This window comes from Indicator indicator, chromosome 2 (genome assembly GCF_027791375.1).
Source record: "Indicator indicator isolate 239-I01 chromosome 2, UM_Iind_1.1, whole genome shotgun sequence".
Lineage (NCBI taxonomy): Eukaryota > Metazoa > Chordata > Aves > Piciformes > Indicatoridae > Indicator > Indicator indicator.
Window position 1 is genome coordinate 16,060,347 of NC_072011.1, and position 243,793 is coordinate 16,304,139.

General features: G+C 41.0%; 1 protein-coding gene and 1 long non-coding RNA gene across 4 annotated transcripts; one reads left to right on the top strand and one right to left on the bottom strand.

The window, feature by feature from the left end:
- Positions 1-45,394: 45,394 nt before the first annotated feature.
- LOC128980196 (uncharacterized) lies at positions 45,395-87,588 on the bottom strand. The gene is made up of 3 exons (XR_008489470.1): positions 87,314-87,588; positions 50,971-51,076; positions 45,395-45,547 (listed from the first exon to the last, which is right to left on the bottom strand). It is a non-coding gene; the product is annotated as an uncharacterized LOC128980196 (long non-coding RNA).
- A 32,886-nt stretch (positions 87,589-120,474) lies between these two features.
- AIG1 (androgen induced 1) lies at positions 120,475-243,230 on the top strand. 3 transcript variants are annotated; one of them, XM_054394023.1, is made up of 6 exons: positions 120,475-120,615; positions 158,552-158,707; positions 166,163-166,264; positions 226,955-227,070; positions 239,301-239,464; positions 242,584-243,230. In XM_054394023.1, the coding sequence occupies exons 1-6, from the start codon at positions 120,475-120,477 to the stop codon at positions 242,619-242,621; spliced, it is 717 nt and encodes a 238-aa protein (XP_054249998.1). In that variant the 3' UTR covers positions 242,622-243,230. The 3 variants fall into 3 exon arrangements, with proteins under 3 accessions (XP_054249998.1, XP_054250007.1, XP_054250016.1); XM_054394032.1 differs by lacking the exon at positions 166,163-166,264; XM_054394041.1 differs by lacking the exon at positions 158,552-158,707.
- The last annotated feature ends 563 nt before the right edge of the window (positions 243,231-243,793 follow it).

Here is a 243,793-nt window from a genome sequence, read left to right on the forward strand (position 1 = left end):
CTGACTCTTACACATCTGCTTTTGAAAGACTGCTAGCTTCTCCATTGGCAACTCCCATAATCATTTTGCAACTGTAAAACTACACCTTCAGTGGTGAAACAAAGATGTAGCAGTAGGCATTGGCATCGTCTGACCAATAAAGATTAAATCACTTCATTGGTCAACAAGAAGAAGGACTTTGTTTTTTTATTACTTTTTATCTATCTGTTACACCAACACTGTAAGGTCCATTTGGGATAGGAGGGTGATATGGAGATTCCTGTGCACATTACAATGTAAAAAAAAAAAAAAAATCAGAAATCTCCTATGTATTTTAATCAGAAACTAAAGTTTAAGGAAAGCAACTGAATAGTCTCTATTTTACTACTAATTATTCAAATGTTCTGAAATAGCAGAGTAAATGGGTGAAATTGCCTCGAGGGTACAAAGGGCAAATAAAGCTATACCCATGTTACTCCTTAAGTGGCTTTCAACAGATAGTGTTCCAGCACATACTGTATGTTATATGTTTGGGAATTCACCTTAAGCCTCAGTTTGACCAGGACTATGAGAATGCCCAGAGCTGTTTAAATAGCTGTGAGGTTCCAGGATTGCATAGGACAATTCATAGCAAAGAACCAGGCAACATAGGTAGTAAAAGGTGCATGCTTCTGCAGCATACCACTCAAGAGCTTGAATCCATGGCTGGTAACTCAGTGTGGCTATGTGCAAATCTCCCACTTCTCCATAAGTTCAAATCCCCCCTTACAGATGTTGTCTTACTAAATACAATCAATCAATCATTCAAGTTTCTGTGCTGTAGTATGTAGAGATTGTGAACCCAGTCTGCATGGATTTTCTAATGCTCTCTGATCCCCCTTTCTCCTTTTCAAACACAGAAATTTTGGAGAACTCTGCGAATTACAGTCTGTAATGGGAGATGTAAGAAGTCTAAAATTTGTTTGATTGCAGCAATGATGCATTAAGCTCCAGGCATCAATCTCAATCTCAGTACTTGTTCTCTGAATGGGCAATATTTTACAGTTATCACTCTCTAAACAAAGCACAATTTATTATATACACAACTTGACAGTTACATCAGCTAAGGCTAGAAGGAAAAATGTCTTCCAACTTGAGGAAGGTAAAAGCAATGTCATACTTTAAATTGACTTTGTATGATCAATGGCAGAACACAGTCATCTAAGAAATAATGTTCATGTCGTGATCAAATGCAATCATGCTGTATGCAATTGAATTTAGGAAAAAAATGGAAGAAAATTATTCCCATTACTTTACTGGTGTTCTTAATGTGTTCACACAAATCATCTGTGAATAGATGAATTAAAATACTTACGGTGCCTCTGCCTTTGCCCTCTTAATTCCAGGTCATTCTGGCAGCTCTCAATACTGAAGAAATGTGTTTTCTTACAAGCAGCTTGATTAAATTAATGTATCAAATCCTGAACTACCTTGAGTGTTAAAGGGATATTATTTATTGTTTAGATCAAATGTCTCTATGCTGTAAACATCTGTGTCTTCATCACTAAAATAGACATTTGAAGACTAATTTATTTTTGTGGGTTTTTTTTTTTTAGTTTTCATAATTTTCTAAAAAGGAGCATGATAGCCCATTTAAATTTCATTTATTGGCAGCTTTTCTTCATTTTTGGTATCCTGGTTGCTAACACCACATTGCAGATCTGGATGTAAAGAGCACCAAGAAATCTTTGTAAAATTTTAATTTGTTGAAATTGATACATGCCTGAGTGTACATGCATACATACATGTGTGTATAAGCATAAATATATGCACATGTGCACATGTATACATATTGTATAAATAAAAATAGCCATATTTATTAACACATACATGTGTTAGGCAAAATAGTTTTATTGTCTCTCAGACTCTGCAGAAAGTTAACAATCAGAACAAAATTTACCTAAAAGATGTATCATGCCAAATGACTTTTGGACCATCACCTATGAACTTTGTTTGTTTACTTTACACATAGGTGATTCACTTTATTAAAATCAGGCACATAATTTCTTCCTTGGGTCCTCCCCACATTATATCCTCTATCCCCAGAGCCCAGTCAGCACAGGATCTTATTTTGCTGCCACCACTGGAACTATGATTTTGGGTTACTTTTTTCCATTTCAGCCAGAAGCTAAATTAGCAAGAGCACATTCCCCTAAGTATAGGTCCATAACCTCACTGCAAATAACAGTTTAGACACTGCCAGCTGAGATCAGTGCCCTCACTAACCAGGCCTGATGATTTTAGACAATGGTCATGCTGACAATTGACACAGTGTCCATATACACACACATTGCTCAACCCATTTGCCTAACCTGCTGTTGCCAAGAGGAGAGGGCTGTTTGTGCAGGCAGCTGGCAGCAAGATGGGAGTACATCTGGTGATCCTCTGAGAGTGGGCAGAGAAGGTGAAAACACCAAGTCTCAGCTGAGCCCAAGATAGGATTCCAGCTCATGCTCTATGCAATCTACACAGGCTTCAGCAAAATCAGCACAAAGAACCTCCTACACCAAGTGCCTTGGCTTTCCTTCCTTCTCTGAATGACTACCCTGCTATGACATCCTTGCATAAGGAAAAACAATACAGCCAGGCACACAGTGAAGCAACTGAGGCAGAGCCACTCACAGCCACCAAGGAGACAGAATGCAATGTGGTGAGTGTCCTATATGCCCAGGACAATCACTTAAGATGTCAAAATTATCCCTGTCTCCATGGAAAGAACATCACAAGTTCGAGTCTACGGTAGAGTGATGGCAGCCAGTGCTAGACAACTTCAGTGGGAGATGAAAGATAACTTTCTGACTACTAGTCAGATGTGCAGGACACCAGGAGGGGAGTGTTATGCTTGCAAACAACAGAAATTTGTCAGCCCGGAAAATAATCCAATGACTTGGAGTCTGCTTACAAGAGTTTTGGTTCTTGTTACCTGCAAAGTTTAAGCCAATGTCCTCTATAAAATAAAACTAAGACCTCAGTAAGTTCAGTCAAAGCACAGACTTCATTCAAGGCACTCTGTATTTATACCAGATAAGCTGAGATCACTCTCTGCCACTGTGCTCCTGGTTGCAAAGACAGCTTGTACAGCACAGGATATTCTGCTGTCATTTCAGGTAGGCAGCCACAATGAAGCACCATCACTGGCAGCGGATAATCTGTTATCAAAAATCTGAATGGGCCACTAAAATACCTCTGACCACTCTTTATTAACAATTCTGCTGGATGCTGAATTCTTGTAAGGAAGTTGCCTCTAGAAGGGGGTTATTTAAAATGTCCTTCTTCCCAGTACCTCCACAGTAGTCCTCCAGGTCTACAGATAGACAGAAGAAAGGCAGCAGTGGAGTCTTTGGTCTTCCTCCGTGAGGCAAGATCCCTCAGCACTGATGTCACTGCTTTTGGTGTGTGCTAAGTAAGTCAGTAATTTCTTGCAAGCGTGGGCCCTATCCATACATGGCAGGCTGGAGGAGGAATGACCTCAAACTCTGCTTCTAATCCAGGGGGCGTTGCCAAAGCACAGTGTTTGAGTTTGATGCATGAACTGCAGAGATATTTTCAGCTCCTGAATCACACTTTTGGCTCAACAGCCAGATTGAGCTTCTCCTTAATTTTGTTAGCAGTTTTTCACCTGCTGCAACACCATTGACTCTCAGAAAAACAATCTGGTATTTTAAAGAAACCAACAAACAAAAAAATTGTCATAAATATGAAGATTTTTAAAAATCACTTTTAATAACTTCTATTTTATTCTCTTTCATTTGTGGAGGAGTGGAGTTAAACAAATTACTAATAGATCAGTGGTACATCACAAATGTCTACCTTCTTTATTTCATGTTCTAAATATATGCTATTAAATGCTGCCAGTGAATGTTTTCTAATGATTTTGATGTCCAACACAAGAATAAAACAGTCTGAAAAATATGGCAGAGCAACAGCAAGCAGTTAGCCCAGACACAAACATAGGAGAGCTTTTAACTATGGATTCTTCCTACAGATAAAGCAAAAATATTTTGCTATACTTTTCCCATTAAACCATATTGACTTGACCACAATGCACAACCACAATTTGAAACTGGTAGTAGTAAGAAAGCAAAATCTCATTTTACAATACAAAGGCAGTAAGTTTTAACTGCCATATCCTGCCATTTAGAACTGTATCACCTCTCTGTCATTTCAGTTTGAGTCTGCTCTCTCTGAATTCAGTGGGAAAGCTCCAGCAGACAAATTATGCAGCCTCAGTTGCAGATAAACAACTAATTTAAGTACACGCTTCATTCCATCTCTAATTAGTAAAGCCAATTCAGCAAATCAAAGTATTGGCTCAAGTCAGAAGTGAATAGGTAGCATACATCTTTCTGAATAAGGAGTTTTCACAAACTGAGGATTGTGCACAAAACTTCCCTTGGTTTCCTTTAGAGCGCATCATGAAGAAGGCAGAATTCAGCTGTTGATCAAACTGTCACTTAAGCATGGAAAGTACTTGTATTTTTAACTCATCCATAGATTGGTTAAGCCAAAACAAATTCAAAAAAAAGCCATGGGACATATCCTTGGAGTGGGCACAGACATACATACATTCTACCCACAGATTGCAGGGAACCAGAGAAGGGGAAAGAGGTAACATGGAAAAGATGAGGTAAGAAGCTACCATAGGAAACACAGTACTGCCAGAATTTTTGAGCCTTTTCATGGAGTCAGCTGGGAGCTTTCTCATCCACTGGAAGAAGAGTGGAAAATCATAGGCATTTCAACACCTCCATTTCGTTCCTTCCCATGGAAATGAGGAAAGAATAGGGAGAATGAACGTTCTGTTTTGATAAGGAATGTGGCACTTTCCTTGAATGCACTGAAGTAACTGGGCAGCCTCTGAAGTAATCTGAAACTTTTTCTTTTCCTTTAGAATTCCTTTAGTCCTTGCAAACAATATTAATTTAACAGAGACAACTTGCAGGCAAGCATGGATCCCCAGGAGCACTCTTTGACTGCAGACAAGTGAAAAAAGAAAAGCCTGTTGCAAACAGCAAGGCAGTAACAGGTCCCAGGGAATTTATACTCAGCTGCAGGTCACACAGCTCACCTACCTGAAGAAGCCTTATCTACTTTTGCATTCCATCTCAGAGATCAAGAATCAATTATAAATGCTGTGGGGCTACCCTAAATTATGCTCAGCTGCTCGAGGCTGCTTCCTCCCAAGGCTGAGTGGGATGTGAGAAGGCGAGTGCTGAGGGCCAGACTCTACCTGTTCTCCAGCTCCTCCAGGCTGCTGGAGACAGACGGTGTGGGGTCAACTCTCCAATTTGTTCTCTGTTTGAGATTACAATCTGTCCCTGCCCCAAAGGCACTGGAGAGCTGTAGAATATAAATGTTTGCAGAAATTAAACAACTCCAGCAAAATACACATTATGCAAACATCTCCTCTCTTCCCAGATGACACAACACGGAACACCAAGCACAAACAAAAAAACGACCAAACAAAGCACGAAGGCATTGTGGAAAAAAAAAATAATTTAGTGAAGAGCTTCTCTGCTCTCCTTACAGCCATTAGGACAGTGATAATGCTGAAATGGCTGGCCAGCCCTGAAAATTGGATAAACTGAGACATAGAAGAGACAATTGAAAGCAAGGAGACAGACAGCAAAAATAAGTGAGACAACAGATGGAAAGCAGAAATGTAATGTCTAAACTGCAGCTGTAATTCTGCTAGTAAAAAACACATTCAAGCATAGTTCAGCTTGTTTTCCTATTTCAAAGAGAGCAAGAGTTTTCTTTTGCAAAATCTCAACGTGTTAGTAAAATTGCTGTGGGTTCTCCCCAAATAGTTTGTGGGATAGGAAAATTATTTCTCTCCTTATCTAGGAGTGCAACAACACTTCTAAGAAAGGTCAAAATTCTGACACTCTCTAGTGTCCTAGTTGTCCTTGTACCGTTGAGGATGGAGATGGGGGTCATATAATTAAAATCTATATCCACAAGTGCAAGAGTTGGGTTTTACTTGCTGGTGGCCAGGGGTCAGTCACAGGAATTGTGAAGAGCTCTCCCCTGGCAGCACAGCTTCCTTAGCCTTTCTCCTTTACTAGCGTGGCTGCTATAATTAGGCAGGGAAAGGGTAGCTATTGTTCTAGCAACACTTTTATACACTAATTTGGCAGTTTTTCTAGCAGGGTTTTAGTATAGTTTTGATACCACACTAGTACAGGAAAGAAGGATTTCTACACTGGCCAAAAAAACAGTTGTGGCAAGACTACCTATTTTTAACACAGTTTATTCCTAGCACCATTTCAGAGACAGCATTTTCTCTCCCATCTGTTGACACAGTTGTTTTGTTGCTTTAAAGACACAGTTGTCTGTCTCTTGGGGAAGGAAAAAAAAAAAACCACAAGAAACCTACTTCCAATAGTCACAGAGAAAAACAGGAGACTGAAACCCAGTCAAACAGTGATCTGGTTAAAAGGTAATGCTGGCAAAGCTTCATGACTGAAACGCAGAGCAATTCTTCAGATGCCTCTTAAAATTTACATCAGGTTTTGGCCTCTCTGATATTTTGAATGCCAGTGTAGATTTTAAAATTCAAATCTGGTATGCTCAACAACTAAGATGGTTTGTTGATCTATGAAGTCGGACTGCAACCCTGTCATGGGAGCAACACACCAGTCTGCTCAGGAGAAATGCTGCCACAGAAGCACAGAGCATGATGAAAACACTTTCTTTAATACAGGAAGGAAAATGTAATGAGAGCATCAAAGGGAAAAAAAAAAAACATACTCCAAAGTCTGATAAAAATTAAACTGGTGTAACAGGACCAAATATTAAGCAATCCTGGCATCTGGGATGCCAGACTGTTTTCTCTGATTTTTGGTGATAATTTTTTTCCTCATTGACCACTGGAGTTCATGAAAACCTTATCTCCTCTCAAAGGCATTTCAGACAGCTTGAGAGTTTGTAGGTGGAAGCAAATCAAACCAAAGCATGGCTAAGGTAGGGCCTCTGCAGATCACTAACACAACCTCAGTTCTTGCAGGACAGCTATATGCTGAGAAAGTTGCAGTATGAAAACCTGATATATTATAGGTCAAGACTCCAATACAAAGCAGACTCATCTGTATTGGGTTTTAATTTCTTTTTACACTGAGAGGTGCCTAGGGACCTGAAGAGGTGACAGAAAGATATATCATGCATGGCAAACTCAAACTGGAACAGAAGAGAAGGCTGTATCCAGAATAGGATAGCCCTGCTGGTGCAGCTGCTGTAGCAAACTGTACTGACAGTGTGTTCCCAGTACAGCCTTTGTTCTTACCAGCAAAATCACATTACTTGCTGGCACAGCATTTTTTCCTGGAGTCCCTCTTCCCTCATCCAGTAAGCAAAAAGTGTTTCAGTGAACGTAAAGATTTGTCCATCCTCAGTGAGAGCTTTTCTGTCAGTCAGGAATCAAGTCAACCATCAAATCAAAGATCTTTATGCCTTTGGCCAAGACAGCTATGAAAGCAAAAATAGGTTTCTTGCTTTGACTAGAGAGAGACTAAGTGGGCAGCTTTAAGAAAAAAAATTCACTAAGCAGGTAAAAATCACAGCTCTGGAGAAGGGTGCTCAGCCTGGGCTGAGCCTCACTGCCATGGGCAGGGCTGGGTGGATGAGTTTTCTCCTCAAAAATGGTGGTGTAGCACCAGATGGGGTCAGGTAAAAATCACAGCCAATTTAAGAAGTATTATAAAAGGAATTTGTGGATTTGCTTTCAGCTATGTGAAAAGATATTTTCCAGGTGTGCTATATGGTATTATCTATTGGTCACAATCACCCAAGCAATTCAATATTTTAACACTGTTGTCTATGATTTTCATAAGAGAATGGGCAGTGACCTTAACATGCCCGTGAGGAAACCAAGATCAGCTGGCAGCATGTTCAGACATGGGTTTTAGTATGTCAAAAGGGCTCACCTGCCCTTGGGTTGGCAACATCTAGAACTGTGGTCCTTGACCACCTAGTATTATCTAATTTCTTTACAAGGCGTATAGTCCGTGTTTCTGGAAGGTTGGACCTAATCCAGGCTACTATGGTTTCCATGGACAGGAAGCTTGGGATTAAAACGGCAGGAGGCTGAAAAGAAAATCGAGGACCTGGAAATAACAACTGATGGTCCTGACGCAATCAACACTCAGAACACTGCAGTAATCAACAGCCTGGAGAATAATCTCAGATAAAAGGCTAGGGTTTGGAGGACAGTGGAACGGTCTTGCAAGTACAGGTACAAGACAGGTTTCTGGTACAATTTTGAGTATGATTTTCAACCAGATCTCCACATCATCATGTAGAGAAATACACAATACCAAAGCTCAAGCTATCCAATGCTCTCCATCATGTATCATGTAAAGGATAACTGCTGCTGGCTAAGACCTATGACAGAAATCCTCTTCTTCCTGTAGCTCTGGAAGCTGATGGTGTTCCTGTCCCCACTTGCTCCTTGCTGGCTAAAGGCTCCTGTTTCCTACCTCAATCACTGTGAGCCCTCCACTGACTTTCAGCAAAAGCCACCCCAGACAGCTCTGCCAGGAGTAAAAACCAGAGCGCTTCCACAGCTCTTTCAACAAGAAGACTACTGAAGAAGTAATTTCCAGCTAGTCATGATTATCCATGGGTGGAGTGCCATCATCAGCCTTTGCAGGCCCTTGCTGTACACTATCTGAGATCTGCAGCACAGATGAAGAGGCAGGATGGAAAGTTTCAAATTTTCTATCACTATAGTTCCAGCTGAAGAAATAGTCTTACCAGCTACTCTACAGAACTTACAAGCCTGAACTAACAATTACCCATGATGCAGTACTTGACAGAAGACTCTTTAGGGCAGACACACAGGTTTTATCCTGAATTTTCAGGACTCATCAATGTTGCTGTGGGCAATGTACCATTCTGATTATCATTTTGTGATGGCCAAGAATACAAAGTCAGAATAAAAACTCTGAAACTGTGTACTAAACCAATCCCTGTCTAAACTACCTTTACTTACTATGCCCAGAAAGGTCACTAAAAAGCAATATATTTTAAGAACATTATTGACCTTTGAAACACAAATGGCAATGCAGTTTAACAGAGCCTCCACTGAATTTATTCATATCTGTGTCCAAAAGTCAGGTGCCAGCACACACACATACCCTGCCACTAAATGACAGAAAGATGTTGCTGACTAAAAAAACTAAACCTTGTTTCTTAAGATGCTTCCTACTAACATGGAGGACATTCAAGGCCTAGTTGCCCCAGGAACCAGACAAATGGAAAAACTGGTCTTAAGTCTCCTTTGTCCTCTCTGCAGTGTTCAGCAGAGGTTTAGTGCAGCTGCAAGCAAAAGACTAAAGATGGCAAGGTGTCAATTTCACTGAGACTTGTCCCCTTAAAAACCCCAAGGTTTGATTCTGTATTAAGGCTTCTGCTCAAAAATTAGTAAACCCAGGAAACTGGTGAGAGCCACACTGACTGTAGAAAGCCAAACTGGAAAAGCAGCTCTAGCAAAGGGGCTGAGAAAGTGTGTAAGACTTAAAAACCTTTTCAGATAACACAGTCAACATGCTAGGCAGCAAAAAATGTTTCTGCCAGGGAAATATATCTGTTAAGAAACTGTTAAGAAATCAAGGTAAAGGCGTCTCATGAGTAACAAAAGGTAAACCAAACAGTAGTGCTAGTGATCATTCAGAAACTCATTCATCTTCAGGAAATTACAACAGATATATACATATTCAATGAATTATACCCCAAACTGTTATCCTGCTGTTCCAGAATCTTTGTGACCACCAGAAACTGCTTAAATGATAAAAGAGCAAGCACTGAAAGAAAACAAGCTGGTTTTCTGTCAGGACTGCTTCACAGGAGACAATCAGGAGACACCAGGAGACGGCTCACTATACCTGAGTTACCTAGCGTGCCCTTAGGATACTGCAAAGCACCTCTCACCACTTCTCTAAGGATTGCTTACTAATATACCACTCTTACAGTAATTTGAAGAGGATAAGTAAGTGGAGTCAGAATTACTTTTGCTGGGGCTACTCCTTTTCTTTCATTCTGACAAGTCAACAAAGTCCTTAACTTGAACTGCAGATCCAAGTGTCAGCACCTACATTCTCATGTTTTCGTATCATTTTATTACAAGGAGTCCTGGCAATGAACAATAAAGTCCCCAGTGGATTTGCAGATCATCACAGCAACATGATTAGAAAGCTTGATCCACGTATCACAAAAGTCAATGGAACTTGGATTGAGGCCAAAGAGAAATTATTTTCCTTGCTATGGGTGGTTAGCAACACAATATGCTGCTTCTATTGATAAAATTGAATCTTTTCCCATGCACTGATTTTAATTACTCAACAACAGAGCCTGCTTTTGAACAATATAGTGTCATGAAAGAAATAATAACCTGGAAAAGAGAAAACATGTTCTATGGCCTGGAATCAACTAAAAATTCCATTGTCTACAGTAACTCTTGAGTAAGAATATCACGCTATTTCCTAAAGGTATGCACATATGTACATACACACAGGCACACACATGCATCAACTTGCTGGTCTGTAAGCCCTCTAAATGCTTCCCTGGGAACTGACACTATGGCAAACACTTGTAGGAGGAGAGATGTCATTCATGTGGTCACAGGGACACAGAGTGTATCTCACCTCCTGTGTAATACTCTTCTCTGAAAATGTATTCATTTCCCATCTTTAAAATATGCAGACATTTCTGTGGAGAAAAAGTTTTATCCTAATAAAGAAAACAAAATGCTTTAAAAATAGCCTAAATATTTATAAGATATTTTAACACAGATTTCAAGAGATTATTCACAAACACACTATTGAGTTTATATAATAATTATATGGTATTTTACTTCTACTATAAAATGCAAAGTAATATTAGTAATATTTCTAGCCCCTAGCAGAGGGAATTTTTGTCAATAGGGCTGTAATACTTCACATACAAATGGGAAGAACAACTCAATCTGACAGAATGTACCCGAAGAGAACAAAAATTACAAAAGCACGTGGGCTGGAAACCACGTCTAAATCAGACACCCTAGATCATCTATAATAGACACTTATCTAGTCTAGCCATGACTAACTCCACACCCTCCCATGGCAGATTGCTCCACTGACCTAAATGTTGTGTAGTAGTAACCCTTTTCCAATATCGAACTGCCTAGCAAAGTATTCCCTGCTGCAGCTTAACCATACTTTTTTCTTCCCCCCTTTTTCTTCTATAAAGTGTGAAAGTACTTTGTCCTGTTCTTTACAGATCTTTACCATATATACATTCAGTTAAAGCTCTGACTTGCATTTTATCCAGGCTCAATGTACCTAGATTTCTTATCTCAAATATTCTTTCAACTTGACTTTGGCCTTTTCCATCTTCCTGAAGAGTCCTGTGAATTGAGGTTACCTTTTGGCTCTTGATTTTAGGGACGAAAGAGGATTTGAAATGTTTGCACCGAGCCTAGTTAGGAATTTATTTTATGCGGCTTGAAGTTACAAATATGTCATTGCACATCTCCCTGCTTTATAGTGGCATTTGTTCTTTCAAATGTAATACTGTTCTCCCAATAAACACCTTGAGAAAATCACACTTACAAGATCAACACATACACTAATGAGATAGCTGGAATTTAATACTGCTGTTCTTCAGGATGTGCTCTATAATTCCAGGGAACTTCTACCCAAACCTAAACAAGGCATGTTACCTCCTTGTATAAATGTATGTTACCTTCATTAGGCATTTCTTGGACTGAAAACACATCAGCATCAAGACTACCTGAGCATTTACACAGCACATCTGAAGGCCGTCAAGGGCACACTGAATTCTAATAGCAGGAACTTAAAAACTGTTTCTGATAAGCTTGGTTAGGCTGCAGCCATGGCTAGGGCTCCATATATGTTGATTTTTAAATAACACCCTTCACCTTATAGATATTAATGACTGTGATACCCTTGTGCTCCCAACACAGAGGATGTCCAGGAGCACAGGAGAAGCTGGCGGCCTGCTCATACTTACAGAGAGTCTTTGGCTGAGCTGCCTGGACTCACACACTGTATGCACAGGCATGTTCTACCAAACACCTACTTGTCCTGACTCTGCCAGTGCCTAACACAGACCCATCTGAGTTATTTCTAAGCAATGGATAAAGACTCACATGGTCAAGTTCTCCATCCATGTCAGAGCATCTCTGCCAGGTTGAATATTTGAGAATTGAATCATGAATATTTCCACGGTTGTGGATTTAAAGTACAGTATTGATTTAGTATATCATTGTACCATAATTATAACGTACATGCACCGAAACAGAATCTAGGACTTTAAGTATGTGATTTGCCTGCCTGTTGCATAAAACAAGTTAATTTTCCCAATTAATATATGTGCCTCAAAAAAGTTGTAAAGACAGGGTTCTCATACATGAAGAAGAGACTTTCTTTTTCTCTGATTTGGCAACAAAAAATGTTAGATGGTGTCCAAATGGGTTGCTCCACAGTTGCTTCAAGTAAGTGCATATAACACTCATTCAACTTTTCAAAATCAGTATGAGGAAGGCTTGGGTTTTCTGGTTTTTCATTCTTTCCACAAAGAGCAGACACTGCTGTTGGGACTGCCTCTGCTTACTGTCCACAATGAGAAGGTGAAAATACACTTAACAACAGCACAGCATGAGCAATTTCTGTAAAAAGAGATAGTTGTAAAGTCTGATGCGAAAAGACAAGCGTTACGTTTTCCAATCCATGGCTCAGAGGACAGGCATATTGACCATAAAACCAATTATATAATCTGAGTTGAATGATGTCATCTGAGCCCTTGGTTAGGCCACTACCATTTTTATACATACTTCCTTCCCCCTCCCCCATAGAACTGTCAAGTTGCATTCCTTACATAACACTGCTGCAGTGCTAACCTGAAGGATAATGATGTGCTCATTATGACTTCTTGGAGGAGGAGCTGTCAATAATTTCATTTGCTCCATATAAGGTATAAAATTATCTTTGATGTAAAGGGAATCCCATTTATACCTTTTGAAATAGTAGCAAAACTCTTAGTGATTTTACTGGATTAAGAGTGGGAACCACAGGTCTCCCTCCAACAAGACATGCAAGCCTGTGTCTCAGCAGGTGCATAGGACAAGAAGACAAAGTGTTGCCAGGTAAACTGCTGGATCAGGCCTTAGACTAAAATCTGCATCCTTGAATGAAAAAAGATGGTACAGAATACTGCAGAGAACATAGCCAAACAGATTCAGTGTTTCCTGTATAAATGAAAAACCTATACACAGTAAATTTTCTGGATTGTTCAGTCTAGCTTTTCTATTTGTGGTTTTTGCTGTCAATTCAGTGCAGCAAAACAAAATGGCCTTCAGAAGGGCCAATCACACAGTTTCTTGCACAAAAAGAGCTATTCAACTGATTTTCCAGTTTTTCTGACTTCCAGGTAAGCCAGATCCAACTTTCAGGTGTTGCCCTTATTTTGCCAATGAATGCCTATTTAATAGACTGCAAGGTAAACTGATATTTGTGCTGTTAAGTTCCAAACATGTTACATCAATTTGATAATGACAGGATAAATAGGTAAGTCTCTAACACCTGACTGTCCATTTATATGTAAGGGATTTGGGTCATCTTTTGTTTTAAAGCCTGCTAATCTAAAGGTCTTTTAAAGGCCTCACCTCTGGAGAAATAGGAGAGAGGCTTTTGTTGCTACAAGTTCCTGTAGGAAAAAAAAACAAAGGTGTTCCCTTCCCAGGGTTCCCATTCAGCCCTTACTATTAACATCCAATCAAGTTGCAAAGTATTGCACTGAATTCTGTTCAAAACCCTTACTGGTCTTTATTCTGGCTTATTACACTGGTTTGCATTTCTATCCTTAAGCACTCGTAAGGCTCTGCTCACTGCAGGCTGTGGGACCAGTACAAGACCACAGAAGTCTCAAGTGCTCCCAGCAGCTGCCTGTTTGCCTGCTCACTCACCCACTCCTCCTCTAAAGCCTATGGGATACTTCAGCACAGACAGGACTCAAGATCCAGGCTGCAGGATCAGACCCTTCTGCTAACTGAAAGAGAAGTTTTGATGTCTAATATTCAAGTGTAAATGTCGCCGAGGCTGGAATGAAAACCCCAGAAACAACATGAAACACAGGTAAGCCTATTTCAGTGTGTTATCAGTGGTTTTAATTTTTTAACGAACTAGGAAAAAGAAGAAATTCTAAATTTAAGATTTTAATTCCATCCTCATCATTTTCTTGTGCTGAGGCAGCAAAATACAAAGCAGGCACAGTAAGACAAGAACACTAATAGAATAAATTTCCACTTCTTAGGCTCCAACCCACAGTCCACAAGTCAGTGCCTTGCAGAGCATCCTTCTATCCCAGATCCCTGCAGGGTGAGCCAGAAGCTTTTACCCTTTGCTTTCAGCCAAACTACATGGATTTACAGCTGAAGGTGGGAGAAAGGTTGCAAAGAAAGGGAAAATCTTCTCTTGACCACAACATCCCTACACCATCCCCACTGCTCTTCCAGTGCTACACAGCCTCCTCTTTTTGGGCTCAGCCCCTACCTCTACTGCCTGCCAAGCCTTTTTTTTTCTGGGACTGGCACAGATGCTGAGGAGTGATGATCGAGACTCTATTCCCACACAATCTACTCCAAAGCATAACTCTAAATGTATCTTCCAATGCTACTTGTATTTATAGGCCTCTGCACAGGGACATACTATTCTTTCAAAAATGTTACAGGAAAATGCTACAAGTGATTGTCATTAAAAAAACTCCATCATGATTTCATTAAAAATTAACAAAAAGAAAGCATTACTGTTGTTCTGCCAACTAAGGGTGGGGGAGTGTCTCAAAATTTTTAAATTGAGAAGGGCAGCAGTGGAAAGCTTTTTTAGATTGGTGTTTCTATTCTTTCTTCTCTTGCTTGGTTCAAGAGTTCTGAATAATTAATACTGTAATACTTAATAAATGCTTATGAACCTACTACCTCTCTGCTCTTTCCATTTAATTAGGTGATTGACTTCAGGCATATTATAAATTAGAATGACTATTTAATTACTTTTTTTTATGTGCACACTTAGAAGATTTATAAACAGGAATAAAGTAGTACAGTGCACTAAAAACCAGACATACTATGAACTGGAGAACAGCACGAAGTAATCCTGTCTAAATTATCTTCCACTTGTAATCACTGTGAGATAGAGTACTTACAGTGTCTGGTACAACCACAGAGAATTTTGTATTTTTATCCAAATACCCATGTACATCCCTCCTTCTGTATCTCACTCAGCTTCATGGCAAGTACCTAGAGTGGTTCCAAGGAGTAGTTAGGCTACAGCCCTGAGTATCTCTTCATTAAAGTGCTTGGGGAAAAAAATTGAAGACCCTTACTCTTCTTTTTAACAAACTGTAAAGCTTCTGCCTCATTTCACCATAATACAGTCATTGTTAACATTTGCAGGGGGGCAAAATCTTCCACAGTATTCCAGCTGGCACGGGCAAATTGTCAAAAGTCATGGATTTCATCATCTCATGAACCACCCCTTCCTAATCAAGAGACAGAAATGCCTGTCTGAGACTATTTCGTGCCATCAGCACCACATACTGCAACAATCAGAAGTTAGCTCTTCTGATACTGCTGCTGTCATCTAGAACTCATTCTCCTGTCACTTACAGGGATGTAAAGTATAACTGAATTCACAAAGCTGAGAATTGCATATGTTACAAATCAAATAAAAATCAGACCTTGTTTTTCACTTCAAAACAGCAAACAGAAAAGTACAATTGATAAATAATATTTGTAAATTTTAATAGTTCAAGAAACAAAGAGAAGAGGTAACCTACCTAAACATGCAAACATTTCCAACCCCTGGTTGGTCACTGAAAACAAAGAAATCACCACTTTTTTCTACAAATTACCTGTCATCAACACAGACAGATGAAAGCATTTGTTTCAGATCACACTGTATGCTGTATTGGTGAAACCTTCTTATGTAAAAAAGTCACTAAAATTTGGGATAGAGGAGATGCTTTCCCATCTGGGAGCTGAATCTGGTTTGGTGTGACTATCCCTGTCTGTTAATTTAGAAGTATAAAGTACAACTGTACATTCTTGGCATACTTACTGGGGATGCTGGCATCCCTGTAACCAGAACTGCTTTCAGAGATGGGGGAGGGGAAAGGGGGAAATACTGGGCAAATCACAGTGCATTAAAAAAATGATGGGCAATTCAGTGTTTTAAGCATCATCTGTCAATGGTGCTGAATAGGTAAAAGGGAAATAAATGTAAATATATCGCCGAGGCACAGTGCTGTGGTAATTGTCTCTGGTTTTTCTTCTAAATACAGGGGGAAAAAATCCCAGACACTCATCTCATTCACGCCCAATTAAGCTGAGCGGAAAGCAGATCAATCCCACAGCTTCCTCATATATCTGTTCACCTCAGCTGGCACAGAGCAGGGTCAGAAAAAGTACAGGTAAAAGAGAAAAAGCCAGGAGGCTGAGCAGTGTGGTGAATCACAGGGAGCCACTTTGTCTGCAGCTTCCGTTCCGGGGGGAGCTGCATGGGGCTGAAACAATGGCTCTCCTATGGAGCTGTGTCTCATCTACCTCATCTATCGTCAGTGGTGGATGATGGGTCAAGAGGGCAGCAGACTTTGGGTGCACAACCCTTAAATACTTTATCAAAGATGGCAAAATGCCACGTACTACAATAACACAGCAAATACTTCCTTTTGCTGTAGAGCAGACAAAAATTCCTTCCTCTCTGTCGGCTAAATCTGAAGCTTTTGGTTCACAGCTCAGAGCATGTGCAAGTTCTATATTCACCAAACATATATGTAAAAACTGAGACTATTTAACTGTAAACGTTCTCACAGAAAGGAACAGTCAGCCATATCTGTGCCAAAATCCTAAGCAGCCATAAATATGTAATTCTAGGGATTTATGGGGTTTATAGACAATGACATGGTTTAGTAGTCATGAGGTCTTGGGAGAGGTTGGACTTTGATGATCCTTGAGGTCTTTTCCAACATTGCTGATTCTGTGATTCTATGTTTCACTTATTTTAAAAACTAAAACTGCATAGTAAAAATTGAAAAAAAAGTTGTAGAACTATATATACTCATCCAAACTTTTCACACTGAAAGGGTTTTCTGAAAGAAACATATACGGATATGATAGAGAAGTTCCATAAAAAATAGAAATGTTGTCCCTGGTTTAAATGAAGGTTAATAAAAGTAATGGGATTTGTGATGTAACAAGATACTTCAGTGCTAGCAGTTTAACAGTATTGTTGTGCTATGCAATGAATTACAATTTCACAAGACATATGAGATGATTTGGAATATCTTCATGCCATCAAAATATGCAAAATAAAACCGAAGTAGCATTCAGAATGTTCTGAAATAAGATACAGGTTTGTCCTAGTTTAGAGCAGAGGCAAAGCATTTCAGAACTTTCTGCCATTTAAATGTTCTTCCAACCAGTTTTGTCTTCTGTTCCCCCTTAGTTGCTTCTTGATCTAAAATACCGTGATCTAACTGCTATGAATTTGACAATATCGTTTAATACTCTAACAGGACAGAAAGCTGTGGCCTCAAGTTCGTTTTCTAAAGGCAGCAGCACAAAAGAGTCTCTGAAGAAATCTCTAAATCATTTATGACCATTTCAGCTCCCTTATCAGCCGACTAGAGCACCAGCAACAGAAGACCACTTCGCTGCCCACCCACACCGCCCCAGGACCTGAGGAAATGCTGGCACAACGGAATCGCTGATTAATGCAACACCACCTAATACTGATTCTTAACTTTCCTATTTTGGAGAATGTGAGGGGTCTGTTCACAGCAGAGCATCGCAGCGGCCGGGGCGGGTTTTCGGGCAGCGGGGCACGGCGCAGGCAGCGAGGCAGCAGGGCAGCAGGGCAGCAGGGCAGCAAGCTGTGCCATCCCGCCGCGCATTGCAGCAACCCGCGAAACCTCCACCTCCCGCCTCCGGGCGCCCTCATGCAGAAGAGACGGGCACAGAGCTTGCCCTATCAAAAACCTGAACAGCATTTTACACTACAATTATGCAATGGATTTGCATAATTCTAATCAAATTATGTTTTACAAATCTCACCACAGAATTTGAACTTAAACGCCTCAGAACTGAGCAGACTAAATGATACGTATCTTCAGAAAATGGAAGGTCTCTGAGTGGAGGCATCTCAACTTTCTTACAGCCTATTCAACAGATTACAAGCAGGTCTGTCATCTAATTCAGTCAAGTGCAAATTTCAGCTTCAGAAATGAGTTATTTTCATTATTAGCCATAATGTGTACTGAAAAGCTTCTAAAGCAATACAAGCTTTTGCACGGGCTCTATCACCCAGGAAGCAAATCTGCACATAAGTAACTTGCCCTCTGAATATTTTCATTCCTTTTTCAGAGTGCGAAGCTAAGATTGGCATCAAACTTCATCATATTTTGAATGTGTTTTCCATCTGAACTGAGAGGCACTTGAGGAGTCGCCGTGATGTGGAGAAAAACATTTCTAATATAACTTTTCTCCTACACCCACCTTCAGCTCATGGCCCAGCACTCTTCTCTCTTTTATTCATCAAGGCAAGGAGAAACTAGCAGTCAGAGGTGGGAAGAGATTGGGAGCCATATGGAGCTAGAGTCACTTTGCATTATGTGTTTGTGAATAGACACAAAAGAGAGAAATGCTGGCATGCATAAATTCATATTTTATCAATAAGTATTCTGGTAGTTACTGTGAGAGTAAATTATTTTAAAAGAAAAAAATGTTTTAAAAGGCAAACACCAGTCTATTAAAGAAAAACACAAATCCTCAGAGAGACACATTCCAATCCTGACTTACTCTTTCCAACAAGTACAAGATCCTGATGGCATGAAGCAGGAGGTAGAAGCCTACTCACTGGTTTTACCTCCTAAAGCTGGTGCAAATAATCAAGAACCCAGGAGACTGTTTCTGCCCAAAACAAGTCTCCTGGGAGCAGAGCCAGGTGACCAGCCTAGTGCCCTGGGCTGTACATGCCCAAGCTGCTCATGCAGAGGGCAAGCAGAAATATCTGTTTTGCATGCAGTATCCTGTAATGACAAAGGCTATCAAAATTAAAGTTTTGCTGTCTATACTTGCTGCACCTACAAATGTTCAGTTTCACTTCTCAGACTTATTCAAATTATCCAGCCCTCATGGGTTTTTGACCCTAAGTTGCAAGTCTCAGTGCAAAAGGGGATTTATTAAAAGTCTGCCAATGCATCTGACTGTGACAAAATGATTAAAAAAAAAAAAAACTGAACCCCAGATTATGTTTGGCCTGGATCTGGTGGAGACACTTGATTCCCACTGACATCACGGTTTTCTACCTCCCTAAATTGTGACCTAAGACCATCATAAAACAAAGGCAGGAGGACCGCAGAGCAAACATATCTGTGATAGTCACTTATTCCATTAGTCAAAATCGAAAATTAAATGAGCCACTTCAAATGCTAACAGAATGCAAAACTCATCACTTCCATCCAGAGGAGGCCAAAAGGCCTTATTTGTAAGTATTGATCGGAACACATGCCATGGCAGAAAGCTTCTGGATTGTGCTTGCAGCTCTTAAATATCTCTGTGTCTGAAATTGGGCAGATGGTTTGAATTTTCTAAGCTTTTTCAAAACAGTAATAAAAAAACATACCCACCTCACAGAATAGAGGCTTCATCAATGTTTCTAACTCACTCTTAGCTTCTTAAGTAGACAGTCCTGTAAAAGGGCAGAGTACCATTATTTAGGTTTGACTTCCTTTAGAAAAAAACATTAATCTTGGCTGCTTCTTGGCCATTTTTGCCAGGTTAAAAACGACTGTGGATGCAAAATCAGCATCTCTGTCTGAAGGGTGGTATCAAGCTTCTGCCTCATACATACATTTACATCATATTTCTACAATCTTCCACAATACATACCATGAGCCTATGAACAGGGTCAGAAGGGCACAAGCCAAGTAATGTACATCTAAATCTGAATGCAGAACAAACAAAAAAATGTGGGTATTTTTAAGATAAAACCCCCTTTCTTAAGAACCTCATTTCTTCTTGGTCACACAGTCTGGTGCAAAATGCAAGAAATGGCTTTCTGAGGCACTGCGGTGTCTTCTGAATCTCTGCCATTACCCAAGAAAACCCCAGGAAGTGGTTTGTATGAGAAGCTGGACCCGACTTGCATAGGTATCAGCTGATGTCAGAGTATACACGGCACAAAGCCCTAACAATATGGACATTGTGAAACCAGCCATAACTTTCTCTTATCTTCTACAGTTTGGAAAATAATTTCTAACCTGGTGACTACAGAGGTTAAGAACAAGACAAATGGTTAATTATTCACTGTGAGCTTCATAATTAATCTCTGTTTCAGGCCCAGTCTTTGTATGCCCATAATAACATGAAGATCTTCAGTGAGGGAAACAAAAGCATGAGCTTTTGGACCTCCTTCTGCAAAGCAATTCATTTTTCCATAAACAGTTACTATTAAGCAAGGACAAAGCAACAAACCAGACAGCCATCTGTGTAAACCAATTTAAAAGGATGGTGACCTCATAACATTTTTCAAACACTCTCCATTTAACTTCTGCCACCCCGTCCTGCCCCAGCAGATGCCGAGTTTGAGCAAGTTCTCGGGCAAGCACAGTGCTTCCTCCTTAAGGAAAACTGGTATTTCAAACCTGCAGAGATTTCAAACTTGTGAATGAGCACATCAATGAAAATACCTCAGCATATATGGAAACAAGACAACCTAACCGGCAGCCCATGCACCCCAGATGGTGTTGCCACAAAGATCTGCACTGCATTTGCTAGCTGAGCTTCCTAGATGTATGAGGTCAAGCAAGCACAAAGGTTCAGGCCACCAAGAATAACACAATCCCTGCTGAAGTGTGTTCTTTCTTATGACCTGGAGAGAAACCTGCATAAGCATAGATGGCATTAGATAGGAAGACAAACCTGATAGCCCTAGAGCAAAACTCAGGTATCCATGTATTGTACAACTATCCCGGTACACACCTGAGATGGCCACAGCTTCCACAGAGACTTCTGCCTCTTAAGACTTGAATCTAATGAAATTTCAGGTAAACATGCAAAGTAAAATATAAAGCAGGTGCAAGTAATAAACACATAAGGCCATATCTTGGACCAAGTCACTTGCAGAACTGCCCTTTATTTCATTTACTGAAGCCAGTCAGAGCCACACAAGACCTGAGAGCAAGCTGATCAAGAAGATGTTGATGATACCAGACCATTGGTAGCACAACACATGGAAGTACACAAACTCCTTTACAAAGGCACATGGACCACAAACATTACAGTATCAAATAAAGTAACTGAAAGAGTTGTGTATTCTCTTCCCATTTCCAAGCATCAGAAGAACATAACAATGTATTAACTTTATTTAAGTGGTAGAAGAAAGCATTCACTTCTCCATTATATAAAGTTTCTAATCCAGTTAGTGCAGACATGGTAAAAATTATCTCCCACAGTGCCAAGGTTTATTACATTGACCCTTTTTCTCTTTAACCTGCATTTACAAACAGTCATTACTTTACTGTTCACCTTCCACAATGCCTTCTATTTGTGTGCCTGACAGTTGTGTTTGCTTAAAAGAGAAGCTGTGAGGCGAAGGTAACTTGCCCATCTGACCCAGCGTTTGTACAGTAATAACCCAGTGTACATATAAACTGACATTTCTCTAATTGGCATTTGCTGAACACAAGGGTGTCTTCTGAAAACACAGGGACTTTTTTATTGGCAACCTCTTCAATTACCTCACTCTTCCTAGTACAGCATCTCCTCTCCATCATTAGAGAAGGACAAAGCACTCCTCATCACAGCTACAGTAATATTATATATCACATATCAATGAATACTATTAAAGATTAGTTTTTAAATGCAGAGTAGTATTAACAGCTGTCCTGGGAATTTGTTACAGAAAAGGGAACAATCCTGACCTTTGAGTCCATGTTTAAGTGCCTTTTTGATATGCTTCAGAACAAGAGCTCAAGCTGTGCCTCATTTCAATTTGTCACATCCCATTGCATGCAAAAGTGAGGAGAGAAATTCAAGACAAGCCTGAGCAGCACTGTTTTCCCTTGCCTTCAGTCTTGCTGTGTCAACTGATGCTGGCACATGCAGAGTATTTCTCTGCTTCCTTCATTTTTGTCTTTCCTTGGTTACTGCTTCGAGTTCCTACCCAGCCATCTCCAGTTGGCTGCCACGTTGTGGCTCAGGAAACATTTAAATCTACGCTGCCCTGGCAATTGGTTAATCCTTGAAGCAAATGCTGATTACACAACGGAGTGTCCATGTTTCTTAGGCCACTGTGGTGATGCCATGCCTCTTCTCATGAGGCTGGAAGGAATGCACAACACTTAGTAACATACCTCTGACTTTCCATTTCTACCATATAAGCATCTTGTTATCAGTTTTTATAGGGAGGAAAAATGAGAAAGGAAATTCCTGGAAGAGATTACAATTGTCAAACAAGGGTTTGATATCTTTTAAACAGCTGAAGCATTAATTTTTTGGCGGCGCTGTCAAAAGTCTATGAGGGCTTCCTGGCTGCAGTGGAAGAAATAGTACATTTAGTTCAACTACAAGCTGTACTTTTTTAAAAATCCATGTGAAAACAGACTCATTATTCATTTTTCTGTTAAGTTGTGGGTTTGCCCTGCAGTTTAAATACTATTTTTTATAAGACCTTGCAGGCTCAAGAAAGAACTGCAACTCAGAGCTTATGCTTTAGTAAATTCTTGTTTATATTATAGTCAAACCAGAACAAACAAAATAAAGCTACAAATGACATTTTTATAGGAAGTCAAGGAAAAGATTCATGTGTCTGAGTATTTTAGTTACAGTATGAAGGCATGACTATTATTTCCTGCAAAGCCAAGCTGTAGTTTTAAAGAAGTGGAAGAAGTCTACTCTGGGACTATACTATGGATATATGACTCAGGCCTCTAGAGTTGCTGGATATAAATAACATACAATTTTAATGCAAAATTCAAGTGTTCTGGGAATTTTATGATGGAGCAATGGCAAGACATGGCTATGAAAAATATGTTTGGAGTCTTCAAAATACCACCATGGGTTTCTGCAAATGCTTCTCTTTGTGGTAAAAAGTGCCAAAAATGTGCGGGAAGGTTTGTAGTGAAAAAAGCAAGAATATGACATTTTTTTTAAAAGTGATCATAGAATTCCATTAATAAGTAGGAAATGCCCAAAATTTATTAGATCATCTTGTGCTCAAATAAGCAAAATCTATACAGAGTATTTTACAGTGTGTTTTCCAGGTCATTTTTGATTTACTCAAACTCATCAGCTCTTCTGTTTTTCATCAGATCTTCACCATAATAATTCTGTCAAATCTGTTTTTAGTTAATGTAATACTCATTTTACTTTTTTATGCATCATTTTAATCTTCATACCTCTTTGAAACTGCTATTCCCTTCATGGTGGCCTTTGCCACTGTGATATCTAATTTAGTATCAATCAAGTTAGAAAATGCTAAACTGAAAAGAGCAACTGATCTGATTTGCAGCCTTGTTCCCTCTGTAACCAGTGACAAGTTTCTGGTGGAACAAGATCTCAGCTCCAGGTCAAGCAGGTGAAAAGTCACCACCATTCTCATTTAAAGACAGCACATGGCCCTGAGCTTTAGAGAGCATAGCAAAACAACCTCAAAGCTTTCTGTTCTCTTTACTCAATGTGATGCTTCATGAGTTGGTTACACTAAGAAAATCTGGTTACTACGACTTCTCCTTGCACACTAATGCAAGAAGGTTTAAAGAGTTTTGTGTCTCTGAGTCATCGTAACCCCATCCCTTTCTCATTCCCAAATTACTTCCAGGTTAGGGGTTCTGACTGGAATTGTATATGGAAATGGAATTCTGTGGAGGAGGGAGAAGTTTCACACTGCAGATTGATATCCCACCTCCCAAGCAAGTGACAGCAGATACCAGGACCATACAGACTAACTTTGGATCTCCTCTGTCCCTGAATAGACATGCCACAAGCAGCATGCAAAGCATTCTTCAAGTATACTTCACTGTCTGAAAGTGTAAGTGTACAAGAAGGAAACCTGAAAAGAGTCTCTTTGTGAGCACATTGGAATAAGTCGGCAAAAACAGAATGACTACCTGATAAGGAATTTAATTTTTCTAACTTAGTTGCTATTATTTCTAACTAGATGGGTAAGAAATCACAATTGCACTTGAGAAAAAGAAAAGCTAGATGAGTTTCTGGAAAACTCTTCAGTGCTGGAAGTCTGTCTGCAAAGGGACAAAGTCATGACATGAAAGCACAGGCACAGGGCAAACTCCACAGCAATCTTGAATTAGTGCTTTGTACTATACTCATGTTGTTAGCTATTACAGTGTCGTGTAAATCCTTCACAACGGTGATATTTTTGAAGTACTGCTGTACTGTTAGGTGTCTTGACATTATCAAGGCTCCTGGGGATGTCAGTGTGTGGCATTTCTTTCTCACCTCCTTTACACCAAGTTTCCAAGCCAATCTGAACACCCTGAGAAGGGCCAAGATCTGCATTAGTAAGACCTTAACCTGCGTTGGAAGAGAGCTTGTTCCCTTGCTGTCTCCTCTTTACCCAAGATAACCCTGTTACGGGACCTCTTTACCCAAGATAACCCTTCCCCACCACCTCAGGATTCACATATGGCTCTGCATCTGAAAATGTGAGGCTGGCAGGGAGTGCTTGTGGCTGTAAGCAGATGGACAGGGACCTGCATTAAGTCACTGGCAGCACACCACTTGTTGAGCTGTTTGAGGTCCTGCAGGGAAAATGCTTGCTTTATGGCAGTGTCAAGAGCAAAACTCCCTACAGGAATTACTGTGCTGAATCTATACAGGAAACTAAACAGGAGATGAAGAAAAGACCTTCCCACCATTTACAGGAGTTGATGCTGGACTACTGACATCTAAGAGGCACCTTCTCATCTGCCACAGTGCACAGGCTTCACCAGCAATATCCTCCTTCCCTCTCCTTCCCTGTGTGAAAACAAATTAGTGGATTCTTCTCAAACTAACTCGATGCCAGGGTAACATTTAGAAATCTATTACCTTGCCGACAGCCTGGTCCTGGATCTCCTTCATGCAATCATTGGCTGCTTGCAGGAAGGACTGAGATGATGAGCAAAGGTTGTCAGGCACAAAGCATATAGGAAGAGCTGAGGTGCTGACTCCATTCACATTATTGTACACAGTATCATCAAAAAGATGGAAAGCTCTTCATTTATCTTAGCAATTAAATGAAAATCAAATACCACAAAAAAAGAGATACCAGTACATTTTCTTCCTTTGCCAACTGTTCTTTATATTCTATTTTCCTTACACTATTTCACTACATTGTTTTTCTTTCTCTTCATTTTTTATTACTCCACTCACTACAAACATCAACAACATTGTTGAGTAACTCATTTTTCCTGCAAAATGTCTAAATGAAGCAATTGCTGACCCATATTTCCTTCATGACACCTGAATAAACAAAACCAAAACAACCAATGAAATTATTCAAGCCTGTCCTTTCATCAGTGTGTCAAGAGGATGGGGCTAGACTCCTTCCAGTGGTGCCCGGTGACAAGACTAGGGGAAGTGGGCACATGCTGCAAAACAGGAACTTCCATCTGAACATAAGGAAAAATTTATTTACTTTGAGGGTGGAACAGCACTGGAACAAGCTGCCCAGGGAGGCTGTGGATTCTCCTTTGCTAGAGATACTCAAAACACATGTGGGTGCAGTCCTGAGCAACCTGCTCTAGATGAACCTAGCAGGGGGGTTGGACTAGATGATCTCCAGAGGTCCCTTCCAAACCCTACCATTCTGTGATTCACACAAGCTGACCAAAATTGGAGTTTCCTGATATCTAGGAATTGGTTCAATTATTTCAGTGTGACTTTATATAAACACAAAGATCACCCTGAGAGATCAAGTATTTTGTACTATAAGATGATTTTGAACTAACACAATCAAAACGTATTGTGTGCCCTAAAGCAGTGAAATCATTACTTTGCCTGATACTTCAGAATATTTTTGCAACGTATAGCTGGCTCACAGTAGCAACATTCCTCTACTTGCATTACTGATTTCACTAACATCTGAGCAGCACTGCCTGCTCCATATACCCACTCTTTAAAGAAAATAGTGCTGTCAGAAGGGAGGGCCATGGTGAATGTGAGCTTTGTATCACCTTTGCTGTTCTTTCCATCTCAGGGCACCTCTTTATTCTCAAGAGTATGTAAGCATTGAGAAAACTTCATCAAAACCATACAAAACTATTATATATTGATTCATTGTTTATGACTCTCAACAATTATCTGACACTACAGTAGATGTACAGAGCATGCAGGTATAGATTTAATAGGTAGGAGAGAGAGATTAACTGAATTTAATCTTTAAAAAAATTCAAAATGAAGCCCCTGATATTCCTATGTCAGATTCAGTCTCCATTTTCACCTCCCAAGCATGGTAATTACAGTCTTGTGCCCACTGGGAACTAGTTGCACACTGAAACACCACCATGCTTTGCTGGAGTAGGGAAAGATTTGCTGATGGACTTATTAAAAGATGCAGCAGCAGATGCTTTGAATTCCAGTGAATGTGAAGTATCCCTTGCTCACAATACCTAATTATTTTAAATACCAAGATGAAATATCTGGTTAGCCATTGTCCAGGGTAACTGACAAGGTTTTTAAAGGTGACCACTGAATAGGCAAAGTCTCTTCAGGAAAAACAAGGCTTTAGCCACCACAGCATCATTCCTCAGTTCAAGCTGTTCAAGCAGAACTGGGTTCCTGCCCTTAAGACACTGAAGTCAACAGAGTGTAGGCATATGGCCTCAAGCACCCACCTGGCATGACTTCACCGCAGGATCAACACCTAAATTACTTTGCTCTCAATGCTGCATCTCTATCACAGCACACAGGGAGGTACCTACACCTATTGCCACACAATACTTTGGACTTCATCCCACTGCCTTGCAGACAGCTCCAGTGTCAAGCAATAGAGGGCAACTTGCTAATGCTTTTCCTAGCAAATGACAACTCTTTCTGAAATGTTTTGAAGGCCTGTGGAGTCCGAGTCCTTCTGGAAAGCTGGTGGTGCTGAGCTTTTCTATAAACACTGTAAATGAAAGCTAAATTTAAATACTATCACTGCCTTAAAATACAATCCCCTTAAAAAGGGGGAGAAAGGAGGTCACTATTAGCCAAAAGATACTAATGCATAGCTGGGCATAATGATTCCTAGAAAGTTGTGACAAATAATGCATACAGCAATGGTTTTACATTCTCTAAGCACAATATCCCATGAAAATTCACTTAATTTTAATGCAAATGACTCGAGATTCATCAGGCTTTTTGTGCTTAACCTTTTATAGATTTTGAATTATATAACCAGTTTGTCATGAATCACAAAGTCTTACTGAAGTGACTGCACACACACACACACACACAAAAGTAGAATGCAGTTCCTAACTAGCACTGTGCAAACCAGAGAGCAGATGAGGAAACCTGCTTCAGACCCAGTGCATGTGCTGTATCTGCAAGGAATGGAAAGGTATGCACAACCTGTATCCCTCAGAGCGAGGGCATCCACACTACGACAGCACACGCATTGCCTTCTGCAGGCAGCTTTATGTAAGCACTGTGTCAACAAATGCACAGACGTGGGTTAACTGGCTCCTGCAGGAAGCCTGGTTTCATTCATTAACTACAACCTCTGGGCTAGTACACATGGAGGAGGAGACGCACAGGCGAATTGAAACAAAGCTCCTGTTTTCCCTCTGAAAGTTTTGAAGTCTCGAAATACTGCACAAAACTCAATCTGCTATCACCTGAGTGAAAAGCAACAGTAGGCACTCAAAGGAGTAAGAGCCATGTGAGAGTTTGCGAGCCCAGCCTATGCAGAGGGCCACCTGCCAACAGGAAGAAGTGGTGAGGAGGAATCTGGATCCAGCTGCTATCCTCCTTCAGCCAAACAATGCTGCAAGATAAACAGCATTAAGGACTTTTTTTAATCATCAGTCACATCAAGAGCATCCATGTCTGTCATTCTTATTCCCTGGTTGTCAGGAGAAGGCTTGAGAGACTTCAGAGCTCAAGTTCACAGACAGCTGTCTCCTGTTTCCTATCACAGTTGTATGCAGGGGACTGAGCTCAGGAGAGACAGGAAGAACAGGGGGGAAAGAGGAAGAAATGACAGAGTGCCTTGCTGTAAGGCTGACTCAGGCTGCTAAATTCATCACAGGTAGCACTCACAAAAATCTTGTAGCTGTCTTGCAGCCTTATTTCACATGTCACCTTCTTACAGAAAGGCAGAATGAAAGGAGAAAGAGGGAATAACTCCTCGGTATCTGCAGTCTTCATTTTATGAAGTACTGAACACCAGGAAATGAACTACGACCACACACTCAGTGGGTCACTGTCACAGGCACAACTTAACCTTAAAACCACACAGCCTACTGCACCTTCAGATTAAACCCAGACAGCACCTGGGTTAAGCACTCCAATAAATCCATTCATTGCTCATGGGCAGTAACAAAAAGGGTTAAGAAAACAACCAGGCTGCAGCTGAAATTCCACAGCATTTCCCTCCACAGAGCTGCAAACTGCTCGTCTCCCTGGGATGAAACAGAACAAGCAACTGCCCTAAAGATCCGCCAGTTAAACACATTCATCCGCCGCTGCCACCAGCAGACACGGATTGCTGGAGAGCTCGGGAGCGTGAGGCAGAACATGACGCTCGCTTGGTGCTCCCCCGGCACCGTCACTCCCCGGCGCCTGGAGAAGCTGTACCTTTCGGCTACGCGCCGGAGCTGCATTCACTGCCTTGCAGCTGAGGAAACCCCCTCTCCTTCCTCCCCTCCCCGGCCCTCACCCCGTGAACACCCAGTATCTGGGTACTACCTGCGATTATCAGCAGAGTCATCCTGTGTCTTCAGACATTCATGGAATTTAACAGCATGGAAATTCCTGTTGTCCATTATTTGAAGTCACAGATAAAAGCCAAACAGCAGCCGTGACTCCCATCAATCATAAGTCACTCGCTGATAGAATGTATGGTAGGAGACCTACTGATGTAAGCTAGTCACCAGAGAAAATACCCACTGATGACGCATATCCAGGCACAAAAATAGTTACAGGGCCCCCAAAGGGATTATTCAACAGCCTACATTTAGATATTCTTACAAGAGACCCAACATCAGTTTGCTGCTATTAGATGGCTGGGGAACGTTGAAGTTTAAGTTTCCTCAGCAGACATAACCACAAATAGCTGGTTTAAATAAGCTACTGCAATTACAAGCTGTTTTGTAAATTTTAACAGTGCATTATAGGGATTAAGTCTAAACAGAATCACTGGCTATAAAATGCTGTATAGCCTTTGCTCTTGCTGTTTACCAATTCCTTCTGTATATTAGCCAGAAATGAAAAGAACATTATAAAATTAATTCATGAATAATCAAACTAAGATCCTTGTGCTACCCAAAAGCAATGTTTGTTTTAAAAATAATACTAATATATGTGAAATGGTGTGGGATATTTTGGTGACACTTCGTTATCTGTTCAGCTTTTTTATAAAATATTTTTGGCTTATTTTTCACCCCTGTTTGGCATTTACTCATCTACTACTCAAAAAAAAAAGAAAGAAAAAAAAAAAGGGACCTGAATAGTTAATCTTTCTTTCTTGCCATGTAAAGGTAAATGATCAATGATATGCAAAACCATGAACCACACACCAGCTTTGAGCAGGGGCTAGAAAGATCCCCCCAGATACCCCTTATAGCCTAAATAACTCTATGATTTTCGCAACTTTTTGGTTTTTAGTTGTTTTGTTTGGGTTTTGGTTGGTTGGTTGGTTGTTTTGTGGGTTTTTTTTCTGCATTAAAAACAGAATCCTTCAAATTAACCGGTCTGATGGCAATCCCTCAATACTTCTGCCTCCTTCAACACTTTCAGGATTGTTTTATGTCCTTACAGCAAACTTACTAGGATATAACACTGCTGATGGCAAAACAATGATTGCATTTCTGGCAATATTAGATTATTTTTTTTTTAATTAACTGATTTTAACATCCAAGCCCCCTTTTCAGAAAAAAATTTGGTGCTTAGGAGTCTAAAGTTAATGACTTTCTGTTGCATATTCTAAATCTAAATAAAGGAAAGTATGTTATGACTTCGATGCCTACTTCATTGACATACTTTTGGAAAGCATTACCTAGCCAAACAAACACTCAAGAATTTATAGTGTTTACCCTGTGAAGGAGGAGAAATAAATGTCCCAGGCTGCAAACTTCTACCTCTCTTTCTTTATCTGTGACATTATTAAAAATAACACCGCAAAGTATTTTTAGCATGACTGTTTCGCAAAGCCCTCATGTTTCTCTCATGCATCTATATGCTGGCAGTCCACATGGCCTCATTTAACAGCCCTAAGAAGAAATATTCGTTGGTGCCCTCTAGCTGGTTATCCTAAATAATTTGCTGCAAACATCTAACACAAGTCTTTGTTTTCTCCTCCTGTCATTCCCAGATCTTTTGGTGATGCCCACTCAGTGCAAGGCCCTGGAATGAAACAATGTGCTGCATACAGAAGATGTGGAAGTCAAAAATCATTCAAATTCTTTAGTGCTCTCAATTGTAGGGGCTCTTACAATAACACAAGTGTCATGATAAACAGGAGAGGTGTAAATGTGTACCATACCACATCACAAAGATCCTAAATATACTTTGTAGCAAGTTTGCAAATTCCATGGGAAAATAAAATGTGCAATGTTTCCCATGAAATACAGGAAACCCCTCACCCATTCAGAAGTATTATAATCCCACCCCTGTATCAGGAGTTTATAAACCATGCATTATATTTTGTCACCCATTCTGAAACTCATATAATCTTAGTCAGCAATGGATCAGAGTGTTTCAAAACTCACAGCCTGGGACCTCCCTTTTACCATCACACAAGTGTGAGCAAGCAGAGAGAGCTTGCCTCTTCTTTCCCCCTGACACCTACTGAAGGGACATGTTCCCCATTCTATCTGCCATGCTTGCCTTCCCCCTCCCTCCAGCCCCTCTCCACAGAGGCTGTGTTGGGTATAGCTGAGATACACAGCCTCATCACCACACCGTTGCATGGCTGTGGCAGGAATGCACCTGGAGCACTGCTGCATCTTCAAAGCAGCTACAGCTGTGAGGCAGGGATGCTAATGCATACCCTGGGCTTCATCTCTAGGTGTGACAGGTGAGGCAAATGAGATGGTGTGCAAATCCCAAACAGTAGATCCCCCACCTGAAGGGATATCCCTGCTGAGGAAGTGCTGCCCCAGGAGACACTGTCTGTGGTATCTCTGGCCTCAGCACCACTGGAGGAGCAACATGAGGTGCCTGCCAGACACAGGCTGCCAGAACAGCTCTTTGGCAGCTCCACCAGCAGGTGCATCTGCTCTGAGTCACACCAGTGGCCACTGGCCTCTCAGAGGATGTGAGAGGTGGGGAAGCTGTGTGGAAACCAGGATCAAACTCTGTCCTCTTCTTCCTCACCCAGCTGCAGAAGGCAGAAGCTGGCTGGAGCTAGCTGTCCCTGCATTTAAAGTCACAGAGATGTCCATAGCACCATATCAACCATTAATCAAAGTAAATGTAGAATGGAGAGCCTAAAACTCAACATAAATACTGTACGACTGACTAACTTTTACAGTTGTATTCATAAATCTCAGAAGGTCTGTTTACAGCTTGATTGGGAAAAAGAAAGCTGCAGCAAAAACTCTCTTCATTCTGTGTCTGAGAAGCAGCTGTAACGCAGTAACTGCTCAAATGTCTGAGAAGCACCAGGCTTCTCCTGCAATATCCAGCTGTGCTTGGAAAGTTAACTTCCCATGTGTCACTTCTCCACTGAAACACAGAATGGGTTAATCACAGCAGCCAGGCATTTTGGAAGGGTTCTGGGGCTACATTTTCCCAGCACCTCACTACAGTATTATAGTTAATGTTACTTTCAGACACACTCCCAGGAAAAGGACACCAGAGACTCAGTCAATACTCATTAAGGGGATGAAATACAAATCTCTACATCATTAGAAAAACAAGGAATAGTGAAAACCCCTTGGTCACTTAAAGCAGGCTTTTTACTCCATTTGGAAAATAAAATTTTTGGCATAGTTCTCTTTCTTTTTTGTATTTTTTTTTTTTTTTACAACCAGCTGTTCTCTAAGAAGAGACCCAGAACAACTCTGGTGTTTTTTCAACTACTTCTCGAAGCCAACAGACTTTTCAAAAGCTTGTCTTCTTGAAGCATAAAGGAATCAAGTAAACTCTTGTACAGAATAGGTACATATGTGGGAATGTGACAAGATGGGTGGTGAAGGTGGTATCTACAGGGTAAAAGGAGATGTGGGAAAATTAGGATCTGGTAGGAGCAGCTTTTATTGTTCCCAGAAGTAAAAATGTATTGCTTTTCAATACAGAGAAAAAAAATGAAAACAGGTAAAGGACAGAACAGGAATCATGACAGTAACTAAATGTAGTCTTCTAAGCACATGTAAGTGTGCAGAGATTCCTGTTGTAACAAAGCTTTGATGATAGTTTTAAAAATGCTGTATTTGAAGTAGGAAGCTGAGGACTTACTGACCCAGAAGTATCCAATTAGTAATATATATTAACATAGTGTGGAAATATTGTTTATGAAAAGAGACTATGAGCATTCCAAACAGACAGTAAGAGAACACCCCAACTTAGTAAATTCTTTTTAAAAAGTTTCTACAACTTTTGAAACAAGGAGCTATATTGTAAAAAATCTTTGGCACACCAAGGATAGAATAGTATATAGTTTTATATATATATATATATATATATATATATACACACTACTCTCTCTCTCTCTCTCTCTCTCTCTATATATATATATATATATACTACTATAGTATAGAACATATAGTTTCTGTGTCATACATAAGATAAACCAGGACAGTGGTGTCAGAAACACAAAAATAGTCATGCTACTCTCATTCTGCCTGCCAATCAATCTTTTAGGGCTTTTCTCCCAGTCCTAACACTGGCAGCACAGGTAATAGTGATCATCATTGAAAATAAAAAAGAAAAAATGTTATACGAGTAAAGGCTTCCGAGACTACAAGGGGACTTTTCTCTTTCTGGAAGTGGGAATCTGATACTTCCCTTGGCATGCAAACACCCTTGAAGAAATCTAAGACAAGTAACAATGGATGGTGGTTGTGGGAGTTATAACCATTTTAGATATTTAACATGAAAATCAACATTTTTCTTTTTGGAAATAAGTATACTTGAAGTTCAAATTATCACTGTCTATTACATAGTCTAGATTTGGTAGCCCAGTTAGCAGTAAATTACAGGGTTTATGTAAAGTTTTAAAGCAAGTCAAACCATGAAACTAAGGCAAACAGTTGCTGGAGCACCTGGAATCAGGTTTTGTTGAAATGAGAAACTAGCGTTTGATAGCAATAACCTCTTTTGAAGCTGCAGCAAAAGGATCCAAAGGTTCTTTATTTCACTGTAGTCAGTTTGGGGTTGTTACATAACTATCTCATTTACTGTTGAGTATCTGTAAATCAAGGAAAGTTTGCTTTCCTGTTCCAAGATGCTCATTAAAACTACTTTTGAGATCTATTCTTCACCTAAATTCTTTTAAAGTATTTTTAGAATATGGTGATGGAAAACAGAATTAGTCTCAGCAGTCTGTTCACATCATATGTATGCCACTTGACTTGAGGGGACCAAATAAAGTTAACCCTCAAAAACCCAATGGTTTTATTCTATCATCCTCCAGTGATGGTGGATGGAAAGGAGAAACTGATGTCATCTGTCACATAGCATCCCTGTCTCTCTACATTGGAGCGATAGGTGTTGATGGATGCACTACTACACACTACTCAACAGATAAGGAATTGGCTGGATGGCCACATCCAGAGAGTTGCAATCAATGTCAAAATGGAGATCAGTATCAAGTGGTGTCCCTCAGGGGTCCATACTGGGATGGATACTGTTCAGTATCTTTTTTAATGACATTGATTGGGATTGAGTGCACCCTTAGCAAGTTCCTGGATGATACCAAGCTGAGTGGTGCAGTTGATACCCTTGAAAAAAGGGAAGCCACCCAGAGGGACCTTGACAGGCTTGAGAAGTGGACCCATATGAACTTTAAATGAGGCCAAGTGCAAGGCCTCTCACCTAGGTCAGGGCAATCTCCAGTTATCAGTAGAGACTGAGGGATGAATGTATTGAGAGCAGCCCTGTGGAGAAGGACTTGGAGAGATTGCCAGATAAAAGAGTGGGTATGAGGCTGCAATGTGCACTTGCAGTCCAGAAAGTCAACCATGTCCTGGGCTATAACAAAAGAAGCATGGCCAATAAGTCAAGGGAGGTGATTCTCCTCTGCTCTGCTGAGATCTCACCTGGAGTACTGTGTTCTGCTCTGTTGTCTCCAGCACAGGAGAAACATGGGTCCAGAGGAGGGCCACAAATATGATTAGAGGGATGGAACACCTCTCCTGTCGAGAAAAGCTGAGAGAGTTGGGGTTGTTCAGCCTGGAGAAGAGAAGGCTCCAGGGAGAACTTATTGCAGCCCTCCAATATATAAAAGGGTCTTATATGAAAGCTGGAGAGAGACATTTTACCAACATTTGTAGTGACAGGATAAGGGGCAGATTTAGGTTAGTTCTTAGGGGAAATTCTTTACTGTGAGGGTGGTGAAACAATGGAACAGGTTGCTGAGAGAATCTGTGGATGCCCCATCACTGGAAGTGCTCAAGGTCAAGTTGGATGGGGCTCTGAGCAACCTCATCTAGTAGAAGGCGTCACGGCTGAAAACCAGGGCCTCGGAATAGATGATCTTTGAAAGTCTCTGCCAAACTGAACCATCCTGTGATTCTGTAATTCCAATACACAGTAACTAGGATATTGTAGAAGATAATGTAAAGCCTTTTATTTCTTTGCAAAAAATAAAAATGATGGCAAACTAACTTATTCTGAAATCACATTCATTTCAGTTTGAACTTTGATTGCAAACCTGCACAATCTTTGATTATTCACAGGTGTGGTCAATAAATACCAGTTCCAAATGTATACCCATGTCTAACTCCATCAGGAAAAGGGAAACACAGAAAGTGACTTGGGGTCACTAAAAGTGGGGAGTGGGAAAAGACAGCATAGGAAGCCTCACTGACCTTCACCATCACCTTCTCAGTAAACGTTCCTGATTATGGCGATAATGTAACCTCGTACTCCAGTGTGAACAAGCACATGTACAAGATCTGATCTGTGTGTTGAAGATGGTGAGCTGCCATCCAAGAGGGGGAGAAGCTGCTTTGCTTTCCCCACCCAAGCCAGCGGTGTGCTCCTACCAGCTTTAGAGTTTGCCTGTGCCTTTGGGGTGCCAATCCAATGTGCTAACCCATAAGAAACTTCTGGTCAACCAACTGCCTGTCCAGCTGCCCAAACCAGCCCAGTGTGGGTTCAGGCAGGGGGCTAGAGAAGACAGGTAGTGGGAGCTACCTCTGGGACATGAAACCACAGCCAGGACAATGGCTTTCTCAAATCCCAACCACTCACTTGTGCCAAGCTTCAACAGTGCTAGAGAGCTGCAGAGAAAAGCTGATCTCTCAAAAGTCAGTGGGTGTTTCAGACATTGCTGCCAACAGCTTAAGCAAGAACCATCAGTCAGTGAGCAGGACCAGGGAGGAAGTTGTGGTAGTTTGAGGAGAGGGGAAAGTCCAAGCTAGCCCATACAAAGGAGAGAGCCCCAGCTCAGCTGCTGGTAGCCTGCTTGCTGGCCCCTGCTGCCAGCCCCCATCAAAAGGGGAACTTACTCCCTGAAGGTGAATTTATGTGTGTTGATTTGCTTATTAGACCCATCCAACACCAAAATGTTTCAAAATTATTAATTTTTGTTATTTTTCAGTATGTTTGTCCATTTTTTCCTTCATGCAAAACTACACAGCTTAAATTCATGAGCGCTTTCCTCTAAAAGAGGTCGCTTCTTTTCCTCCTGCAAGACTTTTTCTTATTACTCAACAATCAGGGAATGAAAGCAAAGATGAAACTCAGAATATATCATTCAGAAATCAAATTTACTGATAAAAGCACAATTATCAAATCACATTGCTTCACCTTTTCTTAAAAAAAATAAAAATCACAACACTCAACAATATGAAATCACACAGAGACTCTCCAGAGATTTCTCCTCAAATGACAGTTTCTCTCACTAGTTTTATTCAAATTTCCCTCTCCCTGGGACACCCTCAAACCACAAGCTGTAATTGTAACCTTTGGAATATGTTAAACTAAGAAGAAAGCATTACCTTGCCTATTTGGTGTAAGTAGAGGGGGATTTATGTCTTTGTTCTTACGGGAATGCCTACTGAAATAAATGTTTCTGAGTTGCTCACGCTTACACACTCATAAATTTGACTCTTCTCTTGCTGATGTCTAATTTTCTTATTAAAAGTTCAGAAGTTCAATTAACAACAATCTGATGCCTTAGCTTGTTGCAAGCTCAAGACTCTGGGCCAGTTAATCAAGAAATTAGAGGACTACAATGCATGGCTGTACATAGATTGCATTCAATATTATGAACTGTTGTTAATAAGCTTAAAGGAAAATGCCAATGTTCACTTACTTACGATTTTAATTATTTATAGTATATGTAAGCAGCCTATCTGTAAGAAGTTAGACTTAATCTCTAACAGACTTCCTGCTGCTATGCTGCCAGTCTCTCAGTGCAACCGTGGCCATTTTTAATTAAATAAATAATGTACCCTGGAAGATTTCATTGAATGCCAGCCACAAGCACCAGGACTGGGTGAAAATAAATCACAGCCAGCGGCATGCCAGCACTCCTTCCTAGAATCTATGGCGAACGGTGATTTCCCTACAGTGAACATTTTGCATACCCATTTTGCACAGTTCAATTGATCTCTGCCATAGCCCCGCAACAAAAAATCCCTCAGTTTCTATGCATTTTAAAAGAGTACTTCATGTTGTGTTAATTTCATAGAATAGAATCATAGAATCATAGAATCAACAAGGCTGGAAAAGACCTCAGAGATCATCATGTCCAACCTATCACCCAGCACCTCATGACTAACTAAACCATGGCTTCAAGTGCCTCGTCCAATCCTTTTTTGAACACCTCCAGGGAAGGTGACTCCACCACCTCCCTGGGCAGCACATTCCAATGGCAGATCACTCTTTCTGTGAAGAACTTCCTCCTCACCTCGAGCCTAAACTTCCCTTGGCGCAGCTTGAGACTGTGTCCTCTTGTTCTGGTGCTGCTTGCCTGGGAGAAGAGACCAACCCCCACCTGTCTACTACCTCCTTTCAGGTAGAATCATAGAATCAACCAGGTTGGAAGAGACCTCCAAGATCATCCAGTCCAACCGATCACCCAGCCCTATCCAATCAACTAGACCATGGCACTAAGTGCCTCATCCAGGATTCTCTTGAACATTTCCAGGGTCAGCGACTCCACCACCTCCCTGGGCAGCCCATTCCAATGGGCAATCACTCTCTCTGTGAAGAACTTCCTCCTAATATCCAGCCTGTAGCTCCCCTGGCACAACTTGACACTGTGTCTCCTCCTTCTGCTGCTGGTTGCCTGGGAGAAGAGACCAACCCCCACCTGGCAACAACCTCCCTTCAGGTAGTTGTAGACAGCAATGATGACACCCCTGAGCCTCCTCTCCTCCAGGCTAAACAACCCCAGCTCCCTCAGCCTCTCCTCATAGGGTTTGTGTTCCAGGCCCCTCCCCAGCTTTGTTGCCCTTCTCTGGACATGTTCCAGTACCTCAACATCTCTCTTGAATTGAGGAGCCCAGAACTGGACACAATACTCAAGGTGTGGCCTGACCAGGGCTGAGTATAAGGGCAGAATAACCTCCCTTGTCCTGCTGGCCACACTATTCCTGATACAGGCCAGGATGCCATTGGCTCTCCTGGCCACCTGGGCACACTGCTGGCTCATGTTCAGCTACTATCAACCAGCACTTCCAGGTCCCTCTCTGCCTGGCTGCTCTCCAGCCACTCTGTCCCCAGCCTGTAGTGCTGCTTGGGGTTGCTGTGGCCAAAGTGTAGAACCCTGCACTTAGCCTTGTTAAATCTCTTCCCATTGGCCTCTGCCCACCCATTCAGCCTGTCCAGGTCCCTCTGCAGGGCCCTCCTACCCTCCAACAGATCAACACCTGCTCCTAACTTGGTGTCATCTGCAAACTTACTGATGCTGGACTCAATCCCCTTGTCCAGATCATCAATAAAGATATTGAATAGGATTAGGCCCAGCACTGATCCCTGGCGGACACCACTAGTGACAGGCTGCCAACTGGATGTGGCACCATTCACCACCACTCTCTGGGCCTGGCCCTCCTGCCAGTCCTTGACCCATTTCAGAGTGGGTTCAAACCATGAGCTGCCAGCTTTGCCAGGAGCTTTTTGTGGCAGACAGTGTCAAAGGCCTTACTGAAGTCCAGGCAGACTACATTCACAGCCCTCCCTGCATTCACCAGGCAGGTAACCTGATCATAAAAGCAGATCAGGTTGGTCAGGCAGGACCTGCCCCTCCTGAATCCATGCTGGCTGGGCCTGATCCCTTGACCATCCTGTAGGTTCTGTGTGGCTTCATTCAAGATGACCTGCTCCATAACCTTGCCTGGCACCGAGGTCAGGCTGGCAGGTCTGTAATTTCTCAGTTCCTCCTTCAGGCCCTTCTTGTGATGGGCATCACATTGGTCAGCTTCCAGTCACCAGGGACCTCTCCAGTGAGCCAGGACTGCTGGAAAATGATGGAGAGTGGCCTGGCCAGCTCATCTGCCAGCTCTCTCAGCACCCTAGGGTGGATCCCATCTGGTCCCATGGACTTGTGAGGATCCAAGTGGCTCAGCAGGTCCCTTACCGCTTCCTTCTGGATTACAGGGGGACTATACTGGTCCCTGGCTCCATCTGCCAGTTCAGGAGGCCACTTGTCCTGAAGTCAAACTGTCCCACTATTGAAGATTGAGGCAAAGAAGGTGTTAAGTACCTCTGCCTTTTCCTCATCTTTTGTTACTATATTCCCCTCCGCATCCAATAAAGAGTGGAGATTGTCCTTGCCTCTTCTTTTGTCATTAATATATTTACAGAAATATTTTTTATTCTCCTTTATGGCAGTGGCCAGTCTAAGTTCTAAATGGGCTTTTGTCTCTCTAATTTTTTTCCTACAAACCCTAGCAACATCCTTAAACTCTTTCTGGGATACCTCCCCTTTTTTCCAAAGGCAATACACCCTCTTTTTTTCCCTTATCTCCTTTAGAAGCTCCTTGCCCATCCAGTCCGGCTGTCTCCCTCGTCGGCTCCTCTTCTGGCACATGGGCAGAGCCTGTTCTTGTGCCTTCAAGAGTTCTTTCTTGAAGTGAGTCCAGCCTTCCTGGACCCCTTTGTTTTTAAGGGCTGTTTCCCAAGGAACTTTCCGAGTTAGGTAGGTAGTTGTAGAGAGCAATAACGTCACCCCTGAGCCTCCTCTTCTCCAGGCTAAACAACCCCAGCTCCGTCAGCCTCTCCTCATAGGGCTTGTGCTCGAGACCTCTCAGCAGCCTCATTTCATTCTCTCTATATTTGGCTGGCTTTTTGCATCAGTTGTGCAGCTTCTTGTAGCTTCCTTATATAATCATCTTTTTTTGTCTTGTCTTTGGTTTGTTGTTTTGTTTATTTTAATTCACAGTTATCACTTGTTATGTTGCAGACCCAAACCCACCCTTCAAAGACATGTTCCTGATCTGAGTCTAAAGTCATTCTCTGCTTTGACTTCTACCATACTCCTACGAGCTTTACCAACTAAACTCAACTTACTTCTTCCTCTACCAATATTCTCATCAATACACACAAAACCAGCTTTTCATGTTTAACATTTACTGCAGGAAAAAAAAAAAAAAGAGGAAAAATCCCACTTTGTGCTGTGATATTGATCTATTTTAAAATCCACTGCAAGATCCCGCGATAAATATTACAGTGTGACTTCAATACCTGACAGCAGTGTAAACATCAGCAAATTTTCATGGGCTATCACAGGCATCTCAATTATCCAAATGCTGTCTCAGTTGTCAAAAGGGCAGCCTGACCTACTGTACACTCAAAGTCTTTCTGTGCGCTACTGCTTTTAGAAAACCTAGACACAAAAAGTGAAAGTCCTTGGGTGCTCCTTCATAGAAAATTTCTCCTTACATTTTTGCATTCAGAACAAAAGACGTGATCATCTCTGTGCAGAAGAGCTCAATAGCTTGGGGGTCTGGGCTCACCACCATCTACTCCATGCCCCAGAGACAAAAGGTGAGCTCCTGATCCCCCTTCCAGGTCAGATTTCAGTCACTATTCTCAAGTTTTCCAAAAAATGTGGTTTTTCTTGTAAGGTTTGGCAGGTGGCGTGTAGCGCTTCTGGTGCAAAATCATGGTGGCATTTCAAGAAAGAGCCAACTCCCCTAAGGGGGCTGCCCCACTCTGGAAACAACGAAAGAAATACATTCTTCTCTGCGTACAACTTACCCTAAGGTATATAACCTCCCAGGTGCAATCAGTATTTCACAACTCTTAAAACTCTGCTCTACCACCTACCACTTTTTGGCCCAGAAAAGCAAAATAAAAACAATGGTTGCTGCAGGGAGGAAGCAGCAAGCACAGCTTGCGAACCAGCACATCTCCGCGCACGAAGAAACCACTCGCTGGACACAAAGAGCATCAGCTATGGCTGGCCCTGGAACGAGCGATGTGATGAGGGTCAGACTACGAAGGTCACAAGAAGAAAGGAAAGGGAAGAAACAGCGCACCAAGGGAAAGAGCTTTTTACTTCTACTGCAGTTAACTCCCCTGAATTTCATCCCTCCTCCTGGTTCCCCAGTTTCCAAAAATAACATCTACAAAGGCAAGAACTGCAGAGGCAGGGAGTCTTAAAAGAGATGCAGTTAGAAAATACAAAAAGGTGGTAAAAAAAATGGGGGGACGGAAAGAAGACGTGTTCTTTTTGGAAAAGAACAGTGACATCTTTTAGTGTGAAGCCATATCAGCAGGGATGTAGATTGGTAGCTGGAACCAGCATCTATAAGGTCTCAGGCCCTAGGGACTGATGCAGGTGGCTGCAGCAGCAGAGCAGCCAGAGGGGACAGGGGGATGTTCAGCCTCTCTCCAGGAAGTTAGCAAAGGCCTAGGCTGGTCTTGGCCATTCTTGCCCTCACATGCTGCGGCTCAGTACATGTGTTTTCATATGTCTGGTATCAGAAGATAATTGACGTTTTCCCTTAAAAGGTGCCTTAATGTGAAAAACATCTCTTAATGACTAAGAAGAGAGTCAGCATCAAGCATTTGCACCCAAAGAATTCAGTTCCTCCCACATCAAAGCCACCTCTTGGAAAACTGATTATAAATAAATTAACGAACAACTAGTGTGTCTATCAAAAATAATTGTTTTACTGCTTAAAAAGAATTAGGCTCACAGGGCTAGAAAAAAAACACTGAGGATTAAACCTAATTCCTTATTGCTGGACTGGACACCACGTTGAGGGAAGGGAAAAAGTTCCACCAGTCATGCAGAAATGGTTGTCTCACTTGCATGGTATCTGTGGAAAGGGTGAATTTTCTCTAACATTTGAAAGTAAATTCAGGAATAGGTTGAAAGATTTGGGGTTACGCAAACATCAGTCATTATATTTCCACCTCAAACTGGCTTTGATTTCAGGTGATTCAGCCTTGTGTTACAGCATCCCAAAGCCACAAAGGTTTTTGTTTTTCAGCACTCCAAGTAAGCAAGTATCAGTACATCTCTGCACAACCACAGCACTATACAGGACTGTCCCCATACCACCAAAAACAGTGAGACTGTGCTTACTGTCAAAAGGTCTCCTTTCACCAACATTGTCTTTTTGTGCCTCTTCGCCACTTGCTTTCCCTATAGCAGGAAAAGTTATTAAGGTCTCAAAGTAAGTTCAAGTCCCCATGATTTTACCATAAAAGTATTCATCTTTGTCACAAATACCGTCACATACTGCAGAGTATTTCAGACATGACTACCCAGAGAGCACCATTCCCCTTCTTGTACAACAAGCTCACCCCCCACCTCTGCAGACATGCATATCTTCTTTCCCAAACAACAAATTTCGCTGCATTTCAGTAACTACATTCTCAGGAGTCTTGAGAAAATTGGTAGTTGGTTCTCAGAAGGAAAGCCAGACCGATGCTCCAAGCTCACTCAGCCTTTGGGTGTTGCACAGCCACCATGGCAACAAAGCAGGGGTGCAGAGCCTCAGCCCTGCTGGGCAGCCTGCAGCCTCCTGCTTGATGACAGCAACATAAAGGGGCGGTTCATAAGTCTTGGGTGGGAAGGGGCCTTGGAAGAACACACATTGGTAGCACTGCCCACAAAACAACCTATTTCAGAGGAAGGGTATTTCACACCTTTGCAGTGCTGGAGGAAAGTTTAAAAATATAACTCAAGTATAGCCCAAGTGTTTAGAAAACAGGAAGCAGAAATGGCAGAAATTATTTGAAGGTTTGGGGCTTTGAGCAAATCTCGTAATTCCTGGTCCTTTTCTTCTCTTTTGTGATTATGTAACAATTTTCAAATGGCACAGCTAGTGGTGCCCATGACTTATTCCACAATAACCTTCTTCAGCCTCCTATCAGGATGAAAGTCACTGCAATCTGAGAAAACATCCCCTGGCAAACGATGGCATTAAGTGGGCCAAGCCATGCCTTCTTCAGAGAAGCAGCAAAGACACTGAGGGAGAAGCCTTTTTAGGAGCAAGTTTAGGAGAGTGGGAAGGAGACAGCTTCACACATCCTTAGCTGCTTCTCCCAACAGAGCAGAGATTGGGAAGAAAAAAAATCACAAGCCCTTCCCTCATCTTTTCTGGCTTGCCACAAAGAAGGGGTGTATTTTTCAGCAGATCTGGTGAGTCCAACACTGAACTTAACTCAAATGACATGAAATGTTAATATTTGAGAACAAGGTAGGTGGAGAGGAGGAGGAAAGAAGACATTAATTATTTGATACAGAATTCATTCAAAAGCTTTTCTTCACACCCAGAACTAACATTTCCATTCAGCTATTTATTTCTGGTAGCTTAGATAGGTTGAACAAGTGGAAGAAGAGGGATCCAGAGGGAGCCCTTATCCCTGCCTGCATGACAATAGCCCTGCAGATACCTTCACAGACAACCAGACGTATTTTTTCTGACTGCCCATCTTCAAACACAGTATTGGTAATTTTTCTCAGGTATATTCATAGTGGCTTTGGGCTTCCAGCCGAAGTGCAGAGAAATTTACCTCCAACCACCCAATCTAGTGCCTGCAGCAGCCTCCCACTGTGGCCCCACTGCCAACCCCCAAAACTTCCACATAGAGATTATCACAAGCTTTTGATGCTACAAACTTAGCAGGTACTACTTAGAATTGGCTGGACCAATTTTTGTTTTCTGTATTTTTTAACTCATGTCAATCTGAATTCTCCTCCCTCAGCACTCTGGTATCCTCTCCCATTTCACGTATTTTAATTTTTTTGCTCTTTTTTCTGGTCTACTTTGGATCTGAAAAACTTTTCCATCACAGGCACCAAAGCATCATCTCTTTCCTGTGTTGTGTTCTTCCCAGCCCCCTGTTGTTTCGCTGCTTGCCCTTCTGCCTTTGCACTGTTTCCTCACTCTTCCTGTCCTTGATTTCACTCCTCCTCTTCTTCTTTCTTTGTTGTTCCTCTTGGTGCTTTCTTTTCATCCTTCTGCCAAACTGTATGAGGTGCTTGACTGGGAAAGTGTCTGCAAATGGCAGCTACCCTGTTTAGAAGGTTCTGTCAGGTCAGGACACCTACACAGGAATCCTTCATCTCCCTTACTATGGTGCTGGCTGCAGTGATACCTCCTCTTCATTCAGGGTTGTATGCACACTCCATTTGCCAAAGGTCAGGAAAATGAATGTGCCACATAATTTGGTAAGCATATGCTAGTATTAAATGAGATGTGTTTTTGGGGGTCTGTGTAGATGCTAGAATCCACAACAACAAATTTGGTAGAGTGTCAAATGCAGCACTAGCAAGTAGCTCAGGCTTACCAGTGCTGCTTTCCCTCAGAAAGTGGCTGTTCAAAAATGACACTTTCTTACTTTGCAGTTCTCTTGCCTTGAGGATGAAATCCACTCCTTTGTAGAATGCCAAGACAGGGTCATTTAATCATTTCAATTCTATTTATTCCCTTAGAAACGATCAACCCATGTCATGCTGGTCTCCTGAACAGGGACAAATTTCCCCCAAGTAGAATCTCAAAGACAGGGTTCCCACTTCATTGGAAGCAAGTCTTGTTTTAAAGGAAAAAAAAATCCCATTGCTAGTAAAAAAAAAAAAAAAACAAACAAAAAACCTCCAAGCAAATAAAAAAAAGGATACAGATAAGAGACAAATTTTATTCCTCCTGGTGCAGCAAAAGGAGAGTGGTTGACCAACTGCAGAGCTATATTCTCTTCTTAGTTAAACAGAGAAGCCTCACTGAAATGCACAGGCCTGATCCTCTGATACGTTCTGGCTGCTTTGCCTGTTTTAGCAATGCAAAGCAGCTGCAAATCCAGTTTAACTTGCCAGTTTCTGTCAGCTTTGCCATACCAGATTAGCACTGCTGTTAGCCTCGGAAATACCAACATCTGGAGGTTCCCCCATCACCCAGTCTGACTTGAAACCTTAGAAATCTGCAATCCATCAACCCATTAGTCCAGCTGGCAGGACCAGACTTAGGTAGTTCTTCGCCCTGAGCGAAATATATTTGTCACAATCCCCCATCCTATACTCATGCAGCCAACTGAATAAAATTCACATAATAATCAGCTCTTGGTTATTCCCTGGCCAATTGCCCAGTTGCTCCAGAGGGTGACTCCTGACCCTGTCTGGGAGCAGGTGCCTTCCTAGTACCGGGCTGCAAATATAAGTTGGCTGGCAAAACAAAATACACTGTTTCCTTGTACTTTTATATTCTTTGGATGTCAGGAAACAGAGCTGAGTCTTTATTTCCTGCCCTTCAGCCAGGGGAGGTGGGGGAAACTGGAGGTGCTTGTAGAGAAATGCAAGAAAGAGGCAGATCACAAAGATACACAACAGCCTCAGGAATCAATAGCATTTTATTACAAGATTCAAATGCTGCTGCACTCCCAATCTTACAAAAAAAAATAGCCTCTTTATTTGCTTTTTGCCTGAGAAAAACACCTGTGAAAAAAGAATGGGAGAGAACCGGGGAGAGGGGGCAGGTGTATTCATGTCAGTTCTGATTTTCAAAGAACAAAGGCTTTATTTATATATAAATAAATGGGAAACATTCAGCATGCTTTGTTTTTCCCCTGCTCACTCCCAATCCCTCACTCTGAATGCATTAATACATACACCTTCAGCACATTCAGGCTCTTCATGTTGCCATGGAACTGAAACCTTTGCAGTTTAGACGGTGCTGTACGCCAGGAAGCATACTGTTCTTACACTTCCTATAACAGAAACAAAATCACTGAATAGCATTAACTCCCTTAGCATTTAAGGCATTCAGTGTCTTTCCTGTCTGCTCATCTTCACACAGAGTTTGCTTTTTCTATCTCGCCACATGCAAATGAAACGCATTTGGCGTAGCTGTTCTCCTCTTCATGAAGTCAAGAGCTCACACTGAGCACGCTACAGTAGGTCCACAAGGCTATGGACTTTCCCCTTTCTGTAAGAGACTGCAGGCACACAGCAGCTGAGATGAAGGCTGAAGAAAGCATACATAATATGATATGTATGTGGATATAGTAAACTATCATCTATCAAGGTAGTATTTAAGCAGATTTTTGAAACCTAGTTAACAGATTTATTGCTAATGCTCTTGATGCTCCTTCTGAGTATTCTTTCATACTCATTTGTCCAGATACCCAAGTTACAGTATAAAGCTCCTGCAGCAGGCTCTAGATCTTTCTAAACATTTTTTCATAACCTAGGCTAGTGGGCGTCCAACAGTAAGTACAGCTTTGGGCACTTCAGTTAGAGAAAAAAATAAGTCAACATAACTCTGTGTTATCTAAAGACTCAGTGATTACCTTCAGCAGATCTGAGCTTTTTTTGCCAAAGCTTCTAAAAATGTCTGTACACACATAGCAAATAGATAGATTTTTATGTTTAAAGAAAAAACAAGGTACACAAATATCAAAGTTCATTGTAAAAAGATTGCCATAATAAATAAACAAATGAACAAATAATCATTCATGTACATAAACATTGGACCCGTACCTGCAAAAACAGCTGGAAGCCTGTCTGTGGGCTGAAGCCAGCTTGAGGCTTTTTTGTCCAAAGCTAAATATTTGCATAGTATTGAGCTCAAAATTAAAGCGTTTGCTGAAGAGACTTGCTGACTTGTGTATACGGAAAAACAAGAGGCAATTTAGCTTCCCTGCACATGGGGGTAGATTCCTGGGATGCCTTCTCCATCCCATGAATTCCTGGACAGTAGAAAGACAGACAGACTACCAGTTGGGGAATTCCCCTCTTGCTTTCCAGGGGAATTTGTGTGAGGGTTGGACAGAAAGGCAAAACTCAAGTAGTTATTTTATCAAGAAGGTGCTTGTTGCTTAGGTGCCTGCTCCTCGACCACCTGGTAACACTCCTTCCTTTTAGCATCACTCCTAGCACATAAAAGATCCATTCATCCAGCCCCTCCATCCAAGTAGGTTTGCCCAGTTTCTGTGGCACAAGCAACCTCCTCCTGGCCAGCAGCTCTGGACAACTGGGTCAGCTCACCAGCTCTGGCAGTTTGCTGCCTTAAGGACATGGGCTGGGACCTACTCCTAGAGGGCTACTCTGAGGAAGGGTTTGGTCCCCAGTGTCATGCTCATTTCCCAGTAGAAGACACAAAAGCACCGCTGTCTTTCTGCCTGGGACAGAGAAAAGTGGCTGGTTCCCCATTCCCAGGTGCTAGTGGATACACACTAGACCCTGCAAGCACCTGCACCTTCAGGTCCCCCCTCCAGCCCTCTGCCAAGGGAAGAGCCATATTGGCAGAATAAGCTCTTTCTCCTCCTTTCACCGGCAGCAAACATCTGACAGTCACACATCTCTATCGCTACGTCCATTATCCTGGGTTTACATAAGGCTCCTGCTACTAGTTTTCTCCTTCAGGAAAATGTATATTGTGCTATGCTGAAAGGCCAGTGCAATGTCAAGAGCATTAAAAAGACTCCAGGGACTGATTAGAGTCAAAAGGGAAAGGATTTATGATGGTTAATAAAGTTAAATCTGCAAAAGTTCTGCTTATTCTTTCCAAATGCAGGTAACCAGATCTTACAGGAAAAATTATTAAACTGTTGCAAGTTATTACTGTCCCCTCTGAAAGAAAACCTACGTTTTGAAGCTCCCCAGTTCACCACAGAGCCTATGCCGATCTCAAGAAGAGGAAGGCCTGGGACTTAGCGGAGCAGCAAGGACCTTGGTACCAAGAGATCTCTTCAGCATGTCACCCCATGAGTCCCCAGTGGGTCTGCACCCTGACTGCTCCTGTGACACCAGCCTCCAGTCAGTAGCTGGAATGAGGCTGGGACTCCCACCCACCACTGAGCACCACACTGTGCTTCAGCAAGGCGCACGGTCAGATGGGGAAGGAAAAGTTCCCCCTCTGTCAGTACTGCAAGTCTACATGGGAGAAAAACGAATCAAAGGAAGAGCCTGCCTCTCATTCTTAGTCCAGTGTAACAGGCACCTTTTGATGAAGAATGCAACCTAACTGGGGTCTATAGGACTGCTCTAAAACTTGTTTTATATATCATGCACAAAAGTTGACAAAATTTTACAGTACGTTAATGATTTTCCACATTGAGATAACACCAGCAAGAGAGGGCAAAGGAAAGTGGAGGGCCAAATTTTTTTTAAAACTATTGGGAATGTTCTATCTATATCTAAATTACATGCACTTTATTGGATCTCAAGTTTTCATTTTTCTACCACTTAATAATCACAAATACATTATATATGCCCTTTCCATTTTGCCATTCTTTCACTATATTACATCAGATTTAATTTCCTGTGGAGGTATGTAATGTTTTCAGCTGTGACCACCTCAGAAGCTTTTCTGTAATAAGCAGAGCCTCATCCTTCTGCAAGACAATCTTTTATGAGCTATGCTCCTGCTCTGAAATGTTTGCAATGCTGTATGAGAACTGGCAAAAGAGGAAAACCAAAATAACACCCAAAGAGAAAAATGAACATGAAAACCTTCACTTCCTTCTGCCTCCTGCATTCACTCGTCAAAGGAAATTTCAGTTCGATGTAGGTACATGACAAATCCATGAAGGTTATTACTGCATATCAGAAAAAGCTTCACAAGGTGTGAGACACAGAATCCCTTGCTCGACAGCTCATTAAAGCACAGCAGCAAGACAGCTGCTTGCTCTTTGTGCCCAGGGAACACAAGAGATTGGCAAGCAGTCACCATTCTTACAACCACCTCTTTCTGCCATCTGCCCTCAGCTCTCTGTGAGGTCCCCTCCACTGGCAAAAAGCTGCATTCCACCAAAAAAGTGAAAATGTCAACTAAGACACATCTCCATGCTTTTCATGATGACATACCCGTAGTGGTAAGAAAGCAGACCGGCTGGCCTGGTGGGCCATAGCCAGACCACTGCCCCTGCAGAACATAAAATTCATCTCCTTCCAACCAGCTTTCCATTACCAATGTTCTCACACACACCAAAATAACTTATTCACAAAAAATGTGTATCAACAAACCATTCCAAACATTTAAAAATTAATCAACCCAGAAGAAACGAGAGAGATTATTATTGATATATTCCTCCAGACAAGGTGCTTCTGTATGAATGATAGAAGAGGTATATGAACAAAAGCACAGAAAAAGTCTGCAAAGGGTCATCTTAATGATACTTGGCCAGCAAAGGGTGGCGACACAGGCATGCTAGAAACCCTGACAACCCAAGCAGAATCAATGCTCTCTCACTTCAAAGGGACATGTCGCCTCAAGGAGCTTCTTTTCAAAGTGACCTAGTCCAGCCAGATTTGGAAACTTCTTCACCATTCAGCACACAAGTCACCCAAGTTGTGAACTGCTTTCCCAAACCACACTAAGTTGATTGATTTCCTTGCTCCCTGTAAGTCTTTTATTTTGCTTTCCCTCTCTGACATCACTGATGCAGCAGCAAATCATTCACATGTATGACAAACACTGTCTTCAAAATCATATATAAAAATGCAGCACATTAAATCCAGATATATACTTTTGCAGCATTCATCTTTCCTCATCACTATAACTTCTGAAGCTAGACAAGCATTTTTAATAATTGAATCCTCTTTTAGCTTATTTTGGCAATCCATTTCCTTGTAATTCTGTTTTACACCTTGAGTACTGTGTCCAGTTCTGGGCCCCTCAGTTTAGGAAAGATGTTGAATTGCTGGAGCATGTCCAGAGAAGGGCAACGAGGCTGGGGAGAGGCCTTGAGCACAAGCCCTATGAGGAGAGGCTGAGGGAGCTGGGACTGTTTAGCCTGGAGAAGAGGAGGCTCAGGGGTGACCTCATTGCTGTCTACAACTACCTGAAGGGAGGTTGTAGCCAGGAGGAGGTTGGTCTCTTCTCCCAGGCAACCAGCACCAGAACAAGAGGACACAGTCTCAAGCTGCACCAGGGGAGGTTTAGGCTGGAGGTGAGGAGAAAGTTCTTCACAGAGTGGTTGGCCATTGGAATGTGCTGCCCAGGGAGGTGGTGGAGTCACCATCCCTGGAGGTGTTCAAGAGGGGATTGGACGTGGCACTTGGTGCCATGGTTTAGATAGTCATGAGGTTTAGGGTGACAGGTTGGACTCGATGATCTTTGAGGTCTCTTCCAGCCTTCTTGATTCTATGATTCTATCTTTAATACTTTATTTCTAAAAAGAGCTAATCGGTAAAAAACATCCCATACAGGAAACATTACTCAAAAATCTCAGTAAAATTCAGCTCCCATCAGCATGAAGAAACATGCTTCACCAGTTTCAGTGAGGGCTTCATCAGAGCCAAAAATCAGATGAAGATGCTCCATGCTAACATTTATGTGGTGTGCTACAAACTGCTTCAGAACGTAAAACAATGATGTAACCACTCTCATAAAACCAGTTTGGTCATGGTTTTACAGGACCTGAGTGTGTGTTAACAATTTCAAGCAAGAACAGTAGAAAAGAAAAATGTGCTAGTTATCAGTGACCTTACATTTTTAGCCTTGTAGGTCATAAATTAAATAGCCTCCCTCCACTAGATGTGGGTCTCAACCTCGAATTTTTTATATAGGGTGAGTAAAAAAGGTCTGATATATGGATTTAATTCCTATTGAAATCTTGGTCAAAGATAGTGGGTGATTTAAAGCTAAACATCAAGGGAATAACTGCCATCATCTGGCTGAGTTTGGTAAAATGGAGTTAATTTGCACGTCTTTAGGGATTCACTGGTGTGTGAAATTAAACTAATTTAGATTGACCAGAAATTGAAAATGGAATGAAGGAGAAAAGCAATTAAAGACCTTTCTTAAATGCAAAAACAGTACTCCTTGAAGTGCAGCAACACAGTGAAAGTATAGAACACTTCACACTATTGCTCCCATCCCCTCCTGCTTGAGGAAGAGAACAGTCTGTGTATCTGCATATCTGCACTGTACCAGTATAACTTCATCCAAAGGGAACATTAGTAGAACATTTCTACCGATATCTGTAAATACATTTTAGAGTTGAAACTGTTCACTATTCTGCATACAGACCAGGCCCAGCTGATAAACATCTGCTGGAGCAGCTCAGTGGAACTGATAGTACATGTGGCTTAACGTTTACTTCAACGACTTTTAGCACCTTCATGTTATTGTTTCTGTGTTGCGCCAACAAGCAGTGGTTAAGGTAAGATGCAGACATTCACATACCGTGTACTTATGAATAACTGGTTCCCAGAGATGTGGCAGTGATAACATTGTCATCATACGATTCGAAGTAGCTTGCTGTAGATCACATATCAGAAGAGGGTCCAACCTGAAAACACAACAAATCCAGATAGTAAAATCATCATATCCAGGTTTACATCAAGCATTTGTTTTCACATATTCCACCTTTGCATGAACAGGGTCTATGCTCTTCTCAGGCTTACAGAAAATATTTTGCTGTTCACAATGGCAAGCAAAAGTGTCCTGCTGTAGCCAAACTGTTTTGGCCCACTGATGCAAACCAGATTTCAGGCATGATATTAAAGCAACGAAAACTCATTTTCAATGCTAACACAGAAGCTGTAACTCTCTGGCAGACTGATACAGAATTTCAGTTTTCCCATTTGTCAAGTCCTTTACAAGCACATAATTTCTTTCACCAGTGCACTGCCAGTTTACTTCCACCTTTCCATTTTTAACATTTATTTTTTAGTATTCAAAATCACTGGTTTAGAAGAACACACAACATCGGAGCTCCCTCATTAACTGTTCTCTTGAGATCAAGGGTTCCTACAGGTGACTACAGTCACCTTGTTTATAATCACTGAATCATTTCAAATCACTTGATGGGTGAGCCTGGTTTTAAATAACTTTTTATATATTGTAGGCAACCAATGCAGATATGGAAAAAGGGCTTGTATTAGCAGCACTGTCTCCAATGACAAGACACAGTAATCAAACAAATTTTCCAATTTAAGAATCAAAAAAAGTGTTTATTATTGAAACAAATGGTAAAATCACAACTGATTGCAAAAAACACAGGTGTGGGCAATGTGAAAGCAAACAGCATTAAATAAAGAAAACTCTCTTGGACTGTGTATCCCTGTAACTAATTGTTAGAAACAAGAATTAAGAAACTCTTGATTCTTAATTATACTGACTCATCCTGCAATGCACAAGGGTGTGGATAAAGCTATAAATCACAGTTATTGATACAAAAGGCAAATTAATTTGGTTCCCTCTATTTTGAAAATGTGAATAATATGACATAGGATACTCAGAAATGCACCCCGACACATACACAGACACACCCACAGCAGTAAGAAGTCACATCAGAGATAAAGCTGGGGCCATATCTTCTTAAATCAAACCTCCCCAAACAGGAGCTGATCCTCCTGCTCTACAAGCTGCATGTCATCCTAGAGTAAGAGGAAGTCTGGTAAACAACAAAGAATTTTTAAAAACTTATGCTTTTACATTTCAGCCACAGGTTACATTTTTTAAATTACTCTAATGCTTCTTTGACTCTTCAGAACCCCAAGGCTTGGCTTTTGCCTTCATTATGCTTCACTGGCCAGCCACAGTGTTATGAAGTTCACTAGCATGATATACATCTTCATCTGCTGCCACCTAAGCAAGTCAGTGTACTCCATATTTGGTCTTCAATATCAAGTATAAATCTTTGTAAAGTATAAGTTAGGAAAAACATACTTTGTGGTCTAAAACAAGAAAACAAAAACAAACCAGAATCAGCACAGAGTAACAGACATACGTTTAAGTATACACATACTTAAATGCCAGACACTAAGATGAGTTGCTGAGCCACAGCACAGGAACCAGCAGTAGTGAGCAAGATGGTGGAGCAGTAACTTTCAACAGTGCCCAGCAGCAGCCCCAGCTGGCAGAAGGTAGGGTGCTCTGCTGTGCCCCATCACTAGGATTTCAGCAGCACTCCTCTTCATCAGGGAGAGCCCCATCCCTCCCAGCAGGCAGGCAGGCAGGCAGCTCTTCTAGCTCTGTACTGGGGCCAGGGGAGTTCCTACGCTGCCCAACTGCAGTACACTGGGGCTCGTACGCTGGTGCTGGTGCTGAGGCACCATCGCATTCATTCAGCTGCCCCCACTCTATAACCCCAGCAGTGGCTCCTTTCCTTTCCCTCACAGACACCTCTGATTGCTCAAGCAACAGATGGCTCACTGGGAAATTCTTGGAGGTCTGACGTATGTGAATCCAGCTTGGGGCTACCGGTAAGTGCGTGCACGTGTTGGCTGACACAGGGAGAACCAAGCATACACATGCTGGCAGGGCTGCACCACCAAATGTGCTGGGGACTCAGTGTGAGCCAAACTGGCTGGCTGCAGGCACTTGCAGTACAGCTGAACTGCAGAACTGCTAGTACTTTGGACCTAACAAACAGGGGCTTCAGAGCATGAACATGGGGAAAACACTCACCTGCCTGGGAAGTTCTGCCAGAAAACACACACAGAGGGCTCACCAGGCCCTTGTTTCCAGAAATGCCAAAAGATGGCCAGGTATCTGCATTCTCAGATACACAGAGGTACAACGGAATAATTTGAAAGATTTGGCGGACAGCTTTGACTTGCAAAGTACAGTTAGAATTTTTAAGGAGCATTCATCCCCAACGTTCTACATCCAGGCTTGATGTTATAAAGGAGTTTCTCTAAATCAGACATTTTTCTGAGTGTTAAATAGATCCATTCTATTGAACTGCTTAAATTTTGCTTCCTACTAGCTCAGTTTTACGTACAAAAGCAATTCTTTCTCAACTCAACTCATTGAAAGCTTAAAAAGAGTCTTCTCTCCCAGAAAAATCATTTGTAGCTTCCTCCTCACAAAAGGATGCTGCTAAACATGGCCAGCTGTCTTCAACAGGAAAATACAATAGTATTTTCTTCAACAGTAAGACATGGAACTCACTCTTTTTCTGCTTACAGATTCATTTGGAGTAATTTAATCCACCTGTCCCTAACGACTGCACCTAATAACCTAACTTGCATCACTTCATTTTCCTTTTAAAAAGCTACGAGAACTTTTTAGGTAATTAATTTAAACATTTTTTTCTTCGTTTTTTTTTCTTGCTGTCTGTTAATCGTACTGTTGGAAAATTAATAAAAAAAGAAGCCCTAAATCACCACATGAATCAAAAAGAATCACCATGAAGTAGCTACACCATGAACAGAAACATATTGCAATACATGAAACCAAGTGAAATGCAGCCTTTCATCTCTAGTGAATCAGTAGCCATCGCCAGCTACCATTGGCTTTCTGCTATTCAGTATCCTGTAGGAAGAGAGTTCGTAATGCTCCATTTGATTCTCTTGTGCTCAGATTTCATCACTGAATCTTTAACCTATGCTTTGGCCAGGTCAAAGGCATGGTCTAGATTTTCGAGGACACAAGCTAATGCTCCATTTCCAGTGCTTGCTCCATCTGTGCCCACAGTTGAGATGGAGAGATCTCAGAGACTGTGTAGGAGAAAGCCAAAACAGCTCAAAGCAAACCACTTCTGGTGGAGTAAAGAAGGATGGACTAAGCAGCTACTACAAGTTGAACTCATGAACCTGATAACTTTCAAGGTCTTTCACAAAGTTCACAAAGTTCCTTCTGACAGAGACTTCCCAGTGCCTTTCCTTCAGTGAAAAAGACGTATCACGGTCCCAAAAATACACTTAGAAATTGCCAGTCCTAGAAGAGCCTCTTTAAAGCAAAGTGTGGTGGTTTGGGGCCAGACAGATCGTCTCTTGCCCCGAAAGGGACAAAAGAATGAGACACACACAAACGGATTGGAGAGTGATGGAAAGTTTAAATGGAAAAGCGATTGGTGAAGCTACAGAGAACTACAAACTACAAAGCATAGTGACAAAGAGTATCCCAAAGCATACAGAACCCCTCACAGAATTCCCAAAGGCTTCCCAATCCTTCCCTTCCTCCCACCTGAGGGTAAACCCAAACCCCCCAGGGCTCTTTCTTCCCCCTCCCGCTGCTAGGCAAGTCTCAGGCTGGCCAGGACTGACACTGCCCCCCCCCCCTCCATTCTCCTCCTGGCATTAGGCCTAGACAGGCCTAAGAGGCCTTGAGGATACTCCCCCGGCATTACCCGATAAGAGAGGACATCTCCCAGGGGAGCAGAGAGGGAAGAAAGAGGAAGAGAATGACTTTGCAGATGGCCCTATAGGGCACAGGATTTATGGGTAGAAATACGTCGTTTCCTGTGTTCACCCCTGTGGGTGGGCACCCAGGACACCAGAGGTGTGTCTCATGTAGCAGTAGCAGGGAGCACCCAGCCTAAACTGCCACACAAAGACAAAGTCTTTCTAGGTGAGGCAGAAGCATGGAAGCCACTGTGAAATCCAAAAACAGAAATTATATAGAAGGTATTTAAGTATGTGGTTCTGGCAATTATGGAAATAGTTAGTGTTGACAGGAATACACTGGGGGCCCAGCCCTTGAAATCTTGGTGGGAAAGATTTGGTAGTAAACATACAAATCAATATAGCCTCTGCAGAAAGACAGCATTGCATGAAAATAAACACAGTTCCTGTCTGAACTGTTTATTTTCTATGGTGGTAATCCCCAGTGCCATCAATTAAGACCTTTGTTTTCACAAGTAATATTTTAAGGAAATGCAAACATTAGGCACAGTTAGAAAAAATAATGGAAGCTGAAATGTAATTTTTGTTATCAACTTATCTGCACACAAATGTGCCATTGCTTCTCAAAACTGAGTCTATCAGTCTTAAGACTATTCTAAAACTGTTATTTATAAATGTTAAACTACCAACAAGCTACTCTCTCACCACAAGGAACTCCTTTCTGACAATGAAGTACAGCAGTGAAGAAGCAAATATGCAATCTTATGCATTATAAATATTCAGATTAATGCCCACTGCATAGTCACACCAACAGAGCTGAAGACCTGCACAGAGAGTGTCTAAAGTCCATAAATACTCATCCGATTGTCTCTGATGCGATATACTTCACCAGCACTACTTAATTAATCAGGTGTATTGTTCTTTTCCGCACTATTGCTTGCTTTGACCTCTCTTTTTTTTTTTCTTTTCTTTTTCTTACTGTGTTTTTAATTCTGCCTCTCATTTTCATGAATGTTACTGATCACGAAATATATTGAGAGTGACAGACAGTAAACATTACTGGAGGCTGTTGCTCTTGGACTGTGATGTGGATGACCATCCAGAGGCTGGTATATAAGCTCAGAGGAAGGTCACTTGAATACCCAACCTTCAAAGACCAATGCTTTGAAAAACAATCTCAGAAATCAAGATCTAACACCAAGATTACTTCATTTCTATTTCTATCCCAGATGCAGTAACAGAACTTTCATTTCAAAGAAGAAAAGTTATAAACAGACTACGTTGTCAAATGCAACAGTAGATGCTGCGGCTATGAAAGCATGAGAAAAAACACTCATTCCCTAACATCACGAGTACAGGTGAGAGACATGCAAGAAAAGGCAGCCAGAGAATCAGTCTAAAAATGTTAAAAGAGATCTGATCACTAATCAGAGACAGAAACCCATCTGAGAGTCACAACTGTTTCTGCAAGGCTCTGAAAGGCAGAATTAAATTGACTTAGTATTATAGTAAAAAATTAATTTTATTAGCTGACATTAAGCAGGATAAGTTTGTGGTACCATGTTGCTCTGACAAGCTGTCTCCAGAAGAGTAAGTGGAAGGTAAAATTTTATTTTTCAGGATGAGATTACAGCTGCGCACTAAGACAAAAGGTAACAGTGTGTCTGCTGAGGGCAGCTTAATATTGATGTTAGAGAACTTATTGTGGCCTTCCAGTATCTGAAGAGGGCCTACAAGAAAGCTGGTGTGGAACTTTTTAGGGTGTCAGGTAGTGGATCCAAGCTAGAGGAGGGTAGGTTTAGATTAGATGTTAGGAAAAAGTTCTTCACCATAAGGATGGTGAGACCCTGGAACAGGTTGTCCAGGGAGATGGTGGAAGCCCCATCCCTGGAAGTTTTTAAGGCCAGGCTGGATGTGGCTCTGGGCAACCTGATCTAGTGGAAGGTGTCCCTGCCCATGGCAGGGGGGATGGAACTAGATGACTCTTGAGTTCCCTTCCAACCCTGACAATTCCATGATTCTGTGATTTCGTCTCACGCTATAAAAGGACATGATGTTATGAGCCAGAAGTGTGAGTTTCAGATTCTACACATTTATTCATATGGCTGTGCAGCTTCCTCTCTTTCTAGTGTTGTCATTTATGTGAGAAGAGAGCCTTAGTATAACCACTGGCAGGAGTCTTCTCTAGCTTCTCTCAATCACAGCCATCCCCTGGAAAACCTGCAATACTCTAGGTGCAATTTTTTAATTTTTATTTGTACGAGGCCATGTTGATCCAGAGTTGGAAAAATGAGATCTGTGCAGGAGGCAGTTTCTGTGCCAGCCTGGCAGGCTGCCAGATCTGCTAGCTGCTGCATACTTGTTGTCATTGTTATGGGGTCACCCACAGCATCCTTGCTCTGCTCCCAGCATCTACCAAGACTTCTGCCACCCTCTCTACCTGACAAGCACCTACAAGTCACGGTGCAGTCTGCAAGCAGAATGTTGATGGTTGACAGAGAATAAAGCACACAGAAACTATGGCCATAATCTAAAGGCACATAGTGACAACTGAAGAATTGATGGTAAAATGCATAAGAGATACAAATTAAGTGACTCCCCAAGAAGACTTGAAGGAAATGGAATAATCCATTTCAAAGCAAGAGTCCCCTGCATATGAGAACTAACAAGCTTTGCCTTCTCATGCTTCCTTCTATTTAACAATAAATTTAGTTCTGGGGAAAGGCATCTCACTGATACTGCTTCTTTGCAAAGCTGGTATATGCCTCCTGTGACGAAGGAAGCCACTCTTCATATCGCTTATGTGAATGCATATCTGTCACACCAGAACCAAGCCAGATTAACCAGGTGAGACAGAGAGGCTTTTACCATCCCATTAGCAAGTCATCAGGGAGATGTTCCTCCATCACCACACAACTGCAAAGCAACATAAGCTCTCAATTTAGGCTGCCAGTGCTGCTCCTCCTCCCCTGTCTCCTCTCACCTGGAGCATATCTAGGCTGTGTAACCTTGTATAGCAGTTCCCAGATTTTAAGAACAAGAACAACAGATTGTATGCTCTTCTCTGACACCACATTAATCACCCTACTTAATGATGACTTCTGCTGATAAACCACCCTGCATACCTAACCATCCTCCCCAGTGGCTGCATCTAGAGTAACAAATTAAAGATGTCCTTTACCACACCCTGCCACAATGTAATCCACCAGCAGAGACAAAGCCACTGAGAACAGAAGCTAGAATTTAGTGATGAAAACCAGCAGGAATCAAGAGACCTCAGTTATGCTAGTCATTTGATGAGTGACTTTGAATCTCTCAGTCTCCATTCTTTCATAGTTACAGAATATAACGATATTTCTTTTCAGCTACACTGAGAACTACAGATACAAGAAAGACAATCCTTATTACTAGTGTGCATCTACATTGCCTATTACTATATACATAACTACAGATAAGAAGTGCCTTCAGCTAAACAAACACTGCTACAGAGAACATATGATTTTGTAGTATTAATTCTTAATTATTTCACTCTCTTACAGGAAACTCAAGTCCACAGCTGAGCAAGAATAAAGACACAAGATCTTCATGATAAGAAAAGCAAAACAATGGCCTGACATGACCTAATGAAAGCACAGGATACTGCCCCCCCAGCGTAGAAATCTCCTTATTCCAAAACTTCCTTTCAAGTGCTCTGAATACATTACTAAACAAAGAAACAAGAAATTCACTTTTGCAAGGCAGCAACATTTTCTTAAAGTAGAGGCATCTGACGTTATTCCATAAATCTCCCACAAAATCAATGTGCTTTATGTTAGATGGGATCTTCAAACTTCCGAAAAAAACCCAAATTTACGTCTGAATCACAACACTAAGATACATGTAATAAACTTCAGATATATCAAAAGCTTCACTGCAAAAAGGTTTGCTGAAGATTTAATATGGAGCTAAAGGCTTACACAGTATGGCAAGACTGACCTCTGTGCTGCTAAGTGATGTTTGGTGCTGGGAGTGCTACCAGTTCATAGAACTTGAGAAACAGACTGGGCTCTTTGCTGCCACAGATTTAATATTTGACCATGGAGAGCATTTCACAATCTGTCTCTGTCTCTGATTCTTCTGATAATACTTCTTTCCTCTCTTCATCTATCAGATACTTATACTGTAAATTCAGTATGTCTGACGATATAAAGACAAGGAAGCCTACATCTTCACAGAAGACTTTAGACATTACCACAGGGGAAATTATAGCTGCTATAATAAAAAAACAAACCACATATATCACACAATTCTAACTTCATTTTACCATTTTACCATATAACACACAATTCTAATTTCATTTTACCATTTTCACAGTTTCCTACCCAGAAAATACTCTCAAAGGAATAAATTCTTCATCCCAAGATCTCTTTTGTAGCCTTGCTTAATATGTTAAAAAAGCCTGTAATCACACAGTGTGTAATGTTACTCCCATATCTACCTGTCTGTCTTCCCCTAATTATTTCCCTACAGATATTTAACTAAGAGGTAGGAACCTCAGAATTACTCGGTTGCCAGAAGCTCCTTCCAATTCCAGCTTGTGCTCAAAGAGGCAAGAGAGAGATGGTCAGCATCCATATTAAGGGAAAAACCTTCCATACTGACAGTACAGAATCCACAGATGAAACAGATGTACAGAGATGCAAAACGGTGTCGGAAGCTGAGGTTCACAAGTACAGGTGCACCCATACAGCTAAACGGAAGTGGGGAAGTAGGAAAGCTCGAGTACTGCAGAATGCTGCTCAAGAGCATGCCTTCAACGTGGTTTTGGACCATTCCTACATGTTCTCATGAGACAAGCCTGTCGTCAGGAGGGCTGCCTTAGCAGCACAGATGTGACCTAGCCAGAGTGTCCTGGCCATCATTTCAAAAGCCAGACCTTTGCCTCCTTTTACAGAGCAGCCTAACCACAGCCAGGAACTGCACCAAAAAGACAGGCACTTACAGGCAGCTGGGGTTCATTACGTCTGCTGCATGCCTAAAAAATGGAGGCATTTTCTAGTGTATCTGGGTGGGTGCAGTACTAAAAGAGCAGAAAACCAGAGGAGAGGGAAGTTTGTCAAATATACACATGTGCTATTGCCTCACAGCAACGCCTCCATGACCTCCTCTCCCACCCGTCTTCCATCTTTGACCTGAAGTTGAATGTCGGTATCTAAAAGCACCGACTGGGTGATAGCCCTGCTAGAGTTGTTTTTGGAGCTGAGCTTTGCTACCTGGTGTGCAGCTGCTTCAGACCAAGTGCCCAGCCCTCCCCATGACTCCCTGCCACATCCTTCCACACCAGGCACTCCCAAATAGTCTCTTCTGAGTCTCATATTATTGCTGCAAAAATCCACTGCTGCAGTTTGATTCCTACACATCCTATACCCAGTACTCACTATATACATTTAAAAACAGTAACCCATGTATACTTCCACACTTTAGAGCCTTCACATTCAGAGGACACATCAACAAACAGCACATACAGTGTATTTTATAGAAATTCACATCACCCGAAAGGAGTTGTGGAAGTGCTTGATGCTTTACAGTTCTCTATCCACAAATGTTCCGAGACTGACATTTGGTAATATGAATCTTTGGAGATGCTGTATTGTTGAAGAAAGACTGGGAGAAGAGGCTAGAGTTTAGATCATGGAAAAGAAGTCGTGGTAAAATGAGCTGTTTAACAGATAATCAACCACACGAGGTGAAGGTTCTTGTGTTTTCCATACCGGAAAACAACCGAACAAGATTGGTCAACTGCTAACAGATGCTGCTCTAGCACTGACCATGAAGATGGACATGGGTGTTGACAAGGAGTAGAGATCACAGAATCACAGAATGTTAGGGGTTGAAAGGGACCTCAAAAGATCATCTATTCCAAGGCCCTGCCAGAGCAGGATCACCTAGAGTAGGTCACACAGGAACACATCCAGGCATGTTTTGAATGTCTCCAGAGAAGGAGACCCCACAACCTCTCTGGGCAGCCTGTTCCAGTGTTTTGTCACCCTCACAGTGCAAAAGTTTCCCCTGAATTTCTGGTGAACAGATGTCTATGGCCTAGCTATCCAACCGTCATGAGATGGACAGCTTGAGTTTGTGATCTGTATCTCCCTGGGAAAAGGCTACAAAGCTTCCATCACTTGAGTGTCTCTTGTGGGGTCTTCTAGGGAAGCACACAACACCGTGAAATATCCTGAGGTCCTCAATGAAAAGCTACTGCTTTGAAAACAGTGGGAGAGAAGCCATGAAGTTGTAACAGATGTAAATACACACACCCCTCAGTATTCATTACAGTTGCAAAGAAAATCTTGCAAACCTGAAACAGTAAGGTATTGTCTCACTAGGTCTGTCACAATTGGCCGTTTAACCAAAACATAACAACAAAACATGACAGATGAACTTCACTGCTGCCCTATGGAAAAGCTATGCATCTGCCAAAAACCGATATGCTTATACTATTGCCACTACAACACAGAAAAGTGGCATCAGCAGAGGTGAGTTATAACCAGCAGCACTGGAATTATAATCTTAATTTGCTGTAAAACTTTTAAAAAAAAGTTGCTGTAATTTGTGATACATCATATATGTGTCACAAATTATATTAAACCACATATAAGCATTGTTGATACTTTGAAATATACTATTCTGCTTCCACTTTTGCAATTTAGGCAACTTGGACTTTGATCTGTTGGTGAGAGGGAAAATACTTGAGCAGGTAGAAGTTAAGTGCAACTACAAGAAATGGCTTGCAGGTGAAAGACAAATGACAGCAGAATGAACCACAGAAACAGTATTTTGGAAGTCTAAAATTTTCCTTCCTATTGATATAATATGGACAACAGATGGGTTTTTAAATGCAGCTCTTGGTACAACTTTGCATATGTGAAGTAATTTGGAGTTCATGGGGAACAAGAGCAGATTGTTCTATAGATCCAGGTGGTGTCATTCTACAGCCTTAAGCTCTCCTGTAAAATACTCTAAAGCAGAACAGCAGCAATCCCCAAATTCCCCATGCTGGCTCCAGCTCCATAACCCATTTCTATTCATAAAGTATATAAGCATATACTTAACCTCAGAAGTACATGCAAGACGAGTAATGGCACTATGACTGAGGAATCTGCCCACAATTAGTTTCCTTTAGGGGTTTTGCTAATCAAGCACCAGATATATCTAGCAGGTATTAATGGACTTCACTTTTCACTGGGTCTGTATGTTATATTTTCTACCTGCTATAGTATTTTCTTCATTTGCTAAGCAATGCACTCACCAAACTGGCCAAGATGGGCTTAGCTACGTGTAGGAGGCATCCAAGCAACACCGGATACAACAAGCAGAGAGGACTGTGAACATGCAGAACATCCTCCTGAGTACACCAGAAGCATCACTAACAATATGGAGGAAAAACAAGATAAGCAGTATCAAAACCTTAAGTTTAATCAATTTAATTTCTCAAATTCCTCCTGTCCAAGTCTTAAGCTAGTAAACAGGGGGGGGAGCAAAAAAAAAAAAAAACAACACAAAAACAAACCAACCAACCAACCAAAAAAAAAAACACAAAAAAACCAACCCTGTGGTGACAGAAAACAAGGCTTCACGTGGTCTCATTGGTGAGGTCCAAGCCTGACCACCGCAACATCAACACCTGGGAACTTTGGGGCACCATGGTTCCATGGCATCACCAGCTCTCAGCCACTGGAGTATGGTTGTGAAAGATTGTAAGCTCTGTGAACATAGCAATGATGATTAACATTTTCTCAGAAATGTCCACTAGTGAGAAGTATGTGCTGTTAATGAGTGGATGTGGTAAAGGTTATGTGTACAGTGTAAATCCGGCCTCACCGATGGGTGTCCTCAACAGTCCTACCACCAGCAACGATCCCCCACACACATTTACAGAGCTCAGTTACAGCATCCCAGATCAGGAGGGAAATAAGAGGAAATAAGCTTTCTTCAAAACAGAGGGACAGACATCACCTGGCATGAATCAGGCGGACTTTCAGGCCGTCCCTGGTGCTGAGCTGATTCACACCTGCCCAAAGATTCAGTGCAGGCAAGGCTGAGAGCATCCCCAAGGGCACTCTCCTGGTTTATAAAGTACTGATGTGCCCTATAGACCCCAAAACGTTTAGTGGTGTCCCCAACAGCTACCTTAAGCAAGACTTTGCTCAGTTATCTTTTAAACTTCAAAATGCAAATTTCAACAAGTTGCAGAGTAAAATTGGCAGGTTCTGCATTACCCACATGCACCTGCTCAACAGAAATCTCTTCCCTCCACTCTGCACAGCTGCTACTCACCCTAACACTCACCACAATATAGTCTTGCATTACAAATTTCCACCTTGAAATTTACCAATTTGTTTGGGAGGAAAAGGCACCCTTTATTTTTCTAAACACAGCACTTAACATCTGGGTCCCGATCCATGTGTGCTGCCCTTCTCTAATGCTTCAGCTGCTGGCTGTACCCTAGTTGAGCTATTTTTGCTCTTAAGTAGACAGAACTGGACTCCAAAACAGCATGCAGCCTGACTTCTGCAATGACTTGTATGATCTATAATAGCATAAATACTAGGAGCAGAGGCTCTCATAGTAAATTGCACAATAAATGATAGTTCTGAGAATGGTCACATAAAAACAGACATACAAACAAACAATACTAAGGTTCAACTCCCACAGTCAGTGTTAGCAAAAAACTCCTACTGGCTCCCTATGGATCCCTGCTACACAAGAAGGCTGGAAAGGGTTCGGAGAAGGGCCACAAGATTGATCAGAGGACTGGAAGACCTGTCATATGAAGGAAGACTGAGAGAACTGGGTTTGTTCAGCCTTCAGAAGAGAAGGCTTAGGGGAGTCCTCATAACCATGCAATAGTACATAAAAGCTGGCTCTCATGAGGAGGGAGACTCCCTTTTTACAAAGAGTCACATGGTGAAGACAAGGGGCAATGGGGACAAGATGCTACTGGGTGCCAGAAAAATGTTTTCACCATTCAAACCATTTCACCATAGACATTGGAATAAATTATACATAAACTCCCAAGGGATGGATTTCCCTACATTAGGCAGTTTCAAGGCCCAGCTTGACAGGGTGCTGGGCCATCTCATTTAAACTATATTCTTACCCTGAAAGGTTGGACTAGATGATCCTTGAGGTCCCTTCCAACCTGGCATTCTACAAATCTATGAATCAATAGAAGAATCAACACCTGTCTATGGACATCTCTGTAAGGTAAGGAAGACAAATACTGCACTATGATGGTGTTTTCATGCCTAACTGATACTAATGAATAGTATCACATGAAAATCACGTGTTTTAATTTCACATGTTGTGACATTAATCTCATTCCAAACTCAGGAACTGTGTAGTAGAATCAGAGATTGAAGCTATTAAGTCTCTGCCTAGCCTGCTAGCCCCTAGACTACATTTTCTTAGGTAGAGAGTTCAGTAAATACAAGTTAGCTGTGTAGTGTTGAGCTTGTGCAATCACACATCACAGAGAGTAAAACATGCCACTGTAAACCAAGAAGTATATTCCATGCATATGATGCTGTCAATTCTAGTTTTTATGCAAAGTGTTCACATCTCAAGTGCGAACACATTCATTAAAAGCAGTTTTACATGTGAAATAAAATACACTTTGAGGCACAGTGTCATTCGAGTCCTCAGAGTCTCTTTTAAAAATCATTATAAAAAAATTGTCATTAGCATTTCAAATCAACAGGAGGGATACTTCGATAGAACTAAAAAAAAATCTTTTTTGCTCAGAAAATTGAGAAGAAATTGAACTGGCATGACCACAACAGAAAGGACTTTAATCTACAAGCACAGGACTGTGGAAAGTAATTGCTCAAGCAAGCACTCTCCATGCAGATAAACAAATCTTTCATGCTGCACTTAGAAAACCAAATTCCACTCAGAAAGAAAAATTTTCCTACAATCATTGGGAAGGTTCAAAGTCAGGGTCAGCTGAGTAAAGAAAGATAGCACACATGTTTTTGAATGGTCAAACAAGTTCTCTACAAACCAGAAATATTATTACATTGGTGCCTCCAAGAAACATGTATCATGGCAACACCAACACCATGTAGAACTCACCTTGGTAAGACTGATGGTGCATTCAACCCACTCCCCACAGCTCGTCTTGTCTATGACTGCACAAAAGCTTTTGGTTCTCACCTCCACAAACAGCAGAGCCATTGTGACTCGTGATCTCTCTCTACCAAAGCAGCAGCATGTTCACATGGGACAGATTGTGTGGGACTAGCAACAAATGCAACTACAGGAACCAGGCAATGAAATCCATTCCTGTGACAAGGAGCCAAGACCACACGCACACTCAGGACATATTTTATACAAATTTCAGTATTACCTAAGGGCTGATTTCTCACACAGAGTAGCTGAGGGGAAGCTCCAGAATGTTTGCATTTCAGCAAGACAAACTGGAGAAAGTGTGGCCATTGCATGGCTCAGGAGATCATACACACAAGGCTCATAGTTAAGAGAAAGTAAGGTTGCAGTAATAAGATGATTCTATTAAAACTCTACAGTCTTAATCTATTCAGACTAAAGTTTTTATCAGCCTGACTGTACACGCATTTTCTTTCTTGAAACAATGCCTCAATCTATGAGAAGACTTCTTGCAGATGGACTGCTAATGAAATACAAATATAACATTAAATATGAAAAATGTAACATAGAATGTATTTTTCTCCTTTATTTATTTAATCGTAGTTTGCACCTAGTCACTTTCATGCTGCACATCCTTTGTAGTTAAATAATTAGTGCATACTTCACCTTTTTTATCGGGCAAAAATGGTGAAACAGAATTGGTAATTATTTCAAGTTTTGCTGCAATACAGGAACCACTTGATAACCCAAAGATACTTCTGGGTTTGAGCAGACAAGCCACTGCCTGCACACACACACACAACCCCCCTTCCTGCTTGTACATCAGTGCCACCCACAGCCAATCGCTTGCTTTCACCTGGCAGCCTCATAGTCCCCTTGCACTCTGCTCACTCAGATCACGCTTATTTCAACAAAAATTCCACCATAAAAAAAGGCAAGCACACACCTCCCATACCAGGTGGTGAACAACCCTTGCTGCCCACGGGCATCAAGCCCAGCAGTGCCTGTCTGCCGTGGCTCCAGCCTGTGCCTGCAAAGGCGCAGCTCACATCCCAGCTCACAGCCTGGTAGCCCTCAGCCCACCTCCATTCACACCCCAGCCAAGGCCTGCAGACAGAGTCTATCAGGCAATGTAATGTAACAGACAGTCAACATTCCCCTTTGCAGCTATGCTCATCTCATAGACTCTACCAAAATGTAGGGTGAAAACTCCCTTGGGCTCCACTGCTCCCTCCTACCCTCCTGGCCTTGCAAGTTTGAGCTCTTCACAAAACCATAAGGACTTCTCATCCAAAAAAAGTAAGGGAAATCCAGCTAAATGACTCTTGAACTCTCCTAATTAATCACACAGGAAAACTGTGCCCATGTTACTATTGATAGCGTGCACAAAAATTTCAACAATTTTATGTGATGCCCCTACATAATATTCATCTGCATTAAGCAAATAATGGAGCTGCAGAAAGGATGTAACTATTAGTTAGCCAAAACCAGTACAGACTCAAAAGTATTGGAGTTGATATAAAGAGAAAGCATTTGATGAACTCTGTATTTGGTTATCATCATGCAGATTCAGGAGAAGGTCTTACTCCACCTACCAGATCTTGGTGCCCCTATGCACCACTCAGATTTCCAGTGTAACAGTAACACATGACTACACAGTACTAAGTCATTCAGCACAATAAATGAAAATTCTCCTGAAAACTGAAATTTCTTGTAAGTTCTCATAAAAAGCAAGTTCCTTCTGAAGGATGTTGCACTGACAGCCCATGAGAAATCCTGCATTTCTTAGGAAAATAAGGACATAATGAGAGCAACACGGCCCACTTGCTTATAGAGCCTTTTGGACATCCCTTGGCTGTGACCTTAATGGCCTCCCATGTGAGAAAATACACCTTTCCATGTGGGCTTGTTCATCTCCTCCTATCTGTGCTGAGATTATCAGCAATGGTGCTAGCTACAGAAGCCACTTACAGATGTAACTGTTTCTCATTACAGCACCTCAGCTCTTGTCTGTACCAACGCATAATCAACCACTGTGTACATACGCATGTAGAGTAGTGTTTAAGAAAACACCGTAAATATCAGCACTCATTCTTAAATATCTGTTACTAATAACAGTAAGATCTCAGAATGCAGTAGTAAATAACGCTACACCACAGTTCATAACTATTTCATTTATAGGTGAAAGGAAGGAAAAGCACAGAAGTATTTGGTCTAAATGAGAAGGAACAGGACAGTTTTATGGGGAATTCAGGAGCACTAAATCATTCTTTTCCTAAAAAGTCTTTATTCTCACTCCTTTTCTAAAAAGTCATTATATTCACTCCTTTCCTAAAGATCTGTTATTCTCACATCTATATTTCCTGATATTATTATTTAATATTTGTATCCATGCTACTAAAGCAAAAAGTCATCCCTGGCTTAACAACTCAGCATGACTGTGAAGATTAAAACTGAGTAATTGTCAAGGAAATATTATTAAAGGAAGATTTAACTTATAATCAATTGCTTTTATTCTAATGTATCCATATAATCACTTGCTTCCCCTTTCCATAAACTGGTTGTAAAATCTCTTGAGACAGAGGACTATTGTATTGCATACATGTCTAATGATCCTACAGGGGCATATTTAAAAGAAGAGATTTATATACCACTTTACAGGGGCAATCACAGCTCATCAAGTTATTTTCTTTTACACATGAAACCAGTTCCATTTAAAAGATTTTTCCCATTTATTATTCTACAGTGGTTTTCCAGGGGAAAAACAATTGGGGAGATTGGGGGGATGAAGGGGGAAAGGGTGTGTGGAATTTGGAATGCACATACACAAAAACCTCCAAGGACTGCACATGCCTGAGCAAATTCACTCTTCTGTTAAACATTCCCATCCCAAGACTTTGTTTCAAGACACATCCTCGCAATGAATAACTGGACATCGTCTGTATGGCTGAAAGTACCAACACACAGTGTTTAATTCTAAAACCCAGCCATGTCCTATTCCACAAAAGGCTGAGCACCACTATTTCTTTGCTTTTTCTTGCTTTTTCCTGCTTGCAAGCATCATACCAGGAATGATTCATGTTACATAACTCTGGCTCGTTAAAAACAACAGTTATTTAGGTAGGTGGTGTGATAAATTAATGAGGTAAATCAGAACTTGGTTGTTACAGAACCCAGACAAAAGCTGCTTCTCAAGTAATATGCCTACGCAACATTAAACAAATTAATAAGCAACTGCATTGTTTACATTCAAAGTTAATTAAATCTTTCAAATTCAGGATGCTGAACTCTGGACCACTCAGTGCCTCTTCTCAGCCCACAGTATACATTATTCCTATTGCATCCAAGTTTTTTTTTCTTTTAAAAGAGTGACCCACCCCCCTCAATCATTAGAGAATAACAACTGAATACCCAATCAATTAATTTCACTCGCCAGAATACTGCATTGCTTTAATGTTTTGACTGACTTTCATGAGAAGTCCTCCTCCCTGAGTCAGCTGCAAAATGCTTGTGTTTCTCAATAACCATTCTTACTCATATCCCTGTTTTGGTTACAAATTGTAAAAGCAGCAGCCAGAGAGGGTTAAGCAGGTTTCCTGTCAATGCTCTGCAAGAACCAAGCCTCCGTATTCCCAGCAAAGCAAATAAATCTGTTCAGACTCTGTACATTCAGCATTATTCAGCGCTATCGGGACTGTATTCCAGGATCTCTCAATGCCCACCTGACAGGGTTGTCCTCTATATTACGCAAGTGATGTGGTGTCCCCAAGGCAAATCATCACCTGACCATCCTGGTCTTTGCAGCTGAGCTGTATCCAGTGACACGCTCCATGGAGCAAGCCATTGCCACATAACTATTATCTTCTCAGTCACTTCTCCAGGGGAAAAAAGGAAAAAAAAATTTTTAAATTTAAACTGTTTGTATTTCTGGCATCATCACCACAGCAGAGCAATAGGGAGGGCTGCACCGGCAAGGAGGCAGCAGCAACGGGGCCCTGTGTGAGCACCAGCTGGCTGCCGAGCCCAGACCTGAAACTAGGTCTCAGCCCACTAGACTGCAGGGGAAGGGAGGGCGGGGAAGAAAAAAAAAAAAAAAAAAAAGGCAGCACTTTCTCAGAGCAGGAAGAAGGGGAGGCCATGAGCGTTTCCTGTTGTGCAGCTGAAACAAGCAAAGACGTCATTACATTTACACTCCCTCAGGGTGTCAGCAGATTGAGGGCCAAAGTTCAGTCATTTCCAATGCACTGAAAGGAGGGAGGTTTTGGAGGAGAAACCAGCAGTGGCTTTATTGCTAACAGCAGTTCTTTGCACTTGCATAGCAAAACAGCTAAGCAGCATGTTACCAGGCTCAGCTGCAAAGTATCGTATGTGACCAGAAACAATATTTGCTCAGGAGCCGTGCTGCTCTTGTTTCCCTTGTACAGCTTGGGTAGGAATATTAGTACAATATAGAAATGCACTAAGCTCTCACTACAGTCCATACTTCTGCAAGCATCTGGAAATCAAGGCTTACATATTTTTGGATCCCACGGAGTAAACAAGTTTTGTGAATGTGTTTCAGGCACAAGAAGAGTGTAAAACTACAGGATTCCCTTGTCAGATATGGGTGACAACCCAGCAAAGTGAATACAGATGCTTCTTTTCAGTTTTGTCTCTCCCTTTCTGAAACAGATACAGGCCTACCTTAAAGAAAAGGCACCAGAGTTGGGTAGTGGCATATGAGAGTTCAGCATTTGGTAATCAATTATCTCACAGGCTGCCCATTTGACCCTAAGTAAAATGAGCATACTTACCTGGCAAGTGTAGGGAAAACTTGGATTGCAGTCCTACCCACTATTACTGTCTTCTTAAGTTAAACATTAGAAAGGCTTTTTTTAATGGAAAGAATTGTTAAGAATCCAAACAAGACCATCTGGGAGGTTTCAGAGTCTCCACCACTGGAAGCTTGTAAGAGCAGTCTGAGCAACCACCCATAGGAAATAGTTTGGTCATAGCTGATAACTTCCCTGGGGCAGGGGGATGCACAGGCTTGCAGTACACTGTCACTCATGAGATACATGCTAGACACATTTTTGCTAGTTTCTGAATAACATGTTAAAATACAATGATAAATGCAGCCAATCCACAATAAGTATGTCCTGGCAACAACCTCTAGTGTCCAGGCCACTAGAGTTTTCCTCTGTACACTGAACAAGACAGTAGCGATATTCCACTCGATAAAAGCCAGTATTCAAATAGAGGTACTTCATTTAACAAACCTCAATGGAACTGATTACAAGGAGATTGGAAAACGCTTTTCCAGATTCTCATCACTAGATGAAGAGGAGTATTTTTGCTGAGTTTCTGCAATAACAACCCTGTAGTCAGACTGGGAACTGAAGCCAGACTTTCAGCTCTAGTAACTGAGAGAATTGTGAGAATTGTGAGCTAAAACTAGGGAACCGCTAGTCTGTATCTTGGAGTCATAATAAATAGTAACTTTCATGGGACATAAGCAGTGCCACTGGCTTACCAATACTGCTCATTTTACTTAAAAAGGTCAAAGATAATGTTTTTTACATATTTTATTCTGCTTCTACCTTGAAGAATTGATCCTGAAGGTCTTCACTAGAACATGAGTCATCAGGACTTTTTTTCAATATATAAAAAAAAGAAAAGGCAGACAAAAGAGTCTTTGATGTTGGCAATTATTTGCGGCATACAATACACAATCTGAGGACAAAAATCTGATTTTAACTCTGCATCAAATTAAAGAAGCATTAGCTTCAGCAAAGACAGTTTGGATTAGTTCAATCAGAGCAAAGTAATCAGAATCTGGCCCTGGTGCTGGATCAGAATCCAACTCATATCATACACATCAATGGGTGTAAGTAATGGTGTTCTCCCAAGAGAATGAAAAAGGGGACAAAACCTTCAACGGACTCTAAGAATGTGTCCACTGTGCACAGCACCTAAACAAGACATGAGAGCCATTTGATTTTCCAAAATCTGACCATAAAGTACCACACTCACTCAGAATAAGCCTGGTTGACTAGTTTTAGCCTCATGTGCAAGAATGAAATAAACGCACCCACAGTTTGTACTTTGGACCACAGTGAGAAAATTGCTGCATGGCACAACAGCAGCACGCGGCCAGGCTGTGCAGCCATTCAGCACTGGCACACAGCTGTTTCTCACACATCTGTGGCTGCCTACTGCAATAGTGTCTGTAAAAGAGCAGAGAATATAATAAAGAACATCAGTGTTTTCACACAGCCATCCACATCCTGAAAGTTAATATTCAGGTAATTGTATCTTACTTTTAGGTTAGTTGAAGAATGGTATTAAGTCATCTCTACCATGGTTTCAGGTGGGAAAGTGGCGTATGTTCTCTGCAGTATGCTTTGTATCCAAATATGGCTCTCGTATTTTAAAAACAGATGTATCTGTTGTGTTGGTTTTTTTCATTTAAAGTTTGAAACTTAAAGCAAAGGAACAGATGCAAACTGTGCACCAGCCTCACTGTCACTGCCCTTGGTATGCTGATGAAAACACATGCTTTTCCACACCAAAACAGAAGCTGGCTGTGGTAAGTACAAATACATATGGAAAAGAACTCAAAGCCGGCTACCTTAAAATATTTCACATCTTTACAGACTCCCACAACTCAAGTTATAGTTTTATCCTTTATAACCCATCTGCAATGCCTAGAACAAAGCCACTGTATTGTATCACTCAGAAATTTATATATGTGAAGTAATGTTTGACAAGTGCAAGTGGAAAACCCATTGAAATTTTTGGTTGAACTGTCCCATCACAAGCATTCTCCGAAGCAGTCCTATAAACAGATAAATAAAATATTCTGTGCCATTTTTATGAGGAAGGTAATTATTTATCTTCAAAATACCTGTGGCAAAAAACAGAGGTGGGTGGCCTGGTTTTCCACTGTGTGAACCTGGTACCAAATCTAAATATGGTAGTACATGGGATGCAGCATCAAAGACTGCCCACCGCTGAAGGACACAATCCAGCCACCAGTAAAGTGGCAGTGATCAGAAGTTCCTGAGCTATCCCACATCATCTGTCTTCTCATCTACCACGCTCAGCTGCCACATGCCATGCTCTCCTGCCCACCACATACCTCCGAGGGTCTCCAGACATGAGGACACACAGCCTCAGAAGCTACTGGAAAAACAATGTATTGCAAAGAGAATAACACTACTGTGATTATGTTGTAGGGACTGAATTTAGGATGAAAATATAAACCTTACATTTCAAATGGCATGATCCCATGCATTTCAGGTGTGTGTAAGTATCCATAGACATAAAATGTGGAAGTTTCTATGTGAGTGTTTTGTGCATGTATACATACGCACATGTGCACACTCATGGAGGTGTGAGTATCATTGTGTGTATATATGGTAACACATACATACATATTAAAAAAACCAAATTAATATATGAAAGTAGTATGGCTAAGTAGAACCCAAACCCTGTGATTGTATCTTTTATAAATAATGACTTATAGATTCTTTGGACAAAACATATTAAGTCCTGGAACCTAAGTGGGAGAAAAGGCAAGCTGTTATTTTGGGGCTTGCTCAAGTATTTAGTTTATTTCAAATATCGATTCAAGTCAAAGCAGATCTGAAACTCATGTTTAAGAACCTGCAGTTTTCAGCAGGTAACTTAATTTCATGAAACCAAAAGCAAATGCTAAAATATTTATTGAAATTGCTTTCATGGAAACAACAGGAAAACACTATAAAATCTTGAAAATATTAAATCAACTTGACTGCTTCTGTATCTCATGAATTCAACAAGATCCTAGGCAACAATAATATTTAGAATAAATATTTTTCTTATGGGAATAGCACTTTCACCCAAATTGACCAGATTATTTAAATTAAAAAAACAAACAAACAAACAACAAGTATTGGATACAGAAAACATATCCACTGACTTAAAACCAAAACTGTATTCCAGTGAGTACAAAACCTTGTTTAAGAAGACTTTTACTTTTCCTTTCAAAGATCTTACTTCACGGGCTTTTTTCCCTTAAAGTACTTTGAACTAAATTCAAATGACAAAATCTTGTTCACTAAAATTTCAGAAAGCACACCCTAATCAGTGTGAAATAATGCACACATACACAAATATAAAAATTAATCTATCAAAGGCAAATCCAATATCAATTCCAAGTTCTGCACTTATACTGTATTCTTACATTAAAAGGGGGGAGGTCAACAGCAAATAAAATAAAAATCAGTGATACAAAAATACAGTGAATTTCTACATAATATGCCATCTGTCCCATCAGAAAACCTTGCCACAGCAAACTACAAGGGGTACAGCTACAAAAAACCCTCATAGAAGATCCAAGTGCTGTAATGAGCAGCTTCGGAAGATGTGTAAAACCGTACCAACCACCACAGTAAGGAGTCAGCTGTGACACGCTCCGTGGAACTCACTGTCACCCAGTCCCCCAGACTGGAGTAACCCAGGCTGGTGTGATGTCCTAGAGAGCTCCCCAGATCTTGCAAACCCAGGGTAAGAAGTTTCCAGTGTACCAGTAAAGCGGGACAGCAGTAAGAAGGAAGTGCTAGTTGTTTGAGGTTGTGGTGTTTTACCATGGCAAAAAACAGGATAGTTGTGTTTTCAGAGTTACGGAGTAAACTGCATTTCCCCAACTCCTCCACAGACCACACCTCCACTGGTGCTACTCCCCGCTCCTGTACTACAAATCTAGTATATGCACACAGTAAGAGTTTCCCGAACATGGGAATGAGCACCCTAGTATGCCTGCTACCCCTGAGGCTCATTAAAAATAGGAGCTGCTGTTGCATGCCAGATGCTTGCTCACTGTTGTGTGCCTTACAGCAAACAAAGCACAAGTCTTCCAGCACTTAGGCAGAGGCAGGCAGGAGAGACCCAGATCAAAGAAATACTAAGGGGTGCTCTGTTACGGTTAGGAAGGGAAACTAAGGTGTGCATCCCTCCCATTCCAGCTGGCAAAGTCTCAGGTACTTGGGAGTATGTACTAAGAATTTACTTCTGCCACTTCTGTAATTATTCATTAAGCGTATGTTAAAAAGGTCCTACCTACCCTTCCAGCCTTTGGTTGTAATATCACACCAAATACAGGCTGTAGGGCAAGGTCTGAGTTCTCTAAGCTATGTTTGTAAAGGCTCTGCTTTTTACTTTTCATCACCATTGCTGCAACAAACGACGGAATTGCAGAACCCTGGGCAATTAGGAGACCATACCTGGACTGGAGGGAATTTATGAGCCAACACATTATCATAGCTCTCATTAATAAAATAATAAACTGTGCAATTACAGTGGGTTGTACATATACCTCAGGGTATGCAGTAAGGCACAAATTTAAAAATGGAATGTTTCCAACAACCAACAGCAACTTAAACAGGCAAGGATGCTTATCAAACAATTAGGTTACTCAAGAACTACTCCAAAAACTGGTCCTTTTTTCCCCAGGGTTATGCATTCTAAAACCATGTCATAAGCTTTGGTTGATTTGGGCTTTTTCCTCTTCCATTTTTATGTTGCTTGTAGTATTTAAAATGAGAAAATAGCTCATCTCCCCTCTAATCAATCCATCAGGTGCAAGATTCTTTCAAAATTACATTTAAGAATGGGCAGGTGCAAAGAGAAAACGAGTTATCAGTAATAAGCAAATTCAGTTTGGTACTACTTGGCTTCAGAGGGAGGACTAGATACGTAGAAGAGGTTACACTAGAATGAAAATCACCCTGGAACTTTGCAAATCTATAGTAAATATTGTTTTCTTGTATCTTTTTTATGCTGAACCATACCAGAAGCAGGAAAAAAAAAAACAAATGAGGCAAATCTGAAATTATGCCACTTGAGATAAAAAGATATCAGACCTCATTAAAAAGAAAAATACTAAAATGGTATCATGCACAAACTGAAATGAAAGTTTCTCATATCTTAATAAGCAGTTCCAAACCCAGATAATGGCATTTCACTGGGGAAACAAGCATACAGGACAGGTAAGGTACAGTCCAGGTTCTAAGCTCACAAACTCTGCTGGACCTGTGATGCCCTCAGGAATCTGGCAAAATCCTTTCTTAATAGCTTATAACTACACAGGCTAAAACCACAGCTCTAAGCCAGTTCCAACACTTGCACCTAAGACTTCATGCATTTTATATTCAAATCACAATAAAAGAACCTTGAGGTAGATAATATATCTCTACTCTTTCTTTCCAGATTTCCTTATACCATTTTGCAATGCAACAATGATTTCTGTTGCGAGTGCCTTCTGTATTATATCTTCTCTGCCTGAAGTATCCAGAGGCTGTTTCCATGTAGACAAGTTTTCCAATATTCTCACCTAGTGTTACTATATCCAATGAAGAACAAACCTCACATGCTGAAGGTTTCCATTTATAGCCTGACACAGTCACGAGGAACACTATTTCAGCAGTACAAGTTCTATCTACAACTGATGGCAAAATACTGTCCTGATGAAAAAAATCAATAACAACTTCCCATTCTGCACTTCTACTGAAGTGAGGATTTGATCCAAAATGACAGTTTTCATTTTATTCACAAGAGACAAAGCAGTTCACATGGTAACACAAGGTGTGCTGAGCAGTTTTGTGTCATATTCTCAGCTGTGGGGCACCAATTAGAAAACTGTGAGACAAGGGCAAGATGGTTTTCCACTCAGCACCACTGAAGGTCAAGAAACAATCAGTCTTGGCATGATGCCATTTATACAGGTAGTCAGTTCACTGGTTGACTTTCTGGTTACATTAACTTGTGGTTGGTATAGACTACAGACTACCTCATCAAGGGAAGCCTACTGATGAAGCCTTCTTACTCTAGCTACAGGAGGCATCATGCTCACAGGCTCTTGTCCTGATGGGGATTTCAACCACCCCAACAGCTGCTGGAAAAGTAACATGGCAAGCTTTAGGCAATCCATGAGACTCTGGACTGCCTTGGTAATAACTTGTTAAGACAGGAAATAGATAGCTGACCATGAGGGGATGCAATCCTGGATCTGATGGTCACCAATGCAGGTGAGCTCATCATCAAGATTGGAAGCAGCCTGGGCTGCAAGTAATCATGCACTGGTGGAATTCTCAGTCCTCAGGAATGTGAGACAAGGCATATAGGGAGGACCCTGAATGTTAGGAAAGCAAACTTCCAGCTCTTCGGGGAGCTAGTCAACAGGACCTCCTGGGAAATGGTCCTTGGGGACAAGGGAGCAGAACATAGCTGGCTGAGGGAGAATGGAAACTGGTGCCTGTTTGGGGAGGCTGGAGAATCCTCCCAGCCTCCCTCATCTTCTCAGTTGCCCTTACATAACAGGTAGGAGGCTCTGGAACCTGAGGACCAGGCAAATAAAGATACTGAAGAAGGTCCATCAGGAAGTTGCCTGGAGTGAGATAGCTCCAGGTATTAAGACTGCCTGTATTAAGAAAAAAAGGAGGGCCACACACACCAACCATATCTATCCTACAGGGAAGTCTGCTGCCTCCCTGGGACCCAGGTTAGAGACATCACCAGGAATCTCCCTTGTCTGATAGGGCCCTCTGATTATTCCCTGGTACTGGTAATGCAGATTGGCAGTGATGAGGTTGTGGACAGAAGTCCTAAAGCGATTAAAAGGAAGTTTAAGACACATGGGTGATGGGTTGAAGGATTGGGAGCACCAGGTAGTGTTTTCCTCAGTCCTTTCAGTGTCAGGAAAGAGTACTTGAAGGGAAACACATGTGATTAATACATGGCTCAGAAGCTGTTGCCACTGGCAGAATTATAATTTTTTGACCATGGGCTGCTTTACAAGACACCCAACCTGCTGGAAACAGGCAACAAACACCTGCCACAAGGATCATCTAGTTCCAACCCCCCTGCCATGGGCAGGGACACCTCACACTACATCAGGCTGGCCAGAGCCTCATCCAGCCTGGCCTTAAACACCTCCAAGGATGGGGCCTCAACCACCTCCCTGGACAACCCATTCCAGGCTCTCACCACTCTCATGGGGAAGAACTTCTTCCTCACATCCAGCCTGAATCTCCCCACTTCCAGCTTTATTCCATTCCCCCTAGTCCTATCACTACCTGATATCCTAAAAAGTCCCTTCCCAGCTTTCTTGTATGTCCCCTTCAGATACTGGAAGGCCACAATAAGGTCACCTCAGAGCCTTCTTTTCTCCAGACTGGAAAAAAAAAAAAAAAATGGTGTTTCCACCCGGTTATGAACCGGGGACCTTTCACTTGTCAGGCAAACGTGATAACCATATGGGCAGTGGAGGTGCTAGAGGCCCATCCCTGGACATATTCAAGGTCAGGCTTGATGGGGCTCTGAACAACCTGATCTACTTGGGGATCTAGAGGTCTACAGGTCCCTTCCAACCCAGTGCATTCTATGATTCTGTGCGACCTGGCACCACTAGTTCAACCATGATGCTGAAGCAGGTGTCTTACCAGAGGAGGGTTAACAAGCCCCATATACAAGTTGACTGTCATATACATTTGTGAAATAAATGCTAAGACACATAATTAATACAAATGTTTATTTATTTAATTTATTTTATATTTAAATAATAGCAGAAGTTGAACCTGTCAGTGACAAGTAAACCAGATCTGCAACCATGAGCCTTCATGAAGTTAATCCAGGTATACTGTACTGTGAAGGAGACAGAACATGACTAGAAGCAAAGGCTATGATCACATAAACATACTTCAAGTGTATATGCATATGCTTAAACATGCACGCTTGAATATTTCTTCACGGAGTAAGGCAAAACTAGAAAGAACTTGCATTTTTTGGCTGAGATAGTGTAATCCCATCATCTGAATGTGACACTGTCTGAATTATGTAATAATCCCAGCTGTTTTCTACTGTGTTGGTCTGTAAATAGCCAGATAATCTATTTATTACACTCTTGTCAGACAACCCACTGGACTGAGAAAAAGCTAGGCAAAATTGGTTTCATTTATTCCCATGCTTGCTACTTAAGTTGGTTGAACTACTGACCAGGATCAAACGATACTGCAACTAAATTAAATCAAAACTTGCAAGCATTGAGCAAGATAAGAAGGCATTGTATTCTGTGTATAAATTACATATGGAGATATCAAAGAACAGAAGTCGCAGGGTGCTACCCCTGTATCCAAGATCTGATAGAAAGCACCATCTTGTACAGCTTGCAATGAGACAGGGGTTTTAAAGGCTGTAGTACTCTTTAGATTGAGGACTTAATGTTAGAGGGAGACTTGATCTGATACAAATAACTTCTTGAAGGCAATTGTAATTGCCTCAGCTTCAACCAGCATGCATCCAAAAATGTGTATTATGCATCCCGGGTTTCTTCTTTAATTACTAAGGCTGTGAGAAAGAAAAAGAAAATTAAAAGGTTTCCCTCATAGTCACTCAATTTGTGGAAAATATGCTACACTAAAGCTTTGAGAGGTGTGTGTAAAGGAACTCCACAGTCACAGGTGTCTTTCCTGCCATGGAATGGGTGATCAAGAGGAGCACAGGAAGGAGTCAGGGTGCATCCACTGACAGTTACTTCACTATCACTACAGAAGAACAGGAAAAGACCCCAGGGACACATTGCTGTAAAGCATCACACATACTAAAACTAAAGCAGAGGTTCTTCTCCTTGCACACTTATCTTTCACCAAGGGAATGTGTCCAGGCCAACCTGTTATCATGGAAGTTTCAGGTTTATCAACTCTGGATACTGCAATCTGTACAACCCAGAAGCAAAACAAGGATTTCCAAGGTGCTGTATAAATGCACCTTGCCCTTGTTCCAAAAGAGAAGTTTTGGTGTATCTGATATGCTTCCGTTTCCTTGTTTGTTACTTTAGCACCTCTCTGCCAAGCCTGTTCATAATAAAAACATAGAGAGTGATGAATTTTTGTCCCCAAAGAGATCACTAATGTAATGGAACCACTGAACAGCTATATGGTAACAGCTTTCAACTATTAGTGAGCTGAGCTAAAAACAAGCCAGAGAAAATGAAGGTATTATATCTCATCCTTTGGTTTTCAAATGTCAGGAGACAAAAGTCATCAACAACAAACCAAAGAGAGGTACTACAGGAACCTTCGTACTACTGTATCAGTTCCAACTTACAACCTTACTCCTTTACAAAACCACAGCCAAACTGCCCTACTAACTACTCCAGAAAATGTAGTAGTTTTACTAATACATGGCTGATTCTCAAGTTTTTCACCAATAATTAATATTACCCACTATGAAAAACTAGGTCAAAGGTAAGTACAACCTGTGTATATTTTTTAATTAGCAATTAAGTAAATCAGAATTTTTTTAAATAATTTTTGTTTTAAATATGACATGTATTAAACATGGCAGATAACTCACTAAACCAACTTTATTGCCCTTTACTATCCCAACATTTTGCCGCCATACCTACCTATTGTAGAGGTAGCAGCCCTGTATTTGGCATCACTGTAGCTCTAAAACATTAGTTTGTATTTCACTAACATAATACTAACACCACCACTTCCTACTCAAGCATATTATAGAAATGACTCCTACCTTTACACTTATCACAAATTTCTTCAGATGTATTAGCAACCCTTTGCTAAGCCAGTATCATGATTCAACAATACCTCGTAAAATTAAATACACGTAGTTTATCCATTATTTAAGCCTTAAGAAAACAAAGATTGTAGCCAAGTAACACTGAAAATATCCATTAACTTCTAAAGGAATTTTGCAAGTACTGTAGGACCCAGAACAAAATAATGCAACAGGCTGCAAGTTCTTTGACACAACTTAAGAATTTTGGCAGAAAACATATTTGCATAGCTTCGCAGAGATTTTAAGGTACAATCTCATTACTCTGAGAGTATGACCTCTCCTGGTGATCAAGCTAGACTATCGTATCACACAGCATCCAGAAGTCCAACTTTATGGTCTCAGGATTCATAATTAAATCCTACTTTTACCAAAGTGTAGCAACTTTTGTTGACTTAAAATAGGAGAGGGAATTTAGTTGTAGTAGTCTATGAATGTCCAGCCTAAAATAAGTATCTTTTTCCACTGAAAAACTATTTTATCTCATCCAAATGCAGGGAAAAACCTCTCATAAGCAGCTTCAGAAACTGTGTTCATAAGCCTAACTAATCTTAAATGGGAAGAAGTCAAAATTAGTTTACCTATATTGTTACAGAAGACCATGAATTGTACCCAATTCTCTCTTCTACACTGCTAACAAAACAGTTTTTGCAATTCAAGTATCAAGATGAATCAGTTTTCAAAAGTGTCACAGACGACTCAGTTAAACACCGTCAGCATGTAAAGGTGTCAGTTAAGCAGGGGCCTGTATTACTCTCTAGAGCATCCCTTTTTTCATTGCTAATACAGAAGGAAATAAAATCACTTTCAAACCCCACATAAACTGACAACATCTAAAGCAAATGAAGATGTATTTCCCAGCTAACTGAAGTATTTTTTTCTGCCTTTGAAAGACAAAGAACATGAAACTCCACATACTTCTAGGACTTTTGTGAACAGACTACACTCAAATCACACTGAGCTGTGAAGACTGATAATAGATTTTGCAACTTAGCCTCTGTTGAATACTGACTTTGGTCTGAACTAAACAATTTTTGCTCCAACTAGAGTGCCACATCTTGTTGAAAGGAAGGGCAACATCAGTTATTATTTCATGCAATTCGTTATTGACACACTACACATTTTGTTTTAATGCAAGCCACAAATACAAAATCCATAAATACAGAGACTGGACCATACATCTTGTTTAAATGAAAGAAAAAAAATTTAAAAACCAACCAAACAACAACAACACTGGAATAAGACTAATTCTGATAATCCTGATCCTGTCCTGTTGGATTTTTTTTTTAAATATAAAGTTTCTTTCCACCTAAGTGTCGATACTACTCTGTGGGAAAACTACTTGTTAAATATTATTTCAACAAAATGAAGCATTCTGCTCTACTAAATTATCTGAGATGATATTATAGGCAACAACATGTAATTAGACTTTGTTTTTTCCCAGCTTTTAAAATTCCTTACTAGAAAGCAATCAGTATCACTTGATGCACATAAGCACTGACCAAGCCCAGCAGAGGAAAATTCCAGGCAAATAATTAGGGGTTGGGGAGGATTAAGTTAGTCCAATACTAACCTTGATAGCCAAAAAACTCTAAACTTCACAATAAATTGCAATTACACTGCCTTTTTTCCCCATGAGTGTTTTCTTATGAAGGTCAAACCCTACTTCACTGCATTACCTTTAAAATGTCACCTGACACTATAATTTTAATTCTCTTTAGCTCCTCTAGCTTTCACTTTTCTATTAAGCAGAACTATAAGTGCAAATTATCTAACTGCTTTCCTTTGCATGGAATTTCCAATAAACCATTATCGAAAAAGAAACTTTCTGTAGCAATCAAACCTTGAGTTCCTCCTGCATGACAGAATAACAATTAAAGTACACCTTCAAAAAAACACTGCACATGCCATTTTTCCCCCCTTGGCAGCTGACATAAATCAGAGATTTCAGTAAAAGCTGCAGCAGTTTATTAAAGTCTACTTAAGTTGTAATTAAGTAAATCTACATTTTTAAGAAAAGAGATATTTTTTAATTTTTTAACTTTGTGTAGACTGAAATTTCTTGCATATTAGAGTTGCACGTTTCAGTCTCTGTAAGCATATTAGGACAAAACTGTAAATCACAAGAAAAATCAAAACAGTAGAATAATTTTCTATTAAACACAAATTGAAGTGCAACAAAACAAACCCATGTGTGCCTGAAGTGACCATAACCCCATTAACAACTATATTATTACATTACTTATCATTTCTATGTCATTTTTAGAAAGAACTCTTGGGATCAAGTCTACACTGACAGAGGTAGAATATGCATAAACAAGATCAGAAAATTTGACGTGATCACTATACAAACTAGTCATGTCAGCATAAACATGTACAGGGGGAACACCACCTGTGGCAATTACATCTACTTTGGTACACTATATAACTTTAAGAATACTACCATCTAGGTGGTACATTTTCAGTAGGTATGTCCTAACATCCCCATCCACAGAAAATGGAAGGAAAAAAAAAAAAAAAACAACACCGTTCCCTGCCCTCCCCCACCTCCAAAAAAAGGAAGATTTTTGTTCACTCAATATGAAAAAGCAAAAGGCAATATTCAATTTCAAAACACAGTAAAAGAGGTATGCCCAGAACAGAACAAGGAAATAGAGAAACACAAGCAACGTTACAACCATGAACAGTTGTGGTTCACACTCCACTGCTATTACCCTGGCATACAGAGAACAAAGAGCGACCGTTTTGCAGGTGTACAAAATGTACCTGAAAGACAAATGAAAATAAGCACCCAGAATCCACAAAGCTTCCTCAAAGCAAAAAGAAATTCTTATGACATTAATGATGGTGAGAAATTAATCACAGGACAACAACAACAACAACCAAAAAAAAAAAAAAAAAGACTTTTAATTTGACAGGCAAAGCTTGAATGTCTTCTGAGTATTTCACACTGGGGATTTGGAAATGCCTGCATCAGATAATTTTCCCTTACCCATACTCATAATCTCTCACCCCTTTTCTGTGCTCACAACCTTCTGAGAGAGACTACTGTGAATGAATTTAACTGGGGGCAATCTACTGCAAATGAGTGCTTAGGGTAAAGTCAGTTGTTTAATTTACAAACAAAAATTCAAAATGCTAAAATTAAGAGGTATTTGGTACCTCCCACTTGTTATTTCAGTAAAAACCTACAAAATAACCTATTTCCAGAGATGAGTATATTCTTTAAATTCACTGATGATTTCTCGAGGTCCAAGGAGCTCAGTAGTTAATTATCATGGAAAAACTTCTAATACATCTATTTACAATAATTTTTTTTATTGTCAGACCAGCACTTTTACAAGACCTAATTCCACTTCAGAAGGAAAAATATGGCCCAAATTAATCAATTGTTAATATTGCCTGCTGAAATAGAACAGTTGCTTCAAAGGCTTATAAAAAAATGTTTAAGCTCCAAAAAGAGAAACTAGACTGTACAAAGCACCTATTTCCTATTAAAATGGCAGAGCCAACTTGAAACTTTTGTTTTTTAATTAAATGTAACATCCAAAATTATTGATTGAAACTTGTGAAAAATACTATTCTCCACTTTCCATCTAGTTGACGCTTCCCTTTGCTGTTTCTTCAGGAACTGCTAGATAGTTCCTTCTACTGAAGGTAAAAAAAGAACACAAAGTAAATTACAGGAGAAAACCAAGAAACTTCAAAATTGCTATTTTAATCTGTAACATACTACTTCAATGATGCTGTTTAAGAAACCTATTAAGAAAAAATAACCTGCCTCTTTAAATAAAAGAATTTTTAAAGCCGTTTCTTCATAACTTATCAGACCTTTTTCAAGTATCAAAGGTATGCAACCTCTGCACTCAACACTTCTGTGGAGCTCTCAAGAGTATTAGCAATTAACTCTTGGTGAAGACTTTAGCCTGTAAGATCTAATAATAACGCGTTCCTCCTACTAAGAGGAACAATAATTTAACTGTCAGATTCACCTCTTCTCAATGACTAAGGTAACATGGATAAAACATTCTCTTCTCTTTACCTTGTGTGAAGGCCACTGACATGAAGAACCAACTTTTGCTAGGCCTGTTTTATGTTAGGACCTAAGACAGGCAGAGAAAGTACTCAGCTCTGGAAGTTTACCTAGAATCAAGTGAGAACAACACAGAAGCAGTACTTGCTGGGCTATACTTATAGAGCTGGATGGTTAACTATCAATATAGCCAACCACAACTTATTACAAAGCCTCACCGCACTCAAATTTGGGAGACAACTTGCCATATTTCATAAATCACATAACTATGACTTGTACACTCTACAGTAATACTCTTAAACAGCAAGCATTTTTCTCTTTGATGGGCAAGCACTGCAGTATTTTGTTAAGTAAACCACTTCTGCCAGACACACACCTCATCTATTCCCATTACCTTACCCAATATGGTTAAATTTCAAAAGTACTAACAGTAACTAGAATCATAGAATGGTAGGGGTTGGAAGGGACCTCCACAGATCATGTCCAACCCCATCATATCCAATTACCACAGCTGGAGACCGGAAAACGATGGGGAGAGGGACACAAAAAATAGAAGTAATTACTTTCGTTTTTGTTTAAACCAAATTCACCTTAATTCTTACAAAAAAAAAAAAAGGGGGGGGGGGGCATGTGATAAATGAATAAGTAAGCAAATTGGGCAAAATGCTCTACTATAAAGGTCCTGCTTTAAAAACTTCCATCTTAGTTGTAAACATGAGGACAAGTGTCCTAAGTTTACTCGTGTAACTGAGTCCAGCCCATGGCATTAGAAATAGTTAAAAGTCAAGATAGAATGGCTTTGTAGGGTGCCACCACATAAACTAAACATGATACACTGCCAAACACTCAAGCAGACACATGTACCATTATTCAGCAAAGACCACATGAATGCATATGGCTCTGTTTTGTCTTCATAGTAACAAGAAGGTTTGTAAACACATCTCACATATGAGGCAATCTAGTCACTTGAGAATCTAAAAATCTGCCTTTGTAAAGAAGCATTCTGCACTGTTGCCACACAACTGGACTTAGATACATAATGAAAAGTCCTCTACATTTGTGCTTTAGGACAAGCGCTGCTCAATTTTATTATTATCCATAGCAACAATTTTTTAACATGTCACCTCAGCTAGGATGTATATAAATGTTATGCTCAGTAGCCACTGCAAAATGAAGTCAACAAAACACTAAAAATTCAGATTACTCTATCAACAGAAGTAATGACACCCTGACTTTGTATCATATCACTGCTACCTTTGCACAGCTGAAACCACAGCAACATTTAATGTATTTACAGATGACACTAACAATTTTTATTTTTTTTTTAATGAGGCAAAGTGGAAAAAAAATAAAAACAAACTAACCGTGAACAAAATTTCAGATAATCCACACATGAAGTTTCAGAAGTATGTCCTGACAGGAAGGAAAGATTTAACATCTAACTGTAAACAAATATAACCCCCAGGTTACATGTATCTATATATGTCCACATGTTGCAAACCGAACAGGCAGAGTCTCTCCTATCTTTAAAAACAGATGCACTTTTTTAGCATGTCTGCGTATCATTACCACTATCAAAATACTGAGGATTCCACTCCGTGTCCTGGTAACACGCGGATCAAATTCCTTTGGTAGTCAGTGGTAACTCACAACAACAGAATTTAAAAACTGGGCCTGCTGAATTTGTACCTTGTCAGACCAGTAGTTCTTTTAATTTAGCAATTACTGTAATTAATCCATGTCCCCAGAGCTTCTAATGATGATCAGAGCCCCCTTGTGCTAGGAGTTGCACAAACATGGAACAGCAGGTACCCTCTGCACACACAGCTCCACGGAGCAACCTTCTGCCAACCTGACCACCTCATTTACCTCTTTCAGAACAATTCACGGTATTTTTTAAAAAAACATATGAAAGAAACAAAACTAACACCTCTGACTAAGCAAGCATAACATGTTTTCTGTATTAATTAATAAAGTACAAAACTAGACAGGTTTTATATTGAAGATGATTTTAAAATGAGGGATTTATGGGTTTATGGCATAAATGAAAAAGGGAAACAAAAATCACCTCGAAATAACGTTTGACCATTACTGCTAAGAAAAAACAGAGAACTCTTTTTCTGGGAAATCAAGCTCGGAGGACTTTTATCGTTGGCCTGGGGCGAGCCCCGGCCGCCTGGCCGCAGAGACAAGGCGTGTTGGCCGGCGCCCGGCCAGCCGAGACCCCGGGCCAGGAGGGCTGAAGCGCCGGGGCCTCCCTCCGTCGGGGCTCTTCAGGGCACCACCTGGAGCACAGATATCATCTCCTTCCCCTCCGCCTAAGGCTCCCTCTCACAGACGAGAGCCGTGCCGCCTGCCAGCTCCCAGCGGGGAGGTCGGAGGGGACTGCGGTGGTGCGGGGCACCACCCGAGCTAAGCCGGGGCTTTCCCCTCCTCGCTTTCTCCCAACGCCGGGGAAGCAGCAAGGTAGCTGACGGTGTCCCTGCCTACCTCCCGCCGCGGTGCCGGCGTGAGGTATCCTATGCGACAGGCGCGGACGTGCCGCTTACATAATCATCGCCGGCCGCACACGTACCCTGCGTTACATAAGAGACCGTGCCCCCGGCAGCCCCTGCGCCGCCAACTCCCGCCCGCTGCTGCCCCCACGGCAGCCCGGCAGGCGGGCAGCGGGGGGGAGAGGGAGGGCCCCGGCGGTGGCCCCGGCCGAGCCCTTCGTTAACCCCCTTCCTGTGGCGTTTACACGTCATGGAACATTCCCGGAACGGGCCAACGTCCCACCCACTTCAGGGAACAGTCACCGCGGCGCAGCGCGCACACGCACTCCCCGGCACGGCGGCGGGTCTCCCCGCACACATGCACACCCCCGTGACCGTCGGCCCCCTGGGCGCCCCACGCGAAGACCTGCTGGCAGCCACAGCACCACCAACCCGCTACCCCCAGCGCCCTGCCTGCCGCATCGCCGGGTGGCCCCGGCTTCCCCTCCCCCCGGGCAGGGTGCCCCCCCTACAGGGCGCCGGAGGCCGCTGAGAGAGCCCTGGTGGGGCGGCCCCCCCGCCAGTGCCTCTCCTCGGCGGTGACCAAGCCCATTCCCCGACACAGGAGGGGATTACGCAAGGCTGCCTGCTCCTCATCTGCATACACTTACAAGCCGGGTATTCCCCACATTTCCTAACGGCGTGTCACCGACAAAGGCCTGTCCCCGGCCCCCTCCAGCGCCAGCTCCGACGAAAGGGCCGCCGGCCGTGGTGCCCCGGGGACGGTGCCGGTGCCGGTGATTGCCAGCGCCCAGAGCCGCCGCCACAGAGGTGACTTACCGGTCCGGCGGTTTTACAGCCCCGCCGGCTTCCCCCGCCGGCGCCCTCCCCCGCCTGCCCTCCATTTACCCCTGCAGCCCCAGGGCTGGGGGTCACCCGGCGGCGGCGACAACAGTTGCTCGACCGGCACTTGGAGCTCTAGCGTCAGACCCCCCGCTCGACAAGCACTCTCCGCCGCGACTCGCAAACCGGCTCCGCGGCGCCCTACACCCGGGCCCCGCCACCGGAGTGACCCCCAGCCACCGGCAGCCGCCCCCAGCCGGCGGCTCGGCGCGGCTGTCAGCTGGTGCCGGTGACAGGGGACGAGCGACGGAGCAAGAGACGGGCAAGGAGTGGGGGGGCTGCCCGCAGCAGCCGCTGCAGCTCACCTGGAAAGTCACCGAGGAGGAAGGAGGGAAGCCCTCCCGGTGCCCTTGCTGTTGCTGATCCCGCCGGGCGCTCTTGTGGCTTCTTGGCTAAGGGCTTGCCTGGAGTGAGGTGGCTCGCGGTGCTTCTTTATATAAAGACAGAGATATTCCAGCGGCCAAGGGGCGCCCGTTTCACGCATTTATCTTAAGGCAGGTCATTTCTCCCCCTCTTTTTGGAAAGGCTCATCACCATCACCCTGACAGTGGCGAAGGGGCTGGTGTTGCACGGGGGAGAGGCGGAGGCCCGGAGCCGCAGCCCGCCCCGGCCGAAGCGGGAGGGCGCGCTCCGCGCTGCAGGCAGCTCTGTCGGGCTATTCCTGGCACCACTTCCCAGAACAGAACTTACAGGGCGGCGAGCGCGGAGCGAGCGCGGGGAGCGCGCCGCCCGTGACGTCACCGGGTCCCCCCGCGCGCCGGCGGGGAGCGATCGGGGCGCGACCGGCAGCGACCGGCCGCGGGGCGATGGGCGCTGCCCGCCCGCGTTGCGTGTCTGTGTGTGTGTGCGAGGCGGCGAGGGGAGAGGAGGAGAGGTGCGCTGCTGTACAGCCGTGGAGAGGAGGGAGGAGGCAGGGCTTCGGAGGGCGAAGCCGCGGCCTCTCCCCGCCGGAGGAGATCGCCGCTCCCCCTCCCCCTCGCCGCCTAGGGAACTCCCAGGAGAGCCAGTCTCGACTTGCCGCTCACAAGCAGCGCGTCGTCCCGGCCCTGAGAATTTCCTCCGAGGACGCGGGATCCTCCTGCCACCACCCCCCAACCCCTCCCTCCGCTTCCTCTTTTTTTCCCCTCCCCTGGCCCCTCCGCCCCCTCGTTCTTCCCTGGTCAAGATCACGTTATCTGTCAGGCAGAACAATACCACGTCGGGGCTCCCCGTGCCGGCCGCTGTCCGCGCCTGCACAGTCCGCCTGTCAGCGGCGCCCACCCAGCGCCAGCAGGCGCCCCCGAAACTGACCCTGGCTCACCACTTGATACATGGCCCTTTAAAAGTGGCCGCGCAGCACACCGGCACGGCGGTGCTCTTCGCCGCCCCGCAGGGCAGGGAGTCTGCCCGCGGCCAGCCGCCCCGGGCTGTGCCGCAGTCACAGGTATTTATTTTAACAGCATCTCGCCGCCAGCGTCGCGGCGAACCGCATTCCCTGAGAGCGAGCGGACGGTGCCAGGGGTGCTCAGGGCGGCCGCCACTTCACGCCGGCTAACGGCTGCCCCGGGGCTCGCGCCCCCACTTCCCCCCGCCGCCGCTCACGGGGCCGCCTGCAGCCAATGAGCGTCCGCAACGTCCAGCAGCGGGGCGGGGTCGGGCCGGTGTCGGGGTCGGTGTCCCGCATCAGCCGCCTCTCCCGGCCCCGCAGCCAACCTGCCCCGGCGCAGGGGCGCTATAGCCAGAATGCCCTCTCGGCGGGGCGAGGCGGCGTTGGCGCCTCCTGGGAGCATTCCACCGCATCCTCACGCGTATGAACTAACCGCTGCTGTCAGCCGTAGCTGAATCGAGACCCGGAGCCGGCACTGCACCGACGCCCGCACAGGGTCCTGCTGCTCGCAACAGCTCTAAGTTAGCTAAACCCCGGCGAGGTGACAGGAAAAAGCCTTAAATTTGCCATGGCAGCTCGAAGACTAAAATTCACCCGCATGATTCCCTCTCCGAGCCGCTTCGGGGGTCCCTTCTCGACTTCACCTGGGCACAGGGGCGAGTTCGGCTTTGCAAAGCAGGACTTCACTTAATTTTAAGAGCAAAGTAATTTCGTTTTGGGGAAGCCATTGAACTTCATTTGAAGGCTACTGCAAGGTGTAAGGTGATTTTAAGTGATGCCAACTCGCAGTGCTGGCACCATGACATGAGAAATCATACTAGCTCCTGAGATTGTTACCCTGGTTCACATCAAGAAAAGAATCTTAGCCTTGTGGATGAAAACGAAAGAGTGTACACATAAATCCTGAAAGCAGCAGTTCTTAGGCAGATTCCAGGGCAAAGAAAACAGTATTTCACAATTTTAGTAGTTAAAAATTTTAAGTCCTTTCTGCAGCTTTTAGGGAATACTAACAATTCAGTGCTTGGGGTTGGCACCATAGAGGCACAGAATCTATTAATAAATATCCTGTCACCCTAATACAATCCTTGGCCTCTGTTGACTTTGGTGGCCTCTGATTCAGGTTCATAGGGATTCCTTGTGCTCAATCCAGGAGGTGCGTGACAGTTTTGGGATTTCTTGGGACTCACCTCAAGTGATATGGGCACAAACTTCCATGATAACTGATGGCTTCTGTTACATAAAAGGGTTGCAAGTTCTTCCAGCACAATCAATACTAAGAGGTACAAACCACAGGTGACAAAGAGCTGCACGCTCCTTGTTAAGTTTGTAAACACATCTGTCTCTGTTTTCCTGGATTTCAGTGTAAGTGACGCTGTCGTTCCTGACACTGCATATTGTTTGACTGGAATTATTCTGTCTGAGTAAACATTGACCTTGGACTTGTGATCTTGATGTCATGTCAGAATAAGTCAGTGAGAGACAGAAGTGCTTAGGATTTGTTTAAATTGAGGTTTTCCCATCCTGCTGCTGTCCACAACAACTGCCTTTACCTCTGCCCCCAAATGATGGCTGCCAGTATCTTCCCCTCTGGGAAGCTGCAGATGCCTAACCAGCACATTTGACTTCTTGCTCTCTGCCCAGCCTTCTCTGCTTCTCTTCTGCCTCTCACAAGACCTCAGAATTTCATTTTTATTGTCAAAGAAACCTACCTGCAGAAGTTACTGTAAGAAGGTTCAATGCTTTACACAATATTAAAGAAAGTGTTTATTGACAATTATTCTGGAAGCAAAGACAAAACAAACAAACTGCAACTGTTTCTTTGTAATGCTTTTCAAAATAAGGGTCTTTTTCCAGTTATGTTGTTTATCTCGACAAGTTTTATTTTGTGTCCTTTCCCACAATCTCTCTTAGTACTGCAGCATTTGAGCCACAGCCATTTCCTTCACTGTAGCTCTGCAAGGTACATGGCTGGAGTTACGAGTCTTGGGCACCTTAGTATTTCCAGGGAAGAGACTCATGCTACACATGTGCTTAGCAACTGTTGTATATAATTGGTTTGCCTCAGGCCCCATTTTGACAGGCTACATAACTTGCAGCTGCAAGAATCCTTGGCTTGGGGGAGACCCCCTCCAGGAAAAGATACAGGGAGGTCATTGCATCGTTCCTTCAGCCCACTCCCTACTTTGTGCAACATTGTACGGGAATAGGTGTAACAGCGCAAGCTCACCTTCATCCCTGACTGATGCCCCTTTCTCCTCCTACAGGGTTCATAAGGCAGGAGTACTGTCCCACAGAGGGACAGCAGCTGGGATGCCCGGCTGCTTTTCCTCACAAACTCCTGCCAATAATTCCACAGAGAGGCAGCAGATATCTGAATCTCTTTTGCCTATTTGTGACAATAATATAACGTAATAATGATGTCCTTGCATCATACCACTCTATTATTTCCCTCTAGATTGTTATTTGTTTTCACATTCACATCCCGCATTTATTATAACTAACACTCTATCTAAACTGAGAACTGAGAGAGCTTTCAGTTGTGAGATTTACATCTGTTATTTAAGAATAGGGTTTTTTTTCTGATTAATCAGAAAAGAAGTCATTCTTGCTTCTTGGAAAGCACCTTGGCCAGCACAGCTCCTGCTAGTAGCAAATGCAATGTGGAATGATAATATTGAGCAATGATGTTCACAGTTTATTAAACACTATAAATTATTCTGAAAACTTGGTTTGATCTCATGACATACAGAATCCATCAGTTTTCTAAACTATGCTGCTCCCAAAGTAGATAATAGAAAGCATTACATAATTTTTCTGTAATAGTACAGTTGACTTGAAATGTTAAATAACCATTCTTAAAATAGCTAACAATTTTGAAGCAATTCATCCTGTCTTCCTTGGCGTAAAAATTACTTGGTCCTTAAACCTGCACCCCAGTCTTTACTATTTCTTCACAGAGTTGTTCCAAGTGGAGCCACAGAAGAAGAGAAAATTCCTTTATATGAAGACATTGATACTATCTATTGATTTCACTGTGAGTAGTGCAAAGCAAAATGGACCAAAGATGTCTGCATTTCTGAAAGTCTCAGAGGGTAGGATCACAAATTAGAATCAGTGGTCTTATTTTGCTGTTTAGCATCCTCTTTATTAAGTTTTGATTAAAGGAAAAGATCTGTGGGAGTCTCTCTGGGAATGGATTTCCTCATAAATAAACAAAACCTAATAGTTTCCTATCAATGTTGTTTAAAATGGATCATACCTATTTTTGTAGGAGTTCCCCTCAGTTTTCTTTTGTTCCTTTTTCTCACTGCCTGGACTGCTATGTCTCTTGTTGCCCTTGCCTCTTCCACCCCCACCACTGCCTTTTCTAACTCCCAAGTTGCATTCCGTGCTCCTTGTGCTTAGTAATAAAACTGCAAAATACTCAAGGCTGGCATTCCATTGCTGGAAGAGGGGTATGCCTCCTCTCCTGTTCTCCTTCTCTTTGGAGGACCTGCTCTTTCCCTGCTCATGAGTGAGAGAAAGGCCCTAAGCTGGACCCTGGGGTGATGAATGGCCAGAGAGGCTGAGGGTCCCTGCCACCAGCTCCTCTTCTGCTCAGAGAAAGCTGTCAGCTATGAGTTTCCGTATCATTTAATACCATAAAATGTATTTCCAGCCACAGCATTCCACTTTCCCATTTGTACCCATTGCTTTTATTTTGCTTGAATGATGTCTTACCTTATGAGAAAAGAGGAAAAGACACTGCCACTTCACCTTCCCAATGCCTCTCCCTGTGCATTCCTTGAATCCCAGATGCTGTATCTTGTTCGTCTACTCTCCTATGTAAAGAAGAGTAAGCTCTCCTCACAGGGGAGTGTGCCTGTGACTCCTCCACAGAACACAAAGAAGTCACAGTGAAGCACTTCTTTGTGCTTACAGCTTCAAGCGCACACAGTATCAAATGGGGAGAGAGAGCAAGAAGCCAAGGTGGTTAACTTGAACAAGCCTGTGTGTAAATAATTCTGGCAGAGGGCCCAAAGCAAACGGAGTACTGTTTGCGTGGTAAAGAACAAATAGCTCTGTTCCCTGAAGGAAAAATATTTTCCTGTTATATTAAGATTTTTCTCAAGAAAAAGAAAACATTAAAAAGTTGTTTTCTGCACATAAAGTATTTCCAGATGCAGAACTAACATGCTGTGTTTATCAACAGCTTGATAATAACATGTCATCACTTGACCCTGTAAGCAGGGGGGGGGGAGGAAAAAGGCAGAATTTTATGAAATTATGTCCTTTCATGGGAGTATTTTTTAATGCCCATGAATGCTGGGAAAATATTTTTAAATAAAATTCTATTATTTTCACTCATTTCCATTTTTTCACTAGCAAACTGAATGGGAAAATCTACAATGGTGAGGAACTCAGCCAAGTGATTATGTGCACTTCTCATATGAGATAAATGAACCCTGTAAGTGCTCTAGCCAGATTCTCCTTGATCATCCTATTTAATATCACAACTCATTTAAGTTTTTGAAAGACACTTACTTTCAGGCATTTTGAAAAACTGTTTTGCTTTGCTAACAAATGGGTCATGTTATCAGGTATTAGATATTTCTCTTTAAATAAAATGTAATAGCTCCTATGTGTTTTGTATACTGCACTCAGTTCTTTCCCCCACCTTGACCCACTTTTTCTAGGAACAGCTGAAGTAAGACCCTGCCAAAGACATGGGGTGATTTAGCAACTTCTGAGTTATATATAACCTGAACAATTAAGCAACTTAATTTTCTAAATGCTTACCTATTTATATTCCCATTAGAACTGATAGCCTTTCATTTAGCATTATTCTCAAATGGGTAATTTTTAATTTGCACCATCTTCCAATTCAAAGAAACCTCAAGTCCAATGTGTAAGGAATTTTGTCTATGGGCTGGCAAGAGACAGAAGGGCAGAATACTCTTAGCAGTGAGTAATGACAACTTGGAAACAGAGTAAAGGAGAATACCTTGGCATCTCAAATGATAAACGGTGCTTTGGATAAGAAAAATGACATCAACTAAGTTTCAGCTAGCTAGAATTTGGCCATATTATTCTATCTCCTTTGCTTTCCTGGCACATGTCATGGGAACCTTCCTAACCACGTTGGTTGCCCTTCTGGTTTTGCATCTCGGGAATCTTCCCACAGGCCGGCGCCCCGAGCATCCTACCTTCCCTCACAACTGATTCAGAGGGAAGTGTGCCACCTACTGAAGGACCTCAGTCACTTTCTATATGTCTTGGACTTCCTTAGGTTCTTTCCCATTATGAACTTGCCAGGCCTTCACCCTACTGTTTTGAATTAGAAATTGGTCTTTTGTTTATGAAAGTTTGTAAATTCAGCAATTGGAAGGTCATGATGACAGATATGAGCAAATGCACTCCAGGCTAGTTCTGTCTAATTCACATGTAAGCAGTGTAATCTGAGATAAAAATAAAGCCTCTGTCTGAAAGCAAGTATAGGAGTTACCCCTACATCACCACTTTTGACAGGAGTGGAAGAAATATCCAGAATTATCTCCATAGCTGTAAAAAAAAAAAAAAATTAGATTTGGGGATAATCAATATAAAACATGGAAGCATTTGCAATACTGACATACACGGTATTTATCATTTAGGTATTAGCTTTTTTAACAAATGAGTGAACAACTTCCTTTCCTGCCAGACAGTTGTTACCCTCGATGCTGCACCTTCTTCCGTTCATCGTTTGGTTGAACAAGCTCAAAGGAGATTTTACGCAGTTGTTGTCATGACTTGTTAGACACACCCAGAGAGTGTCCTTTGGTTACCTGCATCTTATGCCACCGAGGTATTCATGAAAAGTAATGCATCAGTTTTGCTATCAAAAAAGTTGAAACAGGTAAAGTTGAAAAGCAATTGGTTTTGTTAAAATAATTATTTATGCAACACTGTAATAGTGTTGCGTAAATAATTATTTTAACAAAACCAATTGCTTTGATTAAAATCTGCAGAACTGGCTAACTGATAAACTCTAATTTTTGAGGCTTATCAGAGCCTTTCACTTTGGAGTCAGTGATTTAAATTCTGCTCATATACATTACAGTAGATAACCAAAACATCTAAAATTTTGATTCACTGAAATTAACACATAATATATGTCTTTAAAGCTTACCACACTCGTGTATTTGCCTTATTTATTCCTAAGAAATACTGTTCTCAAAAATTCTTATGAAGAATCTCATTAAAACTTTGGCTGGAAAGTAAATAAATAATATAGTTTAGAATATTAAGGTATTTATAGTTTGAAGATAAGTGTAATAGAAGTTTGCAGTGTTTCTACCAATTTTGTCACAGTCTTGACCAATGTATCATACAATACATTAACATCTCTATCACACCTGAAACTGTACCATTTAAGTTTTCACCCATGTGGAATACAGGAGGGAAATAAAATTCATTGTCAGCAAGCACAAAACTGGGATAGATCTAACTCTAGACTTGCCATCACAGCCACAGGGTGTATACTGGCTATCACTGAGCCAAAAAGAAAGTCTGGAAGTCATTGTGGACAGTTCCACAAGGATTTTGTCTCACTGTTCAACAGTGCCCAAGAAGACAAAGCAATTGTTGGGAGTTAGTCAGAAACAAAAAGGATGGAAAGGCTATAGAGCTGTATAGAACTAGGGTAGCACATACTGCATGTATTTCTGGTAATTTCTGCCCACTGTGCTTCCAGTGGGACCACTCAACTGGCTAAATCCCTGGGCAGGCAGGGAGCTGCTACAGGGGCAGGCAGGGAGCTGCTACAGGAGCAGCCCTTCAGGAGTGGGTTTTATCTAGCTGGGAACTGCTCCTTGAGCTCTCTACCCTTCAGCTCCTCCGGAAAGTGTGCCAACCACTGGGGCTCTCAGATGCAGGGAGTGGTTTGTGGATTACAAAGGGTGGCCATCCTTTTGGTAAGGACAAGTGCCAGGTCCTGCACTTAAGTCACAACAAAGCCATGCAACACTACAGGCTTGGGGAGTGTGGCTGGAAAGCTGTCTGACAGAGAAGGGTCTGGGGGTGTTGGTTGACACCCAGCTGAATATGAGCCAGCAGTGCGCTCAGGTGGCCAAGAAGGCCACAGCATCCTGGATCAGCAGGAATAGGGAAGTGATTGTGCGCCTGTACTCAGTACTGGTGAGGCCACACCTCAAATACTATGTTCAGGTTTGGGTCCCTTACTACAGGAAAGACATTGAGTTGCTCAAGAATGTCCAGAGAAGGAAAATAAAGTTGATGAAGGGTCTAGAGATAAGTCAGGACTGGCTGAGGGAACTGGGATTGTTCAGTCTGGAGAAGAGGATGCTGAAGGGAAACCTCATTGCTCCTTACAACTGAAAGGAGATTGTAGGGAGGTGTGGGTCAGTCTGTTCTACCTAGTGTCAGGTAATAGAACAAGAAAAAAAAGCCTGAAATTGTGCCAGCAACGAATTAGATTGGATATTGGGAAAATTTTCTGTATGGAAAGAGTGGTCATGCATTGGAATGGGTTGTCCAGGGAGGTGGTTGAATCACCATCCCTTTAGGTGCTCAATAAACACGTGGACATGGCACTTTGGGACATGGTTTAATGCCCATGGCAGTCTTAGGTTGAAGGTTGGACTCAGTGATCTTCAAGGTCTCTTTCAACTGAAACAATTCTATGATTGAATATTAAATTATAATCATGATGAGAAGGTGAGCCAGAAATGAAGACTCACTTTGATATTCTCGAAATATAAAAGGCGATGGGATACTGCTGATCATTCCTTCCCTCTAAGAAAACTACCTTTAGATTTAAAGAGTAAAAGGAAACACTTCTTGACACAGCACACAGGTAAAGCATGGACCTGGGGGACAGAAGAATGCTATGGAGTTACAAAGCATGAATCTCTTCAAAACAAGATTTGCTTCATTATCTGTGAGATAGTCCATTATCAGCTATTATAACAATGGCCTAAGCAGATGCTCAGGGAGTCAGTCCCTAAACCACTCACTTACTGGCAGAAGTGGGTGTATCACGGAGAAACTATAGGAGACAAAACGAGTAAATTCTTTCCCTAAGCAATGTAACTGGCCACACTTTGAGGACAATAAATTATACACAGCTTTCATCTGGCTGCAGTAGTGGCAGCTCTTATCTTCCTATCAATTTATGGAGTTTTCTTGCAGTCACAATTAGCCTCTCTTTCTGCAAACATGTGACCACTTTGGGACTTTTTCATGATTTTCAGTTTCTACGATTATATGGAGAAGCATGAAAATTTCAGTTCATCCTCAAACTGTTTTTCTTCTTCATAAATAAAAAGGCATTGCAGAGCATGTTATATTTTCTGTTTTGAAATCAGAAGTACATTAAAATATCTCCATCAGGATACTGATTTGTCATGATGTAACTAATTCTAATTGCTCAGAGATCAATATAAACTCTATTTTATGAATACCACAAATTTCCAAATGTCAAATGCCCAGATAGCAAACTTTATAGTAACTGATTCTTTGAACTTCTAATATTTTTGAGCCATGGTCAGCCCAAGTAGGTGTTCAGCATATGTTCTGCATTTCAGAATCCATATACCATTCATCTGTATTAAAGAGATAGGAAAGGGATGAGTCATTAGTGATAACCAAAAAACAGGTTTCTGAAAAATTAATACATGACCAGTTGCCAGTAAGCAGCAATCTGCTACATATACCAAAAAAAAAAAAAAAAAGGAAGTATGTTATAAAGCTATGTATTTTAATGATAATCTTTAAATGTTCAAATTGTAAACTGTAATGGAAACAACATTTCTCTAATGGAATATTTAATATCACTTAAGACCCTCTAAGGACATCAATGAGAGCTGAGTAAATAGCGTAGAGTGAGGTATTGTCCAGTCAAGTCTGAGGTCAAGCTAGTATGTAAAGATATATTTGTTGTTAAATGCACAAATAACCCTGGTGATTTCAGTGATGTTCTCTTGGGCTTTTAAAGTTAAACATTTAAGTTCCTAAACCTTACAATCCTGTACCTTCCATCTTTTCTCACAGACAGTGACATTTCTTACAACACCTCTAGGAAAAGAGGTATGATTTGGTCGAAATTAGTACACTAAAAAAAACCCTTTCCCATCTCTAGTGACTATTAATATGTAGGTACATAGTTTTCTTACTTTTTAACAGTTATTGGATTTTTCATGCGGGTGAACACCGCTACATTCACTGGATGTTGTTTGTAAGCAATTTTAGTTGTGGGCTCAGTATATTTATGAGGAACCACTGGAGATGAGATTTAAAGGGAAAAAAAAAAGGAGTCAGGTTGTCTTTTTTATCATTCAGAACACTGACAGAATAATTAAAAAGCATTTTTGCCCTAAAGTAAAAATTGAAATTTCCAGTGAAAAAACAAAGTGTTGTCAAGGAACTAGCAAGAAGTCTGTTCAATGAGTCAATTCCTGGATACCAAAACATATAAACAGATTTACTCCTGGGCTTACAGCATGGCCATCAGTATTCCTGTCCCAAGGTCCCTGGATTGTAGAAATAACTAAAAGAGCAAATTAAAGTTCTGTGGCATCTGTATTTACACTACAGCTATATTTCAACAACTCAGAATTTTTGAAACTACATAGAAGTTGGCGGCAACTAACCCTGTGTGCTGTGACCAATGGTCACAGAAGACCCACTCACAGCCATCTAATAAATTAAAGGCTACCTTTTAATGTTTATTTAGTTTCAGAGCAAACCCCAAAATAAGTCTAAAGGCAGCTGATGTCTGTAGGCAACAGATGTTCCTGAAGCGTGATTTTGGTCAGAAGAATAAAATGTAAAAATATGCCAGCAGCTGGAGACAGTAAGAAAGTAGAAGATGCTGGGGGAGGGGGAAGAGAAAATCACTGAATCCATGAAGCCATATAAAGCTTCATATAAATTAAAGGAAATAAGAGTAGAATAGTCTGTTAGAGGATATAATACACAGATCAAAATAGGTGGCTGTGATAACAGTAAACCAGGCTGACAGATTTGCTAGTCCTCTGTGCTAGTCATCTGTTACCATCCCAACAGGGCTTCAGAGACTGCACAGATAACAAGATATCGCCTGCACACTCTGTGCTATTCAAGCTATCACAACACAAGAACATTTGTAGAAAAGATAACAATAATCTGAGTCCTGAGTATCAAGTTTGGCTTCAGTGAAGTGCTGTTAGTACAATCAAGAATAAAACCTTATTCTGATTTAAGAAATAGTTGGCACAGCAAATCGGGTAGCTGGTGAAATAAACTTATGTACAGTTTGGGAACTTTAGTTACACTGTCTCGGACTGACTTAGTTGACTTACAGGGCGGTATACTTACAAGCTTTTTATTTCCCTTTTCTGCCTCTCCTAGGCCACCATTAGAAATGGTGCAGAAGTAGATCTTCTCTCCATACCATGCCAGAACAGGATGGTATGGAAATCTGATGCCAAACTCATTTAAAGATATTTAGACTTTTTAATTTGGTTGTTACTACGTTTCAACTAAGACCACGAAAGACAACAAAGCTATAGGTATGCTAGTCAAGGAATCAGACTAGGGCCCATTCTCTGTCCCTGAAGGCTTGCATCTTCAATGCCTTGCACCTTTATTGCCTTCCTAAAATAGAACAGCATCACCCCTACACAGTGCCTGGTGGGAACAGCCCTGAGCCCATGCTATTCCTGTGCTCGGTGTATCTGACAGACTGTTATTTGGTACAAGTGAAAAACCTGCTAAGAAACAATTTCACTGGTGAACAGACTAACAAGCAGAGGGCTAAAGCCATGCCCTGGCCCTGTGTTACACACTGAGACAAAGGTAGCCCAGGAGAATGAAAAGATGCACAATCAAAAAGTCAAGGGATAAATGATGGTATACAAAGAGGGAAATAAGCGCATTTGGCAGGGAGTGAAAAAATAAAGTTATGCTGAATGGGAAGAGAAGAAATACTAAGAAGGAAATAATCTTGATTCAAGAAGAACTTAATGCGTTTTAAGTTAAAGCTTCAATATTTTATTAACAATGGACTATGTTCCTCAAGTTAGGCACTTATTTGGGCATCTTGTTGAGCTGGGGCTCTGTAGTGAAGTTTCACAAGCTGCTTAAAGTGATGTAAGTCCATGGTGTCACTGTGGGAGATTACTTTCCCCTTCCCAATGTCCCTAGCCCTGTTTTCCCACCATCTGTCCTCTGCTGGCATTAGTACTTGTGTGACCTGCACTGGCAGTGGCAGCAGCACTTGCAATGGGGGCTGGAACACGTGAGGTAGGGTCATAACTGTCTTCAGCATTTGCAACTGAACTGGACACAAGTTGAAGACTCTTGTTAAACTGCACTCTTTGAATACTCATTCATTCTTCTCCTTCTCCTTTAGAAAAGCTAAAGAGAGATTTCAAACTTATCTTGGATGGGCTGCCTGAACCTTTGCAACCTCTTTCTGAAGTAGTTAAATAAGCACCATAAATCTGTGCAGACATGGTGTAAGAAACAGATCCAGCTACATGACTGGGAAAAAGAATTAATTTGCATTTTCAGGACAAACATTTCTAAAAATTGTACATTTTTCTTTCCTGAAGAAGTGCCTGACAGATGGTTTGAGTGAGCAGTGGTGAGACACTCAGTTACCAATTTCCTAGCGTTCAGCTACCTATTTACAGTTTCTTTTGCACACATTAAGCATTGAGGACACTTCATAAACTTCAGTACTACCTTTTAATATGTAAGAAAAAAACTTTTCAGATGTCCCATACTGATACCACTGTAATGATATTGCTTAAATTATTGGTCTCCATCATTCAATGTACAGTGCATATATAGACTAATTCATTAGTCAGAAAGAGACAGTAAAATAGCACTAACCATTTAAAACCTATTAATCTGGATAGCACCATTAGCCTAAGCAATAATTTATTATTACCAATTAAGTCCATTATAAGTATCTGGACTATCCAGTCAGGTTAGTAATAAGCTGACTAAAGCTCTCTACATAAATGACTGTAACTGCTTGATGGAACACATTTTATATTGGTATACACTTAACCTGACTTCTAGAGTGGTGTACTGCTATTTACAACACTGATAAAGTGACTTTTGTAACATTTAAAACATCTAAACATTTTATGAAATAGTTAGAATGTTTTCATAGTTTCTGTGATCGATTTTGTTTCTCTTCAAGAGACTACAAGATGTTTTTTGGTTTCATCAGTCAGATAATCCCTTGATCACCATGGAACCTAACTTCATATTTTTGCCTCCGTATTTTACAAGTCCTGGGTTAAAGAAAAGAGCAATGAAGACCAAGCATAAAATACTGGAAAAAGCAAATGGATATTACAGATGACAAAGACTACCACGTTGTCATTGTTCCCATGGAGTCAGACACCTGCTAGCACTGGCTAACCAAGGATGTGCTAGTCTTTTGGGATTCAGAATGCTCCTCAAAAAAGATATTTAGATATTTAGAAAGGATGGAATAAAGTCAGAGATTAATTAAGAACAATTTTAAGAAGAAAGGTATGGTTTTAACTGTTTAACAGAAGCATTTGTTTTTATTTTTCTAAGGACACAGGCATGGTTTTTTTATCAATTAATAGACTATTTTTAAAGCCTACTATATCTTCTAAGTGCTATATATACCAAGTATTGTATATATGTATATGTAATGCAGGGTAACATGTAGGATTCAGTTAAAAGTCAGCTTTCTACAGGTGGGAAGGTGAAGCTAAAATATTATGACTTCAGTTTGTGCTGACAGGCAAGAAAATCAGGATGAGCAGACCTCCTTGGTACTTTCTATGACCTTTCTTACAGAGTGGATGCAATGTCTTCCTTCTTGGTGCATTTCCACCACACATATTTTGATGGGATTCGTGTAGAAGATGACAAGTAATCGAGAACTTGATTCTATTTATCAGAAGCCAGATGTCAAAAAATGGCTGTCATTATCAGCAATTGCCTCCCATATAAACATATATATATGAAACATTATTTACCAGTGCTGTTCCTAGGCCAGTAGAGCTAGGCTTTCACACGGACAAAGGTGTGATATGCTGCTTGAATCTCAGAGGGAGATTCTTATCACAACCCTAGACTTTATTCATGCCACTGGGGAAGAATGTGGTAGGATCAGCATTAGGTTTAACTAGCCCCAAGTCTCAGTTTGACATATCACAGAATCACAGAAACATTCAGGCTGGAAAAGACCCTCAGGTTCACCAAGTCCAACCGATAACCCCACTCTACAAGGTTCACCCCTAAACCATATCCCCAAGCACCACATCCAAATGACTTTTAAACACATCCAGCCTCTCTACACTGTCCTTCCAGGTAGTTGTAGAGAGTGATTGAGGTCTCCCCTCATCCTCCTCTTTTTCAAACTAAACAGCCCCAGCTCCTTCAGTCGTTCCTCATAAGATTTATTTTCCAGGCCCTTCCTCAGCTTCCTTGCACTCCTCTGCACTTGCTCCACATCCCTCTTATACTGAGGTGCCCAAAACTGGACACAATGCTCAAGGTGTGGCTTCACTTGAGCTGAGTACAAGGGCACATGTTACTCCATAGATGAGATTACAGGCAAGGAACCAGAACAAATACCCAAGGCCCCAGGACATCAGGAGTCCACAGGATAAACTAAGTCACAGCACTGATGGGCTGGCATGGGAAGGACTCTCATTTGCCAGCTGCTCCCATTTTTCTGGTCTCAGCCACATCTTTGTACTCAGTGCAAGTTTAAGGCATTGTGATTTTCTCCTGAAGTACTGACAAGGTAATAAGTTATATACACTAATCAGATTAGTTGACAGTAAAGATATATAGGACATGTTGTTTGAAGGATGTGAATAGTTGTTGCTGTTGTTTAGCCTGAAATAGCTTTTCTCTCCTGAATGCAATATGAAAACCTGACAAGAAAAGTGGACTATAAGAGCTGAACATAGCTCAGTGTTACAAGCCTGACAATAAGATATGCCTAGTACTTTAAGATGACCTCTTACCACTTTTTCCATCATGATCATTCTTCTGTGTAATTTTTCTATGTAGCATAACTCAGTTGCTTAAAGTCTTTGAAATTCCAGAAGGAAAGAATCTAAAGGAACCAGAAGCAAAAATCTACTGACTTTTAAATTTCAGGGCATCTCTCAAGCTCACCTTTTTTCCCTTATGCCTGGGTAAATAAATTTGAATGTAAGAGATGAAGCCTTTGCCCACAAAATGAATAGATTAAATCAAAGTGAATTATTTTCTGACAGTCCTTTGAGGAAATAGTTTTTTTGTTTTGAAAGGGCTTACATTCTGATCTTTTTGGCTACATTTCTACTACAATCTATAGAGACAGAGACATGCCTCCTTCATTTATTGTTTCACATTTCAATCCTCTTTTAAAAAATGCAAAAGCACATTCAGTGATCAACTGAATTACATTATTTAAATATACTTTGTGATTAATGCATCAAAGATAAATTTATTCTCTGGGTTTCCCAAGTGAGGTTGCCATGGGGTTGAGCAGGAACCCTGTAAGCTGTGGGTCACACTGTGGTTCTGTACTTCTTCCCATCCTAAAATGGTGGGCAAGTGTGGAAAGTTGAGGGGGAATCCAGTCCTGGAGAGGGAAAGTGGAAGGGACAGTGGGAGCACTGATCCTTCTCCAAATTTACTTCAAGCAGGATCTCGCCTCCCATGACTTATTCAAGCCCAAATTCCCAGGGAAAAGGAGCTGCTCTGGGGGTGGAGTCAGTGCCTGTGCTCAGCAACAGAGACATCCTTGCAGTAGCCACAACCTGGGTGTGCTTCAGGCCCCATTCATTTGCTTTCCCTCTGCATGACCACTCTGAAGGCAGCCTGTAGACAGACAGACAGACAGTGTCCTGCACAAAGCTCTTTGTCCTCCCCTGGCAAGCGGAGCACCATATGCTTTCAAGGCTGGCTCCAGCCACACTTCCATCCAGGCTTGTAGGACCATAGCTGGAGAAGCAGGAGTCTAGGCTGTGGCAGACTTAGCCACCTGGTCGTGGGCCTAAGCTGCTGGTAAGGAGACATCTCTTACAGGAGAAATTTGCTGCAACCAGAGCAGGAACACTGTGGTTCATCTGAACAGGCACAGATTTTGCTCTTTATGCTATCAACAGGCCTAATGAGACGTATTTTCCAGTTAGTCCAGGCTGCACTTTCACAAGAAGGGAAACTTTCCCTGGATAAGGGAGGAGACAGTGACGAGTGTCAGTTCCACCACTTGTGTCTAGGGACTCCTCTTAACCAAGGAAGAACATTATTATTAATAGAAACCCAAATCTTTGCTTACATGGCTTAATGTACGTGACCAGTGTGGCTAGCATGACTTAGATTTTCAACCAAGGGACCCTTTGTTTTACATAAAAAAGTAATATGAAATATAGGTGAGAAAAGGTAGCTTCCTTGTATCTCCATGGCTTTAGTAAGGCTCTATGTTTCTTACTGATCTTTTCATAGATTCATATAATAGTTTGGGTTGGAAGGGACCTTAAAGATCATCTAGTTCCAACCCCCCTGCCATGGGCAGCGACACCTTTCATTGAACAAAGTTGCTCAAGCTCTCATCTAACCTAGCCTTGAACACCTCCATGGAGGGGGCATCCACAATCTCCCTGGGAAAGCTGTTCCAGTGTCTCATCACCCTCACTGTAAAGAATTTCTTTCCAATATCCAGTCTAAATCTACCCTCCTCAAGCTTCAGTCCATTCCCTCTCATCCTAACACAACAAGCCCTTGTAAAAAGACCCCTCCCAGCTGTCTTGTAGGCCCCTTCAGGTACTGGAAGGCTGCTCTAAGATCTCCCCAGAGCCTTCTTTTCTCCAGGCTGAATGGCCCCAACTCTTGCAGCCTGTCCCCACAGGGGAGGTGCTCCAGCTCTCTGAGGAAAGAAGTTGTAGAGTTGTGGTCAATGGGACAAAGTCTAGTTGGAAGCCTGTGTGTCGTGGAGTCTCTCAGGGGTCAGTACTGGGACCAGTACTGTTCAATATATTCTTCGATGACCTGGATGAGGGAGCAGAGTGCACTGTCAGCAAGTTTGCTGACGACACAAAGCTGGGTGGAGTGGCTGACACACCTGAATGTTGTGCTGCCATTCAGCAAGACTTGGACAGGCTGGAGAGCTGGGCAGGAAGAAATTTGATGAAGTTCAACAAGGGCAAGTGTAGAGTCTTGCACCTGGGAAGGAACAATTCCATGCACCAGCATAGGTTGGAGATGGATCTGCTGGAGAGCAGTGAAGGAGAAAGGGAACTGGGGGTCCTGGTGGATGGAAGGGTGACCATGAGCAAGCAATGTGCTCTTCTAGCCAAGAAGGCCAATACCATTCTGGGGTGGATTAGAAGAGGTGTGACCAGTAGGTCAAGGGAGGTTCTCCTCCCCCTCTGCTCTGCACTGATGAGGCTGCATCTGGAATATTGTGTCCAGTTCTGCGTCCCTCAGTTCAAGAAAGCTCAGTTAGAATGAAATCTAGCCAGGGAGGTCAAGTGGAAGAGTAAAAATTACTATAGGTATATTAATGGTAAAAAGAAGACTAGGGAAGGTGTGGGTCCCCTCAGAAAGGAAACAGGGGAGTTGGTGACAAGTGACATGGAGAAGGTTGAGGTTCTCAATGACTTCTTTACCTCAGTCTTCACTGGCAAGGGCTCCAGCCACACTCCTGGGATCACGGAAGATAGTGGCAGGGACTGGAAGAAGGAACTGCCCATTGTGAGTGAAGATCAGGTTTGTGACCATCTGAAGAACCTGAAAGCGTTCAAGTTCATGGGACCCGATGAGATACACCCACAGGTCCTGAGGGAACTGGCAGATGAGGTTACTAAATCATTATCTATTATATTCCAAAAGTCATGGCAGTCTGGGGAAGTCCCCACTGACTGGAAAAGGGGAAACATAACTCCCATTTTCAAAAAGGAAAAGAAGGATGACCCAGGGAACTATAGGCCAGTCAGTCTCACCTCTGTGCCCGGTAAGAACATGGAGCACATCCTCCTGGAGGCACTGCTGAGACAGAAGAATAATGAAGAGGTGATTGGGTACAATCAGCACAGGTTCAACAAGGGCAAATCCTGCCTGACAAACCTTGTGGCCTTCTATGACAAGGTCACAATATTAATTGATGAAGGCTGAGCAACCAATATCATTTACCTGGACGTGAGCAAAGCCTTTGACACTGTCCTGCAGGACATCCTGGTCTCTGAGCTGGTAAAGTCTGGGTTTGATGGATGGACCATTCAGTGGGTAAAAAACTGGCTTGATGGCCACACCCAAAGAGTGGCTGTCAATGGCTCCATGTCCCAGTGGAGGCCAGTGACAAGCAGAGTCCCTCAGGGATCAGCCCTGGGACCAGTCTTGTTCAACATCTTTGTTGGCAACAAGGAGAGAGGCATTGAGTACACCCTCAGCAAGTTTCCTGATGACACCAAGCTGTGCAGTGCAGCAGACACGCTGGAGGGAAGGGATCCATCCAGAGGGACCTGGAGAGGCTGGAGAGGAGGGCCCATGACAACCTCATGAGGTTCAACAAGACCAAGTGCAAGGTCCTGCATCTGGGTCAGGACAATCCCAAGCACCAATATAGGCTGGGCAGGGACTGGCTTGAGAGCAGCCCTGAATAAAGGGACTTGGGGATGCTGGTGGATGAGAAGCTCAACACGAGCCAGCAGTGTGCACTTGCAGCCCAGAAAGCCAATCACATCCTGGGCTGCATCAAGAGAAGCATAGCCAGCAGGTCAAGGGAGGTGATTCTCCCCCTCTACTCTGCTCTGGTGAGACCCCATCTGGAGTACTGCATCCAGTTATGGAGCCCCTATTTCAAGAAGGATCTGGAGGTGCTGGAACTTGTCCAGAGAAGGGCCACGAGGATGATCAGAGGGCTGGAGCACCTCTGCTATGAGGACAGACTGAAAGAGTTGGGGCTGTTCAGTCTGGAAATGAGAAGGCTCCAAGGAGACTTTACTGTGACCTTCCAGTATCTTAAGGGGGCCTTCAAGAAAGCTGTGGAAGGAGTTTTTAGGATCTCAGGTAGTGACAGGACTAGGGGGAATGGAAAAAAACTAGAAATGGGTAACCCTAACAATTCTGATTCTATGAAAGAATCCAGTGCAGAGCCACGAGGATGATTAAGGGAGTGGAACATCTTCCTTACAAGGAGAGACTGAGAAAGCCTTGGGTTTTTAGCTTGAAGAAGAGGAGACTGAGAGGTGACCTCATCAATGTTTATAAATATGTAAAAGGTGAGTCCCAAGAGGATGGAGTCAGGCTCTTCCCAGTGGTGCCCAATGACAGGACAAGGGGCAATGGGTGGAAACTTAGGCATAGGAGGTCCCATGTAAATATGAGGAAAACTTTTTTTTCGCTGTGAGGGTGATGGAGCACTGGAACAAGCTGCCCAGGGAGGTTGTGGAGTCTCCCTCTTTGCAGATATTCAAAACATGCCTGCATGCATTCCTGTGTAATCTGGTGTAGGTGATCCTGCTCTGGGAGGGGGGTTGGACTAGCTGAACTTTTGAGGTCCCTTCCAGCCCCTGAAATTCTGTGATTCTGTGAAATGCTAGGAAAAAAGAGGAAAAAGTCAGTTTTCTGACTAAAAGCCTTTCAAAAAACTTAATTTTCAATTTTGCCCATAGAAAAGAGCAAATGGACTTGGGAAGAAGATGCAGTAATTCTTCCTGAATGAATGCCTTCTAGTAGCATTTTTTACTGTTAGGAATTGAACTCAAAGGACTATCTAGACTCTAACTATGTGAACCTCAACATATGTCTGAAATTGGTTCACATGCTTAGCTTTGTTGGTCTACAGCTGTAAGTGCTGGAGACCTCCTGAAATCTCTGCCCCTACTGCATTGTTCTTGACTCTGGCAAACTAAGACACAAATGAGCTTTTACTATGTGCCCAGTAGGGCTATTTTCTAAAGACTTTTTTCTCTGCTAACAATCTTCATATGCTCAGGCAAGTCACATGTGTCTGCCCATGGGGGAAAATGAGTTAGCTTTGCCTACGTAGAATTAAGCTAGTAAAAAAGGAATATTGGATTCAAGAAAATGCATTTTTAATAGTCTTGAAATTATTTGAAAATATTTGTTCAAATGCTTGGATACTTTTGACTGCAAAGTGCTTTTGGGAAAGTGAGGGGGGATTGTATTCAGAGAACTGCCACAGGAATAATGGAGGTTTTTTTCCATTTCCCTTTTTTCAGTTAATAATTTAAGGGTTAAAATTCTGACCCAAGATATGAGCAACACATGTTCAGTTCCTTGCCTTACTAGAGATAAAAAGTCATTAATACACATGAATGAGGCAGAAAGTATATTCAACCTAGCTCTCAGCTACCTTTATGTGAGTGCCTGAGTGACTAAGTTATAGGGTAGCTAAATTTTCTTCTGCTGGCACCTTTTCCTTCACATAAAACAAGCTGTCAGCAACCAAGGTCACAAAGAGCCTTCAGTTTTGCTGCATAGATGAAACCTGAACACTAATCTAAAAAAAAAAAAAAAAAAAGAGTATTTTATTATTTATACAAAACATACAGTTACCAAAAATAACTAAAAGAATCCTTCCGTACCTAAATATATCCTCTAGAATACTGGAGAGAATAAGAAGTGGGAGGTGCAAATTCTAGTCTGTTCTGCTGCTGGGAAGAACAGAACCAAAGTTTCTCATATACTGGAGATTTCTTTAACCTCTGGATTATTTGAGAGAAAGAGCTAATCTTTCGGTTGCTTGTCTCCCTCACCTGTTTTTCCTACAATACAATGCTTCAGATCAAGCAAAAAGGTTTTTTCACATTTAAGTTATGTCCATATCTCCTTACAGATCAGCAGTCAGATGGTAACTCACTCTCCATTTGCAGCCACAGACCTCTCACTTTGAACACCAGGAACTGGGGGGGACCATGCAAAATAGGATAGTGGGATTTGAAAATTGTAATACCCAGAAAAAGATTAAATGCAGTAGGTTATCAAAAGTAGGAAGCATTTTAGGAACATAACCCAGTAAATGCAAAGGGAACAATTAAATCATTAATGAGACTGCTAAAATCTGCAACGGAAGAATTTTATTTCATTAAGCCATATATAAGTATTTGTAACAAAACCATAAGTAAATGTGGTTTATCAGTGCACAACAAACTGCATTACACAAATTTCTACCTACAAAGAATACCCTTTATGAATGTGCTTATTGACTGCCCTCACAGAACTTCAGCTGGTCACTGAGATGGCCTTTCCTTCTACAGAAGTCAGTTGATTTCTTCCCAACAGCTTATGTTAATACACGTGATCCAGTATCTTACTCTGCCACATATGGTCTACTATATAATGAGGAATGGCATCATTTATTGGTCTGTAGTTCTACAGATCTCTTTTAGAGCCCTTTTTGTAGGTGGAAGTTTCACTGTCAGTCTGGCACAGTGGCTGTTTCTATAGATTTGTGAGACAACTTGGCCAGCAGTTCTGCAATTTCACATTTGAGTTCCTTCAAAATCGTGGTTGAATGCCAACCTGCTCTGGTGACTTACTGATATCTATTTGGTTTAATTCAGTTTGAATCCCTGTTCCTACAGCTCAAAGAAATGGGAACAGAGACTTGAAATAACTTGGTTTTGTCCAAGCCACCTGGCCAAAGTATGACAGAATGACAAAATGTTAGGGGTTGGAAGAGACCTTGAAAGATCACCTAGTCCAACCCCCCTGCCAGAGCAGGATCACCTACACCAGATCACACTGGAACATATCCAGGCAAGTTTTGAGTATCTTTAGAGAGGGAGACTCCACAACCTCCCTGGGCAGCCTGTTCCAGTGCTCCATCACCCTCACAGTGAAAAAAGTTTTCCTCATGTTTACATGGAAATTCCAATGCCTCAGCTTCCATCGATTACCCCTTGTCCTGTCATTGGGCATCACTGAGAAGATCCTGGCTCCATCCTCTTGGCACTCACTCTTTACATATTTATAAACATTAGTGAGGTCATCCCATAGTCTCATCCTCTACAAATGAAAGAGCCCCAGCTCCCTCAGTCTGTCCTTGTAAGGAAGATGTTCCACTCCCTTAATCATTTCTGGATCAGGCATTTGGTGCCATGGTCTAGTTGATTGGATGGGTCTGGGTGATAGGTTGGACTGGATTATCTTGGAGGTCTCTTCCAACCTGGTTGATTCTATGATTCTATGATTTTTGTGGCTCTACACTGGGCTCTTTCAAGCAGTTAACTGAGGTTCTTCTTGAACTGAGGGGCCCAGAACCGAACACAATATTCCAGATCCAGCCTCACCAGGACAGAGTAGAGGGGGAGGAGAAACTCTCTCAACCTACTAACCACACTGCTTCTAATACACCCCAGAATGGCATTGGCTTGCTTGGCCACAAGAGCACATTGCTGGCTCATGGTCAACCTTCCATCTACTAGGACCCCAGGTCCTTTAAAGTAGTAGCAATACATTAAAATAAAAATATATGGAAAGAAAACAGGTCTAATGATTCTGTCTGGTTATCCACAAGTAATCTGTATGGTGCTGAAAACATTGGATAGAGTAATGATAGCAATCATAAAGGTAGTAGTGGGGCACCTTTTGCTTTGCACATCTGTCATAGCAATGCCAACCTACTTATGAAATGATAAAAATGAGCTAATTAAGAATGATCAGGGAACCCCATTCGCATTATTGAAGCATCACACAGTAAGTGCAAGAGACAGGTGGCATAAGTGCTAAAACAAAGATGGAGAGTATGTGCTGCAGGGAATCAATCTACTGCATTAATGGCTAATGGCACACTCAGTGTTTATCCATTATTTATCACATAAATGAGCATGTACTGTCTAGACTGCAGAGGTGCTTTCATAACAGAGTTACACTGATTACTGGAAATTAAAAAATGAGCTGATCTTAATAAATTAATTGAAAATTAGAAAATGGTAACAAACTCCACGCGGCACATCTGCTCAACCTAATAACACTGGGCTTTGTTTTGGTTTTATGAAAGTTATTCGATCTACTTGAGCTGCAATTTTAGAGCTGAGAGAATAATGCAAAACACACACAAAAAAGGCAGAGGATGCAATCACTTCCTGCCACTATCACATACTTTCATTTGCATGCACGTTTTCATCCTGAGATGGTTTTTACTTTGCTTTAATATTCTGCTCGTTTATGTCTTTCCCCTTTCCACTTACTGGCACATTAGTGAAAACTAAGAATATCTGCTAGTAGTGAGAGAAGAATGATGTTACTCAAACTTTACTGTGTTCCATTTGTGGCATAGAAAGTACACTTTATGCACTGGTTCTAATATTTTAATAATGCCAGAACATTTGCCTGCAATAAATATGTTGCATGAGCTCAGGCTTGACTGTGTATCATTATCTGTGGAAGTTGCATCATTAAATTCAGAATAAGACTGAGGACTATTGAAAGCGTTAAAATAGGACACAAATTTAGATGGTTAGTTGAATCAGGAAACTGATTAGAGACTAATATTAATGAAAGTAGTACAGGGTTATTTAGGTATGTTAATGTATTCATGGATGATGAAAGAACTGTATCAAGTGGAGAAAGATGTAGTAATTAAGTGTTCCTAGTATGTTAAAACTCTTAAGAAGATGAGTTCTACATTAAGATGATTCATTTCATAGCGAGTTAGGAAAGCATTTAAATCTTACACTAACACTGAATATTAGTAATTTGCATTCACCTGCATCACATCCTATCCTTATCAGAGATTAGTAATTCCCAAGAGACACATCACTTTATTGCAGGCAACAAGGTTTTAACTAGTCATGTTTGCCCTGAAAAAAACTTGTGGACTTCTTCCATCAGAATCCATCACATCTGTTCAGTAATAGCAAGGTGTTGTCCCAAAGTAAATCCCTTACCAGGATGATACACACATTGCATATATTTTTTGTGACAAGGTGAAAAATACGTATTTTCCTCAGCTTCCATCAGTTATGTCTGAAGTGATAAAAATCTCTTGCTCCATTTATTGCTGGAAACACACATGACATCATTTATTCTGATAAGAAGGACATTTCTTGTGTTAGTATGCCAACAACAAGGAAACAAACAAAACCAAAATAATAGCAGCCAAACTGTTCCCAAGCATATTAAGTCCTGGTTTTCCTTTGCAAACACCCATTATTCCAGTGTGCCTTCTCATTATGTATATTATGCAACAGTGCTGACATTCAGGGAACCAAGGATTATGACTATTTCATTCACTTGTGGAGAAATTCCCACGATGTAGCTGTCTCAAAATATTTATTTTTACTCCAGCAAGTGGGTAGCAATATCATAACACAGAAAAGGTGGTTGTGAGAAAGTCCAAAATAATTTCAGTGTGTTCATTTATTCACACATGCATTTGTGAAGACTTACTTAAGTCCTCAAATACTCAATAGTTTGCAATTGGTGTCTTTCTGAATGTTGGTCTAGACCTCCCGCTTCTCCCTTACTTTTCTCCTTTACAGCATATTATCATTCTATCCTCTGCAATTAATTTCAAATGATCATCAGACTATAAAAATATACACAGCTGAACAAACAGCAGAGGAAGTTATTCATGGTAGTTTCCCTAAGCCCAGTTCACAATTCAGTTTTTCTGTCACATCACTATGTGTATTTATTTCATTTTGCAGGTATATTTCAGTTGTTTATTGTGAGGGTTTTTTTTTTTTGTTTTGTTTCTTTTAAGCTGATCTAAGAGGAGGTTTTTAGTTACTGAAATACAGACACATGACAGACTAATAAGTGAGGAAATTAGAGGAACAGCTTTCTATTCCCATACACCATGGCTTCATGAGTCTAAGAACAAGATCTGAAAGGAGGCTGAAAGAGTGTAAAGGAGTGAAGAAGGAAGGAATTTAACTCATGAGAACAGTCGTGAAGATATCTTGCCTGAAAATTTCTTGTTCATGTGCTGCTCTTCCAGAATGTGAATCAGCTTTGTCCAAATATTTTTGGTAAGTGGAGAGACAAAATCCAAGCAACAAAAAAAAAAAAAAAAAAAAACACAACCAACCCACTGAAAAACCAACAACAAAACAAACACACACCAAAAAAGCACATCAGTATCCAGGAAAACCATCCTGTGGAACCACCTGTAATGCAATAGCATCACAGCACGATAGAGACCCCCTGCCATTGTTAGCCCAGAGAAGCAGGAGCCTTCAGCAGCAGATTGTACCGAAGGCAAAGATACCTACTGAAAATGACATTGTTTCTACAAGTTGTGTAAAAGAAGTTTTCAGGATCAGCACTAGAATAAAAAATTAGATAGAACAGCTTCCAGCTAATAACAGAGACACCCTGGTTACTGCTGTAATGTCTGGCAGATATTAAAAAGCCTTAGAAATGGTGTTCCACTGAGAGTCACTCCTACCAAGAGAGGAGGATTTGGCAACAAGCAGTGTCTCCTGTAGGGGGGCAAGCAGATGACAATAAGCACCTCCAGGTTTTTTTGGCAGCCCAAATGCAATACAAGCTTCTGCCAAGTCATCAAATCCAAACTAGTTAAAAAGTTTGGCCAAAACTTTTGAGGTGCATATTTGGTTGATGTTATCCTTGCTAACCAGTGCTGCTTCTGCTATGGTGTGAACTGCTGTTGTATTAGATGTCTATTATTGCTCTCCCTTGATCAGTTAAATCTTACTGCAGCTGAACCAGAAAATTATTCACCCATTCACAATAGAAAATACTGTATTTTTTATTTCAGGTTTCCTCAGAAGTCTGAGCTGTACCTGGGTGATGTATAAGTACATGTTAGTAATCTTAACATAAACGAAGAAATAGTTCTTGCTGATAAGAACTTTCAGTCAGGACACAAGACGGGAAGTTTTACTAGTCCAGACTTAGGGATGAGAATTTGGGTTGGCAATAGAATGGAGATAAATAATTTCACAACTTTTAATTGGCACTGTGGGGATAGAGATTTATTCCAATTCAAGCAATATATATATTAAGTCTCCAGCACAAATGAACAATTACATAACTCTTTGATGCAGGCAATGCTACAGGAGTGGCTTGCGGCACCTGCATCATTCCTTGTGTTTCACCCCACCTCTAACCCCTTTGCCCAGGTCTTCAGTGGAGTTAGCATGGTGATGCTCTTAAGAGAGGTAAACCACTAGATAGTTGATTTCAACGAGATAATCTAGAAAGCTGAGGCAGACTTGGTGAGTGATGTGTTAGTCACATATGTACCTCTATTTATACTACTGCATCACAGAGGTTGGAAGTGACCTCTTGAGATCATATACCTAGTTGAATCCCTCTGCTCAAGCAGGGTCAGCTACAGCAGATTGCTCAGCACCAGATGTATCTCCACAGATGCAGAGTCCACAGTTTCTCTGGGCAACCTGTTCTCATGTTCCACCATCTTGACAATAAACAGCATTTTATTATGTTCAGATGGAATTTCATGTGTTTCAAATGTACCTGGTAACAATTTTTCTGTCAGAACTGTCTTCTTTCAAGAGGGTCTAAGAGAAGGCAGACACACAGTATGTAGTTACCTTCAGGGTTTGTAAGTATTTGTGAACATTTTTTGTCCTTTTGCACATATTTACTAAGTCTTGCATTTCTTAATGTTCACTTATATTCCTGAACAATACTGCATATTCAGCCTGTTCAAGAATCTGATGAAATCTGAGCTCTTAAAACAGGACAGACAGTAATTGATAACTGCATGCCTCTAAACTATTTCCCAAAGGCTACCTTCCACCATGAAATTGCACGTGACAGTGGTAGAATGTTTGCTCTGGTTTACAGGAGGGCACATCATCTGTGGATAGGTAGAATACTTCTGGTCAGTACTGCTCTTATTCACCTCAGAGGCCTGTTACCTGCCTTCCCTTCCTGCACTAACACTGATCTAACCATCATAAAGCATATGAAATTAAGATATAAAATCCTTAACATGAAACAGCTTTGTTGTCCAAAGGTGAAGAAAACACAATCTGCTTACACCACTCCCCGCTTCACTTACATATTCAAAACTTCTGATTTATGCAGCAAAGATTTTTCTTTATAAAATCATCACATTGAAACATTCTAACTTAACAGAAAAGGTGAATGCAGTGAGTTTTATCTGCTTATTTCTCCTTTAGAGGAAGAAAATTTGTGGTCTTTCAGGATAAAGCAAAGTTTAACTTGCAGAGAGGATGAATGACGTTCCAGCTGCCCCAAGCTTTGTTCCATTTGTCTCCTGGTTATCTCTGGTCCACCTCTATTTCTCGTTGTTAAATATACACATATATAAAAAATAGAATCATAGAATTACAGAATGTTATGGGATGGAAGGGGCCTCTACAGATCATCTAGTCCGACTCCCCTGCCAGAGCAGGATCAGCTGGGGCAGGCCACACAGGAACATAATCCTTAAACCTAAACTTGAAACTAAAATTGCAATAATCAATCATTCAAACAAATAGCTCCATAAGTCTTATTAAACACATTGCTGTTTATACCCAGTATAAATGTGATTTTTTCAATTTTATTTTCTTTCTTCTTCATTATTTATCATTTAGATCTGTTCAAAGTGAATGAAGAAATAAAAACCTGCCTAAACTTTATTAGTAGTATTAACAAACAGCCCACTTATGGCAGATAACTGTCTTTACCAAAGATTTTGAGTTGAATCCTCCTCTGATATGTGGAATCATTTATTATCCAAGTGATAGGTCATTCAGTTGAAGGCTGCTTATCAACTGAGAGCATTTCTAAGAACTTTCCCTTGGCGCAGGAAAGCTATTTTATTTTTTTGGTAGCAATTTCCTGTTAGTTTTTAACTTGCAGTGTTTCAATATAATTACTTACATTAATTGTAAAAAAGCCTAATTTTTGCATGTCTGCCTATGTGGGAGTCACATTCCCACACATCTAAGTACCGTTACCTTGGCACAGTTTGTACACTGTCTCAAATATTAGAAATTGCAGTACCAGGTGCATTGCTATGAGCACATTGTGATGAGACAGTGTTACGAATTCCCTATGAGTTCAAGCACATATTATTATGCATTATTATTGTTATTGCTTGGGAGGCAACTGCTTGTGGCATACTTCCTTGTAAAGAGTTCATTTGCATTTAAAGAAAATACTTAAGAAAATGCATCTCACTGTTTGCAAAATATCTCTCAAAGGTCATTCACCAATATCCACCAATATCTTTGATATTCATAAAATACAGTGCTACTCAGAAATTCAAATGTTATTCCTTTAAAAACTAAAACCACACACCCCAAACAAAAACAAACCCACAAACAACAAAAAGCATCTCCAAAAAGTCCTTAGCATTGTCATCTGCTAGCCTACATAGAAAAGATTAAAACTTGGACTCCAAGATGTTGCAGTTTATTATGCCAAAGTGGCAAGTGGCAAAACCATCTTGCTACTCATTTTATATTAAAAATTGGATGGGAAACTCACCTTTTTAGTTCTTTTTCCCTCCCTTCCTCTCCACCACCCCACCCCCACCCCCCCCCCCCCCATTAGTTCTCTGAAAGATTTGTAGGCATTTTGCTTCCCTTTGCTGTAGTAGACAGCATTTATCACCATTTCATAGAATCACAGAATCACAGAATTATGAAGGCTGGAATAGACCTCTGAGATCATCAAGTCCAGCCTGTGACCTAACACCACCACACCTCCCATCCAGACACACCAGTACTTTGGATGCTCTCCTTCCTAAAGTAATTTCTCATCTCTACTGAATGACAAATATGACCCATGTTACCCTCCCACTTTCAAATAAACTTAGAGTATGTGACTTATGAAAACGCAGTTGAGACTTTTCACAGTTTACATGTAAACAAATCTTTAAACATCAGGATCTGAAAAATCACAGGCTAGCAATTAATACCATATTCTACTTGTTTATATTCTACCTTACTATGATTTATGTGTTTAATCAAAAACTTGATAGGTAAATATTTTATGAAGTATCAAAAAGTTGGAGTCATTTAGCAATATAAAGGGAAAATTAGCAAACTTCTCATTTTTACTTTGCTGAAAAAATTAACACCAAATTCAGAGGAGAATAAAATCCACTGCAAACCATTTCAACCTGTCACAAAACTTTGGTGCTTGTCTCTCAATAGACAGGGAGTATATAGTCCACAGTAGTACATAAAGGCTAGTGGCAACCTACAATCTAATTAGCCCTTACTATAATACTGTCCAGAGATTCAACAGATACTTCTTTAGAAAGGACACAGGCACAAAGAACCCACCCACAAAGGAGTTACACTTTCTTTTAAATGTCTAGAAATGCGTACTAAAGAGTCTTTCATCAGGAAGAAGCTGGGCTGAGCCTAACATGTCAGCCTGCCTTGAGATTTTCTTGACCGAAAGAAAAAAAACAAACAGGGAATAAGAACACTTATATTCTGCTTCATTTAAGCTTTCACCTTGGCTTACAACGCTGAGTGAAAAGTTTCCCTTTGTACAAGGTCAAGATTTTCTGTGAGCTTTGCTGAGATTTCAATGGAAGCATGGAGAGCAGAACTGAAGAGCTTTTAGCCTGAGTAGTTTTTCACTTTTTAAAAAGTTTTGAGGGTGCTGTAACCCTGGAGAATGTTTAAATACATGTGACTAAAAGGCAGACTGAGAAATGATGGTTATTGAATTATGTTCAGTGACTGCCAATGTCTGTGGTGGGACACAGAAGTGACCCAAGGAGTGAGTTACTGTGCAATGTAGGTGCAGTTAGAAAAGCAGGGAACAGAGTGCAGAAGGCTTAGACAGCCCTCAGACAATTCTTTCGGTCAGAGGCCTGCAAGAGGCACAAGGGTGTGCATGGATATGTATTAGTCATATTGCAGAGCTCCAATTGCTTTTAAGAGCCTACAAAACTCAAGTTCAGCAAGACTTGCACATGAAGGTGGCCTCTGCAGTAGCACTAAACCTCATGTGAAGATTGTATTTTAGAAGTAAATTTCTCAATTATGTGGACTAATACTGTGCTCTAGTTTATAATGACACAGCTTCAGAATGCCAGCTGGACTCCTTTTGAGAGACAAAAAAAAAAAAGAAAAAAGATGTGCTCCAGGGGTCACTTAATGCATACCAGCCTCTAATGAATATTCAGTCCACAGGTCTAGAGAAAAACTCTTTTGAATTTAAATCTCCTACAGTCCATACAGTACAGACATCAGGTCTTCAGCAGTGGCTGCTTTACAGATTCACTCATACTGGGTCACATTGCTAATGTTTAACATTAGACTGGTCTCCCATTGTATTGCAGACCATCACATTTCACTCAGATACCTCTTACACTGAAGCTGGAGGTTTCGATGAGACGAAACCCTTTTATCCTGTAAGACTAAAATATCTGCCACAAACACCAGGAGGGTCCACTCGCCCCCAGAGCTTGTTGGGGCTGTGAACTGATATGTAAGGTAATTTTAAGGATCTGATGGGAAATTCATGCTCTGTAGTTCTAGAGGGGTCTTTGTCCACATCTGGCATACAATTCCTCTGCATAAGCAGAGATTTTAAAACTGTGCTAATTTCATCTAGGATAGCTGCCAGCATGTGTTCTCCTAAAAGCCCTTCATTTTTGCAGAATTTGAGCACAGTGGATACCAAATGAAGAGGCTTTGACTCTATGTGACATGATAAGAGCTGAGAACACATTGCAGAGTTACTGATTCTTTTGCCTTCCTGTAGCTTAACTATGATGAAGGATCATATTATTCAAATATTTATTTCAGAAGACAAATGTATGGAGATGGTGTTTATTGAAATAGTTTGTCTGTTCAAACCAAGATGTCACTGCTAGTGGAGATTTTTCCTTTTAAAAAACCCTTCCTTTTTCTAGATTTTGGAACAATTTAATACTTACCCTGCAATCAAGCATTTCAAGACTCTTCCCTTTTCAGGATGTAGAAGTCCAAGCACAAGACCCCCTCAAATGCTCCTAGCATCAGAGATCCCTTTTGTGATCAACCTCCTGCTGACAGAAATGGTCATTCCTTATAATGCTTGTACTCCACTCAATGCGTTCATCCAGGGATAATGAGGTCCCCATTTTACAGTGGTTGCAGGCATTGGAAAGCGCACCTCTAGCAATTGTGTGTGTGATGAATAGAAACACCAAGGACTTGTCAGTGCCTCAGAAATACACATAAAAGGACAAATCATAGAATCATCAAGTGGTTTGGGTTGGAAAGCACCTTTAACAGTAACCTACTCCAACTACTCTGCATTGAGCAGGTTTCTGGGGATGGGGCATCTACAACCTCTCAAGGCAGTCTGTTTCAGTATTTCATCACCCTCATCATAAAAACATTCTTAACTGTGTCTAGTCTTAATCTACCCTCTGTTAGTTCAAAACCATCATCCTTTGTCCTGTCACTACATGCACTGCTAAAAAGGCTGTCCTCATCTTTCATATAGCACCCTTTTAAGTACTGAAAGGCCACTCTAAGGTCCTCCCAGCACTTTCTCTTCTCCAGGCTAAACAACCCCAACTTTCTCAGCCTTTCTTCATAGGTGTTCCAGCCCTCTGATCATTTATGTGGCACTCCTCTGGACCTGCTCCAACAAGTCTGTGTCTTTCCTGTGCAGAGGACTCCAAAGCTGGACAAAATACTCCAGGTGAGGTCTCACCAGAGTGGCAGAATCACCTCCCTTGACCTGCTGGCCACGCTTCTTTTGATGCAGCCCAGGATACAGTTGCCCTTCTGTTCTGTGAGGACACATTGTCTGCTCACATCCAGTTCTTCATCCACCAGTACCCTCACGTTCTTCTATGCAGAGCTGCTCTCAATCTCTGCATACCTCAGCCTGCATTGACATTGAGGACTGCCCAGACCCAGGTGCAGGACCTTGCCTTGAATTTGAGATTAACTCCTTGTTGAACTTCTTGAGATTAACACGAGACCACTTTCTAAACTTGTCTACGTCCCTCTGGGTGGCATCCCATCCTTTTGCCCCTCTGGTGTGTCAAACTTGACAAGTGTGCATCGATACCACTGTTGTCTGTAATCAAGGCTCTCCCTGGTGGGCAGCTGCATGGACAGTGGACCAGTAACCATGAAGCAGCAGCATGGAACACAGCACACAGCCAGAGGCTCTAGCATCTGGACTGCTTCTCTCCAGCACCTGGACTGCTTCTCTCCAGCACCGAGTGACCTCCCAGTGTGCTCACCCCCATCGGGCTGCGGTGTCCTCACACCCGCTCCAGCGGCCTGACATCTACTCCAATGGCCCCTGTGCGGCTGCAGAAGCCCGACACTTGCTCCAGTGGCCCGACACCTGCTCCAGTGGCCCAACATCTGCTGCAGCGGCCCGACACCTCTACCCGCCGCTCATTGACTCTGCCGCAATCAGCTGGTGACGCGGGGACCCGGCCTGCTTCCCGCCGTCCCCCAATACACCTGGCCAGGGTCAGATCCCGCGGGCGGGCTGCCACGGAGGCAGATACGCGCCACAGCGTCTCAAGATACAGCGGTTAAACTCGTGACTACTGATGCGCTGTATTTTTGCCTGAAAATGCGGACAAGTAGCTTCTAGAAATAACTTACTGCCCCTGCTCACAGTCCTGCCCTCCCGGGGGCACCGGCTCCCTTTGGCTGGGCCGCGCCGCAGCAGCCCCGGACCCGCACCTGCCACTGCCGCCGGAGCAGCGCGTCAGGGGTGGCCCGGGCGACGGTATTGCTCTCCGCTCCCCCGTGAACGGCCTCTAGCTGCTCGGTCCGGCCGCAGAGCTGCGGCTCGGGAGCACCCAGCGCCCGCCAGCCAGGCTGCTGCCAGCAGCATTGGCACCGGTGCCGCCAACCGTCCCCTGCAGCGCCGCCCGTCTCGTGCCGCTGCCCCCCCGCCGCCGCACATCGCGGCCCCTCCGCTCCGCCCCGGCCGGGGTCGAACACGGCGCGGGGGCGCTAGGAATCCCGCCCGCACGGGCGCGCACAGCCACGCGCACACACACTCGCGTATACACATACGGGCGCGCATAGGCGCGCGCGCACACACACACACACACACACACACACACACACACACACACACACACACACACACACAGACACAGAGGCGCACACACGGAAGTGCACCCCGAGCTGGCTCGCAGCCCACCGCCACCGAGGCCGCCCCAGCGCAGTGTGCAACATGGCGCTGGTGCCCTGCCAGGTGCTGCGCGCCGCCATCCTCCTGTCCTATTGCTCCATCCTGTGCAATTACAAGGCCATTGACATGCCCGCGCATCAGACCTATGGAGGCAGCTGGAAATTTCTGACCTTCATAGACCTGGTAAGTGTCCCCGGCACCCGTGGCCCTGCCCCCTCCCTCCGGCTGCCCGTTGAACGGCCGCGGCCCTGCGCGGGAGGTCCGGGAGGCGGTGGCCCTGCTCGACGGCAGTGCCATGAGGTGACCTTAAAGCGGGGACGGCGACATGTTGTAACTCCAGGGCCGGCCGTGAAAGGGGCCGGCCGGACACCGCGGCAGTCGAGCCGGGTGGTTTGAACTGAGAAAGACACAGACAATGCCGAGGGGCTGCTGCGTGTAAGCGGGGATGGTGCACCTGATGCCCTGTCACCGCAGTGCTGATGCTGTGGTCCGCCTCCGTTAATGGCTGACAGTAACCAGCAGAACCAGCTGCCCCCGGCATTTGGCTCCATTATGCTGTCAAAATAGAAAACGTCTTGCTCCTTTGGCCCTTTTGAGGAATCCATCCCCGACAGCTGCAAATGTGTGAGAGTGACACAAAAAATGCTGGATAACACAACTTGCTGAATCCAGTTAGTTTTGGTTACAAATCCATAAACGATTCTACAAAACAAAGAGTTCATTTCAGTTGTTTTCATAAGGGCCCATATCTGCAACAGGGATGACTGCTGGCCTGCCGGAAAACACCAGCTGCTGGCTAGGGGCTGGTTTTGCTCTGAGCTTCCCAGCCTTGTTGCCTCCACTACTGTTCCGTTATTGCAGGGGGGAGGAGAAAGGATGGGAGGAAGAAGAGAGATAGGAGGAGAAACTTACACCTAGTGCCTGGATCAGCAATCTTTTGGGATTTTTTTCTTTGAATTCACAGTGTAAGCAGGAAATGCTACAGTGCTTCCCAGTGACTGAACCTCTCTCAGAATCTCATTGTAGATTGAGTATTGCTACTGTTGCTACTATATGCTTCATATACGGTCAGTAAGTTGAATTTGTGAGCTTGGAGACCCAACTCAAACACTATTAACCTGGCAAGGCAAATGTGCAGATTTGTGTATCAGGATTAAGCAAAAGTTTGCTGAAGTCTATGTATTTTATTGTGAGAGAAGAAGCACCTACTGTATTTTGCATTTAGCTGGGAATTTCTGTGTTAAGTGCCAAAAATTTGCTGGATCTCTGAGGATCTGCATCTGTAACTAGCGCTTTTGCTGTGATTTTAACAAAGTGTCTTAAGGCCTGATATTTTCACGAAAGACAAATTAGAATCTAAATTACTGAACAATACTGTAATATTAATACATAATAGGTAGTGTCAAATCTCTGTAAGTTAGGAGGAACTTTAGTGGCAGTTGAATTGGAAGCAAACCAACTGAATCTAAAAGTTGATCTTGTCTTTGAGTCTCCTTTACCTTTTTTATCTGTTCTCCTACCCCTGACAGTTGCTTGAGGATTAAGTGAACTAAGGCTGTCATAGAGTGAAAATAACATTTGACAGTACATGATATTCATCATTTCCCAAAAGTTACAGCCTGCGGCCGATGGCAAGTGCATGTGTACTTGCCCATCAAAGTAGGCACATGGGTCAGGCTACTTCTATCATGGCCCAAAAGGTCAAGGTAAATATATAGTGCTTTCTGAAATGTCTAGAACAGTTATTAACTGCAGCTAGTAATTTCTGTCCTTTATCTAATAGTTGTCATGTGTTTCTCATATCAAGTCCAATAGTGGATAAAAGGTTAGCAGTTCCATACAGTCTTCAAAGCTTCCAAATAACAAGCAATTCAGTGACTTTAATGCCTTTCTCAGTGACTAGCCAGAATATAGATGTCTCCACTTTTGGAAAATATTTACTTATGTCCAAATGGCCCTGGTAGCATCTTATCTAAGAAAATCTGTCCTTCCGTCTTCTGGGACAACTGTGAGACTTGAAGAAATAAAAAGTTAGATTCCTGAGGAGGGTATCAGGAGGCATGGTTGGAGGATATTAGGCACTTTTCCAGAATACTGAGATTGACTTAAATCTCGAAGAGCTCTTCCGTAAGTTTAAATTTCCTCAACCACGTGCAGTGTTCCTGTGTCAATCACATTGAAAGGCTGTCTAGACAAAATACCATCAATGCCAGAGTCTTGGCAGACGTGTTCTTGCTACAGATTGTACCTCCACAAGCAGAGATTTCATCTTTGACATCACAGAAGCACGTTAAAATTCTTTCTGTTTCCAAAAACTGCTACCAGTATTTTGAGAAAAGTGAATTTATGGCTTGAATCTGAAAAGTAGTTTGGCATTTTTTTCATCTGTCCATTTATAAAGGGACATTCCTTCCAAGTCTCAACAAGACTGGATGAGGCACTTAGTACCATGGTCTAGTTGATTGGATAGGCCTGGGTGATAGGTTGAACTGGATGATCTTGGAGGTCTCTTCCAACCTGGTTGATTCTGTGATTCTATGATTATATAAATGTCTAGGAGATTTAGGTAGCAGGCTTAGCAGAAGTGTTGTATGAAAACATTTACAGTTATGTGCAGGTAATACAAATCTAAATCTAATTGGGGAAAAACTAGTAGTTTGGACTTTAAAACACAAACCACAGGTGTTCTAAATGTATGCCTTGATCTGAACAGTAGACTGACAGCCCTCACATTGAGTTGTTATGAGGAAGTTGTTTAATACAAAGCTAAAGACTGTAATGTCTCTGTCCGTCTATAATATTTTGGATGTTCATACCTAAGTAAGATTTTTCTTGGATGCCAATATTCATGCTTAATGTATCTTGTCCTTGAATTAAGAAAGAAAACATGCGCAACTGATGACTTCTTTTAACTATTGTCATTTTGATGGTATTTGGAGGTGGTAGATATTTATCCTCTTTATTCAAAACATTGTAAAGATATCTCTCTAGTACCTGTGGATTCCAAAACACAAAAGAAAGCAGTATCTTTTTTTTTGCATTTATAGAATGGGAAACGGAAGTACAAAGAGATAAAAGAGTTGCAGCCAAGATCAGTCGGTGGGCCTAGGAGATCAGAGTTTTGAACTGAACATTCAGGCTGGCTTAAAACTACAACATGTTGCTTTCATTTAGCCTCACAACACAAACCAAGCCATGAAGTTCCTGTGAAAACAACAAAGAACTGGATTCAGATGGTATATTTCAAGACTTATGCCTAAATTTTCTTGTATACATCCATTTGTTAGATTCACATTTTGTGCTTTGGTAGTGAACTGCTGCAGGACTGCAAAGTCTTGTGCTACAACCCATTCATTGTTGAGTTAGGGTGCAAAAGATGCTAGTACAAAATTATGCTTTGCAACAGGTCTGTCAGTTATGTAAGTCTCTCAGAAATTTTCCCTACTTGTACCACTCTTTGTTCAGTTCTCTAAGTACTTGAATTAGCTGAATGCCTTTCTAAATACATGCTTGTTGAGGGATCTCTTGCACCAACTTGTATAAAATAGCAGGATCTTTGCTGTTGCAAGAAGTTAAGGTTTTTTTCTTCAGTTTCTCTTATTGTTGTTGTGAGAGGAGGCAAAAATAAATAGCATTTTTATTCTGGAATAAAGTGGTACCTGTGGGTGCTGAAAGAAGACCAGTTCTACTTTCTGTGTTTGTGTGTAATTATTGGAACTGTAGGTTAGAGTTAAAATAAGTATGCTTCTCCTTAATAAGGAATGCAATGGTCTGGATAGCTTCTAGTGTTGATTGTGCAGTTTCTATAAAAACTTTATTCCTTAAAAGAAATTGGAGTCAAGCAAGGAAATATTGCACATATCTATGCATTAAGAAAATACTGCTTGGGTTTTTTTAATATTAAGGTCTCTCAGATAGGCTGAACAGAGTAGTTATAGAGACAGAAAACACGGATAGATTTTTGGAAGCAGTCTCAAGTGTTATGTTTTATGATTATGAGTTTTATGATTAATGGTCTTATTTTGAATAACAGAATGTTAAAGTCAATATTCATACGACTTTATTCAGGGCAGCCAGAGCTAGAGAGGATTTAATTTTGTTCATAAATAAATCTGCCTGGCCTTATACTTCTGTTATTCTCTTGAAAGAATTATCAGGATGTCTGTGTATGAACTTTTATACATTGTCTGGCAGATTGAGTTCTAAAAAAAAACCAGGTATAAACTCTGTTTCCAGCACATTTTTTTGCTAGTACATCTGCATCTGTTTTGCAGAAAAATGCTTGAAGTTTAGTTCAAGTAAGTCATCAGAACTTAGTTAATTTCTTGTCTTTGGAAAATTTTAGAGGGATATGTTAACAGTAGGACTAGAAGCTAGAGTTGGTTACTAGACACAGAAAAAGAACACATCTTAAATCGTGACTAAAAATCATAGGTGATTTGTGCCAGATTTGGATTTAGTTATGCTGATAGGGGATACAATGACCAGAAAATATTGGAGACCAGAATATAAAGAATTAAGGAATAATAAACTGTACCATTGGTGTGGTATCTGAAGCTGAGCAAGTTTCACTGCTGTATGGGTTAAGCTTACCACAATATGGGACCAAAGTGAGCATGTTCTACACTCTATGGAATATATCTATGACTCTTTTCCAGGATTTCTCCCAGAAATTTCTCCTTCTGCTTTCCTCTTTCATCATTTGTAAAGTTAACCTGATACTCCAGTATTCTATGGCTTTTGTGTGGAAAGATTACAGAACTATAAAATAGTATTATGTGTTATTCCCAGAAGTAATTCATCACCATGTCTAAATATCTGTGTTATTATAACAGAGAATATAGTCAACAGAGCACTTACCTGTTTACTGACAAAGAAAGAGTTTGCCTTTTGAGGAATAACAAGGTGGGGTTTCTTAATGGTGCTTAATGTATCTGAGAGAAAAGACAGTAGTATTTGTAAGGGAGCCTTTTAATAAATGTATAGTTTAGAGCTTTCTGTCTGTAAACATGTCAACGAAACAGTTATGTATCATGCCATCGATGCAGTCATAAAAATGTAATGGCATTGCTGTGTCTTACTCATCATGGAGCTGTGTTTTCCATTTGCTTTTGGTAGCGCTATTACAATTTGAGTGGAATTTGAGTACTACCTTGTGGAGTTCCATTTTCACATAGCATTAGCATGTCCTTATTTTACAGGTGAACTTAAATATGTTGAACATTTGATTTGGGAATTTTTAGGAAACTTATGGCAGTCTTGATGTACTTGTGTTGGCAGTAGGGTTGGCAGGGAAAAGGGGAGTGGAAAAGAGGAAAAATTGGGATCACCTACTATGACAATAGATTGGACTAATGCCAATAGTACTATTTTATAACTCAGAGAATGTGATAGGTAATAATGCTGTATTTCAAAACAGTGTAAAATCAGAACAGTTTCAAGTTACAACAGCTTCAGGCAGCTGGTTTAGTAGTCTTTCTGTTCTCTTATGAAAAAAAAATCCTATTTACTTTGTATTGCAGTTGACTTATTTTCTTTACAATTTTAGTAGGGTGATAAGGAAAATTCAGATAATCTTGTATGCCTCTATATGGCAATATTGTTAAATACTTTAAACAATTAAACAAGGACCACACATCCCATGTTCTGTGTTTGCATTCTATGCTGAATTCAAAATTGGGATTCTGAGCTGTCCTAATTTGTTGCGAATATAAGTATATAGCAAAATATTCAGTAAGTGTATTTTTGACCTTACATTTGTATTATTGTAATGAGACCGTGTAAGTTTACACAAGAAATAAAGTTTAAGAGATCGACCTGAAGTTGTAGTAAAGAACTGTATAAAAACTATCAAATAGTATTTTCAACTAATGTAAAAAATTGCGAACTTAGTGGTTTAAATTAAAGATATTTTTAATACAAATCAAATTCCATTTGAATCTTTGCAGTTACATCAGCCTGAGGATGTACAAAGATTTGTAGGGTAGAAGTCCATGTAGTTAGATGGAAATTTCAAATGTGCCAGTATGTTATCATATACAAAAATACAAAATTGTTTCACTATATTAAAAAAAGAAAATACAAAGCCCTGCCATTCCACACAAGTAAGTTTGCAGATTTTAACAAAATACAATGCAAAGTATAATAAGACAAAGTTGAAAAATAGCAGTGTATTAAAAATGATATAATGTAGATTCATTACAAGGGGTTATGCTGAGCATGTATTTACCTGAACAAAATAACAAAAGAAAGATATCCCAGATTCCTTCCATTACATGCAGTTGAATTATCCTGTGCTGCAACTTCCCATGTCTTATAACTGGAGTTGTCAGTGCCTGCCTATTGTCATACAGTATTTAAAAACATTTCCCTAATTGTGCTACTTTAATACAGACTCAGATATTTGGAGGAGCTCAGCATGGGTGGAGAATTTCTTGTCATTTGGAGTTTTAATTGCTAGTGCAGCTCCAGTCAGTAAATGTTAAAAAGATTAACACCAGTGACAGGTTTGTATGCTTTCTACAGATTCAAGAGTGAAACAAATTCTGCTGTATAACAATTTCACATTGAACATTTCTGTATTGGAAATAAAAGCAATGTTATTGCTCACAATACACACAAGAAAAATAATTCAGATTTCTCTCAAGGTCGGTATTTTTTTTAAAGTACCTGAATCCGAGACCTGGGCTTATTACCTCGCACATCCAGGTATATATATGGCATATGAGGCAGAAATATAATTGACAATGACTTGGCTTATTTTCAAGCATCAAGACAGTCAGCATTGCTTCACCAGGGGTGGGTAATGCAAGAGGAACCTAGTGGCCTTCTGTAATAGAGTGACTACAACAGTGGACAAGGGAAGAGCTATGAATGTCATCTATTTGGACTTCTGTAAAACCTTTGACTCAGTCCCCCACAACATCCTTCTCTTTAAATTAGAGAGATAGGGGTTTAATGGGTGGACTGTTTGCTGGGTGAAAATTGGTTGGAATGTCACATCCAGAGGGTAGTGGCGAATAGCTACAGATGGAGATTGGTGACAAGTGGTGTCCCCTCCGGGGTCCGTACTACAACCAGTGTACCCTTGGCAAGTTTACAGATGACATCAAGCAGTGCAGTTGACATACCAGAGGGACACAAACAAACTTAGAAAGTGGTCCTCTGGGAGCCTCATGGGGCTCATCAAGGCCAAGCACAAGGTTCTGCAGCTGGATTGTTACCAATACAGGTTAGGGAGTGAAGGATTAAGAGCAGCTCTGCGGACAAAGACTTGGTGGTACCAGTGAATGAAAAACTGGACATGAGCAGACAACATGGGCTCACAACCCAGAAAGCCGACTCTATCCTGGGCTGCATCAAAAGAAGCATGGCCAGCAGGTCATGGGAGGTGATTCTGCCATTCTGGTGAGACTTATGAAGAAAGGCTGAGAGAGCTGAGGTTGTTTAGCCAGGAGAAGAGAAGGCTCTGGTGAGACCTTGTAGTGGCCTTTCCGTACTTAAAATGGGGCTATGAGAAGGATGAGGACAGTCTTTTTAGCAGTACATGTTGTGACAGGACAAGGGATGATGGTTTTAAAGTAACAGAGGACGGATTATGACTAGATGCAGGTAAGAATGTTTTTACAATGAGGGTGATGAAACACTGAAACAGGTTGCCTTGAGAGGCTGTAGATGCTCCATCCCTGGAAACATCAATATCAGACTGTATGGGGTGCTGAGTGACCTGATCTAGGTAAAGGTGTCCCTTCTCGCTGCAGGACAGATGACCTTTAAAGGTGCCTTCCAACCCAAACCATGCTATGATTCTATTTTAAAGATCAATGGGAAGCATGGACTCTTTGTTAGCTCTTTGAATGGGTGAATATGAAAAGCTTTCTTCCTTCTAAAGAAAACTTTTTCAAATTTTGCCTTATGTGCCTCCATTTATTTAATTATTTTTTTCTCCATACTATGTTTTCCAAATCTCTGAATTTTTTACTAGTCTTCAAAGTCCTATGGCCTTTGTGCTATTAGTTTTCCTATGTATGATACAAGATTTTCCAAATCAACATAGTGAAGTTTGCTACCACTGGAAGAGCTGTTTAACTTTTTAGTGATTGGAGAAGTTAACCAAAGTCAGAAGCTAAAGAAATAAATAATTTGGAAGCTGAAATAAAACTTCCAGGCTATTCAAAGAGAAAGAAACTAAATTAATATTTATAAGCGTGTTTTCATAAGACTTAAAACCAAGTCAGTCTCCCAGATAGAACTGTGCTTATGCATTTTAAGGATTTTTATCAGCATTTTGCCGGTTACCTCAGGATATTTTACACACTCTTGGCATATAGTTGTCATTGCTTGTTGTTTATTGCTTGTTTGTTTGTTTGTTGCAACATGCTGCAAAGCTTAGAGATTCTGTTGTTTGGAAACATGTTAAGACCATGTGAAATGCTGGGAGAAAATGAGTAACTGATTTTCAGTTTTCAGTTTCCTGGCAACTTCAGTGAGTCCATGCAGTTTTTCCCTTGAGAGTCTGAAGGCAACGTTTGAATGCCTCTCGTTGCAGTCCCTGAACATCTTAGTTTGCTACTGCCCTTGCAAGCATCCTGTTTATAGTAGGATTTCCAAATACTTGCCAAATGGTGCCAGTTATATGATTAATTCAATTTTTGCTGCAGTTGTCTGTTAGGTTAGTTGTTTCAAAAGGTTAAAACAACATGAGTTGCGTTGGAATTTTACTAGCTGAATATTAGGTGTCCTGGTAAAAAAAATAGAGTACAATGTGCAGAAAAGCATAATGTTGAATCCTTTGCTAAGTCCTTGCTAACTTGTAAACCAAAGTGTAAGGTGTAGTGGGTGTTTGCTATTACAGAACAATTTAAGAGGCTCAGTCTTACCCCTACAAGTACACTTAACCCTGCTAGACAATTAAGAATGTTTCAGTTAGTAGTGCAGAGATTTTGTAGAGAGTTTCACTTTTGCTGTTAGGAATTGATTGGCTTGTCTTTGATTTTGTCTGCCTCTATTCATACTTTTTTTTAAACTTAGTTCCTTGTGTACCTGAGGGTAAATTTACTTTTTGATTTTTCCTCCTCTATTTGCATATATTTTATTAGGTGTCCTGAAGCCTTCTGGTCCTGGCAACACAAAAGTAACAAATTATTACTTATTTTTATTGCTAATATTATTAGAATTTAGTAGGAGTGGGAGTTCCACATGCAGAGCGCAGGTGGCATATGTTTCTCGACGTACTTGATCAGATGCAAAAGGAAGAAAAAGAAACTGCTAACTTTAAAGGCTGCTGTATAAATTGATAAAATGCGTCAATGAGGAAGGGATGCTTTTTCTGCAAGGTGCTTAACAAGCTTGTGGCTGAAGTGGTGGAATCACTTCATAGAGCTAATGTTCAGGCTGTTACCTCTGTGGGATCATAAAACACTGCAATAGGACCTTTGACCCAAGTTGTTTATGGCCAGTTCTTATGCAGGCTCAGATCTGTAAATGACGAAAGTAGAGAAGATGGGAGGGAAAAGGAAGGTCCAACAGATGACAGCACTTTGTTCCTACCTGGGGTTGCGTAGGTGAGAGAGTGCACCATGCTGATCAGCCTTGTGTTGTGGCAAACTGCTTATTTAGGTATTTGACAGTTGTGTATGAGGACAAAGTGAGGCAAAACAAGAGGTGCAGCTATAAAGCAGCTAGTAATTCTTGGCTATACCAGAATGTGTTAGCTCCCTCAGATGCCCTCTTCTTTATCTTCTCCTCATTTCTTCCTCCCACACACCCCCAGAATCTCCCCACACACAACTCTCACACTGGTGGCAGGGCACCACTTTGGTGTAGTGTGCTTCTGCTTAATGGAAAACTTTGCAAAACTTTGTCCTCAGAAGCCATATGCACTGACAGATGCAGAGGTCCCCATTTGCTGTTCACTTAAGCTTACAAACAAATTAAAATGCCATGCTGTGGAAACTTTCTTGACCTGAGTTTACTTGCTGTGTTCCAAGAGCTGTGACTTTGTGTGTGCATTAGACACAATTATCTACATTCCTGTAGGTCCCAGGAAGTGAGTCCTAAGAATTGATGAGTCACAAAGGAAGTCTCTGCTGTGTGCATCTGCTGCACAACACTGTACTTTTAAATTGGACATTCAGAAGGCTGGAAGGGATTTAGAGTGTTTGGAGGTTGATATGGATCTTTGTCTACATGCTTGACATAACAGTTATTTACTTATGCTGCCATGATTTGAAAACAAACCATTCATAAAAGCTACTGTGTTCTATTGTCTCTCCATATGCAGTGCACCTCTGAGAGGAAATTGGTCTGCTACTACTGAAATCAGTTTAGGTGACCAATTAATGAACCATGGATAGAAGATTTCAGTGGTTTGAGGTACCAAATGTCCTGAGTGTCAAAGAACTCTAGCTAACTGAAAAGAAGCAGACAGCTTTTGGGTCAGCTGTCTCATGACCTGTCATAACTAAAAAGGGATATTCTTGTATTAAGAAGCTAATGATGTTTCTAATACTAACTACAGACGATTAGTATTCAAATCTCCTTGACTCAATGCCAGTGTAATTTCAGAAGCTAAATTTCTCAGGTTTTCCAGAGGTTATACTCTATAGTATTAAGTCATATATTCTCATGGTTTGGGGCAGAAGTTAGAAAAATTATATTGCCAAATTAATTCAAAGCTGGTTTGTTGACTATTAACTATAAGGCTGAGTTAAAGTTGCAAGACATATTTTGTGAGGATGTGTTTTAGAAAAGGGTGGAGGGACCTCTTGTTACTTTGGGCATTTGCACCAGTGGCATCTGAACATAGAAGCCAAACATGAATGTCTTTGAACTTGTGCAGTTGATGATTTACTCATCCACTGCTGGCTTTATGAATGAAAGTGTTCCCACTTTGCCCTGATCTGTTCATGCTCCTTATCACCCAGTCAGACTCCTCAGTTATAGGTTGCTGAAAATAGAGGCATCACTCTATTTTCTGCCCTTTTTTCCTGATAGGAACCTGCCTGTGCAATATCCCTTTCCACATTCCTTCTCAAGTCTTCTTACCCAGCACAGTCTCCTTGATCTTTCAGCTCTGTATCCCAGACCAATTGAACACCCAGTCTTCTTCCAGAAGCCTGTGTTCTTCTGTCTAATGCTGCTTTTCTTATCCCATACTTAGCTGTCTTTTCTCCTAGTACATTCACCATCTTATCCATGCTCGTCCTGCCCTTCCTAAATACCAGACCTCCTCAGTGTCTTTCTCTTGTTAAAGCAGTCTGTGTAACCCCAAAGCGGTGAGGAATCGGGCATCTTCCATCAGAAAAGCTCGATTTTGGTGTGGTCATAGCTTTAAATAAACTACTTTGGGAATTGGAATTGGATTTTTATATAAGAATCTTAGCTTTGCTTTCTGTTTTTGAACAAGTTTTTAAGCATTCCAGTTACACGGAAAAACTCCCCCAAGTGTTAATCATAATGGAGCACAATCCTCATGTTTATTTTGATGCTGAAGTCTTGTCAATTTTTGGTAGTCTGACGCTCAATTTTTTATTATAAATTTTCCAATTCAGAAGCAGGTCCTTGCAGAAATTGATTTTTAAGTTGAAAAAACAAAATAGTGTATGGAAGCAGCAATCAGTACTTGTTCAGACATTTTCCATCTTATCTTGGCTTTTTTGTAATTTATAAATTTTAAATAAAATATTGATATTATTTACATTGTATTTTGTATTTCCTAATATGAAAACTTAAAATAGTCATTGTTATTTAAAATATACTACATTCAATGATGTGAACAAAAACATTTTTAAACATTGCTTAGTTTGTTGTTTATTACTGTGATTAATAGAAGTAGGTTTCTTGTTTCTTTTTTTTTTTTTGGTGTGAACATGTATAAGTACTTACTCCTTGTTTCTGTGGGTAGATTGGGAGTTCATGCAGACAGACCTGTTACAATTTAGAAGTGGGGGAAGAGAGAAATCTTTATTTTACAGTGGTAACTTTCTTCGTAAACCTACCCAAAAGTATATTTATCCTTGTTAGGGGCTGCCTGATAAAGACAAGCCTGCCATGGCTCCATGCCCCCACATCCAACCAGTAGCTGATTGGTTGTTTTTTTAATGCTAAGTACATACTGATTGCAGGGATTAATAAGTGTTTTGAAGAAGTAACCAAATAATAATAATATGGTACAAGCAAAGGCCTCTTTTGGCTAGTCTTCCTGCTTAGATTTGGTATTTTGCCTTTCTTGAGTCCTGTGCTCAATGAATGTGGCTAAAAAGTATTTACCAGACAAAGAAGTGCAGTGATGCGGACAGACTTATTTTATTAGATGCTTATTTGCATGGTGTACCTGTATCTCAGTGGTGTAGTTTCAGGCAAGATCTCTTTGGCTGGGTTGTGGTGTTACATGTGGTATAACATGTGAGCATTCATTCTAAATGACTCCTGTCTCTTCTGTACCTTTCAGGGTGCTGGCCTCAAGTGTATATATCTTGTGTGAGAGAAGACGTATCCTTGATATTCATAATTCCATAAAGTAAACTGACCTTTTTAAAGGACTCTTTCTAAGCTAGGTAGATGAAGATTCAGTATTATGAATCAGACCTGGAGCAGCCCCATCTTTTATTAATATAATGTCTCCTGATTTACTGCAGGAAGCTACTGAAATGATTAAGTGTACCAGCAGTCTGATTAAAATGCCTGGGTGACCTCCAAAGCACTATGACAAATATCAAAGAAAAAATTTTAAAACCTGTGTGATCAGCTTAAGGAAAATCAAGGCCGTATCTCAGTTTGTTGGAAATGCTGTTAAAGTAAGAAGACAGGTGGTGGCTGCAGAATGGCAGAAGATCTAGGCCACATGTCTTTCCGTATGACCTAAAATGAATAAGTACTCTGGGCAGAATGTACCTTTCCACTGGAGTGTGCTTTGCAGTTTTTCTCGTTGGTGATCTTTCCAGAAGAACAGCTGAAGAGCGCCTATTCTGAACAGCCAGTCTTGTCTATTGTCTTTATGGATACTTGATTTTGTACCATCTCCTTTGTTCTCCGTCTTCCAAGAAAGAAGCAATGCACATGTAGACCGAGATCTTCTTATTCCTTTGGGACAAAATTAATAAATACTGGTAGCAAGTATTTGCTGAGAATAAAATTACTTTGTAGTGTCATTGCACCTTTTGTTACAAGATCTTGAAGCTCTTAGGAAACATCAGCTCACTGTAGACAGACACGGTTTAAAAAAATGCAAGCCCAGCATGCAAGAAACTGACTGGACATATAGTTGTTAAAATCCTTAAGGAATTATTTTAGTTGTGTAGTCTTTGGGTTAAAACACCATTAATCTTAGGTGGTCCAGGAGGTGATTTGTGGGACAGAGGCTGCCCATACATTACTCCTGTTCAGCCTCTGGGGTGTTTTTACACAGTGGGGTTGGGCTGGAGTTGAGAGTGGCTCTTCAAGCAGCACTGTTCAGATAATCCAGCACCACTTCCAATCTGCCCTGTCTCAGCTGGTGGTTCATATGCTTTACTTCTGTCTGCAAAGAGATGGGAAGTGTGTGGACATTCCCACTGGGTGTCAATGAAGGCATGTGTCTCGGTGGAGCAGGAGCAATCTCCAAGCTGGCTCCTGTTTTGGCTCCACATTGTGCTCTCTGAGATAAGAGCCATATCCTATCTTAGCCTCACCCCTTCCCAGTATTGCAACAGAGTGTCCTCAACCCATGCCTACCCAGCTGCTGCAGAGCAGGAGATGGAGAAAAGCTGAGCACTTGTGTATGTGGTTGATAGAAGAAGGTTCACTTGATGATATAGGAAGAGAAAGCTTGAGTCCAGTCTGCTGGTGAGGGATAAAGGAAGGGACACAGCTACTTAAATTTCGGTAGAGTGTAGGCTGCTGCTACAGATGCAGAAGTGGGTGGTTGCTGCAACAGAGAATGAAGAGAGCTGCAGCAGGGACAGTTGACCTTCAGCAGAAAAAGAGGAGGTCCCAGGCTGGAGATCTGGCCCCTCTGTATGTTGATGTCAGGGCACTCTTCAATGTGCAACAGCCGTGGAGATTATTGCCGCATTTCTGGACAGAAGGAGGTGTATTTACACCAGAATAAGTGAAATGTTGACCCTGCTGAGTGTGTACTTTGATGTTAATCCTGTGTGAGCAGTAGGTGTTTATCCAGAAGAGCCAGTCATTCAGCAGCCTGGACAAGTACCATGAATTCTCACATGCTGCCTGTAGACAGTTTCTAGCTAGAAAGAGGGAAAAATTAATGTAGGGTAGTGCTGACCTACACGGTGAACATATGGATTGGCATGAAGGCTTCCATCCACATGACCTACTTGTGAAACAGCTTCTTTTCTGAAATAAACAGCGTGATATTGTGCCTGTTTGAGTAGGACGTGTATTCCTGTTGGCTGGAAGAAAGGAAGGTACAGTTTTCAAGCCCAGATGGAGGCTTTGGAATATGCATGATAGTGGCATCTGTGTGTGGGAAGAATGACTTGAAGTGTGTTGAGGAGGAGGAAGCTTGTTTACTGTGCTACTGTCTTCACGTAGCTGTAGAGTTGAATGGGGAGAGAAATGAGGAATACATTTTGTGCTGGTGGACTATTGCTTCACTACACTGGGCCATTTTTTCTCCAATGTTCGTTATTTGTTTGAAAATTCATAAAAGATGAGTGAGCTGCAGTGGAAGAAATTGCAAAGAAGTATTGTCAGGATTTTGCCAGTCCCAAATCTTCATGGATCAAGGCATCGTTTTCCTGAGCTGAGCCCTTTTGCATAAAGGGTCCAGAACTGATGTGCCTGTGTGCATGCTTTGGAGAAAAACATGTTCTGGTAGCCTTTCTGATCCTGAATTTCATTTATGCTCTTACTTATTAGTGTGTTTTGTAGCCCGTGGTTATGTAAATGCTTAAGCCTACATACCATTGGCATTTGTTCACTAGGGCCCTGTTTCATTGGCATAGTTGCTGCTAGTTGGTAGCGGTGCTCAAGGGGTGGCCTGCAGGCATGGCTCACCTTGAGGGGCAGTTGTGCACAGCTTGCCCTCTTCCTTCTGGGGCAGGCAGGGCCATCGTGGGCAGATTGGTGAGGTCTTGCAGGCAAGCCCTGCCTGCAGGCAGCCTGTCACTTGGTTCCTGGACACCTGCCTTTCTGCAGGAGAGCAGAGTCAGGCTGCATGCTTCTTCTCCCTTCTCATAAGCTGATAGGGCAGCTTATGAGGAGATTCAGCTTTCATAGCTGTGGAGTGCATCACCTTTCAGGATAAAAGACAATGCCAACACTAACCCAAAGGTTTTGAGATATATGAGAGAGTATGTGTATATGTACTTAGGATTGTATATAAAAGAAGGAAGGACAACAAAAAGTATTGTAGTTGTGGTAAAATATCAATTCCCAGACTCTTCTTATTTTTTTTTTTCCTTAACATTTGCCTCTTAGATTTACGATTTTCAGTCATCTCATTAATTAACACTTTTCTGGGGGGACAGTATGAGTTCATGACTTACTCTTTCTCACAACAATGTTTTCTGAGCATGTTTTATTATGAATACATTTCCCATCCCAGAGCATGGAATTAATATTTTCTGAATAATTCCCTAGTATCTCTTTCAGTTGTGGCCTAGAAAGGTCTTTGGCTTAATTAAATAAAACTGGTCTGAAAAGAAAGTCTGAAGATGTACTCTATTACAAGAATATAAAAAGGCACGAGTGAACCCTAGAAGCAAACTTTTAGAGTCAGAGTCAGTTTTGATGTCAGCTGTTTCACTCTGCACTACTGCTCAGTTCATCCTGCAGTGGACTTCGCACTGCAAGACTACCTTTGCTCTTTTACACTCAGATAAGGTTGTGTATCTACCTTCACAGAATGCCTGTTAAATGTAGTAGGTAGCTTTCTGATACACGTAATTTTGGGAGTAGCTGTCATTTTAATCTGTAATCATATGATAATGACTTCTGAATTTTTATAATTTGAAAATCTACATCCTAAGTGATTTATCTAGTTTAAGCTTTATGCTGACAGCAGTTGGACCTGCTTCCAGTATAAACATCCTTCCCTTTTCATTTTCTGGCAGGTCTGTTAACAGACCATGCTTGGGACCTTTGCCATTCACCAAGTCTGTGTAGGTATTTTGTAAAGAACCACAGCAACAAGACGCAATAGCAATACTCATCATATACTTATGCTTAATCTGACTTTTCCACAGCTTTATTCTTATGTTGCCTCAATTGTGATAAAGGACAACAATGTAAAGAGCCAAAGTTAGTGATCATCAAATGTTTCATATGGCCAGTTCTCAGGAAATTGGATAAATCTCTAAAAGACAGTTTTCCTGAAATCATAAAAGGAACTGCATTGATCAAAGTGTAGACCCATCTAAAAGGGAAATTTACAAGTGTTTGTTTCTGTGTTGGACAACCACAACATCTTTACAACACTTCAAACAGAAGATGTTGCTGCAAATGGAGTGTGAAAAAAAAATCTGCTTAATTAGTAGTAAACAATCATGGCAGCAAAAGAATTTTAGGTGTTTATATTCTTGATTAATCATAGTCCAGATTTGCTTCTGACAATTTTACTTTGAAAATTGTGCTACTTCTACCGTTTTTTCTGCTCTCTTCCAAATGAGGGTATATCTTTGTGAGTGCTTGAACTTCTGTGCATTCTTCATCCTGTTCCAAGGGCTCTAATTTGCACCCAGTGTTGCTATTTGCATCTTAGTAATATGAATGCACATTATTATAATTTGATATTGCTAGCGTCTTTTCTTTGTATGTAGACATAGATGAGATTGAAGGTTCAGGGCATAGAAAATTAGACCAAGGCTGCTTCATTCTTCAGTGAAGCAGATGTCAACTAGAAATACTTGTTTAATCTGGTAAATAAAGAAACTGAAGCATGGGGAACACTATTACATTTATAGTGCAACTTTCTTCCTTGTTGCCAGGGTCTGTAACTGATCTTTTTTTTCTGTTTTTCCCCCATGATAGGCTTGTCATATGGGCATAGCTTTATTAGCAAGAGGAAGACACAGGTGGTGTTTATTTAAAAGTTTGCCCATCTGTATTTAAGTATGACCTTTCAAAGGTGTCTATGTGAAAGAGAGAGGTATTAGAATCTTGAAGAATTTCTGCCAAGGATTATTTAATGACTGTTGTTCAGCCAAGAGTTTTGACTGGAGATAAAGGAAAAATTTAAAAAACCCAAACAAACCAAAACAGCAAATATAATTTCACCTGACAGTGTGTGCAAGACTTGGTTATGGATCTTCAATATAACTTACCTGGAAGTCCTTCATATAGACATTGGTTATTCATTTCATGCCACAAATGAATAGAAAAAGTGAGATTTTTCAACACCTTTGCTGCAGTTAATATTAGGTAACGGCCAGCTTCAGTGAAGTAGAAAACTCAAAGAACATTGCATATTTGTGAGATCCTACCCAGAATAGGGCCCAAACAAAGGAGGAAAAGTAACAGGATGTATAATGACAATGGCTGAATTTTGTTTGCATGTGGACTGTGGGTAGCTTATGTAGCATGGTGTATTGTAAGGAGTGCAGTAGCAAGAGTCCCTTCTACCAGTCTCCTTGGTTTTGTTCTCTCTTTTAGCTGAATATATCTCCACACTCATAATAGGTGTGATTATGTTACCATGAACAGGCATTAAGATGTGGGGTTCTTTCTCTAGTGTTAAGGAGCAGTAGTGAGGAATGACAGACTCCTTTTGAGGCTAGGCAGTTTTTGAAGTGTATGTGCCTGAGGTTTTAAACTGGAAGACTCCAATATCCCAGGACAAATCAAAGCTTTGATTTCAGCTTTTACCATCAACAGAAAAAATAACTGTGTGACTACACCCATATCTAGCCTCTTGCATTTTAACTGACAAAAAGCTCTACAAAGTGAAAATAAAACATAACCATTATAGTTTATTGGTGTTTTGTCTACACTGCACACATGCCGATGACAACCTATGGAAATTAAAACCCTTGAAACATTCTCCCAGTTGATAAGTCCTTTAATCATATACCATTAGTTGTTGGAAAGACTACCTGCAACAGTTTAATAAGCCTTTTTAAGAAAATGTATTAGTGCTTCATTTCACATGCACCTTACAGACATTTAAGTAATAATAATTTTTTATCAACTTTTGTGCTTGGTTGAAAAATGAATTGGTGTTAGTTTGCTGATACCAAGACATGGAAAAATCCATGAAAAAATACCATGTTGGTGACCATCCCAAAAAATGTGTAGCATCACTTTAAGGTTAAACGGAAGTTGGACACAGGATGTCAGTAAGAATTCTTTACATGATTGGGAAACAGTGGGCTGTGAAATTATAGGTGAAATGCAAAACTGTTGGTTTAGTTTTAGGGAGATATAAACAGACAAACAGCCACCAGAGATGTGAGAGGTCAATCTGTGATTACACTTGAAAAATTAAACAACAGCTTTAAAAGGCAATACTGGGACACAAGTGTCTATGTAAGAGCTTCCTGACCCGTTTAGACAGCAAGAGGCAATGAAGTAACCAGCCTTTTGTCTTAGCTCTTTCTGTCAGTAACAGCTACATATAAAATAGCAATCAGATGCTACTAAGTACATATTAGTTAGTGACAGTCTGTTATACAGCTCAAATCTTCAGTTGGTCTGTGTCCCTTGTCTTCCTTTTTCTCTCCCCAGATTGAGTAACACATTTTTAAATCTTGCTGGTGGGGAGACGCTTGTACAAGACCAACTGCTATTGCTTCAGTGTCTGAGCACCGGCATCATGTGAAGCTTAAACCTGTAATGACTGTGGGAAAAGGCCTTCAGTGAATTGTGAAAACACTCCAGAAGTGGTCAAGACTTTGTGATCATATGAAATAATTCTAGAGATACCTGTTTTTTGCAAATGTGTTGGGTTGAAATTAGCCCCCAACTAATTTGGAGAATTAGCCCCAAAATAAAGTTGCCAGACCAGCTCAGTTGGAAGCAAATGAAGCTATGTTTACAAGCAAACTAAAATCTAGAAATATGAAATACAAAGAATATGTACAAAATATACAATATTTACATGTATTTACAATTTATAAACAACACAAGAACCCCCCCCTGGACAAAACCAGTGGGTTACCAATAGCTTCCCTCTCTTTGCCCCCTTACCTGCTGTACAACAGAAAAGAGAAGACAAAAGTTAGTACTTAACCACAAGAAGAATGCAGCCAAGGTCAGCAATAGCCAAGCGAAAGCTACCAGCTAGTATCAGCTAGAGCAAAGAAGCTGAGAAAGAGAAAACAAGTTAGTTTATACAACTAACTTTATCTTAGTTATCAGATCAATGGGATTATTGAGATCATTATTTTCCCTTTACATCCAATGGTAGTTTATTTACATTCTATCACTTTTTACTCAAGATCTGTGGAAAATTTCCTAGGCATCAGCCTAAAGCTGCCACAGCAAAACAAGTAAGGAATTCCACAGTCCTTAATATGACTACACACTTTCCCTTAGGTGAAGCCCCAGGTTGATGTTATCACAAGATTACTCAGGTTGGAGGGTAAGCCATGAGGTCATCTAGTCCCATACTTGGCTCACATTATGCTCAACTCTGACCTGGGTTTTCTAGGTCTTTGTCCACCTGAGTCCTGACTAGTAGATTGAAAATTCTCACTCTTCAGTATGTTAATATTCCTCTGCAGTTACATATCCAACTCTCTGTTGTATTGTAGAACTGCTCAATGACATTGTCTGCTAAGGATCTCACTGGTGATAATGTTTCCTTGATGTGTGGTAATATAACACACTCAAAATCCTACTACATATAGGATCATATATCCTACTACAGCATATCATTGGATTATTTTTTCAGTATGGACTACATATTCAAGTTATTCAGTAGTTCTCGTTAGAGCTGGAGCATGTGTTACTGAAGTTTTTAAGAGCTACACTACAGAATTATTGAAGGCAGTGTTTAAGCACCAGAGTTAAGAGTTTGTTTCAGTATTGTTTTATTGACAATATTAGTCTTCTCTGCAGATGCAGAGAAAGTATTGTTCTTGTTATTTGTTAGTTTAGTTCAATAACTGTTTCATTCACACATAATGAAGAGAAATCAATTCACCAAGAAACCAACTGGGACTTAAAAAGTAGGAAAGCTGGTTTTCCTCCCCCTCACCTGTGAATAACAATGAGGTGTGGGAGGTTAGTATCTACTACCTCTAAAATCTTATAGGGCATAATGAAAAGCAATACTAAGTCTAGCTTTACTTGCTACAGAAAGCATTTCATTTGTTCGATATTTAGATTTAGATACAAAATGCAATTTTAAAAGCTTTTTGTTACGTGTGCAACACGTCTAAAGTTAGTTAAAACAGTTCAAAATTCTGCTTGGAGAAATTTTAGCATATTCCAACCTGTCACTAGTCATTGTCAGAAATAAAGTAAATGCACCATTTTCTAGTATAATAGAAAATAAAAAGCATAGTTAAAAGCAATGCTTTTATTTCTTTAGGGGAAGTGCTTGCCATTCTGTTTTTTGATTTGGGCACTTACAAGTCTGATTACATTCCATACTACTACAGAGCTCTGCCTGTGGTTGACTGGCAGGTTGCATTCAGGGTGACATTTGTGAGGTCCTCATGTGGCAGCAATGCCTCAGGCCTTTACTTCTCCACAGTTTTCTTCAACAGGGGCTTCATCCAAAAATGGGAAGTTGTGCAGAATGTGTCAATCTGCTTAGTAAATATATCTTGCCACAGGGAAATTGCCTTGTTTTCATTTTGTCCAGCTACAGTAGCATTTCCTACTAGACACTACACAGCGTAGTGTCTTTTTCAAACTGAATTGAGAGCCATGGTTTGAGTTACAAAGAAGTAAATTGCTGTGGATTTGCTTGCTTTGCTTTTTACTTCTCCTGTGCTGTTATGCAACAGTGAAATTAACAGATATACTAATTCTGCTTTCTTAAGGAATGACCACTGATAGGGAACAGCTCAGTTGTGAATCTTACTCCTCTGTTTGACTTGAATAAATATCTTGACATACAAGGAAAATCTCTTTTATTTGTACTTTAGAAAAGATTACCATTAAAAAAGGATAAAGAAGTAAAAACCAGGGAAGCACAATGTATTGTTTTTGAGGACTGAGACAGATCTTGTTAATTATAACCAAGAAACAATTGGACTCTGCTTTATGATTTTCTGTTGGTTCTGTAAACAACCAGTCCCCCAAACAAACAAACAAAAAACCAAAAAAGCTTGATATAGATATTGCAGTATACAATCAATTTATACTTCCAAATAACGTACAATAATACCATTAAATAGACTGGTTTCTGATAGTCCTGTGTGAAAATCACTTTCTGTGTGACATTTAGAATCATTATAAACAGATGAGGAACAAATGGATGATCTCTTTGATCCCTTAAAATTTTCGAGTTTCTCTAAAAGATGGTAAAGATCTGAATATCAAAGAGAAAGTCCCCATCTGAAGCTGGTTGTCTGTGCATCTAGGAACAAAATAAATGCAGATTTTCTAAGTGCTGTGAAGTGAACGCAATCCTAGAATGTGTTTCAGACTCCTCTGATTTCTTGAGTAGTCATTTAGAGGGAAGAGTCCCTCTAATACTCTATTCATTGTGAAAATCTGGGAAGCAGGAACAGCAAAAACCAGAATAAAGATGGGAAAGCATCTGTAGAGAGACATTTAAGGTGCTGTCATGACCTACAAGGAGTGTCTGATGGAGCTGGGGTTGTTCAGTCTGGAGAATAGGAGGCTGAGGGGAGACCTCATCACTCTCTGCAACTGCCTGAAGGGAGGCTGAAATGAGGAGGGGTGCAGCCTCTTCTCATTGGTGGCAAGTGACAGGGCTAGAGGGAATGGTTTCAAGCTGTGCCAGGGGAGGTTTAGGCTGGATGTTAGGAAATATCTCTTCACTGAAAGGGTTATCAAACATTGGAATGGTCTGCCCAGGGCAGTAGCAGAGTCACCATGCTTGGAGGTGTTTAAGAAGTGTGTGGACCTGGCATTTGGGGATGTCATTTAGTGTTGACCCTTCAGTGCTTTGTTGGGGGTTAGACTGGCTATCTTTGAGGTCTCTTCTGACTGGATGTTTCTGTGATGCTGTGATTTCTAATGTTGTAATAATACTGTGATACACAGATTGAGTAATTTTTCTAAGTTTAAGACCCAATATGGAAATCACGATATGATGATCTATCTTTTAGTGTAGAAGGTTGATAAGTCTGTACCCAAAATATAACCATTTCTACTGCAGATTTTTTGCACTTGCTGACTATGTATTGATGTGTCCTTATCTGGGCATTAATATAAATGTTGCAACTACAGACATGAAATTCATGATGGTACAGTTTTCTATTAATAACAATACGATATTACTGTGTTGTGATACTGCTTTTAAATGAAAGATATGTTTTGACTACACCCATAGCAAGCTATAGTATTTTAACTTTGAGTCAGTGTGATTATTCTGGGTTATTGCTTTGTTTCACCGTTCTCCTCTCAAAAGGGTAAGTTTTCCTACCCATATTAGATTTGCCATACTTGCTGTAGGTTTTAGTACAGTTCCTTCACATTTCGTGGTCCTCATAAAACCAGTCACTGTGTTGTAACTGCTACTACACCAACTGCTAGGTTCTTTAAAATGTAGTACTAATTTTGATCACACTGTGTATGCACGTGTTCCCTAAATACAAAAGGATAACAGTTTTCCAGAGAACTAGTTCCACTGTAAGTTAACACCCTTACTTCACTGAGCGCATACCTGCATGGATACCATGAGAGATCACTGCTGAGTGGTATCTTGTTAGAATGAGGGTCATCATCTACATTTTCCAGTGAAGTATTGCTCTTCCTAAGTTGACATCAGATCCAGTAACTAAATGCAGTTATCCAACAGAAGGATTAACAATTTTTATTATCCATACAGTCATCTCACAGTTGTCTGTTTTTCAGAACTTTTTTTAATTTTTTAAGCAGATAGAAGATGATGCTGGAGCTATGATGGAGCTTTGCAGTGGACCTTTGCAGTCAAAAGGCTAGGCACTCAGCCAGTTTGTATTTCAGTGAGACACAATACATTATCTGTTTTGACATTCTTCATGGTTAAATAGTCTGGCTCTTGTAATACCTGACTGTGTTTATAAATAGAAATGAAGAAGTCAAATGGCCCAGTCTTGACAGCAGAATAATACAGAGGTTTGGGTATGCCCAGAGCTCATATGTGCCTCTTCCGTTCAGTGGAGTGGGAAGAATAAGGTAATTGATTTGAGTCAAGTGGAATTTGAAAGCACCTCTGGCATGTGTTTTCCTTGAATTTTCAGTAGTACATGAAGGAATGTGATATGTCTGTGCTCTGCACTATGGCCTCTAAAATATATTTGTTTTCTGACCAAGTAAAACAATTACTTTAAAAGCAAAATGAGAGACTGAGCATGCACAAACAGCCATACCTAAGGAATGGTTGTCCAGTTTGCATATTGCTTGGGAAAGGAGGATGGGACAGAAGACCTGATTTCTGATACCTATTTCTAGCTCCAGATAAAGTATTTTAGCAAATAGTTTGCCCTGTGAAATCTAGGCAAAGGGCTGGAACTTAGTATAAGTCTCCAAAGACACCTATGGGCTCTCTTCTACATTAGCACAGCTTATGAAGACTGAACATCCTGCCCTTTAGTATTGTCAGCAATATATGTCTTCTTGAAAGCAGGAATTACTCTTTAAGCTCATTTTGGTTTGAAGTGGGTGCAGAAGGTGAATCCCTCAGCAAGTAGTATACTTATATCATGTAAAAGTTGATAGCAGGAATTTGTCTTTTCTTTCCACCATATGTTAAAGCAAGCAGTCCCAAGAGATAAGGGTTGAATCCATAGACTTGGTCCCTCTTTGGTCTTCAAGCTGTGAGCACCAGTCTCACATAATGAACTGACCAAAGTTACTTTAGTGCTGCATGTAGTGCCATACAGGAAGGGGATGGGTTTCCAGACATTCTCCATTCCTTGCTATACCCAGTTATATTTTTCCTTAAATACCACCCTGCTTTATGGTCTGCTCCTTGGAAATGGAATGTTGTATGAGAGATGTGTTTTCCAATTTGGGAGCCAGATGTCTAAGACCTCTTTGCAGTGTCACACCTGAATGTCTCTAATCCAAAGCAAGCTTTCCTGAACATGCACCAGACAGTGTGATGGTCTTGGACAGTATCCAGGTTGGATTTAGCTCTGCCTCAAGTGCTTGGCCTTGCTTTTGTGACAGTAGGGTAGAGAGGTCCTGACTCCTGATCAGGCAGTGTTGTGTGAAATTCATAACGTGTCTATGCCAGGGTTCCTTGCTGATCCAAAGCTAGAGGTTGAACATGACCTGCTTTCACTGTTAGAACTGAATGTCTCAGGACAGGCATACTGACAGAACTGGTCAGCAGCTGTGCCCTGGGCCTCTGGTGTGGAGTTTCATGTTGCATGATTACAGATGGTCTGGACAGGTCCTTGTTCTGTTGCAGTGGTATGTGCGCCTAGTGCTGCAATGGACTACAGCCAGATTATAAATCGCCAAGAAACCACCAGCATTTATGAACATCATCTGTATAACCAGCATTTTTGTATTGTGAGGAATAGGGCAGAATACTGGAATGTAGTTATTTATTAAGTATTTGGGGAAAAGAGTCTGTATTTTGCAAGACAGAATTGGAGGCACCTTACATAAAATCTGGCAGTGGTGTCAGATATATTTACTTGGATGGATGTCCTTCTAGTCTGGGATGCTGTTTTAAACCAGTGTGTGATTTCACTGTGGCCAGTTTACATGGTGGTAAACTCTGATTTTCTTGGGAGACTGTTCTGGTCCATGTCACACATGCACTGGTTTCAGTGTTAGCTAAAGGAACTGATTTATTTGAATTTTTTGCCTGAGGTAACATTGGTGGTGGTGTTCTCACCAGTTCTGGTATTACTGTTGTCACTATAGTGACAGTATAGCCAGTTTCTGTCCAGGAAAGGACTGCATAGGAATCTTTGTCACAAGTGCCCTTGTGACAGCATTTTGAGGTTGTTTGGATCAGACTTCCCAAACTGTGGTTTGATGAATTCTTACAATTGAGCTGTTCTGCAGCCTGCATGAACACTCCTGCACATGAATTATGAGTTTCCAGTTAAAATCCTCTCAAAAAAAAAAAATGTCCTATCCAATGACAAACATAGATAAATAGTGTGTATCAGTTCAGTGTTCAGGTGTCCAGCCTTCTGAGCTGGGAAGCAGGAACAGGGAACAGAACAAAGTCCCTATAATCCAAGGGGAAATGGTTAGTGATGTGCTACACTATTTAGATACACAGAGGTCTGTGGAACTGGATGGGATCCTTCAAGGGTACTTTCATTCATTTACTAGCAGTCCTGGCTAACTGGGAAGGTCTCAGTGAGCTAGAATATAGCAGATGTGACATCTGTCTACAAGAAGGGCAGAAGGAGGATCTGTGAAGCTATAAGCATATCTGTCTGACCTGAGCCAACGATGGTTGTGGGGCCATCACATGACACATCCGAAACAACCAGATGATCAGGCCCAATCAGCATGTGTTTATGAAAGGCAGGTCCTGTTTGACTAACCTGATCTCCTTCTTGACAAGGTGCTTAGTGTATGAGGGAAAGGCTGTGGGTGTTGGCTTCCTAGATTTCGGTAAAGCCTTTGGCACTGTCTCCCACAGCATCCTCCTGGAGAAACTGGCTTGGATGGGTCTACTCTTTGCTGGATATAAAAAAAAGACTTTGTCTGAGCCTAAAGAGTGATAGTGAATGGAGTTAAAACCAGCTGGCAGCTGATCACAAGTGCTGTGCCCCAGGACTCAGTATTGAGGCTAGTTTTGTTAGTGTGTTTATTAGTGATCTGGACAAGAGGATTGAGTGCATCCTCAGTAAGTTTGCAGATGACACCAAGTGGAGTGGGAGTGTTGATATTATGGGAGTTGATGTTAGAGAAGCTGTACAGAGGGATCTGGACAGGCTGGATCAATGGGTTGAGGACAATGTTCCTCAAGTGCCAGGGTGCCTCACTACAAAAAGGACATTGGGGTGCTGGAAGGTGTCCACAAAGAAGGGCAGTGTGAAGTTGCTGAAGAGTCTTTTGAGGAGCTCTCCATAACTACCTGAAAGGAGGTTGTAGTGAGGTGGGTGTTGGTCCCTTCTCTGTAGTATCAAGCAATAGGACAAGAGGAAATGGCCTCAAGTTCTACCAGAGGAGTTTTAGATTGGACATTAGGAGAAATTATTTAATTGGAAGGGTTGTCAAGCACTGAAACAGGCTGCCCATCCCTGGAGATATTTCAAAGGCCAGTAGATGTGGTGCTTAGAGATGTGGTTTAGTGTTAGTTGGTAGTGTTAGGTTAATGGTTGGACCTGATGATCTTAAAGGTCTTTTCCAACCTCACCGATTGTATGATTTTATATTTCTATGGTTTATTTTCTGTCTGCAAAGCGGGACCCCCCTGGTTCATTCCCAGGACTGCCTGGAGCTCCCTGCCTCCCCAATCCCCATCATGCAGTCAGTTATCCTGTTAACAGGGACTGGGACTGCCTGGGGAGTTCTGTCGATCCCTCAGACCTCTGGTGGAGCCGGGACTGCTCGGGGAAAGGTTCCTGTAGCTGTCAGTCAATTATCTCATCTCAACAGAAACTAGGGGGATGTTCCCGGGACTGCCCAGGGAGTTCCTAGTGTGACTCAGCACTCCCAGCATGTGCGGGGGCACAGCCCTTGTCCCCAGCTGTGTTACAATTACAGCTGCAGTGTTAATCTGGAGGGCACCGAGCGTACACCTGCCTGGTGCATGGAGGCATCACTGTTGGAGCACTAAGAGGTTAAACCAGGTGATACTTTGGGCATGTCTTGATTTGATCTGCCCAGATGACCAGTGGGCTTTGTCTCTTGATAAGCATAGATGGTTTTTTTTGCTTTTGTTTTTTGTTTTTTTTGTGCTACGCTGCCTCATCTACAAACTACTGCTTGTGAAGAGCTTTTCCTGCCAAGAAGATTCCAAAGCGCCATGCTCACTGTCAGTAGTACTGGTAGCCAGTACCACTCATTGACCTTGTTCATATAGAGCAGAACAAATGATGGAAAAATTAAAAAGTTTTATTCAGTCCTTGTCTTGCTTGAAATCAGGATTTGCTCTTATGAACTAGGGTGTAAGAACAACGGAAGTGGGAATAGTGTGTTGGGCAAGCTGTTATATTTGAGACCTTGGTAACTCTAGCTGGTTTGCACAAATGGATCAGCTAGTCAGAATAACAATATCTAACCATTAGAAAACTTTGACAGACACAGTGAAGCAAACTAAACTAAACTTTGAAAACTACGATGAATATGATCTGCTTGAGAGAGGAAGAGTATTTGGATTTCTGCCAACAAGAGCATGGCTGCATTTGGTCGGAATGAAAACGTCCTTGAGATTTCTCTGATAAAGCTGGGAGTGTTTCCCTAGTAAGCAGTGGAAATGACCAGCACGGTAAGAGTGAGTGCAGATTTGTGGAAAACATCCTGATCTAATGCTTGAAGGACTACCCAGCGATCAAAGCACCAGAGTTCATCCCCTGGGTCCCCTGCTGCCTTCCTGCCTAACCTTGTCCAGCTTGGTTCTCCCTCTCATTTTCTCCAATGACAATCAGGAAACCTGTAATTTCCTTTGAGATTTATTAATGAGAAAGACAACGAAACCAGGGAAATGTTACCATCTAGAGATAAAATGTACACAACTAATGAATGCTCAGCCTCCTGTGTATTGTTTCATTGAAATGTAGTAAGCTTATATGAGGGGTTTTCCCATGTTTTCTTTAGAGATGTAAGATACTGAAAACTACTTTTTTTTTTCTCCTGAAATATAACTCTTTATAACACACAGTGCCTTGCCTGAAATGTTGAGTAAAGATTAGTCTTGAGTACAGTACAACATGTTAGATCACCTTTCACTGAACCACATGCTTTATAATTAGCATAGAAAATTATGTCCTCTCTTTTTTTTTCTTTTTTTTTTCCCAAATGGATCTTGAATAGCAAAATTTTTTGCTGTGGTCTAATTACAGAATAGCCTTATCTAAGTAATAACTTGATTTCTGAGTATACGTTAGCTGTCTCATAAACTTCTTCATCCACAACAGCAGTCAGCCAAGAGAGAAAAGTTGCTTTAAGCAAAAGCTGAAGATGATTCTGATTGGAAACCTGAGCTATTTTTCACAATGTGAGTTTGCAGCTGACTTGGTTTGTGAGTTGTAAGTAGGCTGGATGGATAAAGAGGTGGGATAAATCTCTCCTAATGTTTCCTTCCCTTCCCTGGAGAGAGGGAGGATTACCCAACTGAGACAATATCACTTAATAGCTTGCCTTGCTGAACTGGTGTGAGAAGTCATTCATCACTGCTTTCACAGAGTTCAGGAAACAGATTAAAACCTTCCATTTCCTATAGGCATGGTAGGACAGCACCGAGGCTGCTATGTCTCAGAAGTCTGTTGTGTCTCTCATACTTGTGTTTCCAGATCTGTCCTCTTGTTGCTGAGATACATCAGTCATGACCTTTTATAAATTCAGCAATTTAGAAGGCAGCTGTTACCTTATTAATTAAAAAGGAAAGAAATAAAAACCAAACCCAGTCTCTTTTAACTTTTAAAAACTTCTGTGTAGTTTTGTTTTCAAATTTGATCTGTCAAAATTGCTTCCCTCTAGTGGTTTTCAAACTGTATTTCTGAACATGAATGGTGCAGTGCAGAAGTTTCTGAAGTTTTAAGAAGGCCATATTTTGGAGAAAGTTCTGTACTTAATAAAATATAATTTCTTTGAAGGATAATTAACTTTAAAAGTGCTAGGGACTTTCCAGCCATCATAAACCCTACCCTAAATTTGGTTTAGCCCAGACAGCTGCAGAACAAGTCTTGGCTTCTCAGTTAGCTCTCCCAAATGTTGTCTAGGGATCTGCCATTCTTGCCTGGTTAACTGCAAGGTTACTGCTGCAGAGTGTACCAATCATGCTGAAATGTGTAAAATTAGCATTTAAACCAAAATAATGACATAGCCCACTGTGCAGTGTATAATCCTAATAAGATTAATCTTTAGCAAAGAAAAACATAAAAGATATAACCTAATAAAATCATAATCTATTCTGAATAAACTGTATTATACATGTTTGCTGAATAGATTATATAAGTTTAATGAAATTACACTGTCTTAAAGCAGGATACAGTAAGTAGTAATGGCAGTTTTTCTATACGCAGTGCAAGAGAGCAAGGAAGAAGATGGGGATTATTAGAAAATTAGTTTAGTCAAAACAATTTAAAATAAAAAAGATAAAAGATATAAATATAATAATAATTTCTTAAATACGGCAACAATGAGCTTAGTGCTTCTGTGAATGTATTACCTAAGATCAAAGTAAGATACCCAGACATCTATAACTCAGAAATATCCAGAAAATACCTATAATGTTTAGAGGAAGAAGGAAGACTGGATTGACATAGTGTTGGAGAGGAAGAACACAAGTATAAGAAAATCTAACACATTCTCAGCATATGGTGAAATTATTGTTCATATTGCTTTAGTATATTCTGTATTTGTCCATTCCATCTCTTCATCCAATTCATGGTAGTGGATTCCACACTGTTAGTACTTCTGAGCTAGATGGCATATACCCTGTCATGCTGGGATCATGGTGGAAATATCATCTATGCAACACAGCTGAGATATAGTAACACCTGAAAATTAATTCCTTAGTTGTTGTCCACTATGGCAGCCTTTTTGTTAGGGATATTTTACTCATGTAAAAAGAATAACTAAATGTGAGGGTTTTGCCTTTGAAAATTAAAACATTTCCAAGTATTTTTGATAGTTTACCAAATTTCAGCTTAGCTTGTTATAGTAGGGAATAATATACTTGTCCATATAGAAGTACTAAAAAGAAAACTGCTTTTAAAGCTGTATTAACACAATGTTACCTTTCTAAGAACTGTGCTCTAGATTTTTTGAAACCTTTACAAGTCAAGAATCATGCTAAGACAGAACAGTCTAAGACTTAATCTCCTCAGTAAGTGTAACCCAGTAAGGGATTTTTCTGGGTTAAATCAGGGGAAGGTAGAGAGAGAAAGGAAGAGGTGCAAACACTATGGTTATATTATTTATCAATTTTTATTTATTTTTTATTTCATGTGCTGAAAATTGTGAATTCTAATAGATGATGAAATGCGGTGCTGTAAAAAATACATTTTAGAAACATTTTGGTTTTCTAATTTGTTAATGAAGTTGCATAGTGTACACAAAATGTTGGGTTTTTGTCTGTCCAGATTAAAACACATCTTGTGGTCCAGCAGGCAGAATTACAAAATGCATCTCCTCCGAAACACAAAGCCTCATGAGTTTACACTGCTTTGTCCCCTTTCACAGCTCTGCAGTAGTGCTTAAGCACTTGAATTTAATGTAGTACCTATTACAAACAGACTCAAGAGCCCAAATGGGTTTCTTTTCCATGCATAATTCCATACTTGGCTTTATTAATTTTGTATCTATAAAATCTCTTTATTGTAAAATCTCATTCTTCATTATATTTGGACAGTACTGGTGGGCTTCAAAGAAAAAAAATAGAGGAGGTTCTGTAGAAAGTAAAGGACAATATTTGATGGAGTCCCTGAACTTACATCATATGGTAAGGGATTAGGCATGTTTTATAAGCTCATTCATGTCATATGACTAAGTCATGAACATTTCCTAGTAAGGAATAGTTTTCATGTGTGACATTGTGGTTAGAGGAACTTTCCCCCCACTTAAGGTTGTAAAGGGAGACATGAATAATTGTTTCGAATGATGGCAGTGCTAGCTATTTATATGGCTTTGTATCTGTGCACTTACAAATAGCTAATGGCTCTTCCGATAGCAATGTGTTGTGTTTTACTAGTGGAATGCAAGTTCTAATCTGTGTAAGTGAACGGAGGAATAGGAGAAATACTTATTTCAGGATTTCTAACCAACCAGCAACTCAGAGTAAAATAGATGGCATATCTGTTAAGTATTCCTTTGGGCTATTCTGGTTTTGTTCCCTTGTCCTTTACTTTTCTCCTATATGTTGTGTATCTGGTTTCTCAGGCTACTGTTTTTTAACAGGCAGGGGCTGTGTTCCTTTTCTCTGTTGAAGAGGTCCATGATATTGTTGAAACCTGCTTCAGCAAGCAAAATAAACTAAAATGGCCATGGCAGCACTTCAGCCAGTCTGGAAGAAGCTGTCATGTGAGGTCTGACTGCATGGTCCCAACTTAACAGCCAGTGAATCTCCTGAGGTGCTACTGCTCTTTTATCTGTGACTTGTAAAATACAAGTCTTCCTCCCCATTCCTTGCACAGAAGTAATGAGTCTGAGTAGTACATAATACTTTTCACAGTGTTTGCACTTCGACTTTAATTAATTGTAGATTAAGTGATTAGACCTATACATATAGATATTGTATTATATGCTTAAAATGATGTTGCTTCTTGGTCTTATTTCTTTATGTCTCTCATTTGTTTGTGATTTGCCTTTTCCTTATCTGAAGTCAGTACCTTCTCTGAGACAGGAATTTACACTGGATTGTGTGTTGTCCAGCATCTGCATGCTGTTATAAAACAAAGATAGAATGAGGGGAGGGGAAGTGAAGTGATGAGAATAAAAGCAGTGTGTCTGTGAATAACGCTGGAATGGTTATGGACAAGAAGAATCACTAGCTTCGTGTAGTCATAAGCAGTAACAGATGTAATAAACAGCTACAGCCCATGGCTTTGTTCTGTAAACACAGTGCATTTTCTGTTACAAATACCTTGTTATTCTCTACCTAACCTGGTACTCGGTGTATTGCAACTACACATAATTGAGCTGTTGCTACAGGATGCAGGCTGTCCACACATGCCAATGTATGCCCAGATACACTACAACCCAAGCAAGCATGGTCCCAAAACAGAGTGCAATCAGTTGTGTTTATAGCAGGAAGAGAGATTAAAATCAGACTTCAATTACTTGAGACATTCTTAAAGTCTTCTTAATTGCTGAAGCTTAGTGCATTTGTACATCAAATAATAATGTGTAGAGGCTGGAGGAATGGAAGTTAAAGTGACACAAGGTAAGAACAAATAGTAACAGATACTCTGAGACTATGAATCATATTCCTGTGGTTTGAAAATGAAAATCAGACCATGTTCTGTATATGACATTGTGAAATCTGAAATACATGAGAAATTACAACTTTCAGCAATTTTGCATGCTGGTAGAGCTAAACTTTCATATTCCTGTGGAAAGCCATGGGTTGTCTTAAGCATGAATGCTGCTTTCATGAGTCAGGTTATGTCTGCCCTTCACACATAGGCTGGTGGCCTGCCCCGAGAGAGGTGCCTCATGCCTGGGACTGGGACTGCCCTGCTGCCCCTGGCTGCCCTGCTCCTGGACAAGGGTGGGATGGGCCCTGACTGTCTCCCTGCCACTCTCAGTCCCCAGAGATCAGCCAGGTCTCCCTGATACTGTAGTGTGAATTAATCTTCTGATGGTATGGGTTATATTTGCGGGCTCTTAAATCTCTCTCCTAAATACAGTCTTACCTTTAAACAGTGGAAGCTTACCTGGTAAGTGAGGTACACGTGCCTAATACACCTGTGTGTGCACACACATGAGCATGCAATTCATGTAACCCCTGACACATGGCATTTTGGAATATGTAAAATTTAATTAATTTCCCATGCCTGTTTGTTTTTGCTTGCTGATTTTCTGAGTGTGGTTCCCATGTTTTATTCTGGCAATGCTGTCTGCTTGTCAGCCTACAGAGACGCTTTATCTCATAGAGGGGTGCATGAAATAATTTGTAAGTGCTGTTAATCTCAAAAATAATAATTTGAGGACAGTGTATTCTCTGTTTTCAAATGTAGACATGAGAAAAGCTACCCATGAATAATAGTAGTGCTTCCACAGACTTCTGCGTTTCTTCTGCCCTGAGCTCTGAGGAATGCTTTTGATTACAGGAGTGCACTTGAAAGAGGATAAGTCCACAGCAATGAAATCCCAGATTCAGTGAATGTAATGGGAGTGTTCCTCCTTGGAAGGAGTAGTGAGAAAATTTCCATTGACCTCAGATATGCAGAGATTTAGCCTGCCCTGTGAGGCTCTGGGCAACCTGATCTAGTGTGAGGTGTCGCTGCCCATGGCAGGGGGGTTGGAACTAGATGATCCTTGAGGTCTCTCCAACCCTAACAATTCTATGCCTCTATGATTCTAATCCCCACAGCACAGGAGAGAGAGGAGTCTCTGTGCCCTGAGAAAAAGTTTATGAGGAAGTATGTTCTCTGTCTAACTCAGAAGTAAAATTAGGGGGAATATGGGTATGTCATTAGCTGCTGTCCTGCAGTGTCCTGTGTGGAAAAACTGTCCTACTGAAGCAAGTCTTCATTTTCTTTTAGGAGACAGACGTGTACAAGCAGTTCACTTCAATCATTCGTAAGAACTATGTGCACGTATATATATATATATATACACACACACACACACATATACGTGTAAATAGGTATCACTGTTTGAGCTGCTTGGTTGCATCTTCTATTCATACCTATTTTCTCCTGAAGCAACTTAAGTGTTTGCTCAGAGTTTTGTGAGTTTTGTATTACTAAAATACTTGTAGGTGGCCATTTCTGTTTCTTGTTATGTTATCACAGCTTAAGGGGTGCTTACTGTAGTAGCAACTATAGTAGCAATGGCCCCTATAGGCTACAATGGGGAAAACAGGGTCAGCAGTAAGTTAGATTTTATACCTGGTTTAATGATTTTCTTGGTTTTGCATCCTCTGGTTACAAGTTTCTGCCTCTGTCACTGTTACATGGTATAATGAAGGGATCCTGTTTCCTGTCAAATTTGTATTTGCCATTTTGTAGATCACTGTTTTTCTTCCAACTCTAGTTAGAGGCAAAATTGGAAAATATTTCCTCTGAAGTAATGTTTCTGGTGTAGATTCACCACTTGCAGATTTTCAGAAGAAGGTCCTAAATATGAAGTAACTCTAGGGCACTTTGGAGAATATTGTTTAAAGGGGTTTTCTACTCCCTTGCTGTAAATTTTTCACATCTCTTAGGCAGCATTCACACCAAGGAGCATGAACTTCAAAAATTCATTTCATACCATAAAGCACCAGTAGCTGCATGCTATGCTTTTCCTCTGCCAGACCCACAAAGGATATGAATCGTCACTGACTCTGGCTATTCAGTTTATGCTTCTGAGACTCATGCTGCTCTGGAAGTCCTTAGTCTAATCCTACATGTTGATAGGCATCAGAAGAGTTTTCTCTCACATTGTAGAAAGGAAAGGAAGAATTAAGAGTGAAAGTACATGCATTATATTTATACGAATAAGTGGGAACTGTTCCTCCCTGAACAGTGTATGATTTTTCATTTGCTACGAATGTGCTCAATGTGTAAATGTCTCATTTCTGTATGAATTTTTAATTGTTAATCTTTTTGTAGAATAGTTTACTTAATGCCTACTCTCTGAAATCTTTGGGTACTTTCTTTCCCTCTGGGAGTTTTCAGTTATTTCTTGTTCTCGTGGGGGACTTCAATTTCCTTGATGTTTGCTGGAAATACAACACAGCAGAGAGGGAGCAGTCCCTGAGGTTCCTAGAGTGTGTGGGGGATAACTTGACACAGCTGGTGAGGGAGCCAGCTAGGGAAGGTGCCCTGCTGGACCTGCTCTTTGTGAACAGAGAAGGACTTGTGAGTAGTGTGACAGCTGGAGGCCATCTTGGGCACAGTGATCATGAAATGATAGAGTGTTTGATTGTTGGAGAAATAAAAGGGAGATTGGCAGAACTGCCACCTTGGACTTCCAGTGGGCAGACTTTGGCCTTTGTCAGAGACTGGCTGACAGACCCCCTTGGAAAGCAGTTCTTATTGGATGCAAGGGGGAACATAGTGGTCAAGGATGAGGAAAGGGCTGAGGTGTGCAATACTTTCTTTGCCTCAGTCTTTAGTAGTAGGACTAGTTGTTTGCTGGGATTTCAGCCTGCTGAGCTGGAAGAAAGGGATGGGGAGCAGAATGAAACCCTCATGATGCGTTGGTTAGTGACCTGCTGCATCACCTAGACATACACAAATCTATGGGATTGGATGGCATACACCCAAGGGTGCTGAAAGAGAACTTGCAGAACTGCTCACCAAGCCACTTTCCATCATGAGGCTCTGGCCAGCCTGATCTAGTGTGAGGTGTCCTTGCCCATGGCTGGTGGGTTGGAACTAGATGATCCTTGTGGTCCCTTCCAACCCTGACTGATTCTATGATTCTATGATTTACCTGCAGTCCTGGCTAACTGGGGAGGTCCCAGATGCCTGGAGATTGGCAAATGTGACACCCATCTACAAGAAGGGCCAGAAGGAGGACCCAGGGGATCTGCTGACTTGTCAGTCTGATCTTGGTACCAGGGAAGGTCATGGATCAGATCATCTTGAGTACTATTATGCAGCATGTGCAGGGCAACCAGGTGATCAGGCCCAGTCAGCATGGGTCTATGAAGGGCAAGTCCTGCTCAATGAACTTGATCTATTTCTATGAGAAGATGACCAGCATAATGCATGAAGGAAGGGCTATGAATGTTGTTTACCTGGACTTAGCCTTTCTCATCGTCTCCCACAGCATCCTCATGGAGAAATTGGCTGCTCATGGCTTAGATGGGTGGACACTTCTCTAGGTAAAAAATTGTCTGCTTGACCAGGCCCAAAGAGTGGTGGTGAATGGAATCAAATCCAGTTGGCATCCAGTCACAAGTGGTGTTCCCCAGGGCTCAGTTTTGGGGACAGCCTTGTTTAAGATCTTTATCAGTGATCTGGATGAGGGAATTGAGTGCTATGGTGGGTTTAAATTCTCCCCACCCCCGGCATTAACTTTACCAGACTAGCTCAGTTTGGAAGCAAATGCTCCCTCAGTGAGTTTGCAGATGACACCAAATCGGGTGGGAACGTTGATCTTGAAGACAGGAAGGCTTTGCAGAGGATTCTCAACATAATGGATAGATGGGCTAAGGTCATTTGTATGAGATTTAACAAAGCCAAGGGTCACAACAACCTTGTGGAGTGCTACAGGCCTGGGGGCAAGTGTCTGGAAAGCTGCCTAGCAGGAAAGAAGCTTGGGATTCTGGAGAGGCCACACCTTGAATACTTTGTTCATTTTAGGTTTCTCACTACAAGGACATTGAGTTGCTGGAGCTGGTCCAGAGAAGGGCAGTGAAGCTGATGAAGGGTCTGAAGAACAAGTCTTGTGAGGAGTGGCTGAGGGAACTGGGATTGTTCCATCTGGAGTAGAAGAGACTGAGTGGAGACCTTATTGCTCTGTACAACTACCTAAAAGGAGGTTGCAGTGCACTGGATGTTGGTCTCTTCTCCCTAGTAGCAAGTGATAGGACAAGAGAAAATGGCCTTAAGTTACACTAGAGAAGGTTTGGATTGGATATTAGGAAAAATTTCTTTACTGGAGGAATTATCAGGCACTGGAAGAGGCTTCCCAGGGAGGCAGTTAAGTCACCATCCCTGAAGGTGTTCATAAAATATTTCGACATGGCACTTCAGAACACGTTATTAGGTCTGTGGATGGACTCGATGATCTTAGGGATCTTAACAATTCTGTGATTCGCTGGTTCTGTTGTATCATTGTACTTTACTTTGATATGGTATGTTCATAATGGGATAACGGGGAGAGAAGCTATTCAGTTTGTGATTGATTAGTGGATGTGCAATCTGAATTCCCTTGGAAAGTGGGCGTGTGATTATTTGAGTCTGTGTTTTTTTGGAGAGAGACCATTTCAGGGAATTGTAGTTAGAGCGGCAAACAATCCATTAGTCACTTGTCCAGGCCCTGCCAGCGTAGCGCTGTTCCCTGCAGTACATTATTGAATGTTTTGTCCAATATCAGTTTGAATGACTCAAGCCATGACTCTTCCACCACTTCCTCTGAGCAACTGTTTCATGGTCTAATAGAGCTCTGTGTTAGGAAATATTTCCTGGTACTCAGCCTAAACTTTTTAACACTCAGATTGATCTCATTACTGTTAGGTATATTTTTTCTCCCAGTCCCATCCTAAATCTTTTTTCCTTCTTTGGTATTCACACTCTTGAGTGAATAGTAGATGGTATCATCTCTCCTCTCGAGTCAAGCAAATGCATAATTAGTTCTTCTATTCTTTCTCTCCAAATAGGCCATCTGTTTGGTGGAAAACAAGGACCAGTATGGGAAGTTTGTTTTTCCCTACTAAGTGCTTATTTCAAACAAATAATACAAAAAAGCACAGTAGGAGTTCATGTGATTGGGGCCCAAGGAGCCCCAATTTTTATATAAAATGTTTTTTTCAGGAATTATGTAAAAGATGGTAACTTTTCCATTTGAAGTAGTAATACCTTTTTTTAGCATAATACACAGCTCTAGCACTAGTAGTCTGTCACATTTCATGGCTTCAGGGAATGTTTTGTAATGTTGCTCCATCTATTTATCAAGTAAATTATATGTAGCTGCAGCCTGGAGAGGGGAGGGCAATGGCAGCAGAATTGCAAGCAGATCGAGGGGCCATTTGAACGTCTGTTGTTCACAGCTTTACAGCCAGAATTTACAAGTATTTCAGTCATACAAGGAGGTTTGAGAAAGGGAATGTACTTCAATCCATCAACTATTATATATCTCTGTATTTCCTATCATGTTTCCTTCCTGCCTGCCTGCCTTTCTGCCTGCCTGCCTTTCTGCCTGCCTCATGTTTTTTCTTTCATTTCATTTTATGGGTAGCAAATGCTGTGGGTTGGGAGCTAAGTTCAGTGGAGTAAGACAGGAAGGAGTGACTGCATTTCAGTCCTTGGCAGGTGGCACATGTCTGAGGTGAGGGTGGGAAGTCCCACCTCAATGGTCCTTCCACTTTAACCAGTTCTCCCCATACATGAGAAGCAGTGGACATTCAGGGATTTTGGTCTAGAAACACACTGCTTTTATGCAAAGAAACTCTTCCCATATTTAAGGGTCTGATGTTTTCCCAACTCTCAATTCCCTGGGCGATATTCCTCATGTGTGCTTGTGTGCAACCTGCTCTCTGCCAAAGGTCTGGTATTCTTTGTGTTCAAGAGTGTGTTCTCTTTCCATGCAGGTTATCCAGGCTGTGTTCTTCGGTATCTGTGTCTTGACTGACCTGTCCAGTCTTCTCACTAAAGGAAATGATAGTCAAGAGCAAGAAAGACAGCTGAAAAAACTCATTTCTCTCCGTGACTGGGTGATGGCCGTTTTAGCTTTTCCTGTTGGAGTGGTAAGTATGACTTTAATGTGCACGTCTTTACAAACTGGGTGAGTGATGCTATTTACTGATTGTTTTCTGGCTGAGAGGCTTTCCCACATTTACACAATGCATAGGCTATGTAGAAAGGAAAAAATGGTAGAGATTATTTTAGTACTTTCATGTTTTTGACAGGTGTAAGGGAGCACTGGTGTTGATGAAATTACGTTTTATTCTTTAAAAAAAATTACTCTACAATAGGAACTTGATTGTACAGGTGATTTCAAATGTGCTTTGTACCAGCAGCATCTTGAGAGTCAGTTTGGACTTATTCTGCACCACATGTCATCATCAGAAATAGGGAAAGTGTCATGTTTCACACCGTAGTGACCTGACCCAGAGTTCAGGCTGTAAGCCATTTAGTCATGGGCAAGAGGAGAGGTCAAAGTCCAGGTTGCTCCCTCTTAATCCTAGAGGAGATTCAGACCTGACAGAGAAACAGCATAGGGAAAAAAAGGGTTTGTCGGTAATGTAAAAAAGCACACAGAGTTATGGAAAACTTCTTTCTTTTTTGTTTTTCACACGTCTTTCTGGAGATGAAACTATTCTTTGGATCAGATCCTGCTGCACTGGGACTTTGCACATTGCTTTCAGTGGCAAAAGATGCCATTTACATGTCTTTACATGACTTGTCCCACACACTGAAAACAGCTGAAAATCCAGAATTTCATGGGTTTTTACAAGGAAGTGTGATCTGTGTCAATCTAGTTCTATGTCAAGGTTACATAAAATCATATGAACCTTTCATTAATATATTGCTTTTATTGTAATTCAGGATCTAAATAAAAAGTAAATTCACTGGAAGCATTTTTTTTCATGGTGGGCCTGCTAGAAGACTGTCTGATGTCTCTGAAGTACTGTTTCACAGAAGTTGATCACTTACTGTCAGTTAACAGCAGTTAACACAGCATATCAATCTATCATTTATAATTTGATATATTCAGAGATGCTTCATTAAAAAATGTGGGTCCACCATTTATGTGAGATTTCACAATCTGTGAAGAATTACAGAATGCTTTTGGAAAGTTAGAAAGTGCAAAGCATATGTGAAACATTGTGCAGGTATTTCTTTTATAAAAACCCAGCTGGTAGCCTTCCCTTACTTGACTTGCTGGCCTGCCTCTTCAGAGCTGGCACAATTAATTTCAAAGTAACAGACTGCAGTTCTCCAGCTATGATAGAAGAAACTGAATTAATACAGTTTTTAAAAAAATCTATGCCTGAACAAGTTTGCAAATACAAGTTTTATGGGTGTGGAAATTTAGGTTACATTTGTATTACAAGGGAATTTGTGAACTAGAAGTACTTGTGATTGTGGTTGTCAACAGATGCTTTTCCTACTGTGTTGATGGTATAAGTGAGGAAGGAGAACAACATCACATTATTTGTCTTTATAGAAAGATCTTCAGTACCTTTTTCAATCTAAAAGTGTAAGCCTTTACATGCAGCAGAAAACACCCTCCTTGGTTCTCTCATGTTGCTCAGGATTACGGGGTCTCTCCAGCCTCTGTTTTAGCTCCACCTGGTTGTCTGTGTGCTCCTCCACCCTTGCAGTGCTCCTTCACTTTGCTTTGCAGTTCTGCACATTTCTTTCAGACATTATTTCCCTTTACATCTCTAAGGGAGGAATCCCAGGTAGCCATTGCTTGTGCTAGAAGTGCTGCTGCAACATACATGAGTTGGTTCCCAAAAGACATGTTGCATACCTAGAGCTAGCTGCTTTCCCAAGGGTTTCACACAGAAACAGCATCTGTCTCAAACTAAAAACCCCAGACCTTCAGCAAATAGTAAGAAATTGCCATACTCATTGGACTCTACATTTCCAAGGTGACTTTTCTGTGGTGAGAGGGAAGCAATTGACTACCACGTACTATTTCACTTTGCTTCTTACAGTGAAAGTCTAAAAGTTCTGCTTTCATGATTGTTTCTTCTCCTGGCTACAGGGAGACAAACAGCAGCACTTCATAACTTAACACTGGTCTTCGCTCCTTCCTGAAACCTGATCCTCTCCAGCAGCACCCAGACACTGCAGCTATCACTTGCCAAAGCCTTGGTCAGTGCTGGAGGGACTGCTAGCTACTGAGGGGTCTTCTTTGGTGGAATTACAGGGAGAAGGAGTTCAGGGCCTGAATGTAGAAAACATCTAACGCTGCCTTTATTTTCTAAAGAGCTATTTATGTCTAAGAAAATACCCAGTGAAAGTTTAGTGTGCCAGAGGTGCTTGTTAGAAGGAAATTATTAAACACCAGAGTGTCTGCAGGAAAAAATTGTAGTTCCTTTGCTTACTGTATGCTTTCAACAGCTTCCTCACTCCAGAGGGAAAAAAGAACAAAAGCTCAAATGCAGACTTTCTTTCTTTGAGACTCCCTCACTTACCTCTCTGGGGAGCTTCTCAATGGTTTCCAGTAGTGGCACAAGGGAACCTTCACACATAAAAGTTGGACAGATGTGAATAAAATCCTTGTTGGGTTTCTAAAGTAACAGCAGTGGTTGTACTTAAATACTTTGTCAGTTACCTTAACATTTAAATTATTTTTATTGCTCAGTGTTTTACACAGGGCATGTTTATGTTTAGGGAATAATGCAAATACTAGGGGAACATTTTGAAGCCCACAAACTGTAGTTTTTCAAGAGCAATTCAACACATTATTTTTCTGCATTTCCTGCTTACTGAAGCCCTTGAGATGACTTGTTCTGAAAAAAACAGATGAGAAAAGGGGTTTCTACTCCCAAGTCAAATGATGTGTGAAAAAGAAATGTAACAAAATAAGTATTACATATAAATCACCTGGGAAATCTGACCACCAACCTCCTCTCACCTTCCAATGGAGGGGAAAGAACCAGCCCAAGGGCAAACAATCTCCTTGGGTGGCTTTGCAACAGAGGTTTGGGTCTGGGCTCTTCTTGGTGGTGGCCAGTGATAGGACAAGGGGCAATGGGTACAAACCAGAAGACAGGAGATTTCATTTGAACTTAAGGAGAAATGTCTTTCCTTTGAGGGTGATGGAGCACTGCAACAGGCTGCCCAGAGAGCTTGTGGAGTGTCCTCTGGAGAATTTCAAAACCTTCCCAGAGGGTTCCTGTGGAACCTGATCTGGGTATATCTGCTTTGGCAGGGGGGTTGGACTGAATGATCTCCAGAGGTCCCTTTTAACCTGTTCATTCTGTGATTCTCTTGTTAATAGAATATTCAATAGAATGATATCCAAAGTCAACAGACCCATTTTCTATGCAGTAAAGCCTTATTCCACAAAAAGCCTGTGGACAACATGTCTTAGCTCTTTATTATTTTGATATAAGCCTGAGATGCCATTTACATGCCTAAGAGATGAGGAAGCATCCATTGAACAAAAAAGCTTGCATAGGCATTTTAGAAGTTCCATTACCAATTCTCATCTATACTAACTGAACCCTCCCCCCCCTTATCAGTGTAGTAATTTACACTGATATATCACAGAATAATTTACACTACTAAAGAAGTATGACACTCACTAGAAAATCAGAGACTACACCAGTAGTTTAGACTATTCCTGTGTTTATCTGTTGGTTTCACACAGACATGAAGCTGCTGAGTTTCTGTGGTTAATTAGTATCTGTGTAAACTGTATATGGTTTTATCAATATGTTTCTTGTAATTGTTACCAAACAAGAGGAAGAAGAGATAAAACAGGCATTTTTAGATGTTTGAGACTTTGTTTAGTAGAAATAGGAAGAAGATAGAAAACTGATGTTGTTGCCTATTAGAAAAGAGATTACTGCCTAGAAAACCACAAACTACCGTTGATCTTCTATGTAATGTGGATTTAATAGCTCCATTTGGGTCTGAGTCTAAAGTAGCTAGAATGTTCTATTGTTCTTTATACTTTTATAGTTTTAAAAACCTGTGATACAATGTAGAGAAAGCCAGACATGATTTATCTCTTCTTTCTCTGTATTTACAAAAGGAAAACTGAAAACTTTTCTTCTGTAGATTTGACAGTGTTGCTAGTCTGGGATCATATCCCAAGGAAAGATGTGTAGGCATTTGCTGCAATCTCCTTTTTACCTTGTTATTTGGCAAGACTACAAAATACTTTTATTTCCATACTTGGCTCAACCATTCAAAAATGTCTCTATTCTAGATTTTGCCCTCATGTGTGGTGACATGGTGGCTGGTGATGGGAACATGAGTGAGCAGTGATGCAATTACCTCTTGAATTCTATGGCTTGATAGGAATCTTCTCTGATTTTTAGTTCCAAGTCCTTGTGATTTCCTTCAAATTTTTTTAGCGTGATACTAGTCTAGCACTAGATCCCTCCTAAAGTCAGGACTGTGCCAATTTGTGCTTGCTATCATCTGCTTTTAATAACACTTTGCTTGTATATGTAGCCTCAAAGAGGCTCACAAACAATGTATTTACACTTGTAGTTAACTGCATTTTGCCTTGGGAACAAAATATTGTCCCCCTGAAAGATGTTTGCTGCATATAAGCAGCCTTTTCATCCTGTCATGGTCTGTACCATGACAGTTTCCAGAAAAGTGATAAATTGTGTCACAAGGAAGACATGAGCATGAGAGCTCCTATTTCTAATTGAGCCTCACATTTAGCTTTACATTGAGCCTTGAGTTCTGATTGAGCCTTACACAGTCAGTGTAAAGAAACAGATCAATTGTACCATGGTCTGCATGACCATGTGTGATCTTGGCAGAGCCCTGCCCAAACAGAAGTCTACCAGTACCAAGATGTAAGCATAGAAGTGATTTTAAAATATCAGACCAACAGTTGGTTGTTAATCGAAGTAAACAATTTCAGAGGCAGCCAAGGTAGCTAAGCAGCAAGTCCTTGTTATAGTTGGTTTTGTCCAAATAGTTCATTTGTATAGTTCATTTTAGGTCATAGTGTAATAGTGTCACGGGTTGAGTTGGAATTTTCTGTTCTTACTCAAAAACATTCTGCCTCATGCCATCTTTAAAATGAAAGTGCTGGCTAGAGCAAAGTACTATGGGGCTTGAAGTTCAGATTGTAACATGAGAGGCTTCCTGTTCTGGTTGCTGCTTTTGGATTCTGGGTTTTGGGTGTTGGCTTTTTGGTGGGGATGGTGGTGGGATGGGTGGGTGTTTGGTAGCTTGCTGGCTTGGGATTTAGTTCACTGGCTTCTGCTACTGCTTTATGCATTTTGATACACTTCTTCTGCAATAGGATAAGGTAATTGTGCATTGTATTATCTCTTTTTTTTTCTCAGTAAAACTTTTTACCTCATACTCTTTATCTCAACCTAGTGGTTTTTTCTGTGTTACTCTTCCCTCACTTCTGTGTTGGAGGGAAACAGACCACTTAACCTGTTCAAAAATAGTTAATTTTTATAGGTTCATATCTAAATGAACTAATTGTAAGGAAAGGTAAGGTAAACTATTCAGACTGGAAGTGATCTTCTCCATGGTGTTGGGTTAGTCTCAGATCAGGTCATCCCCTAAGACAGTTTACTTCTGTAACACCTTGGGGTTTGCGCACTTCCTTTACCTTATGTCTGCCTTGCGATAGTGCTTTGCTAAGCAGCGTTTGCCGTCTGTAACTCCAGATGGTTGCAACTAGCTAGATTGATCCTGTTCCATCCATTGGCTGACTTTGGTTAAGGGACAGATGGCATGTCCCCTCTTTTCTTGTCTTTACCTCCTTGGCAAAGGCTATTGTTTTATTTTAGTCCACACAAAAGTCACAGGTCAAACAGGCCATCTTTGTTGTATTCTGTGTAATAGGGTTCGACCAAATCCTAGATGATTTTTTGTGCTTTAAGACTTTCCTGGGAAAAAAAGCTGTATCAGCTTTGATCTTCATTCATCTGAGAATATGTTTTTATGTCCCAATTGGGCTTACCAGGTTCCCAGAGACCCACTGTGATAATACATGACTTCTAGGAAGCCTATAGAGAAGAGGATACTTTGCTTCCATTTTCCCTGCTGTTCAGCTATTCATATCTTGGCACTTATGTGTCAGCAGGTGCATAAAAAGCTAGGCTGTGCCAATGCCAAGACTGGCCCAGAGGAGAGACTTCTTGTGGGGTACTTTACACTTGCAATATTTTTCAGTCTGTCCACATAACCTTTTTTTTTCCCCTGGCCTCAATGCACTAGTCAAATAGTCCAAGCTTATTCTGAGCAGGTACTGATAGCTATCACAACAGAGGGACAAGTGTGTTGGAAACCAAGAAACTATGTACTATATTCACACTGAGGGAACAGTGTATTGGCTGGCTGAAGTCTGCATATCTGTGGTTAGAACAAGGTGCCATTGATAAACTGCAACCTCAATTTTAGCTTTCCAAAGTCAGAAGCATATGAAAAAACTTGCCTACACTATCACACACACTAGTAATTTGCTAACCTTGCTGTGCTCACCTTGTATTTCTTGCACTTTCTTTTACTGACCCCCCAAATTAGCTGTTAAATCATCGGCCACATCAGTTTGGATGTAACTGAATACTTCCCTGCTGATCTGATACCTCTCAGACTTTAAACATGGACTTGTTACTAGTGTGGAAAGATCCCCGAAAATGGACATTGAAAAGCTCCTGGCCCAGTGTTGGGTTTTGTGGCTGTAAACAATAATCCTTTTATTACTAGAAAATTGTGACTCTTTCAAGGTATGAAAGCAATTTTGTTCTAATTAGAGTATTACTTGGTTCTTTCTCCAGCTAATGTAAGCTAAAGCTATTATTTCCGTACATATTCATGGGTTTCTGTTGTCTTGCTTTTCAGACATCAGGCTATCTTTAAAGAGTTTGTGCAGACTTTGGCAAAAATTTAGCCTAGTACAAACTTTATCTGAGCCATCTGTCCTGTCCTTAGTCTAGAGGAAATAATGGTCCTTCTCTAGGCTCCTGATAAATGGTCTCTGACAAAAAAACAAGCCAAACTTCATGTTGACAAACAACTTTTCTGTGGATCCTAGTCCGTGAATTGTTTGCAGAAGGGTTAAAGAAAGCTTAATTTTTCTTTTTAAACAATGCTATTCTGGTGGCTGACATGCAAAGGTACAAAGATGAGTTTATTGGCGCTTCGGTTCGGGGGTAAATGTTTCATATTTACATGTTCTATGAATTCCAAGTGATATTTTACCTGATTTTTCATTTGTTTTCTATTTTGTTAGTGAAACATTATTTATGTGCCACATCTGCTACTAAAGTACAGTTCTCAGTTGTAATTTGGCTACAGGTATGTATGTCAAAAAATCAGACTTTTTTCCAAGAAAAGTCAAAACTCCTGTGAGTGCTAAGAATAATCCAGATTCCCACAGTTGGTTAAAGGATGATTTGGTCAAAAACCAGTAATGTCTGTGTCTGTCTGTAGATCATTTGCTATCTGCCCCATTTTTCTATCTGAAATGTGTAGCTAATTCTTCAGAAGCATGTGTTTTAAAATGTCTTGCCTTTTCTTTTTTTCCTTCATAGTTTGTTGTGACGATGTTTTGGAGCGTCTATATCTACGACAGGGAACTGGTTTACCCAAAGCTGCTTGATAATTTTATACCAGCATGGCTAAATCATGGAATGGTGAGTAAAGTATTGCAAACACTTCCTTGCCTACCCAAAAGTGCAAGGAGCTGATATCCCTGTGCATGCCTCTGCATATGCTTAGAGCTAATCCCCTCAGAAGTAATTAAGGAACATTGTTTGCAAACAAGAATAACATCTTTTCCTGACTGTTTGAGTCATGTTTGAAATCCTGTTAGGTTGAAGTTGTGAATATTTAAACTGATGTGTGTCCTATGTCCCAGGCTGTTTGTGGGGATCGGCTCTTTTCTGTCATAAGGTATCTTTCACAGAGCAATGTCACCCTGGTCATGAGGAAAGTTAATCAAGAGAGACTCTTCCACAAAACAGAAGTTCTGACTTTGGCAGATACTGCTTTAAAATTATAGAAACACTGGAATGAATTGTTACCATTCTACCAAAGCAGATGAAAACATTTTAACTAAAGTGCTTGTTCAGAAAAATCTCACTGTGCTTTTTGGACTTGTATTTTTTTAGGAAAAAAAATGTAATTGCTCATTTTTCAAAAGTATACCAAACTTGTGTAGCAAGGATCTGAGTATTTTTAATAATGTGGAATTCCATTCATCAGTGCAAAGTTTCAAAATTGCTGGTTTGGTAGTCTCAAAAGCGGTGCCTTGAGAAGAAATCTGACCTTTTCATCCCTCTCCGGTATGTCAAGTTGCATATTCATTCTCTCAATTCTATGTTTAAATGCTAAGGGAAGGGTAAAACCACACTTTGCCATCAGGTGCCTGCTACTGTTTATGCAGCATTCAGAGTTTCAAAGCATCATGTTTGTTTCTCTAGTTGAGTCTATGCAAAATGTTTAATTATTACTTTGTTTTCCATATCAAGGCATGGCAAAACATTTGGCAGTGCTGTTCATCAGTAGATGACAGCAGAACTCATCCATCAGGGTGTGTATCACCAGAGCAGATCAAGATTTTTCCACTACTGCTGGGCTTGATAAATTGGGCCTTTTTGGGGTGGAGCAGATGGCAATGCTACTTCTTTATTTCCTAAACTGGGTGTTACAGGAGCATTATGAGAATTGCTACTGACAAGAGGAGCATCGGCTTCTAATAGATGCTGTACGTTTTTATGGTATTTTGAAAAGAACAGCATGATATTATGTGTGTGTAGAGCTAAGAGTCTGATGACTCCTGCTGTGTTTGTTCAGACTGTCCTCCCTTGAGTTTTGAGGTTGCAAACTGAACACTTGGAAATGTTGCCAAGTCATACATACATTCATTTTTTTCCCCACACCCCGCCATTGCCGGCTCTGATGACATTTCTTCCAGGTGACATTCCACATACTGAATGCACCTGACCTATAACATTTTTCATCAGTGTACATTGTGAAGCAGTTGACAACAAACAGCCCTATGTATTTAGGAAGTCTCCTCTGTGCCATAACCAAAAGGCAGTTCAAGCTCATGTGGCTCTGTAGGAATGTATACTTACTGAAATATTTGACAAGGGCTATTATTTGGGATTTTTTGATATAATAGAGTTTGATGAAAGGAATTGTGTGAAATCATCTTACTTTTTTTCAAGTTGAAACATTTAGAAGGCATTTTTGAAACTCTTCCGTAGAGGGTTTGCTGTGTCATGTCCATTTTTCCCAGTTCCTTTAGCTTGATCACTGAGAAGGCTTATGGCTGGTGGGCTTTTTACCACCTTTCAGTCTAATTATCTCTAATGTTTTATCCATCATTTTATCCTCACCAGTTTTCATACTAATTAATTCTGATGCATTAACCGTCATAATACAAAGGGGTTCTTAAATGCTTTGAGAATGCTACCATCTCCCTTAGTAGCAGTTACAATTTTGAGATGGCAGATTTTGGAGACTATGGTAGAGGTTCCCCTGGTGAAAGGGTAGGACCTCTGGGAATGCAGTTTTAGAGAAGCTCGGATCCCTGGCTGTTGGTTTTTACAGAAAGAAACATTTGTTCCCATCTTTTCCTGCACATTTGACAACAGCTGTGCACTATTCAGGGATCATTTTTCTGAATGCAAGAGTGACTGTTGGAGCTGAACCTTGTACAACAAAACTCACACAAGAGATTCAGCACCTTCATCAGAGAGAAATCTGTCAGTGAGAGGTGGGTTCCTTTTGCTCACGGAGCATTGCTGATGAATCCCTATCCCCTGTGAGCTTCCCTTGCTGTCCCTGGTGCAGCTCCTAAGGACCTGAGCCTCAATGTTACTTCTAAACTGTGAACATTCTCCAGGCTTTTTTCACAGCAGTTTCCTGTAAACACATATTTATCACCAAAAAGGCCACAGAGAGGAAAACTTAAAACGATGCATTACCCACAGGAAAAGACACCTACTTTTACTGAAAACCTGTATCCTCAAGTTTATGTCCAGATGTGTTGTGACCAGCTGCTCAACTGTCAACATGAGCCTTCAAAATCCACATGTAGAAAAGGAATGAACAGGTCAACAAATCATGACTGTAATAATAGCAATCATATTTCCATTAGTAATATGGGCATGTCTCAAAATATTTGAGAGCATTCAAAATTTAGAAGCATTTTAAGGTGACTGTCTTGAATGCTATATGAAGTAATGGTTTGAAGAGCTGAAACAATTCAATGCATTAGCCCAAACAGAAGTGGTTTGGGCAGCAGCGTCTGCTGCTTTATTAGGTTATAATAATTAATTCTCATCCCCCTGTTTCTTCTCTTCCTTTCTCATCCTTTCTCTGTGATTACAATATTACTAGAGTAAAATAACTTCAGTTTTCTTCAATACATAGCATGCCTTCCTAATACTGGGAGATATCACTCTTTTCATAGCAACACTTTTTCAACATGTAAGAAATTCCTAATTATAAAAAAATTCCTCTCTAGAAATGGAAAACGTAAGGGAAATGAACCTCAGAGCTATGCAATCCCTTTACCAATTCAATCTTAAAATTGTTTATGAATTTTTGTAGAAACACAGAGAAGCTCATGCTTGTTCACAAAGCTAAAAGCCACGAATTATTTACCATAAAATTGTGTAGTGTCAAGAACTGTATTTATATTTAATAGATATATACACTGTAACAGTTAAAAATAGAATTCCTATCTGCAGAAAAAATTGTGTGATACGTGGTGGCTTGTGGTACCAAATGGTACCTCATGCATACAGTTTGTACACCTGTGAAAGGCATCTCTAATAGAGTTGTACTGTGCCATTCAACTGATAAATTTCGTCGTCTCAGTCAGTTGACTCATCCGTAACCAATGGTATCACTATGACTTGAGGAATGACCAGGGGAAACCAATGGCAGGGTTGCTGGCAATTTTAGCAGGACAAGGATTTCATCTGTTTATTATGTGAAGGAGCACATCTGAGTAGCTGAAGTGAAGCTTCCGTCAGTAGAAATAGCTACCTGTAGAAAGAGAACCGCTGAAGTGTCAAGCTAGCTTCCTGTATTTATTAGTTATGCAGATTAATTCATCTTTGCTGGCTACAGTACTGCACTCTTCCGTCAAAGATGTTATTCATGTTCTTGAGACTGTCCTGCGCTTTGGATCCACATCAGCCCTTAGTTCCACAATCATATTTTCCAAGGGAAATATTCTTTCTCTTTTTCTGATGGCTGGATGTCTGATCTCTGATCTGATCAGTATTAGATATTTTTAATTAAACATTAACCTTTATTGTTTAAAAATTCTGTGTCATAATAATAGGATATTATCAGCTCATTTGTTGCCCCTTTTTGTGTTGGGACTGGGTGGGATGATGCATGGATAACATTGCTGATCTAGAGGTGATATTCTCTTCAATATTGGCACAGACTATAAAACTAGAGGTTACCCCTATTCCAACCAATGCCCACACAAACAGATCTGTAGACTGAATTTAAGTTTGAGCATTGCTGATTTTGAGCCAGGTTACATGGCCGGACTATGTGCAGTGTCTGTCCAAGTTAGCATACCATTGCAGCAAGAATCCTTCCCTGTTTTTTACAGACACTGTCCCAAATTCTTTTTAGATATGTGAATCATCTTTTGTTTGTGGCCAGGAAAGCAAAATACAGGCACAGAAATTACTTACTGAGGATTTTAATAGCTTTGGAGGTCAAAAGCAAAGAATTGTTTTAATATGGGAACTCCAGAGGTCAGGGAGATGGGAAAGAGAACATGCTCTGTCTGTCTGGATTTGGAAAACTGATTATTGTATGGGTTCCATGCCACTAAAATCTGTATGAGATCTTCCAGTGTTGTACTCTTCTTTTTATGCTGCTTTGAGGAAACAAAGACATTCCTAGAAAGACATAACCTCTGTCCTGTATTCGAGAGAATGTGCAAAATCTGGGACACATAGCAGACTAAGACAAGTTATGGAGAGGAATGAGGCTGTCCAAGTGATATATCTATTTATTTCACAAGTTGGCTCTTTTCTTATTGCTGGCTTCTCAGATGAAAAGCTCAGCCCACTGGAGAGTGGTACAGAGTCCCTCTGGCCACCTCTTCAATTGTTTTTCTCCCTGGCAGTCTTATGTCCAGTGGCCTTGGTTTGTTTTTCTAGTGGAAAGGATTTTCCTTGATAGCTTAAAAAGTAGAAAAATAGGAAAGCCATGCAAAGATCAAAATTCATAGTAATTTGACATAAAAAGAATAAAACGTCCAAAACTGGTGAGTTTTTTGACAAACCCCCTCTTCATCATTAGTTGGGTCAGTTGCTGCACAGCACTTGCCATCATGTACAAACAAGGAAATGTCCTTTCTTTCAGCAAAGTATGTCCATCAAGAATGTCACCAGAAAAATCCTTTGCAGAAATGACTGATCTTAAACAGTGCTTCTTGTGGAGGAGAAAGCAGCAATAGCTTAAAAGATTTTTTTAATTATTATTATCTGGTAGTTATGTGAAGGGCTTGGAAACTGTCAGTGTGTCAAAACCTGTGATAGCATAGTGCACCAAGAATGAGAGAGGCTGCTAGGTAAAGAAGACCAGATTATCTGAGTGTCATCCTCTCAGAACATTAGGAAAACCTGTTTACCTATTACAGTAACAGCACATCAGTTTTTGTGAAGTAGGAAGCTGGCCTGAAACCACCTTATGTATCTGCCAGAGGAGACTCATCAGGGTAAGGTGAAGAAAGCTTCCTAATTGAACACAGGTGCTGAATGTTTCTGATTATTTGCTGTTTCCAGTATTCTAGAGAAAACGCATACAAAGGCTCCTCCTGGTACAGAAGATCCCAACACATAGTTATGAGGGATATTTTATAAAATATCTTTGAGTACTTAATGACAGCTAAATATGTGAGCCCTGTTCTATACATGAACATTGCAAATGAAAAATCTGAGAGCTGAAATCCTCAGATCTGTTGCAGAAGTTTTACCTTCTTTTGATAGGATCACGTAACTTGGTGCTAGCACAGAGGATGAGAGCATGTAGTGTCAACACCAAGTCAGGGAGTGATTACTGAGGGGAAGAAGAGGAGAGAATCAACACAAAAAAGGAGGTTAAGGAAAAATAGTTGGATGAGAGGAAACAACAGGCAGGAGGAAAAAGACAAATCACAGTCAGCTGATGCTGTTCCAACTCCTACCTAAAAAAAAAAAAAAAAACAAACAAACCAAATCCCACAGCAAAACCAAACCAACCAACCAAAGAAACAAAAAAAAACCCAAAAAACAAACCCAAACAAACAAAAAAACCAAACAAAAACCCCCACAAAAACAGATGAGGCAGATGAACAAGCTCAGAATGCTGAAGAGGACCTGGAGGAGGAGAAATATGAGGAAGGAGGAAGAAAGGAAATCAGGAAAATTAAGGAAGTGGAAATGAAAAGAATGTTTTCTTAACACTCTTAACATATCTTTCCATTGTTTCCCTGGGAAAACTTCCCTGAAATCTATCAATTAGAGGAGTTAAGAGCAAGGAGAAGGCTTATTAATGCTGCTGTAAGGGGAGGGAGTTGCTTCTGTTGCTGTTGGATGTAGGCTTTCAGGATAAACTAATATGTGCAGGGTGACATACCAGGAGCTTCAAATGCTTGTGAAATGTTTAGGACTAAAACCACCTGCAACCATGTAGCAGTATGTGTTCATGTAAGTTCTGTCTGTGTGGTAACTGTAGAATGGCATTGATGTCTTTGCATCTCTTTATGTATTACCTGACAATGCTTTACATGATTTTTACTGTCTGACCCTCAAAACTTCAGTCCTGCTGTTGAAAACAAGCCTGTAGAGAGTGTGTCGTATTTTTTCGTATCACCTGTGACATGTGAGTTGCATTGCTTATTAAAACATATACGCCCTTTGCTAAGGGTTGAAGGCATGCTGGAAGATCACATTTTTGAGGCACCAGCAGTAAGGAAGTGTACTGTCTGTACTTCAAACCACCCCCTTTTAACAGATAAAACTGGGTGTAAATCTGGAAGTACGAATTATGATAATAGTAGCGATGATTTATCAGGTACATTGTTTGAAGGTTGCAAGTGTAAACATAGGTTCAACGTTAAAATCAGTGCAAGATACATTAATAACTGACATGCATTTTGGGTGAAAAGCTATGTTCACTCCTCTCTTCTCTCTCAGTTGAAATCAGATACTTGTTTCATCTTATGACATAACAGATTTCGGGGGCGGGGGGTTCCTGATTTTTTTTGTCCAGGGAACATAGGAAGATAGGAGAATCAAACAATAAGTGGTACATTATTATGATTAATGATTAGTATATTCAAATGGTGTCTTTTATCAAGAAAAGAGAGCATTTCACTGGAAAAAAATAATGTATTGGAGGGAGTGTTACATATGTTGAAGATTACGTGTCAGTTGCCAGCTATAGCTTGCATACTGTAAAACATCACGTGTCACGTCCTGGAGGTCTGTCACTTTAGCAGGCCATGCAAGCACAAGGAGGGATGCAAATACTTATTTGAAGTTATAGTAGTTTGATATGCATTTATCGACTATTTTTATGCCTTATGATTACAGTAAAATGCAGTGTGATGTATCCTTGGACATGCTGGTTACTATTCATTGGCACTTACTCAGATAAGAATTGTAATGGGCATACAATAAATGAGAATTGTACTACCTTTTTTGTACCCACTTTACTAAGCTGTGCTACTAGTATTCACACATGTGGCAAACATGACTTAATCAAACCACAAATATTTTGCAACATTCCATGGTATCTCAGTTATTTGTTTAATTTGCTGCTATAGCAACTGGATTCCATCCTTTCAGATACTTTTTTTCACACAGCCTATGATCTACTTGGTTGAAGCTTGGCAGACAGTTTTTCCTTCAATTGAAGGCATATGCACTAACTCAGTGACCAGATTTCTACCTATTTATCCTTTTTGGAAAATGGGTTATTTCACATGGACACAGTACCAGAAGAATCAGCAGACCTAGTGTGAGAAGGCTGAGCCCAAAATCTTGCATGCTTTTTCCAGCCCTTGAAGTTGGTGGAATAAAAAACACTAGTTGTCCCTGTATCCTGAGATTATTATTGCTACAGCAATGCTAATAGAAGGACATATTTTGACGTTGTTTTTGTAACAAATTACCATTTTTTAAAAGTAAATTCTTTCTTTGTTAATTGCTGTCTTTTTGCATGTCTTTGTATTTGGAAACAAACACCATTTCTGCAGAAATCATTTTGTATTCAGATGATTAATATATTGAAGTTGTGCCACAGCAGTAATGCTGATCAGCAGAAATAAAGGATTTGGGGACAACTTTGGGAATTACTTTTGATCTTGGTGTGCTGTGAGCTTTGACATAACCTAATGTCTGCATTGCTGTTCAGTTCAATCTCCAAAATTTTACTTTCCCACATAGCTACAAATAAGTAAAATCATTTTGAGTATCTCCTCACATACAAGAGACTCAGATTCAGGATGTATCATGAAGGATATTTTTGACAGACATGTAAACTGTTGTCATTAGTCATGCAGGTCTATAGTTAACCCTTTTACCTTTGGTACTGAAGTCCCAGCCTGGTGCCTTACTCAGGAAAAGCCATCAACTTTCAGAGGTGTCTGTTTCAGAGAAACTGTGAGGATGACTGAGGTGATTCTTTTCCTCTCTGACACTACAGTTATCTATGCAAGAAAAAGCTCAGACTATGAAGATGTTTCAAAATGGCAAAGGCAGACCAATAGCTAATACATATTCTTACATCTCTTTTGCTATATTAACTGGTATTTTCTAGCTCTTCACAGCTTGCTTTCTCTTCAAAACAAAAAACACTGCATATTTGAATAGCTGTTTAAACTCTGTTTTTAAATTTCCATTTTATTCCTAATTCTGCCACTGTTGTGAGAGAAAACGGGCAGTGTCTGATCTAAATCACTTTTCCTAAGTCTTCATTAGCTGATGTCTGTGTTTAGTAGCACTTTGTAATGATAGAAAAGCAGTGCTGGCTGTTACAAGTTTATAGCACTGTCTGATGCTGGTTATTGAAGTGTCCCAGGCAGGAAACCTGTTGTGTCAAATGACACTGTATGTGCCTGCATGCTGCTCTTCACCATGCTGGCAGCTTGTTGGGCACTCAGAGGCATTTCCCTTCCATGAGCCTCAGTGCCTGATGCATTCAATTGCAATGGAGAGACCTCTTGCAAATTACTTGGAGGTTCATAGATGCAAATGCAACTAAGAGTCAGGGCTGGTATTGTTGTGCATTCTCCTGCAGAACAGAAGCAACCTCTGCTTCAAATAAATACTAGTTATGGTTATATACCAAATTTAGTGCTCCTGGTATCTCATAAAATACTCTAGGCTGACATGGTGCATGCTACAGAATGTTCAAATATACCTAGAAAGGAAATACTTCTTCACCAAAAATGGTTGTAATATTCAAATCACATCTTTATGTTTATTTCCAACAGGAAGCAATAAAAAGCAGGGCTTTTTATTCTGTTACTTCGAGCTTTACCGGTTATCTATAAACCGTATATGTAGAGTTCCAATTTACTGAGTTGCTACCATGCACATTTTTGTGGCTTCCTTTGCAAATACAGTATGTAATGCAGAGTTTTGTGATGAACTTTTTATGGGAAGGATGAAATATGTATGTCAGTCTGCTGAATGGTATTTTAAGGCACTTTTTAAAACAACGAAATGGGAACTGATATAATTTTCTATAAAGGAAAAATCCATCAAAAAGTCTTTTTTACTAATACACAGATTTACTGATGTTTCCATTAACAAACAAAATGGTGTTGGCTGCAAGTTTTTTAAAAAATGCATAGAGCAGCAAATAATTCTAAAAGGTTAATATATCTGTTCTTATATCAGAGACTAAGGTGGATGATGGCATGTTGGTCTTTTCTCCTGAATCAGAGGAATGAAAAATGAAAATAATAGGGAATTTGAAGGAGAAAGAAATGCATTTGTCAGAAGCTAAGAGAAAAAGTGATAGCTTTAGAGATTAAGGAGAAGAAGACAGCAAGCAAAGTAGAGGAAACCAAATACTGAGGTGATAATAGTAGTCAGCTGGAGAGAGCCATAGAACATGGAGGTGATAATTGTGTGTACTGTACATCACTGAGAAAATAGCTTGAAAGGGAAGTTTAAAGTACCCAGTGTATATTGAAAATGTGATGTCATTTGTTCTAGAGCAACATGCAGCAATTCGTCTTCATTTGGTTTCTTGTGACTACTGTTCAGGATCGCTGTTTTCAGAGGAATTTTTTCCCAACATTTTTCTGTATGCAGAAGTCAGAAGAGATCCACTCACTGCATCTAATATCTTCAGCCTGTGGGTCTTCAGGTCTCACAGTTTGCTTGAGCACTATGCTACTGTCCTCTCACAGTTTTATTATCCATGATGCCATTTTGGTAGGATTACTGTAGTAATATATATATAGTAGTGTATATATATAGTGTAATTAATATAGATTATATATAATCATATATATATATATATAATATATATATAGTTCTAACATATATATATATATATATTAGGAACAATATTGGTACCTAGTACCTTTCCGAAGAACATCTTCAATAGTTTTATTTAAGCTGAACACTCTTGATACAGATGTGAAATGTTTAGTCCTTAAATTTCTTTCAGCCTAAATGACCAGGGCAGGTAAAGACTGGCAGAAAAGAGTTGCGATTTGCTGTATGTTACAGAGGAGAAACTAAAACATGGAATTTTGAAATTGCCTGTGGCTACAGGCATTTTTTTAAAGATTGATCTGCTGAGTGAATCTGTATTTGCATCATTAGCCAGTGCTTTTATTAAAAAATTACCCTCTGTCTTCAAACCAGGCAAAGAAGACAAATTCACAGCAAATGAACATGCATTCACTTGAGTTTTAAAGTCATACTCTGTTGGAAGGAAGAAGTGACTCAATTTTTGAATTAGTCCTGCTTCACTTAGTTACAATAGGCGTTTCATTATTTTTGTTTTGTTTATATTACTGGAAGCACAGGTTCATCTCACTGACTGCTTTTGTGTTTATGTTTGCTTCTAGTATAGCAACTACTGTCAACTTACTCCAAATCATTTCATTTTGGGCGTACATTTTCTTCATACAGAGAAAAATCCCTTAGGTTTCCATTCCTTCTCTGATGATGATTGATTTGGGAAGAAAGACTGGCTTGTAAACAGAAGGATGATTTAAGAAAGATGAAGTAGGAAATTGAAAAGATATCAAAGGAGATCTCATCTGCCCTATCATTTGGAATTGTTTTTTTTCTTTTGTTGTCCAGGAGTACTACTGGCACCAAAGAGTGGGGTGTAACCACTAGTTTAAATCAAGGAAAACTGGGAGTTTTGCTTGCAGATTTCTTAAAGATCTTTCAGAAGTTTATTTATGGAGCCAAAGCTATTTCAAAAGTCGAAACTTGCAGTTGCACTTCAATGGCAAGAGGAAATAAAAATACCGTTAAGACAGAAAATAACTTGTGCAAAAGTGTGTCACTGACAGTGAAGTATAAATTGCGGCCATGAAGAGTTGTACTTTGATTATTTTGACTGAGGTAATGTGTGTTTGCTAGACACAAAGTTACAACAGAATGCTCAGTGACACGTTGTAGAAGCTTGCATGCACTTTGGGAAGTACCTTTCTTCAGGCAAGAATTCACTGTTTACCAGTCCTGTCTCAAATCTGAACTCTACAGCTTAACTGGCAGTAATACAAATATTCACAGCTGTATAAAAAATGTTATTTAGTTCACAACAGTAGCTATGGTTACCTGCATACTTTCATTGCCTTATTCATGTGTAATTCTTTATTTTTTTTCTGGAAATACCATTACCATGTAATATAATACTGTACAGCCTCTTGGTAAGTTTTGCAGTGTGAGGAAGAACATTTTGTGGTGAACCCGAAAGCATATTATGTCAAATTGACTTGTACATGGAAGATCCCACCTATATATTCATTGCTAGGCAGAGAAGGGCGAGTCTGAACACTGTGTGACTGCAATTTCAAAATATAAATAGGAATATGTAAAATTCCTTGGCATTAAAAGGTCTCTGACAATGTTTTAACTGCACAGCTTTTAAACAGAACTAGCCCCTGCTTGGTCCTCTCGCAGGTGACAGACTAGGCAGTTCCTGTCAGTACATGTCAGAACAGTGAATTGTTCTCATTTACCCTTGCGGGAATGTGAGCCCAAACAACCTCACAGTGTCAGAAGGGTAGAATACTGCTTCGATTTTACTCCTCTTTCTCCTTACTTCTGTTGGTATAGCTCAGTGCACTCAGTGCAGATGCATTGTACTTAAAAATCTAGAGGTTTTGTTACGTTTGTGGCAACCAGTCTTTCAGCATTACGGCAGCAAAATTCCCAACCATGTTCTAATCTTTGCTAAGAAAATAAAATAATACTTAATATTTCCAGATATCTCAGATCATTTTGCAAACAGATTAAACTTTACAAGATCGTTAAAGACAGTTTACTTAGGCTTATCTATTCTTTTTTTAATTGAAAGATGTAGCATTCATTCTGAAGGAATAAAACCACCTATCTCATTAAATTAACAGCAGCAGCAAAAGGAATAAAGGATATTTGCCTTAATCTGCTGAACTTATCTGAACTCTAAGTGTAAGATTCTTTACTGCTGTTACTATTGTAGAGAAAACTTAGTGAGCTAAATACAAAAAATTATATGAAAGATCCTATTCTTTGGCATTTTCATGTAAACAATGAAATACAGGAATTTTATTGCACAGACTTTGAACAAAATTTCTAAAATGAAATTTAAAAATTGCTCGTGTAACCTTACGAAACCTTGTTGAAAGCATGATAGAGTTTTAATGTACTATCCAGACCTGTTTTCAGTGTGTCTCCCACAGCAAGGAGGAAGATGGCATTAAGAAGAAAATTTCTGTAGCGAAGCCGGCTGTTACCACAGTCTGGCTTCTCCTACTGACGTAGCAATGCCAGCTTGGAGCTATTTATAGGCATTAGCTTATATCTATCCATGCATGCACATCTACTACTCTCGTCAGAAGTTGTGCTCCTGAAGAGGTTGGTCTGAGGTTTCAAGCTTTATTTTTCTGTTCAAAGGTCAGTTTCTTCAGCTGTCCTTATTACCAGTTAGTAGGAACTTGGCAGGCATTCCCACCCTGACAGATCCCTCTTGCATCAACTTTCGTGCATTGGCCTTCAAGATGGAAGACTCAGTTGTAATGTTTTCAAAATCTTTAAAAAATAGTTTCTTACAGTACAGAACTCTCTCCTTCTCCATCATCTTATGATTTTCACATCTTTTCCTCCTTTTCTTAAGTGAGAATGTTATGCAAAACTCTTCAAAAATACTACTTGGTTCCATTATCTCAAAGCTACAACTTGTCTCAGAAAATAAAAAAAAAAATGTCCTCTTTGTCAGAGATCACAGCAAAACTTTGGTTGTCTTCTGACTGCAATGAAGTGTTTTGGTGCTGTGCATGATTTATAGCAGAAATAAAACCTGTTCTCTTTCATTTTCCTGGTGATGAATGCTGGGCAATAAACCCTTTCCCCAAGAGCCAGTCCTTGCTAGGGGCAGAGGTATTGTTTAAGTTTGTTGTGCCACAGCACAACTCAAACCTTGTGTGGTCCGCAGCATTCTCTTAACACTTCATGCCTACATACACCCATCCATAAATTAGATACAAGCCAGCCAAGCACAGACTTTCTGCATCCAGCACTACACTACCTTTATCCAGGCCATAAATCCCCAAATGAGATATACTCCCTGGCAGAGAGAGTGAGAGCACACTCCCCTGACACAGTAGCTGCAGTAGCAGCAAGCCTCAGGCTGCAGCCATGGAGTACATTATGTCTTCTGCCACCTCATGCAACATAGTGATGTAGCACCATGAGCAGCAAAAAGTTCTAGTATCTGCTAAATTTGTAGTGATGGGCTCGAAACTAAATTAAACTGAGGAAGCAAAATAACAGAACAAATATTTGATTAATATAAACTATCATCTCTCTCACTGTCACGTTCTCAGTTCTATAGATTATTTCTGTGCCACATGGTTCAGGCACATTGGTGATGTCATGGGGGAGGATCTTTCCTGCTTGAATAGAGTGGGAAGCATTTTGCAACTATTAAGTTGGTTCTTTTCCTCGTGAAAGGTGATGTTTAGTAAATATCTGTGTAATATTTTAGTTTCTCACCTGCAGTAATTTACTTTCAAAGAGCATTTAACTTATCCTTGCTTTCACCTAAGATTAACTTGAATTTTAAACAAAGATATTTCTGCAAAAGTGTTTTAGCATCAAATAAGTCTTTGATAAATTCATAACTGGCCTTCTCTGGAAAGGTAGTAAATTTTACTGTCCAAGACTTGGGTCATTTTTCTTCCATACGAGCAACCTAAAGCCATTTTCCCAGCTCCATTTGGTGCGTCCCTCTGCTTTACTTATGTGGTTTCTTTCTTTATGGAGCTGAAGAAAAATACATATACATCTCTCTCTCTCTCTGTCTAGTCTCTTTTTCCTTCCAGCAGTGTTTTGTCCCTCAAAGATTTGAAACAATATGTTCAGTTTCTGCTAATACAATTCTTTCAATGGCAGCAAATTATAACTGCAAAAGCAGAGGTTACTATAAGCTGTTGGTATACAAGGGAAGGTCACAGCCTCACAGCATCAAGTTTGAGTTTTAGCTGTGACTTCTACCACTTATGTGTGTTTAAGCTCTCCTAAACAGAGATGTCATGCTTAAATTATTTTCAGTTTTTGACCTTTTCAGTTCTGAACTTCCAACCACTAAAACATGAGGTTTTCCTGGTATTTATTTCAGAGGACAGGTTGAGGTGAAAAGTCAATGTGAAGAGGAAGGGAGAATAAAGTCTCCCATACAGTATTATCTGGGTATCCATTGTACAGTTAATACAAATAAATCAGTTTTACTAGAATTTTTTGGAGTGTTTTTGCTGCTAAAACTCAGACCACATGGGAACCAGTTAACAATCTCCAGATGTGAAATGGAAAAGACCATCAGCAGCACAGAAAAAATGTATTTATCTCAGTGAGGAGGGCTACTGCAGCTGGAATTCATGGAGATACAAAGAGAAGGCAACTAATCTGAAAGCGTGAGAAAATCAACATTCTTCCTCTTGCTATGTTCATAGCAGGGCATTTACCAGACCTGATGTCCTACTTAGATGTGCAGTGAAGGAGCTGCCCAGGGAGAACCAAGCTGAGCTGTCTAGCACACACCTCAAGACAGGGTTGGTTGTTTTGCCTGTTGTTAATGATTGAGGAAATGCCACCTGGGGTGTGATGAGTGAAGCCTCATAGGACTGAAACAGACTTGGAATCTTCTTTCCTTTCTGTCGGTCCACAGGCAGGCCCTGGATGGCATTTGGCACTGTCTCACTTTTCACATCTTTATTAAACTCTGTCCACACAGAGGCTGTGTAAGGAAACTAGATGCTGGGACAAAGAGTGGGTTGGAATCTGTCTGCTTTCCAGATACTCTGTGACTAAGTGCATTTCTTTCACTGTAACCTTTTCCACCTTACAGATTGAGAAACTGGATAATGATGATACACAGATCCTTTTCCAGAAAATGTTATGGACCTGTTGACTTGTTAAGAGGATCTGAGTGGCTAATGAGACGTCTGGCTTTCAAAAGGTTGATGTTTAGTTGCCCTGGTCTCTACACAAGTTCAGGGAAAATTAATGGGCATAAAAATATGTCCATCACCAAATAGCCTAAGGTGCAGTACATAAAGATGTACTTAGAACAAATTATTATAGGCATGTTGTCAGGGATTACTCCTGTTGCATGATGTTCTGAAAACATCTCTGTTTGCCTCAAGGGAATGCCCGTCTACCCTTTTAATGATCCATGGGAAAAAAAACACCTTTGTGGTAAAGGCAAATGGAGAGTTTCCAATGTCTAATATCCATCCTGGTTTTGTTCCTAGTACACCATCTGAATTGATGTGTCTGTCAGGATCATACTGGTGCACAGTAAAGACAGAAGGAGAGATTTCAACCTTCAACGTCCTATGATTACAAAAACTCTTTAAGGACATGGTTATTCTAATAGTTTGGGATGAATATGCCTTTTCGAAATGTTTATCTTGTTTTATAGTTTATATGCAATAGCTTTAATACTACTTAAATTCCGTCCCCAGTGCCTCTTTGCAAATACTTTGCCCATCCACCTGGGCATTATTCTTCCAAAGATCCATCCACTCAAAGAAACTAATGACACATTATGCTCTCAGGAACTATCCTGTGTAGTAAGTTTTGAGTACTGTGTCCAGTTCTGGGCTCCTTAATTCAAGAGAGATGTTGAGGAACTGGAACTGTCCAGAGAAGGGCAACGAAGCTGGTGAGGGGCCTGGAACACAAACCCTGTGAGGAGAGGCTGAGGGAGCTGGGGTTGTTTAGCCTGGAGGAGAGGAGGCTCAGGGGAGACCTCATTGCTGTCTACAACTACCTTGAAGGGAAGTTGTAGCCACATAGGGGTTGGTCTCTTCTCCCAGGCAACCAGCAGCAGAATGAGGGGACACAGTCTCAAGTTGTGCCAGGGGAGGTATAGGCTGGATGTTAGAAGGAAGTTCTTCACAGAGAGAGTGATTGCCCATTGGAATGGGCTGCCCAGGGAGGTGGTGGAGTCACCGTCCCTGGGGATGTTCAAGAGAAGACTGGATGAGGCACTTGGTGCCATGGTCTAGTTGATTGGATAGGGCTGGGTGATAGGTTGGACTGGATGATCTTGGAGGTCTCTTCCAACCTGGTTGATTCTATGATTCTATGAAGTTCTGTATGCTAGTACTGCTTATGCACCAGTCCTTCTTGCCAAGTATTTCTTTACATAATGTCTGTGGAATATACAGATAAACCCTTAGCATCCTATGCTGGTGCCAGTATTTTTGGGCTTTTCACCAGGTGTCAGTGGTCTTGAAGGTAAGCCTGCAAGCATTAACATGTGAATGGTTAGGCTTAAAAAGAGCAGAGGCAAGTTTTGGAATTTTGCCTTGGTTGTTTAATCCTTAAGACCTTGGTATTAAGCTCTTTGTCACATCATGAAGAATTGTAAAATCTTTTTTACTGAACAAAAGCTAAGATTTTCAACTAATCATGGAAGCTGAGGATCAGTTGCCTTAAAGAAGTGGGGGCTCAGCCATTACAAGAGACTGGGTAAATACAGTCTGCTACAAAATAGTTTTTGCTTGAAAGGTTAACTTGTATCTATTGCTTTTACTTTGTCTTCCTTATTTTGGTTTAGTTTTCTCTATAATATAAACTAATATTCTGCTGCTTCTTACAAATCTTAAGATATTTGCAGAAGTGTTCCTTATTTATGTTTCTGGAGTAGTGGCTAATCCTTTCCCCCACATTAATTCCTTCCCAGCACCTACCATTTCTGAGCAGATTGTTGCAAATGGAGTAAACATCTTAATTTTGCTTTTGGTTTGCACTTTTACTTCGATACTTCTTCAGAAGGTTAGTTCAGTCCTGTGGCATAAGCCCTTTTGGAAAATACTCTTCTGTGTTCCATCTTCTTTGCTCCAGCTGTGCTCTTCTAGTCAGTATAGGGCTGTGTGCTGTGAAACTAAGGTTTTCAGTGTGTTGCTCCCTCTGTGGTTTAAGGGCAAACCATATAGTGGCAATGTTATTAGCACCATGCACTGTGTTAGCCCTTCTTTGCGTGTCCAATGCACATTCTTACCACCCTGTTCACTTTTCTGCTCTTTAGATGCTGAGCACAGAGCACAGCATGACCACACATTGCTCCTTTTGCAATTGGAATTGCTTTGTTTTGGTTCATGCTGGGAAAGAAAAAAGACAGGTCAGGGTTTTTTCTTCATGATTTTGTACCAATAGATCTTATTTTTGTATGTATTTCAGACTTTTTAAAAATGGAAGTCTCAAAATAATTCATTGTTAGTTTAAACCTGAACTGCATCTTCCTTTGATACTTCATGGTTTGCACTTGTGTTTCTTCAAGCTTGTCAGTCTGAGAGAAGCACATTATGGTTTCAAGGTGGTTCCTGAAGCTAAAGGGGAAGTACAGAAGAGATGATGTTAAATAAGTGAGTCAAAGAAAATTGCTTACCAGGCATGACATAGAATTTTGGATGGAGTTTATTATATCCCAAATTGGGGAAAAGGAGGCTAGGGAGTCACTTCAGTAATGAAGGAGTCTAAAATGTTGCCTGAACTTGAGCTGCACTGGAAATGTAGCTGCTTGTAAGCTTTTCGGGGGCTTGAGTGAGAACATCCAGCTATAAAGACAGGTTGGGAGATGGGTGAGTCTTCCACCTGCACAGCCATCTGTATTTCAGCCTTAGTACATTTGGCTCAGTGATGCACAAATTTGAAAAAGAACAGTTTCCTTCAATTGTGGCATGAAAAGCTGTGACCTGTGCACTGTAGGAGGTCAAATGATAATCAGCATGGATTCTCCCAGCCTGAAGTCAATCTGCAAGGTATTAGTGTGGCGCCTAGCATGTGAACATGCACAGGTACACCTATCCAGGGCTACACAGTGCTTGCATATGTTCCTGTGTGTTGCATCTCACACTGGCTTGCAGTAACCAATTCTCATTGCTCTTGAGGAAGTACCCAGAGCGGGTTTGCAGCTATGCCATTATAATTGAGTGAATGGATAGGTGGGTATCTGAGGACATTAATTAACCTAATCCTTCCTCTGAATTATCTTTTGAATCTGTTATCAGTCTTGTTTGCCTTTCTTGTATATTAGAGGCCAAACCTCCCTGCAGGCTTTGCCTATCAAGTTATTTTACATACAAACAATATAGTCTCTCTCTGAACAGAGATTTCTCCCCAGAGCTCTAGTGGTGAAGTCTAAACAAAAAAGCAATCAAAACCAATTTTAGTATGTTCAAAAAAAACCCCCAACCACAACCCCCTCTGATTTACAGAGTTTTAAACTATCCCAGGTGTTGCTGTGGTTAAGTTACTGGCTGCCTCCTTGGTTTTGACACTGAAAGTCAAACAAGGGTTTTTTCCCTTGCTTAGAGCAGACATGAGCATCATCTCTAGTTTCTTTCAGACTTTCCTAAGTTATTAGAAAGGAGGCTACTTCTATCTTGCACTTCTTCCAAATATGCCTTTCTATGGAGGTCTGCAAATCCCAGCAGATCCTGGGATTATGTTTTCCAGGATTCCTTCTAGATGAGATCGAGCAAAGCTGAGCCCTACCCACGCCATAGTCCTTGCTCTGGGGCACTGCAGGCGCTCAGCAGCCTGGACTCCATCCCAAACCATGGGCTGCCACCCAAGACCGCTTCCTCTTGCCTCTATCCCACAGCTCTACTTTGTTTAAGATGACTTATGGAAAGGGATTTTCAGGCCTATGGTATGTCCCTATTCTGTCTTAAAACACTGGTACACCAGTGCACAGCTTCTGAACTGGAGCAAGGAAAACTGGCAGACTCTGCTTCCCTCTAGAATGAGTATTAGAAACATCAGAAGTTTCTGTCTGTTTTTGCAGCCTCCTTGTCAGAGCAAGGTAGCCAAAGGAGATAGAGTTGGAATATGCTGAGTTTTCATAGCTCTTTTTTTTTTCCTAGTTTGCTCTTAACCAAAAATTTCCTGGTTATCTGAAATCCCACCATAACCACCAAAGTTACGTTGTTTGCATGCCTTTCCCTGTGTTGATTTTGGATTGCAGTGTGAACTGCAGCATAACAGATGTGTGTACCTTCTGTGCATTCATGTTTTTTTCTTTTTTTGAAAGTTCCTGGTCTGACCTTGTAAAATCTAGGGCTGTTCAGAAAAGATGAATTACAGCCTTTAGTTTCCAAAATCTGTCACACACAGACATCTGGGTACACACACCCATTCTGATTACGTTTTGTTCATAAAGAATTTTTTTTTAATAAAATGTTTCTTAATGCATCTTAAAAATAAAATATAGTGTAGGGTGTCATATGAGTTATTAAATATCTTCTTTACTATAACTTGGTGGTTACTGGAAATATGACTGGCAAATATAAAATGTGTTTGAACTTGAGAACATGGGCCTCTGTCAGACAAGGACATTGGCTATTTGAGCCTCAGCTTCCATATAGCATGAGTCAAGTGAAACTTGGCACTCGTTGTACTATTTAGTCTTTAAACAATTTTTATAAGCCTCCCTTTCTCTCAGTGAGATGAGATCAGCCAGTGAGATGATATTCTGATCAGCATGGACTTGTGTTTGTTATTGCAGTAGTCTGCAGAAGATAATTTTAGAAATAGTAATAAATTATACTCTGAAAGGAAAAAAGGGATTAAAAATTTGTCAGATTTGCCTCCACAGACTTGTAGTTCATTACAGTTCTCAAGATTAAGGTCAGAGAATAGCCATAAAAGTAAATTTCTAAAAAGGTCCATCCCACTGTTAACTTTATTTTGGTTTCTTCTCCCTCCCAAATGAAATCCTCTAACAAAATCAATAACATATCTAGATAAAAATGAAAGATGTAGTCAAAGCCTGAATCACAACAGTCTTCCCAGATTGCTAGAGGAGACACAACTAGATTATTGGGTGGAAGATGGGATGACAGAATGAAAAGGGAACGGAATTAAATATGAAGAAATGCATAGTTCACAGGTGTTGCTGTGGCAGGTTTCCGCACTCAACTTCAGCTCATGTCCCAGAGAACAGAAAGGGAAGTGGCTGTCCTGAAGCCTCTTGTGTGTTTTCTGCTGAAAAGACTTGTGTTCCCTAAATTCGTGATGTACACAAGCTGTGTACTAGACTGAGTGTAGTGTGAAGCTTCAGTCAAGCTGTGATGGGATAGACCTCTACCTTGATATGCATTATGCCTAAGGATAGCCACAGAGCTGTCCTCATGGAGCACATGCTGGAGGGATCTTTTGTCCAGTTGCTTCTAGTGCTCCTTTTTGCCACTTAATTCCTTTTCACGTAGCATAAAAGTCCAAAAACAGAAGTAAGGATGTCTTCTATATTGTTTTCCTTTTGATGAATTTGAGAAGTCCCCCTGCTTATCTCTGAGAGGAAAAAGAATTCTGGGACAAGAACAGGCAGGGCTGATTGATAGGTCTTTAAACTAATTCGAAGGGGGAAGAGGGGAAAAATGAGCCTCACTGAGGACATTCCTGGGACAATTGTGAGGCAGGGTACCAGCTCCACTGCTACCCCAGGGGCTGTAGGGGATAGTGGATTATGCAACATCCACGGTGGTAACAGATACTCCTCTGCTAAGTCTCTGAAGTGTCTGTATACCAATGCAAGAATCATGGGGAATAAGCAGGATGAACTGGAATCTGGGTGCAGTCGCAAGGTTATGATCTCGTTGCAATTACAGAGACATGGTGGGACAGCTCCCATGACTGGAATGTGGTTATGGATGGCTATGTTCTTTTCAGGAAGGACAGGATGACAAGGCAAGGTGGTGGAGTTGCTCTCTATGTGAATAAGCAACTGGAATGTGTTGAGCTCAACCCAGGGGGAGATGATAAAAGTGTTGAAAGCTTATGGGTAAGAGTGAAGGGACGTACAAACATGGATGAGATGGTTGTGGGGGTTTATTACAGACCACTGAACCAGGAAGAAGCTACTGAGGAGGCCTTTTACAGGCAGCTGGGAGTAGCCTCAAGATCAAGTGCCCTGGTGCTTGTGGGTGACTTCATCCACTTGGATATTAGTTGGAAAGATCACACAGCCAAGCACAAAAGGTTCCTGCAGCGCACTGATGACAACTTTCTCCTGCAAGTAGTTGAAGAACCAACAAGAAGCGCAATGCTGGACCTGATATTAACAAACAAAGGACTGGCTGTAGATGTCAAGGTTGGGGGTAATCTTGGTTGCAGTGACCTTGACATATTAGAGTTTAATATCAACAGACAACGAAGCAGGGTGATAAGTAAAATTTCAACCCTGGACTTTAAAAGGGCCAACTTTCCCTTCTTCAAGACTCTACTTGGAAATACCCAGTGGACCAGGGCTCTGGAAGGAAGGGGGGCCCAAGAGAGCTGGCTAATATTCAAACATTACCTCTTTCAAGCTCAAGAGAAATGTATTCCCTTGAAAAAAAAATCAAGAAAGGCAAACAGACGACCTATGCTAGGTGATCCTGCTTTGGCAAGGGGGTTGGACCTGATGATCTCTTGAGGTCCCTTCCAACCTCTGATATACTGTGATACTGTGAATTTTTCTAGAAATAAAGTTCAAGTTCTTTTGTCAAAGGGGCCAAGTATAGGTAATTGAAAATGCTAGATAATGATCGTAATGAGGAAAAACTTACAGAACATGCAAAATTTGGTTCTCATCTCTGAAAGATATTTAATTAATACTGTGTCTTTATCCTCCTCATGCTGCCAACATTACCAACTCTGCAAAACATATTACTATTTAATTTTATTGCTTGATTTAATTCTTTTTTTGATACATAGAATGAAATCTTACCCCTTTGACATCAGTACAAGTCAGGCCATTCCTTTCAGTGCAGTGAGAAATTACTCAATGGTTTGTTTTTAAGAAGCATGTTCACAGATTTAAGAATAGATATAATTAAACTTTTCTAATCAAAATTTTAAAATGTTTTTTCTCAAGTTGTATTAAATTGTGCTTTGATATTTGCCTGTCTTATTAAGCTCTTTCCTCATCATATGTCATCTTCTGTGCTGTCAAGATGCGGCGTGAAATTCTTCACAGCAGTAAACAAAATTGCAGAAACTTGCTTTTCGTTCCTGTGCTTAAAAAAGCCAAATATCTCCAAAATGGTGTGTTTCTTCTAAGGAAATGATTTGAATGTACCCATGCTGAAAAAATGGATTTGTTTTTATTTTCAGAAATGTGTCAGAACTGAAGGGACAGGCCCTGCATGTACGCAGCTGAAGCTGGACATAGGTACTGAGCATATGTGCACTGTACATTCCCCTAGGCCAGGTGCCAAACACAGTAGATGAGAGAACGGGGTCTCTATAGTTAATCCTGTGTTGGCTTATACATAAACTCCTGATTCTTTTACCCGCTGTCTCCTCACTTACTCACTGACTACATCTCTACATCTTCATTCACTTAACCTCCATCAGATTTTACATTTGGTAAACACATGGAACACCTTAAAAAGACAGACTACTGAGGAAAGCAATACCTTTCCTTCTTTGTTAAAACACTGACTTTTATTTTTAAGGGCTTTTACTGGCTTTATCTGAAAACAAACACATGTAAATGGGTTATAATTTTTAACATATATAAGTAAATTCTTATGACTTCATTCCCTGATCCAGCAGAAAGATGAAAAGATAAACCATGACAGAGAAAACTGATGTTCTTATACTAATGTTATTTCTAATTTTGGATAACAGACTGAAAGAAAATAATTAGAAACACATGCATGTGTTCCTGTGGCTTAGGAGCTCACCAGTGTTTCTTCTCAATAGTTCAGTTTTCACATAAAAGGACTTTAGCTGTTGAAATAGTTGGAAGATTTGCACTTGTAATCTCATCAAAATATTGCCTGCATACCAGAAAGTGGTAATTGCAGTTCTTTATGTTATATCCCTTCTTTTCTGGTGATGTTTGAGCTAATAAGATTTCTCAAGACTTAACAAATAATTAAAATTTAAGGATCAGTTGCAAAATTGCCTCACCTCTTGTTATCAGTGTGAACCTCCCTAAGTGGTCAAAATTAAGTTGTCAATAGATGTAAATATGGTTTGAAAATGGGGCCAGACCTTGAAAGGAGACCCCTGGTTTAATGCCTTGACCCATCCCTGTTGTGCTGTTTGTTTATATAAGGAAATCATCTGAAAAGAGCTTCATATGACACCTACTTTAGCAGTCCTTAAAAAAGCAACTTCATGCCTTTTCTTCACCATGCAGGAATTAATTGAGTTAGCATTTTCCAAAATGTATCTCTTCTTCTTTTTTGCATTGTTCTCTCCAGGAACACAGATTCAGCAGGTGTCCTCAGCTGAAGCACTGTGAGGCTTGGGTAGATCTTACAGTGTGTACTGGCTTTCTGGTCCCTGATTGATCTGCAGCAGAGTTGTAAAACCCATCCAGAAATGTATGGGAGGAAAAAACATGGAATGTCTGTTCAGAATCTTAATGTTTTTTCTATTTTTCTGCAGTTTTGAACGGTTTTGAAAGGTGACAAAAAGCTGTTCTCAAACCCAAAAACAGTACGTTTCATGAGGCACCCAACTGTTCTTCTCTAATCTTGCCCTAGAACTTTTATACTCCTTCAGCAGGTTTTTTTTATCTGTGCTTACAGACCTGGACATCATGCATCTCCATGGCTGACCACTGGCTCTGAAGTGTTCTGCTCATCTGGTTGCACTTTGGCTGTGCTGGAGAGCTCAGTCAGAGGCAGGTGCTGACACACTAGATGCAGCAGAAAGGAAAGACTCAACCATGCACCTTGCCCTAGGCTTCTTCAGCTGGTTGTGTTATTTCTGCTTTACTTCTGATACATGGGGAAATATCAATACCTGAGGAGTTCTCTAGAGGGAAAGTAAAACGAAAGTAGGGCAGAAGAGCATAGGAAGCCATAGACAAGGCAAAGGTGGAGGAGAGGACTTTGAAATGTCATAGCTTAAGGGTATTGCAGAAAACAGCTGAGCAGAGGGCTTGTGTTCAACCTGGCAGGTGGACAGGAGAATGGTGGTATGGAGAAGCCCTTGGCCTAAGAGTGTGACAGAAAGGTCCTGAATTGTATAGAATGGGAGGATGGCAGATAAAGGACTTCTGTGGTAAACGAGTACATACGACATGTTGGTCTGGAGAAGAAGCATATGCTTATGTCTGACAGAATGTCCCCAAAGCTGAAAGGAGAACAAGATGGTAAGCTGATGAATGTGGAAAAGAAAAAAAAAAAAAGAAATGTTTTTCACAATATAGATTGTAAATTTTGTTCAAAAATTACTCTCCTTACAAATTGAAATGTGTAGATTTTATCAATTTATGCCTGCATTTATTGCCTGATGATTCAGTGAGACATTCTGGATGCAGTTGCCAACTGTAAAGTGCAGCTGCAAAAAAAAAATTAAATCCTTTTGGATGTCTGGTGGCTTTTTATTATGGCCTTCCCTCACTGACTGGTTTGCTTTGCTTTGAGTGTGCCAGAAGTAGCAGAGGTCAGTCACAGACTACAACCTTCAGCCAAACTTGATTGTGAATGCTGTCCAACAAAATTTCCTGGTTGAGAAAGTAGTCCTCTCTCCTCTCCTAGAAAAAGCCTACAAGTATCTCCATGTAAAGGCTGTATTTCAAAAAAAAAGCTTTAAAAAAATGGAGAAATAGAGGAAGGAGGGAGATAAAAGAGAAAAAGGAGGAGAGGGGATTGAGAGGAGGAAGGGAGGGAAGGAGAGAAAGAGAAAGAGAGAGGGAGGGAGGGAGAAAGGAAATTAAGTTGCTGCACGTGTAGGGTAGTGACAGAAAGTTACTCAAGTATAGATGCCACTGAGGACAGGAACATAACTTTTTCAGTTTCTTCTCACTTTGTCTCTGCTTTCCTTGTGGCCCTTTTCATCCTTTGTGTTCTTTTAAGGAATTTAGTATTTTTTACCTCGCCATGCAGACTAAAAATTATTTTTTCTAGCCCCAGCAACGGAGACATAGTATTTGCCTGTCATTCTAAGCTCAAGATACTGATTATGTTAATACAGCTTCAGAAAAATTGTATTAGGTAAAAGAAGAAAGTTTTTTATTTCCTCACTGGTCCAAGCAACAGTACTATGTGTATGGGTCTGTCTGTTTCTTTTTTCCACAGATTACTACCATAGAGATTTTATGTTAGGTGTAACATAAAAAGTACAAACAAGTGGTTTCCATGACATTGTTATAGATATATATGGAGCTACATAGTTGTGTTCAGTTTTCATTGTCTTTATTTAGTAATTTATAAGTTGAATGTTTTTGTAGCCTAAGTACTGGAATTCAGTTTTAGTCATATCGCTTCTAGTAATTGCCTGGCTGCAGCAGAGATCAAATAATTATGTTCCTGAAATGAGTCTTTGTTTAGTCTTCATTTGTGCCTCCTTCTCTATAGCTGCATTCTAGAGACAGGATGGAGTGCAACCTCTGTCTATATTTTCCTTGCTCACCCACCCCTCACCAGCAGGTTGTGTGGATGTATCTCTGACATGAGAGGTTTATTGTCACAACCTTGTGTTAGCACCAGCCCTTTTGCCTCATCACAGTGAGGTTCTCATCTGGTGCAGCACAGATACTGCTCTTCACTACGGTAATGTGCTGCACTGTGGGAGCAGTTAGGGAACAAGTAAACTTTCCCCTTCATCACTCAGCCCTTTCTGCTGGTGTTAATGATTTTTTGTTGGTCTTTTTGCAGCTGTGGGGAAAAACATTTTCACTGCTCTGAAAAAGGTTCATTCAGGCTTTCTGTAGCAGTTCAAGTGGTTGGTTTTCTGCTGGCTTCTGAACTACATTACAAATAACAATCTGGAAAAAGTTCTAAGACAGTTCCAAGTCTTGCTGCTGAATTTGGATACGTTGCTGGGTCTTACTCTGTAGCTCATCCTTAACAACTGACAAAATATTTACTCGGCACAGTGCAGGAAAGGCGAACTTTCTCCAAAATATTATACAGAGCTGGAGTCAGAACACAGACAATGAGGCAAAAAATTGGGCCTGCCCACCAAGCCATTAGTTGAGTCATTTTCCAGAATGTCATGAGAAAGAGCTTCATCGAGTTGCTGTGGTGCATAGCTGCTTCTTAGGTTATGGAAGTGGAGAGGGAGCTCAGGTCCCCAGTAGTCAGGGCAATATACTGCTGCGCGTATTTGCACAGGCAGTACCATCAAGGAATGTTCTTTGTCTTTTATTAAGCAGCTACTTCATAAAAAGGTGGTTTCCCTAAACTGATCTCTTGTGTTCAAAATAAACAGCAAAATCTTTAACTCAAGCTGGATCAGTGGTTTTTTTTTGAGTGTTAGTTTTCCCCCAGGGACAGGATTATTAAGCTATTACAACCAGACTGGAGTTGGCGAGTGTGCTGGGCAGTTGATCTCTTAATCTAGAAAATGTGGGGTTGGTAGTGTTTTACCCCTTTTGCTTGAGAAATCATAGAGGGAAAAAAATGTAGTAAGTTGTCTTCAGTGGAGAAACACCCATAGTGAACTGTAAGCCTAATAATAATTTTCTTCTGGGTTTTTTTGTTGTCTTCATGAGACAAAAGAGCCTCCTTGGTAATTATATTGCATTGTCTTTTTGACAGCAGCATGTTGTTGGGTTTAGACCAAACAGTTCAGCTTATCTCTGAAAATATCACACCTCACCATGTACTTAAATGCAGCGCACTGCAGTCAATATTTCTGGCAGATTCCTTGTTTTCGGTGTATTTCTTCCCTCCCCCCCCACCAATATCAGAAATAATGAGGCATAGTAATTCAACCCTTATGAATCTGAGCAGAACAGTTCTCATAAGGCAAGAGGTTTTTGACAGTCTTAGGTACAATCACATTCATAGCCACTGATATCGTGCTACTCTTGTTAAAATAGTAGGAAATACACCATCCCAGCTCTCTTAAGAAATAGCATGGCACAGCTACTATAGCTACAGAGGTTTCGAGAGAGGGGATACAAGTGAGGATACTTTTCCTTTTTTTTTTTAATTGATTGATTATATATTTATCTTTGATAGGAATTTTGAGAGACTTGTCTGCTTACTTCTCTGTTATCCTCTTCTGTGAGCCCTTAAGAAAGCAGATTCTTTGCTGGGTCCTCATTGATCCAGACCAAAGGTGTTTGTAAGGCTAGGAATAACCTGCCACTTTTGTTGGCAGTGAAAAAACAAAGAGCAGTCGTACACTTGTTTAGAAAACTTGTGAAGAGTGCTCAGTTTTCATTTACCCTGACCCTCTGAAAAACACTTGTGAATGTCCTGCAGCTGACTTTCCTTTGGAACCTGAACATTAAACTCAATGGGGCAGTGGTTTTCAGCCACTTGCTTTTTTTGAGATGTTGTGTAACCTAAAGAAAACAGGACTTTTCAGGGTTGTTATTTTAAATGTTGTATTTCTGTAACAAAACATGATGGTCCAAGTTAATTATTGATTCAGTTGCTGACAAACTGGTAGCATGAACACAAAAGGAAAACAAAGTAACCCCTGGCAGGATTTTGTTAATTATAAATCCTTCACACACACAGCTGAATTGATTTTATTTTTATATAAAACAAATGGAAAAAGTCTTTTCTGTATTGGAATATAGTATTCCATTGGTAAATAAGAACAACATACCCACAAATCAGCTAACATTTCCTCAAAAACCCAGTTGAGATGAGATAATGACATAAGTGTCCAAATTGCTATTATCCAGAAACCAAACTATCCTTATTCAGGAAGTATGGAATTAGATAAAGTTTAAAGAACTGAACTATTCCAGTGAGTATCAGCCACATTTTTCCTGCTTCTGCTTTGGCATTCTGTTTTATCAAAGGTTGGAACTTTCAGAGAATTGCACGAAAAAGGTTTGCTCACATGTTTTTTTCTTAATTTTAAGATGTGTGGCCAAACTTCTGACAGTGCTTTAAAGTAACAGCAAGTACAGGGGGGAGATTTTAAGAAAAATACATGGAATTTTGCCAAAGAGGAGTGGGAAGGAGCAAGGGTATTTAAACATTTGGTCTCTCTTTTTTTATCCAGGCATCAAAAATATTTTCTGATGTGATAGAGAAATGATGGCCACTTAAGGAAACATACAATTTCTTTCCCAGTGTGTGTAAAAACAAAAATGTACAGAGAAACAACCAAAACGCAGCAAGAGCAAAAAAAAGAAAACCTTTGCATACTTCTCCATTTCTGTTGGTAACTGATTAAAAGATCACCTTTCCAGTTCTTGTTGAAAAAAAAAAAATTAATGGATTTTGAAAATGTGCAAGAATCTGGAAAATGAAAATAAACCAGTATTTAGCATTCTACAAGGAATGACCATAATATGCCAATTCTATATCTTCTAGGGAAAAAAAAATAAATGTGTAAAAGTAGCAGTTTTATATATCTCCCATCACTAGTGCTACTTAAGGACTTTATGTTGGCTCCCTGGGCCCAGTGCATTTTGAGGTACAGGACTTTCAATTTGTATCTTCTGATTAACAAGTATAGGGCTTTAACTCAGAAGTTTTGTACCTCAAATGTTGCTAATTTATTGCTAGCTGTTTTCATATATCATTTTGGTTTTACTGAGATTAGAAATTATTTACTGAAATTAGAAATTTTCTGGAATCTCTATTTGAAAAGCAATATGGAATATAATCTTGTAAAAGATCATAGTCTTAGCAGAAAAACAAGAGTGAACAGGGAAAGAGCGTATATGAAGTCAAACTATTGCTAGTTGGGCTGAGAAACTGACAGGTTATGTTTAATTACACTTATCTATTAGTTGCGTTTTTCAGAATTTTTTTCCAGCGGTAGAAATGTGGGGTAAGTTTATTTATTTGCATTTATTCCATTACAGAATCTGTCATCAGTTCTGTGCATATATAGAGAGATAGATTGCTTTGTTTAGTGGGATGAAATTCCTGCAAGACACTATGTTCTCTATTTACCATAATCTTTAACTGGCTGATGATGTCCTTCCAATAAGAAAGTCATCAGAAATCATCTTAAACCGAGATGTCTCTGATCTTTGCAGGCAATAACCTAGTACATCTCTGACACTTTGTACTTACTTTGGAAGCTGTCTTACTTTTCCTATGGTGTATTGGTGATACGGCAGATCTACTTCTCAATTTTACCAAAGAAAAGCTTTAAAATTCCCGCTTTGGCCACGGCCTATCTTGTAGCGTTACCTTAATTACTGCTTGTTCATGCCAATCCATCATTTCCTATGCTTCTTTCATAATTAGATATTTTATAGAGATTACTCAGCGCAGGTGATAAAATGTCAACTGAACAACCCTACCTGTGTAGAGATCGTGTTGGCTGATTCTTTAGCAATGGTCTTGTGTGTATCTGGGAGTTTTGATTCCAAACTTCAGAGGACTTTTTTCCCATCTTTTTGGTTTGGTTTTAACTTGAAACATAACTGGGACAAATAATGGGTAGCTAAGTATTGTAAAAAAGAGTAAGAAGGCCCTTAAGTAAAAAACATTGTTGAACAAAATGCTAGATAGGGTGTAAAAGATTTCTCCTCCAATCTTGATGTTAGTAACCATACTGAAAGAATAACCTTAGAGGAGAAGGGTGAAGATCTGATGGACAAGCTGATGAAAAATCCCTTGATGGCTGGTTGCTAGGCTGTCTTTGGTGACTAATTTCCATTTGGAATTCCTCTTGGGTTCTGCAGAGGATGGATGCTGTGTGATGTTCTTAGATTGAACATTAGGTAGCAAGGGATGGGTAAAGTAATAGCATTGTTTCTGTCCTGCTCATGAACCTCAGAGACAGATGGCATCATCAGTATCCTACATAAATCTTCCACCCTAAAACTTCATCAGCACTGGTAACAGGAAATTGGCTGAAAGAGAGAAAAAAATTACTGCTGTGAGACAGGCTCTCTTTAAGGTTGACACTATAATGTTTGTGTAATTTCTGCTGGCTGTGAGCTGGAGTATAGAAATCCCTTTTCAGTGTCAGCAACTCGTGCTGTAAATTCTTATTTTAGAAACTTAAGAATGATGTATGGATGGCAGGGACTCACCCTTCCTTCCTGTACTTTGCAGGAAGTTTCCCCCAAATGTGTAGGCAACTCCTCAGGTTCCTTGAAGAGGAGAGGAAACATACTTCTTGCTCTTTCTCAGCACAGAGAATTAGAAAAGTGCTGAGTATCAGTTGTTGTTGCAAGCCTGGCAAAGCAAGAAGCCAAAGCATGCATTTGCCAACCTAAGGTTATTTTGACAGAGGCTGTGCAGCATAGCAGGGTACCTTGCAGAGGTCCTTCAGTAGAGTTGTCAAAAGAAGTCCATTGTAAGCACATGGGAAAATTACTAACATTGTGGGTGGGCCATGCAGAAGCTGTAGCAGATGTAGTAGCAGCATGTGTTTCTGGCCCTGTGTGCCTTTGGAAAACTGTAAAATACGTCTCAATTGATTGGGTATCTCTAGTAGGCAGATGATGAAATGTCATTGTTCTTCAGGCACAACATGTAGAGCCATCATTGTGACGGCTGCTCTGGAGAGATTTGCAGCCTTCAGACGCTACTGCAACACAGATAGGGAAAGGTTATCTTCATATCGCCTATTCTGTGTCTGCTGACAAGGAATTGCTTCTCACTGGCTATGCAGAAGAGATTTATGATCTTCATTCTTCAAGAGTGTACAGTATAACCTGTCTATCTCAGGTTGCAAGTGTTTTGCAGGTGTTTGGAGGTGCAGTTTGAGCTGTGACTAACTAAATTTCCTCAGTAAGAGATTACTTGCACAAAAAGGAAGAGATGCGACATTGGTTTTAGAAGTTGCAAGAGTTTAATGTGAAAGGCTTTCACCTTCTTTAGCTGGGGTGTTGTAAGAAGGCATTTGAAACAGCTCATAACTATATAACTGGTTGAGGTCTATACTTTGCCTGTAACTGCTGCAGGTTAAACTAATTTTATGATGCACTTAAAAAGGCTTCTCTGCCTTTCTTTGGGTATTCGTACAGTTTAGAAGACTTCTCAATGATTATGAGGGGTTGAGTTGTGATCTTGGGGGAGGAGAAGGCAAATAGTGGAGGACAAAGAGAGGTGTGCTTTTCCAGAAATGTTTTTCATAAGTGTGGTTAAAGGTCCATGTCAGGAAGGGGTGAAGATGAAAGCATGCACTGAAGAGATGCAGGAATTAGAAGTGAATCCTGTCTTGGTATGGAAGAGTTAAGTGAAATTGGACTGCTTATTGAAAAGAAAGTGCTTCAAAACTTAGACTTGCAGGAGTAGATAGAGGGTTTGCTAGCATTTACATAGAAGAGGCAGGAATGAAGACTGGTTTTAAAGATACAATTTTTTAGTATTTTTACTGTTTCTTAACCAACTTGTTCTTTCCACTGAAAAGAACAGTACTCTTAGGTTAAGGATGCTGCTATCAGCGCAATCAACAGCTCTTTGGAGTAAGAGCTGCAGGGGAGTATGCTGGCTAAACTCTAGCCTAAAAAAAAAAAAAATCTGAAAAGACCGTGGCCCTGAACAAGTTGAAAACTGATGAACTCTTTTGCAGTATAGGTAAAAGCACGATATGTAAAGACAGATGAAAAGAGGGCACAGGGAAATAGGTAGTGGGATGATCAAACTGTGGTATGCCATATAAAGAAACAAAGGAGATGGCATGGATCATTGTAAAAACAAATGACATGAGTGCTGAGAGAGCTGGCTGATAGTGTTGCTTAACCTCTCTCCATCATCTTTGAAAAGTCCTGGAGAACAGGAGAGGTGCCTGAAGACTGGAAAAAAGCAAATGTCACTCCAGTCTTCAAAAAAGGCAAGAAGGAAGACCCAGGCAACTACAGACCAGTCAGCCTCACCTCCATCCCTGGAAAGATGATGGAGCAGCTCATCCTGGAGGACATCTCTAACCACATGGAAGACAAGAAGATTATCAGGAGTAGCCAACATGGCTTTACCAAGGGGAAATCTTGTCTAACTAACCTGATAGCCTTCTATGAAGTTATGACCAAGTGGGTAGATGAGGAAAGAGCAGTGGATGTCATATATCTTGACTTCAGTAAAGCTTTTGATACAGTCTCCCATAGCATCCTCCTAGAAAAGCTCAGGAGATGTGGCATAGATGGTTGGTCAGTGAGGTGGATTGCAAACTGGCTCCACAGCAGAGTTCAGAGGGTCATCATCAGTGGCACAGAGTCAACTTGGAGGCCTGTGGCAAGTGGTGTCCCCCAGGGATCAGTACTGGGTCCAGTTTTGTTCAATGTCTTTACCAACAACCTGGATGAGGGCATTGAGAGTACCCTCAGCAAGTTCCTGATGATACAAAACTGGGGGGGTTGGCTGACACCTGTCAGGCTGTGCAGCCATCCAACGTGACCTGGACAGGCTGGAGAGCTGGGTGCAGGCAAACCTCATGAAGTTTAATAAGGACAAGTGCAGGATCCTACATCTGGGGAGGAATATCAACAGGCACCAGGACAGGTTAGGGGCTGCCCTGCTGGAAAGCAGCTCCACAGAGAAAGACCTTGGAGTGCTGGTGGACAGCAAGTTTTCCATGGAACAACAATGTGCTCTTGTGGCCAAGAGAGCCATTGGGATCCTGGGATGCATCAGGAAAGGTGTGTCCAGCAGGTCTAGGGAAGTTGTTCTACCTTTCTACTCTGCCCTGGTGAGACCACACCTGGAATACTGTGTCCAGTTTTGGGCTCCCCAGTTCAAGAGAGACAGAGACCTGCTGGAGAGAATCCAACAGAGAGCCACGAGGATGATTAGGAGACTTGAGCATCTCCCCTATGAAGAGAGACTGAGATCCCTGGGGCTGTTTAGTCTGGAGAAGAGAAGACTGAGAGGGGATCTGATCAATGTCTATAAATATGTGAGGAGTGGGTGTCAGGAGGAGTGGGCCAGGCTCTTTTGGGTGGTACACAGTGATAGGACAAGGAACAATGGGTTCAAACTAGAACATAGAAGATTTCACCTCAACATGAGGAGAAACTTCTTTCCAGTGAGGGTGACAGAGCCCTGGAACAGGCTGCCCAGTGGGGTTGTGGAGTCTCCTTCTCTGGAAACTTTCAAAATGCAGCTGGATGCATTCCTGTGTGGACTATGCTAGGTGATCCTGCTTTGGCAAGGGGGTTGGACCTGATGATCTCTTGAGGTCCCTTCCAACCTCTGATATACTGTGATACTGTGATACTGTGGTTATGAATGGAATAACAAAGCATTGCTTTTTTCCCAAATGTCCCAGACATTTGGAGTACCAGACAGAGGGAGAATCTGGATCTTGATGACGATGTAGACAGAATGGATTAGAGACCAGCCTTTATTAAAATGAATATCTGCTTCCCAAAAGTTGCTGCATCAGCAAGTGAGCCAAGAACATAGTTTAAAGCAGAGCAAGTCCACCAGGACCTAATTCCTGTATATGCCTCGGTGTACTCAGGGAGCAGAAGGAACCTCCAATCTCTTGCAGAGGTGAAAAGGAGTAGCACATTTTGAGGCATATGTTTTCCTCAAAACCTAACTCTCACCAGAGCTACAGATAAGCTTCTTGACTGCAGATACAGAGCCTGGATTCCCACCTTTCCTCATCTCCTCAAGAGCAGCTCAGGCAAACTTGTGTTCACTGGCTTGAAGTGTGGAGGCTGTGTTGTGCTCTGCCTCAAACACCCTCTCAGGAGGCAGGTGTTCGGGTTTTCTTCACCAATATAAACAGCTTGAGGAAATAAGGTTTCTGACAGCCCATGGAAGCCCTGACACACCTCAAATGAAACAAGCCAGGTAATCAAACTAATAGTGATGCATCAAAAAGATGAATCACTATTATTTATATTGTGTTCCAGCTACAGTCCTCCACCCCCTTGTGCTTGGCACTGCACAAAGCACATAATAGAGGATGATCCTTGACCTGAATTCTTGCTGTCTAATGAGAGTTTGGGCTGCTACCACTTGTAAAGTGGGAGCAGAGATGATTTTACTAGCTGATATCAGTAGTGCATGTTCACTTCTGGAATTAGTTTGCTATTTGCATGTCCGTGGAAGGTTATGAAAGAAGCTTATGTGGCCAAGCTGTCGCATGTGGTCTTTTGACAAGTATGGCAAAAGAGCTTATATTCACATTTTAATATATTAGAGCTCAAATTCTTGTTGACATGATCTGCTTTTCTTGTTGTGTGTTCCCACAGAATCTAATTATCCTGGCCATTTGGGTGACAATTTCTCCTCATTTGTAATTCTTAAAGACTGCTAAAAATGTTAGTACTGATGTGATATATCTGAGGTTTATGGTGATTGTGGCCTGATACTTACAAAGAGAGTGATGTTATAAATAATGAATCATGAGGCTACAGGTTAATACCACCGAGATGACCACAGTGCAACCAAATGTTCTGTTTATTGTACATATGGAGCCACTGTACATAAGTATTTAGACTTTTATAAATGCTCTTTCTAAAACAAAAAGAATCTAATAAAACCAAATCATCCTAAACATGGCTTGCTGGTACTTGTAATCTAGGTTTTTCCTAGCTTGTTTTCAATCGTGCTGAAACATGCTTAATCAGTGAGCTCTTCCAGCTTTCAAAGCCAAAAACTAATTATCTGTCAGGGACAGATAGTAACTCAGATTCAGAATGTTTCTTCTTCCTTGCTATTCTAATCATGCACACCTCCAAAGCTACTAATAGTATTTTGTGTAGCTCTGTTTCATGTAGGGTGTCACATCAACAATTTTCTGTTCTGCACTTTTGGTTATGACAAGTTTCCTATATATCTCCGTTTCTCCATCCTGCTGTTGGCTCTTGCAGTGTCCTTCCCTTCTGTTCTCTCATTGATTCCTTCCCACACACCTCCCTTCTCCCAAGTTCACAGCATGATTTCAGCCTAAAGCCTAGCCCAGATCTCATGTGCAAGAGGATGTCTGTAGGATTTTTGGATGCAGTTTGAAACCATGGGAAGTTGCAGTGGCCGTGGTCCAGGTTGACAGAAAGAATAAAACATCCTACTCAGTATTTTTACCTAGGAGACAGCAGATACTGCAAAGTAACTTCATGGCCTCCATGGAAAGATAGTCTCTGACTTATGGTCATAGCCCTAAAGGAAGCTAAAGGTCTGGACAGTGTCAAGTAGTGCTTCCTACAGTGTATTTAGATGTCAAACAGGATCTTTTCTGGACAATGCACGAAATTGATTGGGCAGTCCTAACCTTGCCTACTCTTCCCTTTCTGCTTCCACTACCTACACAATTTAGATTTCAATAGGCACAGAATACTTCTTAGCAAGTTGTTGAAAATAGAATTTCTCTGGAAATTATTTTTTTTTCTTCCCATCCTGAGCTCCCTGGTGCCTGTGCAGACACCTATGTGCTGCTCCATGCCTCTGCCCCAGTCTGTGAAGCCACTGCTCTGCTTTAGCAGCCTTGCTTGAGCTTGGCATACGCTGTACCTAACACTCGGTAATATTTATTAGCATTCCCTTTATGATCAGCCTGTGTGAGAGCCCAGCAAAGGTAGCCACCCGCTTGTGTTGATAGTTCTCCAGTGGCAAGCTTTCTCACCCTGTCGTCCCAGCTCTTCCCAGCCGGTTGCACCATATTTAGGGCAAATCTGAAGCTCAGCCAAGCTGATTGTCAAAGTTCCCCTCAATATAGCCTCCAACAGCAGGAGGCTCCTGATGGTGTTGTCATTCTCATGCCTACTGCTCAGGCTTTTATTTTTTGCCCTAACACATGGGATATGCTAAACATGAGACGAGGCAATGGGTGGTTCTTACATATGCGTCATGAAATACAATACACATCTGAGTGCTATAGATTTTGATTTTCCTTTACCAATCATAGCAGCTGAAGCAATGGTCCTTGCAGTGAAGCTGTGGCACGTCTTCTAGTCCTCCTTCCTCTTTCAAACTGCTTGCGAATTGCTGAAACTTTCGCTATCTGAAGTATTCCAGGCTTTGTCTCTGCTTTACTGTAGTAAAAAATCAACCAATTTAATTTTTCTTTTCTGTGAAAAATTACTGAAGATGGGAAAAACAAGAGCCCCTAAAAATTAAATCAAGCAAGTTACAAAATTTGTTAGCTGTAGATGCAAAGTGGCTGTATTTTGAAAACCAAAACACAGCATGGAAAAAAACTTTGGTGACACATCATGTATTTCTTTGCCAGTGGCTTTGGCTTTATTAGTCTCCCTAGCAAATGGTGAACATGTGGACTTACTGGTTATTTTGATGAAGTTAAAAGAAAGGTTTTAGTCTTCTTTTGTAGACAAGTGACTATATTCACCATAGGAAAACTTTGCACAGTAGTCAAAAGTATGATCAAGAGTTGTGTAGGTTAAACTTTGTTAATCCTCTGTGGCTGTGTTTCAATGTGTGTATGAACTCCATATGCTGTAGCATACACAGCATTAATTCATGTTCTGAGAGAGGTGCAGGAATTAGCCCTCGGTCCTCCATCTGACACTGAAGTTGTTCACATAGCTTTATCTCGTTCATCAGCTACCTGGAGCTGAGCATGCAGAGGGACGGGGGCCTGGCTAATTCTCTCAGCAGCTAAGCTTGCTTAACATCAGCTTGAGCCTCCCACAAGGGTATCCTGATACAACTGAGCAGCCTCTACTCCTGTCCTAGAGGGGCAGAGAGCAGGGACTGCCAGACTGTGTGCAGAGCAGCTTTGCATGGCAGAGTCCTTTACATGGAAGTACCTCCCGCAGCCTGTTTATTGTTGCTGGAGCGGAAGGACACAAAGGCAGCTCAGTAGCTCCGAGGTTCTGTCTCCCAGACTTCAGTGGGTGTGGGGGAAGCCTGGGGGTCAAAGGCCTAGACCCATGCCTATTTGCTCTTCCTCTCTCCCATATCAGACTCCCATCTCCTTCCCACTTCCACAACAACTGCACATTGCCTGCCTGGATGTGTGCTCGGAGGGCACGGGAGATGAGGTCATGTGGGAAAACAAGTCCAATGGAGCCAAGAGGAATGTGGAATTTGGGGAGCAGCCAAATTAAGATTACTTTTACATGGCCATCTGCACCTGTGTGTGTGGGGGTGGGGATATCTGAGGCTGTTAAACTGACTCAGCAGTTGCACACACAAAGGCTGGCAAGGTTTCTCCCCTCTCTTCTAGTCTGCTCAGTGTCTCTGCCAACATCCTATCATTCCTATCCAGGTGCAAGTAATCTGTATTGAGAAATCAGAAAAACTCATTTTAGGAGATGACATGAAACTGATAGTGGAGGAACAACTGCTGAGTTACTCCTTCCAGAAAACACTGGCTACTCATGAAAAACACATCTGTCCTTAAAGCTCTGTCCTGGAACTGGGATTTTTGGGGAACAGTTTGACATAGTTTTCTGAAAGGCCCATTCTGCTTTCAACACAGGTCCATAAAAGGAGGAGTTTGAAGTAGCAAGGGGGATCTGCTTTCTCCAGAGTGCCTGTTCTGACTTGTCTGTACTGTAGCCATCTCAGAAGATGTTCTCTGAACCCTCAGGTGTTGCTTGGGCCTGTAATGTAAACAGAAATGGAAACTGCTGGGGGTTTTTTTACTTACGATTAAGTTTGCCTAACAAGTTCCATTACTATTAACTTCATCACAGTAAAAAGTATAGCTTGAAATTTTCCATGTGAGGAGTTAGCTTCCTACCTGAATTTTTAGAAGGGAACTTCAGAAACCACAGATCAGCTATATATAAAAACTTTATCATCAGAAGTATTCCAGCACCCTCTATCCGTAGAACAAGGGGCTGAATTTTGGCAAAGAGACAGTGTCGTGTTGCTTTTTTGTCTTTTGCTGGTCTTTAACTTTCAGTCTAGTGAAATTTGTCTAATTTGCAAGCTCCTGGAGTCCTCGGTTGCCCCAGACTCTGGCTTATTAGAAGTGGACAGCAGCAGTTGGACGTGCATTCTATCTGTCCCACAGCAGTAACACTACGCTAGCCTCATAGAGAGGGCCAAGATGCACATCCAACCTGTTCTCAGAAGGACTCAGCATGTTTCTACCTAGAGTGGGAAGGACAACCCCCACGAATCTTGATGACATTGCTCTCCAGGTTGCTGGGGATTTCTGTGGTTGTACAGGAACTGCAAGTACAGGCATGTCTTTCAGTGATTTAGCTCAAGATCTTGTATTAAGCAACATGGGTTTGGTGTCCTTTATACTCTGCAGGGTGACCAGGGGTATTCTTGAGTTAATGATCCATTTTCTCTCCCTTTGTATCTCCACAATCAGTTTTCCTGGTTGCATCTCAGAGTAGCAGAGATCAAATATACCTACAGAATTTAAAAAAATTCTTTTCTAAAAAAATAATTTGCAGGTTTTTTTGTAACATGTAGATTCGTCTGATGTGATGTGTGTACAGGCTGTCATGTTCATTGCCTATGACAAATGAAATAGCAACTTTCAATCTATTGGTTCAACTGATGTACTTGTGATCCTTGTGTTAATTGATACCTCTTCCCAGGCAGAAATCCAGTCATTTCATGCATTTGTGGCACTGAGATATGCCAGAGCGTTTGCCCAATATTCCTTGGGAAACCCAAGCATAAGCATAGGGCCCAAAATCTAAGACTTTTGGAGGTGGATGTGTGGCAATCTGTGGCTTTTGAGTTGTTGCAAACCTAGCTCTTCTGTGTCCTTACCAGTGCATGAGCGGCAGGAAAGAAACCACATGGAAGCAGGTAGATGAGCATGCAGCACAGAGAGATCCTTAAGGTATAGATCCAGAGTACCTTGTGAGTTGTTGAGGGATGTGAAAGCTGGCCAGGGGATCTGGGAACATGGCAAGGAAGAAAAAGGCAACAGAGAGGGAAGTGTGTGACAGAGAGCCAAAAAGGAGGTGAGTATTGAAGCCTGTAACCAGAATAACTACAAGGTGAAAAGCAGAAGGGGTCAGCCTTGGGATTTCTGGGTCTGTGAATCCTAAGACTGAGCATTTCCTTCCTCAGCCTTAGTGTTAGCAAATAGCTGTGAATCACAGTAGTAAAGTGTGCTTCTTCAGCTCTTCCAGCAATTGGCCTTCTTTGCCTCTTAAAATAAAGGCCCTGCTTCACACTGTGAGTACACAACTGATGCAGGGATTTCTAGGCCCCATGTGCCAACAGTGAAAAACAGAGAGGTGACTTTTATGCCTTCAGGGCACAGTGGACTAATACAAGTTTGTTCAGCTGAAATAAAACCAGGAACTCAATTTGCTTGCAGCCAGATTTAGGGAGAGGGTCACTCTGAACTCAGACCAGCACTCCAGGCTGCTGGTGTCATTTCTCTTCAGATCAGCTGCACTGAATTCTTTAAAAACTGTGATTATTTTTTAATTCCCTAGTCAGCTTTTGGAGAATGACACAAGAATTTCAAGCTTCTCCCCTACCAGCCGTTAAGGAAAAAAAAAAAGATATACTGATCGGGATGAATGTAGGTGGTGATATTGCTTGTGTTTTGTGGTTAGCAAAATGGGAAGATTTTCCATATGTAGGGAATAGGCATCACTAGCTCCTACACCCTTCTTTGTGTTAGTCAGCCAAGAAGGTAAATCAAGGACAGGCAGAAATTCAGAGAGCTATAACCAGCTCCCTAAGGCTCTGCTGTCCTTTGTGCAGACACCAGCCTGATACAGAAAGTGAGCCATGTATCGATCATGCAGTCTTAACTCTCTTCATTGAGAGGTACTGGAAATAGTGCCAATAAACATACTTTTCTGGCCCCAAAACTGTCAACTTCATGTTATCTGCCATGGGAATTACACTGTCTCTAGTGAGGTAGTTGTGTTACCCAGAGACGAACTGCCAGGGAGAAAATATCCAAGTAAACAAACATATGCTTAGTGACCTAATTAAGCAGAATGTTTATATTCCATTCAAGTAAGAGACCATTTCAGTTTATTTCCTGCTCTGCATTTTAATTTTGCTGTCAGAAGTAGAAACAACTGTCTGTGGAGTTTTTGTTTCTCGAGCAACTGCCCCATCAGATGCTGAAAACACATCTAAGACCTGAGGTGTCAAGGAATATCAGCAAACACTGCACTTCAGAGAGAAGGGCAAATGAGAATTCTTTCATTGATCTAATCTTAGTTCTCTGTGTTATTTTCCCACATCATATAGTAACATAGTTAAGCATCCTGTATGCTTAGGAGAAGTGAAGAGTGTTTAGTGAAGGTCATTGGTTCATTGCAATGTATAATAAAATAATCACATTATAATGCTTTATTCATAACTTGTTGGGCAATATCAGAACAATGTGGCATAATCATAATAGCAAAGCAAAACTGTTTATAGAGCAAAATTGTTTGAGGGCAGTTCCTGTCAGGATGTAGGATTGTCCTGCCAGACTTAGCACAGTCTCAGCAAAAAGGCTCTTCACATCTCTGCCAATGGATGTGCAGAAGTGTGGGTTTGAATAGGCATGCACAGCAGGTCTGTGCACCACTTAACTCAGGCTTCTATGTCCATGAACTTAAATTCTTCAAAAACTAAAATTCAAAAGTGAAGAGATAAGAGTGGTGCAAAGTTGATAGGGAAAGGCAGAATTTGCCAGTTAAGAGGACAAAGATGGAGAAGTTTGATGCAGTGGGTGTCCAATTACTGCAATCTGAAAAGGAAGAGGCACTTGCAGGATATGTTGCATTGCTTCTTTTTTCTAGATAACATGTGGGTTACTCAGGGTAGCAGAGTGTAGTGAAATGACATCTGTTTATGCATAAGTAATTAGAGAAGCATGCAGATGTCAGAAAAGAAAATACATTTGGGTCAAGACTGTTGTTGTGGGCCTGACACTAAAAATTGGCTGCTGTTTGAATTACCCCTCAGCTGGGAAGGTACAGGCCATAACACTTCTTCACTGGATGCACTCCCATTAGGACTGAAGCCTGTTAAATCAGCACTAGAAATTTCTATCAGTTATGAAATCCAACCATAAGTCAGTGATAATAAGCATTTTGGGGACAGAGAGGGTATGTGTGTACCTGTGCACAAATTCATACATATGAAAAAAAGATTTCCTGATTTTTGTGTATCAAATTTACTATAGATCACTTAAATACAGCAGTAGGAAAGTGTGCTGTGCTGTAGCTTATGGAGGAATTCTCAATCATCATAACAAAGTACCATTTCATTGAGATAAATCACATCAGTGAGTCCTTCAGTTAACAAGTTAAACATGCATGAAGCCAAGCCCTATGAGTGATAAATGGTTCCTTTGAAATGCAGTACTATGCTGATTTATATTAATAGAAATATAGCAGCTTTTTAATAATATACAGGAATACAATTTTTATAGGCATGTTTGTGATTGTAAGCATATTTATACATTTATAGGTTAATAAATAAACCAGGAATGCAACCACCCCTTGTGCTCAGTCCCTGTTTCCAGACTTTCAATATGAGTAGTATCATCTGAGCCAAGTATGAGGACAACTCTTCCTCTCAGACCCTGCTGCTTACACAGAGGAAAGCTCCAGGGCTGGGGGGAAGTGTTTTAAATTTATTCTTCAGGCTTCTCCCAGCCTAGATCTTTCGTCTTTTGATGTCCTCAGATGCTCCCAAGGACTTTGGGGGCTGTTTGAGCTCAGCTTGGAGCTGCCTGCCAGTCCCATTGGGTGCCATTTCCTCTTCAAAGAGCTATTCCTGCAGCTGCTCCCTTCTGCACAGGGAACGGAAGCCTTTGAAATTGCTGCAGCTTCACTGCACAGTCTGTTGGAACAGCTCGCATCAAAAAGGAGAGGAGGAGAAGTACTTATATCTATTTAAATTAATTATAGAGGCTCTAGCATAAATGTGAGGGCAAACAAAGAGAGGAGAACCGATTTGTGGGGTACTTCTCAGAAAATCAATTGCTAATCTGCACATTGACTTTCTGCTCCCTGAGCAGCCATGCCAAAACTTCTTTTAACAGAAGATGTTATCCATTGGGACAGACAGACAGACAGTGCATGAGCAGCTCAGTAGCTTCAGTGCTGCTGGGGAACATCATGAGAAGTTATATCTTCAACTGTTGGGAAGGTCCAAACCTGTAAACAACATGAGGAATTCACTTTAAAAATTTATTCCTCAGACACATCATGGCTTTACTTTCAGGCGGAGCTCCCCTGACCTACATGACCCTGAGGGGCCATGTTTGGTCTTGCAGCAGCCTGGAAACTAGGCACTGTAGAAGTTCCCCTTCTCTCTTGAGGTGTCTTCTGCTAGAGAGGAGGTACTGCTTCGTGGTGGTCATACTCAGCAGTGCTCACAGATGAGCTATGGGGAAGCGAGTGTCTTATCAGAAGATGAGCTTGTCAGACCCATAATGGAGACTGTGGGAATTGTCTTGGGGTATGCCATAAACCAGAAGGGCTGAAACAGGTTGGGGAGTGGGGGGGGTTGGCCTGCAGATCAGCTTTGTTGCTTCCAGATGTGATGGGAGGGAAGACAAATCTTTCCCAATGTGAGGTAACAGTCAGACTGACAGGGTTAAACTGTTCTGACCAGGAGAACTGGAGAAAGCCCTAAATACAGCAGAGCAAGTGCTTACAGTTCTGTATGTCATATGAGAGAGAGATTCTGCAGCGTCCACCTTGTGAGGAGTTTGAGCTATGGTGTCCTTGACTGTGTGGTGCCAGCATTTTTCTTCTGATGTCACCAGAAGCAATAAGCTTAGGTTCAAATGTTATGCTAAAAAGTGGGTTCACCCTTAGCTGTAAGATTTATCAGAGCTTTTGTCTGAAAGGAACTGACTTACAGGAAGATGCCTGGTCTGCATGTCTGATTAGAGGAAAGAGGCAATATTTCACCCTCCTTTTAATTCCTTTGCCTTAGTCTGTGTATGTAGAATGTAGCGTGGAAATTATCTTAGCAGTAGCAGTGCTGGTGGATTTTTACATCCGCTTTCAGTAGTACAGGCAGACTGAAAAGGGATGGTTTGGGTTTGATTGCTTCACTCATTCCTCAGCCATGGTTTGAATCTACTGTTGCATTGGTTTAGGGTGCTCTGGGGACATGATGACAGCTGATCTCAGATGTCGGATACAGGACAGATCTTGTGGTGTGAACTTCTTATCTGGTATCTTCTCATTTACATGTTGCCACTTGAAAGTGAAACATTCTCATAGCCACAAGTTTCTATTTCCTTTATCCCACTTTGGAGCCTGAGTTGCTGCTGGTTTTACAGTCATTGCAGAGCTGTATATGAGCAGATGCTGTAATAATGCTGTCTTGACATATGAAGATCAGGAGACATTCAGTGAACCCCTTCAGCAAGAAGGACTCTTGAGTATTAATAAGTAGCTGATATTCAGGAGGCTAAAGCAGGGGTTTGAGCTCCTCTTACTAGAAAGAGACAATGTTCAAAATGCCACACTTGGGTACTTCTGGAGTTGCAGACAATGGATAAATGCTCTTTACAGAAGGCAAGACTGTAATTTTTTCAGATTTGCCTTGCAGTATTCTTCTCCTATGCTTTTGCTGATGGGACGAACAGGTTAGTTTGGGGGCAATGATGGAGGTGGCTTTTCTCATAGTTTACCAGTCTTAATAGCACATTCTGTCTGCAGTGTTTTTCTGTGCCTGGTACATTCGGCTGCACTAAATCAGAGTGAATTTATAATCCTTTACTTTTGGAGGGGGTGGTGAAAAGGCAGATGACTACAGTACCTCTTATAGAATATTATTATAAAAGAAGTGTGAATTACCTCCTAGCCTCTCATGCTGTTGAAAAATTGATTTGAATGACATTTTCAAGGTGTTGTTTCTAAGACATTCAGCAATTGCCATTCATCCATGAATGGTTAGTGAGATGAATAACAAAAAGTGGTTTAGAATTCATAGGAGGAAGTGTTAAAAAAATAACATTTGGCAAAAAAAACACTGGTTATGCTAAATTCTCTTCTATGTCTGAACTTCACCAAGGTTATCTAAGTGGTTTTAAGTAATCCAGTTATTGTGACAATGATGATTTGAGACACAGAAGTGGCAACACCATTTCCATTTGAATGTGGGCTGTTAAGAGTTATTTGACTATATCAAATACAACCAAATCCAACCAAAATAGTTCTATGATTCTATGATATTATGGCAACACAGCTTTGAGGGAAAAAAAACAAGTCCTCCTTCCTGGGCATTCTTTAGGCAGGTAAAATGTAATAGCATTGCCTCTGAGTTAACTCATCCTTTTGGCAAACAATCAGAATTCAAACATGACTAAGGGAGAGAAGAGAATGGAGAGTGAATCTTAGAGGACTTCAACTTTGAGTGGAAACATTGAGAGTAATTGACTTGCTGGAATACACACATATTTACTGGGTGGTTGTGTGTAGGTTTTAACAAAAACTTGCAGAGGGTTTCTTTATGAAGGTGTTACAAAGAGGTGGTATGACTCAAGAAATCAAAATAATCAGGATCTCTAGATCCATGTAGCTCACATACATACATGCTTATGGTGAAAACAAGAATATATGTTATTTTGCAGGTGCATGACATTTGAAGATGTTATTATTAAAGTGCATTAATAAGGTACATAATCAAAGTCCACTATGTATTTTGTGATGAATTTTAAAATTTTACACTATTCAGCACTTCATATGTGGAAGGTATCAAAAGCTGAATAGAATAATTAAAAGCTATTTCCAAAATAAGAAAAAAGTTACCTTTGTCTCTAGCTAGAACCTTCTTTTTCGTGATTGTTGCTTAAATCTGTTTTTTCATCAAGCTTCAGGCTTTTGGATTTTTATCATTATGAGTTTTCTTCCTCTCATCCTCCTGGTGATTTCCTCTTTTTATGTCAGCAAATGCAGAATAAAAGAGACTTTTCTTATCTTTCATTCCTTCTCAAAAAGGTATTAATAAAGAATTTCTTAAGATTTCTTAAAAAGAGATTACAAATGAAGAGCTGAAATGAAAATGAGAAAATGCTGGAAAGCTCTAATATCTTTTCTTTGAAATACACAGATTGTACATTGCATACTCAGTCTGTGTCAGCCTCCAAGCTAAGATACACACATTCTACACAAGTATCATTAGCACTGCTGAGCTTTCATCTTAGAGTTCACTTTCCCAAAACTCGCATCTCTACCAAAGCAATCAGTAAACCAAATTTTTCATCCTCTTAGCAGAACTGTTTCCTTTGTACTAAACAAATAGGCTGCTAAGGAAATGCTAAGAGCACTTAATAAAAAAGTCTTCTTTCACCTATCCTCTTCTGTAATGTCTATTTACAGAGCATGCTTTGACTTGTATGTTCTCCATCTGCTCTGTTATGTCTGTCTGTGTGCTTTTGCCTTGCACATGCCTGCCTGAGATGCAAGGTAATTTGTCCATCTTTCACTGAGAAGTAAGCAGGGAGCATAAATTCATAACACATATTAATAGCAAGAACAGTCAGTTGTGATATGCAGTGCCTTGTCTCTAGTGGCTTTTTGCACTTCACCTCCCCCTTTTACGTTCCCTGAACTCTGGATGTTTGATTGGTTCCTTGGTTGGTTTTTTGGGTTTTGTTTTTTGGTGGTTTTTTGTTTTGTTTTTTTTAAGACTGGGAAAATACTGCCTTCCACAGTGTTAAAAATACCAGTGATGATGTAGTTTGTTTACATTTCTCCCACTCCACATTTTAAACTTGAACATCCTTTACCAAGAATGTTTTCTCCAGCCCCCATAGACTATGCTCCTTAGAGGACTTCATAGGTGCACTGTCTCTAGGAAGCCTGCCCCTCACTGTGGCTAAAAGTGAAGCAGTAGCTTTTCTTGTGTCTAGTACTGGAATAGAGCATAAAAAGACAGGACAGGACAAGGAAATCTTTCCCTAACAAAAGCTGGGCAAAGACATCCACTGGTTAAGCCCTGGTTTATCAGATATCTTCACACTGTGCAGTACAAATAAAGAGAAAGAATGGAAGAGCAAAGCAGCATCCAGAAAGTGTGAGGCTGGAAGCAGAAAGGAAAAGAGAGATTTTATAGAGAAAAGGTAAGTGAAAGACAGGAAGAGAAAGAACATTTCAGGTGGTTGTGGCTCATCCCAACTGAAGTCAGAGCTGGATAGTTCCCTGCTCTCAATACATTCAAGGCACCAAATTGATATTTGAAATTATTTAGGAGTCGTTAGATAGCAGAAAACATGGAATAATGTACTGAAGACTGTTGCCATGTTACAATTAATCTGATTTTTGTTTCCCCACTTTCAGTCTGAAAGACTGTTAAATACATCTGGGAATGATAAATGAATGAATAGGCTGCCATTTGCAAATCCTCACCCAAAATGAAAGAATGTGGCTTCCTATTAAATGGGAGATTATTGCTGTCCCAACACAGGCAGCAGAGTTAGCAATGAGTCCAGCAGAATTAAGGAGCTTTCTGAATGCTTTGACAAATAGAGTGCTAATGTCCTTGATGAAAATCACTTTTAGCAAGCTCTTAAAAATATTTTCTCCTATTTCAACTATATTTCAGTCCCACTAGGATGTGTCTGTTCTTCACAAAGGAATTCTAGTAGGCATTAGGACATTTTTTCAACATCACTGGTCAATTACTTTACTGCCAGAGCTGGTCATATATTTGCACTACCCTTTTTAATGAAAAACAGTTTGTTTTTGTTTTTGTTTTTAATTTTTAAGGGGATTTTTTTTCTTTAAAGATTAAAGATTTTTAAAAAAGAGAGAGAAAGCCTAAATCCACACTTCTGTATTCACTCTCCCCAAAAAAAAAGCAGCTGTGAAAAATTGATTTTATACCAGGTCTGCAATTTGTAACTCTCAGAGAAGGATTTACTGACTAGAGGAGTTGTTGACCTCTCACAGATGCAGAGTGAGAAAGCCTCTCCACTTCTTGGCCACAGCAGTCCATTATCTCTAAGTACACTGGGTGAAGTACAGTAGAGAGCTCTCTAAGTCCTGACTGGTCAAAGGAAGGAGTTGCAGCGTTATGCCCCCAGCCACCAACAGCTGCCTGTGCAGCAGGGCTCAGCTGATGAGGCCCTTGTACCCCACCACTGGCTCATTCTCTCCAGTACAGAGGGAAGATCTTCTGCCTGGAAGAAGGAGCTTGTGTCTCAGTTACAAGGAGAGAAGAAGGGTCAGTAAAGGCTTCCTGTGGGCTTGAGGCACAGTTCTTTGTGCTGCCACTTACGTATTGTGTACAAATAATTTATGGTTTTGATAACTCAGTTCTCTTTTTAAAATGCAGACAGTGCTTCCTGTGTAACAGAAGTGCTGGAGGCTTGTTGGTGTTTGCCAGGTTCCCAGTAGTTGTATGGAAGCAACAAAATGAGTATTTCGTTTGACCTCTGTTGTGGCATAAAGGTTTGTAGTATGGCCATAGCCACGATGAGGTCATCTGTTAATATTGCTAGAGTTGTTTCAGCCTGTTGACCCCATCTGAAGAAAGACCAGAGGAGGAGACCAGTGTAATTCCTATTAACATTTTTAGGCTTGTGGTTATTCCTAAACGTGTTATCAACTTTTCCTAGGAAGGGAAGATTGGAAACAGCACAGGAACTCCTTCCCAAATATTACTGTGATCTTCCTAGCCCCCTGACTTACTACTGCATTCTTTCTGCTTCCCAAGATATGCCTAGCTGAAGGCATGCCATGAATCCCTGAATCTCAACCCTGTGAGTCACTGGGATGCTTGCTGTTAAGCCTGGGCTCAAATTCATGGATGCTGTCTAAAGTTGCCTTGAAGCCGAAGTCCATTATTTTTAAGCCCCCAGTTGCTCTCGGCTTTCACCTGCAAAAAGGGGTCAGAACAAGAATAAATCTCACAGGCAACAGGCTAAGTATTTCTCTGGCCTTTTTGTGTTCCCTCTAGCATGTCTGCATTGACATTTAGAGAGGCAGATGGGTTCACATTTAATAAAAGGTTTTGAAATAATCTGTTTGATTGGGTGCCTAAACTGTTGGAGTTTGTCCACGTGACTTTCTTCTGCTGCCATGAATGTAGAGGTCAGTGTGTTCAAGCCCTTAACAGGGGAGCAGTGTGGTGACATGGAGTGAGCATAGTTGAAGGTGTGGCCAGCACCTGCATTCCAGTACAAAATCTGTCACAGATTGCCTGTTGCTTTGGTTGAGACAAGATTCTTTTTCTTTCTTTGCATGCCATTCTTCACTGATGAAGTGCTTTTCTTTCCCTGCCATGTCCCACAGAAATGTTATAAGGGTTAATTGGAGTTTTTGTAAAGCATACTGACAGTCAGAAGATATTTTAATTATTAATAAGACTAATGATAGGCCACCATCACAAGGACCTCTTCTGTGGTAATCCCTGTAGATCCCGTACATAGTGACTCTGGGTTATCAAGGGTCTTATAATGTACTTTTCATTTTTCTCCTTTTTTTTTTTTCAGTAAAATGACAAGATAGTAGCTGACACTGCTGACATGAGAAAGCAGTGTCATATATTGGAGAATGTACTAGAGATAGCTGTTCAAAGTTTACAATTTAAGAATCATAATATAGTTTCAAGTCCTTTTATAGTAGTTCTGCTGTTTTAATTTTGTCCAGTAGTGGAGAGCATTAAGAAATTGGTTATAGGGCTAAAGAACACTGCTCAACAAGCTAGACCAATAAGTCAAGTAATTAAAATACTACAACCAGTCTCCTGCCAGGTACCTTTTGCAGAAATGTCAGTACAAAGTTTAGTAACCCACTAAGAATGCACTACAGCAGCAGCAACAACAGAGGAGAAACAGGAGGCCTGAGCGTGCAGTCTGGCGTGGGTGTACATTATGTACCCTTTCTAGCCAGTGTTGCTGCCAGTCAAATGGGCCAGGTTTGATCACTTAGGTATTCTTGGTAAAAATAACACTGCCACAAGACCCAACAAGATCATTAGCAATGAGGAAGCCATAGGTAGAACTGGGACCTTTCTGTCGTATCTCTGTTCCCCAGCTACAAAATGGTGACAGCTACAGAGCTATTTAGAAAATACTTTGAGAGTCTGAAGGAGAGAGACTTCTGAAGTGCATGGGGTGGAAATACTGTAGGTCAGGGTGCTTCCACTCTCCTTTTCTGCTCTCGCCACAGAGAATCATGGGAATGGTGTAGTGGGTTGAAAATTCCCCCCCAACATTAAATTTGTCAGACAAACTCATTTGGAAGCAAACGAAAGCTGTATTTACAGGCAAAACTACAATCTACAATGAAATGCAATGAATATGTACAAATATACAATATTAACAGGTATTTACAATTAACAAACAGCACAAAGACTCCCCTGGCCAAGGACCAGGGGAGCTGCAACAGCTTCTTTCTCCCTGCCTCCCCATTACCCCCTGTACAAAAGAGACAAGAGAAAGAGCAGACAGATGTTAGACTTAGCCAAAACAACACATCCAAGGCCAAGCAGAAGCAAGTTAGTATCTCCCAGCCCAAGGAAGTGAGGAGAGAGATTGTTTTGCAAACTGGCTTAAGTCCCTTATCTCTTCCAATGGGATTGTTTAGAATTATCATTATTTTCTTTTTTAAATCTAATAGTGATTTATTTACATTTTACCACTTTCTGTTCAATATCTGTGGAAAAATTTTTAAAGGCATGGCCTAAAACTACCACAGAATGGTATCAAAGACATGTACAAAATGCAGTAACTTTTTACAGAGCCAGCCTTGGCCAGGGAGGACAGTTGGAAGAAGTACTGAGGACTGACAAGACTAAATACAAAAGCCAGTGACCACAACAGCAAGGCAGTCGTAGAATCACAGACTTGCTAAGGTGGGAAGGTACCTGTGCAGATTATCTTGTTCAACCCCCCTGCTCAAGCAGGGTCACCCAGAGACAGTGGTCAGTCAGGTTTTGAATATTGTCAAGAATGGAGACTCCACAATCTCTCTGTGTTCAATCACCTTTATGTTTAAAAAGGTATCTCTTATATTTAAAGAAAAAGTGTCATGAACCATTTGCATGTGTGGATGACCTCAGTCCTAATACTGACTTGCATCCCCCAGCACAGACAAGATCAGACCAGTTGAAGGACATGTGGCAAAACTTTATGGAAGACTGATTGTACAGCTTTATAAGCAAGTCCTGCATGGGAAGTTCTCTCTTGAATCCCTGTGGCAATAGGGTAATACGGATAAACTTGCTAGTACCAGTAAAATGCTTTACGATACTACAAATACCAAACAAACTGATGAACTTCTGAGATCACATTTAGCGGGGGCCTGGGAAGGAGACTGAGGAGTACCTCGTATTAACTGCCTCTGACCTCAGCTGATTTCTGTTGCTAGGAGGCTGGAGAAGAAGTCCTTAAGGGCTTTATTCTGTGACAGGAGCTGTGACGCTAGGCAGACGAAGGAATCCTCCTTCCTTCAGAGCTCACTGAGGTATGAGACAGGACACTACTCATCCCACTCCAACCCTCATGCTCACCTACTGCTCTCTCGGTAACCACTGACTAACAGCTCTGCTCCCCTCCTTGCTGGGAAAAATGCTACCATGTGGGAAGAAGAATCACCTCCCATCTCCAGATCGTCTTTTTCACATCTGAAATAGAAAAGCCATGTAGGTTGCTGGCAGCTCAGGGAGATCAGTCTGACTAAGGTCAGAGTTGTTAGTGAGGGAAGCAGAGACAAGCGTATCAGGGTTAGGCTGAACAGAAAAAAATCAGGCCAGACTCTCTGAAACAACCCAGAGAATCCCATGGCTTTAGTCCGGTGGGTATCACAGCTCCACTGTAACCTGATCGTCTTGGAGCCCTTTGACAGCACTCAGTGTCACTGTCCTCTTGTGATGCTCATATATTGCCCATCACTGCAATCCTCAAACAGGTATTTGACAGCTGGAAATGCCAGGCTGTTTCCTGTTTAAAAATTTATCGAGCTCTGCATTATCTGTTTTAAAGCAAGATTATTTATGTGTGCAGAGTTCAAAGTCTAAAAATACAAGGAAACGTGGAAGATAAACTCTGTACAGCAGTGTTAATGTCAGTTTTATTTGCATCCTCTGTCTTACAGTGTTCAGTAAATACAGAAATGCAGATTATGATATCAGTGTCCACATTTACAAGAAAAACAGGTAAATAGACATTTGTTCTATTTAAGGAATACAGTTGAATTTTGCTGTAAAAGAGAACACCATTTGTTATTGGCTGCCATTTGATACTGTAACAGTGTAATCTTGAGTTACATGATGTGTAGTTTGTCTTCAGCTCTCATCACTTGGCAGGGATGGTTCACAGAAGATGTGAATGCCTTAGTTCAAGCTTGGATGAAAGGCCAAACACCTGCCAGTCTGCAGATATGTTCCTCATCCTTCAGCCTTCTCCCCAGAGGTGTACCTTTCCATACTTGTCTAAACCATGTACTTTATCCATGCAGCATATTTGTATTTTAGAAAGATGTAATGTAATCAGGATTCATACGTATTTAAAAACAAGGGAAACACTTTCATGCATACTATACTGGTTAACACTGAGATCTTTCTTGGTCTAAGCATGTATGTGTGCATGATTGAATGCGACTCCATTTGTAAAAAGTATACCATCCTCTTGAGACTCTTGTATTTATTTGCTTTCAATTATATTTGAAGCATTTAGAAAGTCTTCTATACTAATCCCGTCCAAGTTGGAAGCCACACAGCTCATGCATGAGACTGTCAAACATGAGTAGTTGCAGATGTCAATGCACCAGTGGCAGGAATCCAGGAAGATAGATCAAGGCTTAGTCACTGAAAAATACAAGCCAGCACATCTCAGATACATAGCATTGTAGCACCTCATGAGGAAAACGTGTCATGACAGGAAATCAATAACCTCTTGGAGGCGATCTGGTTTTGAAATATTCTTGATTAATTATGCCAGGGTGTGCTTGGCAACTTTGACTGATCCAGCATTACTCTAAGGCTTTTTGCATGAAGCACTATTGTAACTAGTCTCATAAGTCAAATCTGATGGTTCAAGTCAGGTTTTAAAGGGTCAGGTTATAGATTTTGTAATGTCTTTGTGCCCGACATTGCTGACTTTACTGTGGTGTGTAGACTTTTACTATCAGTCAAAATAACAATTACTTTAACATGAACAATAGCATTTAGAACTAATTGTATTTGAAGTGGAGTGATTCTCCTAAATAAAGTATGTCATATAGTGGGTAAACAAGTAGGGAATATCAGTGTGGTTTTGTGACAGAAGGCCTTAATCCCACACCCCAGCACATGCTGGTGCTTTACCCACTGAAAGCATTTTACTCCTGATCTTACTAATTTTGTGGTGCTACTAGAGGCTGCCTTGGCCTGACTTCTGCAGCCTGAGCACAGAATGAAAGACCAGCAGGTGCTGTCAGCAGAGCTGAGAGCAGAGCTGAGAGCTGCTTTTGTGCCTGACCACAGCTTATCACTGGTTATCAGGTCACTCAGCAGTAGCTGTCAGTGTCCAGCTGCTGCCATACAGCTTAGGCCTGCACCCTTGCACAGGCTGGAGGAATGTGGAGATGATCCTACTGCAGCAATTTGGCCAGGGGCATGTGCAGTGTAGCTTAAGAAGCTTTCCCCTCCTGCCCTGCTGCCTGGCAGTGCAATACTCACTATTTAGAAGACACAGGAAAATGCATGTCAGCCAGAGCACAGATCACTGGGCGCAGTAATGAGACCACACTCCTGTTAGTCTGCTACTGCTTGCTGTAATAGAACAAAAAAGCTTAGGAGGTTATGGCCTCTAGAGTTATTTATTAAAGGAGTTTGCTTGTATAATATAAATAATTAAATAAAGGTAATGGCAATGTCGCTGAGATAAATTGTTTGAACCAAGTCGCAGATTGCTGGCAGTCAACATGTGATAGACCAAAGCGTGACCTTTGGCTACCTCACCTGCACAACACCCAATAAATCTACCTCCTCAGTTACCACTTCCAAGATTTTAAATTTCCAAATAGCATCAAAGAGCCACCATTTGAAAAAGAAACTGCCAAATAATGGTTTCTTGATTTTCCCAAATGTGGAATTTCTTTCCCCAAATTATACTGGCCCAAAGCCCAGGACAGGCAACATCCAGTTCTGGACCAGTGACAGATTCAGAGTCCAATGTCTTCAGGCTAGAAAGAGGATACTTTGGCTATCATGAAGCCAAAAATATCCTTCTATGAAAGCCTGAGTGCTAGCCCTGGGCAATTGCCAGATTTTAGACTTTAACAAGGGACATTTTATGTACAGATAAACTTTTCAAGTCAGTTAAAGAGATTTAGAAAGCATATTGATACAAATTATTTTCTCCTTCTGAGGCCTGTGCGATCAGACTCATGTGGAAGAAGTTAGCTTTTCAAGGAGAGGAATGCCATTTTCCATATGAGTAAAATTGTTGTAAATCATTCTGTAAGATCTCTGTAGTGATTTTTGTGCTAGCAATACATGAGGCTCAGTGAATTTACTACCACTTTTTCAGCATGACCTGCATATACAGTCAGCATTAATTCATGCAAATCAAATCTCAGTGATACATCTATTTGTGTGTGTAAACATTGATTTTTAAGGGTAAGACACAAATATATTTCTTCATTTAGATCTTTTTGCAAATAGTAGTTTTAAGAAATTCTAGGGCAAGTGGTTTACCTGGTAAGAGGTGAATAAGCTGAATAAAATAACTAGAAAAATTATTTTGCATAACATTGTGATTAATGAACAAAGCATACATAGTGTGTACATCCTACATTATTATGGCATGTTTTTTCTAAGGATTTTGTGACAAAAATAAGAACTTGAGGTTTAAAGTAAACTGAGGTTTGCAGGATTTGCTCAGCTGTGACTGAGTGCATAGAACCTGGGCTCTGTTGATTCTCTGTAGTTTAAAACCCTCCTAATGCTAGTGCAGTGCATGCTGTTGGGAGCGGAATGAGACGTTTGAGCGTGGCATAGAAGGAGCTGGAAAGCCTAGGTAAGAGATCCCAGCAAAAGGAGAGACACTGCACTTTGCACGTGCACTTTGCATCTGTTTAATGATACCTGGATACATGACATTCATTAAAGTAGTTGTATTGAATTATACATTAAACATGTAGCAGTGCTGTTCCATTTGGCAACATGGCCCTGGTTTTGCACAGTTTTGCCACACCAGATGTGCTGTGTCCTGTCATGTCCCGTCCATGCCATCATCTTGTTTCAAGTCCAGGTGACCAAGATTTTGATGAGTCAAGTCAGGGCATTATCTGTGCCTGCCAAACAAATTGGTGGATGTGAAGAGAGGACCTGTGGTGACTTTGAAAGAAGCCAAGACAGGAGAGAGAGTATGTCACTCTGGGAGCTACTGAATTAGGGCCAGGAGGACACAGAGGGTTGCTTGGGCTGGTACGATAGGAGCTGCAAGGCAGCAGCTTGAAGCAGCAGGAGCAGAGATGAGAGAGAGACAGAGAGCTCAGAGGGAGGCAGTTGAAGTCTCCAAAAGCAGAGAGGAGCCAGGACATAGGGTCAATCAAGGTAACTACTGAGAGATGCTGAAAAGGCCAAGATGTCTCAGAGCTATAAACTTGAATGAGTAGATTGGCTTTCATACCAGATTTTTCCTGCTCCTCTATACGTGCTTGCTCATCTTAAGCTGACACACCAGAATGGAACTGAGGAGTACAATATGGTTTTCCATTCCTCCATAGATACCCTGCATGACCTTGAGTGAGGCCTCCCATCTCCATCATGCCTCCTGCAAAATGAGGGTAGGATATCCTTCACCTAAAGATCAGGGCTGCTGTGAGGGTATGTTTAGTAATGCTTTTGAGGTGCTGAAGTGCTTCAGCAATTGGCACCGTGGAAATCTATAGATAAACACCTATATATAACCTCTCTGACACTAGTAAAGTCACAGGGGTGAGATCAGGTTGACGCTGCTATTTCAATACATAGAATGTACTGCATTTGTTACGAAACAAGAACAATCCATCTGCATTAACTGTGCATGGGAAAAAAGGCACAATATGGTACAGTTCCATTTAAGTCAGATATGCCATGGCTACTTCGTTTATCTTCAGGAAAAGAGGAAAAGAATGGGTAACATTAAACAGAAGTGTGAATTTTCTTTCCAAAGAACTCTATACTCCAGCATTGGTTAAATGGTTCTCTCTGGTTCTTGTGTGTTTTGTGGCATTGTAGGGCATTGGTGTTTGTTTAGATCCTTCCTCCATCCAACCTACAACAATTAATGAGCTGTCTGTGGCTGCCTTGGAGTGCATCCTGTACATCAGCATGTCTCAGTTAATAGTCATAATTTCTCATTTGTAAAAAGAAAAGTGCTACCAGCAATTCCAGTCTCAGAAGGGCTCAGACTCACTCAAGGATTTCAATTTATTATGCACAGAGCTCTGATATCCTGCTGCTCTTTTTATGGATTAGGCTGCCTTGGTGGAAAGTATCATCATTCAGATGACACATAAATACACTCTTGCCAGCTGTTCCTTTCTCAGAAGTTTCTCAACAAATAAATCATAAATGAGACCCTTGTTTTACTAGTTCCTTATGTGGTTCTCCACATTACTCTGCTAGTAGCATACAGAAAATGCAGCCTTACTGCTGTTATTACTCTACAACTGCAGGTATTTTTAGGGCCATTAGTATTGGTTACTAAGGTGAATACACCAGTAGTGAATTAAGAGTAATGGGGCATAGGTTGTTTTGTTGGTCATTTCTGTGAAACCTTTAATCTCAAGGTGCTGCACAAACCCCTGAGAGGTAAGGAGATGCGGACTGATCACTTCACTTGTTTTGACATGCAACAGCTGTTTAACTATGTGTAATCCAGTTGTGAGTTCAGACAAAAAAGGGGGAAAAAAGTGAAGAGTAACATCCTACTGATGAAAATTAGAGTTTATAGAGGAATTTAGAAAGACAGAAAGCAGAGACAGCTGTCAGATGCAGCAGTTTGGGTAGCAGGGTGCAAAGAAGGGGGCCTCTGGCAAGTTCATACCAGCATTTCTTGGGTACTGTGGTGGTACTGCAGGGCAGTTTCCCAGCAGATGTTGGAGCAACCTCTGCAAGGTCACAAGCAGGATGCAGCTTTGAATGGTGGATGCAGCCCTCCATGTCATGGGCTGTTACACAGTTTGTGGGTGAAGACCCATCTGCAGCCGCCTTGTTTCTGGCAGTACCAGCACTTCCCAGGAGGCTCCCAGTCCGTCACTTAAAATGTTGGTGGCTTCAAAGCTGCAAGGCCTCCTTTCTTGTCACTGGGCTTTCACTGACCCTTAAGAGCATGGGCTGAATGTCACACTGAAGCCCTCTCAATAGAGGTCAATGGTATTTCCATTGAACTAAAATGTCCTATATATCCTGTAGTTTTTAGTCTGATCAAATTGAGTAACAAGGTGTGGTCTTCTGTTGGTTGAAGTGAGTTACAATCACAATTTATGTCATCCTCAGGGGATTTCAGTATCCTTACAGAACTTCTGTGTACTGACCGGACATCAGAAAACAGATTCCTTTTTAAGAATGAACTCCTTGTCATAAAGGTAGTTTTGGACAGTCTCTGCAGACCAGGATTGGGTGATGTGGGAAGATAGCACTGCCATCTTAGTGCAGAAGGACAGAAGATACCAGTACATGAAGTTGGTGGTTTAGCACCTTTTGAAAAGCTTTAACTTTCCCTTTAAAATAAAATTAGGGAAGGAGAAAAGGCCAAGGAAGTTATTGATTAAAATAGTGGCAAAACCCCAACACTTACTGGTTGGAAGATAAACTGTATAATCAGGCTCTCAAGAATGAGCACTTAATTTGCTTGAAGACTATTAGACAACTCAATGTACCTGATTTGCATAAATTACTTTTTTTTCAACTACCTGTTGAAGCACACACCTAAAATGGGGAAACACATATCTCCATCAAAGCTCAACTTGTCAAGCCAACACTACAGATGTCCTGCTTATTTGTGAAGTGATTTTCCAGTCTCAAATGTCATTAGACACATACATACCATGTGGGAGGTGGTATTTTAAAAACGTTTTTCAAAGAGTCTTTCAAAGAGTCAATGAGGAGCAGAGTTTCTCAGGAAGCACAGGCAGTGGTTCTAGGAATTAATCCACTTGCAGCTCTCAGCATGACTTTTTTTGCAGCATGTACTAACTCAGCTTCACTCAGAGGTTGCTCCTTTGTATTCAGTCTCCCAAGTGTCTTCTGGATCACATTCTCTGTATGATAACCACCTGAGCTCCAAGTGTGTGGCTGGTTTCTGTGTTCTCACACATCATTACCAGTTAACAGCTGAATTTGGCAAGACCACTTGTAGTTGATGGGACCTCAGGAAGCAGCACCGTGTGATGTACACAAATAGGGAGGAAATTGCAGCTTGCTGTTCTAAAATAGACCAGCCCTTGCTCGCAGAACTAGAAAGCACATAGATCTGTCAAAGCTCCCTTTGCAGCAGCAGGGACAATGATGGGACACAAAGGGTCTGAGCAGCGCAATGGCAATGCTGCAGCCAGGTAACAGCGACTTACGGTCACACTTCAGCTCACAAGGCAGTGATGGATCCTTCAGAGAGGGGTAAAAACTGGCTCTGAAAGTCACCACCTTGGCAATCCAGAGATAAAGAGGTTTGTGATTGGGAGGGCAGGTAGCATGCCAATTAGGGAGAAGCTGACTGGTACATTTTCTTTCAAATAGAGTTACTGAGCTAAAGCTTAGAGTTTCTGCTAATGATAGGGTTCATTAGCTCCCTCACAGCTGCCCTGGCAAAGGGCACACATGCAGCAAGTGTCACCTTCCCAGCTAATGGAGGGAGTGCTCCCTTATGTACCCACAGCACTGTTCAGCACAAATCTCTAGTGCCAGCACAGTCTTACAGGCAGAGCGTCTCACAAGAGCAGCTGGTCTCAGTGGGAGCAGAGTAAGATGTCCAGGTGAAAATGCAACTTTGCCTGTAGATATTTAGTCCATAATAAAATTGTCTTATTGAGTTAGCATTGATGATTAATGCTAGCATAGTTCTAGTGCTATGCTAATCTTTATGATTATAAATTTGCCCTTTCTTAAAGTCTTTAAATAGTGCAAAATAACAACTACTGGAAAGCTTTTACAGCAGCATCATCCTCACCATTTAAATATCCTTGTTATTTTAACTTCCTCATTCCTTATTTGTTTCTCAAGTAAGCCCCTGAAGATACTTTGACAACCAAAATGAGAAATGTGCTGTCCTCCAGTTTGCCGATAAGTAAAATGAATCAGTCCTAGAGATATCAGTCAGGCATCTTTGATCTGCATGGTGTGATTTTTAACAAACAGGTCAAGAAAGCATCAGTGGTATTTTCTCTATAAGCTTCAGATTCCCATTGCCCCAGGTTTATTCAGAAGTCAAGTTGCAAAAACATTAAAAGAGTAAGAAATTTTTGGCCTCCTGCAGCTTCCCCAGCCCTACAAAATTTTGTGGCTTTTAAAATAAGGTTTCCGAAGGGCTGAAATGTAGGAAAGAGAAATTCTATCTTGGTTGTAGTTTTGGTAAAGTATCTGAAACTGCTTTTTAGAGTGGCATATTAAACTGAAGTTCAATGTATTAAACTAAAGTTCCCGATCTGGAATTGCAGTGTTTGCAGAACTGCCATTTTGGCAGGTAGCATCAACATTTGATATAATAGACTAAAATTAAAAGATACACATCTCTGATTTTCCTTTTACACTTTTAATTGCACTGTACTTTTAACAGGATTTTGTAGACAAACTCTTTAGTGATAGAGTTCCTTATCCTCTTTTTCCTCCCCTCACCTTTAGAAAAGAGCAGAAAGGAAAATTCAGGAAAATAATGACCTACTTTATTATATAACCATAGGAATTAGGAGGAGGGAAAGGGGAAAAAAGTATTCTAGATTAAGACTTGATTGCTGGAATTATTTTAACTACTTTTTAATTGGCAAGCTGTTGAGTTGTTATTATCACTGAAGAGTGCATCAACAAGCAGTATCTAAAGTGATAAACATTTCAGTTGAGAAAAGGAGCTGTAACCATCATCTATATAATGAAGAGTTAAGACTAAGTGACTGGATCACAGGAATACGTTGTACAAAGAGTATCAAGGGTGGTGTTTGGAGTTAATAGTCCCTGTTTTCCTTTTTTTTCCTCTGAAGAAGTTATGGAGGCAGAGCAGGAGACATGCACATAGCCTCCAGCTACTGTACTTTGGAGGCTACACAGAGTGAGGTACTGATCTCTGCAGACCTTTTCCATAGAGATGCAAGATGTACAGGTGAATCTCCAGGGCTCACTTTGCTGTCAGTCCCTAAAAATGGACTCTGAAGGTCCTGCACCATTTGTAGACCTTTCTTCTAATAGTGGGCACCTCAATCGTAGACTGCATGCAAAACATCTTTGTATTCCCTTGACGCTGATCTATACTGTTTAAAGGGATGAAGGAACAAGTTGTTAAAAGATAAAGAAATTGAAAGCTCTCCTTCCTACTGTATTATCCACCTGACATTCCTCAAATGCTAGTCATTAATTACTAATGCTTTGAAAATCAAAACAGTTACCCGATCAAATTATGTTACATCTCTGAGCCGGAGCACTTCCATTATCTTATCATTTCCCATTCAAACAGTTCTTCTCTGCAGTTGTTGAAGGCTCATATTCCACTCTGTTTCCTCTCATTTGGACTTGTTATCCATGCAAGGATATTTCTCTTCCATGCCCGTTCTGTCTTCATGTTGGTGAAAACCAATGTGATCTTACAGCATAATTACTACAAACTTAAAAATCTGACCCTCCACCTCCCCCAGAACTACATTTGCACACCTGATGGCAGAGTGTGGCCATTGTAAACTATAAGCTTCTTTTTCAGTTGGTGATCAAGTACTTTGGGAAGCATTAAACCTGGTTTAGGGCTTAGGCTGCCCTTGCAGTCCTTGCATCTGTGGACTGGGCAGAAGAGTTCACAGTCACACCAAGCCCCAGAGACAATCTCTCAAACAAACTTTGGACTTCAGTGATAACTTGGCACAATGGTGGCAATGTAGAGTATGTTTCTGGATTCACCTAGGTGAGCTGTGTATTCAGAAATTACAGGTTTATTCCATAACACGTTTGTTCTTCGCTTATGTATATTTCCATTCCTGCCAGCACTCTGAAATACAGACATAGAGAGTTAGGGGGCAGATTAGATGCAATTTTTCATGCTGCTGACATTAATTGGATGAACAGACCTTCTCAGAAGGCAGTGTAGGAAATATGTATGGAAAAATGACAAAATAAGGAGTTTCACAGCTAAATAAAGACAAGTGGCTGAAAACGGTTTTTACAGCTTTGGCTTTCATGTTTCATTTGGGAGTCTAAAACCATTTTGCACAACTAACAAATTAGGATTCACACCACCTTTCTGAAGAAGATAATTTCTCCTGTCTTACAGGTGGTGGAACAAAGATATTGAGGCTAACATTTGAAAATATGTCCCCTGTTTTCAAGTCTCCATATTGAGATACATATAAACCTAACTGTCAGGAGCATTTCTATTAATTATTTTGGCATTGTTTGTGCTTAAAGTCCCTGAAAATCAGATGCGTTACCTGCTAACTTGAAGGATCAAAATAACTAAGGTGACGTGGCAAAGTTCGCAGAGCAACTGCGAGATCAAACTGGAACTGGGACCTGTGTCCCCTCCTGCCATATCCTTTTACTCACTGAGTGTCTGCCTTGGATTCCTGGACAAAACTAAATGCACATTCTGCTCACTTAGTTTTTCTCTGCTCTCTTGAGCTATTGGATGTTATAGCTTCGATATTGTTTGGGTTATTGTTCAGCTTTATGGACAGTCATTCTAACCATCAAGAAATTGTCTTCAGGATTTTAAGCTCCTTATTGTAGAACTAGCATGGAAATGCAGTGAGAATCATTTGTATCACCTGGTTTTCCCCTGTTGTTTTGGTTTTTTCAGCACACAACAGTTTTGCCCTTTGTATTAATCGAGATGAGAACAACACATCATCAGTATCCCAGCAGGAGCTGTGGACTGACTGCAGTGTGCACCTTCGCTGTTGGCTATATTTTATGGTAAGGGCTGTACACGCTGGGGTTTCGTATTGTACTGGGGGCTTCGTACGGCTAAATTTGGGCACATACTTCATTATGGATATAATCACTAACAGATTCACGCTGCATGCCTCCTTTGGTCCAAGACCTGGGCTTTGTCTGGTTTCCCCAGATGCTTATATTTTTAGAAAGTATATGCCAAACCTCACACAACAGGAATTTGTTGAACAATCCCATGTAAGCAGTGGTCTTTCCAAGGGTACATTTTTCAAGTTTTTTGCAAGCTAAATATTTTTCTTGGAGCTTAATTTTATTGTCTAGGGTTTTTTTCTATCAAGTAAAATTGAGAATAGGCAAATTATTGCCTGCATCAGTATTTAAGTGGCAAAAGAAAAGATAGAACACCGTCTTTTCTCTTTACTAGTTAATAAATTCTTATGGTAAAATTGATTACAAAACAAGCCAATAATCCAAATACTCTGAAGTTTGTTTTAAAAATAAAAATGTTTGTGAAAAATGAAACCAGAAATAGTCTTTCTTATACAACATTAAATTAAGTAGTGCCTATTCAGACACCTGTGTATGTGACAGACACATGCAATAGTACTCAACAGTTACAGCCTGTGATCATCTCCCTTTGCTTTTGCTGTTCATTGGTTTTGCCTACATGTTCGTTATATCATGAATGGATAGGGATATTCTCAAGTGACTCACCTTATTCCAAATTGTGATTTCTCTAAAGGTGGTCTGAGACAATTGCTTAATTCAGCCTATAGGTCATCCTGCTAAATTCTGCACTTACAGACTATTTCTCCATCTATTCTTATGAAAGATCATTGGGGAGGACTAGGGTAGACACATGCTGCACTGTGCCATCATCTGCAAGTTCTGCATGTCTTCAGCCTACAGGTGTTATTGAAGCCTGTATACAAGATTTGGTTGCAGCTGCAAGCCAAATCTTGGCTCAATGATAGAAATGACTCATACGACTGGAGCACTGCTCTTTAGGTGAGACAGGCGAGGGAGAAGAAGAGGAGGGGTGTATATTAGGGAATCTCTCAACACCACAGAACTTGAGGGATGAGGCCGTGCTTGACCTGCTGTTCTCAAATAGAGAAGGGCTGGTGTGAGATGTGATGGTAGGAGACTGTCTAGGGTGCAGCGACCATGAGATAGTGGAGTTTTCAATATGCAGGGAAACAAGGAGGAGCAACAACAAAACCCTTACTTTGGACTTCCGGAGGGCAGACTTCAGCCTATTTAATCAACTAACCTGGAGAATACCTTGGGAAGCAGCCCTTAAGAACAAAGGGATCCAGAATGGACCTGCTTCAAACAGGAGCTCTTGAAGGCACAGGAACAGACTGTCCCAGTGTGCCGAAAGATGAGCCGACAGGGGAGGCGACCAGCCTGGACAGGCAAGCATCTCTTGAAGGAACTAAGGGAAAAAAAAAGAGGGTGTATCACCTTTGGAAAGAGGGGGAGGTAACTCCAGATATGTTTAAGGATGTTGTTAGGTCATGTAGGAGAAAAATTAGAGAGGGAAAAGCCCAGTTAGAACTTAAACTGGCCACTTTGTGAAGGACAACAAAAAGCATTTTTATAAATATATTAATGGTAAAGAGAGGGGCAAGAAGAACCTCCACTCTTTATTGGACGTGGAGGGGAATATTGTAACTAAAGATGAGGAAAAGGCAGAGGTACTAAATACCTTCCTTGACTCAATTTTCAACAGTAAGACAGGAGGGCCTCAGGATAACTGGCCTCCTGAACTGGTAGATGGGGTCAGGGAGGGGTAATAGTTCCCCTGTAATCCAGGAGGGAAGCAGTTAGAGACTTGCTGAGCCACTTGGATCCTCACAAGTCCATGGGACTGGATGGGATCCACCATAGGGTACTGAGAGAACTGGCAGATGAGCTGGCCAAGCCCCTGTCCATCATTTACCACCAGTCTTGGCTCACTGAAGAGGTCCCAGGTGACTGGAAGCTGGCCAGTGTGGTGCCCATCCAGAAGAAGGGCCAGACAGAGGATCCTGGAAACTCCAGGCCTGTCAGCCTGACCTCAGTGCCAGGCAAGATTACGGAGCAGGTCATCTCGAGGGCAATCACAACACACCTGCAGGATGGCCAAAGGATCAGACCTAGCCAACAGGGATTTAGGAGGGACAGGTCCTGTCTGACCAACCTGATCTGCTTTTATGTCCAGGTGACCTGCCTGGTGGATGTGGGACAGGCTGTGGATGTAGTCTACCTGGACTTCAGCAAGGCCTTTGACACTGTCCCCCATGGCAAACTCCTGGCCAAGCTGTCAGGCTGTGGCTTGGACAGGAGCACTCTGTGCTGGGTTAGGAACTGGCTGGAGGGCCAGGCCCAGAGAGTGGTGGTGAATGGTGCCCCTGCCAGCTGGCAGCCAGGCACTGGTGGTGTCCCCCAGGGATCAGTGCTGGGCCCCATCCTGTTCAATATCTTTATTGATGATCTGGATGAGGGGACTGAGTCCATCATCAGTAAGATTGCAGACAATACCAAGTTGGGGGCAGGAGTTGATCTGTTAGAGGGTAGGAGGGCTCTGCAGAGGGACTTTGACAGGCTGGACAGATGGGCAGAGTCCAACAGGATGGCATTCAACAAATCCAAGTGCCAGGTGCTGCACTTTGGCCACAACAACCCCATGCAGAGCTACAGGCTGGGGTCAGAGTGGCTGGAGAGCAGCCAGGTGGAAAGAGACCTGGGGGTAATGGTTGACAGCAGCTGAACATGAGCCAGCAGTGTGCCCAGGTGGCCAAGAAGGCCAATGGCATCCTGGCCTGTATCAGGAACAGCGTGGTCAGCAGGAGCAGAGAAGTCATTCTGCCCCTGGACTCAGCACTGGTTAGGCCACACCTTGAGTACTGTGTCCAGTTCTGGGCTCCTCAGTTTAAGAAGGACATTGAGATACTTGAACGTGTCCAGAGAAGAGCAATGAGGCTGGTGAGAGGTCTGGAGCACAAGCCCTATGAATAAAGGTTGAGGGAGCTGGGGGTGTTTAGCCTGGAGAAGAGGAGGCTCAGGGGAGACTTTGTTGCTCTCTACAACTACCTGAAGGGAGGTTGTAGACAGATGGGAGTTGGTCTCTTCTCCCAGGCAATCAGTGGCCGAATAAGAGGACACAGTCTCGGGCTGTGCCAGGGGAAGTTTAGGCTCGAGGTGAGGAGAAAGTTCTTCACATGAAAGAGTATTTGGCCATTGGAATGTGCTGCCCAGGAAGGTGGTGGAGTTGCTGTCCCTGGAGGTGTTCAAAAAAAGATTGGATGTGGCACTTGGAGCTGTGGTTTAGTCGTCAGTAAGTGTTAGGTAATAAGTTGTACTTGATGATCACTGAGGTCTTTCCCAACCTGATTGATTATGTGATTCTGCAATATAATCCGTTTTATGTTCAGATGTTGGGAAAATTTACCAGAAAGTATGAAAAGTGAGGGATTTTTCATCCCTTTTACTCAAGACTAGCCTTGAGTATCCACTATATTCCTGCTGCTAAGTAACCACATTGAGGTAGAGACCTTAATAACTCAGAGGGTTTGTAATTGCTGATTCACTACTCTTGTTGGTGTACCATTTAGGCACCTCAGGGTCAGCACATAAAATGAGACTAGTCCTGCAAATGACCTAGTTACATGTAACCTGGTGGAACTTACTTCCTTTGTATCTTTGGTTGTCCATGAGACCCCTGTGAGGGCTTAGTTCTTGGTTTATATTTTCTTACTTAGAATCTGTTATGGATCTGCTTCTTGAGAATTTGTCTTTTTTCCTGTGTCACATTTCCCTCACTAGAAGTGTTTTCACTGCAGCTCTCAGTATAAAGTGGAGACTGTTGCTAACCTGATGGTCTCTGTCTCCCTTAAATTTTGAACTCTCTCCTCACTTTGGCTGAACCATGATTACCATGCTACATGATTTCTGTATCGTATCACACTTTGTACTGTAAAGGAGTACATATGAGGATGTGGTATAGATTTGATTCTGTTATTTTATTTTTTTTTTTTAGCTCCCAGTAGAGGACAGATTATGTTTGATTTCATCTGTGACTGAATCTTTCATGTATGAAAGAGATGGTGGAATAGCAAACTTTTAATGTGTATTCTTGATAAATGAGAAAACAGGCTAACAGCTCTGAATAGGATCACTGAGATTGGGAGAACATAGCAGAAAAACTTGATATCCCCTGTACATTACTCACAGACGTATTATCTGAGAAACACAACACTTTTTTTCTATTTTTCTTTCAGGTCTTTTGTGTTCTCTCTCTTCACTCAGAGAGCATTTGAGTAGGCACGCTTAGCTCACATGCTCTCAGTGAGGGGGAGCTTTGCCTTGCTCTTAAGGAACTGTGCCCAGGCAGAGCATTCAGAGACTTGAACTGCCTGTTGCAGACCATACATGGACTTTCAGGATCAAGGCCATGGGATAAGACAGGAAAGGTTGATTTGCTTTATTTAGCATGGCTCGAAAAGGTCACAATTTGTATTGAATTGTTAAATCTAGATAGCGCTAAGAAAATCCAAGAGCTCGCCAGTACTACCACAAAATACTGCCAATGGGTGTACAGGGTTGGTTGTCAAGGAGCAGAAAAGAGCCAGAAATGTGTTGCTTCTTGTAATAAGAATGTCTTCATGATAACTAGTATCAGAGCCTAATATGTCCCTAAAATAAACCGAGACGTTTATTTAAAATGGTTTTCTTGTTCTTTCTGCTTTTGAGCACTTAAGGATGCCAAAAAACAGACCCCAAGAACCTGACTCCACTGCTTCAGTCATGCTGGGGTCTGTGTTTAGGAGCAAAAGACTCAATCTGCTTTCTTACTGCTATCTCACTAGGAGCTGCCTCCACATGTGCCAAGCTAGAACTTGATTCTTTCCTTCATTCTTTGATAAATCTATTTAAAGAGCTCAGGTACCTTTAAACTTCATTTGAAAATAAAGTTTCTCTTGAAAAGGCTTTAGGAGAGTTCTGTAGTTTTGCCAAGGGAGAACATTTAGATGGGATAATTTGTTGAATTAATTTAAGAAAGGAATGTACTCAGAGAATTTGGAATAAATTTGAGATTGATGCTGTCAGCCTTGCTGTAGGATTTGTGCTAGCGAATCTCCATAGAAGGAGAGAAAGATTAAAAGAGGAGATGTTGAAAAAGGGATGAAGATCCAGACTGCTGGAACAAACCTGGACATTCGTAAGAGAAGGGTGGAGAGTTAGAATGTGAAGCTTGGTAGGAATTGACATCCATATCGATAACGAAGGGCAGGATTAAGAAGCAAGAACTCTGAGTTTGCTAGTGCTGCTGGAGCAGAAGAGACACAGCATGGCTGTGCTAAGGTATGCTGAGGGTCTTTATGTAGGGAGAGGGTGGTGAATGCTTTTGGAAGTGAGCACTGGGGGCAGAAGTTTGAGATCGGAGGAATCAGTGAAAAGTCTTTTAGTAAAAGAAATTATCTAGAACCATGGGTTAAAAGAGAAATGTGTAAGGAAATGTGCAGCTCACAGGTCAGAAGCTTGAAAGCTGAAATCATACAAGTAAGTGGAAGAAGCTCTGAGGGAGAGAGAGAGAGACAGGCTTTGAAATCAGAGCGGAAGGCTGACAGAGAGGTGGGTGATGAGACAATGCAGAGGAGGAGAAAAGAGTTGGAGTCAGAGCTACTCAGAACAGGAAAGAGTAGGAAGAACTAGAAGCAGCAGAAATAGGCCTGGAGAAGATTAGTATCCCCTGTACCTGACCCAGAAAGGAGTGTGGGAGAGCAGAAGTGCTTTCAGTGAGAAAAAGCTGCATTGATCCTCAGCCTGTTAGGTCTGATATAGACATTATGGACTGTTACACTCTGGCTCCCCTCCACCTCTACATCCTCGAATGTTTCAGTCAAAGCAGCAGTGCAATCACAGATGACATGGGTGGATGCATGGATAATACATGCATCAATACATTTTCACTTGCTTGTGCAGCTCCTTAAAATACAGCTCAAGAAAGCATAGCAACCATTACTATATTTAAAATTAAATATTATTTATCAAAATAGATCACTTCCAAAGATGGTAGTACCTTGCAGTGATTCTGCAGTTTCTGTCATTTGAGCTACCTGTAGGTAAACACAAATTTCTGCTAAGCTTTGTTCATCTCAGAGGATGCCAGCACCATATCTTGCCAAGTATGTTTTGCATGTGACATTTGTAGCTGCAGTTTTCTGGTACTTGTCTTCTTCTGAGTGCATAAGCCACCCCATAGCAGTAGTACAGTCCTATGTTCCATGTATTGTTCAGCATCACTCAGATCAACAAAGAATCTGGTGTGAGAAGCTGGAACAGAACAGAATAATGTTATTTCCTAATTTTTTAGTCTTAAAAATTTCTAAATAATACACATTTGTGGTATGAGTGTCTTAGGCCTGGCTGGCTGGTATTATAAGCAGCCCAGCATCTTAATGTGGCTGAGATCTTAACAATTCTAATTAGATGAAGAACAAGCTGTCCTGTGTTTTTGGGATAGGTGAAAAGTGGGGGGGGAATCATATGGATTTATGAAAATGTGTCTCAGTCAGTATTAGAAGCAAAAAGTAGTACAGAATCAGTGTGGGTCATTGTGCTCCTGCATTTGAAAGAACTGGGCTGGTTCCTACTCTAGAACCACAAATTATTTGTTTATTCAAGTTTTGCATGACTCCGCTGCTTTAAGCCTGCCACCTCCTTCTGCCACAATTAAATCCCACAATTTAATAGCTCTGGGTTAAGTTCTCACTTCCTGTGGAAAAGGAAGAGTGATGCTAGAAAAGACCATGAAATAAAAGCATAGAAAACACCCATGTTCTGTTATTTGGTAAAGAGTAGCCACAACAGGAATTGGCCTAGGATTTGTTGAGGACCAAAGATTCAATTTTCCTATCTGCCAGTCACTGGAACCTGAACAACACAGAAGATGCAAGAAAGGAATTGCCATAATAGATCAGGGTAGCCTTGTATCCACACTAACTGTAGCCAATATCAGGTGCTTCAGGAGAAGATTTGGAAAACTGTTCTGGAATAACTAGCCTCAAAGTGATGTTTTCTTCCAAAACCTTTGTCAAAAAAACTGGTGCTTGGATTCTTCAGTCTTGATTTTTTACATACCTCGTACCCTTTGAACATAAGCATAACTGTACACATTCTTATGGCTTGCACAGTCTCCTGACTTCAGAAGCTTGCTAGAGTTGCATGATGTGGCCCAGAAGAGTGGACTAAGAAGACTTGCAAGCTTGTACACTTTTTTAAGTATCTTGATTTCAGTGATGCGTATCACTTAAAAAAAAAAAGGTAGAGAATTCTAGTGGTTAATTAGGTATCATGCAGAAAGATATTTCCATTACTAGATTAGAATTTCTTGTCTCTGAGTTCTGTTTGAGTGTTTCTTCTGTTTTGAGGAAGAACATTGGGAGCTCTTCAGTCATTTTACATCATGCATTATTATTCTGTGTTCTCTAATTCACCACTCTTGAAGTTACACAGCCTCTCATCTAGTTGTTCCCATTTCCGGAACACATAATACTGATTGTTGTTTGGCTGCAGATTTCACTGAAGGACTTGGCTTGGTAGGAAATGGGTGGATACTCAAGAGTTCAGAACATAACATGCCACCAAGCTGTGCAAATACATTCAAATTCCTGTAGCTGAAAGGAGACATCATGAAGGAGCAACTGTTCTGTACAATGTCTCCCACTGCAAAATCTTTCAGGTGTCATGGTTATCTTCAATGATTTCCACCTTTTGAGCTTGCTTCTACTGGGACTGTCTGACACATGGTATTGTAAGAGTTGCATTACTCAAAGCAACAGGTGGAACACACATAAACCACAAGGCTCCATCTGTTTTTTTACTTTTCCATATTAACAAAAGATCTATAGCTAATGAATAAATGCCCATGTATCTTCTCTGCAGAGGTTTCATTTCCTCCTGATTTCTTTGATATGATAAGAGATCTACAGCATCTACACTCTGTACTAGAAGTGAAAAACAGCTGCAAAGTAAAATTTTTGATCTACTTTTTATAAAGATTTCTATACCAGGTGGTTGAAAATTTCTGGAGATCACCAGGTTTTTTAGCAGGCGTTTTAATTTTAATACAATGTATGACTATTTCCATTCCTCCTTAACAGTTCTGACAAATGGCTTAATGACCTGTAACACATTCATCTTCGAAAACACGCAGTTATGTCTACATTGGCTGCCACAGAACAAAAATACAGGGATGTTCAAGTTAATTTTATCTTTTCAAAAGTAGCCAGTCCAGTTTTAGCTTAAAGTTTTTCTTCTCATTTTATTTTTATCTAAATGACCCATTTTTTATACCTGTTCAATAACAGAGTCTTAAATTGGATCTAGATTTGCACTCCTAAATAAATCTTAATGCATGCTCCCCTGTGCTTATCTAATAATGAGGTTGGACAGGAATAATGACTACTAGAATTGCAACACTGAAGGTATTCATTAACATCAGTAATCAGCAATCTTGTGCGGAAGCTTTATGCCTACAGTTGATCAGCCCTTTATTGTGTGGCGTCAAGATATTCAAACAGAAATGAACCTACTAAGAAAGGCCATCAGGTGAGGTTTCCAAGGCAGCAGTCAACCCTTTGCTGCTTCCATTTGTATTACAGACAATGCAGGAATAGTCAGTGTGTCGCTGCTCAGTGGAGAGAGGCTAATACTGCTCCATCCCAATGCAGTGAGTGGTGTGGTACAGCTCATTTTAAGGAAGATCAGGGTGGCTGATTGGGAAGGTTTGTGACTGTTGTCTCTTGAGTACATCTTGTACTCAAAGAAGTGTTTCTATGGTGTGGCATCACTACGGAGAAGTCCACAACAGCTATGCTGAAGGCACAAGCAGTGTCACCAAACAATGAATGGGCTCCTGTGCTGGGCAATAGAGAGCAGAATGCATTAGCTGTTCTTAAAGACTCTGAACTAACCAGAAATCACAGACAATTCAGGATCTCATCAGTGACTCACTGGTTTGATTTAGAAAATATTTCCTCTTTCAGCATAAATGTATTCTATTAAATGCCTTCTACTTGGTTCATGAATTTGGTTACTTAGGTGTAGCTCAGAAGGTCCTTTGGAAAGTCCCTCTGTAAAGGTGCTTTATAGTCTTCAACAGTTTCATCACACCAGATGGGAGTGAAAAGAAGCACTGGCCTTTTTTTCAGGCTTTTTTCTTGGAGCTTGCTTTTCAAAGAATGATTGTTAAAATGAAAGCAAATAAAAATGAGAAATGCTAGGCAATAACAGACTCTCCCTGCTAAGCCAACCTGAGAGTAGAGGGCATCCCATTACCTTCTACCCAGCTCTTCCATCTTTTTCTTTGATCAAGAGGAACATGGTATCCCCTATTACATTGGTTTACACAGGAAGCCTTAATTTTTTTCAAATACCTTTGCTTTGTCAGGTTAATTCTGGTGCAGAAGAACATTGTGGAAAATAACTGAGTACTGAGATAATTTTCCATATGTGAACTCATTTGGAGAAAGGGTTTTTATCTGCATTTAGATCATGCAGATTAATTTACTGACACATGTAAATTCCTACATGAAGTGTCCAACTGTTAAGAATTTGGCTGTAATAAAAGCTTTTCTAAGGAGGAGGGAAGCTATGACAACCATGTACATTTCCAGGGTGTTGGAGAATTGTTAAACAGGGATTCTGTACTCTCTGTTTGACAGTCATGTATGGTAATGGTTTTGAGTGGACTTCTGTGTCTCTGCCCTTAGGAGTCCGTGACTGCTGATCTAGTGAGTTTTCCTTAAATGAATTAAAGTACCAGCAAGTGAAGCAAATCATATGGACATGGAAATTGCTGTCAATAACAGTCTGTGCAGCTGCCAAGTCTTCTCTAGCTGCGCTTCACTGTGACCTTCTCTCTCAAATTGCTGGGTCAGAAAGGAAGATATTTACATTCTTGAAGACAGCCCAGCAGCTCATGGACCCCAGCCTATCTCCACTGAGTACTTTGCCTGGTTAGCCTCTGTGATGTTTGCTTAGTTGTTTGGCAGCGTTTACCTTGCTTAACTTCCATCTACTGGAACATGTGGACTTGCTGTGCTCCCTCTGACCTTACCACTCACCATGTCAGATTGCAATGCAGAAGTTGGCCCTTCAGAGGGTGCAGGCATCCGTTACAGTTACACACAGTGAAATCACTTACCCAGAGAGCTTCATCAAGCTCCACTGCTACAAAGCTGACATCCTGTTTCTTGGATTAGTGTACCAACAATCTCCACCGTAGCCAAATGCCTTTTCGTTTACGTTGAGTGTGAAACTGGGCAGAATTTCACTGACGAGCTGGTTTGTTTTTTGCTTTCTTTTGTTTCCTAAATGTTTATTCTAGAATTACAGAATTGTCAGGGTTGGAAGGGACCTCAAAGATCATCTAGTTCCAACCCCCCTGCCATGGGCAGGGACATCTCACACTAGATCAGGTTGTTCAGAGCCCCATCGAGCCTGGCCTTAAAAACCTCCAGGGATGGGGCTTCCACCACCTCCCTGGGCAACCTGTTCCAGTGTCTCACCACCCTCATGGTGAACAACTTCTTCCTAACATATAATCTGAATCTACCCACTTCTAGTTTTGCTCCATTCCCCCTGCTCCTATCATTACCTGACTTCCTAAAAAGTCCCTCCCCAGCTTTCTTGTAGGTCCCCTTAAGATACTGGAAGGCCACAATAAGGTCTCGACAGAGCCTTCTCCTCTCCAGACTGAACAACCCCAACTCTCTCAATCTGTCTCCATAGGAGAGGTGCTCCAGCCCTCTGCTCATTCTCGTGGTCCTTCTCTGGACACGTTCCAGCACGTCCAGATCTTTCTTCTAATAGGGGCTCCAGAACTAGACACAGTACTCCAGGTGGGGTCTCACCAGAGTGGAGCAGAGGGAGAGAATTACCTCCCTTGACCTGGTGGCTATGCTTCTCTTGATGCAGCCCAGGATATGATTGGCTTTCTGGGCTGCACAGTGGCCCTTAATTCGTCCTGTTTATTGCCCAAGCTGTGTGCATTCACACAGAATCACTTCAGCTGGACTGGCCATATCACCCTCTTGTGCAAATCCCCCTTGATTCCCTAGGGGTGTCCCAGTGTGTTGTCCCTGGCTTGCCTCAAGGCTACAAGTTGATAGCACTTACTAGCACTCCCCAGGTGGAGCTCCACTGATTCCAGCTGCTCACTGATACTGAGAGCAACACCTCCTTCCCTCCTACCCTGCCTGTCTTTCCTGAAGAGCTTGTACCTGTCTATCCCTACCTTCCAGTCATGGGAATCATCTCACCAAGTTTCAGTAATAGCCAATATGTCATGGCTTTCCGGCAGCACAGTGTCCCTTAATTCATCCTGTTTATTGCCCAAGCTGTGTGCATTCACACAGAGTCACTTCAGCTGGGCTGGCCTTGTCACCCTCTTGTGCAAATCCCCCTTGATTCCCTGGGGGTGTCCCAGTGTGTTGTCCCTGGCTTGCCTCAAGGCTACAAATTGAGAGCACTTACTAGCACTCCATCCCTCTGCCTCTAGTGAGGTGCCCCAATGTTTGTCACAGGCCAGCATGACATTAATAACCCTTTCCCCCTTCAAATATACTTTAAAGCCATATTCCTACCTAGAGGAAAATTAATAGATACCAAATGACAGCAGGTAACTGAAAGAAAAGGAGGAGCAATCTCAAACACTGAAGAGATTGTTCTCTCAAAGAGAAGTTGAACTCTGTATTTCTGGCAAACCCAAAACCTGACATATTTGCCAGATGTAGCAAGGAGAAGCAGCAGAAACACGCAATTGTATACAAAAATAAAGAAGGATGCTGCAGAACGTAGAGAATTAGGCTGTGTAGGAGAACCTGGAGAACCCCAAATGCTCTTTGGGACAAAGAACCTACTTGGCATAGAGGGTACTGCAGCTCCCATGCTGCTGCACAAAACGGGGGGGTGTATTCCTCATAAACACAACAAGGAAATACCTGCTTACAGCAGAACACGAAAATTGGCTAACTGCGTGCATTAAATTAAAAACAAAGCAGTAAGGACGTGGAGAATCATATTTTAATCATTTATGATGTCTGTTCTGGGTGGAGTTCATCCAGATGCTCCAGTGCAGTTGCAACTTGCAATCCTTTCAAATAATTGCCTTTCATTGCAGTAGCTAACCCTACAGCCTGAGCTACTTTTGAAAAACAAGGCTGTAAGAGTCAGTGCTTGTTGCTTTTGTTTTGTTTCAGGGTGTGCTGGATTCACCACGTTACAGGAGTGTGGGTGTACCCACTTCTTGAACACCTCAGCCCAGGTGCCAAAATAATCTTTTTTGCAGCTGCTACTGTAATAATGAATATGTACTACTTGGTGGGAGAGGTCCTGAACAGCTACATCTGGGACACCCCAAAATGTGAGTATTGTTTCAGTAATATTAACTCATTAAATGCACTGGCAGGACTTGATTATGCTTCTCTGAAAGTCAAGAAGGTTTTAAGCTGGCTAAAACAAAGGTGAAGTTCCACTGAAATATCTTGCTTGCTCATTCTTAAAAGCAGCCACATGAACAGAATAGCTGCTAGGGAGCATGATGAGCTATGAATTATGTATTCTTTTTAATAACTTCCAATACTAATTTAAGAGCTGTTGGCAGTTACCTGAGAGGTTTACAACCCACTTGGTTTACAACCCACTTATTAGCTGATGAACCCATTAAATGCAGCTATAATACAGTATCATTCTGTGGGAATGCTGTTCATGGTAAGCTTAGATTTAGAAATAAAAATATATTCTTCCAGTATTTTCAGGTCTAAGGTGTTTTCTGCTTATAAGTTTACTCAAGGGAAATTAATATGTTCATGTCAATAAAATAATAGGAATGAAAGATCACCTTAGTGCAGTGTAAACATGGCTGTGCAGAGTCTACATTATCTACCCTGCCTAGGCCACCTATTGCTGAGTAGAGGAAAAAGGAAAATAAGGCAAACACAAGATTAAAAGTAGGTTCCTTTAATCTATGAAAGATGCTTTTCATTTATCAAATTGCCTGAAATAAGCAAACATTCAAAATTCCTATAGTGCAAATCACATCTGGAGTGAAATCCATGCTCCATGGGAATTCTGTCCTTGCATTAGTCAGGCCCATAACACGTTGAGACTATATGAACAACACGTATCCCCTTTTGGGAAACTTATTGTGCACTGGTTAATACACTGTAGATTCACAGCTTATTTCACACACAAATCTCTTAACAAGTTCTCCTATATAGGGTAGAGCCAAGCTCAAAGCAGTTTTACTTGCCATTTGCTCATATTAGCACCTGGGCACAAAGTCTTTGTACCCATGCTCCAGTACCGGCAATAATTGGTTACAGTGTTCATGTCTAGTTTTCACTCCTCAGTTTGATGTCATATTCACATATTTAACATAACTCAGGAAAGAAGTTTCTAAAAAAAAGCAGCTGCAAAAATTAATTTGAGTTGATATAGGTCCTGTTTGAAGAATAATAATGTGGTGGAGAATCACATACATTTACCAAGTCATGTATAAGTAAATGGTGAAAAATCTCCCTCACTGTTCCACAGTATTCATAAAAAAGACCCAGATTTTCATGGTCCTTGACCTTAGAGGAGCTAACACAAGTTGAGTCATTCTTCCAACCTATTCCAAGGTTCACCATGGCCATACTATTCCTTGATTTGATTGATGAACATCAATCCAAAGTCCTTTGTTGCTCAAGCACTTGCAAAACAGAAAATGCCATGGGTTGCCTGCTGATTTGCTGTGCTTGACACAGTTTGCATAAACCTAACCTCAAGTACATGGCAGGCACAGCACAAACACCAGAGATGCAAAATGATACCAGTCTGTCACCATGTCACACTTGGGAAAATATTATTTGAAAACAGTGCTTATTTGAAAAGGGGCTCTTGAGTTTGCCATTCAAAGCAATCTACCATTAGAAGATATCTAGGGTGGGAAAGAGTTGTTTTGTGTTTGGAGTTTTTTCCTTTTCCTCTGAAAATGCATTAAATAAAACCTCACTACTGACAAAATGATTTGCAGTTGGTTTTTCCAAGTTAAACCACAAACATGGTAGGCAAGGAAAAATTTGCCCTTTGTACAAGCCAATGTCTGTCCACAGTTTTGAGGGTATATGTGTTCCTGCCAAACTATTTGATGCATCTGCACTAGAGTGCTTCAAAAGAAATGCAAGAGCCTCTTTTTAAAAGTCTAATAAAACAGCTCATTTAAAACTATTGGAAAAGTTCCTTCCATCTGAAAGGAGAAGACTCATGATTGGCTCTGGAGTGGCCTTGTAAACTCACTGTAATCTTTTGGACCTGGCCTCTTGTTTTGGTTGTTAAACCTTTGAGTGTGGCTCTTCCATTACATAGGTTTGCCAGCAACTCTCAGGGCCATTGTACTTGGGCTGCTGGCAATGTACAGACCCATTTGTTTCTGTGTTACTTCTTTCAGCCAGGCAGCTCTGCAATTGTGCTTTCTAACTGCATATGGGTTTTATTGTTTCCCTTATTGGAATTAATTAACAATACTTTTAAAGTGACTTTTGGTGCACCTACCATCTACACATATATTGGGTTAGCAGGTGATGATACTTGTGACTGAATTTTCCGCTCAGCTTTCTCAAATAGTGCTTCTCTTTTGCCTTCAGTCCGCAGAAGTCTCTATTTTTTAGCATGCAGCAGGCCCAAAAACCTCCAAAAGTAATATTTGTGTTTGAGATGTCTGGCAGAGAGGGCTTAGTCAGAAGAACAATACTTTTGTCCGATACCAATAGTAATTCATTGTCCAGGAACAGGCGTATGAAATAGCTAAATGTGTTCATTGCCAGAAAAAACACTTATCTGCTGCCTGGCCCAGACTTTGCTCAGCACAGAAAAAGAGACAAGTCCTGCAGCAAGGATAAGTTCTTTAAGGAGCCCTACACTCAGCTCAGCCCTCCTGATATTACTGAAAGAAATGGCCATTACAACGTGGGACAGGAAACCTACCAACAGGAACTGGCTTTTCATTCTTTAAAAAAAAAAAGGGACATGTACTTGCAAATATTTTAAAATCCAGTATTGAAATGAAGGGGGGATTAAATTTACTGAGTTCTGAAACACATTTTTAAAACTTGCTTTCAGCTAAAGTTGGCTTCTTAGCTTCAGCTATAATAACATCCACTGTAATTTGCTTGTAGGTGAACAGAGGAGGTGAGGGAACTAACTGTTCCCAAACCCCTGGAGCCATCAAAGGCTGAGTGTGTGGCGGGGGGTTAGGCTGATTTGAAAATGGTCCAGAGGGAGGGAGGACTGTGTAGTTCATTAGTGGACAACCACTGCCATCAGGTGTACAGATGCTCTTTTCTTTCACAGCAGGTGAGGTAGCATATGCAAAAACATGTGAGCATTCAGTAAAGGGAAAAGAAAGATCAATGCATTAGAAGAACCTCTCTAAGTAAACTCTTCTAAACTGAAATCTTTAGTAATTGAGTTTTTTAAAAGCTGTTCTCTGTATGTTTTCAGGTATTGAAGAAGGAAAAGAAAAGCCAAAATCAGACTGAACAAGAGGCAACATGGAGGATTGCTTGTGGCTTCAGGAAAGGTTCCTTATCCCCAACAGTGCTGGCGTGAAGAGGAATCTTTTGGAAAGGAGGAAGTTTAAGGGGCTCTCTGATCAGTGCAAAGATATTTCTGGGTTTTATAGGGAAGGAAAATTATTTTAGCTAACAATAATGTTTCAACCTCCATTCCTATTTCTCCATGCTTGCATGTGACATACACGTATAAAATGTGTGATTATCTCCATGGCATTCTCAATGTGCATTTCTTGCATCAAGTAAGACATTAAATCATTAAATCTTTTCACTTGCATCGAGGACAATGCGTCCATTCTCCATATTGTTTGAGAAAAGCTTAACCAGATAGGACTAATATGGGTGAGCAAAACAATCTATATCCTTCTAAGTACAGTGTAAAAATACAGTAGAAGTAAATTGCATGAATGTATCTAAGGAAGAATTCAATCAGACTGAAATACTGATGTAACACTATATAACAGCTGCCTTAAATTGTCGATGTTAATAATTTTATCAGTCCAGTAAAATCTTATTTGCGGTGTTAAAATATCAGAATATGGTGGAACTTTTGTTAAAAAGGCCAAAATAAAGATCAAATTATCCCTACATTCCTGTTTCTTCATGACAATTCTTCAAATTCTAGAGGTATTGATGGCATTTGACTGATATATTTTCAGGTTTTCCACTGTCAACTGTGCATGATTTCATGTGAGGATTTTTCTTATTTTCCTTGTACAAGACCTCATCCTGCATCTTCCAGTTGTAAGCTCTCGATAGATGTGCTATGCCATTAGTGTTGTCCCAGAGACAGCATTTAAGCCTTACTTCAGGAAGGCACCTAAGCAAATGTTTAAAGTTAAACATATGCCTGTTTCTGTTAGGAATTCAGTTGCAAAATACTAGCAATCATTTAAACTGGATGGGATTATTTATACCTTATTGTTTTGCTTTTCACATCCAATAGTGATTTATTTACATTCTACTAATTTCTGTTCAAGATCTGTGGAAAAATTTCTAGGCACAGCCTAAAACTACCACAGCCTTAAAGATCATCCAGTTCCATCCCCCCTGCCATGGGCTGGGACATCTCACACTAGATCAGGTTGCTCAGAGCCACATCCATCCTGGCCTTAAAAACTTCCAGGGATGGGGCTTCT

What these genes read in the sequence shown, in the direction of transcription:
- AIG1 (XM_054394023.1), top strand. Translation starts at nt 120,475, where the DNA reads ATGGCGCTGGTGCCCTGCCAGGTGCTGCGCGCCGCCATCCTCCTGTCC. An exon ending in CATGGCTAAATCATGGAATG is followed by an intron (nt 166,265 to 226,954) that starts GTGAGTAAAGTA and finishes TGGTTTTTTCAG; the next exon opens with CACACAACAGTTTTGCCCTT. An exon ending in GCTGTTGGCTATATTTTATG is followed by an intron (nt 227,071 to 239,300) that starts GTAAGGGCTGTA and finishes GTTTTGTTTCAG; the next exon opens with GGTGTGCTGGATTCACCACG.